A 288,358-nucleotide genomic window follows, 5' to 3' on the forward strand; every position below is an offset into this window, starting at 1 on the left:
CATGCCTCACCTGTAGCTGGTCATCGGGGAACTCGTAACGTCAAGTTTCTTCTACAGAGACATTTCTGGTGGCCTACTATGTCGCGGGACATATTGGACTATGTACAAGCTTGTAACGTTTGTGGTCACAATAAAACACCACGCACCAGACCTGCTGGATTATTATGTCCGCTACCGGTTCCTGAGCGTCCATGGCAACATATAGCCATGGATTTTGTCACGGATCTACCTTCCTCCAGGGGTCACACTACCATCTTAGTGGTTGTTGATCTTTTTAGCAAACAGGCTCATTTCATTGCTCTCTCCAAACTCCCATCAGCTAGTATCTTGGCGGACACATTCATGAAGGAGATTATACGTCTTCACGGAGTTCCACAAGTAATAGTTTCCGACAGAGGGTCGCAATTTATCTCCAGATTCTGGAGAGCAATGTGCAAACTCATGGGGATAGAATTACATTTTTCTTCTTCTCATCATCCTCAATCTAATGGGCAGGCTGAAAGAACCAACCAGGTTCTCAAGCAGTATCTGCGAATGTATGTTTCCGAGGATCAGTCTGATTGGTCAATGCTGCTACATCTTGCTGAATGGTCCTACAATAGTTCATATCACGAATCCTTAAAAATGTCTCCGTTTAAAGCAGTGCATGGATATGAACCTTCATTTTGGCCTCAGGATACTAGTACCACAGGGGTTCCGGCAGCTGAAGCACAATTTCGTGTTTTACAGGACCATTGGGCAGCTCTTGCTGAACATCTGAAGAGCACTAAAAAGCTGCAAAAGAAAACGGCAGATAAATATCGCTCGCAAGGACCCGTGCTTAACCCTGGTGATTATGTGTGGCTCTCCACAAAATATCTGAAACTTCAACAAGCTGCCAGAACTTTAGGTCCTAAATATATCGGTCCCTATAAAATCAAGACAAGAATTAATGAAGTTACGTATTCTCTGGTCTTACCGAGAACATTACGCATTAACAATGCATTTCATATTTCCTTACTGAAACCTGTAATTTCTAACCAATTCTCCCCCACGGTTCGCACTCCTGATCCTGTCATTATTCAAGGGGAGGAAGAATATGAAGTGCAGGCTATTTTAGATTCTAGAAGGACACGAGGGAGGCTTCAATATTTTATCAGATGGAAGGGATATGGTCCTGAGGAGAGTTCCTAGATTCCTGCCTCCAATGTCCATGCTCCTGTTAAGATTCGTGCGTTCCATAAAAAATTTCCACAGAAACCTGCCCCTGATCGCCAGGATGTCTCTCATAGTAGGGGGGGTACTGTTACCTCCTCCGTGGTCCCGCGGGTAGGGGAGCTGAGACGCAGCCCGCGCGTCCAGCCCCCTGCTCGTTCCGTTGGCGTGAGCCGCCGCCAGGTCCGTCCGGCGGTTAGACGCGCGTCCCCGCAGAGATCACTGGATCCTGACGGGGCGCGCGCCTCGACGTCAGGAGTGCCGTTCGCGCATGCGCGAACGGCTAACTCATAAATATTCATGTCGCTTCTTAAAGCGACATTTATCTTTTTTCCTCCTCCCCCTAATTAGGTGGGTAGGAGGATCCTGTAAGTGAGAGGGATATTTAAACCCTCAGTAGGCACTTCACCTTTGCCTGTGATAGTGCCTAATAGCCTTCACTAGCGTTCCTTATTCCCTTGTTATTTATTGGTTCTGACTCCGGCTAGTTTTTGACCTTGATGTTTGCTGCCTGCCCTGACCTCAGCTCGTGACCCCGACTACTCTTTTGCCTGACCCCTGAATTTATTATTTTTTATTTATTATTTTCGTTCCTGGATTTTGTACTGCGCTACGCTCCTGTGTCCGTGATTCACTTTGGTGTTTCGTTGCTGGGCCCTCCATCTCCGCCAGGAGGCGCCTTCCCAATTTCTGCAGCGAGGATCCTCTGCTGTATTGCAGACGTGACAGAAAGTCACCCAAAATATCAGAAGACTAAAAATAATGGCAGCCTCCGGGTATGCAAATTAAGTTTACGGAAAAAAAAAACGCAAAGGCTGCCTCAACCAATAAACAACCAACAACAGTTCACCAAATGTGAAAATATAATTTAATAGGAAGGAATTAGCATTTGAGGAAAGTGACAAATCTGCTTTAATGCCTTCATACGCCCCAGCCATGTCACTTAAATGAATGAGGAATGAATGAGGAATGAATGAGGAATTACCCTGAATCATAGCTATCACTAAACTCAATGAGACACGGCTGTCTACATATCATGATCACCTGACAGGTTTTACGAAAAGAAGTACAACATACCAAGGTGTGATACATTTTGCCCATCAAGGAAGAAATCCCTGTCTAGCACCAGTTATTGAGCTTACATGGTGGCACCCCTCTATGGAAAAGCACAAGTAACATGATTTAGTCAGTCGCACCCACGTCCCACCTTAGGACATTATCCCGGTAGTCATGTTTTATAGACGCCAACACACGGGTCAAACTGCCAACGTTCCCCTTTCCTTGTCATAGCTTGCTTAAGTAATCGCGTATGTTTACAGGAAGAAGGAGTGAGTCATGGAGGGTACATTCAACAATACAATGTATTAAATGCATCGCCTCCAGGGGTATTACATTCCATTTTTTTAATCCTGTGCCAAAAACTTTCTCAAGGAAGCTCTCTAACCGACAGAAATGATTAATATGCAGATTTCTTTTACTTTGTCAGTGCCAAAATATACTAGCGACCTCTGGCTCTCTCGGTAAGGATGTTTTATACTTCCTACAAAGTATGGTCAGGTATTCGACATTAAATCTTTTTTTTTTTACACTTATGACTATATCTTTATGCTATGTTGGTTTTCCCATGATACAAATTACACTCATAGTCATAAAAAAGGCAACTTTTGTCTTCAGAGATTTTAGCATATTATTATAATTAAATGTAATATTTTTAAAAATATTTTAAATCAATTTTGTTTATATATTGATATATGGCGCTTCTTTAAAAAAATAACATAACTCTGGGAGTCGCAGCATTTTCCCCCAATTGTACAAGAGAAGCGAAACTTTTATTCCCTCTCCAAAGAAATAAAGCACTCTCGGTGACGATCGTCACCATTGTGCTCTCCTGCCTGAATGCTGCATATTCAATAATCACATTAGTATTGCTCTCCTCCAGAGAGGCTGTCAGCTAAGACAAATTGCAGGTCACGCAGTTTTAAATGGTAACTCATGTCCATATAGGAAGGAGCTCAGGTCAGCAATTAGTTTTCTTTAGAAACTCGTGACTAAGTCTGTCTTCATTATTTCATTTCTTCAGAACAACTTCGGCAAAAATGGCAATGTATTAAAAAAAGGAGAACAGTGCTAATTATAAACGAGATCATGTTGCGCATGGTAGGGAGAAATCACATAAGATTGAATATTACAGAAAAAATATCCAGGTTAACCAATAGCATGCAGAAGGAATATCAGTGGACAGGCAGGGAACCCAAGCGTCCGCAACACTAAGTGATGGCCCAAACCCGACACCCCCCACAATGTGGTCATGAGATGGGGTGATTGGAAAAGACACCACTCGCCAAGTAAGTTTAAGCCTGAATTGAGTCCACACTCAATAACGATGGGGGCTGGGCTCATTTACTGAACTTGAGGGCGATACCACACCAATGGAGTTTCAGAATGGAGGAACTGGGAAAAAAAAGTATGTTTAGTACAGAGCTCGCCAAGCTCTGTCTTTCAACATGACTCCACCAAGTGTTGTACCGATGTTGGGATGGCTTAAACTTACAGATCTATTGTATAAATTACATTGGAAGGAATTAGAAGTATATTTCACTAATACAATTGAAAAGATTTTACTATTGCACCTCTGAAATTATAGTATTCTGATTAAAAAAAACAGCAATTCAGACCCTTGAGAAGTGAATGGTAAACTATATTGACCACAGGACCTCTTAGATGGTTTCACTATGTTTAATTCCTGATATAAAGGAACACAATGTTAACCTTAGACATTATGCTTTCTCCCAAAGGTGAGCTACGCATTTGAGTGCCACTGAAGCTGGTGAAGGACTGTTAGCACTTAGACATCAGTTTGTTGGCTGAGTGTGCCCAGGTGGGCATGCTGCCCTTCAAAGACGAGCCTGGACACTCTGTCAGAGGTTGTGTGGCTGGGGATCTTATCATGTCACTGGTGGGGTTTTACCTGTGATAACTGAAATGTTTGATTTAGTAGAGGAGAGACAACAAAGAAAAGGAAGTAAGGAGAGAGGGGAAAGAGCTGCGAGAGAAATGAAAGGGAGAAAGGGGAGGAAGGAGAAAGAAGGAGAAAGAGGGCGCAAGAAAAAACAGAAAGGACAGAAGAGAAAGGGGAAGAGAGAGAGAGAGAGGGGGGGATAAAGAAATGAGAGGAGAAAAATAGGTAAAGAGAGAGAAAAGAGAGAAGAAGGAAATGAGGTAGGAGAGAAGAATGAAAGGACAGGACGGAGAGGAGAGAACAGGCAGGGAAGAGACAGGAGAGAGAATAGATTGGTATCTTCACATTTTCTTCAGATATGTTATTTTTTATTCCTCTAAAGGTTTAATTACGTAAAAAAAAAACATGGAAATGTTAAAGAAGCTTCTTCAGATGTATCACATGACAATTAAACATCCTCTGCCAAACTATGGGTGAGGCAACATTTTAGAAAATCGAATAATTATCACTGGGGGGGTGTTTTAGACAGCAGTGTAAGAGGGATGATGTGCATGGTGCTGTGTTAGAGTATTAAATGTGTTAGGTGGTGCAGCATGCTTAAATCTGGAAAAAGAAATGAACATACTGGCGGCACCGGAAATAAATCAGACCGTGATGAAAAGCATTAAACCTTAGGATCCCTGGGATAAATTCTGGCTACAAAGCCACATCAGGTCTGGTTGTCAAGATGTGCTGTGCTCAGTTTATTGCACTCTTTTCAAGCTATTGATCCAAAGTTCATTAGGGATTCACTGTCTCCTTGCTATTTACAACTTCAACTCCCCTGCCGCTGCCATCTGCGAAAATTATTATTATAATTTTTGAGATCTAAATTTCCATTCCATTTAATGTAATTATATAGTCTGGAAAAAAATCAATTTTTCCTAGCAGCTTTTCAATTGACCCGATTCAGTGCAGCACCTTACACTGCAATATCTTCAACAAGTTGAAACCTGGTGGCGTTTGCTATTCTAGGTTCGAAGTTCAACATGAAGGTTGGTGAAAGCCCGCGTCATTATATTTCACAAAACCGGCACCGAGCTGAAACTGCGCCGCAGTAAATTTTAAAGCAGGGAATATAGGTCAGGCATTGTGGCAGCGGTGAGGATGGTGTCTTTATTCTCTCATCACCAGACCTCAGTGTAGAAACCAAATACACCACAGACTACTAAGGTCTTTTTTTCTTCTTCTCTTTCTCATTCACCAATTTTTTTCTCCCAACGCTCATCTGCTGCCCCACTGCCCCAAAACCTCCGCCGACTCCCCACACCCTTCAAAATAATTTAAACTCCTCGTTGTGGCCATCAGAGCCCTTAACAACACTGCGTCCCAATAATCTCTGCTCTTATCCGCAAATACTCTTCTAACCACCATCTTCGCTGTGCCCAAGACGAGCTGCTCTTCTCAACCATTATCACTTTGTTCGCGTATCCAGGATCTCTTGTACCTAACCTGTGGAATTCCGATTTTTTTTTTTAAATCGCTCTCCTACTCATACTTATAACACTCACTGAACACCCACCTGTTCAGAGAAGCATACAATCCATCCTCTTTATACCCCGCCATGTGCATTCCGTAAAGCAACCGTCTGGCTTCCCCACCTTCGAGATCCTGACGCCATTGACTTGTGACCGAGTAAACTACAAATCATATGATGCTAAAACAGCTGCATCATGTTCTTTTTTGTTGTTTTTTTCACTATGTCTAAGGGGAACTATAATTCCAATACAGCTGTATGATTATACTTTAATCTATGTTATGGTGGAGTCATTTTGTCTTTAGAACATTCAGAATTAGGGATTTAGGGATTTCTCACGATTCCTTGTTTGCAATACTTTTTTTCAACAAACCGGATCACAGCTGGACTGAATCCATATGCAGCAATTAATCATAAGAACCCCCCGATCGACATTTCTTTACTTTATTAACGATGAATAATGTTGTTGGATGCTAGAAGATGCTAGAGGAGGTAATGTTGTTTCAAATTGATGCTAGAGAAGGCCCCTGCCGGCAACAAATATAGTCTCTCGTATGGACCATTAACTCCTGAAGCCTGCCCTGGCCAAGCTTCAGCGTCAGGAGTAAATAGTCAGCACGAGCGACTCTATTGGTCGCCGGCACTGAGCTCCTCTGGCATCTGAGCCTTAGACAACCGCTCTGAGCAACTTGGCCTCGGAGGAACAGGGATTTTAGCCCCACTGGCAAAGCACAAGGCAAGGTACACCTCGGAGCAACTTGGCCTGTAAAGACTAATGGTTATGCAGTCATGAGTTAAAGGTCCATAAGAGCATCTCTATTGGATGCTGGGAGGGGGCTTGTCTGACATCAACCAATGAAGAGCAGCTGCCCTTTATTGGTTCATGGAAGAGGAGCCCCATGCCGGCGACCAATAGAGTCGCCCTTACGGACCTTTAAAATCCTAGCGCCAAAGCTGCTGCGTATTGTTACCGCATTAACCTTGTATGAAAAACGAACATGAAGAACATGCACAAATATTCACCCCAAAACAATACGGGAACAAGTGAATATTGCTGGAATACGAATGCTTTATTTTCATGACGAGCACAAAGACTTTGCCGGTGTCCAAGTCTAGCTACTATAATGTCTTTCAGAACAAAATCCGTTCAGAGGGGCATTACATATAGTTATTCTTTCAATGCTGTCCAAAGTAAACCAATGTTAGTGTATCCACAAGGTAGCTGCCTAGGGCCCAGTGGCACAGGCAATGGAGGCTTGACCATGGCAAGCAGCATATACCAACTGTACAGACGCAGCACATACCTATCAGGGTATTTAGGAGAGCAGAATGATGGCAGACCCATGGGAATTGCCCACCCGAGAAAGCTGTGGCAGCATGCCCCAGGAGGTGGGGGTTGAGCGAGGTCACACAATGTCACAAATCTCCAACATAAATCCTCTCTGTGTGTAAAACACAATCACGCACTTTATTAAATCCATAAACGTATACTTTTCTTCTAATGTGTCATCACTTCGCCCCCTCTAATCCAAGGTATACAAATTAAGTCTTAAGCGGCATGAAGACAACAAGATGCCCATCCCTCCTGCCAAATATTCCAGGGTATGTAGCAATTTGATTCCAAGTCACTATACTTTAATCATTTTCCATAGTGCGTACCCCTTAACATATCCCCCCCACACACCAGCTGTGTTTGTTAATATAATAATTAGATCTCTGTGGAATAACTCACCCCGTGCCAACTCACGTCCGGAAAAAAGTGCCCAGTAAAACTACCGGGGGCCTTGCCAGGAAAAAAAAAATACTGCATTTTATTTTGCAAGCATTTTTCCAGGTCCCTCTCAAAAGCGCATGCCATGAAGATAACAAAAATGGCATCGCTCTATGGAACAGGGGGTTTATGCTGTATATTCTGCTAGTAAATGTATAGGTCAAGAAATATTTATTTCTAAACTATTAGCTCACACTTCTACATTAACAGCCGCGCACACACATTACTTTATGTATGTTCGGACAATTGTTTTCTTTTTTGCCGTGTTTGTTTACGGATTTGATTTCCTCCCATTTCAATTTGGATGAATATCAGAGGGTTTTTCATTCAAAAACTCAATTCAGAGCAATAGTTTCGATGTGGGAGATCCCTGCCAGCCCCTGCTGGACTCATTTACACCAGCAGCAGCATGTTAGGGCTTAGAAAGAGCTCCAGACTGGTTTTTGCATTGCAGGACCACCAGCAACAGCAGCACTGCACCAATGGGGGCGCACATCCAGCAGCATGCTATTGGACTAAATTTCCCCCATTATTGGACCATTTTGATTAAATGAACCCCCAGGATAGGGAAAGTGATAGAATAGCAGTACTAGGGCACTGGGCAGGCACTAGCAGACAGACACGTGGTTTAGCATTGAAGTTCCCCAAAAATGAGTTATGAATTGATTCCTCAGAGTAAAGAAGGTGATTCTTCTCTCTTTCTCCTCATTTTCTTCCGAACCAAAAAGAGGCCTGCTGGTGTTATCTGTCAGTACCTGCCCAACTCTGCCCCGTGGAATTAGAAACATTACAGAGCTGGTAGTGATGGCACCTGTAGTGGTTGTGGTGGCACCATAGAATGGAATAGAATAGCACACAACCCCAATGTTATGATTTGGTAGTAATAAAAATTATGCCTTACTCTGGTAGGTGAAGTGAGGAAGGTTTTACTACTCCTAGGGCGAGGGTGTGTGCTAGGATTGCTGCATGCGGCTGGTATCATTTCTGACTCCAAGAAAGAAGGCTGGTGTACCAAGGTTCATCTGCCAGCTGTGCCCATACTTTGAAAAATGGAAATATCCTGTCTCTTCATTGTAGTTTGTCAGTACTGGACAAAATCAAATATATGAATGTGATTGTCAACACAACTCACAACTCTTCAAAACTGGCTTCTTTGGTGGGCGCAGAGAGCATGTAGTGGTGGAGCTGGCTCTGCTGGACGAAATCGAAGGATCGCTTGGACATGCAGAAATATGAGGCTTTGCTGGGGGTGTATTACTGAAACCCCGGAACAATATTTCAAACAGTATTAGAAGATGGCACACTGCGCATGCACAGCCCAAAGCCCTGGTCGGCAAATTTGTGAACAATATTTTGTGCTCTATGCGTTTGGTGTTAGTTTAACTGTATAACTGAAACACAACTCGGGTTCAACTCAGTATTTCAACAATTCACACACCACGCATGCACCGTCCGGTGCCCTGGCCTCACTGCCTAATTTGTGAACGATACTTTGTTATTGTGCTCTACAAACATATGAGGCTTTGCTGGTAGTGTGTAACAGAAAGACAACTCCGGAACAGTATTTCAAGTAATGGAACCAAAAATCTATGATTATTGGTTTTGGCTACTTCTGTGAATCATTTATTCTGTACCCTCCTACACACACAGTCTCTTACCACTTTCCCTGCCGAAAGCAAACCTGTGGCAGGTCATCCTATCACATGATCAGGCTCTTTGGTGCATCATTGTTCATTAAGTTAAAACAGATATTTCTGACCTCCCCAAGTGAGCCAATCTACACTATAGAGGACTCAGAGCTGTGCCTAACAACAAAGCTGTTCACCTGTAAAAGTGGAGTCGTGGGGTATGAGGTCAGTAAGAACAGCAGCCACAGAGGGGGTGGCTTGGGGGGGGTTGCCCTGGGTTAGGTCTACAGCAGTACTGAAGATAAATGCGCATGTCTGAGAACTCCGTAGGTTTGACCCAGAGTGTCTGCATAAAGCACTACTTCTCTGGGTCAACATCCTCATTTCTTGGGTCAGGACTCCCTGCCCAATTCCCCTCCACAAATCAATTGCAGTCTGTTAAAGGCTAGTACTGCCCCTCTAAGGCTAACCATACTCCTCACATGGTTCGCCCTACCACTCATGAAGGCTCTGAGAAGCCTGCCCTTTGACATCTCCAGGTATGTAAATATGTCACTGTGTGTGGAGAGAGGAGAGGACCTGATCGATAGCCTTGGGTGCAGGAAGGAGTGAGTGGCTGCTGGATAGTCTTGTGTATGAGAAGGACAGCTGCTAGGAAGTGTTTGTATGTAGAGTGGAACGTGAGGGGCTGACAGGTAGTGTTTTGTTTAGGGAGAACAATGGGAGAGGGATAAGAGGCTGCATGATAGTGTTCTGTGCCATGAAGAGCGGGGTTTTCTGATAGTGTTATGTGTGAGGGGGCGGAATAAGGGCCTGTCAAATAATTATGTAAATGGAGGGGGTGCAGGGGAGTGGCAATGCAGACTCGTGTTGTGTGTAGGTGGAATCCAAAAGAGAGAGGAGTAAAAGAGTGATAAAGAAAGAGAAAAGGAAGAAAAAGAATGAGAAAGTGGGAGAGAAGAAAAATTTGAAAGAGGTGGGCAAGGTGAAAGAGAAAGAAAGAGAAGAAAGAGAAAAGGAGAGAGTAGCATCAGATACTATTAATAAAATATTTCAAATAAAAATCTACCGTAATAATGTAATAATACATTTGGATGTCCGAGATCACTGTGATAACTACTCTTTCATGGCTTGCTAATACATTCAGTCCCCATTATCAAGCATTCCAACCACTATAATAATCATAGAACACTGAACAAAAACCTTATATGTACCTATGGGGGAAAACTACATTTTTTGGTGTATATGGATTCCGGTCTCAATCAGTTATTCAATGGTCTCATTTTCTCTAATGCTCTTCTACTTATTTACTTATTTATCTCTGATGCTTATATATGACTTTTTATTATATCTCTCAGAATCAACGTTGTTATAGTTAAATATATATGAAAGTTTGCTTTTCTGGTGCTGGGGAAAGATCCCTTTTCCACTAAACCCTGTTTAGAGCCAGAATCTTAAAATAGGGTTTTTGTTGACATTCACATTCTAATTTTTCAAGATGAACTTGTTTCACGGAGCGGGGGAAAATGCATAATTGTGTTTAATTGATAGTCTGACTTGAATTTATTTCTATTTTTTTAAACCTCCCACTGTTTTATAGCAATGCAGACAGTAATTTTGAATGTACCCACAGAGATAAACCTCTGTTGTATGTCTATATATTCTTCTGATTAGAATAAACACATTGACTCTTGTGTTCTGGATAAGTAACATATAATTTTACCCTGACCCTTTGATATTTTGATACAAAATACATGAACTTTTTACTGTTCTAGTATAAGAAAAGGCAGTCTTCCAGTAAACATGGAATATTCAGCCACTGACCTTCCAGCAGAGGCAATGAAATCTATACTAAAATTATCATTAAAAGTAACAATTATTTAAGAGCCAACAGATTTCAAGGAAATATAATCTAGGGGTAGTAAAGACACATAAAAAATGTATTCAACAAAGAACAGTATGCAAATTTATTTGAAAGAATGAAAAATGTTAGGTATAATGTAAAGCTAAAGAGACACACTATATGTCCAAAACTGTGGACACGCCTCTAATTATTGAGTTTAAGTTTTTCCGTCACGCTCATTGCCAGCAGGTGTATAAAATCCAGCACAAAAGCAGCCATATCCATAAACAAACAGTAGAAGGTCATATTAAAGAGCTCAGTGACTCCATGGTACATCATGGAGTTAAACGAGCTTAGAAAGTGATCAGCGATCCCCTCCTAAGCTCAGTCAGTGTTGCCTTGATATTGAGGCATTCAGTAACACAAAGAAATCAGAGGCCCAGTGTCATCGCTCCTGAGCAAGCAATACAAAGTTAGTTACCAGAGGGTCTGTCCAGATAGGTATAGGTACTGCAGCCAACCATGCAGGTCAATAGTGCCCAGCATACTGATTACTATGTGATCAGTAAAATAAAATTAACAAATAAACAAAAATGTAACAAATAAATAAATAATAAAATGTATATTTTTATGAGCAAATCCTAAAATTGTTTCTGTATCTGGGGCTGGAAAGTGTTAAATTACTAGCATTTGAAATACCCTGGGGTGTCTAGTTTTCAAAAATATACGGTTTGATGGGGGTAAAATGAAATTTTTCTGGCTTCAAAGATGTCCCAAATAGGACATGGACGCAGGTGACCATATTTGAAAAAAACGGATTTGAAATAGCAATATGCTACTTTTACTTATTGCCCTATAACTTGCAAAAAACATTGGGTATTTCTAAACTCAGGGCAAATATTAGAATCTATTAAGCAGTTTTTTAATTAGTTTTTGTAAAGGATCAGGGTTTTTAAAAAAATTTTTAGTAAGTTAGATATGATCAAAATAATGGTATCTAAGGAAAGTCCTTCTTGTTTTTAAAACAATAAATAATTTGTGTGGGCACGCTAAATGAGAAAGAATAAAATTACAGTGAAACAAATGCTGCAAAAGCGTTAACAGCCTCTGTCACGAAGGCTACAAAGATTAAAAAACAGCCCGGTCCTTAAGTACTTTAAACGTGGCACTGTTATAGGATGGGCCACAGAAAGCACGAAAGGGTTGACATTCCGGTTATATAAAAATGTATTTTCCCCATGCTGGCATGAAAACGTACTGTTTTTTTCATCTATTCTTTTTGTTTGTGTGTGTGTGTGTTCATCGGGTATGTTTCAGCAAGTCTCCGGAATGCAGCCAAATTTCACAATCAGGAGCAGGAAATAAAATAATTGCCAGATGTCATATTTTTTTTGCTTTCACAATGCAGAGAAAAAAAATTAAATTAAAATAGTGACAAAAGAAATGTACATTACTTATAGCGACAATGAAGAGTTTGTACCAAGAACTTAATAATCTGTTCTTAAAAATGCTAATCAGAAAGTAATTCTCTGCAACAGAAAAGGGTCAGTGAATGCGCAACGGAAATTCTTGCTGATATAATTATTCTTTATTCAAGTAAGGTTTTATACCAATAATTTAACTCTTTGAGGGTTTTTTTTATAGAACTGTAGTTAGGTGGTCTGGAGCGTTACTTACAATGTAATAGTATATGGTACTAAAGTAGCCGTTTACAAATAACCTATTGGTTATCAAAGGGTTAAGTTGCCACTGTTCAGAAAATTGTGTGATTCATGTGTGATCCCGTAGGTAGAGTATCGCACGCAGCGGAAAGGGACATGCTGTGGTTTATTTATAAGATACAACTGCTCACTTCCAACCTTTCAGGTATCCACACCTTTCGAGGCAGTGATGCCAGAGCCCAGGATATGATGTCATATCCCAACACACAGCTTCATTATGTCACAAGAGCTATGATTGAGGTCTGACTCTGTATATAGGTGCCGATGAGAACAAGAAGCAAAACAGAATTTAGCTTTGTTTTTAAATGTGTAAGATTCCTTGACTGGTGCAATGTCAATATGGTCATTACATTTTATTAAAATTAAGAAACAGATAAGAGGCATGGATATAAAAGAGCGAATAAAACCCTAAATATTTTAGGTGACTTTCTCTTTGATACATTTTTGGCCCAGTGTCGGTGACTTGCGTAATCCCAAACCGATTATTTGTTACCTTCACTATCGTAACGTTAGCGGAATCTGTAACCATTGACCCTGCATAGACACACAAAAAAAATTCCCGTGTATAAAAATACTTATCTTGACATTCACAGCGGGTCATGGGCTCATTATTGTTTGCATGGAGAGAACGTTAAAAAAAAAAGTAGAAATTTTTTTCCAATTTAATGCCACATTTACAAGGAATTACATACACGTGAAAAGCAAGTTACTGAACGATTTTCATGCAGGTGTTAGGCACACGGCACAGCCACGGTAGTCATTACAGAAAATTCCTCATTAATTCCAGAGTCCACACAGAATCAGCAAAATATCTCGGCCAAAAGGCTGCTACACGACATCATTTCAGAAATGCAATTAACCCCTTGTCCCCAGAGGCTTCTCCATGGACAAGATAGATATGCCTGCGGTTACTAAATGTGTTAATATTCTTCACGGAAAGCCTACATATACATAACACACCGTAAGCAACCCTGTTACAATTGAATAAGTCATGTATGATTATTAATTTAATAACCGACTATCTCTATGGGCTAAGAAGACGAGGCATGGAAGAGATGGGACACCCATGGAGTTGTCCATCTATATCCACCTGTTACCTGGACAATTGTCTATCAAAGAGGTTTTGAAAATCAATCATCAGGACCCAACAATGTAAGTTTTCCTGATCTTCTCGCATGAATATAAGTAAATCACAAAAAAATCCCTAATTAAAGAGATATAGGTTATTGGCAGGGTCATATAGTTCTTAGATACTAAAAGCTTTGCTTTCTACATATTCACGATCTTTCCTGCTTCGGTCATCTTAAATAGACTTAAAGCTTCAGCCTTGAAGGTTTGTGCAAGTGGATCCTGTCGATCTGCACTGTTGGGTCCAGGAAACCAACTTTAGAACCTGAGAAGGTAAGAGTTTCGTTAAGACTGGATGAAAGGATTATTTTTTTAAGACTGGATGAAAGATAAACCACCTGAACTCAATTAATGTGGGATAAAAGTAGTTGCATGAAAAAAAAATGATGATATGCTTAAAACATCCTAAAACAGCAACAAAGCTTCCAACGCATTCTTTGATCACACTTTCCCTAATGGAAGAAAACATATTATATAAATAACAATTATAACAGCCTTTTATTATGATTTTTTTTTCATTTTTATGTTAACATAGAAAATTAAAAATAAAACACACATCTTAAAATCGGGTATAGTAAAAGAAGCACAGCCCAGCTCAAAACAAATTCTTATAATTCCCCTGTAATGCCTGTCCATAAACCCTTTGATTCTGCGTATTTTTTTAATTAATGGGGAGTGCTTAATGTATTTAAATACAGGAACATACTTAAAATAGTAACTAGAAATTCAGGTGGAAAAAAAGACACAAGTCCACCAAGTTAACCTTACTGTTGCTCCCCATATGGATTAACAATTTGCTTCAAAAACCGGAAACAATCTTTCTTGGCACCAAAAAGGCATCTGATTTCTCACAGGATTAACAAGCTATATATCCCTGTATATTCCTCTTTGCTACAATAATTATCAAGCCCATATTTAAAAGCATCTATTGCATTTAATAACATGTGATCTGCGGGTAGTGAATTCCACATCTTTTTGTCCTTACTGTTAAGAACCCTTTTTATCTGCTTTTTGATGAAAATTCCTTTCTTCGACTCTGAATAGATGGCCCGTTACTCAGTAATATTAATGAACGGGTCATCAGAGAGCGGCTGGTATTGTCCCCGTACATATTGGCTTTATGATATCAGATCTCCTCTCAGATGACTTTTTCTGGTGTAAACAAGTTCAGCTTCTCCAGCTTCTTCATAACTTTATCCACCGCTTTGTTGGCCAGGTTCTAGGACTTTACCTAACTTTGTGTCATCTGCATTCAATACCTACAGCAAGATCATTAATAAAGAGATTAAATAACAGGATAGGGCCCAGGGGAACTCTTTTTCCTGTTGGAGAACTTTCCATTAACAGTAACGTTTTATGTGAAACTGTATAAAATGCTTTCACAATGTCTACCTAAATCACATACAATGAAATGAATAGTATTATTGATTATTCATTTCAATTATTAAAATGTTTTCCTGAATATTATCCATTCAACAAGCTTTCAAACAATTCCCACATCACAGGTGTCAGGCTCACAGGTCTGTAATTACCTGGCTGAGATTTGGATCCCTTTATGAATATTGGTACCACTACTGATTTACGCCAGTATTTTGGCACAATGCCAGACGAGAGAGTCCTTGAAGATCTAAAATTAATAGTCTGTCTACATCTCAGTAATAAACAGGGATTACGTTTGTAGGAGTGAAAGGGAAACAAACCTCAGGAGCCCAGAAATGCTGTTCTCTACTCACATAGGGTGACCATATATTTTTGGGGTGCAGTGCCATGATTGAGACTTGCATCCCCACTGACTTGACTTTGGAAGTGTCCCTGTTCCTAAGTCTATATGACACTATAAACACGGAATCAAATATGGATCCTCAACAAACGTTCAATCTGATTTGATTACAATTTGCTATTTTTAATCATTTTAAACTAATTTGCTAGTAAAAGCGTTTTGTGAAGAAAAAAATTATACTTAAAGGGCCAAGCCAGCCATTTAATGCCCTTTAATTCCTATGCTAGCTGAGATGTCCCTTTAAATGTTCATGGTGTGCCTCTTGCAATCAGCAGCATGGAATCTAGAACCCCTGAGGTTCTACCACCGCTGCAGCTCTGGCCACAGCTCCTCATTAAGTATTATTTGTATTTTTTTTGTGTCAGACGAATGGATATGACAGTAACTATAAAGTGCATTTATTTTTAAAACAGCTCTCGGTTAGGCTTAATAATGTGCACAGAAGGTGACGAAACGACACCACATTCTGCCAAGATAGACCGGGACACGATGTAGAGAGTTTATAATTGCATAAAAATGTCCTCAGATCTCGTTCTAAAAACCCACTTGGCTGATCCTCCTAGAGGAGGGGGGATTAAAAAAGGACCCTCCAAAAGCATTTAGAGGAACTATGAGGAACCAGAGTTTTTAATCTGGCTAAGACCCCGCTGTCTACTTTTAAAGATTCTACTCTCGAGGAAGCCCACCAGCAGATGCACAACCCATTAGCATTAAGCAGATCTAGTACTAAGTAATGATTTAAGTCATTTTGTTCTTTTTTTTTTTGCAAAAGGAACAAAAAAAAGGCAAGCAGGGCCAACTCTGATGCCTCCATGTAAAACCACTCACGTTGCGATGATAGCAGTAATACATTAAACCTTTTCAACAGTGACAGCATTAACTGTTCTGTGACATTTTCAAGTGCAGCTGATGACATAAAAATACGAGAGATAAATGAGAGTGAGGGTAGAAAAAAAAGGCATCGGCGTGGATATTAAACCCAGGGAAACACAATGTCCAAGAAATTACACTCGCAATCTCTTTTTCTTAATATAAATGCTATTTTGGTTTACAGGCACCACCGATTTCTAATTTAAAAGAGAAGAGGAAAGCGCATTTATATTGCAAGTGATTTTGGGGAGGGCTGGGATCTCGGATGTGTGCGGCAGCTGAAAGTCATGTGTCATCAAAATAATTAATTATTTCAGCGCTTCGACTCCGAAGAGCGTTGGAGTTTATGTTGACTGGCATAGCTGCCGCCAGACAATGAGGGTTATGTCTAAAAAAAAGTGATTATGGTGCAAAGCTTGAAAATTGCTTTTATCTCCATAGTAAACGATGTAAGGGTCCTGCTGATTGGTCCATTCCATTGGCTGTCACTTTTATACATAACCCCCAGTGTGTCTAGCCCATCAAATGCATAGTCCAGGGCATAGTATCCATATCTGGGAACGCTGTGGTTTTTACCAGGAGTCTCTGGGTGAAGCCCTGCTTCCCTGGGCCTCTGGGACACTCCCTTCCTTCTCCGGAGTAGGGGGCGGGATTTAGTCATGGCCACTCCCCTGCCTACTTCTTCTCTTTCTCCTGACCCATTTAATGCTATTTAGTCTGTGCTGAGCCCCGCCTACAGCTAACCACGCCCCCTGCTAGTGTTCAACCAAACACATCTCTTGTATGAGCACTGGGGAGTAGGAAAGAGCTAATTCATATGGGGGGGGTTTGTTAAGAGCCCCTGTGGAATATATAGTGTTAAATGCAATTTTAATGTTGAAAAGGTAAAAACACTGTTTTGTTTTTTTTATCCGAAAAGGCTACTTGATTAAGGACGTATTTATTAATCTAGCACATTGCAGCACATTTCGTTATTTTTCAACTCGGGCATGAGAATCTAATTCACTTTTTTACTCTCACTCGGTGCCAGAAAACTTTTATAAAGTTGAAATTGGGGTCATCAACCATTTTTCCCAATAAAATTAAGAACACCGGTGCCCTGGGTGAATCAAATGGATACAATTAATAATCCTGCGGAAGATGGAAGTGCACAGTAGTTGTAACACTTGCCCCTAGGCCTGACTGGAAACGTTATTAGCTACTTGTCAGAAAGCTTGATTTCATAGAGAAGATTTTAGGGATGAGAGGCACATAATTAATAGTAATACAAACCGTATTTATGGAACAGTGACGGGACCTGTGTACAGCACAGAGGGCAACAAGGTTAGAATGTTTATTTCAAAGGAGGAGAAATGTTGGAACAAGAGGCCATGATCTAAAATTAGAGGGTCGGAGGTTTGGATGTAATGTAAGGAGGTTTTACTTTACTGTAAAGGTGGTAGATAAGTGGTACAGCCTCCCAGCACAAGCGGTAGAGGTTAGTACAGCGATGGAATTTAAACATGCATGGGATAGACATATGGCTCCTGAATCTAAGAGAAAACCAAGGACAGATTAGGGTCTAACAGCAGACTAGACGGACTGAACGGTTCTTATCTGCCATCAAATTCTATGTTTTGATATTTCAGACGACACTGTCTTTGTTGATAATGTGTCTTCCGCCCCCATCAGGGGGTCTAAGCAATGTCTGGAAAGACAGAAGAGGTCAACAAGGACAAAAGTGTTTAGCGCACGAATGTGAAACCATAATATATATTACCGATTATAAGACGACCCCCCCAAAATTTGAATATTAATTTATTAAAGAAAAAGCCTGACTATAAGACTACCCTATAGGAAAAAAGTTTTACCAGTAAATATTAATTCACATGTAAACTATTTTTTCATATTTAATAAAAGCTATTATTGAGAAAAATGCATTTTTTGTTTTTATTTCCTTTTATTTGCCAACCTGCCCTCAGATATGCCTTATACCCTCCTATATGCCACTTTGCCTCTCAGATATTCCTTTTAACCCCCATATTCCAGTCTGCCTCCCTGATATTCCATTTAACCCCCTATATACCACTCTGCCTCCCTGATATTCTTTTTAACCCCCTATATGCCACTCTGCCTCCAGAAAGCCCTTATACCCCCCATATGCCACTCTTACCCCCCCCCGACTTAGCAGTGCTTCCCTAGACTTCTCCCCGTGCTTCAGATTCCTTGGTGTCTAGTGGTGCAGTTGGAGGAGGCCTGTGCGATGCGCGCAGACAACCTCCGCTGCTGCTGCCGGCACTGCCTGCAGCGCTGCGGGGGATCTGGATCTTAGTCTTATAGTCAGACCTCTATTTAAGGTCTGATTAGAAGACGACCTCAAATATAAGATAGTTATTTTTCAGAGCATTTGCGTTCTTCAACTTGTGTCACCAATTTAGATCTTTCTGAGCCTTACATTTCACCTTTCACACTTTGTTTAGGTGATAGTTTTGCTTTAAATCCTATTTTTTTTTTTTGTAATACTACTGTCACTGCGGCTTTTTTCTGACGGTTGTAGATTGGGTTTAATAATGCCTCTACTACCCCTTTAATCATAAGTGGAAGGGTTTTTAACCCTCCACAATCTATCGCTTAAAACAGTTTTACATACAGTGTCATTTTCTGTTTCAAAACCAAGTTTACATAACATACAGTCTTTATAATATGTTTGAATTGGATTTTGTATGTTTTTAATGGGGAAATCTCACTGGAAAAATATTTTTCTTCTTGCGCATAATATCCAGCGCTGTATACAGTAATGTAGGTTAACGTTGACAAAAGCCTGGTTTTGTCTCATTTTGTTGCAATAAACTCCCTTTATCTGTACCATCACCACACTGAGTTGATGCTTTTTGGCAATACTAATGAAGTCAGTTCCTCCATAGACATTAATTAGTTTCACACATGCTGTATGATAAAGAGTCAAGGTGCTCGTCTAGTAGATTGGGCTCGGATACCAGAACTAGAACACAAATGGTTAATATACAGCTGCCGGAAAACATTATAATACGCAAAAACTAGAACTGAAAAGCACAATATTTTTGAAAATGTATTTTAATCTGATACTTATATGGCGGGAGGTCCTCTTTAAGCCTCATTATGGCCCAATCTACTAGAACACTCTGCAGTAAGTTCTTACCATGCTGCCTTTTGGTAAAAAATCATCAATTAGGGTCTAAGGGGAAAGCTCCTCATTAGCATAAGATGACTTCATTAGCATCGCCATAAACCATCATCGTGGTGTTTGAAATGTAGCTCAAAAAATAAACTTTGTCTACAATGGCAACCTCAAGATCTACACATAAAAATGATTTTTTGTATTTAACCTGTTAACGTCCATTGGCTAGGCACGTCACGCAAAAACGGTCAGGTGACGTAAATCCACACCTGAAGCGCAATATTTGTGTTAAAAAAACACAAAATAAATTACTACCACAAAGTTTGACAAAGGGTGGGGGTAGAATGAGTGCATTGAAAGGGTTAAAATACCAGCATTTGAAATACCTTGAAGTGTCTAATTTTTTAAAAATATATGGTTTGATGGGGTAAATTTCATTGGCTGGCTTCAAAGATACCCGAAATGGCACATGGGGCAGAATGACCAGCTTTGGAAAAAAATGGTTTTGAAATAGCAAAACGCTACTTGTAATTATTGCCCAATAACTTGCAGAAAAAATAAAAAAAACATAAAAACATTGGGTATTTCTAAACTCAGGACAAACAGTAGAATCTATTTAGCAGGTTTTTTCATTAAGTTTTTGGCAGATGTGTAAAAGATTTTTCAAATAAAAGTGAAAAAAAAATTTCATCATATATATATTTTTTTTTTATAGGTAATTAGATAATATGATAAAAAAAATAATAATATGTATCTGAAGAAAGCCCTATATATATATAAAATGTGTGAGTACACTAAATGAGTGAGGAGAAAATTACATCTAAACACGAGCAGCGCAAAAGTGTTAAAAACAGCCTCTGTCCCAAAGGGTACAAAAAGTGAAAAAAAAAACAGCCTGGTCCTTTAAACCCAAAGGAATTTTGTTATTTATGAGAAGTCCCCTTTTCACACGCACACCGTGATATATTATTATGTATCACCAACGTAGGGTTGCCATTTATCAGATGCAACCGGCGTTTAAATAAAGAAACATATCACACCTTGAAACATTGTTTATCACAATCCCTTTATTACAATACCTTCTACACTGAGGTATAATTGCTTGAAAGTGTTAAACGTGTTAACCGCATGTGGAAAATAACCAAATAACAAAATGAAAACATCGCTAAACAAATCATCAAAAGGATCTCCTGAAAAGGAGTGAAAGTAACGACAACCAAAGTTCCTCGGAAAATTGAAACAGAGGCTCGGTTGATGTGAACTTATAAGTGAGCGGCCATTGCATGCTTCCATCGGTAAGGCATAAATGCAGTCTCAGAGTTTCTTTAAATGTCCCTGGGGTCACAGAGACTAAGTAGAACGTGGGGGTCAAGGTCCTTTAACGGTGATCGGTGGGCAAACATCTTCTCCAAGCCCTTAAAGATATGTTCTGAAGGCGACAGAAGTAAACATTTACTTAAATCACCAATTGTGATTGCAAAATGATGCAAAAATCTTGAGCAAACAACTTTTTATGCTACAAAAAATACATCTTGTGTGACGTGTGCAACATAATTGTCATAATAGCTGCGCTGGCAGGTTGTATGATGGTTTTTTTTTTACCACTTTAAGATCATTTTTTGTTTTAAAGAGCCCACGCCAATATCGAACATCACGCTTACCATTTTTTCTCGGTAAGTGGGATGATCAATGTCGGAACACGGTCCTTAAAGGTATTGTTCTACCTGAATGTGACCCTGCTGTAACTAAATCCACAATTCTTAGTACTATTTAATATAGAACCTTTTCCCGGGAACAATTCCTTGATCGTGTAAATATTTTCCCAATTCATATTTTTTTTTGACCACAGAAATTTCAAAGTAAAAGCTCCTTAAATGCTTCTGTGTGGTTTTTATGCGAATAAGTGAAATAAACTGAAGAATTTGCTTAACATACTAGAGAGTGCAATCAATATTTTGTCTAAATGGAACAGCATCTTTAAAACCCATAGTTTTCATTGTTACACTTTTATGTTTCTAGTTGACTGGCGTTGACCGTGAGCATACATTTCCACACTCTCTCCGATGAAATATCATAGTAAATAACGTCTTTAAGGTTTAGCAATGCAGATATAATTAAAAGGAAAAAAACAAACATTATATTTGTTAAACAATTTTTTTGATTTTTGATCACAACAGTACTAGAAAAACGTATAAAATCGAAAAAAAATTGTCAGGTTGTCATTCAAAAATCAGTCATATCAATTACATTTTTACAATAAAATAGAAATCTTGTATTTCATTGATCATGTGATCTAAAATAATGCTGGCAACCATATAGATATAGGATTTAGCACAGGATACGGGTTTATATAGCATTGCTAACTAATCAACATTAATAGAAAGCACTGGCTGTCGTTCTAACAAAACCCCCCACCAGTGGAGCTGCAGCTTCTCCTAAATATAATATTATTTTACAGCTTAAACCTTACATATTAAAGTATGTACAGAGTCATTTAACGTGCACTTTTTTGGTGCGGCTGCATGGTGTCCCTTCAAAGAAGGGGGCTATGAATGGAGGGTTGAGTAATTTCTGTATTTTAACTTAAGTGAGAAATGTCGTTTGTTCAGTTAGCCGGCAGCCGCCTTTGGTCGGCAGCACACAGACTCTGCGCATAAGGGCAAAAGAACAGCCGCTGGATGTTTGCATTCATGCTCCTCTAACACATTCTCCCCTAAACGCAGGGCTCGGGCATCGCAAGTTAGCTAGAGGGTAACCTACTGGTAAAAGCTACGGGGCAGCATACTTACTAGTTGAGGGTTTGTCATATATATTCCAACAGCAACCAGTTTGCATTCCAGTTGAGCTTACATATAACGGCAACCAATGCGAAGGAGCAGCGCATGGCTAAGATGCCATTCTGGAGAAAGTGTATGTATATTAATGTATATTAATACAGGCGTGTAAAGTAGGCTAGTGGCCCGCATGTGAAATATGTGAAACCGTTGTAATTAAACAGTCTGATTATTCATACTTTGCTGTTTGTGAGAATTGATCCAAATACCGATACATCAAAAGTATATAGACAAACTTCTCTAGTACAGGAACCACAATCTGCCCCGCTGGAGTGTGAATGTGATGTGTAAACAGAAGGGTCAAAGTGGTCAACATTCGCTCTTTAACTTGATGAAATGATTTACACCGAAAAATGCACATGGGTAGCTCAACTGATGTTTCAATAGGTTTGATCAGTAACAGGTGTGATGAACAGTTGACCGAACGATCGGCAGCCACAAAAGTGAAGCCGTTTCTGCCGTTGGTTAAACCGGCTTCATAAACGCCACATCGGCACTGTACAGCTGGAGACGTGGCCAATGAAATGCAGTTCTGCTTGTGACGGAGCCGGTCAGTTCAGTTTCTGACGTGGTGACCCCCTGGCATTTTAGAGTCGATTGGATTGATCTGACCGGTTGAAAATGTCGAACTGGTTTACTGCAGAAGATAGAACTGGATATATCCAACGGGGGTTCTGAAGTGGTCCAAAGGAAGCTCTTTGGGTGGTTTTACTATTTTGATCAAAGGTTAAAAATGGAAGCTCTGGATACGGTGCAATTTGGCTCCATCAGTAGAAGGAACTGATGCGTGAACTTATCCAGTAAGTGGCCGAGGAAGCTTCGAAGACGCGAGGACTGATCCGAGATCCCCTGAAGATATGAGGTCATTCCACTTGTTTTACCATCAGTAGCCTGTAGGAAAAAGTAAGGAGCATTTTACTTTTAGATATAGAGGCCAAGTTCAGCAGTGCATGATTAAAGGAACCTGACAGTGAAGAATATGGAATTAGTGTTCCTGCCGGAGTACAATGCCTCCTGTACTAGAGATTCCGGGCCTGGTAGAGCGAGTATTAATGAAAATGAATGAAAAGAAAGGAATATGAGTAGAACCAGACAAAAGGAAAACAGAAGAAACTCACTAATGAAAAAGTCAAACAAATTAAAGACTGAACATTAACACAGAAAAGCAGAGCTTATTACTTTCCTCTAATTATAGGAAATTGAGTTATTTATACTCCAGTTATTAAAACCAAGGGTAAATAATTAATTCCGAGTAATAGGAAAGGTGTATGATATTAATCAGTAATAAGCAGAAGTTAACAAACTTGAGGAGTTTTATCAGCTAAATAATTTGCAAAGAAAAAAACAACGTTAATTTCCTTCAGATTTACAATCAACAAAGTCAATGAGAGCGGCCAACTGTCCCAAAGTAAATGGGACTGTCCTTACAACTGAGCTTGTGTCACATTAGAGACCTCAGCGGCATCTGTACATCGCCTGTGATGTCTCCTTTATACTGATGGTTCCTGCTGTGTCGGCTGTGACAGCACAGGACATGAATGCCTGAACTTGTTTGTACATTTACACAATTTTAGTTTAACAGCAGTCACATCGAGCACCATTTACACTGCCTCTGTCAGCTCAGTGCCAGTGATTCTGGGCAGACCGCCCCATCTCGTGCAGATCTTGGCATGCCATTTAACCCCAACCTCTCATCTTTTCTTCATATTACTATAACATTTGCTAAGCTCTCTCCTTTTTTAAACTCCACGCCTTGTACAAAAACAAAAATGCTTAACTCACGTGGTAGGAAAATATAATTTTGCAACAAATAAATTGGTATTGACTATATGGATGGATTATACGCATCCACGTCACAAACCCAACACCTCATGCAACTCACTCTGCCGCTTCGTTCTCCACTGTGATTACAGAACCCATTGTATGCTGAAAGATCTAAACTGGCTGACACATTATTCCATGAGTACTCATTCATCTTTCTTGCTTGGTGCAAAACCCCTGGAAATCGTTTTCCCTGTCTAAGAAGTTGGCTTATCCCAGCCCTCGATACCTCCTAGAACTTCTGAACTAGAACCTCCAGCATGTTACTCGTGGTTCCACAATACAAGAAGGAAGCTGGCAGATCGCTCCTATCCTCTAGAGCAGTGGTTCTCAACCCGCGTATCCTCAGGACCCACATTTGTCTTTGGTCACTAAGTCGCGACCCAAAAATAACCTCAGAAAAGATGAGGGAGTGGAAAGGCTGCCCGCGGGCTGCAGCGGGAAGAGGGGAGGAGCAATCAGAGAAAAACTTTATTCAGCTCCCACTAGGAGCAGACAGCGACCGCAAACCAATCAAGCAACTTGCTTTGCGGTCGGGGAGTAATACTAAAGTACATGCCGGACCGGAGGCTGCCTGATGGCCCTGATTGTTGCGGCTGCGGACCTGACAGCCTGCGACTCGTGGATTGCCGCTAGAATGTGTAAGGCAGCCCCAGGAAAGTGAAATTTTCTCGGTATGCCTCCAGTCCGGCTCTGACCCTCTGCGACCCACTGAAGACAGGGTCGCGACCCACTTTTGGGTTTTGAGAACCACTGCTCTATTGCCTCTCTCATAAATGATGTTACCGCTCACCACGTACGTGGCAAAATTGCACAACCTGGTTATTATTTGAAAAGTGCAGAAAATGCGTATCTACACAATAAAGCCCTGTCTGAGGCACGTTTAGCAGGGCGTTTTGCATGTTCCTATATGCTGCTGCATTAGCTATAACAAGACGAGATGATGAAAGACGTTTTAGGGGAGTATGTTTGTATCACTGCACAAGTTTTTGCGTGTTCCATTTTCCAGGATTAAGATAAAAAGGTCAGAGTGCACGCTTTGAAGACTAAACCAAAGTATAAAAATGACTATGGAAAGCATGTCTCTTGAATATTATTGTGGAGAAATAGCGTAAAAGGCTTATACGCTCCAGAAATTCAGCCGAGGGATAAGTTCTTAATTAGCAAATTTTGTCTTCCCTTTACCAAAAAAGTTTTTACATGAAATGAGATTTTGGTGAAAGAACAAATATTCTGTACCAAATCTGACAGATAAAAACAATGGTGTTTTAGAACATTGGACATAGTTTTATTTTGTTTTCTTCCAGCAAAAGCAAGTGTTGAATTCAATATTATATATAGTTTAATATTTTGAAACCACCAAGTTGGATTCTTTTTTTTTTTGAAAAAAAGATCCATTTTACCAATTTTGAAGTGTTCGGGAACCAACACGTGTAATTCACAACTCGTTGTTTTAAAGGGACCCTTTTTCTGCCATTGTCAGATGGTAATGTTTTGGGACTTCATTTTACAACAATAGTCTAAAAATGCCAAAAAGAAAAGGTTAGAGACTATTCAATGTAAGTAGAGTAGAAAAAAAGCTCAATCACTACTCTAATTCCAAAAAATACATAAAAATAAAAAAATCCCAAAATAGTAATAATAGCCCCTTAAAAAAAAAACAAAAAAAAACAAAGAATAACTTAAACCCGCGTGTCCAGGAGTGAGTAACAATGGAACAATGTGCAGCGATGGGAAATACAAAAATCAGCTTCTTGTGTATGAGAAGTAAATGTTGCACACGCGTAAACTACTTCTGTGACATGTGTATTATACGTTGATGAAGTGTATCTTGTTTTTGACAATTTTGGTCTACTTGGGCTTTGTCCAAGACTCGACCCAGACAGACAGTGGTCTAAAAAAAAGTAGACTAGCAATTTAAGATTGACCTCAGCCTAAGGTCGCTATTATTCTGTGTGACTTGCGAAGCATGGAGTATTCTGCATGAAGCAGCAGATAATGACCATGGACTTATATCAGCAGTATGTCCCACTTACCAAGAGAGTTTGGATGGTGGTTACTGTTAAATTATAGGAAAGCATTGATAAAACTATTATACAAGAGATCAACACAATTCCGACAGGTCTTTAGTGATCATTTTCATTGACTGTACAACATTTTCCTATGGCAGGGCTGCATCATGAATCAGGTGTAGTGTGCTAGATTTGCGGTGGCAGGTGAGAGCAGGAGCAGTGTGTGTGCTATAGTGTCAGAGTCAAGATGTATGTGTGTATATGTATAGTGCTGGAGTCAGAGCATATTTTTATATATGTATAGTGTTAGCCATTGTGTGCCAATGTGTATAAGAGTGTGTTAGTGTGTATGGTGTTGTTTATGTTACAGTATGGCATTAGCAGGAGTGTGTATGGCAACGTATATTGTTAGAGTGTGTATGAGTATGGTGATGTATGGTGTTAGCATGTGTGTACATGAATGTTTGTGAGCATAAGATGTTAGTGTGTGTCTGTTACTGTATGAGTGTAAATGTATGTTTCTGTCTGGCAAGGATTGACAAACCCCTTGACAACATGATTGAGGACGAAAAAAAGCTGGCTCCTAACTGTTTTCACCAAAACCAAATGTGTTGCCCCTGGCTCTATAGCAGTTTAGCTGAACAAACTCCTGGTGGAACACAACTGTATCACCGTGTTCTACCGTGTATCAAAAAACAACAAGTAACCATAAAATATACTTTAAAGTCAATACATTGTTCATTTATATAGCAGTGGAACGTACTATCAGTATTACAGTAAACATACATAGCGGTTTAGAGTCATTGGCCAAGCTTCATTAAGGTTGATGCTGGACATACTGCAGCAAAGGGTGGCTTATGAAATTTGACATCAAAAATAAGAATCTTGCCCATTCTGTTTCTTCAAAGGGAAAATACTGCCTAAAAAATACAATTAGTCCCAAAGTGAGTTGCATCTCAGTGACTAACTATGCAGAAAATGAATATGGACTTCCAAATTAGCCCATACTTACATGGGTTTATAATTACCAGGTCCTTACTGATCAAAGCTACTCGTTAGAATTCCATATTTGATACAATGGTGGACAAAACCCTATCTCCGGGGCAGATAATAGAATGAGGCATCCTTTTCTCTGCAACTAGTGATAAATGACAACAAAAAATATAATATGTGATTAAGAAAACAACCATGGAGAAACAGACACAAGTGAAATAAGATGAAGATTGCGATGGGACCTTGGTAAGTAATACATCAGATATACATGTGATTTGTGATTAACGGGGAAGCTGAGCTGAAGCAGGAGACAGGATTATATCATGAAAAAATGACCATAGGATAAAAAGAGGATGAAGACAAGGAGGTGGACCTGGAGGTGAAGTCCATGTAGAATTACAGAGGAGGGGACATATCTCCTGTCTCTGGTTGACTTAATGTCACCATTTGGACCATGTTGTGCCTGTTTTTGCCTTCTGTGACAAGAGGGATCAGGAAATTGCAGTTCATGGATACTATTCTGACAATCATGTCCCACGTGGACAGAGCGGATGAAGGAGCTTGCAGCGTGGGTGAAATTATTTCAGCTACAAAAAAATAGTATACAGGGTTCTGACCAAGGACAGTCTTGATGCTTCAGAATGGCTCCTGGCGAGATTTGTATCAAGAGGTTATTAAAAACCTTGTCAGTTTTAGCTTTTCTGTTTAAAATAATGTGGCGGAAAGATCTGACAAGTCAGTTAGTGGAAAGGCAGCTCAAGGAAAGGGTATTTTGAAAGGTATGACTCAAGAGATTGATATCGTTATCTAGTTTTCTTTTTCAAACTTAGCTTTATTGAGTATTTTTTCCAGACCTGAAAAACAGAGGAGGCAGCAAGCTTTACGTTGGCCTGATTTTCTGGAATTATCCACTAATGAGGTGTTATACATGAAAAAACTCATCTCGCCGAGTTAACCAAGTATTACAAAGGGCCATTTCTTGCACGTTCTTAATGCTAGAGGGACTGAGATGTACCTGCTTAATGACGTTCTCTATCCGAGGGAAGTGGCAGGCGGCAGCCAAGCCTGGGGGAACTGGCAGCAAGGTCTGTTGGCAACAGACTTAAATGAGGTCAGGCTAGCCAATCTCATACACAAGGCGTCAATAGCACAACATCGAAGGATAGTCCAAAACTTATAGTCAAAGTTCAGTATTCAAAAAGAGTATAATAGTTTGGGGCCAGGGGTCAAAAGCAAGGCAGTCCTCTCTAGATGACACTCTCTAGATGACACTATCATTGCTGACAGCTTCTGAAATCTGCCAGAAAGAAGGGCACATCATAGGGCGGACTGCTGTGTTCTGGGGAACAAACATATGTTTGTGGGAAAAAAGTCTAAAATAAGGACTGTCCCACATAAATTGTGGAAATCTGGATGCATTTCCAGCTACTAGGTGGGTCAACTGCAAGTTCAGTGATGTTCAGCTAGCTGGCCAAGTTGCTTCTACAAAAAGCAACTTAGCTGCTGGTAGCCAGAGCCTCTCCATGCAAAACTAGACTGCTGTCCATACCATACGGGAATGCGATGAAGCCAAATACAGGTGTGTTCCCATGATCCTCAGCCATCCTCTGATTACAGGCTCATGTGAGACGTAAGTAAAAGCTGCCCATAAAAAACACAAAAGTGGTAGGAAAGTGTACAGTATTTTAAAAGTACTTAAAGCTCGCTTAAATTGGGGGTATAATTCCTCTTTAGAAGTCAACTTCAAAACAGTACAAGCCTTCATATATAATTTCTTGTCCTTATTAAAATTGAGTCCTGTGTCTGGATAACCCCATTCTTCTTCTGCCATGATCATATTTATCATAATAATTACATATAAGTGTTGCTATGCTTCAGGATTTCGGCAAATTATCACAGTATGCTGTTCGGATTGGCGGCAGTACAATTTTCATTTCTTTCTGATTTAAATAAATCACCGATGCTGGAGCAGTTCTGCGACTTAAATGTCCTTAACTAAAGGCCATTTTATAGAGCTGTCACGCTTGGTGAAAAAAAAAAAAACAGTAAAAGCAAATTGCCTTTAGAAGCATTATTTTACCTTAAAAATTCAAAAATACCCATACCCGCAAACCTCGTTCCGTTTAAAAAAAAAATCTTTTAGAGTAATTGGCGAGTTTTATTTATTAATGATAATAAACGGTGTAGGTTTATTAACCCTTTATACCTGCCAACGTATTCCGTACTTCATGGCAATACCGTGATAAACCCAAAAGGTCATTTTTCAAAGGTTGCCGAGCACTGTGATAATTACAATGAGATACCGAGCGCTTTTGCTTTTATATCTATCATGCACGGTTCATTAAATGATTTGCTAATTCCTCTCTCGCTATCTTATATTCTTTTCAGAAACGCAGGCAGCTAAAGATACAGAAAACACAAAGATCACTAAACCCATATCTGCGTTTCACAATTCCATACAATTCCTCAATATAACATAACATAAAGGTAGGACTTGTTACCATACCTGGGAAAGCTTTGGCGCTGCTTCTCCAGGACACCGCGAGGAGACTCCAGGTCATGGGAGCGGCGTTATGTCACGCCCTACTCCCCGCCCACCTCCCCTCCCTATGTCCTATAACATCAGTAGGAACGCCCACAACGTTGGCGGGACTGCCCACGACGTCTACCCACATTCCGCCGGAGCCTGAGAGTTCCCAGATATGCTTGTCACCATTGGGGCACCTCAAGGATTCCATACTTTCTAATATTTTTATTAGTGATATTAATGAAGTAATGGTACGCTGGGTCTTTCTGCAGATGATACGAAGATGATACAGGGTGGAACAAGCCAAATGGCGAATGATTTAAGTAAATTGGTCGTGAGCGTGGCAGCTGAAGCTTAATACTGATTATGGTAAAATAATGCATTTGGGACATAAAGGGAGACTATAGAATCAATATAGAATCAACCATCAAATTCCATTTTTTTGGGATAAAATACTAGTACAAATGTGCATTAAGCAGACAGGCCATGGGCTGCCCCCCTGAAGGTACCTTTAGAGCTTGTGATATGTTCAAGCGAACAGGGAGCCAGCTGGGTTTTGAACTAAAGATTTCAAATACACTACCTTAGAATATCACAAGGTCACAGCGTTTTAGGCATTTTTCACAACTACAAATTCAGTTTAGTCTGTCAGGATAAAAGGAATATTTTGATTAATATGTTACGTTGTACAAAGGAGCATTCTACATGAATGTACTGGAATCCCAACAAAAACGAGAACAAATCTAAAGCCTTTCATATGTGAATTTCAAATACACCTGAGCCGTTTCATTCCTTCACAATTTACAATCTACCACCCTATGAATGTCGTTGAATGACAGCTGTGTGGGTGTAAATCTATACATATATATATATATAGCTAATCTATTGGACACAATCAGCTAATCTATTGGACACAATCACGCAAAATAAAGCAAGAATTCAGCGCATACCATTCAAATATCTAAGGAATTAAATATAATTATATATATATATATATATATATACACATATACAGTATCTCACAAAAGCTTATACACCCCTAATATTTTATTATATCTTTTTTATAAAAAGTAAGTTAATGGAAAAGGTGATTTGTATTTTTCTCCGCCTTTTCCATCTACTGCCCCCTCCTTCATAATACAGATAGATTCTAACTTTCCTCTTCTAACTCCTCTCTTACTGAAGTTCCTCTCTCTCTCTCTTTCTCACCATAATACTTGCCAACCTTCCCAGATCCCGGGACACTAGAACCGGTTGTCTGTGTCATGCGTGGCGCTACTCACACTAAGCAGGTGGAGTGACCACTCTCAGGACAGCCCGTCTCTTGTCTGATTCAAGCACTTCGGGTGCAAAAACTACCAGCGGTCCCAAGAAACTGGGCCTTTCCCCAGGAGTCAATGTCCAAGACATAAACCCAAATGTGGGACCCTCCCAAAAAACTCAGTACTGCTGGCAGCTACAACGATTTATTCAGTCCATACAGCGGAGCCTGGCACGCACCCATCCGCACAGATGAATAATATAACAAAATCTAAAAATACCAAATGAAGCGACGAATAAATAATTCTGCAGAAATGAAGTAAAAGCAGTGAAAGCATTGACTGTGTGAAAACAGAACCCGGCTCCAGTAAGATGACGGGCAGGAATACGAACAAACCGTGTTATTTCTAATGAATAGTTGAGGGGGTGACAAGTGGCTCAGGAATGAGTAATGATTGGGACCTCAAGCAATAATAAACAATGCAATGCCAGCATTATTACCGAGCATCACATCAAAACACAACGCGGCGGTTTGTACAAACAAAAAACAAACATAAAGAACCGCGTTCGTACTTATTTCTGGCGCGGAGAGTTCTGCTATGTACCAAAAAATAAAAGAGGGAAGTTCAGGGAGGAGATCCGTTAGAACATGAGGTCATAATCTAAAGTTAGCGGGTCAGAGGTTTAGATGTAATGTAAGTTAGTTTGATTTTACTGAGAGGGTGGCAGATAAACGGAGCAGCCTCCCTTCAAACGTGGTAGAGGCAAAATACAGGGAATTTAAAGACGAATGGGACAAAAGACTGGGAAGGGGACCTTGTTTTGAGGGATACAACTCCCATCACCATCAATCATTTTGTCTGAGGATAATGGGAGTTAACGTCAACAGGTTATTTTAAAAATAATAAAAAAATGTACGTGTCCATGGTTGGCATCTTGCAATTCTAGGGTCTCCGGGCAGAATCTGCCATAGTATATACTCGACTTGGGCGCCGGCCAACTCTTCGTGTTGGTCTTCGTGTTTGTCTTCGCAGGGGGGAAAAATCCTGTGTTCAGTTCGGGTGAATATTCGTGTACATTCTTCTTGTTCATTTTTTGCCGTTTTTGTAGAAGGGGTTAACACGGGGTTAACGCGGTACGCACTATGCAGCAGCTTTGGCGCCAGGATTTTAAATGTCCGTACGAGCAACTCTATTGGTCGTCTGCAGGGGCCTCCTCTGCCATCAACCAATGAAGTGCACCTGTTCTTCACTGGTCAATGGCCAACTAGCCCCCTGCCGTACGGACATATAACTCTTGGAGCGTGGAGACTCCCCAGGCCAAGTTGCGCCTTCTGGAGTTAAAGGGCCGTGCGAGTGAGCCTATTGATTGCCTGCAGGGGCCTCCTCTGCCATCAACCAATTGGGGCAGCACATATTATTCGTACTTCCACAAGTCAATTATTACCGTATTTGCTCGATTATAAGACAAGGTTTTTTTCAGAGCAAATGCTCTGAAAAATACCCCTCGTCTTCTAATCGGGGTCGTCTTCTAATAAGACCTCAAATAGAGGTCTGATTAGGAGACTAAGATCCAGATCCCCCGCACCGCTGCAGGGGACCTGGATCCTCCTGTCTCACCCGAACCCCCCCTCCATCATACACACACTTACCGGTGCTTCCTGCTGTGTTGCCGGGGCAGCGGGTCGACGTCTACGCGATCCGCGTAGACAATGTCCGCTGCAGCCGGAAGGAGGTGTGGCTAGCAGCGGGGGTTGTCTGCGTCCGTCGCATAGACCTTCCCCGACTGTCAGAGATCAGAGTTCCCCGTCCCGGTGCCGCACCGGTGCGGGGAACTCTGATCTCTGACAGCCGGGGAAAGTATACGCGACGGACGCATACAAACCCCCGCTGCTAGCCACACCTCCTTCCGGCTGCAGCAGAAGGCGACGTCAACCCGCTTCCCCGGCTGGAAGCACCGGTAAGAGAGGGGGGAGAGCGGGGGAAGGGGGGTGAGAGGGGGGGGAGAGAGAGAGTGTGTGTGTGTGTTAGTTAAATGGGGGTATAGGGTGTGTGTGTGTGTGTGTGTGTGTGTTAAATGGGGGCATAGGGCATTTCTGGAGTGGCGTTAAGGGGGCATTTAATAGAGCACTCTGCCTCCTGAAATGCCTTATACCTCCCTATATGCCACTCTGCCCCATAATATGCATTTAACCCCCTAAATGCCAGAATGGGATATAGGGGTATAAGGCATTTCTGGAGGCAGAGTGGCACATAGGGGGTCAAAAGGCATACCATGGGGCACAGTGGCATATAGAGGGTTAAAAGGCATATCATGGGCCACAGTGCCATATTGGAGTGGCAAGCCTGGGGGCAGATGTGCGTAACTGGGGGACAGGTTGGAAAATACAAGAAATAAAAACAAAAAAAATCTTTTTCTCAATCATAGCTTTTATTAAAAAAAATAGTTTACATGAATTAACATTTACTGGTAAAACTTTTTTCCTTTGGGGTCGTCTTATATTCAGGCTTTTTCTTTTTTTCCTAAGTTAATATTCAGATTTTGGGGGGTCGTCTTATAATCAGGGTCGTCTTATAATCGAGCAAATACGGTATGTTAGATCCTGTCTACTCATTGTACAGCACTACTGAATATGATGGCGCTATATAAAATGATAATATATTTTTTACAGTATGCCATTTATATCCACACAAGAAAATTGTAAATCAGCAACTGACATTGCCACGCTGGTTCCCGGCACGTAATGTGGTCTGCTGCTGTATACAAGGATTACCAAGCCATGAACAGAAAGAGGACGGTGCAAACGGACGGAAGTTTGTAGTGTATATCACACTTGCACAATTTAGCATTTTAGGTCAGAAATTAGCAGTCAACAAGGGTGAAAGCAAACATGGGAATAATTAGTGCATATGACAGATAGTGGAACCAGAAAGACTTACTGTGTTCATTTTAGTTCATTTGCCCTTTTCAGGAAAAAAAAATTCTTCCAAAATAAATGAAAAACAACCCTCCTCCAAAAAAAAAGAAAGAAATTCACAGCACACACCATTAGTTACACAACCGTTCAAAAGTTTTTTTTTATGGAATCTCTTCATAGGCATACAGAGGTCCTTTATCACTCCCATCACTCCTGTGTTCCAATGGCCCTTTATCACTCCCATCACTCCTGTGCTCCAATGGCACCTTGGGTTCGCTGATCCAAGTTTAAGTTTAATTGATGGTTAGAAAACCCTTTTCACAATTATGTTACAGCTAGAAACGTCCTTATTTTCCATGAAAACAGCTCAGTGACTTTTTTTTTGTATGCGATGCTGTTTATACAGCAGCAAGGGTTATATTTTTTCTTTTTTTAGAAAGGAAAGCTTGGAAACTCTCCGACGCTTGTCATAGTGTTACAATGTTGTCTAGTTAAGATACGCCATGATACACATCAGTGATGGCCATTCATCAATGCCTACAACCTGCGCGCCTAGATCTAGTTTGCTGCACAGAGCAATGACCTTCCAATGACCCCAAAGCTATTTTATACATCACTTTGAGCTTTTCCTGAACACAGCCGCGTTGTCAGAATTGTAATAAAATGCAGACAAGCTGCTCCAGAGAAGTATCTCAAACATGTTTAATCCATAGAATTCCAGATGGCTGAGCAACAGATTGCTTTGGGTGAATTTAGAGACATGGTGGGAGAGAAGATCACGGTGACATATGCACTAGCCAATTTCTGCCGGGTTTTATTGAAGGTGTCGCTGTCCCAGTTTTAAAGCACGTTTAATTAATTTATTAAATCTATCTATATAGGCTACGGTTTTGAACCTTACAATGGCAGCCTGACCCAATCACCGGCCACCAGGAGGTAACTAAATAAAAGGAGAGGAACAATGACCAAACTGGTACCGGCACAAAGTTAGAAGAACTTTAAAAGTTGTAAATATTGCTTTAGCTAACTTTAAAAGCTATTACATGGGTTTACTTATGGTACGGAAACGCAAAGTGTAGGATATGGTAGAAGTAGATCGGTCCGTAAAATCCTTCGGCAGGAGCTGTCTGATCATCAGTTATGATATTAGGGCACTGCGGCCATTTTTTTTTACCCCTTAATGACAAAGTCCGTACATGTACGGGCTCTAAATGCATTGATTTCAATGGGTTTAGGGACCGCCCATTGTCCTTAAGGGGTTGATGGAGTAAAATATATATATATATATATATATAGATAGATGGGAGCCAAGGACAATATAGTTCCACTCGGAAGCACCATAATGCACAGTAATGGAAATGAAATCAAACCCCATCTGATTTCTCATCTTATTATTAAAATCCTTATGATGAGTTCCAAATTGTAACTTAAATTGTTACTAGAGGTTATGAGTCTCACGTCTTTTATCCCCGTTACTCCAGAAGAAGTACTAAAGCTTATATTACAATTACTGGCATACTCCCCTCGCTACAAAAGAGTTAATAAGTCCAAGTACCATCAGATCCGACTTTGGTGAGGAGAGCCGTTTCTGTCTGCTTATCGGTGCTTAGTACATGCCACTTGGATGTATAATGGGCCGATATATTTTCATTTAAATCTCATTTAATGGTATTAACAGCGAGTGAACTGCAAATGAATATATAACTGCTTATTAACGATCGTTTGCATAACAGCTGCTGCGACTAATTGTAACATTTTATTGCTCTGAGTTTTGTCTTTATCAGCACGTTACTGGTGTTATTGTTACTTGTAAGTATGACAATATATATAGTAATCATTCCAACAGCTCATCTTCTACCGGCAGGTTTACCATATTTCGGGTATGTGTTCAGATAAGGATTAGTACCTCTCCACTTCTCGAGCTACTATGATGTCATGACCTGCTTTGGTAGCGTTGATGATGCCGTGAGCGAGGCTTCTGCAAGAAGGGTCACGACCTTCACACTAATGGTGGGTTGGTTTAAGGACCCCAGTGATCTCCTCCTTGGGTTGCTAACTAGTATCCCAGTCGTCTATGTGTTAAAAAGTTTTACAAGAAAAAGGAAAAACGTTTAAATCTTGCTGGACTTGCTCTACAGAAGGTACTTGGAGGCTGATGACACATGGACAGATGGACTTCCCATCTGCTTTTGATATTGTAAGGACAGAATAATGCGATGAAAAACCAACTGGTTCCTTTTCACACTATCGTAGCAATTCGTTTTTGCACTTACTCTCCCAACATTTCTTCCTCAAACATGAAAGAAGTGGTCATTCCTGAAAATGTTTTGATTAGTTTAAATTTAAAATGTAAATTTAAATTTGTTTAAAATGTTTACATTTTATAATAAATGATCATTTATTTTTAACACTCCAGAAGCACGGCCAGAAGCCTGTTTTAAGATGTTAGATAAGATGGGAAATGGCTACATTTACTGTGATGGTCTTATAGTTTAAAATTGTCCTAGGCATCCTACGTTACATTTTCATCTCCTGTTACAGTTCTAGTTTTAATTTACTTAAAAAAAAAAAACCTAAATAGTTTTAAGTCTGATTAAGCAATTGATCACCACCTGGTTTGCATATTTGCATAATTATTATTGTCTACACATTAATGACTTTAATGCTAACACAGCGTATATACAGCAGAAATGTAAATTACCAAAATGAGAAAAAAGACAAAGATTTTAGGCACAAATCCAAGCTGCCTGTCGCCAACCCTGACACACATTGGTGTTCTTCCAATACGGTCAGTGGAATTTTAGAACGTCTGGCCTATAGATATAAAAATACACAAATACGGTATAAATTAAAGTACTTAAAGAAACAGTCACTGGAGAATGGCTTTAACAAAATGTAAATTGAGTCTCGCATTATGTTGCCCATGTCTTTTTTTAGAGGGTTTTCATTCAGCTGTTAGACCCACCCTACAGGACAATCCTTCATTGGAACCCACATCTCCCCAATATCCTTCTTTTCTAGGAACTTGTGATATTTGAGGGATATAAGTACTCAACAGCCCTAAAAGTTATTATTTATTCATTTAAAGAGCACCGCCACATTCCACAGCTCTATGCAACATGGAAGCCAGACACAGCATGTAGTGCATCACAAAACGCTATGGACCTACTGAAACACAAGCTGAGGGGGGTCCTGCTCAAAAGAGCTTACAATCTAGAAGTCACAGAGATGTGAATATATAACCAGCATACATTAATATAACGTTACAGTAACATGTTGCCATCGCTGCTTTGATAACGTTCTCCATGATGTGTTCGTTATCCCAAGAAGATGTGGAATCACCAATGGTCAATGCATGGTGGCCATTGTGAGACCAAGAGACAGGGAAATAAGATGTTCCATAAACATTTTATTCAAAACTAATCCAGACAGGGGATTTGTAAAAAAAAAAGTTCTAAGTTCTTTATTAATACAATAGTACCGATTCTTCTAACACACATGCATTTCATCCTCAACTGATGGACACGCCACAAAAAGATTGATTTGTTTTTATCAATTGTTCAAGGTAACATTGCTCAAAAGATTGTTCTAGAACTTAAAATTCTGTCTGTGCTTTCAAGGCTAGGCTGATCGTTATCGAGCAACACTTGTGATACACATAAGTGGATAAAATAATTCACCAAATTTTTTTAGATAATCATATGTGTTACAGCACCCTTAAGTGGTCAAGACTTGCTACTTCATTAATCCATTAGTATTAACAGATATCCGTTGGGTGGGCATTAAATAATTATTATATAGCCAACGTCATCCCATTTGAACTATGCTAATAGAAGATATCCTAAACTACTAAAAAAAGAAGTTTATTATTAGAAGAATATTATCAAAATAATACTCTTGTATTATCTATGCATTTTCCTAGTCAAAGCACCAAAATAGCTACTTCTAGTGTTTGTAAAACCAACATCTTTAAAAAAAATCTCTTTAGGATGAATTCTTCACCTCGTCTGTTATTATTGACATCATCCCGAGCTGAGTGCCGGTGATTAGCATTCTTCCACTAGGAGAAGGGAGACAGACCGGTCACAACTCGGCTACTGGTCAGGTAATTGCACTGTGCGTCTTAATTATATTCTATCAGCGTATCTTCCGATGTATCCTGTTCTATTATAGTCTAAGACGAGTGGGTTGGGATTGCGCGAGAAGTAGTTTGTTAGCCTGCCGGCTCAGGACTCTCACATCATCTGACTTCCAGAAGTCGGTCATGGAGGTTAGATGTCTATTTGTTTAGGAGTCTAAACCAGGTCAGGGACATGCTACGGATTTTTCTCCTATACTTCTTTTCAGCTGTTGCAGTAGACAGAAAATTATTTAGTGATATCCTGGATACCAGTAAAAAAAGTCACTTATTTTGATTGATATACTTTTGATATCATTTTATATTTGTGTCTCTACAGTATTTGCTTACAATTATATTGACTAACTGCTTTGAACAATTAACCTACATTTTATAGCAATTTATCATTTCATCAGAATTTGTGTTTTTTTTCTTGTTTAATGGGTCAGTTAATTAGGATAAACATGTTATTGTTTCTTCATTTAGATTGTTTCTTCAGCCGTTCCGAGTGATTATCCTTTGTCTATCTGGCGGTAAATTGTTATTCTTGGCATTTTTATTAAAGGCCATACCTGTAAACGTGGTCACTAATTAACCTTTGATGGACATTGGTGTTCTACTGTGGCCGTGAGCCTTCCGTTTACCCTCCTCCGGTATACAGGGCACATTTGTATTTTCCTCTCTTGGCTAAAGAATGTAAGAGAAAAGACTGCGGTACAAACCATCAGCATTTTGGAGTCCTAAATTATGTAGGAAAAGATTCAGAACATTCCGCTATCTCACGCTAAACTATTTATGTACCCTACTAGAATCGATTTGAGTCCGGCGATAAGGCGTACTTAGAGCCCATTTTAACATTATTCCCCCGCACATGCCGAAAATGCGATGCATTCAAACCGGTGCTGGGATACAGCTGTTGAAGAGTGATGTGAAATTAAAGAGGGAATGAAATGTGTGATCTTATTTAATCACACCTGGTGCTTCAATCTTTCAGTAACAGTGCCCGGCTACACTGTGTCGAATTGGATTTACAAGGAGAAAAATAAAGGCGGAAAAATGAGTTAACCCCTGCGGAGCTGAATTATAGGCTGGCCGGCTAATATGCTCAGATCAAACATATTGGGCAGACTGTTCATCTACGTGCGTACAAAAGCTAAAGCAGCCTTCATTACTGGATGGGTATGAATTGTTCACTAAACGGTTAAAAAAAACTATTAAGCAGCTTATTCTGAGCTGCTGATAAACCTCTAAACATAGAAAGTGACGGCAGAGAAGAACCATTCGGCCCGTCCAGCCTGCCCCAGGAGGAAACGGTAATTAAATAAATAAATATTTAAGACCCCAGCTCATTTTAACCCCTCAAAATGCATTGTTTTCAATGGGTTTTGGGACCGCCCATTGTCCTTAAGGGATTAAAAAGTGACAAGTGCTGGGTATAGTGCATTAGCCCTGTGGCCTATGCAGACCCCACTCATCTAGCTGGAGGGGGGCAACACTGTAGGGGGAAAAAAGGCACATCGGGCTTCATGATGGTCTCCGGCTGGTGGATCAGTGGATCTCTTCCTCCCAGAATGAGATACTACACCAGATCTTAGCTGAAAGGCTGAGATGGGACCTATTGTGGCTTCCAGGTTGCAAGAACTAGCTTCTCAAGTAGCATAGCATCATGGGTAGGTGAGTAATTGCATAACATTTTTTTAATTATAACGTCACTATTTGCTGTTTTCCAGGCAATATTACAGACCTATTCCTTACAGCTATTCTCCATCTTGACTTCCATCCCTCCCCCATTTTCTACGCCGTTTTCTCATTCCACCCTTTTCTCTTCTACATTTTACTATCTGCTTTCATCTCCTCTTCCAGAGATGAGACACCTGAAAATAATTCTCGTAGGGTTATAATTAGAAGATTCTTTTAATCTATGTTCCAATACTACTCAATGTACGTACAAAGCATTTGTTAGTGCCGCGTAACCATGGGGGAATCTGAAAAACAGTATCTTTATAGTAAAAAAGAGATAAGATGAAGGCCCTACACACTGTTGGCTTTCTGTATAGTTAAAAAAAAAAAATCCAACCTAGGAGCATTGCAATTATCCTTCATTTTGTATCATTTTGCCTGGAACCTGATGACACCGGGGGTTCGTTCCCTTTGATGATGAATGCTGGATCTTTTGCTCTCTATTACAGAGGTGTATATGAACATTAAAGGCAGGCTACATAATACCAAACCATTGTATTCCATTTCAATAATTGAAAATGTTCCCTTCAATAGCCCGGACACGTACATTATCTGGGTTATGCATACCCATACTGGCAGTGATATCAATCATTTGACCGGTCCCATTTGTCATTATGACATGAATGTGTTGTGATATAGTTTCATGTGCATTTCCATTAGTCCGAGAACTCAAACCAACGGACTGGGTCATACGTGTAATTTATTAGGCTTTGCACATAGGAACATGCCCTCAAACCGCGATCCTTTTGTTGATTTAATCTTTTATATACCGATGCCGGTAGTGGTAAAAAAGACCATGGGCTTCTTATTAGCGGGTTACAAATTCTGACAGACAGAGCTGCTCAGTAAAGGGACTCACTGAGCACCAGCTCCATCTGCGATATAAATGAACCAATTATAACGACATGCTAAAAAACGGAAGATTGACACGCCGCTGATAAAACCTTCAAGTGTTAGCCGGCCTCATTCTGCCTTCCAGCAACCATATGACTACACATGGCTTCCAACATACGAACAGAATAAGTTTTACCAAAATAAGCTGAATGGTTAACCTGCTTTATTACGGCAGAAGACAGACAACTGGTGTAGGTTATACCGGCACACACGCATTATAATATATACTGTACATACACACATACATACACACACTAACCATACGATTTATCTACATGAGAAGACCTTACATTCCCTACGTTAGTGTAAGATACTTTACGGTTTCATTCATAATGAAAATACCCGTTGTCAGTACACACAACCCGATTCATATTAGTGTAGCTCAGGCTCAGCTGACAAACTCTGTGATGTGAGGTTTAGTTAACGGCCTCCTTAGAAAGGAATATGTCAGGTCTAGTTAGATGCTTTAATTAAGTGATAACATGATTTAGATATTACCCTCTACAAAGTGATACAGAGGAGGTTTAATTAAAGCGACACTCTAGCCCTTGTTCCAGATAAATTGCGTATTCTATTGCATGCAAAATTTAAAATATTGGAATTTAACTACTTACTCAGGAAGCAAATTTTACGTACGCTTTCTGCACATGCGCCGTAGCCGTTCAGGAAAAGCCTATTATTATCATGGTGAGAAGACTGCTTACACAGCTTCATATCTCCACATCACATTTTCTCAAAAACCCTGCAGGATATTAAATGGCGTTTGCTTACGACACAGAAGCCAAAATCTTGTTTAACCCCTTAATGACAAAGCCCGTACGGGCTCAAAATGCATTGTTTTCGATGGGTTTGGTAAAACGTATTCTGCCCATTGTCCTTAAAGGGGTTAATATTTTTGTAAGAAGGTTAAAATACTAGAGGAAAGAAAATCCTATTGTCTTATGTCTTGGGGTTCTAAACACACATTGGTCTTTTAAGAATGACACCAGACACAATACTAAGTTTTGAATGAAAAAAGAAATTCAGGATTGGCATTTTAAGATTCTAGTTTTTGCGTAACAATGTTTTCAGACAGTGGTGTATTAGCCATTTAGTCTTCTAGCTCCATTATGTTTGCCAAATATACTAGACAAACACCCTGACTTCTTATAATAAAGTCTGTAGGAAACAACAGAATCATTCATCATTCCCGCTGGACATTCCATCCCATTTCCTACCAAGATGCCTCAGTTTAAAGTAAAAAAACAGGAGAAACTGTGTTCCTCCCACTTAAAAAAACAAAAATAATTAAGAATAGATAAATTATAAAAAAAAAAAAAAAATGAAATGATTATTTAAAATAGACTCCAGTGATGTCACTATGACATCATAACAGGTATAATCCAGTTCCAAGAGATGATCTAGGTCATTAAGACATCCAAAAGATTGGCAGGCAAAAAAAGTCCAAAAACAATAGAATATTTTTTTAATTAAATATGTAAAAATAGATGCCCAAAATCTCTCACCCCTTTCATTAGCAATATATATTAGAAAATAACCCTATCTTCACTCCCAAAATGAAGCAAAAGTATTGAAATAATGTTGTATGTAAGGAAAGCATTTTACTTGCTTATAAAAATAAAAGCCTATACCGTATTGGCTCGAATATAGGCCGCACTTTTTTCCCCCACTTTAAGTTTTTAAAGTGGGGGTGCGGCCTATATTCGGGCTCTAGCGCCCGACGCCCGGGACATGCAGTCCCGGGCGCCGGGCAGGCAGCGGGGTTAAGATACAGATCCCCCGCAGCGGTGCAGGGGACCTGCATCCTTCTCCCCGATACGCTCAGACAGCCTCCCCTGCCAGCACTTCCCACGGGGGGGGGGGGGTGCCGGCACGGGAGGTTATCTAAGCGTTTTACCTCTGCCCACCCCCGACTTACCGGAGCAGACTCCCGGGTGTCTTGCGGGGCCGGCGGGAGACATTTACGCAATACGCGCATGCAACTTCCGGTACCGGAAATTGCATACGCGTATTGCGTAGATGTCCCTCGCCGGCCCCGCAAGACACCCGGGAGTCTGCTCCGGTAAGTCGAGGAGGGGGGGGCAGAGGAGGACAGCGGCAGCGTATCGCGGGGAGGGAGGACAGCGGCAGCGTATCGCGGGGAGGGAGGACAGCGGCAGCGTATCGCGGGGAGGGAGGACAGCGGCAGCGGATCGCGGGGAGGGAGGACAGCGGCAGCGGATCGCGGGGAGGGAGGACAGCGGCAGCGGATCGCGGGGAGGGAGGACAGCGGCAGCGGATCGCGGTGAGGGAGGACAGCGGCAGCGGATCTCGGGGAGGGAGGACAGCGGCAGCGTATCGCGGGGAGGGAGGACAGCGGCAGCGTATCGCGGGGAGGGAGGACAGCGGCAGCGTATCTCGGGGGGGGGGAGACAGAGTGGCAGCATGTTTTTTTTGGTGCTTTTTTAAAGAAAAAAAACTTTTTCTTTAAAAAAGCACCAAACTTTTAGGGTGCGGCCTATATACGGGGGCGGCCTATATCCGAGCCAATACGGTATATCTGTGGGATATTATTCTACTCAGGAGATGTTGCGAGACATAAATAAGGGGTATTTGGGTTTTTTCACCAATTTTTTGCCCTTTTTTATACATATTATTCATACTAAATGTAAGACTATACAAAAAAGGGTAAAGGATAAAAAAAAAAATTATAATTTGCGTGGCTACATTAAGATGGAAAAGTGGAATCATAATTGGAAAGATAAGGTAAAATGGACAAAAAAAAAACCTGGTCACAAAAATATTAAAATATAAAATACCGCCCTTGATATTTTCTTAATTTATAGAACAAAAAACTTTAATAAATGTATAATCTTTCCTTTTTAAATACATTCGTTTATTGTGTTTTCATCTCTATAGGCTACGGATGTGCGCCCGGCTAAAAGGTTCTGCAGTCAAAACATCTACATGTTTAAAATATGCTTAAAAACAACAAATCATTTCTTTTTTAGAACTTTAAACCAAAAAAAAATATTAAAGCAGAAGGTGATACGGCACCTGTCAACAATCTCGTAGAACTAAATGTTTGAAAGAGCACACAAAAAAATTCCATCTTCTTTTGATCTTACAGGACTATTTTTTGCTGATGGAGTATGATTTTGTGTATTGCTTTTAATTGACTCAAACATTTTGCGGGTATTTCAGCTCAAGGGGAAAAAAAAATCAGTTCTGAGTTTTATTACTTTTACACTTTTATTAGTTTTTTTTTATTATTATTATGAGGGAGAAACTAAAAAAAAAAAAAAACACAACAAACTGACGTGAGAATAAATTGCCCTGTTTTATTCTATAAAAAAAGGAAAACCAGGAGCTCTAATCATAATTTTATTAAATGTCAAATATAATTGGATTCCACCAGCATTTCTAGTGTTATTACATTTGCCTTCATGATATGGCTGACACTGAGTATCACAGCAGCGTGCTGCGCGTTCTAATAAATCATTCTGTGTAATGGACAGCAAGGTGCTTCAGCTAATGCAAAAATCAAAGGAAAAAGCAGAAGGTAATATAAAGCTTCCAGAAATTATATAAAAAAATGTGTTTTATATATATATATATACATATATATATTTATAAATTTATAGGTGTGTGTATATCATTTTTAAAAATATTTCTAATATAGCATCCATCATAAACCATTTTTACATGTACTTAAACTATGTAATAAATAAGTTATAACTTTTTCGGATCAGGCAATATGCACTATATTTATTATAACATGTATAGCATGAGCGGTACGCTAGACCTATCGATAATGAAAGCAAATGTTAAAAACATGGGACACAGTGGGCAGTTTGAAAGCGGTGTACACTGGTGTCAACCAACGCAATCTGTGGCTTCTGTTGCCCTGCTAGCTCTCTCCAGAGGAGGACCGGACTGCCCGCTGCTGGAGAGGTAGGGCTGGTTGGGGAGATCATGGATCTCCCTCCAACCACCTCAAGATAAAACGGAGCGCGAAGTCTGTTCATAGTGAATGATTGTACCCTTCTCTGGGTCGCAGAGTCTTGGCAGGCCCCGCTCCCCACCCATTTCCCCCTTAAATAGGGGTGTTTTCCGTGATGTCAGTGGGAACGCCTCCTGACATCAGCTAAACCACCGATCATCTGTGAGAACGCCCTCTTACTTCAGTGGGTAGGCCTGGACCCGTCCCAGGTATGGTCTCAGGGTAACCTGGTATCATCAACGCTCAAATTCTTGTGACGATTCAGAATATTTTTACCCGCTGAAAAATCTTGGTTTTTCTCAAGGATTGTTTTTACAACTATTTCCCTCCCTTAACTAGTCACTACAATAAAACTTTTATGATGAGTTTATATTTAATGAACATGAGAATAAGCTCATTTAAGAAGTTCCCAGGTATGAGCTTGGAGAACAGTTAAGTATGGCGGCGACAGCATCATATTGTAAGAGATGGTAGAAAGGTCTGCTCACAGCAGAATGGAAAGTCCACCATGAATGATTACTCCTAGAGACCTAGCTCAGAAATCCTAACCAACTAATTAGGATAATTAATAAAGATGACCACTGCTGGCAAGGCTCTGGTACAGCTAATAGACATAACCTTTCGAGTGGGAATTCAGGTTCGACAGGTATGACCCTTATGACCGATCCCGTGCTAAAATTAATCTTTTCTTTCAATTATTTTTAATTTACTAAGATTAGCTCCTTTTGGAACAAACTAAAGAAAAGAACGTGTTCAATAATCCGTCATATATTAATATTAAATTAGGAATCTATTTGTACTAAGCGTGTCGCTCAGACACGGACTTGCTCTTCTCATACACTTAATTTCTAGCCAACATGGATATTCTAGGAGGAAAAGAAACAGAGAGGCAGATAAGGGTCAATTAAGGACCTCAAAAACTAGAAACCAGTGATAAAAGTTAGAATACAGCATGGGGGAGAGAGTTAGAAATGACTTTGTCCAAGACCCGCTCATTACTGAAAGCATTAAAGTACAAGCATATTCTAATACAATTTTAATTTAATTTTCTATAAAATATATATTATTTATCTCACTAAGGAAGCATTAAAAAATAGGGATGCAGTGGGAACTTTGTAAAAGTCAGGCTAAAATTACTTCTAATTAAGTATTAGTGCTTGATACATAGCAACGTTGGGGGGTCAAATCATACTATTCCCTGTACTAACAAACATAACTGGAAACCCCATGGAAAGGAAAGATTTAACACGTTCATGTCCAATGAGGCCTTGATGAACATAATGGTTTATGAATTAAAATCAAATCATGGAAAACCTGGGTGGTTATACGTAAGGAACGATTTATAAGTGAGTGCCATTTATAGAGCAGCTAGCAGGAATGTAATATTGGTTGCCATGGTGATTGGTCCACATTTAGTCTTTGCTCCAGAATGGATAAATATGGCCCATAGTTGAGGTTCGATCTTTTTATCTGTATTTTTAAAAGATTAAAACCACAGGCAAGGATCCTATTATTTTTTTGTAGCACTCCTGCTTACAGAATGATCTATATCCAGAGCTGTGACAAGAAGATTAGGGGACACTGTCTAACTGATGACGTTTAAATTAAGAACTTCATTTTTGGACAAAAAGTCCAAGGAAAGGGTGATTTTCTTTCGTAATCGTATCACTGTTGGGTGTACCACCCAGATGCCTCTGGCAGCTCAAGGTCATACTTTAATTGGCTGAGTAGCATTAAAGTGCAAGCTTTCCAAACAAATTAGGTCTATTTTTCTATTTCTCTAATTGTATCGACCTTGTCTTCACCTATTTCCTGTATCTCCATGACCGGCACAATACCATCTTCTTCTTATAAGTGGCGTAAATAAGCACTGATTTAGTCTTCTAATAAACTTAATTTCTAGCTAATATGGAGACACTAGGCAGAAAAGAAATTAAGTCAATTAATGACCTTTAAAAATTGGAAACCAGTGATAACATTAATCAGATTTATTTGCTCAGATTCAGCGTTACTGTATAATACCAGGGGATTTTTCCGTATTGACTCACATTGAAGTTACGATCAATAATTGACCCCAAACATAAGTGCTACCTTTGCACCTGAATGCCTTTTCATACATAATGTTATTGGTCTTGGCCAACCCCAGTTGGTATACAAAGTCTCTAAGTCACTTGAGTCTGTGCTGAGTAAAAGGTGAGTGACTTGTTCTGGGAGTCAGTCTGCTGCAGAATGACTTCTGTCAACCTCACTCACTCTCAAACTCATATGCTTCACAGCTCAGTAATATCCAGTGGACATGAGAACATTTTGAAGTCCATATATCATACCTCCTATGTCCTTGTGGCTCCGAAAAAGTCCCTCCTTGCTTACGTGGTGTCCATTTATTTCTAGGAGTTCAGAACATATGGTGGGGTTCTATAGTCCTAAAAGAGGTGCCCCTAACCACATCACCTAAAACCAAAGTGTCATTCTTCGGTAATATGGAAGGTGGGGAGGAATGTACTATGAAGCTAGAACGGGTACAATAATAAAAGCCATCCTCTGATTTGGGATTACCGATGGTTAAAAAAATCTGACTTAAAATGTATGACAGTTAGAGTTTGTGACATGTAGCTTCCGTAAAAAATGTATTAGACAAGCTTTCTGTAGTGTAAATTTTCCTTTGAAGGTTAATGATCAAGAAAAATAGAATATGCTCATAAAACGACTCTGTGACGCATGGCTAATAATTTCAGTGACGCTCATTTTTGTCATGGAAATATATCCAATTCTTCATTCCCCATGCGCAAGAATATTTACAATGTGATGAAGTCATTTGCCCCTGTCTGATTCTTTGCATTATTTCATAGTTTTCATATTGATTTTGTAGTAATGTGTAGGGAGGGTCGCCACTGTTTTTGTCTCATTTGTTTGATGTGCTAGGTAATCAAACATGTTATTTACGGGTAATTGAAGGATGTACTGTCCTCCACACCAGTAAAGGCTACCAAATGAAAAATAATTAATATGATCAGGTGTTTGAAGACTCTGAGTGGAACTGTCAGCACACAAGGTGCAAAGCCGCATTTCAATACATTCAAAAGACATTCCTAAATGGGAAAAGTCTGTCCTGGGGCTCCACTGAACCATTGATGGAGCCATGATGCGTCAAGTGGAGACGGTCGAGACAGTAGAGAGTTACCCCAGAAGCGGCTCTATCATCCAAGGTCTGTGTATTACTTTATCATCGGAAAGACACTGGGTAGAATTTTGGCAAATGAGTCAAGTGGAACACAGGCCCCATTATGTCCAATTAAATACTGCATTCCACATGAAGGACCTTCTACCAATGGTCAAGCATGGTAATGGCAGTGTCTTGGTTTTGCAACACCTTGCTGCATCAGAACCGTAAAGTCTGTTTTATATCAGAAAATTCTAGAGAAGACTTTTAAGGCCATTAATCCATTCTCTGATGTGCAGCTGGGGCATACAGAAAGACAATGACTCAAAACACACAAGAAATCTGATGTCTTGGAAAAGCTTGGTCAGAGTTCGGAACATTAAGTAGTGCCAGGACTTGAGAAAAGCAGTTCATGCTTGAAAACCTCCAAATGCCACTGAGTTTAAGCAGATCAGTGTGGAGGAGCGGGTCAACATTCCCCCACAGAGCTGTGACAGACTGATCAATACTTAATCAATAACACCTACTGCACGAGACTCCAGCGGTGCATGTTTTCAGGATTTCCTCAAAGCTGGGAAAATGTACTTTACAGGAAGCATGTGCAGTGTTTGGGATCTAATTTAAGTTTGTTGGGCATTTTGGAAAATGTTTGGGAATTTGTTTTGTTTAACGCATGAACAATTGCTTGCTTCCAGGGTTTGAGTCCCAGGGAATGAAGGCCACCAAGAGAAATGAAAAGGCTGGAAAGCAGGCAAAGCCCAAAAAATACATCAAGGAGATCCATGACAGGGCAGGTAAATTTGTAGAGGACAAACTGATCTGGGTTAAAATATCCGGGGAACAATCTAATAGAACAGTCAGGACAATGGGAAACAGCCTAAACCGCTAAAGCCCTGGTTACCAGTCTAATGTATGTTCTGTGACAGAACACGTGTGTCCCTCAAGATTGTAAGCTCGTGAGCAGGGCTCTCTCCACCTAATGTATCGGTTTGTCTTAGTCTGTCAATTCTCGTCTTGTCATACTGCTTGAATATATGTATTGTATTAAGCGCTGCTTAAACTGTTGGCGCTATATAAATAAAAGATAATAATAATAATATTCTGTGTCTGTCCTAACAGCATCGTTCCCAGCATATGACTTTGCAGCCTCAGTGAATATCAGGTCGCATAATGCTAGGGATATCTGAGGTCACTTTTAGACCAAGAGTTACACATTATGATATTAGATCTGGATTGAGTTAGATATCAATTCTTAGCCTATAACATGATTTGGCTTCAGGATGGATTGAAAAAAACAAACAAAAAAACCCCACAGTCCAATACTCATCAACCTGAAACACCGATTAGAATATTCTTCAACCATTTTACCTCTGGACACAACATGTCTGAAGTTCATGATTCTTGTGAGTGAATCTTACAGTTCTTCAGCAAATTTCAATATCCCACCAAGCAATAATAATAATCACATAAAAAAGCACTAACTCCCCAACAACCACTGATGTTACTCCTTCAGCTCTCTGTAGTGCTATTAAAAAACAAAAAGGCTAAATATTAAAGTCCATGATATAAAAAATTATACTTGGGTATAAATCTATGTTTTTTTTATTATATTATTATGATTTTTTAATTTACCGTAATTAGCTTTTGGTGTTATGTGTAATCGCCTAATTCTTACTGCTAAACGCAAGCAGATGTTATCGGCCCCGAAAAGAAGGAGAGTTCCAGGTAGCCTACCCTGGGGAGTTCTCATGTTTGAAGACGTAGGGTGAGAAACTTCAAATACCTTAGGGGTAACTTACATGTAAAAAAGGGGGTTCTTTTTTATGAGCAAAACCGCAAAATTGATCAATGGGGTATTACATTTATCATTATACCTCTAAGTTCCTTCACGCTTTTAAGTTGTGATTTCTGCTCTTACCCCATCACCCAACGTCTGCCACCATGTTCCTTTTTGCATGGCCTCGCTAGGTTTCCTTTACAGATGGACTTGCCGGGGACCAGAGCTGCAGAAGATCATGTCTTTTTTGTAGAGCAACGGAAGCATCGCTACAGAATAAACCAGTTCCATCATCAAAGATAAATGCAAGATGTGTTCGTTTTTAGATTACAATCTCCGTCAGCATATAACAAACTCATTTTACTACAACTCCACCTACTGTCAAAAGTGCCATTCACACATACGATTATACTTAATGCACGCTATTGTTCCTCCAACACTTTCCCAGTGCACTCGGCAACCCCAAAACAACACAAAAACCTACAAAAAATGAATTCTTTGTCTCCAAGATTCCTGGGCACCTTACCTGATTTACATTCTAAAGCAGATCACATTCAATTTGCAAACCATCTATCAATTCTTCTGTATTAAAGAGCTTATTTTGGCACTTTGGTCACCTTCTTTTGCTTCATTCTCTCCAACTTGTTATTCTCTGTGTGTCTCCATCCGTCTACAACCTATAATTTAGTATCTCTGTTCCGGATACCACTTATTCTTTCTTGCAAAACTAAAAAAAAACAAACTAGAAAATCTGTTTACAGTCTTTTAGTGGTCTTTCAAATCAATTTTGAAGTAAGCTTAGAATTTGGCAGAACAGTCCCAACATTAGCATCCGTTCACTTTTCAATTGTAATTCAGCTGCAATAACAGTTTTGAACACATTCAAGTCTCTCAAATAAATTTCAGAAAACAGGTTTTTTTTTAAAAAAAATATATAAACACTTTGCAATTTCCCTCTTGATGGGAGCAATAAAGTACTGAGTGGTTATGTTACAACGGCATCTTATCACTGGAGACTTATTTTCTGCAGCTCCATAGTATTTAGACGGTCATTCCAACCATCTACCTGACAAATGCACAATCGCTATGAGTCTCATAAGTGAGCTCTACAGAGCTGAGCCAGAAAGTGGCATCACATTCTGAGGGGAGCCCATGGCAGCCAAGTAGAAGAACCGATAAAAGAATGGGATCAAAGAATGGGACTGCCGCCGGCCAATACGGGATCGGAGCCGACCAATCACTGATGAGGGAAGGGGGCTTTTGGAGTTGATCCTTTGTGAAGCTGAGTCTATCCTGAAGGAGAAGCGATATCCAGAAGACTGACCAACTGGTTAAGCCTCAAAGGTTGGTATCTGGCCTATCACGGAAGAGGTAGAGGCTAAAAAAGGGCCACTTTTTTGGGTGTACAAGCCCCAAGCTGGCTGAGCACTTGCATCATACGCTCATGCTCAATAATAATCTGTTTCATCTCCAGCTATGCCACGGCTTTACGTGAATATGGCCTCAGCTGGTAGTAATGTGACACGCAAGTCTTCATAATCTGCTCAATTCTCTTACTTAAGACCAACCGCTTTCTCCATTACACACGGTTAAGTTTCGTTTGTTTTTCTATTCTTCTTGAAACAAGTAAATGTGCGCATTTCATTTATACTTATGCATTGTAAACATGGATAAAGTAAACAGGAGTTCACTAAACATTATGGCTTTCATACTATGCTCAGTGTTTAATATTCTCAATTTTATAGATATGGACGCACTTTGAGTATTGTGTGACTTTGCCGTAAACACTCAGCTCAGTGTAGTGTGTCACCAGGGAAAGCCATCTACAACATCACATGGCTGACAACAATGGCGGCCTCCAGGTCCGAGGATAAAGGAAGTTTATTGGAACAAAAGATGTTTTTTTTGTCAGTTCTAACCTACGTTACTGTACTTTATGCTCCAGGAGAAAAGTATTTTTCCATGGATCCCCCATTTTTACGTAGCACATCGAAATAATAATCCGATGTTGGATTTTCAGGGCTGGCTTTAATTATATTTTTATCTAAAACGGTCCTCTTTAAAAGAAAAAAAGAAAGAATACCGATTGCTAAAGTTCTTTTATTTATTGTCAAAAAAATTGTCTACTTCTTCTGTAGATGATCACCAACTACTCTTTTTATCTTATTTATTGAAATGCGATTCCAAAGACAGCCGTTGTTTGTGTAAACAATTCAGTTTATGCTGAAGTGCCTATTAAAACGTTTCAGCCAAGGCAGTAAAACTAACAGAATATGCAGTGTTTTCAGGATGGCGTGTTTTCTATAATTTTCTTGAAAATTGTACCTTGAGATGTGTGAATAGCGAAATCCGACCGCTTTTGTTTGCGTTTGCTGCATTGTAACGTCTAAGAGCCTTTTAATTTTATTTCCAACGTGTAACATTTTAACAATGCAGAACGTTCCAGTCTCATTTAATAAACTAATGTGTAAAACATTGTTTCCTTGTAGGAATGTAATTTTTGCTTCCCTGAACTTTCCCCCGACATTGCATAAATAACAATAATTATCGATGGTGTTAAACACAAGCTAAACAGTTTATAAGACGGCTTAATGAAAGCACGGGGAAAAAGGAACAAGAATGGGTTCTGCTAACAGGAGCGTTTTCATTGTATTCTGTGCCTATATTTATGTACAAACAAAGCATGATAAAATTGTATGTCTTTACATTTTAGTAATTGTTAACCGCCGATATAGAATTCTGCATCCAGCCACAATGACGGCTGTTTCTTTGTATGGTTTACTCGCTAATTATAGTGGAACAACGATTTGCTTTTCACTGACTTCAACGGATATCAGCAAAAGATTAAAGAGGTTGAGAAGACAACGGATATCAATCTAATTATGAATAAACCTAACATATTACATATTTTACACACATACACTGACGAAATAGTAGAAAGGCATATAGACAATACAATGACATATACAGATATATATATATATATATACTTAAAAAAGCATTTTATGTAATCGTTTGCATTGCAGAAGGAATACAAGGACAATGCCAGACTCTTTCTAATGACCTGTTCATTAATAGGACAGTGCAACAAACAAGAGGACCATATCCATTAAGACTTGAAGAATTGAATTTTCACTTAAAGCAGCAAAAAAATTTCTTTACAGTAAGAACAGTAAAGATGTGGAATTCACTACCCACAGACGACGTGCGTTTAAATTGAACCGATGCCTTTAAATATGGGCTCGATGATTTTTTTCACAAAGAATAAACAGAGATATTACGGGTTATAAGGACAGGATTAGTTATTGATTATTGATCCAGTGAGAGATCCGATGGCATTTTCGGGGATTTTTCCCCTTTTTGAGGGACACAGCTGGGTCAGCAGTGGGACTTTATGAACTTGTGTCTTTTCTTTAACCTAGATCACCAAGTTATTGTGTTATATTTACAGGTACGGAAGGAGATGGAGTTTACGAGGTATTGGGAGTAGACCGCTTAGTATTATGTTATAAATTGTTTACCAAGCACTATGCTGGACACAGTATAATAAAACTGCTGAGGTGTGATCACCCAGCATAGGGTATAAACGTCTCTTAATTATTCATATGTTATTAATGTTGGCGAGCATCAGGTATTTGATAAGGTTGTGAGGAACCGCGGGATAAATGAGAGAAAAACAGATTTTCCAATCTGCCGATGAATTAATCTGACAATGAATGGGTAGCAGAAAGGAAGTGGGACATATGGTCCCTGGCAGATGGACACATCTGAATTACACACAACTCACTGTCTGGAGCTCCTTCAACATTGTAAACTATGGGGAATTTGTATATAATGTCGAAAATATAAGGTTTCACGTGCTGGAGACATTCTGTACCATGGACTGCAATAAAGTGTGATTATAGAATCCACACGGTATCTCGTCTGAGATAACAATTAACATATCCTGCAACATTTTCAGTAGCCAAGTAGGGAAGCCAAGGATGCTGGTGGTGGGGCCTTAACTAGACCTCTTTTTACCGATTTTTACAACAGATTAAAGCATTTAGAATAATTAATTTATTTACAATGCTTAATTTATACTTGCATTTCAGTTGTTCCTATATGCAATATTGTGACATTTAGGGCTTATAAAACATTGAGGCACACACCTAGGAAACAATCTGCCATCACAGACATGAAGGACAATTGGAGGAGGAAAGAAGGACAGAGGGCTTTGGCCCCAGAGGGACAGTTGGGAGGTACACATTCATCACAGCCACACAAAACTAAACTTATGATATGGAAATGTGCCAAATAGATTTACTCGATCGTACACTAGGTTCCAAAATGTCAGGAGGTGTCTACAGTGCGAGCTGCTCATCAGAATCCTCTGGTGGAAAGGATTCCACGGCAGTTCTGGAGAAATTTGGTTCCCAGAAGTTGCAGTTGTGTTTAACGTTGGAATCCCAAAGGGCCTGCTCTGGCCCTTGTATGAGATTATCAGTAAGAATGATGGAGAAGCCCTCACCTTTCCTTTTTCTGATGCCCCTTATTGTTTTCTTGTAGAATCAGAATGAGTATCTAAAAGATTACAAACTCGATAGAGCAGGTTCCTCTTCTGCTTCTGTACCAGCACGTCTTACTGTCCTTTAATCTTATAGTGTCAATTCTAATGTAATAGCGCTACAGAATCAGCTGGGGCTCCATAAATTAATGTAATATAGCCATATTAGTCCAACAGAAGATGGGATATTTCCCTAAATTCCAGACCTTTAATGGGCTAACGTAGAAAAAAAGGTATAATGTAAAATAAGTTCTTGGTACCGCAGAAGTCTCTTCCTTATCTGAGACAACCTGAACACTTGTGTGATTTTACACTGTATTTTCTTTTGTAGAAGAAGAGCCACTAAACAATACCACGAAAGAAGCCGAGAGTAAGCGTGTACTGATCATACGATCAATCACCTGTCAAGAAGGACGGAAAAAAAATATTATGAAACAAAAGACGGTATTTGCAAACCTATGACAGTCTTGGCTACGCAACAAAAACCTGACATTCCGTGACATGGTCCCTTTAACGGATACTAAAACAATATTTAAAAAAGCAAACAATCAAGGGTTTGAGTGAAAATCCAAAAGAAAAGAAGAGATGCTGGCAGATTATTATTTTTACGACAGGTAAAAGGGCACTGAGGGTTTGGGAACGTACTGAATTAAAGAGAAACATTGAACGCATATATATATAACATGTTGATGGACAATTCCATAATGGGTTTTCAATTTAATTAAAATGACAAAACATCAAGCGAGCTGAATAGTGCAGTCAGTGTGTGATTTATTCTGTCATCCCCATAAGTAAACCACGGTCCTGTTACACATCACTGCCAACCTTTCCTTTCTTGTACATTTTTTTTTCTCCATATTGTCTTTTTTCCCCCCCTGGACATGAGGAGATGTTTTCTTTTCGGAAGAATTTATACACAAGTGACAGATGTAGCCGCGAACGGATGCCAAACAGTTTGGCTCGGAAACGTATGCACGAGCATGTACACGGGCATAGCGAAATAATGCGTTAATCCCACGTGTTGTGCTGAAATAATAGATGTCCTGGTACAACGTCCGTTTCGCATATAGCAAGCGGCACAAAATAATTGCCGGATTTATCCTACGTACTAATGCTAGAAAAATGAACAGTTACCTTAATCTATGGCTTAATTGAGGCAAAAAAAATAACATATGTACACAGAATCAAAACCTGATTTATTTGCACTGGCAATATATATAATATGCAAAATACATTATATGGAATAAATGTTCATATATATTGGGTTTTTTTTCTCTACTGTAGATATGTTTATATGATTGTCACCTAAATTCAGAATCTGGAAAAATGTGCCCCAGTACGTGGCATTTAAAGAGTTAAGGGCTACATCATTGTCATTGTGCAAATTATTCACAGCAGGTATATATATAGGAATGCATAGGGTTGTTAACTCAACATTAGATGGCCTTATCTAATAAACAGAAGATTAAGCACTTAAAGATTTTATAGAATTACGGGATATTTGTTCATCTTAAAGAACATCTCAGCATTTCTCTCTCGCATTCTTATTGTGGTATTTCTTCGTGCCTCATAAACCCTGGATGGCCTGGAGTAGGAACAGAATCTCTTGTTGAGAATGGAAAGTTCTTAAATAACTTCTACAGTATGAAGGATCTCTTATCTGAATGTTCTCACTCCTTCACATCCATGAAAGTTTAATGAAGTAGAAAGTTTCTATCCTCTTATGCCGATGCCCAAGAATGCTGCTTCTTGACCCCGATTAAGGATGCTCGAACTTTTTTTTCCTTGTGTACAATATTTATCTGAGGATACTTTGTTCTATCAAGTCTTTGAGAGACCAAGATAATACTTCTGAAGATGGATGGGGAAGAAAGTGTACTTTTTCCCTATCTGAATTAAGATAAAAGCGTCATGCTTTTGGCAACTCATTACATCGGCATCAGACCGGACAACATTCTGCAGTTAATTATTTTACCCCAGCCATAAAGCTCATGCAGAAGTCCATAAACTCTCTCTTTATGGAATCTAAATGTCTTGCTGTCCAAGATTGGAGGAACACAGCAGGTAAGGCCGTCTGTGTATGTTCAACACCAGCAAGAAAGAACCGTTAGGACACCAGTGACCGGCCATGTCCATAACCAGGGCGGTTATCAGAAATCTATCAGTACAAGTAATAAGACAGGACCCCCATCCCCACATTCATCCCACTGCCTCATCCCAACATCCAGGACCAGTAGGCATCAATACTTGGAAATGAGCCACCAGGCCTCAATCCCCTTACAGGAGCCATATGAGCCCCAAATGAGTCCAGACATAAGGCCCCGAGTACTTTGTAATGGGTTGCTTAGTTAGGGTTATAGATACCCTATGAATCTTTTGTCTGTCCCTCAGGATAGTCTACAGCCTCAAAAGGCTAACAGATAGATCTTTGTCTTAGATCGCAAAAGTAGTCACGACCACCATGATTGTGAAGAATAAATGGAACATTTTATTGTTGTAAAACATAGCCTTATATATCCACATAATTGAATTAACATTAATAAACAGGTACATGTAGACAACCCAACCGTTAATCCCCTTTGGCTACTGAATATCCTCCTGGCAGTAATCCTGTTAATGGGATTTGTTAACACAATGGAGTTCCTGTCTGAGCAATATTTGTTTGGCAGCCAGGCTGGAGCCATCTCTGACTACCTTGGGGTAGGTCATTCTGTCACATACATGTTGCGGGCCACGAGGGGCCACGTGACAGGTCAGGGAAGCTGGACCTCCCTGCTTGCCCAGGCCCCATACTACTGACTGTAGTGGGCCAACCCCCTGATGGCAGCCCTGGCCAAAACCATAGGCGGGTTTGCTCTGCTAGAATGGGGTTTGTAAATTCTCCATAAATGCCTCCATACTTTAAATAATGAGTAGAAATCAATGCAGGGACACTTAACAACATACCAACAAAACAACACGTGGTTCTTTAAATATAGTTTTATACAGGCAAGAGATGCTAGGTTTGGACGCAGCTACTAAGCCCCAGAGCAGCATCGCCCAATGACGTTTCTACATATCCTTAATACAAAGCTTTCTACATAAAAAATCAGTGGATCAAAGTCTGACTCCTAGACAGATCATTATAATATGAGTCACCTGAATTCAGGTAGTGAGAAAAAGAAAATGTACGGCTGGTGGAGTCCCACAGTGGAAAGTCTCCATTGTAGCAAATAAGGTCACCATGAAACTGTTTCTGCAATACACATACTTAGGGGTAAAGAAGACCGCCGCTCCTTTTATCGCAAAGCAAGCAGCAGACGTAGGGTTTTATATGCTGGAAGTTCTCTAACGGATCTCAAAGTGGGCTTCTCATTCTTAGTAACAGTATCAGCGTAGGATATGTCAGAAACGGTTTAAATAGCAGGTATGGGTCGGACGTGCTAAGATTCTGCTTGGAGGTCTCTGAAACTGAGCTCATAAGATCAGAGATATTCACCCAGGAGTATATAGCTGGATGTGTTGCAGGATTGTGTAATGAGACGATTTACTTAGCCATTGTATCTTATACATAGCACAATTACGAAGACGGATTACTAAAGAAGCTGCATCTGCCTAATGAACTGCTGCAGCTTGTGGCATGTTTATTGATGGCCATTGTCACTTTAAAGGTGACCAGCTCAGACCTCACTTATCACGGAGAAGATTTAAGGCACGGAGACGCCTGCTAATAGAAATCATATACTATAGCATCTGGACACGTACATTTATGAACAACAGTGCTGGCAAAGCAAGGTTAATAACGCTGACCATGATTTTTTCTAAAATCATAAAAAATTGTGACCCCTTAGCGTTATAAAGCAAGAAACTATTTTTAAATTCCCAAATCTGATTTTTTTCATGGTTTTGGTAAAAAAAAAAAAATTCTCATTTTCAAAACCGATTTCAGCACCAAAGCTTGGCTGTATGTTATTTAATCATTGATTAAACGCTCAAACGGATTTAACAATGTAAATATTACTTAGGATGAAACTGTGTGGACCACAGAACGGATACGGTGGATACGTCTGCCATTACTGTGTGGATAATTGTTTTTCCCACTAAAAATGCTCCCCAGTATGTAATGTTAACAAATATGATCAGGATATGTCAATGGTTCCAGATTTAAATGTTGCCACCTTGTCTTTGGCTCTGCAGTTTCGTACTTCTGGTTGTCCTACAAAGTCGCATGCAGACCTCCTGAGATAGAGCTAATCTAAATAGGGCTAAACAATATGGTGCAAGAGCTCAAACCGTGATCTTTATTGTCATCATTGTAATACCTTCACAAACACGCCCTATGTAATAACCAGCCAACAGAGGAAGGTTGCAATCTAACACTTCGCACACCGGCTGGTGGCACTGGGGCTCATCGGGAATTCCCACTCTGGAAGGACGGACCGTTAATGATTTAACAACCCAGGTCCCGTATCTGCTAGAGTTCTGCTCTTAAAACACGTATTTCATTTTACTGACGGTGTCCTCATCATTCTTCAATATCTGTTTAAACTCTAAGAGTCACGATTCAATCTCTGGAGTTCCACATGGCCGCAAAATGGAATATTTACAGCAACATTTAGCGCATGAACAAGAAAACTAGGCGCTGTCAAGCTGTGCATATTATTTTTTTTAACGGTTGCAACCGTGTGGACCCCTTATATTGAAGGCACCGGTCACAGGCTCCAGCCCAGTCTAGAAGCAGAAGATGAAAGACTGGGGGGTCTTGTGCGGCAGGGATTGATTTCCCCTATATGTAAAGAGATCGGGAGCGTTGTGTTGGGAAACACTTCTGTCATTCGGATGAGACAGTGCCACTGTCATTTAATGTAATATTTCACAATTTACGCTTGTTCAGTCCCGTCTCATTTGCATACCATATAGATGAGTCTGGTTGGGATAAATTATCCAGGGATACATGTGCTAGAAAGGGTGCCGCACGAGATACTGGAGGATTCCAAACTTTTAATTAAGTAATGTATGTGTCCCCGAGTCTGCGCCTGGTTTTCTCTATGGAGAACTGACATTTTTAATGTACACGGTCGTTTTCTCTGCAGGCTTCTTACTAAAGATAATGGAGCGTGAAATGGGGCAATGAAATTATTATTATAACAGAATAATTCTCACTCTAAGCAAGCCCAAACTTCATTTTCATGCTGGTATGATGCATCTATTCCTACAACAGTCTACAGTATTTAAACGCAGACTTCTCCAGATCGCTGCTTAAAGCAGATCCACTACTTTTTTTGTAATATGTAATTTTCCATAATAATATACCATATAAACATATGCAATTGTGCCATATATATATATATATATATATATATATATATATATATATATATATAACAGAAGCCCACCTTTTATGCATACCATAGCAGCTGCCATCTTAAGAAATGTATGAATATTCATCCAATTAAGTTATTTTTGTTTATTAATTAAGCGCTAACAGATTACACAGCTCTGTAGAATTTTGATATGGAGTGGTTAACAAACATATATATACATGAGTCGAGGACCCTGCCCAGGAGCTTGCCATCTAGACTTATAGCACCCTCATACAAACGTTTCTGGCAAGTATGGTGAACTCACAATGTATAAGTTAATGTCAGAACTGAAATTGTCACCCCATTTCCACATCATTGTCCTTCAGGCAGGCGTTGAAACGTCTGCCTCCCTTGGCTATATATATTTATATATATATACTAACAACAAGGTATTTAGTCTTCATGGTGCCGGCAGCAACTGACAAAGGGCCACTTCTAACAATGATCGCTTGAGCGACAAAACACAATACACAAAACCAGGGGAAAAGGGCAAGTGGCCCCAAATGAGACTAGCCGATCAATTGTTTCTTGACGTTTGGGGCAAAATAAAGCACTGTAGCCAGTTGTAGCTTTTATTTATACTTTAGATTCTTTGTAATAGTGATATGGCAACTCCGCTACCATCAGGTTTTATTAAATGAAACATATTGGGTATTTCTTTTAAGGCAAATGGAGAGAAGTGCGCAACTCTGCAACGTTCTGGGAAAGAATAGGGAGTAACCGAGCGATTGCCAAACACCGTTCCGTATCTGATGAACGGCTTCTTACGCACTGCAGAAAATATGCGCACAGCTGCACCGTAACACCGGCGCGGTCTCCGGGGCGCGAGCGGAACCTGGGACGGGGAAGGCAGATCCCGACCGACGTCTTCCCACATTCCCAACAATGCGATGACAACGCCGACAGCGACTAGGAGGGACGCGTCTACCGAGCAATCAGCTCCAAAGCACCGAGCCCACATCACCGGCTCCGGCTTTCATCGCCTTGTCTTTTGGATTTTTTTTAGCAAATGCTTTCTTTTTAATGCAGTGCGGGTATCACCTACTTAACCGTTAGTATGAATAGTGAATGACAGCGCGAAGGAGTTTCAACAGATGTTTTAGATGGAGAATTAAAGCAGGAGTGTTAAACATTGCTGCCGGGGTAAATGTAAGGGAGAATGCCTGAGAAGTCAGATTTGTGACCCTCGTCTGACACATACTATTATATACTAACTGAGAGAGCACTGGTATAGTTCATATAATGCAGAAACACCTTCAGTATGAAATTAACCTTTTTCAAATATATTGAAATAAATTACTGAAAACAAAGTTATTTAAGGCAGAGAAATTACTTTTACGTTAGGTAATAAACAGTGCAAAAAAACTTGTAGCTCTCCTAAAAAAAAAAAAACCTAGAGCTAAAAATGTAAGAAGCTGATGGAGAGGGACATGTGAGATCTGCATGGATTATCAGAGAGGGTGAATGTGTAAGTGTGTATTGTTTATTGTGTATGGTTTTAGATTGCGTGCGCATGTACGTTTCCGTGTATGGTGCTTAGAGTGTACGTGCGTTTAGGCATGTATGTATATACGTTTAAGTGCATTGTGTAGGTATGCATAAATGTATGGTTTGGAGGGGCTGTGTGTGTATGTATGCATGCATGCATAGGTTTTTACAGCTTGCCTGTGCAATCTTTGCCCCAAACAGCTTGCCTTTGCCATTCTTGCCATCTATGCCATATTTGTCCCCAAACATCTTGCCAGTGCACCCAAACAGCTCGCCTGTGGCATCTTTGCCCTCAAACACCTTGTCTGTCCCATCTTTGCTCCCCCAAACACTTACACATCCATTCTCACACTAACGCCTACACAAGTACACATTCATGTTAACACACACTTATACATACATTCTCATTCTAACATACATTCGTACATACGCCTTCCCTTACCCTCCCGGCCACTAGCTCTCCTTCTCACCCTCTTGCAGCCTCGCTTTTAGAGCTTCTAAAATGAATGAAACATAAGTGAATTACATTGACGCTGTGTATTAGACTCGCTTGCAAAATTTATATTTCATCTACAAATAGCCGCTTTTTGCTTTATTCAAATAAATAAAATAAAAATCTATTTTTTGGAAGTTACGAGTGCCAAAATAAGAAGAAAAAAAAGGGAGTTTGGCAAAAACAATGAGCGCTCGTGGGTGGAAAACTGAAGCCATATATCAGCAAGAATTACATACTGCAAAAGACTCGATATTTGGAAGCACAGACTGGGGAGGGCCAGGACGGAGGAGCCGACGGCTTTAAAAAAAAAACTACTTTCAGGGAGACTTTCTTTCATGTAAGAATTAGAGAAGGTCCTTGGCTTTGAAGAAACTGCAGTGAAAGAGGAAGAGGTGGATTTCGTTAGATATATTATGCTGTCAATGGGAGAACCAGGTGTGTAAGAAGCCAGGAGAAAGAGGCGATTCGTAACTCACTGAGTGCTTTTCGGGGCCTTTGCTGCATTGCTAGACAAAAAAAACTCAATTTCTCAGATCACCTCTGGCAATGAATGGGTTAAAAATTATTTTATACCCGGTCCCGTTGTAGACTAAAATCTCTTAATTTTCCCCCTTTCATTCCTCCTGCGACAATTTAACTACAACCCTAGAGGCCTATAAAATGGAAACTATGATATCACGCGGCTGAAACTTAATAACATCTACAGGTGCGGGGAAAACGACAGCCCAGTCCTTACGGTTTAAATATTTTCTACTTTGTATGTTTTATAGTTATTTTATCTATTTAGTAAATGAAGAATCATAACCCCACACTGTCCCTGTTTAACCTCACTACTTCCTTCTGCTCAGAGAGCCCTCAATGTGTTCAATCTTATTTAAAGCATATTTTATGCCGAACACTATTAATATATACAACTTTACAAATAATTTCTGATTTTATTATTTTCCTTTACAAAGAAAACCTAATCAATTTGCTTTCATGCTCACTATCCAATATGAAGAGCCAGCAGCAGTGTGACAGGCTGAGCTGGCCCTGCATAATGTATAATTCAATGGGTAAGGAGACTGACACCCTTTGCGATTATGTATCATAGTTAGTAAAAAAAAAAATAGGCTCAAAATACGCCACATATAATGTAAAGACCCATAAACATTTTTGGTTTCAGATGAAGAAGAGACCTCTGAGATCTCTGAAAGCTTTACACCATTTTCTATGTTGGCCCAATAAAAGGTATTGACTAACAACTCAATGGACTACCTTGTGATCATTGCTACCTTGCGATGTTTCACAAGATATCTCCCTGAGTCTAGACAACATCCTTTTCCTATAAATGAGTTTTCGGGTAATAAAGGAAGTATCTGGTTAGCTAATTCAACAATAAGACAGCTTTGTCAGCTCTATAAAACTCTCAAATTATACAGGAACAGATGAGGTCTTTGTCTTGGTACATTACAAACACCCCGTCATAGAGGTGCTTTTGACACGAACGCACTTGTTTTATATATTTCTGTTGAAAACTTTACATCTCTGGGTGGGAGATCAACGATCTACTGGCACGGAGCGATACGCAATAGAGTACCAGGCACACTTTAATGAAGGTTTACGGGGGAAGAACGCAATAAAGGCTTTTGGAATTCTGCTATAAAAAAGAAAATAAACTTGAAGCTTAAGAGTCAGGTATGATGATTCCTGGACACCTTTCACCTAAAAATGTGGTTTCCTGTGATTCATACCACTTACCCCCTTCCCGCACACACACACATTTGGGGGTCTTTCCCATCTCTGCATGCTGTATGGATTCCAAACATGTCCTTAAGGCCTCTACAACAGGACAGGTTATAAAAATGAACCGGCCCACTTCCTCATTAAAAACAGTGTGTTTCCCACTGACGTCAGCTGGACCACCTCCCCGCATCTCGCAAAGGTGGGATCTGGCTAGCCGGAGCCAGAAAGTTCCCAGGTATGCTCACAGCAACAACCTATTAATGCTTGCTATTGAGTCATTTGACAAATATGTGGTTAATATGAATAATGATTTCTGGGAAGGGTTTGGATCTGGGAAGGGGTAAGCTGACACAGGTGCCATTACTTTGCTTATATATTGTGAATTAGAAAAGGGAGGATAGCAAATATTAATATTTGGTTAGTAATGCGAGGGATTTGATGTACCTCTGTCAGCGGCAAGAATATTGGTGGGGGGGCGGCCGTGACCGAGCAGAGACAGAAAAGGGGGTAAGAACAGGAGGGGCTTTAGCAATAAAACGAATTGGGGCCACCAAGCACAATCCTCCACCCAAGAGCCAGTGACCCTAGGGCCAACGCTGGGCTTGGGTCTTTGAGAATACTAGGAATAATGCATTTCAGTTACAAGGGGACAGACACCCTCGCAAATGGCTGTCCATGAGCGGTGATCTGGCTACTGCACCTCTTACCCGAGTTTTGTCTAAAGGCTGTCCTGTACAGCGGGAAATTACTTTCATGGGATCTATGTATAAAGTGGAAATAGAGGCAAAGGTGATCATTGTTAACCTTATTTGCATGCGCCTACCCAGAATCCCTTGTGGTTGTGGCAGCACCTTGAGATTTCTGAGGGGAAATACAAGCCTTCTGGCTTGTCTGGTGTCTGTAGATGAGTGTTTCATAATACTTCTACTACCCCTTATTACGGTATTTAGCACAGGATATTCTGTAAGAATGAACTGAGCTGAATGGACTGATATGGAAACCTTATGCTACTTTTGGTCCTGGTACGTCTGAACATGGAGACCGCTGACTACAAGTTGAAATCTGGTTATGCCAGTGTCATTTCCCGTCAACACTCAGACACACTTTATGGCTAAACGGTCACTAATTACTAAAGACTTAGGATTTATGACTTGACTATCACTGTCTGCGAAGGGCATTTCATCAAATTGTAGAAGCTGAAAACATTTAAATCTGTCGAGCATAGTAAATGAGATAATATTATTATTATCATTGGCCTCCTAATTTCAATGTTGCATAGGTATTATTACTTTTTTTTTTTATAAAATCACAGCCTTGCCATGAAAACATAAAAAAAACTTGATTCACAGCTCATTGTCTAGATTTATAGAGATTTATTGGGCAATATGCTGTTCCAATCCAAAACACTGTTCAAGAGCACTGTGAATCACTTCACGAAAACAGATATTTTACATCTCTGAATTAACACCTCGATCCGTCAACATCTGCATGAACATTGTTAGAAACAAACTATTCATAGGACAGTGCTTGGTCGAAAATAAATCTCCCTTTCCATAATGTATTATCTTGTCGTGTGTGTGCGTGTGTGCGTGTGTGTGAGAGAGCGAGGCACTTGTAGGGTTCCATTTATTAAAGTGTGGATTTTTTTCTTCATGTGATGTTATTCGGTGGGGAGTGGGGACTGATTAATCAAGGTGTCTAGTCTTACGTAGGAAAAAAACACCTTTGCTTGATATATTGTATACGATTGTACACCGATTTTATGCAAACTCCGCTTACACTGAGTTCACTGAATTACAGTATGGTATTAGAGGTCTATACCATAGAATATATCGCATACATCACACCACAGGAATTTCTAATGCCAATGTGATAAAGATAATATCTTTAATCAGGGATGCAATAGTTTTTATGTGAAATGCAACAAAAAAGATCTATAATTTCATGAGGATTTTGGAACTCAACCATTCCATTTGTTCTGACCGACCGATGCTGTAAGGAAGTGCTTTATCCCGTTCTATCATAGGTTTACTTCTGCCTTTATTTTATTAAATAAACTGTGGTTAAAGGGTATTTTAAAGGTGTAGTACTGAACGACAGAAAAATAAACCATGAGCAAAACTCAACGACACAGCAGATGGCAGAGAACGGAGGTGTTAACATTAATATGCCAGTCATCAAAATAAAAATTATATTATGTATTATTTAATATAATTTTAATGAAAGAGTTAAGTTAACTTTTGATGATAGTAAGGCACAAAGCACACCTCTCCTCATAAATTGTTACTTAAAACAGATACAAATTACATAGATTATGGAGGGAGAAGCGTTGCATGCTGGGAAATTATGGGAGGTTTTAGTAAACTTCTTATTAAAAATTTTGGTGAACCACGTTAAACAGCATAACAAAGCATAAAAGTAGTTTTTATACTGCATTGATTGAGGCAAAAGATTAATAGTTGACACTTAATCTCCAAGAATTCAAATTTTTATTACATTTCCCTTTAAAATCCATATAGTACCTTTTTTATGTCTTTGTATCAAAAAAAAACAAAAAAAAAACAAAAAAAAAAACAAAAAAGGTAAAACAACTAAAAATAAAAACTTCAAAACTATTTTCTGCACAAAATATGCAGGTAGTGAATTCCATATCTTTATTGCTCTTACTGTAAAGAATATTGCGAGACCTAAAAAAAGCATAAAAGCCATACATAATGACCAATAAATACACAAAAACAAACCAATAATTCAGTGCATACTCAGCGAATACCACTAAAAAAATAAAGGCATAAATATTGGGGATTCTGTCACACTATACGGCCATTTATTGCTTCGCCCAACGCTACACCAAAGTACCCCAGGTTTGGCGAGTTCTATCTAATCCTGATGGCTATATTGCTTACTAAGGAGCTGAATCGGTGGGACTGAACTGCATTTTAACCCAAATGAGAACAATTTAAAGCCTTCTCTGGACACCATTAATGAAGCACCTGTGTGACAGGGCTGCTCAACCCTAAGGTTTGGTCACAACCTTCATCCAAAGAAGGCTTTAAATTGGATGAACAATTAGATAGGACTCAACAAAATTAGTCACTTTTGTCACTGCTTTATGTGAAAATTCCTTTCATTTAAGTATGAATGGAAGACCTCTTGTTCTTTGCACAGTGCTATTAATGAACAGGTCATCAGAGAGCATGCGGTATTCTCCCTGTATGTATTTGTATAATGATTATATGTTCACTCTAAGAGGTCTTTTTTTCTAGTGTAAACTCTTCTAGCCTGTCTACATAACCCTGAGGTTCCATTCTGTTTCCAGCCCACGGTTGCACCTTTTCAAGCTCCATAATGTCCACTTATCAATTTTAATCAAAAATCTCTTCTGTGATTGATGTACCCACACATTATATACCTTTTCTTCACAACAAATAGAGCTTTCATTTAAAACCATAGAAACATGCCAAAAAACTATGGATGCTAGTATGTAAAAAAAACAAAAACAGAATAGAAAATTCTTCTACACATTAGATGCCCTTGTTGAACTAAGACCAAATTTTTTAGCCCCTACAGAAATACAGATACATACCTTTTATTTTCTAGAGGGCCACATCCACCTTATAGGGTATTATTTTGTCTACTTTTGGTTCAAGGGGGTTTGGGCGTAGTGAAAGGGGGACTGGGGACTTTTTTCCATGTAATGCTAGGACAATGGGAAGTAAGGGTTTTTCTTTTTTTCTTTTCTTTTCAGCGCAATGTGGATAGAGATGCTTCTCTATGCTTTTTATAGATGCACGGGTACATCTATAGGGGACGGAAGGGGTTAATAACAGGTGCCCAGTCCTGCACTACAAGGTGCGATCTTACCATTGAGCTATACAGAGGTAAAATTAAATGTTCTTCCTGTTTTATACAAGGCATTGGCCCTGGCATTGAACATTGTTGCTACATGAATTGTCTAAAACTGTTCCCAAGTCCTTTTCATTCAATTATCTCTCTCGCATACCCCATTTATAGCATAATTTACGCATTTATTCCTTTTCCCAAAATGCATAACTTTGCATTTGTTGACATTAAATCTATTCTGTCACTTTGTCGCCCAGTCTTCTAGTTTGACCAAATCTCCTTGCAGGTAAGTAACATCTAGCCCAGACTGTATAACCTTGACTCATTTGGCATTATCTGTAAAACACATGGCTTTCAATGCCCATTAAAGACATTAAATAACAGCGGGCCTAGGAAAAAAACCCTGGGGAACTCACATTAGCACTTTGCCCAGTTGGAGCGCTTCATACCTTGTGTGAGTAACTGGAGATTCTTTACCTCTTCTCGTACTTTAAGTTGCAGGACTTGCTGTAAAACATGTTGCCGTTGGCTTTCCTGTGCGATGCCCATTCGTTCTAACTTTTTGTCTGTCAGCCTCATTAAAGCACGGCCTAGGGAGAAGGACAAGAAACAATTAAAATTACACTTCAGATTTCATAGCGCTATTACAACAGGGGAACAACGAAAGATTTGCAGGGACATTAAAATTGACAAAATACAGCTTGACTATCAGACTAACACAAAGAGGTTGAGTGGGAAAGAGATGGAGTTCGAGGGGCGGCTTGAATGAGAATAATTTGATTGTAGTCAAGGTGACGTGGAGAATTCAGTGGCCTAAAGATCTTGAAAGTTGGAGGACAGAGGTTTTTTTTTCAGGGTATTATAGGGGGAGGTGATATACTTTTCTGAATAGGTGGGTTTTTATAGAGTGTTTAAAGTAGGAGAGAATCAGATAGAACAGGGAATCCAAGAGAAAAGGAAAAGCATTGGTGAGTGACAGTATATGACAGGTAAAGGACAGAGAGAGGAGACAAGTGTGACACCAAGGCAGTAAACTTGGTCTGTTGGGTAGATTGAGGAATTTTCAATAAAGACGGCTGTGGATTGTAGATACTGTGGTTTATGGAGACAGATGAAGACCAGAAGATCTCGAGATGTTAAGCTTCAGGTAGAGGGACGACATCCAGGAAGCACAAGAAAGACATATTACAATGCCAGAAGTCAAGATGAGAGGTCAGAAGAGAAAAGGCAAATTAGCTTGTTGTCAGTGTAGATGTGGTACTGGAATCCAAAATCTGGGCATAGAAAAGAGTAGATGCCTGAGGTACATCAATGAAGTGGTAGAGGAGACACTAAAGCAATAGCCAGAGAGGTAGGATTTGAACGAGGAGAGAGCCAAGTTGCAGATGCCAGAAAAATGCTGTGTTCAAGTGTCAAAGGCTGCAAAGAGGATTAATAAGGAGATTATTATTATTATTATCTTTTATTTATATAGCGCCAACAATCTACGCAGCGCTTAATACAATACATATATTTAAGGGGTATGACAAGACGAGAATTGACAGACCAAGACAAACCGAAACATATTAACTTTTGTTTTGGCAGCAGGAGATTTTTTCGTAATTTAGTCGAGGACAAAACCAGATTGTAAAGATCAATTACAGAGTCAGAAAAGGGTGACTGGGGGAGACATAATGGTAGTTTGATTGGGATGAGGGATCGAGGTAGGCTTCTTTCAAATGGGAGGGATGAGGGTATGTTTGAAGGTGGATGGTAACATGCCAATGAACCGAGAGGGGTTAAAAAGATGATTAGGGTAAGGCACTGGAAACAGAGGTAGAAGATGCAAGCTAATAGGGTCAAGTGGGCAGGTGGTAAGATGGAAGGACATAAGGAACCTTGTTGGAGGTAACAGGAAAGGTAGCAGGTGAGGGTGTCTGTTGGTGAGGGGTTTGAGGTACCGTGTAAGTAGCTTCATAGGGAAGGATATTATATTTTTAAAATGGCTAGCTAGGTCTTGGGCAGATAAGTTGGAAGAGGAGAGGAGTGCTGTAGGACGGAAGTTAAAAGGGGAAATCGGACATTTTGGGGAGTAAGAGAAGGAAGAGATTAATGTAACAAATATAGTTTGTCAAGGTGGAGAGCAGAGGTACAGAAATGGCGCATAAACTTGTACAAAGACCTTGGGCAAAAGTGATTTCACCCACATGCACAATACGAGAGCACTTTTTTCAGGTGGTAGGACTGTGCAGTGTTATTCAGGAGGGATGGTTCTTCTTTGGACCCACCATACTTTTCTCCTCCCCTGATGCCCACTTTTACTAGGGGCTCAGAACTTTTGCGGAGCGTGAATGTATCACATTCTTCTACAAACCCAAATCTCAAGAATTGTGCCTATAAGTTAAGTTGCGCAAATAAATGCATTACTTTGCCTTCTGAATGTGCTACCTACAAATATGTCACAAAAATTTAAGATTTGGAAAACACCCTACCTTTTCCTCTAGCAACACCTCCTGAAACAAATTCTAACATTTTTATGTAAAAAACAGTACATTTTATTGTGTATAAGTGTAGGAATTAGAATAGCAGATAATCTGAAACTTGACTGCTCTGCAGTTTAAAATGTGACATAAACTGTAAAGAGGTTACTTTACTTTCATTGACCGTATTTTTAAGGCAGCTAAAGAGCATTTCTATACAATTATTTTTGGTTCAGAAAAAAACCCTCACAATTTCCTCAAAAAAGAATTAGACTGAATAAACAGTACTCAAAAGTCTCTGTTACACAGTACCGATAATGAGGACTGTTTGCCATCTAGTTATCCGCAACTTTTTTTTACACAATATGCAAATACAGGCATTTTGCAAAATTAAATATTCATAAGATATTCTTTAAATTGGTACAGAATGATCTAAATATAGAAGGTATAAAGAAAGAAAATGATAATACAGAATATGCAAAAAAATGTTTGGGGTGACAGACGTGTAAGAAGCGCACAGCGTTTTTAAAGTGCGAATCCCACGCTGGCACCCGAAGGGTTAATGGCAAAATTTAAATACTTCTTCACAGTTACCATTTTTTCCCACCATCTGGAAAACATGGGGGCCTGTTCCATCAGACATTCAATCTATGCGAAAATTACAGGAGGTGTCATTTTTTGGTCACGAATTTCAGTGATATTTCCACGGTAAGGCACTAATTAGACTGAAATGTCAAATCGTTTCAACGCGGCTAATTCTGAATGAGACAGAAATTACAACATATGGAGTTTATCTGCACTATTCCTTGATTTTGCATTGCTTTTGTTACTAGACACAGATTAGCTGTAAAGTACCGTATTTGATCGATTATAAAGATGACCCTGATTATAAGACGAACCCCCAAAATGTGAATATTAATTTAGCAAAGAAAGAAAAAGCCTGAATATAAGACTACCCTATAGGAAAAAAGTTTTACCAGTAAATATTAATTGACATGTAAACGATTTTTTCATATTTAATAAAAACTATAATTGAGAAAAAAAAATGTTTTTGTTTTTATTTCCTTTTATTTGCCAACCTGCCCCCAGTTATGCACATCTGCCCCCCAGAAATGCCTTATACCCCCTATATGCCACTCTGCCTCTCTGATATGCCTTTTAACCCCTATATGCCACTCTGCCTCCAGAAATCCATTATGCCCCCCCCATTAGCCACTCTTGCCAGTGCATACCTACACTTGTCCCCGTGCTTCAGATTCCCTGGTGTCTAGTCAGAGCAGCTAGTGGAGGTCTGCGTGCAACCTCCGCTGCTGCTCGCCGGCACTTCCGCCGAGGCTTCTATGATTGAGCTGTATAATTTCTGCCGGCAGCAGCTGTCTGTGCGAACCCCACAAATGTTTACCGGCTGCCAGAGAGGAGGATTCAGGTCTTCTGCAGCACTGCTGGGGATCCTCCTTTCTAGCAGCCAGTAAACATCTGTGCACAGTGTGCGCAGAAAATCTCCGCTGCTGCTGGTCGGTACTTCCGCCGGGGCTTCTATGGTGGAGCACTGGAAGGTCATGTGATGCCGGCGCTCCGTCACAGAAGCCCTGGCAGAAGTGCCGGCAGCAGCGGAGATTGTCTGCATGCATTGCGCAGACGTCCCCCGGCTGCCAGAGAGGAGGATCCCCCGCAGCGCTGCAGGGGGATCTGGATCTTAAGTCTTGTAGTCAGAGCATTTGCTCTGAAAAAACCTTGTCTTATAATTGAACAAAAACGGTAATATATTTTCATTTCTCTCACAGGACAGTCTGCATACTTTTCAAAAAAAGGGATCAGAAAACACATGGCCCTCTGTCTAAAAATAATGAAGTCCAAGTAATAAGTTGTCATAGTTATCACACCTTCAACAACTTTGTGTGCAACGCATTGGCCTTTATACACTGAAGCAGATTCAATTCATTGACTTCACTGGGTATCATGAATGACCATCCCAGACAAGTTAATCCCACAAACTATATCGTCCTATTGTGTGAAACGGCTCCTCGTCGTTCCACCACTCCATGGGCGGGATAGGGAGATCACAGATAGAAACTGTATTATGATCACTAAAAATAATACAACTAAAGCTTATAGAAACATCTCCACATAAGCATTTCAGGGAAGTTTGAAGAAAATTAGCGCATTTTAAAACCGATACATTTTAGTCAAGAAACCACATCAAGAAATGTCTTGTTCCAAACGATCAAAACTTTTCTAAACACCCTCTAACATAGACAAATGAATCCTTGTCATTTTCAGATGATAACCTGTGCCAGCACTGCAATGCAATACAGTAAGCAACAAAAAGGGTAATTAAAGCAAAACAATATTAATTAAATATCGTAGTCACATTAAAAGTGCAAATATTGGTAAGGATTGTTATTAAAGCACTTGTTTTATATCTTTTCACTTCAAGTTTCGTATTAATTTTCTTGGACATGTGCCAATAATGATACAAAAGTTTAATTTGCAATAAGCAGATCAAAACCTTACTGCACAATTTGATACAAATACAAAAAGGTGAAAAGTAAAAAAAAGTTTACAAAAAAATCCTCCAATACCTAATGTTTAACTTTAAATACCTAGTTTTGTTACTCATTCATAGGTCCTTTCTTGCAGTTATTAAGAGATACAATTTTGTATCTGAAACATGGTGAAAAACTGAAAAAGAAAGCACTGAATGAAAAAACCTTCTAAATAGCTTCTAATATTTGTCCTGATTTTAGACATAAGCAATGTCATGTTTTTTTGTAACTTATAGGGCAATAAGTACAAGTAACATATCGCTATTTCAAAAACATGCTTTTCAAATCTGGTCATCTTGCCTCTATGTCTTATTCAGGACATCTTTGAAGCTGATCAGGTGAATTTAGCCCCATAAAACCACATATGTTTTCAAATGCTATGTATTTTTTGGTGTTTTTCCCCCCTGACACACATTGTACATTAGCTAAGAATTTACAGCTTCTGGTATAAGTCACTTCCAAAAAAGATTCCAATATGTGTTCAACAACAGTGATACCACCCATGTTTTGTTGAGTTGTTTGGGGGACAAACAGACATATTTGGGAAATGCACATCTCAGTTTTTCAACTTGTAATTGTGACACCTGTTTGTGAGATCTTTGAAGCTGGTTAGTTCAATTTACTTCATCAAATATTTTTGAAAAATAGGCACCCAAGGGTGTTTCAAATTCTACTGAACACTTTAACTCTTTTCATGAACAAATGTTACCACGTGCTTTTATCAAAGTTTGCAGCAGTATTTTTTGTGTGGTTTTTTTCACACACATTGTACTTCATGTACAGCTTTGGTAGGTGTTACTGACCAACAACACTCCAATATGTGTTCAGCACATTCGCTGATGGTTCTGATGCATCTAGATTGTTTGTGAGTGCATTTCACATCACACACAGCACTGTTTATTGTTGTACATACTGCACTATTTTTAAATTCTTTGGACATATTTATTTGAACTGGATGGTTCCCCTTATGATATTATATTATCATTTTTAAATTTTTGTTAAATGTTTATTTTCTTCCCTTAACTATTTTCATTTTTTTAAATTTATTTTTGTTAAATTTTATTTTACTGATCACATGGTGGTTAGTGAGCTGGGCTCTACAAACCTGCATGGTTGGCCTCAGTACCTGGGCAGTCCCTCTGAGAACTGTACGGTGTGGTCTAATGGGCCCCTACATCTTGGTGTTGCTGAATGAATTCTACACCCTTTTAATCCCATGACATGCCAGGCACATCGCTTGTCATCAAGGGGTTAAAAATAAAGGTTGTCTGTCTTTTATGGGTTTCAGGGGACATGTGGACAGATTTCTACAGATAGTTTATCATAACTAAAACATATTGTTCAATTACTTTGATTTATATCTGCATGTAAAAGGCAAAAGACTATCCTGAACATAAGACATGGCTGAGTAACATGTTACGGCTTGAAAGGCAAGAAAGCTGTCAAGAAAGCCACAAGTTTTAAGAAGAGTACTATGGGCCACCAGATGTTAGCATTGTTGATGGGTGAGCAAGAAGCATGCCTCTCAACATTTAAAAATCTGGAAGAGGGACACTTTAAAAAAAAAAAAAAAAAAATGCTCTTGCGCAACTCACCAATGCAAGCGATTGTACTTTACAATGTCGCGCTTGCATCGCCACGCATCATTTTTGTCAGCACAGTCATGCATATTAAAAATAACCAACACATTGAATTGAATTCCCATGAGGCTCACCCATATTACATATTACTTACATGATGATGGCTGAGCATCATGAGAAGTGTAGTTAACCATAGATAAAGCTGCAGATGTTAGCTGTGAACTCTGCTACAATGTAAAGTAGTGAGTGTACAGCCTGTATAACAGTCTAAATTTGCTGTCCCCTCAAAATAAGTCAAAACATAGCCATAAATGTCTAAACATTGGCAACAAAAGAGAGTACATCAAAAGTGAGTACTTTACATTGTAGCAGAGTGTCATTTCTTCAGTGCTGTCAAATGAAAAGATATAATAAAATATTTACAAAAATATGATGGATGTACTCATTTTTGTGCGATACTGTGTATGCACATACACACACCAGTTTAGAAATACCTACACTGCACTTACACACACCTGCCCATACACACACCTGCCCATACACACACCTGCCCATACACCTTTTTCTCCCAATATCTTACCTTTCCCAGCTTCCATCTCCTATCCTGTGGTGGGAGCACGAGGTCTGTCATTTCAGATCTCCGCTTTAGTGCTCCCTCATCACCATACCTGGGAACTTCTGGGCTCTCGCTACCGGAGCCTTCCCTTGCGGGACGCGGCCATTACTGCCCACTGGACTACCCAGTGGGCGGTCCAGTAATGCTGATAGGAGGTCCCGCCGACGGCAGCGGGAAACACCCCCTTTTAAAGGAAAAATGGGCGGGGAGCGGGGCGTGTCAAGGCTCAGCTCCCGCGACCCGGAGAGTTCCCAGGTATGCTCATCACTATGCGCTGGCTATTGATGCAGAGCGCGGGGATTACGTCATATCCAGGTGTGCACCCTCTCGCAGCTGCACCTGAGGTGACTGCCTCTCTCGCCTCATCTTCCTACGGCCCTGGCAAAGCAGGACAAAGGTAAGGATAGGCCGGACAGAGTCCCAAAATCGGGACTGTTGGGGGGCTTGTCCTAAGAAGGACAAAAAAAACAACTTTTCATGATAAGGAAGAATTTTGATCGCAAGTTAATTATTTTGCTATATTACTGAGACCAATGGTGATCTTCCATTTCCTATCCTGTCTGGCACATTACATTCCAGGTTAAATATTCAAGCATAAAATGGCTCAATCTTAAATACCGCTAACACCGAAATTGAAGGGAAAGATCAGCCCTTTCTCAAAGTATTCTAAGAGATATACCCGCAGACGGTTCCTAATTAACGCTTTCTCGAGCACATTAAACATTTAAGTGAGCCATAACACAAACTTAGATTAGAATTGAACCTGTTAGTTTTTAGTCATTCTTTAAATTATTTAAAGATCCCTCATGTAATTCTACATTGTTAACAAGGATATCACAAATTACATCACATGCAAAGCAATCAAAGCACAGGGGAATATAGTGGAATTTTTCACACCAGACAGCTGCGAGGAAGGTGAGCGGCTTTAAAAATGTCAACATTTAATTAGATGTAACAATTAAGGCAGACGTAGCTGTGTCACGCCATTAAATTACCAGAGGTGGAAAGGAAGCATTTGGTGAAGTTAAATGCAAAATAAGTGTTTCACATACTTTCTGTATAAACGTATAAAATCAGCTAATTTTCTCGGGTTTCGCGAAATGTTGAAGCCATCATTTTTAGTGTTGATTTAATTTTGAGATGCAGTATTCCAGCAAAGCAGAATGAAAACGAAAGAAGAATCTATTAGAGAGACCCGACGCAGGATCGGGTTTAGTAAAGGTTAAAAATGACAATTTACTGTGGCATTGCTATCCGGGGTATAGGTTCTAGTTCATTGAGTTCTCTTACAATTCTCTAGATTGTAAGCTCTTTTGAGCAGGGCCCTCCTCGCCTGTTATGTTCGGTCTGCACATTGTATAGCGCCATAGAATATGATGGCGCTATATAAAACAATAAATAACAATGATAATAATAATAATAGCGTGCCACTACAGAAACGAGAGACAAGCAAGGTTGGTAAAACAGGATCAAACTAATCAGAAGATGATTTTCAGGTAAGTAAGCCCAAGCCATACATATCCAAGAAAGGTGCCATTTGTAACCTATAGGTAGTTAAACGTGTTAAGCTGGGTGTCAGGTGTTTCTGTAATCAACTACCATTGTACTGACGCAAAGGTAGTTGCAGTTTTCTGCCCCATATCTACAATAATCGCTTATCTTTGAAGTATCAAAGGTTCTGGATAGGGTAGATTTTTTGCCAGGAATGTCAAATTGTTAACCCCAGGAGTAGGTATAAAAGTCACCCTTGCAGCCAGGAGTTGAGCTTCATGGATCCCATGGCACAATTACTAACGTGCTGGCATTTCCCTTCCCAGGAGACCCCAACCGAGGTCTCGTTTTCCAGTTTCACGAGGAAAGCCGGAAGGGATGGAGCAGGAGGGGGCAGCGTGAGTGTTGGGTAAATGGGTAGAGCTGAAACAACGAATCGATAAAATCGATAATAATCGATAACGGAAATCATCGATAACGATTTCCGTTATCGATTAATCGAGTGATCAATTCGTTGTTGGAGCACTCGGCTCCTTTTACTTACCTCCGCGAGCGTTCCCCGCTTCTGCTACACGCTCTGCAGTCTCCGCCTTCTTTTAGCTACGTGACGGATGTGACGCGTTCCGGAGGTAAGTATTCTTCATGTCTATGTGCACGGATCGCACAGAGCCACTCGCACAGAGCGAATCGCTCTGTGCGAATGGAGCCACTCGCACAGAGCGGTTCGCTCTGTGCGAGTGGCTCCACTCGCACAGAGCGGTTCGCTCTGTGCGAGTGGCTCCATTCGCACAGAGCGGTTCGCTCTGTGCGAGTGGCTCCATTCGCACAGAGCGGTTCGCTCTGTGCGAGTGGCTCCATTCGCACAGAGCGGTTCGCTCTGTGCGAGTGGCTCCATTCGCACAGAGCGGTTCGCTCTGTGCGAGTGGCTCCATTCGCACAGAGCGGTTCGCTCTGTGCGAGTGGCTCCATTCGCACAGAGCGGTTCGCTCTGTGCGAGTGGCTCCATTCGCACAGAGCGGTTCGCTCTGTGCGAGTGGCTCCATTCGCACAGAGCGGTTCGTGAGTGTGGGTGCAGGACAGAGTGGGGGTGGGGGTGCAGGGCAGAGTGGGGGTGGGGGTGCAGGGCAGAGTGGGGGTGGGGGGTGCAGGGCAGGAGACTGGGTGCAGGGCAGAGTGGGGGTGGGGATGCAGGGTGTGAGTGTGGGTGCAGAGCAGAGTGGGAGACTGGGTGCAGGGCAGAGTGGGGGTGGGGATGCAGGGCAGGGTGTGAGTGTGGGTGCAGGGCAGAGTGGGTGCAGGGCAGAGTGTGAGTGTGGGGGCAGGGCAGAATGTGGGGGCAGGGCTGGGTGCAGGGCAGAGTTAGAGACTGGGTGCAGGGGCACAGTGCAAAGTGCTGGGTGCAAAGTGCCAGTGCTGGGTGCAAAGTGCCAGGGCTGGGTGCAAAGTGCTGGGTGCAAAGTGCCAGGGCTGGGTGCAAAGTGCAAAGTGCTGGTGCAAAGTGCTGAATGCTGGGTGCAAAGTGCTGGATGCAAAGTGCCAGGGCTGGGGCAAAGTGCTGGGTGCAAAGTGCTGGGTGCAAAGTGCCAGGGCTGGGTGCAAAGTGCTGGGTGCAAAGTGCTGGGTGCAAAGTGCTGGGTGCAAAGTGCAAAGTGCTGGGGCAAAGTTTCTTGAACAGTAATAGTCCACCTCTTTTCAGAATGTTTGGGGTTATTTTGTTTCATAAATATTGTGTTTGGGTTCTTGTACTTTGAAAATATTGTTTTTTATTACATCATAACAAAATAAGAATGTTAATGTAAATTTTAAGTTGTTTTTTAACATCCAGTTCATTAAATTCTTTTAAATAAACGAAAAATTTGCATATTGTTTTTTTTTATCCGATTAATCGATTAATCGAAAAAATAATCGGCCGATTAATCGATTATTAAAATAATCGTTAGTTGCAGCCCTATAAATGGGGTTAATGTAACAAAAGGGTGGAGAGGGAGCAGAACCCCTTGGAGAGTAAACAGAGCTAAGACCACTCAAGCCAACTGGGTTTCGGACGAATGACCCCGAGCTCCAGCCCAATCATCCCAGGGAACCCTCTGCCAGACTACATAAGGGTAACAGGGATTCTGGTTGAACAAGAACTCATTAGAATTACTGAAATCCACAAATAGTAATCTTGCATAACATTTCAGTGTTTAGAAGAAAAAGGGTTAAAGAGTAACAGGCCCAGATCTTACTGGAAATGGCTTGGTTAGTAACTTACAGTACTTATGGGAACTCTATTGATTCCTTTTGGGTTCCGTGCCTCAAACATAATGCTGCTTTTTTTATATATATCTTCGCCGTTTCAGGAGCTGAGGATTTTAATAGAAGGAAACGGTAATAAACAAATTCCCACGTGTAGTACACTTTTAGACTTAAATCATATTAAAATGAATTTGTGAGCTGCAAGAGTCAGGCTAAATCATTATTAGTCGATTCAGGAAGGACAACTCAAAATCATCATAGAACATTACGGTTAAATTGAAAGCCTCTATCGGAAGCTGTTACATACCTCCGTTACGAGTGGACAAATATATTGTCTCTTTTTTTTTTTAAACTATAAAAAATAAAATAAACAAAAGTCCTTTCTGAATAGCTTTGGTTAGAACGTGATCATTTGTTCCAATTGTCATGCTTCACAATAAATATAATTTTAGGGCTATTTTTAAGGCAGTTGTTTTTGTAACAAAACACAAAACCTATGCTTTACCCGAGCTCTGAATATGTCAGCGGGTAAATATAAGACTGTGTAATAGATATTAGCAATGATGTGATTGTGTAAACATGTTTATTGACGCAAACTAACACACTGAGCACGTAAAGATGTTGTGGTGGATAATGAATAATGATGTTGAGTATGTGCACACATAATTAAGCTTCTACATATTGAGACCAAGGAATTCTATTGACTATGTGCTGCCTATAAGTTCTGATTATCTATGTGGGGGGTGCACATATGATTAATGATAATACTAAATATCTTTTTTTAAACCAAGAACAGCCAACATAGCAGTCTAGTGCTATGTATACTAATAACTCATTGCAAGTTTTTAGGATAACCATGCTAGCAACAGGTGAACTACAATAGACACAACCTCTACTTGCTGTGAAGGTTATCTGTAGGATCCTTCCTGTAAATTGTCCTAAAACACTACAGTAGAGAAATGGTGCTGTACACAGATAAGCATCACATGGGGTCAGCTTTCCAAGCTTCTGACATCCACTGATGTCACTATAAGTGACATGGAGGAGCACCATGCATACTTACAGACATCCTGTCGTGTGAAGAAAGAACACCCTCTCTGAATTCTATGGTTTCACAGGGCATAATCAACTGTTCCTTAGCAGGTGTAAATACAACCTCAGATGCACAACAACATGAGATGTCCTGATTTATTCAACAAAAATAAAGCCAAAATGGAGAAGCCATGTGTGAAAATCTACGTACAGCTTATGATTCAATAGGTTGTAGAACCACCTATAAGAACAATAACTTGAAGTCATCATTTTATTTATCAGTCTCTCACATGGTTGTGGAGGAATTTTGGCTCACTCTTCTTTACAACGTTGCTTCAGGTCTGGGCTTTGACTGGATCATTGCAACACCTTGATTCTTTTCTTTTGTATATTTGCATCTTTTATAGATTTCATTCTGTTGTAAATTTGCTGGTGTGCTTGGGATTGTTGTCCTGTTGCATAACCCAATTCCCCGGCCAAGCTTTAGCTGTCAGACAGATGGCCTCACATTTGACTCTATAATACTTTGGTATACAGAGGAGTATATGGTCGACTCAATGACTGCATGGTTCCCAGGTCCTGTGGCTGCAAAGCAATCCCAAATCATCAACCCTCCACCACCGTGCTTGACAGTTGGCATGAGGTGTTTGTGCTGATGGTGTTTGTGCTTCTATGGAGGTGGTCACAATTACCAATGATCAATTAATCAAGGGTATTTGATTAGCAGCACCTCTCTGCTACTTTGCATCTTTTTTCCAATAGAAGCAGTAAGGGTATACTTACTTCTTCACACATGGCTTTTCCATTTTGGCTTTATTTTTGTTGAATAAATCATGACACAGCTTCATATGTAATGTTGTTCATATGAGGTTGTATTTACCTAATTTTAAGACCTATTAAGGAACAGATGATTATTATGTCCTGATATGTAAAACCATAGAATTTAAAGAGGGTGTACTTTTTCACATAACTATACATCAATTAACTTACCTGTAAGGTGTCTCGCTCCACTCCTCTTTAATCATGACGGGAGCTGCCGAGCAAGCAGTGTGTGGGGTCATGTCACATTACTATAGCCTAAACATTGTGGTTACTACTGATCTGTGGCCGGTAGGGGTGCAGCAGCCAAGCAATCAAAAAAAGACAGGGGGTGTAGGTAGGTGCCTAGTATAAGTACCGTATTTGCTCGATTATAAGACGACCCTGATTATAAGACGACCCCCCAAAATCTGAATATTAACTTAGGAAAAAAAGAAAAAGCCTGAATATAAGATGACCCCAAAGGAAAAAAGTTTTACCAGTAAATGTTAATTCATGTAAACTATTTTTTTTAATAAAAGCTATGATTGAGAAAAATATTTTTTTTGTTTTTATTTCTTGTATTTTCCAACCTGTCCCCAAGTTACGCACATCTGCCCCCAGGCTTGCCACTCCAATATGGCACTGTGGCCCAAGATATGCCTTTTAACCCTCTATATGCCACTGTGCCCCATGGTATGCCTTTTGACCCAGTATGTGCCACTCTGCCTCCAGAAATGCCTTATACCCCTATATCCCATTCTGGCATTTAGGGGGTTAAAATGCATATTATGGGGCAGAGTGGCATATAGGGAGGTATAAGGCATTTCAGGAGGCAGAGTGCTCTATTAAATGCCCCCTTGACGCCACTCCAGAAATGCCCTATGCCCCCATTTAACACACACACACACCCTATACCCCCATTTAACTAACACACACACACACACACACACTCTCTCTCTCCCCCCTCTCTCACCCCCCTTCCCCCTCTCTTACCGGTGCTTCTAGCCGGGGCAGCGGGTTGACGTCGCCTTCCGCTGCAGCCGGAAGGAGGTGGAGTTGGCAGCGGGGGTTTGTATGCGTCCGTCGCGTATACTTTCCCCGGCTGTCAGAGATCAGAGTTCCCAGGGAACTCAGATCTCTGACAGTCGGGAAAGGTCTACGTGGGGTGAGACAGGAGGATCCAGGTCCCCTGCAGCGGTGCGGGGGATCTGGATCTTAGTCTCCTAATCAGACCTCTATTTGAGGTCTGATTAGAAGACGACCCCGATTAGAAGACGAGGGGTATTTTTCAGAGCATTTGCTCTGAAAAAAACCTCGTCTTATAATCGAGCAAATACGGTAATTTGTAATCTAGAACAGCCTGAACGGTGGCTATATCCCATGACCAGTCAATAATAATAAAATTTAGCATCCTGAAGTAGCCTCCACTTCAAACTGCCAAGGGTTGCAGTCAAAGGACATTAATGTCTTTCTCTGCATGTATCCCGGCTACAAATTAACATGTGCTCCTCAACCTGTAGGGCATGCATGGAATATTAGTAAGCAAGTAGACAAGATGAGCTTTGCTATATGATGACCCAGAATTATTTGGCATGATTTTGATTTTGTAAATCTGCCCTGAGTATAGTCACCACAAATTAATTTGGTGGAAAGTACTCAGGGTATTGGGTGCATTACTGAAAATAATCTGTAACGTAACAGTAGAAAACGATTGACATTGTCCTAAAAATATGCTTCATCAATGATGGCAACAGCCTTGAATTTGCCAGGACAGTTACAACAAATATGCTTCTGTGCTGGACTTCATGCGTATATGCCCAGTTTAATGTTGCCAGCAACTTAACCTATGCTTAGAAAGGGGAGAAAATAGTATGTTCTGTATGTAAAAAGTCACTGCAGTTCGGAAATACAAATATAGAAATATAGGGGACATTAATTATTTTATAACAGGGAACTTTTAGACATAATTTGAGGTCAGTGACCATAGTCTTCTAATGAAATACCAAAAGATTTTTCTTCCCCGCTGTTTAATGCTGGGCTTTTAGCTATAAGAAAAGAAAGTAACCATGCATAACTTTTGCATTAGTGTAAAAAATGGTTATATTAAATGTATATTTTTACACTAACAGATACAATTACATTGTACTGTGCTGCGGAATACGACGGCTCTATATAAATCAGTAAATCATAGAACTGAAGCATTTAAGCATTTTTTTTTTATTAAAGAAATCAGATTAGCATTCAGTTCTTGTTAATGAAAGTACATGGGCATGACTGGCACTTAATACTATGGATGGCTGATTGCAATGGGTAACTGAATGGTAATCATTCAGATTGCTTGACAATGATATAATAGTATATCATTAACTGGATCAAATGCTCCAGGTTGCCTAGATTGATTGAAACTATATTCTTGATCCATTATTTTTAATTATAAACTAGAATGAGGATAAAAAAAAAAATCTACATGGTATTTCTTGACTCCCTGTCCAGTAATATAATCGACCATTTAATGCATGGAACATTCGCAATAGTGCAGAGAAATCAAAAGACAAGATATTCTATTTCCTGCTTCCTTAAATATTTTATTAACTCTTGGGTTGTAATCTGCGTCACCAAATTGTATCAGTAACAAACCCTCGCAAAGGGCCGCAGTCGCTTTGTTTCAAAACGCATGGCGAATGGGATCTGGAAATTGTATTGGGAACGAAATATGTATTTTATTACTCCAAGCAATTTCTTCAAGGTGAAAGCTACTATTGGAGTTTTAGAAAGGCATAAATCTCCGCGCCATGTGGGCAGCTTGAGTTCAGGGATTACTGTCAGAGGGAAGTTGAGTATTTACAACGACACCAGTGGTTATCAATGTCAAGAAAACAAAGTGCTTCGCAGATTTCTGACTTTTTATGCCGCCATTCTCAGCGGGTTAACCAGTTTAAAGGTCTGGATGAAACCTCCTTTCACTCTGGACTTGGGTGTGAAGCAACTTAAGACTCTTGTTAAAATACAATAATCTCAAAGTAGTGAAGCACTCACGGTCTTCAATAATGCTTGATTTTTATGTGCAAGATGCCAAGATGTCAACGTTTCAGTCCACCTTGGATGCAAAATATGTCAACATGGAAGAATTAGCCCTGTACTAACCCCGGGCAAAGTGTAGACACAATCCCACCAAAGTGAAAACAGTTAGAGATCGACAAAACTATCACCCATGAATTCCAGCATTTTTAATTCATCTACTTAAAGTTTATGATTTTTTGCATGTCAAACCTTTGAAGAATTTTGATTTAAATGTAAGGCACCATTCTATCACATGGAAGCCGAGATCGGTGGCAAAACGTGGCAGAAGCAGCATATTAATCAATTTCACATCTTGAAATTATTTTCCTTCCTCACTACCCCTTACAAAAGGAGCAAGAATCAAAGAGGGGCAAAAACTTGGTAGTACAGGGATGGATAACGTGGGAAGAATAATCATATGGATCCCGAGACCAGGAAGTTGAATAATCCTATTTAAACACTATTACACATATTTTATAACTAGCTTATAGAAATTACATTTCCGATGATTGCGAAAAGTGACAGATCAGCCTTAATTTCTAAATAAGACAATAAATATAACTTCAATATAAAGCTGCACAACAGTCTTTTTTTTATTTCTATTTATTTTTTAGATACTAAATATTGAAGAGTCCCAGCCTCCCTGTGCTGTGCAGAAAGCTTTGATATCTGATGAAAGACCGGCCTGCCCAGCAGGTTAACGTGCCAAATGTTACAGTTCCCACAAGAATTTATCTTGAATCCTTCCTGTGTGAGATAAAGTATTGGAGAATTATTTATGTAGAATACTCCTAATTCTTTTGAAAGGAAGGCATAAGTGATTTGTTTCCCCTGACGCCTCAAACATTTACCTAGGCCTAGGAAGCAGCCCAAATTACCGGTATTTGAGCGGCAGCAATTCAGGAGGCAATTGCCCCTCGGCCAGCCTTCCTGTGTCCATAGTTCTACATGGCCGATGTGACCTTCTGAGGAGGAGCGCTGGCATATGACATATACTGGTTCTACACACAAAGATACACAAGTCATGAGGAAGAGTAATCTGAATGACTCCTAACAGGACATTTGGAAAAGTGACCTAATACTCTTCCAACTATCTCTCTGTTCCGTGGACGCCTAACGGTTCTTTCTCTTCTGATACGTTTTTTTCTTCCATTGTTCCTCACGAGTGGGATTCTTCACCAATCCACCCACAACAGTTCGCTTCACATAATTCATTGAAGTCTTAGCGGACGTGGCACCAACTCAATGAAGCTCTTAAGTACTTGAAATCAATCTTACACGACAAAGACACTTGTTATTTTCAATGTACACTTGTATAACCGTGCATCGCACTCCTATTCTAGTGTGTCTGTCGCTGCGATCTCTCACACAATGCTGGCACTGTTACGGACGCTGTGATTACATTGGTATTACTCTGTGCTCAAAACAACAAAAAATTAGTTTAGAAAAGGTCCATTTGGCCTGTCTAGCCTGTTTTTGGTCTTTTCCATATCAAATGTTGGACCTCAAAGATTACATGGTCCTTGTCCTTCTCTTATGTCCAGGATACTCTAATGTCTAACCCTGATATGATTAAATTGTCACAGTGTATCTCCCAATTCTGCGTGGGACAATTAACTCTCTTTAAGGCAATTAGCAGGCATAGATTAAATTCCTCATCAGTACACATTATCAACACCGACAGATAAAATACGACATGATTTCATAACATTTGGGGTTTTTTGAGTTAGAAAATAAGACTTGTCCTCCTCTACCTGCTTCTACTGAAGTGGTTTCCGCATATCCCGGAAGGCGGTTAGTTGAACTCCCATGGATGTTAATGAGAGGTGGCAACTCTATTGTAAGTAACATGAGCTACAGTGTATACATTGTCAGCATATATCTGATGAAGCAGCAGAATAAAACTATTTCTACGCACATTTTACCCAATATTATCAATGCCACAAACTACAGAAGAATGGAATTCAGATGGTTACAACTGCTGCAGTCTTTGGACACCATCATTCTATCCATAGACTGGTAAAATAAATTTGTAGAACCGTCTTCCAGTCCCTTACGGTAGGTGATAGAGCAGAGATCAAGCTTGTCGCAGCGGTATGGAGACTATTGTGTTCCACGGAAGCCAGGAATCCTCTGAACGCTAATACTCTTCAAATGTATCCAAGGCCGCGGTCTTTTTGTATTAATGTCATCTGTTGAACTGATCTGGCTGGGAACAGTATGAGTTTCTGAGACAACACGATAATACAAACAGACAGCCTCTTTTGAGACATAAGAAAAGAAAAAAAAAAAAACATTAATATGTGGAATGAAAAGACGATTCTCCTACAGAGATGCAGTAAATGTAATACAAAAGGTACAGCGCCTGCATTCTACACAGCGACAGAGATACTTAAAACGAGAATGTGAACGCGTGAGCAGGATTTTATTTTATTTAACGGATTTCCCAAAGTTTCAAAGGCCAATGAAGGCCATTTCTGCTTCAGGAGGTATGGTCCGAGGCATAGCTAAGGGCAGAGCTTTACCAAGACGATCTAGAATTGCTATGTGACCTTTTAATATATATTTAGAAAAATAATGTATTTTATTTATAGAATTCTTATAAAATGCATTTCTGATGCTAATCTCAATTTCAAATGACCGTTGAAGGGCACTCTTGTTTTTAGGAGATGTGGTTAATGGTGCGGATAGGTGGTTTTACCAAGACTTTTTATGTACTGTTTATAGGACATTTGTAAGAATAATATTATATTTTACTTATCTAACATACAAACACATCCTTTTTTTTACACATTTTATTTCCATTTACACCAAATATTCTGTGTGTCTACAGAAAACAAGTACATCGGGGAAGGAAGTCAGGACAGAGGACTTTGGGTCACAGAGAGAGACGCTGCTGGTTTATATATACACTGTTTAGGAAGAAGCACGGAAATCCTGAAAATAGGACATTACAATCATTTTAAAAAGATAAATGGAACTTGCAGACCAGGAGTAAACTGAACTATATTATGTAGGAGATCCTCTTACAGTAATAAATGTAAACATGCGTTTTTAGATACATCCATAAAAAATGAATTAGCGGCACTAACCGTGGGTTTCACATGACAATCGATAAACATAGCTAATACAAGCCACAGCGAAATTAGAAGTTGTCAAGATCCTTGAGTATATTTGATAGGATGATACAGACTACAAGCCTTATTATATGTCTGAAAAAGATGCAGACAAATACATATTCAATTATTTCCCTAGTTACTTACTATATTAATAGAATTCAGTTTGGTGTATTAATTGTTACAGAAATATATATTAAATGTGTACATTAACAGTGTCATTGCCCACATTATTTTAAACACTAAACATTCCAAAACTGTTGAGCCTTCCATCTCATGATCATAGTCGAAAGCCAGCCACTTGGCCTATGGGCATTTCAATATTAGAGGACGATACGCTGGCTGTAACATTGTAGCCATAGGCCCTTGGTACATCTAGAAAGACGTTACATATAGCGTACAGATAGCATATGAGAAGAATCGTGTCTGGCTGTGACAAGAAAACCAAAGCAAAGTACAAAAGCGAAAGAATATGAAGGCACAAGAGGAAGACATCACTTATCTAGCTTAAAAAACGCCCAAACCCTACCACTTCATCTGACCAACCCCATTATATATTACTTGATATTCACAAATCCCTTCAGCACAAAGATTCCATTATATTGAAAGAAACAACTGCATTTTCCTAATAACAGTTCTTATGAATACATTGACTTTTCAATAGGTGGAAACAATTAAATTGCAGAGATTTTAGCTGTGATACACCAGTGGGGAATGCATTAGTTGAGATGCTTGGGTATCATTAAATCAATGTACAATATGGAAAAGACATCATTCCTAGCTTTAATGGCCTTGGTAATTGAAAACTAAAACCGACGTCCAAACTCTGAGATTCAGTTTCAAACACCAACAGTTTCCAGGTATGACTTTCAGATACCCATCCTGGTCTACATGATAGCTTAACTGTAAAAACCTCTAGGATTTGGGGAATCCCTTGTTTACTTTAACACTTCCCAAACCAATGGTACATTGTATTGTACGTCACAGAGATAAACAACAATTAAGAGGCAGGTAACACAAGAGCTACATACCTCATTTGGTATGATCCATAATCACTAACGACTCTAAGAATAAGACCATACATTTACGTTCAAACTTCCTTCGGCTTGGAGTTTTCTTTTTGGCATCCTACACCACAATTGCCATAAAAAAAAACAACTAAATGTACAAACAAAAATCTAAGTCACTGTCATTTTAGTACATAGTCTGATATAACGTCTGTATTTTTGCAGTTGGACTGTTGCCAAAACATCTGAGCTAATGTGCCAGAATTTTATCGTCGGGGAGAATGTGCCAACCATTCTATAAGAATTGGCATAATTTAAAATGTGGATCATTTCGTTCCCTATGGAATCATAGCATTGCAAATTGGCAGAAAGGAGCAAGGCAATAAATATTCTTTATTCATATAGGATTTATTGAGAAAGAACATCAACGGCGGTAGAAGCAGATTATGTAACACTTCTTATTAATATACACAAGGGTTGCCCATTACTTTTCTTGCACGGTGACATTAAACTTTAATTTAAGAAACCACTCTAATAAAAACATGGAAAGAATTGTTTATTTAATAGTCTCAAATCTCACGTCCATAAATTCATGCAAAGTTGCCAAGTGTCGCTCTTTAGGAGTTAAAGAAACATGGCATACATTCTGAAAACTAAATGATCTATACTGTATCCCTTCTGGTAAACTGGGGTGAAAAACAAGTGTTTCTAGATGGTGGAGAAGTGAGACAAGAAGGCCCTCACTAGATGGACAGGGTTTGGTGATCTTGATACATTAGGAGAAAGCGAGCGAGGAAGACTCACTATATGTCTATAGGAAATTCTCAGGATAGGTCATCCGGAGCTGGGGAGATGATTTTACCAGGGGCACCAGGTTCGCCCGAGACAGGGATAGACAGGGAAGTGGGCACGGGCAAAACAACCAAAAAGGTAAGTAAAGCAGGTCTCCTTAAGGTTATTTCCTTAGTATTTTTATATCGTTCCAAGACTACATATGTGAAACAATTAAATACAAAAGGGACATTTTGAGGCATCTCAAACAAAAATAAATACTTGAGGTTTTCTGGTTACTCCAGATTTGGGGGGCTCTAGAGGATAGGAACGCTCTGCCAGCTTCCTTCTTGTATTGTAGGACCACGAGTAACATGCTGGAGGTTCTAGTTCAGAGGGTCTAGGAGGTTTCGACAAGGAGACAGATTTCCGGTGGTTGCGCACCAAGCATGAAAATTAATGATTACGTCTGGAATAAAGTGACAGCCAGTTTAGATCTTTCCGCATATAATGCCGAGTTTGCGGATTTGCGGTGCAGGTGAGTATACTACATCTCAGTAAGCAAGCGATTTAAGGCTTGCTTATTTTGTGGCACCTATTTTGTGGTTCTAACCTCTCATTCAGTCTTCATATTATTAAAGACTCTTTAATTGAGCAGACATCGTAACATAATAATTTGGATATACCCGGTACTTCTTCTGTGGGCCACATTTTTATTGTTCTTACTTTTTGCACGCAAAGGTCTTCGAAATACAACCCGTTTTTAAAGGGGCAAATGTGTATGACCCCATGAGGATGTCTGGGCAGCTGCCCCTTTTGCCATGTGGTAAAGATGGTCCTGCCTGAAATGTTTCATTCATTTTCCCGTATCCTCTTTTCAGTCTTCTTGTATCATTTTCTTCCCAGTTATATATGTTTTCTTTTCCTATTCTTGCAGCTCTTACTCTATGGAGATACTGTGATTGTAAATAATCCAGCTAAACAGGTGGTTGCATTGAGACAGGCATTTGGCACCAATGCCACATCCATTTATTTTGGTTTTATTGTTTTGCCTGAATATTCCTGGAAGCGGAAAAAAGGTTTGAAACGGGAGGCCAAGTGGCATCACCTGGTAAAAAGAACAGACACTGCCTAATGGGAGTAGTCAATGCGATTCATACATTGTTCTGCCTTTTTCCCTGATTCTAAAGGTACATCTGCTAAATCCAACATTCCAAAGATATGTCAGGTGAACACGTACGAATAATGTCTTACTTTACAAGCCATTTATTTAACGGCAAAACAGGAGCAAACATAAGTCAAAGACCTCAGGCTATCTCTGCCTCCTCCAGCCCAGCACCACTCTCTTGTAGGTCCCATATAGGAGGGAGACCAATATGGGTCGGGGCCACTAAGTAGATACCTGATATAGAGTATGGTATCTTTTTTCCACAATTTCAGATTTCAAAGAAAAAAAAACTAACCACACAATGAATGTGATCATTGTCAATCCAAGTGTGTGAAAAGAAGTAACAGTAAATACATACACAAAAAATCTTCAAAGTGCTAGGAAGTAACTCAAAAGGATCCAAATATATGAAAAAAAAGAAAATCAAAATTCTGATCTTACATTGGAGTTTCCAATTCTATTCACCACAACCGTGTAACTAACCCATATAGCAGCATCTCGCTAAAGGTAGATACCAGTCTACAAGGATACCCAGTGGCTTTGTGTACTTCCTCCTTTCCGACGTCTGTTGACGTCAACACATTCCACATGTACAGCTGCTAGAAGTTCCAAAACTGAGATACTGGCTGACAGCCATGCGCTGGCACAAAAGGCTAGCTCTTAGGACTTTCACAGCCAATTCAGGACTCTTGGCAACTATCCATCTTTGGTGAAGAGTGCTGGCCAATTAGACAGCATATCTATGTAAAAAAAAAAAACATGCATCATTTCTGTAGAAAAGCCAATTAAGATGGATGATCTAGGTCTATAACCCTTAGTATCTCATTGAGTGCGGAACTTCAATCCAAGCCTAGTGTTAGAAAACGCAAACTGTGGTTATTTATCAACATACATTACAATTTACACATTTTCTAGGAAATGTAAATAAATTAACTTGGGTTTTTCTGATAGACGCCAGTAATACTTGCATTGCCTGTAGGGATTTTTAGAAAGCGACTTGTTTATACGAACACCTTATTTTCCGCAGCTGTCCGAATGACATCCGATGGGCTGCAGATGATGCGCTCATGATGTCAGTGCCCGTCTCAGCCAGCGAAGTCCAGGCATGGAATAAGCAAAGCTCTCTCGCCGCTCCCGCCGTAGGAAATGTTCATTTCAACTCACGAACAGTAGAGGAGATCTAGTTAAGACCCTTCTATTGATTTCACTACGAGCAAGCGGGGAAAGCAATTGGAATGTATTGCGGTACTTTAAGTGAAAACGCATTCTCAGAAGGTGTAGACCGAGAGCATCAAAAGAACAGTCCAGTACGGCCATAGTTTAAACTTTTTTTTTTTAATGCATATTGCCTTTTACTACATGCAAATTGGTGAATGCCTTGTTTAGTTATTATAGAAAATGAGGCTTCTGTCACCAAGAACATCTTTTTCGTGTGTTGCGTGACCTTTTAATATTTCATTTATTTCCATGTTCTTATTTATAGAACATACTTTTGGCAGTGCAAAAAGGTCATATACAAAACCACCTATGTGTTATTTTTCTTGTTGCTACAGTAAAATATCACCGGCTGAAAAGAAAAAAAAAAACACAAAATCACCGTAACAAGCTCAAAATATGCCTTCTATCAGGCCAAAGCGAACAAAGTCAAGGTGGAACTGGAATTATAGAATTGTGCAGCAGTAGTTCTGACTTTTAAAAGATTTGCTCCTACCAAATAGCATGATTTTATGAGCACTAAGTAAAAAATCCGGAAAACAGAATAAAGAAGGAAACGCATATCCCCCAGTGATGAGACAACGATTGGAAACATTGAACTGAATAAATCAAAGTCTATGTCCAAATTGTAATTCGAAACTGAAATAAGGTGCTTGCAAAGCTATCAATCAAAGCTTCACTAAAATAACTTTCATCTCCAGCAAAACAATAGCAGCAGCAGAGAGCGATCGCAAAGAACATTCTCATATATCAAATGGGTCTCACGTATGGTTAGAAGGACCTTCCCGATGATAGAAGGAAAGCAATAAACATCTAAGGTAATGCAAATACCTGAATACATCCAAAGACCACGGGGCAAATGATCACAAGAAGAATAAGGTATTGATTTCCATCATCCGTGTATGAGACTCCGCAATTCCCCTTTATTTATGGTAGTTACACACTGCTTCCTTTATGCTAATGTGTAGCGCACGCGATCACAGGGACATTTAGGATTAAATAGGTTCCATAGCTTTTAAACTTGACAAATTTGAGCAGTCTCGACGAGTGGTCCTACTTCCCAGCTTCCCCAGCCACAGTGATGATAATCCGCTCACAGCTCCTGATGCTTGTGGGCCACACAAAATGGCATACCCATAGAAGAGGAGCAGATAAAGCATACCATGGGAGGAAGATGCCCTAACATCACAATGACACCCAACTTATATGGGAGGACTGCAACAGGACACCATCACCCAGGGTTAATGGATGGAACCCAAGATGTGATGTCTACTGCTTCTGAGAGCTCCAGCATCAGGCGTCAGGAAGAAGTATGATGGTCAAGAACAAGAACACTGGGCGATATCTAGTTTACTCCAGAACGTATTTTTCCCTTTTTCCAAAAGAGGTCGTAAATAGCTGGTGTGTTGTGAAGATGCTCTTTAACTACATTTACAGCTAGTGTCCTTTATCTCCTGTCTTGAGGCTCATTGCTCTCAGTAACCCATCAACTCTGCACTGGAGTTGAGCTCACTGGAGCTCTACTCTTTGTGTGAGTGAGTGAGTGAGTGAGTGAGTGAGTGAGTGAGAAAGAGAGAGACCTGAAACTGAAACACTAAACATGTAAAGATGACATCTAAAAATGGCTCGTACTCTGCTCATCTAGCAGAGTACGAGCCATTTTTAGATGTCATCTTTACAGGATTTCAAACAAACAGATAAATCACATCTATCTCACTCCCATGCACTCAAACACCCACTGCAGCCCGACAGGAGCCGGCCAGAGTAGTGTGGCCATAACCATTTGCATCAAAGCACCCTGGGTGGTAAAATGGTTCCTACCTATCACTAAAGCTCTAGGCAGCCAACCCTAGTGGTTCTCAGGTAAACACCTTGGCATGCAATCCAAGTATCAGGGAAACCGTGTTTGGTTGTTGGTGGAACCGGCTGCATGTTGAATAAAAAAATAACACAAAATACACACACATATGTTGCAAGAAACATACAAAACATAGAAAGACTTGTAAATGCTGTATTACAATACAATATGCTAAACGAGGTAACAAAGTAACCGTTCTAATCTCTTTGTCTGTGTTTGTTAAAGAAGTCATGAAGCTGTGTTTTACACGCCTAGGAACACATGTCAAACAGGATTCCCTAACAATACAGTCCGCAACCCCAACAACATTACAATATATATAGGTAAGGATAACGAGTAATTGAGCTATTGATCTCTTGTGTTTGACAGACTGGGTTATTCACATTTAGAGTAAAGTCCAATAACCAGCGGAGAAAGGAAATGCAGTATCTATGCTTGCTGGATTGGATTATGAAGTTGCCTCCAAGTGTCCCTGTGTAGGGGTGCCATCCCCCAAATTCACATGGCCCTCTTTCCTCTGTGGATGTTCCTCTGTTCCAGGAGCTCAGAATGTTTGCTGGGTATGAAGGCATCACAGTGCTTTACAGCCCTACAAGTCACAATAATATTATAGAAACAGCAAAGTCTAGGTTTATAAACAACAATAAGTCACTAAGTCATATTTAAAGTCCTGTTAATGCCCGGCCCATTTTGGCCACATCTAAATACTACCCCTAAAACAAAGGGGCCACTCTGGCTATTTGAAGTGTTCGGAGGTAGAACGTTGGAGATACAGGATCAGTCTGTGATTAAACACCACGAGCATGAAACCCACTGGACATTCAAATCATGTTCTATGCCCCTACCCTGCTCTTTCCACATGGTTTCTGGCTCTGAGAAAACCTTCAGACTCTGCTACATACCCCCCACTCACATACACACCGCCCCAAAGGGACGACTAATACCCCACTGTGGCAACCTGTAATGTGTGAAGGTATGAACTTCATAAGACAACTCCTGTGTCTTATGGAAAAATAGAAGGGGGGTGGAGAACTAGCCAAAACACAATGAATGGCCAAGTCTCAATGTGCTTGGGTAGAGCCTGGGTGGGTGCAGCTAAAAAATAATCCCACCAATGCAAAAGCAACAGTATTTATCACATGACAGTATTGGTCCAGACACAAGTATTATATATTGGGCAGGTAATGCTTATAAGAATAAAACACGCACAAAAAACAAAGATTCTCTTTTAATGTAATAAGGACAGACGAGCAAGCCTGGAGTACAGCTGAAGCCAGACACGTTCCCTCAGGATAAGAGAAAAGTAGCACACGTACTGCCTCCTTCTCCCAAAATCACCGGCTGCCAGAACTTTGTGTTACTTTACAGCAGCCCACGGCTGTCGGCCCGGCAGGTGCCGTGCTCCATTCTTATTACTCTCTACACACGCTGGCAGACTTATCTGGCTCCATTCATACAGGACGACACTGAGAAGGAAAGATTGATAACCGCATCGTATGAACAGGAGCAACAAATCAAGGTGATTAGATGTGTCTGATGGGAGGAAAGAATTTTTAAAGAGTCGTTGTTAACGTGTAGAAGAAAAAAAAAAAGTGTAAAAAGACCAAAAAACACAAATCCATTGAAAGGCACAGTACGGAAAGTCATTAAAGCTCAATGTTGCCTTCCACAGATCATCAAGTAACAACACATTTAAATTAAGGACTTCACTGGATGATACATAATTTGCATATGGGGACCAATAATTATGTAAAACAAATTCTACTGGCACAATGTATAGACAAGCCTTAGACACAAGCCTTGGGTGTCCTGGTAGTTCATTTAGCCAGGTATACCTATAATACATTTTCTGATCTCAGGACTCATGCGGTCAATCCCTTTATAAGGGGCTGATCCTCTTTTAGTCCTTAAGCCCCCCCTGCTGTATGTCTATTCTATGAGAAGGGAATTTACTCTATTTGAGTGTTCTATAGTAGTAAAGGAAACTATGCCAGAAGAGATGGGGTGTAGTGGCAAGGGACATCCAATAAACTAAAATAATGTTAATAAATTGTTTTAACTCATTAGTTATCAATATCTGTATTTTAAGAGGCCCAACTTCTGTATACCAAGATAGCAGCCATCCTAACTCCAGGATCAGCATGATTCCTCCAATTACACCTCTCTCTCCCGTATTACTTGCTGATCATTGTTGATTGGTTCAGGAAGCCTTTGGAAGAATAGGTGGGGATGAGTGAGAAAACTCCAGGACACAAATCGGATTGCACTGCGGATCTTTAAGGTCAACTTTTAAAATAAATAATTCCAACAAATTAAGCTGATCGGAAAGACGCGCTCTAGCTATATTGTGCTAAATACTATGAATCAAGAGGGTTTCCCGGTGACACGCGGCTCAGTCTGGTAGTGAAACAGTTAATCGACGGCACGCAACAGAATCCGTCAGTGGAAAGGTGAGTTAACCTGATCTATTTTGTGGCGGCTTTTAAACTGTTTAGATGTCTTCTGCTGGATTGGCAGGATAATTATATTTTTATCTTGAACGTTTTGACATGTTTGATGGTGATTTTTGAGAGCTGTCTAAGCGCTTAAGAAATGTATAAAGCATTACTAGGTTTCCACGCACGTACACACAATGAGCAAATTGGTTCACAGCAAATTTAATTACAATACATTAACAAATCTTCATTTAGCTAACGGAGAGCAGTAACTCACTGCTGTTTCAGGTTACATACACTGAAACTAACACCGGGGTATTTATATATATATTTATATATATATATATATATATATATATATATATATATATATTTACGCCTTGGATATATAAAATAATAATAATAAGAAGAAGAAGAAGAAGAATACATTTATTGGAATAAATTATTTAATAATAATATATATCTAAAGGGTCTGATGTACATACCTATACAAATTCTTAGAACAAAATATATTGAAAAAGTAAAGAGACCACTTCATGCAGGCAATAGGGATTGACCTTAAACCCTACTTATTTTCCGTTGGCAGTAATATGCTCTGCAAAAATATATACAGAAAGGGGAGCACACACCCTAAAACGCATAAACCTGGGGTTGCTCCTAGAATAATAATGGCCAATGAATCCACAAAACAAACCAAGAATTCATCGCATACCCAGCAAATATCATTCAAAAAACATCTGAGGCATAATTATTGTGGATTCCGTCACACCATACGGCCATATATTGCTTCGCCCACTACTATGTTAAAATAACCCAAGCTTGGCAAGTCCGAGCAGAAGTCAACTGTGGAGGACCACTAAGTGGTGCTACAGGGAGCCTGACCACCAAAGACGGTGATAGGCTCCCTGTTTTGCGACATAGGAGCCCTCTGGACCTGCCACCCTAAGCCTAGTCAGCCTAGGCCAGAATACACGACTAAATGGAATTTCTGTATATACAAAAAAATAATCCCCATATATGTTATATATTAATGTATATGCAAGATGCCTCAAAGTATGATGACCACAATAAATATTCTTAAACTGAGCAATTCAATTATTTAAAATCTCAATATTTTCATAAAAAAAATCAATAATGGGCCAGTGACCGTTGCAGTGATCTTGTTCCACGAAGTCCAACAAATGGTTAAATTATCATTCCTATTGCCTTAACAAAATAACCACGACCTGGTGTTTCGTGTGACATTCATTTCTCCTACGGTCTTATTTTTGGACACGTCAGGGGAGAAGTATAAATAAAGACATTATTTTTAACAATAAACATACGCCGATTTGTCCTATTTTTGTCTGTGTCCACAGCACAAGTTTTACAATTTTTCCACAATTGACCTTCTGGGCCATTCAATAAGGTACATATGCCTGGTGATGTGTAGTTTCTACCGCAATCAATGTTATTTTTCTAACTTTTTTTTTATATAGAGGAGAGTATTTTATGCCTATGTATTAATTTCTTGAAGCAATAAGTGTATTCGCTATTCCATTATACCATCTTTATGCCCTTTTCAGAAGTGTCAGTCCCTATTTAGGAACCAAATTCCTCCCCGGATTTCCTTCTTTTCTATGAGTTCAGAATGTTTGCTGGGTATGAGGGTATCACAGTGTTCTAGACCTAAAAGTAATAAATAAAAGTTTAAAGGCCATCAAAACCAAGGACTCAACCTGAGCAGGGTGAAAAACTCCATTTTGGTCTCGAGAGGTACATTCCTTTGCCTGACAATCCAGCCATTTTGTATCAAGGGGTCTGTCACCATGGAAAACATGACCGTGAGAAGCTGAAAATGTTTACATATTGGGTGGAAAAGTGTGTAATCTATGCCCTGACTCCAGCCATATCCCTAAAATAAGTGTCTTTATTTTGGCCATTTAGAATGTTGGGCTGTACACGCTAAGTGTGGCATGATCCTCATGGGTTGGGAACGTCATAGGATAGGCTACTTGTTCTGGGGGGAGTGGCTAAATGAGAGGTCAGGGCTAGTTGCACAAAAGGGCAAGGCTAAGCATCCTTAAGTAGGCAATGAGAAGAAAGGAAAGTAGTCATGGAGGAATGTTACCTGGAGACTCCGAGGAAGCAGAGCTTAGCGCAAGTCTCTGGGTCAAACCCATAGAGTCCCCAAGTACGATGATACGCTAACATAAGTGATTTGTGTCACATTAATCTTCAAGGTGTGTAACTTTACTATACCTGAAATTTATCATCCTTAGTTCCAATGCAGTAGATTAAAAAGAAAAAAAAACACGATTGCCCGCAAGTTTAGTCCAAAAATAAATTTAAGAATTGTTCAGCTGTGATCCACATTTAATACATAACAGCTGGAAACGTTACATTCACATTTTTTTGGTGGCATTGTCTCTGCAAAAAAAATAAAAAACCTGAGCTTTGAAAAAAGGATTGAACCGCATATTTTTATTATTCAGGTGGATACGTCTGCTGTGATGTTTATCTGATAAACATAATGTGACATGTTTATATCATGCTGTTGGCTTTGGGACACAACCTGGCCCTAATAGTATTACCGAGCCACCCACACAGTTGACATCAAACGTAACATTATTTTAGGTCTTTTTCCTGAAGAAAAACAGTGCCACGGGAAACAATTATTAAGTCTGTCTATTCATCTATCTATTTATCCATCATGTATTGTCTGTCCATCCAAGGATCAAATTAAAACTGTAGGCCGTAACATGGACTACTGTCAGATATTATATTTGTACAAAATCAGCCACATCTTCCGTTAAGGCAAGAAAAAAAAGAAATGTTTTCAGCCTAAATTTGCTTCTAAGAGTCTGTTGTGTATAACTCTGAAGGGGTTATAACATTTATATTTTCAGTCCCCATGAACAGTGAAAAACAATTTCTATCGGTAGCTCTAAAGTTCTTTTATGGCAGGGTCAACATTATAATTAATTTCTTGAACTTTATTCCCCTATTTTATACTTTTAAAATTTCCTTTGCACGGTTTTAGTGCTCTGGCGCTATGTGGCAATATTTTAAATGTCAGCTTTATTCCATGTGCTATATCATTTACTTGGTTAGTGTCTATAAATGTCACACCGTGCCGTTTGCCCTGTTATTTTGCCTCTCGCTGGGTAAGCTTGGCTTTCCTTTATGACCATTGTCTACGTATTTGTATATACACGTATTTCAGTCCCCAGGATCTGGAGATGGATTTCTCATGTGTGGCGGTAAAGGTAGAACACACATATAAAAATAATCAAAATGTAACCCTTACTAGCTGCAGAAAACTGCGGCATTAGACAACATAAGGTCTAATTTAATATTATATATTTCATTTAATATTATAATTAAATGATAATTTAATATAATTTATTATTATTTTATTTAATATTATAATTAAATTATTATAATTTATTATTATTATTAACTATCGGTACTTTAAAAAAGAAAACAAGAAAGTGCCCTCAACAGAGTTTAAAAGAATTTTTTTCAAAATATAATAAAATGTTTCTTGGTCACCGGCAAAAATAATTAATGATCACGTAATCAGAAATAAGGCTGCAATTCAGCTTTCAATAGAACTCTACAGCCCCAGCCATGCTTTTTAATTGATTAACATTATGTTAAATATATGGTGATTTATAGGTATATGCGTTCTTATCGCCGTTTTGATTTTGCATACACTCGCCTCCATAAAGCACGGCAAAATATCAGGGTGCTGCATAAATCAATCATTAAAATAATAAATATAAACAAAATAAGAATAACGGATGATGGCTCAGCACGGTCTATGATTAGAATGGCTGGTGGACAAAAGGAGATACTGGGGGATAAGTGCAATCTCAAATAATTAAGGAAGAAATGGTGCTGATTTTTGTAAACAAGCAATTTATTGAGCAAAGTATACAAAAAGACATTTAAGTTTTCTATTGACAGAATCTGTTAAAGGTTTTCAGTATTCCATTTAGTTTACTTGTTACTAAAGAACCAATGGTGTAGACACACTTACATTTTTTTATGAACTTCATCAGGACTACCAGTGTGCAAAGCTGGGAACTTTCTGGCTCCAGCTACCCAGATGCAGATAGGGGGTCCCACTGACATCACAGCCTCTACGGCTTCTCTCTGGTCATGTAATGCCAGATAACTCTATGATGTCAAGACCATGGTTCCGTGGGGGCCATACCATCACTTCCAGGACTCCTTGTTCTTTCTGCTGAAGATAGTTCGTAATGATTTTGGCTGTGTGTTTGCGGTTGTTGTCATACTGAAAAATAAATTTGGGGCCAGTCAGATGCCTTCTTGGTTGTATTTCATGATGGATAAGTATCTGCCTGTACTTCTCAACAGTGAGGGGACCATTAATTATTTCCATGTCGGAGGTATGACATTTCTGCCGCAAGTCTTCCATGAAGACCCCTTCTGACTAGACTTCGCCGGACAGTAGATGGATGTACCAAGGTCCCATTGTTTTCTGTCGAAGCCGAGCCAATGGCACTGCTAGATATCTTCCAATTGCAAAGCGAAGTAAGCATGATGTGACTTTAATCTTCTGCATAAAGCTTCCTTCGCCGACCATTGGGTCTATGGCCTCACCATTGCCCATTTCTTTGTGCTTCTGCAGATGCGGTATAACTACCAGGTGTCTTGTTGCTGTGTTCCGTCTTACCATGGAGCATGACTAATGACATTAAAATGGTCTTCAGCAACCTCAACTTAGTGAGTTGAGCTTGGCTGTTCCTCAACCAGTTTCCTTCCTCCTACACATCTGTTTCTGTTAAATGATTAACAATTAACGATTGTGTTTAAACCTCCATATTAATTTGATGACCATTAACACCTGTTTGGCATAATGGTTTATTCATACACCTAACTATATGCCTACAAAAGCCCTCACTTTGCGCCAGTATACCTAGAAGAATTGATGCTGTTTGAAGGCAAAGGGTGGTCACATTAAATATTGATTTTTACTCACTTTGCATTTTGTTCAATGACAAAAATAAACTATTAACATTTCTATGTTATAGTTAATATACCAGGCACTGCATCTTTAAATCAGGCGTTACTGAAATGAAAAGATGATTCATATCCTACACCTTTTTGGAGACTAAATAGACGTTGTCCTCATCGGCACACTGGGCGGCTTCTCCGGTTCCCAGTTACAAAGACATCTTAATCAGGTTTTCACGCAGTTCCCGCTGTAGGTCTCTGGGCACGGGCTCCACGGCCTCCTCAATCCAGTCAGACGCCTAAATGCCTTCTGAGTCTCTTTTAAACATTGTCTTTCAGGCTGATTACTTTCACCTAGAATGGGCTGGCTCCCACCTATTAACCTTATCAAGCCAGGAGCAAAGAGCGCTCTAGCCTGCTATCGATACAGAAAGCCTCACTAACTCTGCCACATATATATATATATATAGTTCATTAGTTTTGCTAATTTCCTACATTTTATATACATATATATATATATATACACATACACACGTATACATTCATGAACAAATAGAATCAGCATCTCCTAATACGAGGAGCTTTTATTTCACTGCAAGCAAGACTTTCAATCCAATATACCCTGCACGAGCTGATACACTTCTGATTTACCCAGAACAGTCTGCCTTCTGCTGCCTTGCAAAGAAAAATAATAAAAATCCATTTTCCCAAATCCCCCATAAACCTCACAAGTGCTGTCCAAATGAGCAACTGAAGGGTAAAATTGGGGAGTAATAGATGTATCCAGGGTCTTTAGAATGTAAACAAGCTGTCACTGGAATAAGTGGCCCCAATTCAATGGTCTTTTTACCCGAAGAACAGAAAAAAAAATTGAAAATCACGAGCTCCATTCTCCTGGTTTTTAGCCGTAATACAGCAAAGTCTCAGGAAGACAAATTACATTGTTAGTGGGCTTGTACAGTTAACAGGCCAGGTACAAAGAGAAGGACGGCTCAATACGAGGGGATCAACTAAGAGGCAAGCAAGGCTATTGCGTACGGAATCCTGGAATTGAGTTTTACTCATACGGCCCCGCATACTTGCCATATCCCCTAATACTGGGAATTATGTCATAGCATAGAAATAAGCCTTTTAAATGTGGTGCCCTGTTAAGGGCTTTTTGTTCTGCGAGTCTACGAGACATGTATTGGGTTATGTATAAAACGGATTCTGGTGTAAAGTTTTAAAAGTTACGGAATGATCCTATGGATTGGGCCATTCCATCAGCTTCTATGCTGATCAAAGTCCTAATTTTTATATACACTATATGGACATAACTATTGTGATACCTGGCTATCACACCAACAGGGACTTTTATGTCCCCTTCAGCATACCAAGACATTTTATTATTATTATCTTTTATTTATATAGTGCCAACAATTTACGCTGGGCTTCTAACATTTTCGACAATGCCATGCTTCCAACTTTGTTGGAACAGTCTGGGGAAGACATTTTTCTATTCCAGCGTGACTGCGCCCCAGCACACAAAGCAAGCTCCATAAAGGCATGGTTGGATGAGTTTGGTGTGGAAGAACTTGTCCGGCCGCACAGAGCCCTGACCTCAACCCCATCGAACACCTTTGGGATGAACTTGGAAAGAGATTGAGATCCAGGCCTTCTCATCCAACCTCAGTGTCTGACCTCACAAACACTCTACTTGATGATTGGGGAACAATTCCCACAGAAGTCTTGTGGAAATCCTTCCCAGAAGAGTGGGACCAACTTCATATTAACGTCTATGTATTTAGAATTCAATGTCCTAAAAGTCCCTGTTGGTGTCCCTGCAGGTGTCTCAATACTTTTGTCCATTAGTGCATGTTACGTGTGTAATGTTCATGCATAACAAAAGCTTTCTCTGCATGTACATTATTTGAAGACAGTCTCTAGCTTCATGAAACAGATATTTTTAGTTCTATATACCTACTCAAATGAAAGATGCCGTGCTACAAAACGATGGGATATTATTTCATAAGTAATATGCATTTTGAACAGATGTGACGGTTCAAGGTTACTATACAAACAGCCTCATTTCAGATGCAATTATAGCCTGTCCGGCTTCAAAAGACAAACTTTTTCCTTGACGTCTCCGGTAACATCAATCTCCCAAACGTACAGGTGCTGCCATTGTGGCTGATACATGATGTCATTAATAGCGGCTAAACTGTCAATGAATGACATATCTCATTCACTGTAATTACTGTAAAAGCGTATCATCCACAAGTCACATGACGATCGTTCTAATCCACTATGGTCATATTTGTCATGACGTGTGGATAGTCAGCTCTATTTAATAGCAGACCATCCACAAGTCACATGACTAATTCATTTTAACCACAGTGACAAATCATTCTTTTCAGACAAACCTTACCGTGATTCATTAAAGTGAATCTGCCACTTTTCCCAAAGCTCCGTAAAATTAAATTTATGTTATGGAATTTGCCGATTAAAGTAAGATTTAAACCGTATACATTGGAAGCCGCCATCTTAGCTTCCTCCCCATTTAGTTATCCAGCTGGGTCCAGGATGCGTTTGTATGGGTTAAGTGAAATCGGCTGGGTTTTTAGTTTTTATTTATATACTGGCTTATTAGGCAAGAGATACCCTGAATGATCACTTACTATCCAGTAAGAATTTAACCAGAGAAATGTGTGTAAGGAGATCACTAATAGGCATGTTCAGATATGATTCAGTTCCAGACCTGAGAATCTACCTACTTAGTACAAAAAAAAAAAAAAAAGAATTGATATAAAATCTCTATTAGCCACGAAATTGTAAAATTGATGTAAAAATTAAATAAAAAATAAAAAAATATTAAGGAAATGTGATTCGAACTCAGATAATGGATTTAAGTTTTCTGCCCATCCTATAATAAATCTATATTGGGGTTTACAAGATCAAAGTGTCAGTCTGCCAGAACGCCATTAAAAACATTATATTTCTCGTATTCCATTGAACGGTTTGCAGTTTCTTTATTTTCTTGCTGTGGAATTACAGATTTTTTACATTGTTCATCCTTCTCAAAACTCGATAATGGCATCCCCTCCCTGATCACCGCTGGATCTTTTATTCTATTAATATAATGTTAATATACCCCAGAGTATCTCTGTAATTATCTATAACGTATAGCCACGTGGTGCACATCCCACAAACACATACAAATAACAACCTTTCAACCAAAACCCCCACATTCTTCGCTGCATATACACTTATCCCTGTTGTTCTATCCTCTCTCTATATATTATATCAGTGCTTTTTATATGACTTATTGTGATTTTAAATTGCATTACTTTAGTTAAAAAAATTACAAGCAACTGTAAAGTATGATATCTTAAACACCCTTACCAAACACTGATGTATTCAGAAAAGCACTCACCGCACTCAGACATTACCGCTGCAGAGCCCCTCCCCCTTTCATATATTCCAGCCAATAACTGTCCAGGAAAAAGCTCCCAAAGTATCATTTGAGACCGCAAATTAGCACTTCTGAAGCTGAAGGCATTGCAAGGAGAAGAGTACTTTGCAGGGACAGAGCCGCCTCTCTCTCTTGGGGTGGGGCCAACCACATGCTGGGGTGGGGCCAACCACAGAGTGCATTTCATTGGAGGACATTGGGATCAGGGGGGAAGTGGGCAGGGCCACACACCATTTCCCTGCCTGGAGAAAAAAGAAACTGACCCGGAGACCTAGGGAAGCGGGGTTTCATCAGGAGACTCCAGGTCAAACCCAGTGAGTTTCCAGATATGCTTGCGCATGCGGTTAAATTATTTTGCATTACTGAATGAAACACGTTGCTAAGTTGACTGTGGCTAAATTAAACCGGCAAGAACAAAAAAATACTAGTTACTCAAAGACATTAAATTGAAGGTCAGAATCTACATATTCCAGACGAAGCGCATTAATTCATTTATTAAATAGAGATTTTTTTTGTAAGCTATAAACACAAAAGCTGTTTATCTAAACAGATAACCGTTTTCTGGGTTATGAACCATTAGTACTTTTACAATGCCTTTATTGTAGTGGTTATGCTGTGGCACATTGTATAAACGGCATATTGTTCGCCGAAGCCTACAGAAATCGGAGTATATGCCTCATTAGCAAGCTTTACATTTTCACTATTTCAAATGATCATCTATTTCTGTTCTTTAGATCACAATACAATACCTACCGGCAAGAACTAAATATATATATATATATATATATATATATATATATATATATATATATATATATATATATATATATATATATATATATATACATATATATATATATACACACACACAGTATATACCCACACACAATACCGTGTATGACTTTTGACATTAAACTGCCTTCAGCAACCTTAATCAGGAGATGACCCTGGAACTCATAATATATTCAAAAGATCAAAACACATATTATAGCGACACTGGATCCATAATGCATAATGCTGGATTCATAAGCATTTAAAATAATTTTGGTGTCGACGTCACTTTAATGTGGTTTAGCTCACCTTGAATTGGTTATTTATTTAAAAAAATATATATACATTAGCACAGGTATTCCAACTGTTTTGCATCTCTGGTGTACCCACCAGATCTTTGCCACTGGTTATAATAGGGATCAGACTTTTACGGCATGCTGGAAGCTTATCTCACAATAGATCAGTTGACGGCATGCTACCACTTTTATTTTTTATGGTTATCTGCCAAGTTTTTAAGCTTTCTTTTTGGTCAGAGACCAATCAGCCGCATTATAACGTCCCCAGACACAGCCTCACATTTAAGTGTGTCTCACGTGCACATTTAATCACGCCGGACTTTCACTGAGGGAGATAGGAGAAGGATGTCCATCAATGATCTCTTGAAGCAGCATTCATAGCATTCTAAACTCAGTGTGCAAGCTACGTACAGCACACATAGTTAGCACTATAAAGGGTTAAAGGCAATTCACCAATGTAACTTTCCATTATAAAGGGCCAGCCCAGATCTTTTGGGATTACGAGGCCACTGGGCTTTCCTTTCCATAATCCATAGCGCTGTGTGTTCACAATACCTGCAAACACCTAGTTTAGTGAATAAATGTCCATCTTACTGTAGAGTTAATTGTGCTCTAAATTAAAACATGCAGGATCCTATCGCAGCAGCTCACAGAAACACGGCACAGATTTCACAATCCACGGAGTTGATATGGCTGCAAGTAACAAATAAACTTGTCAATTCCCTCTTAACCTGAAAAATGGCCATTCTTTCACTCGTTCCAGCGTTCGGTGCAAGAAGAGATACATTATACAGTAGACCTCAAACCCGCGGATACCAACGTGTTATTTTCAGTATACTATTTTGAATTGAGTGGTACCAAAATCTATGAAATGTAAATTGTAAGCAGTCAGGAAAAAGGAAGCGTTAATTACTGGGAACATCACCGGTTATATCGTGCTCCTTGAAAGACTCCTTGTAGAGCTGATACTGATTCGGACAGTGCTTCTTCAGCCACTTGCACACGTCATGCTGCGTCCAAAAGGCTACGGGTTTAGTTCCTTTCACACTGGGCTGCAAAGAAGAAAGAAAAACTGATTAAAACAAAACGAGGGGGTAGGCCAGGGAAAACGGTCTCATGTCCTGGTGCTCAAACCAAGGGAGCTGGGCCTAAGAGGGCACAGCCTGTGGCACCTGCCTAGCGTTATGCCCAGGCCAGGTATAGGTTGGAGGAGCTGGTGTTGGGGCTCCAATTGGTTTGAATAATTTAATTCCAGATTAGAGAACCCAAATCAATATAAATATAAGTAAAGAGATGCCAATCTAGTCAGGATTTTATGGACAACTCAGAACCACTATTTTTGAATATACAGGAAGATTTTAATTGGAAGAAAATGGATTCATGCCTCCTAAAGTTGTATCTAAATTACATGAACTGAACAGATTCTGGAAACAGCACATTAGTGTAGCAAACAGCTTGAAATAACTACATAACATATATGATTCATCAACTGCAATGTCACTGAGGGAATAAGCAACCATCATCGACTTGAAATGTACTTTGACCTCCTACTGCACACCCGCAGCAGGCTTTGTGAGGGAGCACAACGCAGGTATTTTCTTGAATTAGGAGCCTTACTTAGAATTAATAAATTACGTAAGAATACTAAAATTGTTTCAAGAATAAATTGGTAATTTAGCTCAAACCATCATCTTCTTGTACTACAATTTCAATCGTGAACCAGCCGAAAGCTGGAGGGACATCTAACAATCTTGGCCATCTTTCTGGCCAAGCTTCTTGACTAAATGATCATCTTGAGAAACACAAATACAAAGAAGCTGGAACAACAGATGTTAAATATTTTCACATGGAGAGCCACATCTGTCTAGAACACTCTAAACAGTAACGTAAACTTAGAATATGAAATCGTTTGCTTCCCATAGATGATCAGATTAAAGATTCCACTAATGCTACATTTATTTGGGGATCATACCTAATATATTCAATTCCCTTTTTTCCTGGTGAAAATATATATCAGCTATTTTAGGAACAAAGCCCCATACCGATATGCAAAAAGAGTATGCTTCCGGTTTCATTACTTAAACAAAAAGGGATCAGAAAGTAAATGAGAACCAATATGGAAACACATGAACTTCAGACACACACAATTCAGGAAATGAAAACCGAATCCATTTAAGTAGTTTCACAGCCGGACATGGAATACTTTCGACCACCTTCCCTGTCATGCTAGCTGTGTCTGACACTTCTATTGATCAATAATGCAGAACTTGTTGTTCTTAAGATTATAAAAGGCATAGCAAGAGAAGACATTGAATTGTACCTGCCATGTAAGATGTTACTGTACTGTAATTATGTATATAGTAGATGGTTAAAGGTATGAGCATACATGCATTTCAAGTAGCAAGAGCGTAAGGATGTAGAGATGGAGGAGAGAAAAGTATTGACATTTTGTAGCGTTTGCTCTTACAATACTTTTTTTGTTGCAGGATTTCAGAACGAGGGAATGGAAAACTACTCAGAAGAACATCCTGAAGAAGATGGAGACTTTGATGGGAGTTATGAGCAAACAAAAGGGGGTTATGGAGGAAAGAAGGGAATGTTAGGGGATGGGTGATACGGACTAGGTTTGTCTGGAGGAGGAGGTGCAGTGGAAAAGGACATAAGACCTAGAGAAGGATGTGTAAAATAAGTAAAGGAGCATGGAAGGTCTAAAGATGGAGGTGTAGTATGAAGGTATTAAGGTCCGGGAGAAGATGTACAGATGTAAAGCAAGGGAGTCTATAAAGCAGAAGGTGTTTAGGTAAAGAGATGGGATAGTTACAGAGAAAGTGGTTCAATGGTCAAGTAAGTGGTTCAAGTAAGGTTGAGGCACCTAGACATCACCAACTTGACAAGACTATTTAAATGCTCTCACCTTAGTACATCAAGTACGGTATAGACAATGCTGTCTTTTTTGTTTGGAGAGATACCGTGGAATGTGCTGGGCATGAATGTAAGGAGGGATTGCTGAAAGCATATATTTAGTGGGAGAAAGGAGGACCAGAGATAGAGAGGGAGAGAGCGAGAGAGAGGTAGAGAGACTGCTTGGTGGTTGCAGAGAGAGTATTTCCATCAGGGGTAAAGAGGGTATGCCTGCAGGGGAGATGCTTTGCCGATCTAGGATGTTGGGAGCTATGCATCTCATTCTTCCCCACACCTGGGGACCCAAAGAAACAGTCATGTCTAAAAAGTCTTTATCAGACTTGATTATTCCTTTGTTGTTGACATTGGCAGAACCACCACTCCTGAGAATTGCTGCCGAGTTGCTATTAAGGTTCATTTATTCAGTGAACAGATGATATTATATCTACCGAGTAATCAGACACTTATCAGCCTGGGAACAACTTAATGAAAAATACGGTACTTAGACTTTCTTGTATGAAATGAGAGTCTTATGCAAAAGTTTGGGGTCACGTTTCTGGCTGTAACATAATTTGCACAAAGTCTTTCTAACCATCAATTAGCTTTTTAAACTTAAACCTGGGTCAGCAAACACAACGTGCCATCGGAACACATGAGTGATAGGAGTGATAAAGGGCCTCTGTACGCTTATGGAGATATTCCATTAAAAATCTGCTGTTCCCAGCTACAATAGTCATTTACAGCATTAACCCTGTGCTGGATTTCTGATCCAGTTAATGGACAGAAAATTGCTTTTCTATCAAAAACAAGGACATTTCTATGCGGCCCCAAACTTTTGAACTGTAGTGTATATATCGTAACGACTGAAAACATTAACCTTCTGAGTTCTGGAGGATGAACAAAATTATAGTAGAGGTTAAATTATCAGATAGAAAGCCATTAAAAGCTATTCTAGAGTAACATTCAACCTCAATTTTTAAATTTTTGTTACAAATATAAACCAGAGCTCGAACTATAGCGGATCCCCTGTAACCATACAAAGTCTTTGCCATTCAGACATAATTTAAAGTGCAATTTAAAAGCCATATTTATACCAAAAAAAACACAACTTAATGCATCTTGCTCATGTTGAGATGCATTATCCGCTTAAACATTTTCCTACATATGTAATGCAATGTACGGTTAGTTACAAACTAAGTCAGGTACAAAGCGCAATGAAAGTGCTCTATTCAGATGATAATCCTCTCTCTTTTTCTTGCTCAGATTCACATTTTTTTTATTTATTTATTCTTACAAACATTTCAAGAAAATTTGGGTAAAAAATAACATCACAAATGAAACTTATGCAAAAATGTTTGTACCGAGGCAGACTTTTTTTAAAATGGCAGAATGCAGAGAAATAAATTGAACATACATGTACCGAAGCATATCTGGAGCGCGATCCTAAATTGAGAATAAACTAAATTTAGAACACCATACTTCAGAAAAAAAAAACATCCTCATGCACGGTGTATACTGAGAAAATCAATAGGATATACAGGTAACCCTGATCCAATCTATTACAAACAAATCAATGCTAATAGGATGTTCACAAAATGCATTTACAGTATTATAAAGTAAATTAATAAAACTTAATAAAATTGTGGGTTTTTTTAGGGAAAAAAACTTCAGAGCTATGCAACTTTTATAAATAATACTAATATATATATATCTATCTATCTATATCTATCTAGATATATATATTAATCTATCCACTTATTTGTACATTGCAGAGGTGACCTCTAACGACTAATTTATCAGGAAAAACTACAGTATAACACATAAAGGATATATTGAACATACACACCAAGAGATTAATTTGAATACATTAATACAAAATCAAAACATTTTGTAAATATACTAAAGAAGAGACCTCCGAGGTCCTGAAAGCTTGTGCAATTCTCTTTTTCTAGGTTGGCACAATAGAAGGTGTTACCATTGGCTGAAGATTCCACAAAGATATCACAAAGAAGCAGCATCTCTGTCATTTTGTCCTAAAATTGTGTAGCAGCGGGAAACACTGAAGTACTTGTAATATAACACATATATTTAATCGGGATAGAAAGAGCACTTATTAATCTCTTTAACCGGACCAATCATTTTATTCTCTTATTATCATCCGTACACATATTTATACCTGGGAACTCTCAGGGTTTTAACCCTCGAGTCTCAGGGTAGTTGCCCCGATCTCAGGGTCACACAGTCCTTCTTATTCTACCCTGCTGTGATCATATAGAAGACTCCCAATTGGTGCTTCTGTTCCAGTATGTAATTGTTGCTATCACTGCTTCAATACACTCGATTAAGTGTATCTTTAAATAATGACAGGTCAAGGTTTCCATTGCTATTAGAGACATTTGGGTAGTCACTACACAGAATCTTTACGATGGGCTATTAACGGGTTAATATTTAAAGAGTCTCAGGGTCAGCTCAGTTAGAAAGTTCCACATACAATTCTAAGCCGAGGATGACAACCACATCAACAACCACATCTAATGTAAAATTTTCACCATTCGCTTTATTGCTACCCAGTTAAGTCCGTGCTAACCGCAATGAATACCCAACTTTCCAACTGAATTCACAAAGACGTTGCCACAACCAAGATGGCAGAGAGTTCCTCTCAACTCCGGTGTCCAGTGTTACTTACAATACATTGTCTACTGATTCGGTGCAATTGTACATCATTTTCCATCGATTTCAGTCTTAAAAACTGCATGCATTTTATGTAAACATTTCTATATACGGTATTTTAAAAAATAGATCATTGTCCCAGGTGTTTTTTAAACAAGGGAGACCATCAGTTTGGGGATTTCAGTTAGTGTAAAGAACAAATCTGGGTATATTCAGTCATTCTCAGAAACTGAACATTTTTATTCTGCGTAATTCCGTATTTTCATTTATTATACATGAAGCAAATCCATACAGTTTTACACTAAACACTAATACAGTGTAATTCCTAAGAGGTTTACAAGGATTTATTGGATAACTGAGCTTATTTATACAATGTATACACTGATACAGCATAGGCTTATTGGTAAAGACTATAGGAAGACTGTAATATGATATTTTATTTGACTTAAAGGTTTACACAAGGGAAAAAAAGTACTAGACTTGGCTTTAACCACCAAGGGCCCAATGGAATGTTTCTTCTATTCCATCCACCTGAAGGATTCTGCTGCCGATGCCAAAAACTAATAAAACCCTAAAACTAATAATCAGGGTGTACAAAACTGCCTATATTTAAATATAAAATGCACGCTCGCATTCCCTGGCTCAGCTGCGGATACGATATCCCAGCACATATATTAACAGAACCATCTTAAGATGGATAATCACAATACGTTTTTGACTCTCCATGTGAAGCCCTGCTTCCCTGGGTCTCCGGGTCACTCTCCTATTTCTCTGTGCAGAGTGGCGGTGTTTAGCCGTGCCCACTCTCCACCCTCTCCCTGCCCACTTCCAGCTTTCTAGGGCTATTACCTAGCCACGCTGTCTGCATTTACAAACTTTTAGAAAAAAATGGGTCATTCTGAAGAGCTCGGTGAAGCGTGGTACTGGGATAGGAGGCAACCTTTGTAATAAGTCAGTTCGTGAAATTTCATCCCTACTAGATATTTCATGGTCAACTGTAAGTGGTATTATTGGAAAGTGGAAGCATTTAGCGCAAGTCACAGAGTGGGGTCACAGAGTGCTAAGGCGCATAGTGCGTAAAAGTCATCAAGCACCATGACTCCACATCTGAGGAGTTTCAAACTTTCACTGACATTAATATCAGCACAACAACTGTGCTTCATGGAATGGGTTTCCATGGCCAAGCAGCTGCATGCAAGCCTCAAATCACCATGGGTTTGGAGAACATTACCATAAAGACATGGTTGGATGGGTCTGATGTGAAAGAACTTGACCAGCCGCACAGAGCCCTGACCTCAACCCCATCGAACACCTTTGGGATGAACCGGAGGCCTTCTGACTTCTTCTACTGGATGAATTCCCACAGAAACTCACCAAGATCTTGTGTAAAGCCTTCACAGAAGAGCAGAAGCTGGTACTGCTGGTACTGCTGTAAAGGGGGGGGGGACTACATATTAATGTCTATGTATTTAGAATGCGGTGTCATAAAAGTCCGTTGGTGTAATGATCAGGTGTCCGAATACTTTTGTCCATACACACACATTATATATGCCTGCCGTGTCACTATATTTAAAATGTAAACAAAAGTTCCTAACTTTACTACACATTAGTACACTATCTGAATGAAAATTGTAGTAGATCTTAAGCGAGGAGACAGAGACACCAGGAAATATATTGAATTAACGGTTAGGTGTACCCTATCATCAGGCAGTCAGACTCTAACCATCTAATCAAAATCAGATTGCCATCCGTGGCAAGACGCAATAATATTATAGGTTGCCACTGGAGAAATGCGAAACCAGTAAACACAAACTCAATTACAGAAGAAAACACCGCACACGCGTTAAAGGGAGCCTGTCATTCAGGGATGTTATGATTCCAACACTGACAGCACTGAGTGGGTTTGCTTTAAAGGGATGCAAGGTTTTGTTTATATCTGTCAACATTGTGCTGAATACAGATGTGACAACTCAAGCCATTGTTTGCACTTTAATACAAATGTATATTTGCGGTGTCCCTTTAAATATCGGTGGGATCTGTTTACAAAAGCATGGGGGTCCTGCAGAATCCTCCTTCCACCAGCTAAATGCCCTGCAGGAGATGTGTTTGAACCCCCGTAGATGATGGCTCCAGCGCTGACCGGGGAGTCTATTCAGAGCCCCCCGCACACGTGTGGACAGCGCTGCCATTGGTTTCAAAGGGAGAGCATTTCTGCCACTGACTGAGTGCTAAAAGCAGCCAATCGGTGGCAACAACAGTCGGACATTGGAGGAAGAGGGAAGCTGCTGCAGCAGGGCAGCCTCTTCTGCGTCAGGTGTTTTTATTCCCGTTTGTTTGTTTCGGAAGGTTAATATTAAAAAACACTCTCTCCAAACTTGATCTGGGATCTACTTCTTCAAATGGATATGCATGTCTCGTACTCCAAACTTAATGTGAGTGCACTGGGGGGATTCCACCTAAAAGCCCATATCTCTGCAATATTTCACTATATCTGCTTTTCTTTTTATTATATGTCCTTCTACGTTGGATATCTGAGACTAAACTACAACATATAATTGGGTAAATTATTATTTTCTATTGAAGCCCACCATATTACTCGTCTGCCCATAGATATTGGTGCTGCTGGTATATTTCATAGTTTATGTTATATTACTTAATTTTTAGACCTGCTAAGTAACAGATGATTGTTATTACATCCCGATATGTAAAACCATAGAATTCAAAGAGGGAGTGCTTTCTTTTTCACACGGCTGTACCATCTGCCCACCATGCGCCATCTTGTCCAGAGACACGTGAGATATTTATGTCCCATTAAACTACTCACATTTTCAAGTTGGCAAAGTTTATATAAATTATAAAACATACGGTATAAACAATGCTTAATAAGTGTGTAGTATACATTTAAATAGCGAGCATCAGGAATTAAAAGTCTCACAGATTTATTAATAAGAGTAGAATAATCAAACATGATTTTGTTGCTGAAGTACCAATAGCGTATGAATTATTAAAAAGGACAGGATTTAAACAAACTAAAAAGGTCTCACAAGATATAAACACACTATATATATATATATATTACATAGTTTAGTAAGAGGGATACTTTATTATCATCACCACATATAATATACAGCTAATTAGTCACCCTCGAGGTGACCCTTGGGTTTTTTTACTCCCCTGTTCAACTGCCATTTAGATATTTTGATTGTTTTGCTCAATTATTATAATTTTAGGCAATGCCAATAAAAATTGAGTTTTAATTATCAATTCTGTTTCCATTTGAAATTAGTAGTATTTACCCTTTTTGAGATTTATTTTCAGTGATACAATCGTTTTAGTAGTTATTATTTGTAACTTTTTATAATCATATAAAACTGGTTTGTGCCATGTCCCTGGATTTTATTTTAAGTATCTAACCCTGCAGTTCTAGAGGTAACATTTATTTAGGTACATTTTCCATTTCAGCGCGATATTAATGGAACGAAATACGGAGCCGGCTTTTATTTTTCGGTAATTAGGGAGATCGGTCATAGGTGAATTTTGACACAAATCCCCCCTCAGCTGAAATGCAGCGTACAGCGTACGAGGTGTTGGGAAAAGATAATTGGCACGCTGCATTACAGGCATAGATCGAATTTATCCTTAAAGGAAATCTCATACAAAAGTTCAGAAGAAAGAAAAACATTTCAAAAGAAAGCAATTTCCTTTGATACTAACAAATATATATATATTGGACATGTACAAACGGGCTAAAAACGATTCAGACACATTTTTCGGGTGGTTATTGGCCCATTTGCTTTCAGGCAACGCATTTAGTTCCCTGCACATTCAGAAAGCATGAGAGACATTGGGCAAGAATGAGAGTGTGAGTGAATGTGGGCGCTTTTGGAGTTTTATTTTCCAGTTTGTGGGCAGTCTGGCCTCTTTTTGGGGGTTCACCGAATTTACCGAAAGCACAAGTTTAATTATATATATATATATATATATATATATATATATATATATATATATATATACATACATACATATATATATATATATATATACACATATACACCGTATTGGCTGGGATATAGGCTGCACCCGAATATAGGCCGCACCCTAAAAGTTTGGTGCTTTTTTAAAGAAAAAGTTTTGTAATAGATATGCTGCCACTCTGCCCCCCCGAGATATGATGCCACTCTGCCCCCCCACCCCGAGATATGCTGCCACTCTGTCCTCCCCCCCTCGAGATATGCTGCCACTCTGCCCCCCCCCCCGACTTACCAGAGCAGACTCCCGGGTGTCTTGCGGGGCCAGCGGGGGACATCTATGTAATACGCGTATACAACTTCCGGTGCCAGCACTCAGCGGAAGTGCCGGCACTGGAAGTTGTATACACGTATTGCGTAGATTTCCCCCGCCGGCCACTCGGGAGTCTGCTCTGGTAAGTCTTGGGGGCAGAGGTAAAACGCATCGTGCGGACGTTCACCGGCTGCGGCGATGCGCGTAAACAACCACGTCTGCACGATGTGCTTTAACAATCTCCCTTGCCGGGACTCCCCCCGTGGAAAGTGCCGGCAGGGGAGGCTGTCTGAGCGTATCAGAGAGTAGGATACAGGTCCCCAGCACCGCTGTGGGGGATCTGTATCCTAACCCCGCTGCCTGCCCAGCGCCCGGAACTGCATGTCCCGGGTGTCGGGCGCTAGACCCCGAATATAGGCCGCACCCCCACTTTAAAGACTTAAAGTGGGGGAAAAAGTGCGGCCTATTTTCGGGCAAATACGGTATATATATATATATATATATATATATATATATATATATATCAAATAAGAGATGGAATAAGTATCTTGTGATAATACCTTTTTTATTGGACTAACAGAATTATGGAATGACAAGCTTTCGGGGCTTCTCTCTCTCTCTCTCTCTCTATATATATATATATATATATATATACACACACACATATAAAAAACATATATAACTTGACGGCTGATAAGAACCAATTGGCCCATCTAGTCTGCCCATATTTAGTTTTTTTTACTAATAACATTCTCTCTATAAGTTTAATAAAGCACACTGCAATGTGACAACCAGGTGGTTAAACATCTTGGAGACTGTTCTCTTCTGCTAATAATGCTGATAAGGGCCACAACATACATCTGAATTTAAAAAGGAAGCAATTTGTACATTTGGTCATATTTAAAGTTAGAAGCAGACGTCTGCTGGCATTTTATTTATTATACCATCTTGTTAATATTTCATACAACAGCTTCCTAGCTTGCGGAGAACTTGCGCATATTGATTTGAAGGCAGTAGAAATGTTTCTTACAACAACAATGGATTCCAGGCTATTCAGGTATGCTTTCAATTCCATACAAGCTAATCAAAATGGTCTCCCTTTATTCTGAGCGACTGCGTGGAATGCTGTTCTTTACCCAATCTAAATGTACTCTTTGTTATATTGCTTTGTATTTCAAGAGACTTAAAAAAAAAAAAAAATCAAAAGCACTAGATCAGAAGTACAACCTAATTTCATGCTCTGTTTGCCCCATTGTTCAAAGCAAACCATATTCAGATCTTTAATTCTCATGCTGTGACAAACATCTCCACGTATAAACACATATTTCTGACGATGTTAGGTTTGAGCCCTCATTCGAACTGCGGATATGGCATAGCATTTATTCTGGTGCTATAACTTAGGCCACGTTTAATAATATTTGACAGACAGAACTTTTTTTTTTACTTGTACTATAAAGCTCGCAAATAAATAGTTGGCTCTTGCCCTTTTAGAAGATAACAGCTCAAAATTCAGGAGCTTCTTTTTGTCCATTGATGCCTGTCTTGTCTGAAGTAAGAACTTTCTGAATTCAGTTTAACAGTGCTATCAGGGTCAAGCTTAAGGTTATTGGCTCCTGGGTGCAATATATCTTTGGTGCCCCCCCATAACTTAAACACATGCAGATACTAACACGCAAACTCACCACTCACCCTAAAACCATATACTTACACGCGCCATCTCCTTCATTCTTCTTTTTGGACCACTAACCCTAGGCTCACCCCTGACACTAACAGCATACAGTAGCCCACATGTGTTCTGACACCAAGAAACATAGTCACACACGCCAACTCCATATACTAACACATACAGTTACATGCACACACATATACAGTATACACTCATACATACTAACACCATACACTTTCACACACGCTAACATATTATATAGGGCTGAAACAACTAATCGATAAAATCGATAATAATCGATAATGAAAATCGTTGCCAACGAATTTCATCATCGATTAATCGGATCGATTTTTATCGATTATAAAAAAGAGGTTTTTTACAAAGCAAATGCTCTGAAAAACTCCTCTCCTTATATAATCCGACCTCAAACAGAGATCGGATTATAACACCGGAATCCAGATCCCCCGCAACGCTGCAGGGGACCTGGATTCCCCTCACTGTCGGCCGGTCTCTCACTTCCGTTTCTCTTAAACCAGAGTGGTGTTTGGGAGGGGGAGGAGCCAGAGTGGTGTATGGGAGGGGAGGAGCCAGAGTGGTGTATGGGAGGGGGAGGAGCCAGAGTGGTTTATGGGTGAGTTATAGTGGTGTATGGGGGGTATTATGAATTTTTAGGGCATATAGGGGGTATAAGGCATATGGATATTAGGCATATCAGGGGGGTATAAACATATCTGGGGGTAAAAGGTATATCAAGGGGCTCAGTGGCATATAGGGGGTATAAGACATCGATATTAGGCATACCAGGGGGGCATAAAACAAATCTGGGGGTAAAAGGTATATCAGGGGGCTCAGTTGCATATCACTGGCATATAAGGAGTATAAGGCATATCAGGGGCACAGTGGCATATCAGGGGGCACAGTGGAATCTGGCATATAAGAGGTATAAGGCATATATGGGGGCAGAGTGGCAAGCTGGGGGTCAGATGTGCATAACTGGGGGCAGTTTGGTAAATAAAAAAATTTAAACAAGGCTTTTTTCTCAGTTTTTATTAAATATGAAAAATAGTTAACATATGAATTAATATTTACTAATAACTTTGTATTAAAACCTAGTTTGAGAAGCACTGTGTTTGGGTTCTTGTAGCTTTTATTATTATGTCAGTAAAATAAGAAGGTGAATAGAGAGAGGCCATTGCAATAAAGAGATGAAAGTGTAAATTGTACGTTTTTTATTGCAATTTTTCTTCAATTTAAAATAATGTATTTTTTTATCCGATTAATCGATTAATCGACAAAATAATCGGCCAACTAATCGATTATTAAAATAATCGTTAGTTGCAGCCCTAATATTATATATTGACATACATTCATGCCAACAAAATACACTCACACACATACTTATGCCATATACTAATAGACACATACTCTACTGCCATCCAGTAACACATGCTAACCTCATACAGTCACAGAGACTTGCTAACACACATTCTACCACCATACAGCAACACTCACTCTAACACCGTAGACACACTCTCTCTCTTTCTCCCTCGCATTGCTCACAGCCCTGTTTTCACTGCAGCTCACACTGATGTCCCTCGTTGAAATGTTGTGAGGTTTGCTGTAATGTTTAACTTTTTATAGGTACTTGTTGAGGGCTGCCAGATAGTGTTGTGTGTGTGGCAGGAAGAGACCTAAGTAGTCTTGACAGCTTGCAGTCTAATGCAATTGAGTTACCAACATAACCATCATCTTTACTGCATTGCTTTTTGCAACTCCAATATGTTATTACAAGCAAAACGGGTCTATACATCTATCAGTGCGAAATTACTTTTGAAAGTTCTAGTTTTAAGAAACAAAACAATTATAATAGACTGTATTTAACCTAGTTCAAAAAGATATTTCAGCCAAATAAACACTACATAACAAAGCATACAAATTATATTCGAGGGGAAGGTGTTTTAATGCATTTTAGACAGAAAAGCAAATCTTCAATAGATAACAGGATGAATCAACACCATTTGATTACAGGCGCTGCGTATTAAGCAGACAGTATTAACACCCCGTGGCGAATCTGTAATATCCTTTGGCGGCTAAACGGAGATTAACAAATGTGTTGTTGTAAAGGTTCATGGATTTGACCCATAACCTAAAGGGAAAATATTACCTAAAAATGATTGCATTGATCCTCAAAGCATGTCACAATTTTTACATTTTGATTATACTTTTTCTAGGTTTGTTAAGGTAATATTACATCAGCACGCACCAGATACATGCTTCCTGTCATTGTAGCGCAAAAAGAAAAAATCAGGAAATTGTTAAAGGTATTCATGTTGAAATATATAGTAAAAGTATTGTTAAATTACATTTTTTGTTAATAAAGGGAAGCATGATCACTGGAAATGTCATTTTCTGGTGATTGATCCAAAGTAAATAAAATATGCATAGGGTATATTTTATGGGGGGAAAAACACAAAGAAGAAATGAAGCATTAGCTAGCACGCTGCGTTGGGGTTACACAGGACATTACATTCCCTCGCTCACACATTCCTGTAACTGTCAAAACATCTCACATTCTCACACAATGCTGCGTGGGGCGGCTCAGAGGGGCCACTGCTCTTAGGGCCAGTCACAATTCTTAATGTTGGGCCAGACCATCAGGGAGTACGGAGGCCAGACACGTCATTTAACATTGTCTGAGAGGTGGGCACTGGGTGGGTTTCAAATAACTCCACATCATGTAATGCGCCACACAAGTAATGCAGCAGCTTGGACCACGTGAGGCAAGGAGCACACAGTGTGCGTTTGTGCATTTCAGCTACAAATTCAGAGACACTTACATTTTATGGAGAGGTCAAAGAAAAATAGGCCACTTGATTGTACTTAAGCATCGGATCAAATGGTACCAATGACCGCCATATACCTATCCTTCTGGAAAAGATACCACGCACACGCTTCTCTTTACTGCATCAACGATCCCCTCTTTATACACGCTGCCTGCTAATTGATCAGTGACAGGTAAGCTCCAATTAGTCCACACCTGTGGAGCTCATGTGTAGTATACAGGCTATGGCCTGAATTTTAAATGTTAATGAGTGCTGTTGGACCATTGGCCCACCCTCCAGATGCTGCGTCCTAGGGACCCTTTTGCAAACCCAACATCTTTCCCAGGGACATTCTTTTAACTGGCAAAAAGAAGGCTACTATTTACCAGAGCGGGCATAATATACCTTCCATCAACATCCGTACCATACGTTCTCAATATATATATATATTAATAGAATAAGACATAAAGCCCTGCAAACATTTTCCACTATTTAGAAAAAGCATTAAAACCTTCTGAGAATTTGTTGTGGAAGCAAAGGAATGAATTTATCACACAAAAGGAAGGAATGTAAATGTTACACAGTAAATAAAAAAACATGGTATAATTTTCATAAAAGACAATTAATCTATACCGCTGTGATTCATATGCTAGTCAGTGTAGAAAAGAGTACAAAATTACATGGGATTAAGTACACTAGGAACATTTTAGCAATGAGGACAGCCTAAATAATATTTTAATAGGAGAAAAAGTATGTTTCGATAAAGTTTTGTAGGAGCCACCTACGGAGATCTCATAGCAGGGAGCCTCTTTATTGCTAATTCATTAACACTGTGTAGAAGTAGAAGAAAAGGAATCATTGTATACATGCGGCATTCCATTCATCAACTTAATTGCATTAACAGCTCCTGACTATCTTCATCTGCAATCACTTCTGAATATTCCAGACAGAGAAAGATAATAATGATGTATTTTTAAGGATAAGAGAAGAAAAACCTCCCCAATAATAATGCAAAGAAGAAGTACAAATCCACAGGTGATTTCCATTTATAGGTCAGACTGAGATCAAACTAATCGTAACGGATTACGATACAGCGTCCAGGTATCCGGTTAAATATTTAGGTTCATCATATGGGGACGGAACATCCAGGTGAGCCCCTACACCTACAACATTGGTAGCTCAGTAGAAAGTACATTGAAAGTACATTCTAAGGACGTTAATGTTTATTTCTCTATTAGAAGACATTAAAGTATTTCCTTTGACTATTGTGTTTGTTACATGTTGATGAAGGACTAGTGTAAAAAATAAACCTCTCATTAAATAACTTAAATAGGAAGCCGCTCACCACTTAGAAGGGGGTTAGAATTTCTCCCTCCTGCCTTCCAGGTCTCTAAGTAGTTTGTCCATCAGATTACCGATTCCAGAACTGATTTGGCAAGGGCCAACATTAGTCGCATTAAAATTGGGTAGTACTAGTCCAATTCAAGCTTGATTATTTCCCAAGGTCCATAATCACTAATAATCTATTTAGGACTGCATATTTAAAGGCTTAGCGAATTAAAACAAGAACATGTGCTCTTGTACGTACTTTAAGCTGTTAAAAAATACATTATTTATCCTTAAGAGAAGCTGCAGCTCCAGGCCTTTAGCGCAACTCTCCATGTTTTGGCTTCACTGAATGGTTGCTTAAAGCAGCCAATCAGTGGCAAGAATGTGCTTTCTGCTCAAGCCCATTGGACGCCCCTAAAACTCTTGGTAAGCCAACACTGGAATACATCTCCTGCAAGCTAAGTAACTGAGGAGTTGGGCAAAGGCAAATAAATGGGGGATGACTCTACAGAATACCTCCATACATAAGGTGGAGAATACAATAATTTAAAGGGTTAACTTAGCTATCATATGTCTAAAGTGCATTTGATGGCTGGAATGTCCCTTTAGAGAAGTATAATAAAGCATTTGTTCTGTTATTGTTCCTTTAACACTTCTTTTAAAATATCCAACTCAGCTCAGGGAATGAGTACTCCAAGTTCTGTGCACGTCTCCAATCGTACTGTTACTCATTACAACATTTGGTAAGTGAAATCCATTAATTAAATGATCACCTCTCATGCAGTTCTAGTGAGGGAAAGCTCCGTGACACGTGGTGAACTAACAGAATTCCATTTCACAGGTTATTAACAAAACAATTTCTTCTTTTACAAAATATCCACAAGCACGTTCTTCAGACTGAATAAATTCAAGGCACAAGGTTTTACCCAAGCAAATAAAACAAAAGCATAATTGACATGAAATAATTTAAACAGAAGAAAAATCTCCTAGTTTTATTCCCTGGGAAAAAAAAAAGATAAAAAATATTGGTGTCCCGGCAACAAGAACACATATGGAACCTTCCAAATTTCCATAAGGAATCCAGCCTGATACCGCCCAGACATTATCAAGATCATGCCACAATTCTAAAAGGAACAAAGCGGACAAGCATTAAACTGGCTCAGGAGGTCACACTTGAGTGGCCTAGGTTTTGGATGTATAAAAAACTTGTGTGGGCTCCTAAGCAATGTCAACCTATAGAGGTGGGTAGCTAAAAAAGATTTGGGTATGAAACAGCAATTATGCAAAAGCTGGCCCAGACTGGCCATCTGGCACCCCGGGCATATGCCAGGCGGACTGCTGGCCAACAGCACCATTCACACGATCTGCCACTGCAGCTCAGCCACACACTAAGTGAGCATGAAGACGTAGAGTGCAGCTGTGTATATCCAGTCGCTGACCGCGCTTACAATATATTTTATACCACTGGTAGGACCAGCGGGTTTCAGGGATATTGAGATATTTAATATCAGCCAAAGAACCTTTGTTCCTATTACCTCCATGTGTTGTTCACAGCAAAGATGTTCTCTTTCTATGAAACATCTCTCATTTACTCATACTCACATTAACATAGCAAGGAAGAGAACATTCTGTACCGTATAACACTTATTTATACTACAATGTCAAAATAGGGCATTGCATTTTCTAAACATCATCTGGATTCTTCATAAATTTCCCTATTAAAACTTGGTACTATTAAAATGCATGAATTCTTTAGTTATTCGGTGTCCTTCATCCACATGCTTGGTACCACTGATGTTCATCTACTATATTCGTGAAAGAGTGCTGCTATTTCCATCAAATTCAATGGCAGCATGTGGATGGAGCGTACTCAAGTATGCTTCCTGCTTTCACTAGAGACCAAATCCTCATTCTGTAACATTAACAACTAAAGTAAAGTAAACTAAAGAGATTTTTATGCAGGAATTGGAATCCAACATGCATTAAAGGGAGCCCCTTTAAAATAATGATATATCTCCTTCTAAGAGACATCTATCTAGTTCAAACGGCTTAAAACATAATTGAATTAGGCTACGAAACTAATTCCCAATTATTTTTAAGAATTTTATTGCAGTGACAACAAACTAGCACTTATTCATCATGGTCCTGCCACTGAGTTCCCTGCCATGACTCTTTTAAGCTTAAAATATCTCTGTTTCTGTTAGCCTGAGGTACAATTGCTTTAGGTTTTATAGAATACCAGAATACCAAAAGATTATATTTTTTTTTACTGAATAGATAAAATATAGTAAATCAAAAAACAGGAGGATAACATATCCACAATGCGAAGATAAAACAAAAAAAAGGAAAAAACGGAGCTTTAAGATCAGACAATGCAAGAGAGGAAAAATCACAGATCAGATGTTTCTGTGAGCAACACCAGGTGACTTGGCGAGAAAGATAGAACATTGAAACTCTTAACACTTAACAGAAACTTGAAAGTGAAAAATGGAATATAACGGGGGTAACAGATGGCAAACAGCTGGATTGCAATGACTCCTCGGAAACATCAAGAGAGAAATCACAATACGGCTCGCGCAGATATACACCCACAGCGAAAGCAGGAAAGTATCACTTGACCCACTTAGCTTGCTCATTTACCGAGATGCACAATTATACTTAAAATCAAGTTGGTGTGTCCTTCATCCTGGCTCGCAAGCCCTTCGGGTTACGAAACGGTAATCGTGCATTTATAAATTCATATCCTAAAAAAAAAAGGTGTGTTTTTTTCTATTATTATAAAAGCTCCATGTAGAAAAGCATATGGTCACATTAGATGAGCGGCCAGGTGACGGCATGTTCCACCACGCTAGGTAGGATGCCGTTTAAACAAACCATCTCACCGTCTTCAGACTGCGTTTTATGGGGCAGAAAAGCATTAAAGGGAAGGAGCATTCAGGTATATCCTCAGGACAGAATACGAAGATAACTGCTCTCATATGAAGCTGGGTGTCTAATGAACATTTGTAAACATCTTGATGTAGGATCACAGAGGATACCGATTTGTAATGTGGCAGATGTTCTTAAGGTCAGATTGGTTCAGTCAAGAAGCAAAGACACAGCCTATACATTTCTTATTATATACTTCAAGAACAGAAACTAGGAACAACACACATGGAAGGGTTGTGAGACTTTCCTTAATTATCAAACCTCTCCACCTGAAGAACTGAAGAACCTTCTTTAGTCAGGTTTCCGACAGCCTTCTCCACATCGGGCAGTTTCTGGGCGACTGTTGGTGCCCCCTTGGTCCAGACACCGCAGGCAGCTGTCTGACTCACCTGGCACTGACAGCATTGCCGTTCAGTGCCCACTTCTAACTAATTAGTGGAGAAGGCTGCGGTGTTAGGCTATTAATCTTCGCCAGACTGGATTAACAGGAGATCACAGCCCTGAGGCTTCTAGAGACCAGAGCATAGGCAGAGAACCTTCAAAAAATTAGACTGGAATATTACTACAATGGGATCAGCTAAGGTTTACAGTGCTAGTGCTACCCCCAACACATTGCATTTATATAGCACCAGCAGATCCCGCAGCGCTGTTACAATCAGTGGACTAATTTAAAATCACAAACTGGTACACAAGGAGGAGAGGACCCTGCTCTTGCGAGCTTACAATCTAGTCAGTGGTTGAGGGGGAGGTGAAACAGCAGAAGATGACGGCTTGGATGATGGCTGAGAGTGTTAGGAGGAAAGGTTCTAAAAAATAAAAAAAAGTGGGTTTTCAGAGAGCTTTTGAAATTTTCATACAAGGAAGAACGTCTTACGGAGCAAGGAAGGGAATTCCAGAGAAAAGGTACAGCACGGATGAAATCCTGAATAGGGGAGTGGGAAGCGGTAATGACGATAGAAGAGAGACGTAGGTCATGGGAGGAACGAAGAGTCTTTAGGGTTAATTTAGGGGCAGTTATGGTTAATGGGGCGTTTAGGGATAATTTAGGGGGTAGTTATGGTTGATGGGGTCTTTAGGGTTAATTTAGGGGCAGTCAATGGATGGGAGTGATGAGGATGATGAGTATGAATTTTATGTTAATACTTTTTTTTCAAATTTCAGGCCCCAAAATTAAGGTGTGTCTTATACACGGAAGTGTCTTATACATGGGGAAATACGGTATATATCACAATATAACAAGTGTTAAATATTTGCAATTCAGAAAAGAGGGCAATTCAAAAAGAGGTATTATTGCCATATCTAAGGTAGTTGGGGTTAGCAGCGGCATACAAAAATATTGGGCACCCGAGACATTTCCTATATCCCCCCCGTAACTCACATGTGCACAGGCATACGTTTTTTTCACATTTGCACAGAGTGTACACACTCACGACAACCCACAGCTTCACTTACACCATCATGCTAACACACACAAAGACAAATTAATGCTCACATACACATGCATGCTAACACTTTTTATGCTTGCACACATTTACACATCCATCCCCACACACATATCCATTTACAAGTCCATGCTCACAAACACATCCATTTACACACCCGTGCTTACACACATCCATCCCCACACACACAAACATTTACACATCCATGCTCAAGAACATCCATGCTCAAGGGGAACCAAACCTTTTAAGAGAACTTCTGAAAACCCATACAACGCCGGTGTATCAAAAAGATTAAAGAATCCGCCCTGGTGAATTAAGCAATGCGTGCGCTAAACAGCCCGGAGCGGATAATACAATGCAGCCAGGCTCTCACAATTCCAAAGCACAGTATGAAGCTACAAATGGCAGCTGCTACATTGTGGAGCGTCATACATTCAATATAAAACACGCAGGCCTCAATACTGTACTTTCTGGTATGTATGTAATACAAAATGATTCTTTAAATTATACATAAATCACAAAGTATACGAACATGGTGCCACACAAAGCACCTTTTCGAGAGGTTTTTTTTATCCCCAACAGCAATAACATCATTTGTTACGCTTAATAAAACAAAAGGTATACCGCTTTACTGTCCGGATTGAACTCGCATATTGATTATAATTAAAGACTGTGTATGAAAGCAAAGATCCGTCCAAAGTGAGTGGTCTGGGGATTGCTGTAGCAGAGAAATTAGCTCTAAAAGAGGTTTAAAAAAAAAAAAAAAAGTGTTAAAATCAGGTCTCGAATGTGTAGATTTTTAAAAATATTATAATAATATTGGATATTGAATATTGGTATTCCTGTGACACAAATCTCCATCACTTGTGTTTAGAGGTACTAGAGTGCAAGAGATCTTACCTTTGTGGACCACCAAGCAAGAGCTCTTTCTAAAGGCTGGTCGGACCCTGGGCAGCACCTACCATTTATAACTCCAATCTCCCATCATTAAAGTACTACATCTCCCATCCTCCTCAGCCAGCCCCTTAGCTGAAACAGCATTATGGGAGATGTAGTCCTGCAGCAGCTGGAGGGCCGCAGGTTGGACACCCCAGCAGTATGCCATCAACGGCCATGTATTCCAAAAACATGTCCCAATCTAAACGTTTTTCCAGGGACAGAGTCATGGGGCAGTATCACAATAATTAATATTTTTTGGCCTCTGTGGAAGTTTTAATTCTAATTCTGTTCTCTTTTTATTCAATTTTTTTTTTCCGTCCGACCAGACTTACTCTAACAATTTAAGCGTGAATCACAATCCTTTTCAAGAAACTCATTACAGCTCTCCACATTTTATTGACAAAGTTATTAGAAGAGTCTGAAAATTACAGGCAAGTGTAGTTTCAGTTTTAAGTGTTACATATCGGTTTGATCACCCACTGCTCCCTCTCTATAATATAATCACATATAATTCTAAGCATACAAACAAAAAACTAAAAAAATCAATGTGTGCTTAGTGTGACAAAGTGTTAAAAAATGTTAGAACTTTAAAGATTGTTGGATGATCCTCATAAAGAGTTATTAGTTCATACCAGGTAAAAAATACAATACAATGTGACACAATTCTTTCAATTTTATCTGTATAGTTTTGCGATCACAAGTGGAGCAGATTTGAGGGCTCATCAAAATGATTCCCAAAATCGCAGGAATACAATACAAAAACTTTAATTGTTTTATGTGAAGACAGTGGTTAGTCACTAATCGGGTATTTGCCGACGCGTTTCGCCTCACATATGTGGCTTCCTCAAAGAGGATCTCGTTATCTTCTGAGGTGAAAGCTGCCGATCGTTTGTGTTGTGGGGAATTGCGAACTGATATTCGTAGCTGCAGATGTTCATCTTTTGGCGCTGCGTTTCACAACTCTTTGATATATAATTCATATGAGTATATATATATATATATATATACATCAGTGCTAGTTCTGTATACAGTATCATATCATACTAAGTGGTATGTGTATATGGAATGATATGAAACTATGTCAGGCATATCTGTATGTGCCTGACGTAAGGCATAGCTTTAGAACACAGCATAGGCAAATATTTCAACCTACATACCATACATACTATCTAAATGTTATATACGGTATATACATACATAGGCACACAGGAACCAGGAATGTTCTTTGTATGTATGGTAAGGCATAAGGACTGGGAAGTACGATTACCCTTCAGTTTCTGCAGAAACACCTCTGAAACCGCTATTAATAACTGTTCGACTTCTAAAAACATTGGTCATGACTCGTGACTTTATGAAATTATATAAATTGGCTACATGGTAATGGGTGGAAAATAAATCTATAGTTTCAGGTCATACCACCTGTTATGTTTATTTTACGTGTTCATAATCACATACAGCTGTGTGTCATGCGACTACAATTGCAACAGTTTTTAGCGAAGAAGAAAGAATTTCTATTCTCAAATGAGTCCTAGACATTGCCTAGGGGTTTTCATCTCTATTCCTTGCCTATTCCTTCTCCCTCGCTGCTCAATATTTCGGAACTCCCGACCACCGGACATTCTCCAAGCTTCAAAAGCTAAAGGATCACCTTTTCTGTAGCAATAGCGTAACTTGGTTTAATTAAAAGTAATGTGTTCTTAGTTTACATGGTATTATCCTTTGCACTTTGACATTAGGCCTAAACTATTTGACTTATTTGGGGACTTTAAAATCCAGAGCTACCCCCAGGGGTGTAACTAGAGACCTCAGGGCCCTGGTGCTAAAATTCTCCCACGGCCCCCCAACTTCAACAAGCAACATGTCCCACATTGCCACTTTTGCCCTAAATAGCTTATCAGTGGCATCCTAACCCCCAAACAGCCTGTCTGTTCCATCTTTGCTCCCAGCTTGTCAGTGCCCTCAAACATCTTTGGCAACGATTTTCATTATCGATTATTATCGATTAGTTGTTGCAGCCCTAGTGAGCACATCCATGCTCACACACACACATTTACACATACATGCTAAGCTCTAAAAGGAGATATTGCAGAAACATAAAACGCGATGGCAGCTCCTTCATACCAAATGGAACAGAAGTCATTTTTAGATAATTTACGAGAAAATGAAAGAAATTAATAATTAACTTCCTTAATGTGTTATATATACGGTATATATATATATGTGTAAAAATCAGGACCTATATTGGGAAGTTCGCCTTCATCACTTCTGCAGAACTGCGGAGTTTTCCAATAATACCAATTGTATACTTTAGTTAATTTCCCTTTAGGGCAATATCATTTAATCTGAACAGAAGCTGCTGTCGTGGCACCATATCATACACTTTGGCAAAAAATAGCTAATCACGTTCACGGTAACACCTTGGTCTGCTTCTACTTCTGTCTTCAAAGGAAACAAATTAATCAGCTTGTTATATCATTCAAAAAACATATTGAGTTCTGGTGATATAATTTCCATTTCCATCTTTTTTTTTTTGAAAATACACTGCCTTATAAAAGTATTCACCCCCTTGTCATTTTTCCAATTGTGTTGCATTACTACCTGGAATTAAAATTGATTTTCATTTGGATTTCATGTAATGCATATACAAAAATATAATCAAATTTTTTAAAAAAAATAATTCTTAAAAATGAAAAAAGGGAAAAGTAGTGCGTGCATATGTGTTTGCCCCCTCTGCAATGAAGCCCCCAAATAAAATCTGGTGCAACCAAGTACCTTCAGAAGTCACATAATTAAAGTCCACCTGTGTGCAAGCTAAGTGTCACATGACCTGTCACATGACCTCAGTTTATATATACACCTTTTCTGAAAGGCCCCAGAGTGTGCAACACCACCAAGCAAAAGGCACTATGAAGACCATGGAGCTGTCATAACATAATAAGGCTGAACATCCCCCGGAGCTTCATTAAATCTATTTTTAAGAAACGGAAAGAATATGGCACCACAACTAACCTGCCAAGAGAGGGTCGCCCACCAAAACAGAGGCAAAAAAAGACCAAAGAAGCAGCTGCAAAGCTCCAGAGCGGAGATTGGGGTATCTGTCCATTTTAAAACGAATAGAGAGCTTGTCTACAAAGCAGATGAACTGACGTTATTTAACTCAACGCACATATTTAAATAATATAACCTTATGATTATCGCGTCTGCACTGGTTTCTGCCTTTCTTGAGATAGTGGCTCCAAAAAAATCAGTAAGGTTATTTCATTAAAATAAGCCAGGTATACATATTTAGACAATTTACCATACAGCAGGAACGGGGCAAATCCATAGACTTACTTCTAAACTACTCAAGCCGTTGTTCCATTTAGTAAATAATGACAAAATGGATGGGTATATACGACAAGGTATATGCAGCATATGCTAAATTCTGTTTCTGTCCACTAAATTGCATATTATTGCTTGATTTTTTTCTCTCTTTCTGTATACATAATATGTGTAGGCTAACGGGATATCAAGATTAAACACAGTCCGCGATCTCATCTTAGATTCAGGATAGCCATATGTCTATCTTATACAGGTTTACATTCAACTTATCTACCACCCCACGTCATGACCCCCTGACTCATGGGATATGTCCGACAATTGGTTGAAAACTTGCTAGGAAAATAGAATTTGTCATTTTTAATACTAAATTAAGGTCTAAAATAATGAACTGGGTGGGGGGTTTCAGAGCACAAAATATAAATGTGATACCATTAAAAAAAAATGTATATATATATATATATATATAAAATCATATTCTACCCCTCAATATGATTTTTGTTCTATTTTGTTTATAAACCCCCATAAGTGAGAGGCAGAGAATCGCGTGATATCGTGTTCTATAAACCGACACACGGCGTCCTCTGCCTGTATCGTTCTGCGCTCAGCCGGTTTGCCGGTATCAAAAGAGCACAGAAACCCATCCATGCCACCCAGGCTGCGTACGTTCCGGCCGGGATCATTTGCCTTGTCCCTTAGACATCTAATTTATTTAATGCATATTTTTAAGCCATTGGACAAGTATAGTTCATCTTTCTTTTAATAGACAAGCAAGTCTATCAACCAACAGCAGGTTCCGATTTCATTAGCATTTCATTAACCAGCAATGTCAGCCAATAGACTAAACGAGAGGATACAAAGTGCTCGAGAAGATGGATGGAGCCGACATGAGAAGAGTGACTATAGCACTTTATCACCCCAAGCCTCCCGCCACGCATGCTCGACGAGCGCGGCGATCATACCCAAAGCAAAACTTCTGACGTGGCGCAGGCACCTGTAAAAGGTTACCTGTACCGTTTATGCTGCCAGGGCAAACAGGCGGATTTTTTTTATTTTTTTTTATTATTATCTGGACCATGTTTAAATTCTTTTTATGAAATGTTAAATGCAAGAGAAGAAAAACATGGATCTGCATAAGGGTGCTTAGTATTAACATTAAAAATGAAAGAGTAAAAAAGTATGCACATCTCAACCACACACACCACTCTCAGCCATGCTAGTACACGCTGTATGCACATCTCAACCACACACGCCACTCTCAGCCATGCTAGTACACGCTGTATGTACATCTCAACCACACACACCACTCTCAGCCATGCTAGTACATGCTGTATGCACATCTCAACCACTCACACCACTCTCAGCCATGCTAGTACATGCTGTATGCACATCTCAACCACTCACACCACTCTCAGCCATACTAGTACACGCTGTATGTACATCTCAACCACACACATCACTGTCAGTCACACACATTCCACACATCTAGAAATCTATATGGCTAAAATGATGCCATAAACGCTTCCATTAGTGGACTTAGTTTTATATTTAAAAAAAAAAAAAAGAAAAAAAGATTAATGTTCTGTGTGATTCCATTACAATTATGGGTATTTATTAAAAATGTTGGATCTCAAGCGGATTAATAATGGTTTTAGACATATTGTTTTGCGTACCTTATCTAAAGATTTACAAACTGTTTTTTTGGTTTTTTTTACTATTTCTATCTGAAATTATGGGAGCCACGGAAACTTTGTCACGATTGACCTAGTTTGCTGGAGAAAGCAGACATCAGAAGACATCCCTGCGATACTATAATAAGATTGATTAGGTGATTAGATTACATGTCGCAATGGAAGGAAGTTTTAATTCCGTTTTAATTCATGTTTAATACATTGCCTGATCGCATTTATATATTCTAGACAGATACATACATCCCTTACATATTAGCCTGTATTGTATGTTTTGATACAAGTGGCTTAATGAGTTTATGGCTAAAGCTGTATGGCTTTGGTTTATGATATTGCATTGGGATCAGGCAGAGCAATCACGAGATCCCAGCAGGGTCTGGATAGACCCTTCGGGGGTCTCTTCGCTCCTCTCAAGTCCTTCCAGCAGGGGTCAACATTGACACTTAAAAGAAGGGAATGCCCTTCAGTGATGGGGCATTCATATTGTAAAGGTGCACCAAGTGCCGTCGCAACACATATGTCGCCAGCAAGCAGATGCTGTCTCGGGGAGAGTCGAGGGCGTACATGTACGTCTTAAAGAGCATCCTGTCACCTTTTTGGTGGACGTACCTGTAAGTCCATAGAGAAGTAAAGGAGTTAAGGTGTAGATGTAATGCCATTCCAATTAAAAGGTAATAAAATGATATAAAGAGTCTTGACGTAGCCCCACGCCAGGCTGCGTCTCTCACCAAATACCTGGTTGGCCATTGTAAATATTGGGATGAATGGTAACAAATAATTGACTTGGGATAATCGTGGCTACTTCTGACGAAGTTAACAAAAAAATGACTGTCACCACGTCCTGAACTATTCATACAAATCCGTCCATGGGAGGTTAAAATACACTATTGGTCAAAAGTAATTATTCATAACCCACACATTGAAGGCTACGTTACTTTCCAATAATACCAAGGCAAAGTGACGCGCAGGGAACCTTGTTTTGATAACCAATTATCCAAAATAAATAAAATAAAAATGTATTTATCCCTTAAAAAAATGTATGCGACCACAAATAAATCAGCTTAAAAACATAAAAAATATTAATAGAAACAATTAAAAGAATTTGTTATACAATGCACTGCCATGATCTGGGAATCTGCTACACAACATTTAGTGCGTTTGGACAGATCTGACAGCAGACATTGGTTGAATCTGCCAAAAAACAATGAAATGTGCATTTAACCTTTGGTAGCACCCTCTGAAATGGCAAAAATCTTAAAAATTGATCTGCATAGAATTTAATTTAAAAAGAATATATTATTCGCCATTCTCATTTTTAATTTTAGTATATATAACATTTCCAGGGAACAAAAAAAAAAGCTATCTGATAGAAATTTGGTGGGAGTTTTAGCATGGAAGAAAAGAATAAAATAAAATAAGAAATTATTTTCCTGGCATGGGATTTTTCACACCTGCTGATTAAAAATTGAACAACCAATGCAGGAAGCCAAGGCTTCTGGCTGATGCCTGATTTTGTGCAGACTGTGTCTCCACCTACTGGTGATAAGTAGTCACTGCAGTGTCTGGTGAAATCAAAAGTAGGGCAAGAGATATAATGCTATTCTTCAGGCAAGAAAGACAGTTCTTTATATAGCTAAAGTGTGCTTCGGTAAACAACTATAAAAGTGGTGAGGAACATAACAAAAAGGTTACATCAGTGGAAAAAAAACAAGAAGCCTGATTTAATATCTGACTTTCCAAGTATTGTCGCAGGGCAAACTTTTTAAATTAAAACATAAAATAGCTCAAAGCATTTATTATTCCAAATTATTTATTTTAATGGCATATTAATGAACAAGGCACAATTACATTGGAATTAAAGATCTGTTCTCTTTTAGCATCTTTTCATTTTACAAAGAAATCTAAACGGCAGAATAAACACTTTTTAGCTATTCTTAGGTGTTTATGACCTCTGGGCAATCTAGATTCTGTAGTCATAAATTCAGGATACAAAAAAACATAATGTAAAATGCTGATAGACATTAAGGTGTTACCGCGTCACCAGCACGATACGGATATCTGTCAGCCACGCGTATGAAATTATATTTTAATTATCATCAATCAATTGGGTTTAAGTGATGCCATTAACATCTAACCTCAACTGGCTCTATGGCCATATCAATCAAAAGAAAGAAAAAGTAGATAGGTAGATAGATTGATTCTGTACCTCCACTGTGCTTAGAACACCACGATTTACCCTAAAATATCAAGAATTTCTTTTCAAAAATCAGTATCAGGTTTTGTACCTTTGCTAAAGGTTACCATAGTAACACATTGTCAATTGGAATTTTACATTCTTTGGAAAAAAAACTGAGCAATTCTATCTTGAAATTACGACTACAGAATCGAGATCTAGCCAATTTACATCGATCAGCCATTTAGCTTGTTGTTTAAAATAGGGCGTTTCTTTTAGACTACATTTTAAGCACATCACATTGTGTGATACACACTCACACCCGTTTTACAGGTTTTTATTTTGTGTAACATTTTAAACAAGTGTATAATCTTACCATACAAAAAAAAGTTTGAGATAAACTCACTGAGGATGGACAGATGCTTCAAAGCTTGTCCTACAGTGTATCTCCGCTAGATTTAGCTCTCGAGAAATGGACATGGACCTTGTTGCTCTCTTAAGCCTTTATGGACACCAACCGGACCCCACTGACGAGGTCCATAAAACATATGTCAGGGGTACAACGCACCGTAGGACAGGCTCTTAAGTGGCTGTATGCCCTCGGTGAGTTAATCTCAGATCTTTTTTGTATACTATAAATGTACCATCTTTATAAATACTGGTAGGCCCACCACAAGTGGTCCAGACGTGGACCTCTTTGCTTTCTTGTGCCTAGAGGGATACCAACCGGACCCTGCCGACCAGGCCCACGAGGGTCAAATGTACGTCTGGGGTTGTTGCTTCCTTTGTGCCGAGGAAATTAGCCTCACATTTCATCAATGGAATTGTTCCTCTGTAGCTGCTCTTCCTCGGCGAGTCCATCTCAAACCTTTCTCGTATGGTATAAATGTACCATCGTGATAAATACTAGAAGGCTAACCGCTCATGGATGGCGAGAAGTAGGAAAAAAGAGCGAATCAACACTTTCTTAAAGTGGATCTATCAACTCCCTCAAATTCTTTATCTTATACTTAAGTCACAAAAAAGGTAGGGTTATTTGGTATATATTAGTGTAAATTATAGGATTTGGAACAGTAAGACATATGCTTTATGAAAGCAATATATGTTTGGTAAATGGTTCGCAGGATGAAAAATATCAGGAATGAATAAGGGACCTCAAAATATTTGGCTTGGAGGAGACAAGAAAGAGGGGGAACATTTCGATAATTAAAGGGACTTAGAAAAGGACGCTTATTTCAAAGGAGGAGAAACGTTAGAATAAAATCCTACAATCTAAAACTAGATGGTCGGAGGTATTAATGTAATATAAGGAAGCTTTTACTTTACTGAGAGGGGGTAGATAAGTGAAACAACCTCCCAGTAGAAGTAGCAGAGGCCAATACAGCGAGGGGATTTAAACATGAATGGGGATAAACATAAAGAATTTAATACAATATCAAAGGTCTCTACAATAGAAAAAAAATCACCCGTCTAGATCGGCCAAATGGTTCTTATCTGCCGTCATATATGTCTAACTTTTACATAAAACGGAGTAGGTACTTGGAGTAGGTTTTCAGTGGAGGTAGTATAAATATGTACAGAAGCCACGTAAAGCTATCCTAAAACACAAAAGTAGGGGTCTACATTACCCAATTGGTTCCCGCTGTTTCTTATCAACGTATCGCATTGCAGATATTACGCACAATTCAGTACAATTAAGCGATCGGGTGAAACAAAGAACCAGGATTTGTCATAGAATATCAGCATTCCCGTGAAAAAAATATTTAATGTAAAATCTACGGTCACTAGATTGATATCAAAGAAGGGTAATAATAAATGCAGGAGGACAGGAGAAGCCTTTTCATTGGCAAACCGAGATAATAGGAATAAATGTAGATTTTAAAGGGGATTTGTTGCAGTGAAAAAAAAGGCAATTAAGATTCACTTAGAAACGGTGCAATAGTCATTACTTTCGGTATATTAAATTGCTCTTTTAAAGAGAGAGAATCTGAGGTGTGCAGAAGGAGAGATATTCGGCGTTGATTATAAAGGGATGTGCGATAGTAAAGGACGTTGGAAGGTAAGCAGAGGCAGAACAGGACAAACCTTTCACAATCTCACAACTGCTAGAATTTACAACAGCGATAAAATTTTATACCTTGAAAAAACATAATGGAAATGCATGCGTACCCATTGTTCTCGAAAATTGAAAATGCTAATTTTTTTTTATTTTTTTTTAAGTTGGTGGGAGGATGAAAAGTAATTTAAGAACTAAGCTATCTTGCCAACCCAACGTCTCTGTAAAATTGGAGTGTAATATTTTCCAAATCCACAATCTGCTGTTTTCGTACCTTGGAAGGCAGATTAAGCAAATTTTAGATTATCCGAGCTCGGTGGTTCAAAGTCTATTCAAATTCCACCAAATGGTTCTAATAGTGTTTCATATCAAAAGACTTTAATAAAATGTTGCAAATGAAAATCTCTTCATGGAAACATGAAATTGGTTCTTTGCTAAACTCATAAGGGAGTCATCTGATATTGATCCTCACTTAGTGTATTTAATAGAAAGCTCATTAATTGGAATGTCACACTGGTCCCGTTAAAAATGGGAGGAATTTTAGGATTTAGCTATTCGGCCATTTGTAAAAATATGACAGATATAAATGATATGTCATTAAAAAATATATGTCAGGTCCTTAATGTTTAAAGTTGAGTTTAGCATTAATAGACCAGGACGCCATTCTATTTAAAATAATCACGCTCATCGCTAATCATCACCGTTTGCCACGGAGAGCATTGGATTCTGTTGAGTTGAGTTGCACATGAACAGTTTAGATGTTGGTATTTCTAGGGATTGGACCAGGTTAAGAAACAATTGACCCAGAATCCCTCCATTGTCTTTGTATCAATAAGCCCAGCCTCCTTGGGGAAAAAATGCTTAAATGGCCATTCCAGTCATTTTTATGCATTTTTAAGTCTATTATACTTGCCCTAAACCCAATGTATTATGTAGCATACACTGTTTTTAGTGTGAACATGTACAGGTTAAGGAGTCAAGTCAAGGAAGAGCGAGCTTTCAAGGCACACAGTGACGAGGTTACCAGCTGAATGCCCAGTAATGTCAATGGGTACTGAATCCCCTACTTAACTTGCAACTTCATAGGGTTCAGTGGATAAACTCATAATTTAACAAAATATTCAGAAATGTAAGTGTAAACCATAGATAACATGGGTTCCTACTGAATGATCTTAAAAAAGACTCGACTTGACCTGACCAGCCAGCTATCACTGGGAGCCAAGGTCTATGGTGTCGTGTTTTAGGGGGCAGAGAGAAGCATTACTTGTGGCCGTTTCCAGACTTGCCCATTTTGCCCATGCACGCTTTTAACCACTTTCAGTCCATATGCTCTCCAAACCCTACCAATTCTACACCCATGCCTTTCCTGCAATGCCCTTCTCCTGGAGAACTGACCACTGGCACCTAGGATCATCTGCAATCTAAATGCACCCCGGCCAGTGGAAAACCTGGGCACGTTGACAAGTTTCCGACTAAATAAACGCAAGTAAAACAGTTTATGTGAAATTCTGCACAAGTGCTGCTGCTCTACTTCCAAAGGGGTTGCGTGACCCAGCTGAGCTCCCACCTCCAAATAGCAAATAGAAAGGAAAAGAAAACTGACCCAAACGCCCCGCAGGTGTAACCCTAAATTTCAGAATGCAGTTCCAAGTACCTAGTGCCTGTGTTTGTCTGTTTCTGGAATTCATACCTAGACTTCCTTTTGTATACGATGGGATAAGTGTTAAGATAAGTGTTAAGAGAAATGGTTAAAAGGCTCCTAAGAAAAAATAATTTTGCCTTGTCTACAAGCAAGAAAAAGCTGCCATGCAAACCCTAATCCTGCGGGAACACAAATGAGCAAATAGTTTGGGAAGATGTGAAAACAATACATTGATGGAGGATAATTAATACTTTAAAAGCTCAATGAAATCTGGGGGCTGTAATGGAATAATGTTTATATAAACTGATATACGGTTGGGTCCATTACGGCAAAGAACATAAATCACAGTCTGCAAAAAGTGACAAAATAATCAGAAAATCATTAATTTGGATCATGTTTGCGTTAGATATTTGTAAAGCTATTTTACATTATTTGTATTTAATCATTGCGGTATCAGCCGCTACGGGAATTCCATCCGATAAGAAAAGTGACCTTAGGAACTATGCACCTTAAATACGGTACTTTAATGTTTTTTCCATACACTTCATACATCTAGAGGTCTATGCATAATGCATACCCGGCTTTGGTTTTAATTGCCTTACAAAGAGGATGGGAAATTGGATCCTTGCTCATAATGCTAATGGTATGTGCTTAATAAACATTAGTAATGGCATTAATGGGTAGATTATTGGCACCGTCACAGCAATCTGTCAGGACTATTTAAACCCGATAGAAATGCGTATCATCGCCCTTGTAGTTTGCCTTTTGGTGATCTTTTGGGTGCAGTTTTGGCTTATTGAGTTACCAGTATCCTCAATCTCATTTCCTCCTGCCCCGACCTTTCTCGCTTGATATCTGGACTGTGCTAGAATTCCACCTGACTCGGCCTTTTGGCCCATTACCTGGACTTCCTTGTATCTTGCCTTGCTGACCCATTGGCCGGATCTTGGACTGTCAGTAAGGGTTTCTCTTAGCTCTTGGATCTTAGAGTTGAGCCATCACAGTACCTGTTGGCTCAACCAATGGGGTATGTGACTGTTCTAGGCAGAAGAACTCCTACCCCAATGTTTGATTATTCAGCTCAGACCAAGGGTCCATCTATAGACTAGGACCCATCTAGAGTACCTGGAGGATCAACCAACGGGGTACGTGACTGTTTTAGGCTAAGGAATTGCAACTCCGGGGTTTTCTTAGTCGGTACAAGGATCGATCTATAGACTAGGACCCATCTAGAGTACCTGTTGGCTCAACAATGGGGTATGTGACTGTTCTAGGCAGAAGAACTGCTACCCCAATGTTTCATTATTCAGCTCAGACCAAGGGTTCATCTATAGACTAGGACCCATCTAGAGTACCTGTTGGCTCAACCAATGGGGTATGTGACTGTTAGGCTGAAGAATTGCAACCCTGGGGTTTTCTTATTCGGTTCAAGGATCCATCTATAGAGTTTGAGATTGTAACGAAATTCAGACCTATGTACAGTTTTTACTATTATTCATAATAAATAAAAGACTATACAAAAATGTGATATTAAGAGAAAGCCCTAGCTGCCCTTGGAAAAACAATATATAATTTTCCACACTAAACATGGGAAAGGGAAGTCGTGGTTGAACAAAGATATGGTAAATAAAACAAAAAATGCTTACTAACAGATATATCAAATAGCATACTACCACCACCATCCTGTGCTCGATTCAATGGACGTTAAACTAACACACAATAAACTAGATCTGTAGCAGACAACACATTTTGACTGAAGATTCATAACCATCTGCTATATTCACGTCTAGAAGATTATATAGAAGCCCTTAGCAATTACCAGCATTTATGTATATATTTCTCTTAAAATGTGATATGATTTTCATCTAAGTTACCATAATGAACCAACACAATCTGTTTTAACTAATAACACAACATTTATTGTATTGTCCTTGTTAAATATATCATTAAAACATTCACAGTGTTCATTGAAAAACATATGTGAACCCTTAGGCTAATCCCTTCAACAAAAGCTAATTGGAGTCAGGAAAGCTGGAGTCCAATCAATAAAAAAAGAATTGGAGGTGCGTTTTAGAGCTGAACTGATGAAACTATGGTTGAAATGTTCAGGAAGGATATAAAAAGGGCACCGCATCCCAACAGGAAGTATGGTGAAGGGAGCATCAAGATTTAGGGCTGCTTTGGTGTCTCAGGGCCTAGACAGCTCGTCATCGAGGGGACAATGAATTCCCAAGTTTATCCAGGTATGATACAGGTTAATGTCAGGATAATGTTAGGTGACCCTAACACGCCTTTTGGAGCGACCCAGTCAGAGCCCAGACCTTAACCCATGAGGGATGCTGTCCAATGACCTCAAGAGAGCCGTTCCCACCAGACATCCTAGGGATATTGCTGAGCTTAAGCAGTTCTGTAAGGAACGGTCTAAAATTCCTCCTAAACAATGTGCACGTCTTATCCGCAGCTACCAGAAGTGCAGAAACCCATGTAATTCCAAAGAGTTCCCTTACTTTTTCTTGCATGCATATATATATATATATTTATTATGTGCGTTAAAACATTTATGATAATCTAAATTTAGAGTTTTTAGATTGTGTGACAAAAGCACCAGAACAGATACATTTCTTTCCATTCAAATCTCTGATCCAAAAGAAAATACACCGATAATTAAATTATCTCGAAGGGCTTTTAAATAATCTATTTAACAAAATATATGACATTTAGCTTTCAAAACAAATCAACTTCTTTCAAATGATAGGAAAAAATCTCTCCCAAAGTACCGTATTCGCTTGATTCTAAGACAAGGTTCTTTTCAGAGCAAATGCTCTGAAAAATACCCCTCATCTTATATTCGAGGTCGTCTTATATTCAGACCTCAAATAGAGGTCTGACTACAAGACTAAGATCCAGATCCCCCGCAGCCCTGCAGGGGACCTGGATCCTCCTCCCTGACAGCAGGTGAACGTCAGACAACCTCCTCTGCTGCCGGCACTTCCGCCGGGGCTCCTACGACGGAACACCAGCGTGACCTTCCAGTGCTCAGTCATAGAAGCCCGGCAGATGTCAGGGGTAGCAGCGCAGGTTGTCCGCGCACATCGCGCAGACGTCCATTGGCTGCCCCCACTTGACACTAGGGAGTCTGGAGCACGGGGGACAAGTCTAGGGATGCAATGGTAAATCAGGGGGCATATAGGGGGTATAAGCCATATCTGGGGGGCAGAGTAGCAAGCCATGCAGCAGATGTGCATAACGGGGGGCTGATTGGCAAATAAAAGGAAATAAAAACCAAAATGCATTTTTCTCAATCATAGTTTTTATTAAATATAAAAAAATTGTTTACCAAGTGAATTAATGTTTACTAGTAAAACTTTTTTTCTTATAGGGTCGTCTTATTCAGGCTTTTTCTTTTTTTGTAAATGAATATTCAAATTTTTGGGGGGGTCGTCTTATAATCAAGCAAATACAGTATGCAGGAACCGGGAAAATCTTGAAAGGGCTGTAGTTTTTTTCTGCAGCCAAGTTAGAGATTCATGTGTCCTCTGTCTATTTCCACCAAGCATCACTGATGTCTTGCAAACGTCTACCCTGCGGTGCCCGCACACTGTGCAAGGAAACTCTTTTCTCGCCCAGGGGAAGCAGGGCATGCGAGCTCCACAGCGCAGAACATGAGAGCTCCACAGCGGTAAGCTGCAGGTCTGCGTTAGACATCTGCCCCCGGCCAAACCGATGAGTGGCACCCGGGGCAGACCACCACCCCTAACGTTTGCTGCTGCTTTGGGAAGAAAATCCGCATTTTTCAACACAGTGGAAAAGCTCAGGTTCAATGGGAAATGGAATTAAGTACAAGCATCTCATTCATTCGCTGCTTCTTAACTATTTAAAAAGAATAGTACTTCATTCTCCTTCAGGGCTACATCGGTATATTTAATACAAGCTCCTGCATCAAGTCCTCTACAAAACCTATTCAAATCCTTCTGTGTGAAAATTCTTTTTTTTGAACAAAAAAAAAAAAAAGTTATTTATAGATCTGATGGATAATCAGACTATATAGGACACCATAATTCCATTATAACCTACATTGTATTTGAAAGATGATTTTATGTTTTATTGTCTTTGTCTTTTGGTTAGCTTTATCAAAGCAAAAATGTACACCACCTACTAAATGTACTGTATTATCTCTAAATTCCATTAGAAAAATACAGAATACCCCAATATTGTACATTTATTGGGGGTTGACCTATAAGGTGAACCCTCCTCTACTTAACCCCTTTAGTACGAAGACACTTTTACACTTGTGTAACTCACTCAGCATTTTCTATGTCCTTGTTCAATGGTAATTTCCCTATTTCTAAGCGCACCCAACCCAAATTATAGTTTTTTGCAGGAAAAAATATGGCGTTTTTAAACTATATTCAATTATAAAATCCTTTTTTAGTATTGAAAATATATTTGAATATTTGAAATATAGTGAAAAATCTTGGAAAAACAAAGGGAGAGGGGTAGTACAGATGATTATTATTGTGTATTTTTTTCACTTTTTAAATTAATTTTTATATATTTTTTCCACAAAAAAAAAAAAAGGTCCGATACAGGGTCTTTCCACTTGAAACAGGTGAACCAGGGAGCTAACAAGTGTGATCAGAGGCAGGAAAACCTGATTAGAGATTTCTCACTGGGGTCTCTACAGACACCTTCGAGTCTCTGTGACCAGGGGGGAACCCTGGTCACCAAAAGCTCAGGCATTTAAATCTCTATAATGTAAAAGTGCTTGTTTTGAAATAGCTGAGGTTGGGGGCATACATTTGGCCCCTATGAGAAGGGGGAGCTTAGGCTGTCAATTTATCTCCTATACATCAGCAGGGATTTAGCCCTGCCGATGCTTAAATTTGGGAATATGCTATTACGAGGCATGAGAGCTGAAACTGAGTTGGCTACAGCCTATCATTTATGATGCAAAAGGGTGTATTCCTTTAAAGATCCAAAATGCAAGCATTGAAGATGGGCAATGACCTCTAGATAGTTTGTCATTTATAGCTATTTAAGTAAGGCATTTAGAAGAGGAATAATGTGCACTATACAACCAAAAGTATGTGGACACCTGACCCTCACACCTATGCAAGCTTGATGGACATCCCATTCCAACATCATAGGAGAGTTTCTGTGGGAATTGTTGGCCATTCATCCAGTAGAGCATTTGTGAGGTCAGGCACTGATGTTGGTCGAGAAGGCCTGGCTCTCAATCGGTGTTCCAATTCCTCTCAAAGGTGTCCATTGGGGTTGAGGTCAGGGCTCTGTGCGGCTGGTCAAGTTCTTCCACAAAGTGGACCGGGACAGATCTAGCAGGGAGGCATTTCACGAACTGGCTTGTGGCACCAGTGGCATCCTATGGCCACGTTTAAAGTCACTAAGATCTTCAATTTGGCCCATTCTACAGCCAATGTTTGTCTATGGAAATGGCTCCCATAATAAGGAAAGGGTGACCACATATTTTTCGTCATAGTGTATTTTACCAAAATGTAATTTAAAGGCAAATATAGTAGACTACTTTATCGAGAATCAGGATTAAAATTTAAGAGCAATAAGGTCATTTACAAATCTGCAAGAATCATACTATGCAAGATAATCTGCACATAATTAAACACTTTTGAAACACTTATACATCCTCCGAAAATGTTTTATATTTATAATTATTTAACTGCCTACAGAAATCAGAAAAAAACACATTCGGAAACTGTACTGGGGAACATCCATTTAATTAAAATGAGCAAACTAATTTTACCCATTAGGAATCCAGGGCATTTAGCATTTAAAATCCAGACTCGTCTCTGTCCAAGTTTTATCGTTAAGCACCCAGAATGGAAATTAAACTAGGTAGACTGACAGCATTAGGATTTATTTATTTGTTTGGTTGAAAGAAGCATATAAAAATTTAAGGGGGCTATAAATAAATTACAAAAAAAAAATGAAGCAGACGAGCTCATTTAGGTTAATGGATGTTGTGGATAATCAGAGAGGTGTGAAAGAAAGGCTTAAAAAAATAAAAAATAATAAAATAAAAAAATAAATTAAAAAAAAAAAAAAAAAAGAGTACTGAAAATAAAAGTATTTTGCAAAAAAGGTGCAGCCCTCGTATCATCAGAACATTATGACATTTATCGGAATAAACATGAAAAGCTATTACCCTAAAATGGATTTGTTGAGAAATATGTCTAACTCAAGAAAGATACAAAACAAGTTGCTGGCTACAAAGCCTTATGTCTTATTACAAGTAGAAACTGGGCTGTAACGCAACAAATTAAAGTAAAAAAAAGCAAACTATGTCCTATCAATGTAATTCACTGTTTTTCTAACAGAGAGAAAAGAGTTTAGAGAGTTTAATGCTAAAGATTCATGAACCTTACCTGGCGGGTCAATAACAGATCTCCAATTATGATTTCTACACGCCGTATTAAAATCTACATTTGTAGCTAAAAGCAAAATAATTGGCCAAATTATTAAAAAAATCACTTTTGCTTTACGGGTTGTCGTTAGAAGGGTCTATAGGAAGCAAGGTTGCATCCAGATTTTCTTATGTGAATTTAGGACCTAAAGCATCCATAGCTTTTTATGTAATAGGATGAAATATTTAAAAGGCATTAATCAGCCATCATATTCTCTATAATCCATATGATAGCTAGGAGGTCCCTTTACATTTCCGTGGCGTATCGGGGCATTCTGCACATTCCCCAGATACCTTCGTACCTTTGCCCCGTCCCAACGGTATTTCAGTTCAGCCGAACGCATCTTCTTACACGCGATATACTTTCAACCTGCGAATTCCAGAGCGGGATCGGTGGGAGGTCTAACCAATGATCATGCTTTCCAGTCATGGATCAGTCCAGGAGCTGCAGCTTCTACCTAAGAGTGTCAACATGCTGCGATTTTGAAAAACTGCCACAGAGCCCAAAAAAAGCAGAAAAACGCCAAAGAGGACAGAAAAAACGCCAAACAGAAAAATGCCAAGTGGATATGGCATTGTGCGATTTCCTATTGAAGAACAGCTAACATCTGGCCGCAGCGTTTTTTAACTAATAAAACGCTGTGTGGCTGAATTGGCGTTATTATGGGTGTTTTTGCAAAAAAGAAAAAAAACCCAAGTGGAAACCTAGCCTTATGAGGGTCCCGCTAGTGAGCTTCCAATTTTACAACCAGAGAGTTGGCATCTAATGTCACTCAAAATGCTTCTTAAAACAAAATATCGTGGCTGGGTGTCTCTTAGATATGGACACACATAAGAGGGACGAGAAGAAAAACATAGCTCAAAATTGTCTACATGACAAAGCCTGTACGTCTACAGACTCACAACGCATTGTCCTTAATGGGTTTAAGGACAACCGTTTGTCCTTAAGGGGTTAAAATACACTCACGAAATGAATGGCCCTGAGACCAGCTCAAGTATTAACCGCATATAAGGAATGGGGTTACCAGACGTGGCAGAAACTCCACCAACTCTATAGATGGAATGGGAGAAAACAGGCTGCTCGTTGTATAACAACTTGAAGGAGACCAACAATGGCGGATACAAAACAGCATCAGATAACCGTATCCGGCAATTAGTGCCAAAATAATAATACAAATAAAAAATGCCACTCACACTCTACGCGTTTCGTCAGGTTTTACCCAAATTCCTCAGGAGCATATGTAAGAGGCACACACACACACACACAAAGACACAGATACACTGATAATAATAAGTAATAATAATGACCAGTCTCAGCGACATATGTAGGACGTACACACATACGCACATACTCATCTTTTAATACACATACACATTTCTAAATACAGATTCAAGCACAAAAAGACATTAGTGATGACAGATGTGTCCTCCTTGAGGAACGACTGGACTGAAATACGAACCCCCCCTCCTCTCCTCTTTTCCTTACACATATAGGAGTCTCCGCAGCCGCCAAAGGAACGGGAAGCCGTGTGTTTGCAGCGATCAGCGAGACAGCGGCAAAGACGGAACGTTTTTCAGATCAATAGTACAGTTACAATGAAACTTGAAAAACAAAAGAATTTGCCACGAGCAACCCAGCGTCAAAGTTGTTAAGCTTATTGATCTCATTAAACATTAACCTTCACTATTAACCGATTCCGTCGTTGTCCGTGTCGACACCAGAACCCCCCAAAACCCACTAAACACTGAATATCCCTAAGAATAACAAAAGAAAATTTATAAAAAACATTTTAAAGCCGAGCTCACATGTAATGAAAACCATAATAGGAAAAAATATATATTTTACAAAAAAAAGTCAGAAGCGCTGCTTAGGAAAAGTTAAGATATTTGATAAATGTTTTCCAGCTTGTATTTCAGCATTTTATATGCATCGCTGTAATTAAACCGATCCATTTATTGCCGATACCCTATTTACTTCCTTGAATTAAGTCAATGTTTACTGGAAAAGACACGACCAAGAAAATACCGGCCATTTGTGATGAGGAAGAGAGTCATTAACTTTCCAATTGCAATTACCGGCAAATTTTATAATTTGTTCTACGGTAAGTGGCGTTCAATAAAACCAAATGGTTTTCAGCGAGCCAGTAATCCATTAATATATTCCTATGTTCAATACGTCTAAACCTCAGTCTAAAGAGAGCTGCAGCGTCTCAAAAACAGACAGGCATCTGTTTCTAAGAATCTCTTTATGTATCAGAGCTTACTCTTCTTTCAATTAGCAGCTTGGGGAAAATGTGTACGGTGACAGAGAAGCAAGGGTGTTGAGTATGCTTTAATGGGAAAATCCCAAGCTACAGCGACAACCCCCCAGCGCGGTATACAGCTCCAACTCCCCCCCCAGCGCGGTATACAGCTCCACCCCCCCCAGCGCGGTATACAGCTCCAACCCCCCCCCCAGCGCGGTATACAGCTCCAACCCCCCCAGCGCGGTATACAGCTCCAACCCCCCCCAGCGCGGTATACAGCTCAAACCCCCCCCCAGCGCGGTATACAGCTCAAACCCCCCCCAGCGCGGTATACAGCTCCAACCCCTCCCAGCGCAGTATACAGCTCCAACCCCCCCCAGCGCGGTATACAGCTACAAACCCCCCCAACGCTGTATACAGTAATAACCCCCCCCTCCCAGCGCTGTATACAGTAATATAGGTCGGCATTGACAAAGACTCGGTTTCATCTCATTTCGTTCCAACAAACTTTCTTTAGCTGCAGACCTGGAGGCCTCCATTGCCCTAAGATAACAGAACTAGAACACACACACACACACACACACTATATATATATATATTGTGACAAATATCCCTTTCTGTTAGTCTTCTGGGGTAAATGAAGCCCAGGCCATGAAGCTCAGTTTCAATGTTTATTTGGTGATAATAAACAGCAGTGGATATAACGCAGTACAAAGCAAGTCTTTGCTCTTGCCATACACAGCAACAGCATATCTCCAAATCAAAGTTCGACACCGAGGAGACACCGAGACAGACACAGAGACAGACACCGAGACAGACACAGAGGAGACACCGAGACAGACACCGAAGAGACACAGAGAGAGACACCGAGGAGACACAGAGAGACAGACACCGAGGAGACACAGAGACAGACACCGAGGAGACACAGAGACAGACACCGAGGAGACACCGAGGAGACACAGAGAGACAGACACCGAGGAGACACAGAGACAGACACCGAGGAGACACCGAGACAGACACCGAAGAGACACAGAGAGAGACACCGAGGAGACACAGAGAGAGACACTGAGGAGACACCGAGACAGACACTGAGACAGAGGAGACAGCGAGACACAGAGGAGACACCGAGACACAGAAGAGACACCGAGACACAGAGGAGACACAGAGGAGACACCGAGACACAGAAGAGACGCCGAGACACCATTCCTCAGCCCATCAGTCTCCTAGCTGGAGATGGCTTCTCTCTGAATCCACCTGACCAAACTGCTAGCATATTATATATAATAACAGGTTGTCCTTAACCCATTGGTGATAATGCATTGTGAGCATCGGCTTTGTCATTAAGGGGTTAAAATAATAGCATTACAGGGGGTCTAAACTTCTACTCTGCTCAAAGATGTACTTTTAATGTTGTTTCTAATTTGTTTTTGCTAGGGATAATGTAAGATGAAGAAACTTGGAAAACGATTGGCTTTGCTAACGGAATATGAAATCAGCATTAAGGGAGCCAAAAGGCAGACAGGTTTCAATCAATCAGTCTGTGCGAAGACGCAGATGACGGTATATTTCCCTTCAACCTAGCGGGCTTCCAAAATTAGAAACCATTCCGTTTGCTTTCTTGGAACAAACAAACAACAGGTGTACCAATTAAACACGTTGGCACGATGGTGGCGGGGAGGACTGGGGTTTTATGATGCATCATCAAGTGCAGATTGACAGAATCATCATTTCATTAAAATGATTGTTAGCCGTTACCCTATTATGAGCGGTCACATATTAAAGGGACAGTTGGCTAATGGCCACGTGTTTTACATTCGGTGAAATGCACAGTGTAACTCAAACGCTCGTCTGCTTTTCCCAGCCACTCCTTGGAAGAGAGTATTACTTATTCTATTGCGCATGCACAGGCATTGGGAGTACACATTCTTACACTTCCAATTAATTCTCTACTAGCAGTAGCGTTGAGGAATAAAAAGATGCTGGTTTCCAGCAGCTTCAACTCTTGATTCTGCGTGGTTTTTTGTTTTTTTTTACAGCAGGCAAGGGGTTAACGGTGGTGGGAAAAACGTAGAAAGCATAAGATAAAACAAAAAGTGTTATTCAGAGATCCCAAATCCCTGCTTGAATACAGGTAGATCACTCGCAATATCTTTACCTCTTGTAGCTTGTGTGAGTTTTGTTTCTTGTCTATTTAAATAGGACTGCAAGGCGAACCCTGAGCCTCGCTGAACCTTCTAAGTGCAAAGTTCAACGTGCAAAAACCGGTGAGCCAGGAAGGAGTTAAAAAACAAGGAAGGACGCTTGTTTACTTGAAATTTTGTTTAAATTGTTTTGTAACATCAGGGATTTCATGGTGGGAAATGCCACTGGAGAAGGTGCCCCAGGGGCTGTATTGTTCTGAGAAGCGTGAGCAAGTAGCCTACTTGGAGATCCAAGATATTGGATCTAAGAGAGCATCTGGCAACACTGAGGGACGTTGCTAATATGGAGAGGAGCCTACTCCTTACTGAGCAGGCACTGGCTGGGGTCAGTGCTGGTGAGGAGAGAGATGGGACAGAGGGGGTCTCTAGAGCACAGAGCTGGGTACGTTGCAAGAGGCAGAGGCGTATCTAGGGTATGGCACCTATGGCTCCTGCCATAGGCGCCATTTGAAAGGGGTGCCAGTGAGCGGCTTTCAAACGCCATTTTTTTTTTTTTTTTTTTTTTTTTTTTATGCGGAGGAGAGAGAGGGGCGCCTAGCAACCGCTCGGCGTCCCTCATTCTCCTCCACGAGGCCTTTGCCTCCGTCCCGGTGCCCACTGCTTCAGTGCTGAGCGCCGAAATATGACGTCATATTAAGGCGCTCAGCAGTGAAGCAGCGGGCACCGCAGCAGTGCAAGAAGGCAGGAGCCTCGTGCTCCCGTCGCTGGACATCAAGGTGAGAACTACAAAGGGGGAGAGGGGTTAGGGAGTGATAAGGGAGGGAGAGGGGTTAGGGAGTGATAAGGGAGGGAGAGGGATTAGATATCTGGACAGGGGCGCAATTTCAGCGCTTGCCATAGGCGCTATTTTCGGTAGATACGCCTCTGGCAAGGTTTAGGGAAGCCAGCACAGGACCTGCTCAAACCAACATTTTTGCAAGTTTGTTGCGGGGATGTGGGGGCCATCAGTTCAGATCTGGCAGACTGATACACCCAGCAACACCCAGAGGGTGGTAGATAAATGGAAAAGTCTCCCAGCAGAAGCAGTGGAGGGAATAGGCATAAAGATATCCTGACTATGGGACAGGACCAAGGACTGATTGGGGTTTACAGCAGGAAAAATAAGCAAGATTGGCCAAATGTTTATCATATCCTAGGTTTCTTGACAAGTAATGATATTCATAAGCACTGTTCTTTATACATATATCAAACAACTGACTTCTGTGCATTTAGGGACAGCAGAATTGGAAAATAAAGTATTAAAAAGGGATAGAGTACATCGGTCAGAGTTAGAAACAAGTCTGAAAGAAGCAACTAAGGAGAGAGTGATTAGAAATTCCTACTGCGTTTTAATTCCGTATTCTCCCCTCTATTTTTCATCGCTAATTATTTTCACCCCGGGACTTCTCTTTTGGTTTTGCATTCTAATCATCTGTGCCTCTTGTATTTACAGAACAAATACGCTAGCCTAATTAAATGATTTGTTTCAACATCACTCTCACGCCCGTGGTGTTTATTACCTTGGGTGCATCTGGCTCGGTTTGCAGTTTTTTGGAAGTTTCTTTGGGCTCGGGAACTTTTGAAGCGTCCTTAAAAGAGGGCGACTGAGAATTTTCACCTTTGATGTTCAGGTTGATGTTGTCCGTGCCGACAGGATGATCAATATTATTTGCGTTCCGGTTGCAATGAATAGCTGGAGGACAGAGAAGAAATGCCTTAGAAAATGTAAAGCCTCTGTAGATTAAACAAACAAAAAAACAAACACAAAGAAAACAGCGACACATCAGATACATTTTGACATAGAAGTTAAGACTTAAGTAATTACGTATAAGTATTAGATTATGTTTTTAATACATAGAAATAACCGCACAAAGGGAGGCCGGCAACAAAATGCTGCATACGGAGATACAAAACAAAAATTAAAGCAGGAGATCTGTCGAAAAGAGCGTATAAATAAGTGGATGAAACCTTTGGGACTGTATTGAGACATAACATCAACAGGAGTATTTAAAAGCCTATGTCTTAATAAGAATCAGGCAAAATGTCATAAGCGTTTCAAATTGCATTGGCATTATAATGTATCTTCAAGAAACAGGCATAGTGATTACACACATATATAATATATATACATATATAGTCTTTTTTCGGTATAGAACATTTATTGCCCATAAGCCAGGCGCTTCAAGGTGGTGCTCAATGGCGTCCGACGATCCATTAGAGGTCTCACAATTCCAAAGAACTAAATACATGCTTTTTTCAAGGAAGATATACAAGAAGCCTGTGGTAGCCCGGGTGAACCTAGACACTTTACATTATGTGCCTCCATGGATACAGTGTTCTTCTGCCTTCTGCCTCCAAACCCATGCCAACCTGCAAAATCATAGCAAGGACAAGTGATAGGTGCTTGCCAAGTACTAAGGGAAACAGGGTCCATGCCAGATGATATAGATGCCAGCTGATGAATTCAACGTTTAACTTTTTTCTCTTTAAGTTGATTGGAGATATGCCTGATCTAGATCCCACCAGGTTCTGAGGAACGTACCATATCCAGGAAACCATGGCCATACCTGTCCAGTATAGCCATATAGAGATCGCTACAGTGAGAACATACGCATACCTGGGGACTGTGAGTTTGACCCGGAGTCTCTGGGTCAGATTCTATTCTTCTCTGGGAAGGGGGGTAGTGTTTGGCCACGCCCAACCCCCTTTCTACTCCCTAATCGTTAAAGGCTGTCTCAGACTAGCCCCACCCCTTCACAGAGCTAGCCCCACCTCTTGGCGGGCTCCAGGTAGCCTACTATGGAATGTTCCCGGTTTTGAATATATGGCTTTATATTGTTTGCCGTGGCAGGATTATCGATTTTTTTTTACATATTTTCCTGAGCTAAAGTTTTTTTTTTTTGGTACATTGACTAGCAAGATTATGCTTCATTCAAACTGTGCTTCTAATGCTTATTTTCTTGTCCTTTAGGCTGTCTGTAATAACAGTGGCATAAGTGACTAATGCATTCTCATTGGTTTTATACAGATTTCATTGTCACAGAGATGCGCAAACCCCTCTAGCATATATATACGGAGGGGGGGGTGAAAATCAGTTCATTTTTCTTTCAATAAAGTTTAATGTTAATAAAATAAATAGCACATTCATCCATAAACATGTATTTTATATTGCATTTTTTATATTTTAGATCATATGCACTTTGATAGCTGTGTGGATCCTTTACATTGTCATTCCGCCCCTCCATATGCATGGAGGAATTTGGGAATGCTGCGGGTAGAGAGCATGGAAAGCCTTCCGACTTATGTCAATGGGGGCACTATCCTGCCACTGATTGGTTGCCTTAAGCAGCCAGTCAGTAGCACACATTGTTAGATCACAAAAGGAGGATGGCAGCTGCAGGGCTGCAGATTCTAAATCACTAAACTGGCCCTTCATACCCTGTTCTTCAAAAACATCTATTCATTCCAACTGATGTTTTGAAATGCTCATGTGTTTACAATAAGTGGAACAAGGTTAAGTATTTCAAAATGATCCATCACCATGACTTAAACATGATAAGTCATTGATCACCATTTACACACGCACTCCAGTGGTAGCATGATTTCTGCAGAGCTTATAGCACATTCTGAGTTACTAGAAATATCAGGGAGACATCACGGGTGAAAAGATGGACCAACGAAGGCCTGGTGGACTGTGTCAATCAGTGTGATTGATTTTAGGAAATTTGGTTTAACACTAAGGAACTACTTAGTCCCAGAAGCTGACATCTGTGGCAAAATGTGGCAAATACATTTCTTATCCTTCTGATATCTCTCTTCTCCTCCATCCATTACAAAGGCTGTCTGAACCAACCCACAACAATATGCAACCGACTAGGGACATTAGGGTGGCTGCTCTCTGTAATATAAACTTTCCCTTGACTTCTTATACAAATACCGCATTTATCAGCGTACATCAGCGTTTATTTACACGCACTTATTTCCCGAAACTTCGGGGCTGCAATCCTAGCTGCCTGCTATACGGTCCGGCACTCAGTGTATCAGAGCAAAGCACTGGCGCTTTGCTCTGACTCAATACTACACACCAGACTGCGCGGGTGATGTCACTGAAGTACCGCGAGCGTTCCGGCATGTAGTAATGAGTCAGAGCAAACCGGCAGCACTTTGCTCTGACACACCGAGTGCTAGACCACAAAAGAGGAAAAATACAGGTGCGTGTTATACGCCGATACATACGGTATATATATTTTTTACTTTCAATGCCACTATATAGGTTAATGTAACAATCTGAGCTACAAATGTAACGGAGACGTGATAAGATTCCTTTTGCCTACTTCAATCATGCCGAAAGATCTTCCAACTCTTTTGTCATCAGGAAGGACAATGATATTTCTGTATCAATACATAACCTAAAAATAAATATGCAATGACTAATCACCACGAGGTGGATCCTCATGATGGCTCTTAGGACCGGTTCCGTAGAAGTTAACAGATTCTGTAATGTTGATAACTCTAATAAAATATATCCGAGCACAAGGGTTGGGGTTGATCTCATCTCTGGAGTTAAACTAAAGTCTTTATACTTGGTATTTCTCAATTTATTGTTTTGTAGGGTATTTCACCCCAAGTGAAAAGGCAAGTGGACCTCCTTGCTCTCTTGTTCCTTGAAGGATACCAACCAGACCTCACCGACGAGGCCCATTAAGGCAGAAGCATTCATATGGGGTTGTTGGTTCCCTCATGCCAAGAAAATCTGACCCACATTTTAGTCCTGGATTGCCTTTGGTGCAGGATCAGACTGATATGATGATGGAGATTTTTTCCTCTGTAATGGCAGAAGAGAGCGAAAACTTGAGATGCTTCCAGGCAGGGGAGACTTCATAGGACAGGCTATAAAGAGGCCGTATGTCCTTGGTGAGCGTCTCTAGTGTTTTGTAGCATGCCAGAAAACAGATTGGAACAAAGACAAACGCAAAATCTAACAGATAAAACAAAGCGTACAAAACGCCCATAACCTATGTAAAAACAAATGCAATCAAGCCGATTAGACACCGAAAAGTGTATCATTGTAACCATTTCACAAAATTAAATACATTTTCATTCTGAAAGCTAATGAGCTGCATCGCTGTTCTACAAGGTCACACAAAAGGACATGTGACTTGTAATTATACGGGGATGTAAAAGTTGGTTTTATTATAACATCAATTAATACATTTTACTGCATTTTGTTCATCTATTTTTAAGCACAAGGGAAATAAGGCAATATTCTAAATTGATTTTAAAACGGCATAAGTAATGATGTTTAAATGACAAGTATAGTCAGTGGGGTATCCTGGCCTCAGCCGACTACCCCAGGTCCAGAGGTGTTGGGGGGCAGATTGCCCTCTCGCGTGATCAGCCCTCACGGCGTGTCGCTGCTTAATAGGCCGGTTCCAGGGCCGATCAGCCTCCATGGACTGAATTAAAAAGGCACCGTGTGACCTCGTATCCCGCGCCCTTTAGTGAAAATGGAGGTTGAGGAGGGTTGTGAAGTCAGGCCTAGGGCAGCACCAAACGTAAATACACCGCAACACACCCCTAACTTCTTAATTCTCCTAGTAAATATCTAGAATGCTGTCTAAGCCAAAAAAAGTATGTTTTTTTCATGGGGTGCGATGATATTTCAGGATTGTCACATTGTGACACGTTACCATTTGTTGACCATCTAATTCACATCTTCTATATGGTAAAGGTATTTCTATATAGTGTGATCTGTGGCTGGAGCCTATGGCAATATTAAGCAGCATGGTGCTGAACATACCTCTAGATTGTAAGCTCATTTAGGCAGGGCCCTCATTACGGGGCGTTTCTGTAAGTCAAATTGTGATGTTATATGTTACTTATGTCCTGTTTACCAACTGTACAGCACGGCAGAATACGATGGCACTATAAAAAACAATAGAAGTCAACTGAATGTTAGCCTGTTAAATAAGTTGGTAAGTTGCCATCAAACTAGGGTGAGTGGAGCTTTGCACTTCTGTAGAGTATTTCACATTGAAAAACATTCTCCAGAGTATGGGGATGCAGGGAAATTACAGTAAAACTAAAGACAGTTATGTTAGGCAATACTGACCCTTTAACCCCTTCAGGACTGACGTTGGCAAACTTTGTCTTCCCTTGAAGACCGCAGTTTCATTGAAATATATAAATTCTGTGCTCGTGATTCGCTTCGAATCGATCACGTGCACGGAATTGATGGGTAGTGGCTGCTACGGATCGCTGGGGACACCCAGCGGTCAGTAGCAGCCGCCCCTCACGTTCCCATCGTTCATGGCGACGCTGGATCGCGCATCATCGATGACGTACCTGGTGCGTCCCGGTCTGCCGGTGACCTTTGACCAGGAAGTACCAGGTACGTCCCGGTCTTGAAGGGGTTAAAAGAGCCATAGTCGTTCTAAAATACTTGATGGATTACCATTAGCTACGAATATGAAAAGTGAAAGATGGTGTCTTCACTATAGTTAGCACTGATGGGGATAGTGTGTAGACTTTCTAGAGTTTCAGAACCCTGTAAAACCTGCGGCACTGATCATTCCTGGAGTAGACGTCAGCCCCAGGGTATCCATTCGGGGCGGCCCACTCTGGGATTCAGCCCTCATAGCCACCCGCCAGTGACGCACCCGAGTAGAGGAGCAAAGTCTTCAGTTGGCCAACAGAACAAATGTTACAGATCCCACATTGTTTCAGCTCGACAGGTGGACACAATGGGCATAATTCAAGTTAAAGAGGCTTTTTTTTTTTTAATATGTAATATAAATTCTGGGAAATAAGTAGATAAAGTGCTCATTTAAATATTTGTTTCTAAACGGAGGTTCCTCTCCATTGAAAGTGGGTGACTGTAACTTCCTCAACATTCCTGGGGCGTTAGAAAAATAAGTTTGGCTTCTGCAAAAATCTCAAATGACTTTAAAAAAAGTTTAGAGTGAAATAATAATGATTAATATGTGATAATGTAGAGGAGAGGGCGATGCGGAATACTCAGCCCACACGATTCTATTACAAAGCACAAATTGCCATAATTTTAATGTACACGCGCATGCCGCTTATAGCCGGTGATATCTTTTAAGATGCAGAGATAAAAGCTCTTCTTAAATGTTACCACAATCTTCCGAGACGTACGGACCTCTCCATAAAGGCATAACATATCATTAGATACGGTGGGTGCTGCGAGCCTTTATAACTTTGCAAATGGCGGCAGAGGCGCAGGAATATACAAACCCCTGGCTGTTGTTACAGGAATAGGTGTGATGGCATAAACATGTTTGGCCCTTTCTATAATGCGTAAGTGTAATAACTGTCACATTACTCGATTCTGAGGATTTACTCAGTCATCACCCCCCCCCCATCAAAATTCTTGGGAGTTATTTACGCTAAACCCTTCAAAATTACTGCGATGAACCCGGCGCATGTTTACGTTTTTTAGAACTCCGTAACGTTTCAGGACCCCAAAGCAGGACTCATTTGTTGGAAAGGCTGGGTACAACCACCTCCTAAATGTATTGAAATGGATCTCCTGAAGCCTCACTTCGATAGGTCACGAGGTGGCCGATAATGAGGACGGTTGGTAGGTCAGACACTGAGATATAGAGGAGCTGCAATGAGATGAAGAACTGTGTCTCATCGCATTAACTTTGCACCAAGGCATGGGTATATGTTCCTGCTAGAAGAACCCAGCTAGTACTGTGTAACAGCAGATCTGTCACTTTTCCCACATAAGTAAATGGGGAGGAATAATCCTTTTAGTTCTTAGGATCTGCATGAACGGTTTAGTCCCTAAAGTTTCTATTTTTAATGCACGTTGATCCTTAATAGCGTTGGAAGATTAGATTTTTGTTTCATTTTCCTTCTCTGCCTGGCCACCTGTAATGAAAACACAAAGCATACTTGGGTACACTTCCTGCACATGCCCCGTAGTGAATCCATTGGCACCCAATCACTTTTGTGCTAGCAGAATGATGTTATCGGCTATGCCCACCGACTTCAACAGGCAACTTTACGGCGCATGTGCAGTAAGCCAAGTATAATTCTTGTGTTCAGTAGAGATGAGAGAAGTCTTATTTCATACTCCCAGGATAATGCACTTAACAAGATGCAGTGTTCATCCAAACGGGACATGCATCTTTACTACAGCTTTCCTTTAATCCAGAGTAATAAAAAAAAAGGAAGATTACATTAAAAAACACCAATAACGATTCTTAGGAGATGCACACTTTTAGAGTCAATGTGACAAACGGTTATATTTGTCGCTCTTACACATAACTCGAGATAAGCAGTAGCAGGTTCTCTGGTTACTACCACCGTCGCCAAGAGCCTGCTCATACCGGCACGTTCACTAACCCCCAAAACTCATTGTTTCATTGCGGTATACACAAGACAAAATGTGTTAATCGGGGTAACAAACTATATTTATATATACAGACAAGTTGAATATATGTTCAAAGCGTGGAAAGGACAGTTACAGAACGGTTATTTAGAACTCTTGATCAACCAACAGGCTAATAGAATGACAATATTATTATTTAGTCCTGTTTTACCGAACAACTTTGCTCTTCATCTTTTTTATTGCGCGCGGGAGGGGGGGGGGTTAAAAAAAAAAAAAAAAAAAACATTAAAAAACCAACTGGTCTCAGAAGCGTCTGAACACAAAAATTCCATGGTTTTCTCCAGCCTCAAATTCTACCCTTCCCCATCACATCGTTTTTCCCTAATTGTCAAAATAAAAAGTTTTTAAATATTTGCTGTAATTAGGACAAAACATTTTTTTCCCCCCACACACAAAAGCTTTCAAAATTTCAAACATGCAAGCTTTATAAGTGTTGATCACAACAGTCTTTGAGTTAAATACTTCTGAGGGCAAGGGACTTCTTTCTTTAATGGCATGGTACCAGAAGATTAATAAACAGCACAGCATGGAAGCGTTTAATTAACAACGTTCAAACAGAAATTATTTTTAGAAAGAACATGCGCCATTCTGTGTTGGTACTGAATCGTTAACGACTGTATCTAGGATGTTTGTCATAAACACAGCCAATGCACTGTCTGAATTACAATGTGCTGCAATTATATATGTATCAGTGCGTTGCGGTCTAAAAAAAAAAGTATGATACTTGTGTATAGCATGCCCCGCTGCGGTTAAATGACTTAAAACATCAAAAATAGACATTTTTAGCATCATAAATTATTATTAAGACTAAGACGCTATTAATAACTGTACTTTTTTTTTGTTAAGAGTGACAGGTTTGGATATACAATGTGTGTCTCTGCGTGACGCAACAAGCAAATCTGATCGATGTCCTGTCCAGAAGTTGTCCCCTCTCCTTTCAAAGGCTGACTAAACCAATGAACAACAATCAGCAACTTATGTTTATTGCATGAGAAGAAAAAAAAAAAAAGAATAAAATAATGCAAAATGTAGAGCAACAGAAGTCCTGCGGTGATAATCTAGATACTCGAGTGAGATCATGGATATTTTCAAGTTTGGAGAACTACCTTCCAAACACCAAATAAAAAGTCAACTTTATGTTTGATGCCCAGTTTTTACTGTTGAAAGAAAGAAAATAGGATAAATAACTTGGTGGGTATTTGTGCTGCGGATTCATATGCTAGCAAACCCTAGACTTTAGGGTTCCTCACAAATCATCGCCTTAATCTTTGATCTTCACGGAGTCCCTACATAGAGGAGATACTGGAGTGTTGGTGTGCAGGCCTGACATGTATTTCTCAGCTCCTACATTTTCAACAGGAGTGCCAATTAAAATGTCTCTGCAGCGTCTCCCCTGTAGTGTCGGTATCCTACCGTTATCTCAGTGGAACCGAACCATCAACAACTGGTCTTCAACTCCTCTAGATGTCCTTCTGACTTACTTGAATTACAGTGATTGTGTCTCGTAATATGATTTTCATCAGGAACAGACATAGAGCCAGAGTGTTTCATGGAACAAATATTATCATCGGAATGATGTCATAACATAGCTGATGTCAAAACCAAGAAGAGATCACAGAGAAGGTTAGCAGGTCAAGAATATGGCAGCGTCTATTTGTCTCTTATAGTATTAGGCTACTGATAACACCGCAAAATATTTCAATAAACTTCCCCCAATGTTCTTGAAGTGAATATCGAGAGAAGAAAAGTTTGCGATAAACAGATTAGTGGCCTTAGACTTGGAAAGTTTTCCCACTCTTGTGGGTAAAGTTACATCCTATCATTGCGTAAAACAATAGATTCTAGAATGTTTTGTTATACTGTCCAGTCTAGCGAGGTTTATTTCGCTGGTGGCGTTTTAAAAAATAAATGAACATCTAACACCCTAGAACCTGGTTTAAGCCATTGTAAATGAGAACATCTTTACACACACAATTAACTCACACTTGAATAATGAATATCCACATCCCCTGCCTCTTAAAATATTAGCTCAACAAATTATGTCCTGCAGTCTCCCCGGTCCTGCTGAGCTCAGCAATGTTTCGTAAAACAAAAATCAAATGAGATGCATAATCTTCGGCTCGCACGCTGGAGAACAGCAATAAAGAAAAAAAACTTTTCAGACAGCAATATCGTACAGTACATAAAGTATATAAATATATTGGAAAAGACATAACAATCCACTCCTACTCGCTTTGCAAAACGTCAAATGAAGACATTGTAATAAAAAAGTTCAGATAGTAAGAAAGTTCCGTGCTAAGAACGCTTTGGTAGATAAGATCGAACCACGCGTCTGTCCCATATAATATAGAATTATGCGTTTGATGGCAGATATACAGATGCATGAATAGCCCAATAATTGTAATAAAAAGGCACAGTGGAAACTTTTTACCCTCACATTGTAATGTTCTATGTGGATAAGTGTAAATATACATCAGCTGCACCCATCTTTTTGGATAGTGATGGCAGAAAGAACCCAATTGACTCATCTAGTCCAGACTGGCCATCAGGTACCGCCGCAACACAAACCTTTATAGACGTTCTCCGGGTCAACACCAGAATCCTCCGTGTCACAGGAGCAGGGTCTTGACACACCCTGCTCCACGCCCATTTGCCCTTTAAATGGGGGCGTTTCCCACTGACATCAGCCGGAAACGCCCCCCCCCCGACGTCAGCTGACGTCAATGGGCAGTCCTGGCCGGGTAGCCGGAGTGAAGACGTTCCCAGGTATGCTAATGAAAGGCCACATTGCTCATGTTTGTTAAGAGCTTTCATGGGATTTCAATGGAAGCACTTTCCTGGCGCCGACTGTCTGAACAGCCAATCCGTGGTGCTAATCGTCAGATCACAGACGAGGCACTGACTGAGCTGCAGCTTTTCCCGAAGGTAAGTGATTTAATTTTGCAAGTTTAGTTAATGTACTTACAAACTTGAGGCTCCCTGGAACACTACAGTATCCATTTAAGACTCTAGACTTCTAAGCAAACATACCCTAGCAGATTTTATTATTATTTCTTCTTAAGATTTAAATCACAATTATTATTTTTTCCAGTTTCTATGGCAACAACCAATGAGTGCCTGCTCCTGCATCACATGAGTACAAGGACTGTACAATACATGATGTTTCTAATGCTGCATTTAGTTACAAAGGCCTTACCTTTAGCAGAGTAGATGGAAGAACATTTACAATAGTATTCATATTTTCCTTATTTAAAAGTAAAAAATAAAAAAACATTACGCGACATTATGACAGCATGCTGTGCTTTTTTCATGGCAAGTTAAAATGCCACCAACGGCAAATAATCAAACAAGTAAAAAAAAATATATACACATACATTAGTCTCCTTCCTGGGAAACCTTTGTAGTTACAGCTACTTCCAGCTGATAAACGGGGGTGTCAGGTGGGCCGCATTATGCTCTAGAACAGCTTCCCGTGTTTACCGTTCTTTATGGGAACAGAACATGCAATTTTGCTTATTGTTTTTTTTATACATACACAGAAGCAATGACAGCATTATGTAACACAGAGTTACAGAGCCTTTAAAGAACCAAAAACATTTTAAAAACTCTTTTTTTTTTACAAAAATTTTCCATTCATTCAATAGATTCATTATTATTACATTTTATCGAGAGGGCACCAGCAGATTCTGTAACTATAACAATGAGAGAGATTCAAAGTTTAACAAGAATATAAAAATTAACAATACACACAAGTGCAGATACCCAAGAAAGTTCAACAAGTAATATTTTTTAAATAGCTTTCACTGCCCTTTATTATTTTTATATAAAACGCACTTTTTACAGTACAAGCTGCCTTCTAACATTGGAGGTAATTTGGAAATAGTCCCAGGAAGAGAATGTGAATTTGGGAATGCCGTTACTGAGGTAGCATCTTGTACATCACAAAGGTTTTAATAGAGGGTATTAATCAGAATATATTTATATATCATACACAAATGTATATTCTAATGTAGGGATTAGGTTTTATTCATCTCGTATCACATATTATTTTCCATTATGTAATTTTATATATTTTTACGTACATTTTTTGGGCATTCCCAGTGCTTTATGTATGGCCTTTTATATTTTCGTGTTCATGTTTGTTATGTTCATTTTTTTTCTGGACTGTTATCAATATGGAATACACACCAAGGTTCAGAGCGTACTAGAGCCGCAATAAAGTTTTCAGCCAAGAGCCCCTGGACTCCAGCGATCCACCGGGAGCACCAGGTCTCAGGACCCAAAGTGACAACAGCCAAGGACGTACATACGAACAGTAGCTAAAGCTGTAACAGACAGGAATCGTAGTCAGAAACACATTGGTCAATACACAGGAACAAGCCGTGGTCACACACAGGAGAAGTAGGGTAGTAAGAAACGTCCAGGTCAAAAGCGAAAAACAACCTTAAAAAACAAGAGTTTGCGGGAACCACACAAGAGCACCAGAGCCCGAGAAAGCCGGGTATTTGTAGGCCTGACAATGGGTAATAGACAACTGGTGTGTCAAAATACCAACACAGCAAGCTCCTAGGTGTCGGAATAATACGAGTTCCACAAACCACCAGGTCTTGAGTTGAATATGGGTGACATTTAACATGGACTCATTTTATGGACAGGTTGACTAATTTGTATATAATGAGAGATTGCGGGCTACCTTTGCTCCCCACTGATCTATCTTGAGATTCGCTTACTTGGGATCTTTCCAGCTTTTGCCACAAAAAATAACACATAAAGTGTTATGTTGATAAGAACTTTTTGTTCCTAGAAATCTGCCCATTGCTTTATTAGCTCTGGAGCCTTCAACTTTATTTAGTATTTGAAGTTATTTGACAGCTCAATTCTAGGTCTGAAGGAGAGAGAGAAGCCATAGTTTTACTCCCTACCAGCTCCTGCTGGTGGTGTGTGTGGTGACTACAACAGTTGGTGACAGTTGTTGCCTATTTCATATGATAGGGATTGACCCGCCTCTGCATCTATAGGGATAGATGCTGCCTCTCCCGCATTAAGGTGAACTGCCCCTCGGATCATGTCAGTCAATGGAGGCTATTCCTATGGTGAATAGCCAACCGTCTCTGTGTCTATGGCAGTTGGTGTTGGATACAACCATTGTCACAAAGATCAGCGACCTGACGATTTCAATAGGAAGGATTAAAAATAAGCAGCAGAGATTGTGGCGGGTGTAAAAAGGCCGGTTTCAGACAATGCGGCTAAAACAAACAACTCAAAATACAAGTGTACCGCAAAATAAAATACTGAAATAACGCTTAACGGTAATTTAGTCAAACACAGCATGACTTATATTTTTCTCCGTGCTACATTCTATCACAGGCCCATACCTGTAATCTCATACAAACCACAGTTCTAACACAGCAATACAACAGAAGCAAATTGCTGCTCGTTGGCACGTCTGATATATGAATCAGGCCCAGAAGTAAAACTGCATTTAAAATAATGTATGTTTTTGGCTCCCTTTAATCAACAAAAGCGCATTACACAAGATTTGTAAGTCCCTAAATCCACAAAATGAACTCATTAGCTGCATTGGCATTTCCTCTGATATAGATTATAACAGAAAAGGAAAGTAATGACTTGAAAAGCATGAAACCAAAATAAAGTCCGACAACATATTTCACTTAAATTATTTTCTTGCGAAAAAAAAAAGATTGCAAGGTTGACAAATTGTATGTAATAAATAACACTGTTACTGTAACTCTCCACCAGCGCTCTACACAGCGATGGATAATAAAAACCGTTCTAAACAATTCCAAATTTAAACCAGGGGTAAGAATTGAGCAAACATAATTAAATCAGACATTCTAGTCCACAAATACCAACATTTATGTACTTGAAAACCTCACGGCTATATAACAACTACGTAGATCAAAATGTCATTTTAAAGACCACGGCACAGGCGTAATGTAAATAGTACAAGACTGCGTATCCGTAATTACAATTTAAAGAACATTTACGTCATTTTTACATTCCTGCTCTTTTTAAACCAGTCATTCAGTCCCTACAGTTTACCCGTATTCTGCAAAATGTATGTCAGAAGTGTCTCCAGAGCCACTTCCTCCTGCCCCTTCCGGGATGACGGCACATTATTATTTGATTTATATAGCGCCTTCCTATTTTGTAGCGCTGTACACAGTCGGTAGACAGGACATAAGTGGTATATAACATAATAATTTGACTTACAGAAAACAACATGTGAGGAGGTCTCTCCTTAAACGAGCTTAAAATTTTTATTTATTTTTTGTCATTGGTAAGGTACCCACAAGGTTCAATCCTACCAAGCCCTTCCTCCAGGGGAGAAAGCATTGGGAACACATAAACCTACACAGATGAGACACAACATTATGACCACATGCCTAAAACCTTTTCCCACCAAAACAGCCCTGACCCATCGAGGCATGGCCTCCACTAGACCTCTTAAGTTGTGCTGTGGTCTCGGCACCAAGACGTTAGCAGTAGACCCTTTAAGTTGTGTAAGTTGCGAGGTGCGGCCTCCATGGATGCGTCCCGGTGCCGCGTGTTCTCCAGGTAAGCGACGCACCCAGCCATCCACGTGATATAAAATAAAACGTGATTCATCAGACCAGCCACCTTCTTCCATTGCTCCGTGGTCCAGTTCTTATGCTCAAGTGCCCATTGTAGACGCTTTTGGCAGCGGTCAGTATGGGCACCATGACTGGTCTGCTGCTACACAACCCCATACGCAACAAACTGTCATGCTCTGTGTGTTCTGACACCTTTCTATCAGAACCAGCATTAACTTTTCAGCAATTTGAGCTACAGTAGCCACATGCATCAATGAGCCTTGGCTGCCCATGACCCTGTCGCCAGTTCACCGCTTTTCCTTCCTTGGACCACTTGATAGCTACTGACCACTGCAGATCGGGCAGAGTCGTCTCGTCATCACAATTTGACCCTTGTCAAAGTTGCTCAAATCTTATGCTTGCCCATTTTTCCCCGCTTCAACACGTCAACGTTGAGGATGAAATGTTCACTTGCTGCCTAACATATCCCACCTGCTGATTATCAGTGTTATTCACTTCTGTCAGTGGTCACAATGTTACGGCGGATCTGTGTATATTCCCAATGCCTGTGCATTAATAAGACATTCCTCTATAACAGAAGCCTTGAGCATTCTGTTCAACATCCAAAATTTTCTCCAGGGGCGGCAAGATGACCACTACTCTGCGATCGCTTGTACGTGGATTAGTGGCAGGCTTCTAGTGTCCACTTTCCAACCATGTATCACTTATGTAGTCAGCACTGAAAGTGTTCACATTTTGTATGGCTTGGGTGGGTCAAGGTCTAAAATGTCTTCTTATTGCAGGGGCGTCCAACCTGCGGCCCTCCAGCTGCTGCAGGACTAAATCTCCCATAATGCTCAGCTAAGGGGCTGGCTGAGGAGGATGGGAGATGTAGTCCTACAGCAGCTGGAGGGCCGCAGGTTGGACGCCCCTGTCTTATTGCATTACAATTATTATTATAACTGATTTATATAGCACCATTAGCATGTCAACTAAACTAGAAAGTCTTATTTACAGCAATGAGACCACACACTATTTACCAGAAATTACTAAACCACTGAAATAACAGACCATTCAGTAACGTCCTCATATAACCTTTCCATTGAATCACTCGTCATCTGAAAAATTATATCCAGGAGCAGCTGTATTATAGCACATAGAGCTATAGAGGTTTTACAAGTCACCTGCCATTGGCTTCGTAGAAAAAACTGAACACATGTATGCCACCTGAGCAGGACTAAGTTATTATATGGAGTTTTACGAAGGGAAATTTTCTATATGCTGCTTGGTGAAAGAGATATACCGTATTTGCTTGTTTATAAGCCGACCCCCCCCCCCCAAAATGTGAATATTAATTTAGAGGGGAAAAATGCATGCAGAAACCCTCTTCAGCTACCCAGGACTTCCGCTGGGTCTTCTATGACTGAGCGCCGGAAGGTCACTTCACACCGGTGCTCCGTCCTAGAAGCCCCAGCAGAAGTGACGGGTAGCAGCCGGCACAGACGCCCACCAGCCGCCAGACCACCAGCCGCCAGAGAGGAGGATCCAGGTCCCCAGCAACTCTGACACACCGTGACATCACAAGACAACTCATGACATCATTACAGACAAAAAGTGATCACCTTCACCCAAGCTGGAATTGGCCATTTAGAAGAAGGTAGTTATGACGCACAAGTGCAAAACTGGAGTAGTCACCACAGAAATCAGCAGTGTGCTCTTGCTTGTGGATCCATTGTTAGATGTTTGTTAGCCTTTTCTCTAATAATAATATAATATATAAATAATATATCTGCGGATGGTTGCTGCATGGCAGGAGTTTAGCCGATAACCGGATTTTAATCCTTAGCCTCACGTTTCATGGAACTCCGACGATCACTTCTTGGAAGCTCCTTGGTTTGTTTGAAGAGTGTTTATTAAATTAATGTTTGCACAAGAGTTGCTCTGAATAGGATGCTGGATGCTGACCAACTGGTGTAATTTCCTAAGGAGATGTAATCGTCATACATTAGTGTTTGCCTTGCCTTGGATAATTATAGGATTTTAATGAATCTGCAGTTTACAAAACATAAAGTAAGAAGAGCAAAAAGATTTAATATATAATCTAGATGTTCTGAGGTTTATTCCCTCACAGAAGTACAATATGGTCAAATAAAAGTTACCGTGGTCAACAAAACATCCGTTTTAGTGCACGACCTTCCCTGCAGGATTCTGGGTCCAGTAAAGATCCATTTGATAATTTGAGTAGCAATTAATATGAGGACAGCCTGGGAAATCTATCCAATGTAACCAATTCATCCCAACACCATAAATCAAAACAAATATAAGTATAATCATTTGAAAAATACAGAGAGAATACAAAAAGAACCTTGACGATGGCGTCATATCGGGGAGGCTAGGTTATAGGTGGTTTATCACAACTGGAATTATGCAAAAAAAAAAAAAATGGCTGTAGCACTATGTAGCGGGTCGCTACTTAGTTTTTTTCAAAAGGTTTGAGTGAGTTCGAAAGTAAACAAGACATTTTCTCCACGATCTGGTTAATGGTTTCAATAACTCTGAAGGATCCAGCAGGTTTTTCCAGTTTCTCAACAATCTCCTGCTTGGCGGCAACGAGAATGCAGCCTGCCGATTGAACCTGCCTTCTCGGTACATCATCGGGGGAACGTATGAAATCATGCTTTAGAGGGGACATCTGTTTTTAAGTACTCCAGGTCTCTTCTTGCTCTGCAGCGTGTTTCTATGTGCGTGGGGCACCCAGCGGCGCTGCTTGTGTAGCTCAATGAGAAGCAAAGACTGTTTGCTTCACTGATGTCGGGAAAATCAAACTGGTGCATTCATGCAGATTATTTTAATATATTTGTTTATTATATAAAAAGCTGAGACAGCCAAGTGCATCTTGGGAAAATCTTAGGCTCCCTTTTCTACTTTGTTGAAATTCATTATTCACTTAAATGGATGCAGAAGAGTAATGTTGCTCATCTGGCTCACATGCGCAACTTTACCGAAAGTGATGTTGGGATATTAGCAACTCTTGAGCTGAGCTATTTGGTGAGCCAGTAAAACAGAACCAAAGATGCTGAGCTTGCAAAGATTTTTGAATCATCACCCTTTCCACCAACTACTTCACTCTTGATTCTCGAAAGAGGATACCTTTTATTGGCTCCAACACATAAAAAGATGTAAACTCACACAAGTTTGCCGACTATATCTTTTTCTACGCTGGCCCAATACACGTGTGACTAAAGACTTGACCTTCACCTGGACCAAAACACCAATATCCATTGTCATTAGTTATAAACCCAATCTACCCGCGTCTTAAAAACCATAGGTGGTTCCCCAAAGCTGTACCGACAACAGTAACCTCTGTAACGGTCCACTAATTAAATATTGAGACACCAACAATTACATGTGGAAATTCTTGAGTAACACGGATGATTCATATATCTATGTATTAGAGTTTCCTAGAGGTTTGAGGCTACTGGTTTAAATGTTTGATAACAAAAAAAGTTAAATTACTGTATTTGCTTGATTATAAATTTTGAGTATTAATTTAGAGAAAAAAGAAAAGGCCTGAATATAAGACTATTCTATAGGAAAAAAGTTTTACTAGTAAATATTAATGTAAACTATTTTTTCATATTTCATAAAAACTATGATTGCGAAAAATGCATTTTTTGTTTTTATTTCCTTTTGTTTGCTATCTGCCCCCCCCCCGTTATGTATATCTGCCCCCTAGATATGCCTTATGCCCCCCATATATGACACTCTGCCCTCCCAGACTTACCAGTGCATCCCTAGACTTGTCCCTCGTGCTCCAGACTCCCTGGTGACCAGTAGGGGCAGCCGGTGGACATCTTCGCAATAAGCGTAGACAACCTCTGCTGCCTGGCACTTCCGCCGGAGCACCAGAAGGTGTCACGCGGGCGCTCCGTCATAGAAGCCCCGGCAGAGCTACCAGGCAGCGGACGATCCGCACAGACGTTCACCGGCTGCCAGAGAGAAGGACCCAGGTCACCTGCGGCGCTGCGGGGGATCTGGATCTTAGTCTTGTAGTCAAACTTCTATTTGAGGTTGGATTATAAGACGACCTCGTATATAAAACACGGCTGTTTGTTATCAGGACTCTGGACTCTGTTTCTAGGCAACTGTAGTACTTTTATAAACGCATAAACTTTTAAACACAGTTTTTTAAGAGACAGGAAGCATTAAGGAGAAAAATAAAAGACAGGTTTATTTTACTTCCCTCTACATGATGCAGATATTTCTCAAGATTCCTGCTATGTGGGGCAGCACCTTTAAGACCATGTAGTGTATTGCCCCCTTCTATGTCAGAGATTCACACCAATCACTGGCAGAAAACTGCCCCATCTAAATCAATAGACGCGCTTTCTGTTCACGTAGGGCTACTTTGGCTTGGCCGGGAGCCTCGGTCTATGCCCACTGGTAAGAAGGAGGTCCATCTGGCAAAACACATTTCTGCAAGCCAAGGGGCAGGGTGGGGAAAGAGAAAACTGCAGGACCGTATAGGGACAAAAAGTCATGAAAAAGCGTTGGCTATAAGTTACCACTCGGCTATCCCGTGACGGCTACAGCGTGCCCACGAAATAACGCGAAGGACAGTAAATGGAGTCAGGGGTGTCAGTGACAGATTTAGGTTTCATATTATCAACAATGCGCAGCGATCCTGTCCGATCTACGCATATAGGGAGCTACGTGTAGTCGGAGCACAGTTCTTGGATTACATGAACATCATTAATGTGTTAATAATACACAAAATATAACAAATACTTGCAATACTATGCACAATAATGCGTTAATACACAAAATATAACTTAAATACTATGCACATTAATGCAGCATCTAAATATCTGTGCATATATGTATAGCATAACGTATCAGAAGGCATCTACCTTCTGTATAACCAATATTTTGTAATTCCAATCACATCATGCTTCAAAGAATGCTGATTGGTTGTTTTCCCTGGATGACATCATCACCAAATACAGGTAGTAAGGTGGGTCAGATCTCATTTAAAGCCAATGATGTGACATGCAACAGATTTATTTTTGATGATAATGCTATCTTTAGCATATGCTTTGCATTCCAGACCCTATATATACATAATATTTACACAGGGTTAATTACTCACCTTCAACAGCCATGATTTTAGCACTCAGGGAATTGACACATAATTTATGAAGCCCTGGATCACCTGTCCTTCCTTTCTCTGCTTTCCCTAATTATCAGCAACCTGCATACAGCACGCCTGCATCCCATGCCGCACTGCTTCATGGGAGATGTAGTTCTTTTCATTCAAGCTGAACTGCAGCTGGGTATTTATTGATTAAATGAATATAGAGGGAGTGTTGTGGCTGAAAAGATGAGCCCTTTCAATGCAACCGACCGTCATAAATGTATGTTTCGGAAACGGGGAGCCCTGATCACACAATGTGTGTCTGTCACACAAAACTACATTACCCAGCATTCTATGCGAAGGAAGCCGCCGTTGGCTCTCTGCTTGGATATTTATCGCAGAACTTCCTTGTGCGGCCGGTGACAGTGATTTGTGTGACACACGGTGTTGGGGAATTACCGGTCACCCGGCTATGAATCTGGGGATGTGGCCGAGTCACGAAACTACACCGAAGTCACGTGAAACCCTCCAATCAGTTCCTGAGTGACACAGGAGTGTCTGCAATTGGGGTTACGTAACCCTTGGAATGCCACGGGGTAGTCAGGCTGTTTAACTTCTTCATGTCCGGATTTTAATTTTTTTTTTTACCTTGTAAAACAACTACGGTATTTCCTATATCCACATTTGGTGTAGCCCCATGAAGTATACTTAAAAAAAAAAAAAATCATAGAAATACATAATTATTAGTGCTAATATAATATATGCGGTATATATATATATATAAATATATATATATATATATAAAACATGGAAATACATAATTATTAGTTCTAATATATATATTTATAACATCGAAATATATAATTATTATTGCTCATATTATATATATAGATATAACAGAAATACTTAATTATTCGCACTAATGTAATTTATAGATATATAAAACAGAAATACATTATTATTAGTGCTAATATTATTTACATAGTTGAATGTGCTGACAGCAAAATCACACAAAAATTCTCAATGGAAATCAAATTTATCAACCCATGGAGGTCTGGATATGGAGTCACACTCAAAATCAAAATGGAAAACCACACCACAGGCTGATCCAACTTTCATGTAATGTCCTTAAAACAAGTCACAATGAGGCTCAGTAGTGTGCATGTGGCCTCCACGTGCCCGTATGACCTCCCTACAACACCTGGGCATGCTCCTGATGAGGTTGAGGATGGTCTCCCGAGGGATGTCCTCCCAGACCTGGACTAAAGCATCCGCCAACTCCTGGACAGTCTGTGGTGCAACGTGGCGTTGGTGGATGGAGCGAGACATGATGTCCCAGATGTGCTCAATCAGATTCAGGTCTGGGGAACGGGCGGGCCGGTCCATAGCGCCGGTCCATAGCATCAATGCCTTCCTCTTGCAGGAACTGCTGACACACTCCAGCCACATGAGGTCTAGCATTGTCTTGCATTAGGAGGAACCCAGGGCCAACTGCACCAGCATACGGTCTCACAAGGGGTCTGAGGATCTCATCTTGGTACCTAATGGCAGTCAGGCTACCTCTGGCGAGCATATGGAGGGCTGTGCGGCCCCCCAAAGAAATGCCACCCCACAACATTACTGACCCACTGCCAAACTGGTCATGCTGAAGGATGTTGCAGGCAGCAGAACGTTCTCCACGGCCTCTCCAGACTCTGTCACATGTGCTCAGTGTGAACCTGCTTTCATCTGTGAAGAGCACAGGGCGCCAGTGGCGAATATGCCAATCCTGGTGTTCTCTGGAAATGCCAAACGTCCTGCACGGTGTTGGGCTGTAAGCACAACCCCCACCTCTGGACGTCGGGCCCTCATACCACCCTCATGGAGTCTGTTTCTGACCGTTTGAGTGGACACATTCACATTTGTGGCCTGCTGGAGGTCATTTTGCAGGGCTCTGGCAGTGCTCCTCCTGCTCCTCCTTGCACAAAGGTGGAGGTAGTGGTCCTGCTGCTGGGTTGTTGCCCTCCTACGGCCTCATCCACGTCTCCTGATGTACTGGCCTGTCTCCTGGTAGCGCCTCCATGCTCTGGACACTACGCTGGCAGACACAGCAAACCTTCTTGCCACAGCGCGCGTTGATGTGCCATCCTGAATGAGCTGCACTACCTGAGCCACTTGTGTGGGTTGTAGACTCCGTCTCATGCTACTACTAGAGTGAAAGCACCGCCAGCATTCAAAAGTGACCAAAACATCAGCCAGGAAGCATAGGAACTGAGAAGTGGTCTGTGGTCACCACCTGCAGAACCACTCCTTTATTGGGGGTGTCTTGATAATTGCCTATAATTTCCACCTGTTGTCTGTTCCATTTGCACAGCAGCATGTGAAATTGATTGTCCATCAGTGTTGCTTCCTGAGCGGACAGTGTGATTTCACAGAAGTGTGATTGACTTCGAGTTACATTGTGTTGTTTAAGTGTTCCCTTTATTATTTTGAGCAGTGTATATACAGTGTATTCTAAAATAGAACATTTCACTTAGGATTTCTTCTACAGAACGGGTGCTGCTGTTCACGATAATTCATACTAAGCAGCGTTCTCTGATTACAGTAATGCTCCACATATATAGAATCCGTATATTGCTTTTCTTTCAACACTTTTGGGTTGCGGCAGTGGAAACGTTTTTTTTTTAAATGTCTTCTGGGTACAGGCTGTTGGGGGTACAATATTTGATTAAAAGATGCCCCCCCACTTAAAGAAAAAAGAAAAGGCCTGAATATAAGACAACACTATTGGAAGAAGAAATCAAAACCACTGTTTTTACTTTCGTTGCTCTCATGCTCTCTCTCACGCTCCAACACTCTCTCACACTCCCTCGTGTTTTCTGTCAATGTCAATGTCTCGCTGCCTTTTCCGCCGATCACTTCCGTGTCCCTGTCTTCTTTTCCGCAGCTCCCCTTCATCTTTTGCCACTTCTTGTTCTGTCTTTTTTTTCTTCATCTGCTTCTCACTGGTTTTATCTTAGTTATCCAGATACTCCCGCAAAAGGGGTCTCTCCCCCTCGATTAGAGGAACAGGGCCTATCCCTGTGGTGCACACCTTGCACCTCTCTTTCTCCGCAAATCCCTCTACAATATAACTGGATAACAGAGCTGATACCGGGAAGAGAAGTGGAAATAGACAAAAAAAACAAGAAGAGGCAAGGGATGAAGTGGGAGACAGGGACACGGAAGCGTGAGAAGATAGAGAGACATTGTGAATGAAAGTGTGAGAGACTGATCTACTGCCCTCCCCGCTCCCTGTCAGCACGATCTCTACATCTGCCAAGAAATCAGTGGAGATGAGAAAACAGCTGGAGAAGGTGAGCATGTGTTTGTGTAGAGGGTACAAGACAGGGGAATGGTGCAGGGACACAGACAGGACTGGGGAACAGAGAGAGAGAGACATGTTTTTGACCCCACATTTCTTCCAAAACAAACAGGCAGGAACCAAAATTTCTTGCCTAAACACGAATTATTAAAAACAAACGAAACCAAAAATGTTAAATTATTTTAGACCTTATGCACAAGCTTTTGGTACAATATCACAAAATATCTTCTGTTGTGCTATTTAGTTGGTAACCATGCTTTTTTATACAACTTAATTTCTAAAGGTTATTCCCGGGTATCTTCCTAGGTCCTTTATATGTCTTAGTTATTGCAAGAAGACGAAATGTTCTTTGTCACTCCAACTACCATTGTTTAAGTAAACCCAGTCCAAGGCTATGATGTAGAGAATCAGTAGCTTTCAAGACCTCAAAGGTAACGTCTTCACATGCAGTCAATGGATATTCTTTAAAAAAAATTACATTTGGTTATTTCAATTGATGCAGTAGCTGTAGCTCACGCAGATTATGTCCCCCTCGAGCTAAATATTCATTGTATATTAGAGTCGCTTATAATGCAATCTTGTATGGTTGAAGTTAATGTTTTGATGTATAAATATGTCTTTAGGATTATTTATGGAGAAATATTAAAAAGTCACGTAAAGCATGTCGATGTCTGCTCGTAAGCAACATCATCAGATACACGTCTTAATTCATTAAACATGTTTTACCCAATAGCCTCTGGATACTATACGAATGTCTGTTTAATGACAGTCGTGAAAACTACAAAGTAAGGCTCATATAATTAATTTTATGTTTGAAATATTCCTATTACCGAGTTAATGCTATCTATAAATTTAACCTGCAGGCTACAACTTCTGATCTTATATTAACACATAAATCTAATTATACTGCCCATGAAAACATCTTTTTTATTTAAGAATGCATCAAATCTAGATGTCCGTCCTGTAAGCTAATGACAAACCAAGATGTTTTATAATAAGTTTTTATGTGTTCGTTTTATGAGTGGTAATATCTCCTTTATATTTAATTAAGAATTCGAAAAGGTATAATTTGCATTGTTTTTCCATAATATTTATTTCTAATATAGCAATATAAACATTAAAAATAAGGCATTTGCATTGGTGAACATGATATGTTAATTGTGATTTAGTGGATTCTTGATAGTTTGGCATAAATTGTTAAATATGTTGTTCTACACATACATCTTTTTCCCCAACATTCCTACATTTTTATATTATTATCCATTAATATGGAATGCATCTTAAATAAGATTATGCATTTATTAAAATAACATTTTTATTTATTTTCTTGTTGGAAAGATTTCAGCAGGTCCTCTGAATCCTGTCTGTCTTCATCGCTAAGCCTGCCTAGCTTTTCTCATCACACCTATCACACAGAACACCCCCCTCAATCACAGTCACTGGCCATCACTGTGTAAATGTGTATCTGTAATGGCAGGTGAGAATGGCTGCTGGTGGTCAGACTGCTATGATGTAATACATAAGGGAAGTCTTTGGAGGAAGGAGTTTTAAACACAGTTTTTAAAAGACAGTGAACATTAAAGGGAAAACCAAAATGGCAAATATTGTTTGTTAGTCACCTAAAATCACATCATTGTTCCATTAGCAATTATATATATTTTTTTTATTTTTGCACTATATGGACAAAAGTATTGGGAAAACTGACCGTTACACCAACAAGGACTTTTATGACATCGCATTCTAAATACATGGACATTAATATGTAGTTGGTCCCCCCTTTGCAGCTATAATGTCTTACACATTAAGACATGGTCCGGCTCACAGTCTCCGTTCCAGTTCATCCCAAAGGTGTTTGATGGGGTTGAGGTCGGGGCTGTGTGCGCCCAGTCAATTTCTTCCACACCAAACTCATCCAACCATGTCTTTATGGACGTTGTTTTGGGGCACAGTCATAATGGAACAGAAACAAAAACCCTGAAACAAAGCCCCAGATCATTATCATTCAGTTATTTTCCATTAAAAATATATATATATATATATATATATATATATATATATATATATATATAATGGTTATCATGTTTCTTTACTCAATAGTTTCCATGCCACCTATTTTATTGTTTTGTAATTTTTGTGCAACTTAATCATTACCAAAATTGATGAAAAAATTAAGAAATCAAAAGTGTACAAGAAAAGTGTAATCATTTGTTACAATTTAACAAAATGTGAGTTATTCAATCTAGCTTACAGAATAAAAAGTAACAAAAAAATCAGTTTGTTAGCACGTTTGCTGCCTGTGTGAATGGTTCATATTGCTCCGAGGTTGAGACTCGTCTGGTGTAATTTTTTATGTATTTGAAACGTAAAAGGGTTGAAATTTGTCAAATTGACTTATGAGAGCGGCTCTGGTAGTTTGCCTTGAGAACTACTTGAACCGTATAAGTAAGCTCCCTGGCACTTTTAAAGCCTGTCGGTGAATCTTAAAAATCTCCATTTTTCTAAGAAACATGAACCGGTGCCATTTAGAGAATGTGAAATGAAAGAAAAGTGAAATTGTTCCAGCTCATAAAGTTCTAGTTCACTCTGTCTGCCTTTTAAAAATAATAGAAACCCAATGATATGTCTTAAAACTGTAAGATGAATTGAAAGGCTTATGAGATCCTTCATTTGTTTATAATTAATAGCAGAATTTTTTTTAGAAATCAACTTTATGTAATTACACAATTAATAAATCTGGACTCAGATGGGGGGGGTGAATAGTTCCAAACCAGGCTCAATATTAACGTGAAATTCATGGTATATAATGGTCATGCATTTGTAATATGCCCAGTATTATCATAAAGTAAGTTAATGTAAAGAGTGAAACTGCTCATCCGCAAATAAAACTTAACAGATATTTTATGATATGCTCCTTCAGTCCAATCAAATAAAAAACAGCACATACATTTTTAGATTTTTTTTTTCAGTTTCCATGGTGACAGCCTGTCACTGCCTGGTTTAGTGTCACATGGCCAAATTGTACACGATTAAATAATTATTTCTAGTGAAACATTGGACATTAGGCAGTACCAGGATTTATGTTTGTAATGCTGCATTTAGCTACAAAAGTGTTACATTTTGAAGAGTGAGTGGAACAGCGCCTTTAAAATAGATCTGTCACTTTTGCCCAAATCCTACATTGTACAGTTCAGTATAATATATTTACCTCTGTAATGGTGTTTAGCGATTAATATAATAAATATATATTTATATGTATTCCCCACCATCTGTGTGCATCATGGAAGCATCTAACATAGCTTCCTGTGATCTGTGTGATTATTTCTTCCCACTGAAGTATCTGTTCCTGGTTGTTGAGTTGCTGTTTGTTATTGATGGCAGCCTCAAGGGTGGCTTGAGTAGAATATATAAAACTCCAAGGCATGAAATTGATATGGCAGTTTGCCTAAGATCACACCTTTCAAGAAGTTATATAATAACATTTGTAAGGGTGGCTTGAGGAGAACTGGGATAAAAGACAATACATCGATGACATATGCTTCTTTTTGCTACCAATCCCAGTTTTTGTAAGGTAGAGCAGTCCCTTTTAAACTAAAAATCTCCAACCACTCCATCATATCCATCCATCCATCTAGCAACTAATCTATCTATCTATCTATCTATCTATCTATCTATCTATCTATCTATCCATCCATCCGTCCATCATGGGAGGACTGGCAAGGTGGACAGGCAGGCAGGCAACTGTTCCCTGGGATGCAATGATTTGAACGTTTTGGGCCACTGTCTGAAGTATCTTTGTGGTTTTTTTAACATGTAATTCCAAATAAAACCCCTGGTGTTTCCAGTATGATAAGTACTCGAGGTAGAATGTACTCTCTACTGGGAACCTTACTGGCTCCTTTATGGGTTTTCTATGAGTTGACATTAACAAACTATTATATAGCCTCATATAGCACTGCTTGCAATGAATGCAAAAAAAGGGAGTGCAACCTTTTAGTATTGGGCACTTTATGGGAATTTCCCTCCTGACTGAATGTTACCAGCCCTCCCCTGCTAAATATCTATCCATTTATCGATTTATCTTCTTCTTTAAACAATGACTATGTAACAAGGTCTAATTGTTAAGCAATTTCCAATTCATTTTTAGGTACAAGATGTGCCTAGAAAGGCTTGCATTCTTAAATTGACTTTTTTTATATAATAGATGTATTGTTTGTCATTGCTAAAGATAAGCAATGCTTGAACTTTGTGCTTACCAGCAGATGGCAGTGACTACACATTGATAGGCTGCTCATGAATACGATAATGTTTCAAATTCAGTTTTTTTTAAGACATTAACAATTTGTGCAGTTTCTAAAGGTCGTGTAGTTATAAACAACTGTTGCAGTGGATTATGACCTCAGATTAAATGAGCTGTATTATGCATCTTGGTTCAAATAAACTATTGTGTCCTTGTTGAAATCTAAAGGTTTATCAATCAGTGAGGATTAAACAATTTTGAACAACATTTTCAAGGAGATGCAAAGTTCTGATCCATATCTCCAATTTATTTGTGAAAAATGTACCAGACCTGTCATCATGCGTATATTTAATTATTTTACAACCAAAAACATTTTTTTTTATTGATTTTATCTATTCTAATTTTTAGCCACTAGATTTAGAACTTCAGGGCTAGCATACAGTTTTTAAACAGACAGCCTACTCAGTAATCTTTTAAAGGGGGATTTTCACCACATAGTTTATTATTAGCGTCACTTTCTATTCCTAAATTGGAGTTACTTATAAAGAACAAATCTGGTGCAAAGTTTGTCTCCTAGTGTGGCATATACATAGAAGGCATCTACCTCGTAATTCGGGCTCATATGGCCACTTACATTTTTTCTACAAAGCGGCAATCTAAGGGGTTTTCTGAGCGATAACCTAAAACCATTGCTCAGCTCCCTTTTCTGTGGTGTAGCAGGTATGACCTTCCCCTACCTCACCCAGTAGAAGTCTTACAGATTAAATACTACACGTGAGACCTCCTTAAAAGACAAATGCCTTGTGTTTACTGTTAAATGTTACAAACTGTCTGGGGAGATGAGCAGTTACTGATCAGGTAGTGAATACAATTGAAAACAATCCTATTGTTACCTTCAGACGGATCCACGGGGCAGTCAATATGGCAGACTGACATAATGCTAAACGCTAAACCGTTTTGGGACCTCACAAGCTGTAATGGGACATTATTATTAGGTATAGTTTCGCCTTCCATTTGCCCCCAGTTTCTTATTGTTCATAGTATCAGCTGCCAGAAATTGCTATGAATAGTTGATGGCACTGCCACTAAAAGTACATATGGACATAAGAACATATGATAGAAAAGCCATTACTATAAGTATAATGTAGAAGGTGGAAGGCTGAGAAGTAAGGTAAGAAAGCTCAACTTTACAGAAAGTGAATGTCTGCATTCTATGAAATGTGTTTTACATTAAAACCACATGCTTGTGAACTGTTGCCGACACTGAGTTATAATGAAGCTTTATTTGGTAGGATTAACCGAGTAACTGAAATCTGCAATTAACCTTTCTAAAAATGCCGTTGAAATATGCCAGAGATCACATTCATTTTTAGTTTTATGTCCTGCCAAGAAAGTGCCGAGTACATCAGGATATTATATAATAGGTACTGTATATTATTATAAGTCCTTGGTCTCATCTTAGAATCAGAATGTGTATAACATGCATTTTTTTATTCCTTCACTGTTCTCTAACACTTACCTACTATTTTCTCAATAAAGTCTTAGTTTCCTTATATTACCTCTAAGCGGCTGACCCGATAGTTTTAGACTATGACATCTTATTCAACATTTCTCCTCCATGCTCCTCCTGTTCTTTGTTAAATCCCTTTATCTATTTAAATGTTTCTCATCGCCACTCTCTCTTCTTTTGTCCAAGCTATATATTAAAATCCCGTAGTCCTTCGAGATATTTTTATCTTGCAAACCATTCGCCATTTTCATCACCCTCCTCTGAACTCTGTCCAAAATGACATTATCCTTCTGGGAATCTCTGGAAAGCTGAAAATAAAAATATCTCTCGGTATATGTTCTGCAAAAATTCCACTGAATTACTGAGTAATTTCCTTGAAATGTATCTGGATGCGTCAAAAATCCTTTTCCATTGTCTAATGCAGACACATCGAACACATTGTCTCCAGTTGTCCGAAAAGCACCTGTTTGTTATTTCTCTGCTAAACATTCTCATTGTGCTGGTTCTTTGAAAACTATATCATGTTAATTAGATCCACATTTGGTTGTTTGAAATCTGTTTAGGAAAATGTTCCACATTGTACAAAACAAAATCTAAATTTTGACTTAATTTTTTCCTCTTTATGGGGGTTTTATGACATTTAATATTAAAAGATATGTTTTATTTCAGGGGATAGCAGATCTTAGTTCTTTCTATTTACAGTTTTTAGTTACACCCATTCATGTTTTTCACTTTTTTCGTTATATATATTATATATTAGATTATTATCATAGGGCCATATTAGAAAATGGACTCACGTGTCAAAGCTGATATCTTTTATTGGGCCAATATACAGGATCTCAAGAGTCCTTTTCTTCAGCCTAAATCACCTCAGATACCAAAAAATACAGGTATCGACTAGAGACTCCAAATTCCTAAAAGCTAATACTTTATATTCATATTTTAGGCAAAGTAGGTGGAGACATGGCCAGAGGATGGGGGCTTCCTGAGACTTTTTTTTGTTAATTTAGTTTTTTTGTATCTTCATATTTATGTCACTATGACATGTTCATAGCTATTTATGAAATACTGTAGAGTTGTAGAAAAAGAGAAAGCAAATTTGGTAAAGATTATACATTTAGTTATAAGGAATATTGTAACCATGTAACCTTTTAACCAAATATTTGAAATAAAGATTTGGAATAACCAGGCCGTGGACTTTTATTAAGCTTTAACAACTCATTTTTAAACCATAACATTTTCATTCAACGAAACTCTTGGCCCAAACCCAGAGTCTCACCTTCATACAATATACACCAAAATATATATATATATATATATATATATATATACGAAGCCGACCGCCCTAAAAGCCGGAAGGCAAACCAACTTTGTACCAGTTCATCCATCCGACACAAATGGACATTCCCCATTTGTGGCCCTATCCCATAAAAGCCACGGCCTGTTCCACCATATTTTGTAAATCAAGGTTAAAAATATCACATCCTATATCAGACAAGTGTACACCATCCTTCCTACATAAACCAACACAACTCCCCTCCAAATCAACATGCCTAAAGCTCATTAAACCTTCCATTGACATGAATTTTTCCATCGATCTGTTAAGCTTTCTACGCACCCTTTCCAGTGCCTTAAATTCAGGCCTGGAGCTCCATATTAACCGAGGAATAATTTCTGACCAAACTTTTGTGTCCCCAAAAAAACCTTCTGAGATTCAACGTTAGTTCTTTAAAAAATAACAATAATTCAATGGACTTTGTTTTACCCAAATCATTTCCCCCACAGTAGATAATAATAACATTAGGAACAGGTAACATATTAACATAATCTAACAGAATGTGCTCTTACTGACATATACCTAAACCCCTAATACCTAACCAATATAACTGAACCTTATTGCAATCGAAACCTACATTCTCGCTGTAGCTCCTTCGCGCCGCTCTTTTCTGTGCCCAATATATGAACGAGTGTCCAACAATCCACACTATAGCTGGATGTTGACCTAAAAGAAAATAGTATTAGTGCTTACAGCAAATTGGGTCTAATATAACGTCTAAAACGATTTGAATCCCATCTACCAATTCTCTTTATAACCGATTTGTCCAGACCCAACATCGCAGCCTCTGTTTCTGCGCCAATGCGAAAGGAATGTGACGAATAATACAGATAACCCATCCCGAGTGCAATAAATGATTTCTTAAGCACACTTCTGAACTGGAAATTCGTTAATGGTAAACCTGAACTATGAACAAGCCAATTCCCGCCAACCTCAAAGAATCAATTCTGCTCAATTCTAACCAGCAACCTTTTTACCGATTTATCCGTTTTAGATGAACGTAAAAATATTCTTAAGATACCCTCACATTTCACATCCTCACTCTGCAAGCCAGAACCACCTTTTTTATTTGCCGCAACCAGCTCACTGATTCGAAAGGCTCCAAAGAATGCTATGATAAAAGCAGTTCTAAACAAGCGTTTTTCAAAATCATCCCAACAAACTTTGTGCAAGATATTAACTAGCTTTTCTAACATGTCAAACGAGATAGGCTTTCTTGTATCCATACTCCTATTAGCCTTGTTATAGCCCCTTAACAATTATACCTAATAGGTATCTTTCTATAAAAGCTCTAGAATAACCATTACCTGTTCGTTTCAGAACAAACTCTAATGCCAACTCCAACCTGTCGTCAAACTCATCTACCCCCCTATCTCTCATAAAGTTACCCCAACATACCCATGCTTTGGTATACGCGCTCCATGTCCCTTTTGATAAAGATTTAGAAATTAATGAACTCATCTGGGAGAAGTTAATTCCCAAACACTGCCAGGGACAACCATCCCTTTCTTCTCCGCCTGCGGTGCCAACATTCTGAAACTCTTAAAATCAAAACGTGAAAGAGCATCAGCTATTCAATTCTTCTTCCCCGCAATATGTTTAGCTTTTAACCCTATATTAAATGTTAAGCATAAATAAACCAAACGCCTCAACACATGTATAACCGGTAAAGATTTTGCTTTTAATGTATTAATTACCCATACCACACTCATGTTGTCGCAATTTAACAGCAACCTTTTATTTCTCCATTGACTACCCCAGCATTCTAACGCCACAACCACTGGAAATAACTCCAGCAGAACCATATTCTTGGTCCATCCTGCTTGCAGCCATTTATCCGGCCATTTGTCCACAGCCCATTTACCCTGCCAATATATACCAAAACCTGTAGCACCTGCAGCGTCCGTAAAAAACTGCAACTGATCATTGCTAACAAAAGCCTCCTGCCAAACAGTTGAGCTGTTTTTTCTAAAAAAAAAATTCTAAATTTCTAAATTTTTCTAAAAACAATTCCCAAACAGCCAAGTCTTCCCTAATTTGTTTAGTCACTCTTTTTTTCACTCTTTTTTCCCCGCAATACCTCTACCAATTAGCCTGGAAAAAACTCTGCCCATTGGAATTACCCTAGAGGCAAAAGTTAATAAACCTAACAATGATTGAAAACACCTAACTGTAACTTTTTTTAAACGTAAAACTAAGCGAATCATCCATCTTAATATTTTTATTTTTTCATCTGGTAATCTGAAAATCATTTCCTCTGTATCAATCTCTATCCCTAAAAATTGTAAGTTAGTAGTTGGATACACTGTCTTATCAGCTGCTAACGGGACTCCAAAAAATTCAGCAATAACCATGAAAGAATTAAGTAACTTTAAACATTCCTTACTACCTGCTCTACCTAAAAACAAAAAATCGTCAAGATAATGCACAACATATATTAAACCTGAAACTTGTACAACTGACCATTCCAAAAACGAAGAAAAAGCTTCAAAATAAAAACACGAAACTGCACAACCCATAGGCAAACACTTATCAAAATAGAAATCCCCTTTCAAACTGAAAACCCAATGAACAAAAACAAGAAGGATGAATAGGTCAAAGCCTAAACGCAGCCTCTATATCTACCTTTGCCAACAAAACATTCCTGCCCACATATCTGACCCACTTTAATGCGTCCTCAAATGAAGCATAATGTACTGGAAATTCAAATTTATTTACCTCGTCATTCAATGAGTTACCCTTTGGAAAAGATAAATGATGTATTAACCTGAAAGAACCAGACTCTTTCTTGGGTACTAAACCCAGCGGAGATAATCTGAAATTAACAAAGGGTGGCACCGAAAAGTGGCCCTCAAACCTACCCAAGCTTAACGCTTTCTTAATTTTTTCCCTAGCTACCGTTTTATTATCTGTTGTAGATTTTGAATTTTCAACCCAAACACAATCTTTTCCTTCAAATACCGGTAACCTAAAACCTTCAGAAAAACCCGAAGCAAGTAATTCAGCTTTCCGTCTGTTTGGGTATTTGTCTAAAAAGGGGAGCATTTTTTCCCACCTCACCGGCGTCTCCGCTTTTTTGAACTTGTGTTCTTTTGACTGATTTCTTGAGAATCATTAAAAGCCCAGCATATACCCTTATTACGCTGCTGAAAATTTTAAGGCCTCGTAATCGCTGCTGACCTTTGCGGAAGCATAGTGCTAATCCAAGTACCTACATCCTTCATGCCCCAATTCAAATTCTTATGCACGGATAACTTCTGTCTAAATACGTAATCGTAATTAAACCATGCTAACCCGCCAAAGTTTTTATAAGCCTCCAAGACCGACTCAAGATGTTGAAATAGACCAGAGCTCTTCTCGCTGTGTTTTTCACAATACACGCTAGCATACATGCAAAAAGCCTGTAACCAGTTGTTAAAAGGCCTAGCTACAGGTCTACGTCTATCGTCCTCTTTATCATGCTTGTTTAAAAATTCCTTTGAGGCAGGTAACAATGACAGGATATCAACATAATCATTACACCAAATGTTTTCTTTCAAAGCATTACTTAAGTGATACTTAAGTGATACCGCCCATACCGGTCCTGAAGTACCGCCGGAGCAGCTTTTGTCGAGGAGCGATTGCGAACACTGGAAAGTGGATATTGCTGATTTTAAGATGTTATATATATATATTTTTTTTACATTTCATTCCTTCCTGTGCCATTCTTTTTTGTTTGAAACTGATTTGAGTTCCCTGGCCTGAGAGTTGCCCTCACATGCGGGATACCCGCACCACGGAGGAGTAGAGCGCTGTGACACACAGGGGCTGTGGGTTGCTTCCCTTCCAGACAAAAGTCCACTCAGTTTAATATTAAACATGTTATGAATTAAGTAGCAGGATCACATGATCAAGGCACTAGATACATTTGTGGGTCATGTTGAGAGTATAGGTTCAATAAATAACGACAAACACCAATTGGATTTTGAAAGGCCACAGTTTTATTTATGGAAAGTACTGTGACACGTAAAACTTTATTCAAACTTTTAAAACATACATTTCCTTAAACTTGTGTAACCTCCAATCTTAATGTACGAACCGCCAGATTGTACCCTTTAGAATCAAGGAGGTTACAACCACCGACCGTGCGACAACTAAGTGACTTAACATCGATACCTCATCACAGGTAACTCACACAAACATGTTGCCGCGTACACCAACCACGAGCCGTAAAGCTGCACTAGCTCGTGGTGTAAACGAAGGCCCTCCCTTTCTCATGGGACCCTGCCCGTGGAAAAAAGGCCCACCATAACTCTCAATAACCACGGATTCCATACCTCAGATGAAAACCGCGACAATTTCACCTCGTACCATGAATAAACCAACCATAAAACCTGACGGGAACCTCAGTTCCCCGCCACACCAAAGAACCATCAGAAGAAACACAGGGAGGGTGGGAGGGAAACGCTTCTCTCTGCCTCTCCTTCCTGTTGTAAAGAAAATGGTAGAGGATCAGAGAAAAAGCAGCCCCATTTAAAGACCCTTAACCCCACCCCCACCATAAACCCTTGACCTATGGCAAACTAGCCATGAGGTGATCATGCCCCCCTAGCATGATCCAGGCCTGATCATGCGGCCCCTTCTTTGATGCTGTGTATCCGGGGCCCACTCTATGCATTTTCCCTTATTGTTCTCAATGTACTACATGTATTGAAGATCTTGACATTGTACTAAGTGATGCTACGAATGGAATGTATTCCCAATTCTCTGTGTGCGCAACACCAGGACGATTGCTTTACCCATCGCTATAATTATTATTCACTCTCCCCTATTGTAATAGCTCTATGGAGTCAGGGGTGCAATGGGGGTGCCATACATGTGTAAATGTGTATCTACTTATATTTTGTTCTTTTAGAACAATTTGACCCCTTCTTATTGGTGCCTAACATGTGAAATATTGCTTGCTTAGACATCCAGGGGCTTTTGTGTGCACGTCACTATTTGGTTTGGTATATATATGGGGAAAAGATGGGAAAGAACATATATTTGTTAGTGTTTAATCATATTTGTACTATTATATCATGTGACAGGCTTCATGGTTTCCTGTAAAACATCTCAATCTGTATGGAGATATTTGCATCTGAGTGACTAATCTCAACCTTTTGCTTTATTTTCTGTCATTTCCTCAATATAGATAAGTTCATTGTGTGTCAAAAGTAGAAAAGGTCAGTTTCTTACCGCTGGAACAAAAATCAAACTCTCTAGACACTGCTGCTGAAACAGTTGTCGTTTTCCATTCACCAAGATAAATTTATACTTTTATGCACATAAACATATTTTACTTACAGTATTTTTTCCAGTTTAAGGTAAAAGATCCTTTGATGAAGAATTCAACAAAACAAACCCATGTTAATGTTATTTAATTGAGTTTAGAAACATGATTATTCGTTCGAGCGCCGTAGCTTATCGCTAGACTTTTAACATTTTTCACCAATGATATGAAGCATAAATTCTTGGTTCCTCAATGAGGTTAGGAAATGTACTGATAATAGCATTACACAAATATCTGTAAAAATTATTCAAAAATCTAAGGTGGTTTCCTGATCTTATGCGATATTTTTATTGAGTGGGTGAGTATTATACATACCTTTGGCATTATTTTTGCCAGCAAAAGTGTAAAATAGGCTTCCTGTATAAGGGGTTGATTATGTAAATCTAAAAAAACACGGGTGTGTTGCCATAAGAAATAAAAGGAATTTTAAAAATGTTCTGTGATTAAGCACAAAGATTAAATTGAGTTGCTAATGTTTATTTGCTTAAAATATTATCTTCAGATATTTTCAACTGATTATCTCCCTCTCCTCTCTCCCATCTCAAACATGTTATGCCCTGACCTCTCTCTATCCACTCTCACATCTGCTTTTGAGGATTTACACCCAACTACTAACACTTATCTGACACCTTCAAAGTTTTTCCACCACTGCTGAACGTGGAAGTGCTGATGGAAGTCTCATTCTATGTATGAATTTCTGCACTATACATTAATGTTATGCCCCTACTTCTCTGCACTCACCCTTGTTAAGGAAACCTACTTTATCTCTTCCCTGTCTCATAACCCTAAACGCCTTGTCAATACTTTCAATTCCATTCCTTGCCTTATCACATCTGTATCTTCCACGAATCTTACTACCTGTGACTTTGACACATACTTTAATAATAAATTATTATTGTTATTGAAACTATAAGATGTGAAGTATCTGCACAGTGCCCCTCTTGCCCTTGCCTTCTCTCAGACTCTTCAATCTCTCCCTTTGCTACTGGATCTGCCCCATCCTCCTTCAAAAATGCTACCATAACTCCAATCTTGTGAAAGCCCCTACTGGACCCACCCTATCTGTCCAACTACCGTCCCATCTATCTAGTTCCTCTCGATACAAGCTTCTTAAAATAATTGTATACACCCAACCAACTACTCCAACTTTTTTACTTGACACTCTTCAATCTGGATTCCAGTCTTGACATTCTACTGAGACCAAGGTTACTAAAGTTAGTACTAGTAACCTACTAAATCCAAGGGCCACTACTCCTACTGGACCCTTCTGCTGCTTTTGACACTATGGACCACTCTTTTCCCTCAAACTCTTCAAGATCTTGGTCACTGTGGCACTGCTCTCTCCTGGTTCACATCCTATCTTTCTGATGATATCTCACGCTCACTGCCTTGGTTTCACCCTTGGCTCCGTCATTTCATTCACCCCTAACATCCATTCTGTTTAGATAAACTTCCATTTATGTACTATGTAACTATGTTTCCATCTTAAAAATATTACCTGCATTTATCCCTTCCTAATACAAGATTCCACTAAGGCTCTTGTTCATGCCCACATTATCTCCTGCCTCAGTTATTGTAACTCTGTCTTAGCTGGTCTCCCTCTTACCCCTATCCTCTTGAATGCCCTCCTCTGGTCTATCCCCTTGCCTTTGGTCCTTCAAAAAAAATATTCCCATGTTTAAGGAAGGCTGCAAACTTGCACGTTAACATCCTTCCAACCATATTATAATGTTTGACTAAATGCAGCACCACCTAAATTATTTGTTTGAAGCAAATTTTTCTCCCATAGATCTGTAACCCTATGGACATACTGTAGACCAAAGAAAGTTGCGTAAGAATGGTCCTCCTAGCATTCCATCTGTCAGAAGTGGTCTTCCAAGGTGGGAGAAGAGATCTCCTCTTGCTGTTTGTACCTAGAGTGTAGGACTTTAAAGCCTGACATTCTCCCTGCTGCTCGATGAAGCATGAAAAAATAGAACTGTGGGAAACTCCCTCCCGGGGAGAATCCTGGTCACAGGGTGCTGTAAAGAGCCACTTTATTCATGACCGCCACTTGAAGCACTAGAAGTCTGTCTAAAGTGGCACAGTCTTGTGATTTCACTCAAGTGTTGCTGATTTTTTTCCCCTTTTATTTAATTTCTTTTAGTGTGTGGTGCAGCTAGATGGCCAAAGTATCTGTAACCTTTAGGAAAGCGACTGGAGAATCATTTGCCTGCCAGCCCCTGTCTAAGCAGAACTGGGAGGAGAAGGGGAGAGAGAAAGAGGGGAGAGCTGTGAGGGGGAGAGTGAGTCTGTAAGCGTATTGCTTGTGTATGTATGTTACTGTATGGCAAGGGAAGAGAGAGTAAGCATATTGCTGTTAGGGTACAATGTTGGAGTGAGTATACATTTGTTAGTGTATGATATTAGAGTGAGTATATGTTTTAGTGTATGGTGTTAGAGTGAGAGCCAGATCAAGTAAGGTCACCAACCTGGGCGGGGGCAGGCATATTTCACTATATTATATATTCAATTTATATAAAAGCTGGCTAGGCCTGAGTCTAGTGAAACATGCTGGTAACTAAAATATCTTTTTAAAAATTAGGGGAGGTGGCGCCAAAGTTCAGAAGATTCCCAATGAGCAATTGGCTCCACTGTACATCATCTAAAACACTTTCTGGTAATTTTACCTCCCATCTTACCTCCCGTCTTACCGCCGTAGCATGTGTTTATGTAAAGGCAGAGCACTGGTCTATTATATCATATACTGGCATACTCTTTAAATACATCACTGGTTTGTCCCTTCATTTTTGGATGACTCTTCCACATCATCATAGACATGAATAGACCTATGCCTGTTGTATTAACCTCCAATTGCATGTGTTAAATGTTGGAGGGTTTATAATTAGTTAATCACATTTTATTACAATATAAGGAATGTCTTGCAATGTCGTAACCAAACTTTCGACCAAGAAGTGCGAAACGCGTCAAACGGTTGATCTTGTTCTGCCGCGGTGTGTTCTGTGCCACGTGAATGTGAATTAAATGCTTACAAACATTGGATTGACACACTCAGATTCCGTAGTTTTATTTCCTTCTTGTTGTCTTTCCAATTACGCACAGGGCATGGGATGGAGAAGGGGGAAACACATAACATTGGGGACCCCAACATATTTTATTAGAATATATAAACGAATAGAACCAATTGTAGCTAGCAGCCGCTGGAAGGACAGGATCAGGATGCCCAATGGCTGCAGTCTAGGGGAATTCATATTATTGTACCGGCTTGAGGTGTGAACCGTTCATTAATTTTAAGGACCGTGGTTTATCTGCCACACAGAGGGGTGTTGAATTTGTCGACCTGATGTTTTTTAAATGTTTTTCTTAACTCCAACTAAAATTTCGGACAAGGTTAATTAAATTGGCTATGTTTTTATTTGGTTGGTGTTAAAAAATGAAAGTGAGTAATACTTCTTTTTCTGTTTACACTGCATTTTGGACTTTGATGTGGAAATAAAAGGGAGAGGGGGATTAATGAAGCATTAAACAATAAACCCCAAGACAATATTACATTACTCCGCTACTTAGAGAGATGTATCTTTTGCTGTCAGCTGCAACTTTTCCCAAGTCATTAAATGTGTTATTCCTGTGAATAGATGAAGGATGAGTCAAATATGACTTATTATGATAGTTTGATGAAAAGTGAAAATTAGTTTCTGCGGGAGTTAAGGCAAAAAACTCACTATTTCTCCTCTTTCCTTAACGATTACCGAGGTCTACAGAGACACTATTCTTAACAGCAGTTTCCACTGTAAAGAAAATGCCACTTTCTGCAGTGTTTTTGGAAAGACCAAAAGTTTTTTTCTCATTTTTTTTCGCACCATTGAACAAACATCACATTTTAAATAGTTTATTCATAAAACACCCTACAAGAGAATACATGAATGTATCGGTTACCTAAAATACTTAAAAAAAATAAAAAAATAAAAAAATCAGCCCATAATAAATACTTTTAGGAATGTTTTTACATTGGACCACTTTATTTTCTCTGGAAATGTACAAATCAGCAAAATAAATGTATATCCAGGTAGCAGCGAACTTAATATATATACAATATGGGGGCCAGCTACAAACTTACCCTAGTTGTAAAACTGACCAGTGCATTGACCAGCACTTGTTTCTTAACACAGTGAGGGCATTTAAGCAAACATGGAACAGACAAAGCAGTCGGAGCGAATATCGTATTCAGATTTCGCCTGTCTATAGTTTCAGCTAGTTTGTCTTGTGCTGCTTTGGCAGTATATCATCTGGAACAGAAAATAATGTAATTGTTCTCTTCCTCTTATAATGTTCTACATTATAATGTTATTAGTTCAAATCAAATTGACCTCAATTAGATCAAGGACAAGTACTGGACTTCCCCAGAACAATACAGGAAGTCAAATAGATTTTAAAAAAATCCCTGAAAGAAATGTTCTTGCCAGCCAGACATCCTCATGAGAACAAATTTCATTAAAAAAAAAACCTTTAAAAGAATGGGAAGATAATCTTAGGATCTCAGGCTGCCGTTTAAATTTCATTAAGACCGAAGTTTTTTTTGCGGATTAGACATTTATCTAGACAGTATATCAGAACTTCTTAAATTAGATGTAGATGTTGTCTACATAAAAAAATGGATAACGTTGGTTTAATGTGAACTAAAAAGAAAAAAAGTGGACCCGTTCAGCTTCAGTTCTTACTAAATCATTATAGTTTAATTGGCATGCAATTAAAAATGTTTGATGGAACTGTTTTAAATTGTAAGCTACAAACAAGAGTAGCTCCCACAGGAGGGCTGTCACATTCTGGCCCCATCAGCTTTCCCCACAACATACACACTCTTGCACAAAAACATACACACTCATTCTAACAGACCTGTACACAAATACATTCATGCAACCACACACACATACACATACACATCCTTGCTAACACACACTCCTTCTAACACATACTTATACGTAAACACTCATTCTAACACTTTTACATATATTACACTTACACTGATGAACTCATGCTAACACATATACCAAAATATCACATGACCACATACAGTGGTGACCTCCAGGTCTACAGAAAGGTGTTTTATTATTACAAAATAAAACTCTCTTCTTTTAGGTTATACACACGCTGTATTATAATATGTGTGAAAAAAATATTTGTTTCTCATGAGACTACCTTTTCATTTTTCATCTTAGTGTTGTGAGTCAAAACTGTTGAATATGACAGAAAATGATACAAAAATATGTTAAAATAATGATTTAATAAATAATAATACAAAATGTCACACACCAGTAATATTAAGAAAAGCAAATACTCTTTATAATAGGATCACTTCTTTAAACTAAAGGGCAAGTATGTATCCTATTACATGTCAGTGCATTATTAAATGTTTCAGATGATTAAATAATGATATTAAAGTACTGTTCCACCCTGCTGAATATAACTTTGTTTATAGATAAATACAGCATTAAAATCATCATGAGTACTTTAGTATGAACAAACCATTCTTATAAATAATACTATAATAAAAAAAGGATTTCCTTCCTTCTTTAATCTTGGAAGCACTGCATTGTCATGTGACATAAAAAACAGACATTGATAGGTTATTGCCATATAAACTGAACAAGCGTTTTTAAAAAAAGTAAAACTACTTCTTGGCATACTATCTAATGAAATTGTGTTACGTCTAAGTGGGACAGCATATTTAAAGAACTCAAATCCCTTCCAAGCACATTAGTCTGTCGGGAAAAGTTGGAGAGAGAGAGAAAGTAAAATATATATAGAAAAAAAGAAAAGAGAAGGAGAAAGAGAAATACACTTTTTGAGAGCTAAGGTCACTAAAATAGAACACAATGTGTCAGACAATAGAAAAGATATTCCATTTGCGACTGTCTCTGTATACAGTAACTAATACACTCTATCTCATGTAACATTGTCTGGCACGTTCGTATTACTATTCTGTGCAGTCTCACCATCAAATCACATCTACTCCACACTACTGTTACTATTGTAAATGATATACGATATAAAAAAAACTTTCTACATTTGCTTGTGTAAATATACCATATAAAATGCTTTTTTTACATTTAAAGCCAACATGTGTTATTACTTTATTTGGGGAAATACTGAGGATTATACGCTCGGGATCATTAAATAAATAGATCAGCGTGATTTAATTGTAATAAGCTTATTAAAGTAGACATTGTATGAACAGCAGCCCAATGAAATCCTTAAATAGTGGAATTTAAATACTGCCATTACCATTACTCCTTGGCATTGTAAATACGGTGCCGCAAATCATACAAGTCCAGTGTAAAAATGTTGAGGTACGCAAATAAGATATTGTTAGCTTAAACACTGCAAGTAATGTACACGTGGAATTGTGCATCTGTCACAATAAACAGCAACATCAAGAAGCAACATCAGATAACCAAATGGAAACATTTTAAAGTAAAAAAGGAATTACAAAAAATAACAGTTTTGTTTTGTCTTTCTGTAAAAAAAGACAATGATGGAAACATTTTAAGACATCTTGGCCAACTATCGTTACATTTGCTCCATATTCTTTAACAACAAAAAATAACAAAATTATATTAATTTAATTCTGGTGGAAAACCAGAACTAATCTTACGCTTTGGTTCAATATCAATAGCATAATAATCTCACCAGTCCTGCGGTGGACCAGTTAAAAGAGGGCTGCTTCAAAAGAGAGTTTGTTTAAGAACCCATTGTCCAGATTCTATTGGCAATTTCAGACATTTTTAAAAAGCAATAATACATGTTATAGGAACATGACAGTCCTTCAATTACTTCCCTGACAGAGGACTTACTTAGACTTTAAGAGGACCTGTCACGTTCCACGTTATTCCCATTCCTAGTTCTTGCACCTATATACAGCATACAATCATAATTTATTTCCTACTCCGAAAGCTGCCATCTAGCACAAGATTCATATGCAGAATCAGCTAACACAATGGAGGTTTAAACACTAGGGGGGGGGGTCATGGGAAATCAAGGGCGATGTATTAAATGCCCTGGATATGCCTGGCTATGAAATAAAAGAACATGAAATAATATACAAATGTAACATTAAATAAACATAATAACCCAAATGATAGATGGATCTGAGTGCTAGGTTCACTCATCCTTCTATATCAGATGTGAAAGCCTCCTTTAAAATGTATTTTATTAATGTCATTTTATATATATATATATAAATTATGATTATTTCCTAGATAGCTGAGTTGTATTTCCAGTATTCCCGTTTAAAAACTAGGGGCACACCAGGCATTTTATGTAGCATTGTGTTGCCCACATCTCTGGCATTTAGGGGTTAATATAAGCTTTTTGTTGTTTTCTTTTTTTTATTACTAATAATTTCTAAAATAATTTTCTGGAATGCCCGGTACATTGAGTCACTGTTCAGAAACGTTTTCAGTCTCTTTACCCGTCTGCGTAATATTTTCTGCAGTTGGCTTGTTTTCAATAGGTTAAGGTCCTTTAAGGTGTTCCCGTCATTTTTTATTCTCCATAGGTTAAAGAGTTTTAAGATTTGTTTGGGTCGCTCACACGTTTTGAGAATGTTTTCCACATCTTCTTTTTCCAGTTTCTTTCCAGGTAAGCTTTGCGTTAAGTTCACCAGGTCCTTAACAGTGAAATTGAAGTTCCCGATGTGTTTTAGAACTCTGTTTTCGCACATTTGTATACCTAGAAGAGAATACAGACAACTACATGAGTCTGCAAAATCTGTAAAAACAACAACAGCAAGCCCTAATGGATATTAAAAATCAAATAAAACAATTAGTATATATTTTTTGTGAATTGCAAACATCGCATGGTTCCATTGGCTATACCATGTGTACTGTGGATATATACATACATATGCCTTGGGAACTCAAAACTCCAGACTGTCCCGGCTAATTTTAACAGCAAGCATGGACATATGGATTTTTAAGGCCCATATGTTTTATTTTAGTATAACTAATGCTATTTCTCTAGTGCTTGGGAACTAACTACCAAGGAATACAGTAGACTTGTAGCATTGTGACGCAGGGCTAATAATTTCAGAGCAATTGTGACTAATGTATTTTGTCAATGTCACGTGGGAAAGCAGGGAAGGTGGTGTGGCATGGGCTCCTCTCCCTGGGCATCAGATACTGCTGGGGAACCAAGGCACTGGTGGTTAATCACATGGTTCCCCACCACTACATCCTTATGTGATGCCCAGAAGGAGCTGCCAATGACACAGGTCTGACTTGTGAATTATTTATTAGTATTTTTTATTATTATTATTTATTGTTTTTTATAGCACCATCATATTCCGTAGCGCTGTAAAATGGCTAGACAGGACATAACAATTAGTATATACCATAACTATTTGAATTACAGAAACAACAGGTGAGGAGGGCCCTGCTCATGTATATTAGAATTTACTTTTATGTTTCTGGCATAGGAAATTGATTGACTAGTGCTGGCTTCGACACAATCAAAGAGCTCAGCTTCCCTGAAGTAAATGCCTTAAACTAGAAAAATAGAGAGTTTATTAAATAAGATTGGTTTTGTATCCAGTCTGCTGGGAGGGTAGGCTGTCTGCTGGTGCTGTTACATTATGTCTGACAGCAAGGCGGCAGGTATATTATTATTATTATTTATTGTTTTATATAGCGCCATCAAATCCAGTAGCGCTGTATAATGGGTAGACAGAACATAATAAGTAGTATATAACATAACATAACATATGGCTTCTGCTGTCAGAACACTGCTAAAACCATCTCACCACAAAGACAATCAGACTATCCACCCCGCAATAGCCTTGGCCTTTTAAACATTTGTCAATCGGGTCACTTGTTATCTCTAGCTTTATATGCTAAAAAGTGATGACAGCGGTTCCCTTTTAAGTCTAAATGTTTAAATAAAATAATAGGAGGGCTCCAACCTGGAAATAGCTGCTTGGAAGAAAAATGTCCCATGTTCTGATCCTTCCATAATTTAAACAGGTAAAAAGCATGATCTTGAGGTTCATAAAGTTGTTTAATGCATTCTATTTGTTTCATTGTCACCCTAGTGCAAGGCAACCACTCGGCTAGAATGCTTAGCCATTTCCCAGGACGGTCAGCAGCCGACCGAAACAAAGCTTCTTCACAAAGTGTAACGTCTGAGAAGAGAAAGTACACAGGTTTTAAAGGATTTCACAGGTCAACAAACCAAAATTGTAAAGATTAATGATAAATATTATATGTAGACTCAAACCCAACTAAACACAAGTGAGAAGTGAAAAATACAGACCACAGGTGCTTTGATTTTTTTTTTGCTGAGAAGATGACAAATACACATTAAAACAAAAATTGTGTTTAAATAAATTCTATAAACATAATGTCCCTAAAGCAGACAATTATGTCAAGATTTTTACAAGTGACAGTGAGCCAAGGAATCTCATGGTGGATTAAAGTGGATATAGAGGCAATAGGTGATTATTGTTGACCTTATTTGCATGCGCCTACCCAGAATCCCTTGTGGTTGTGGCAGCACCATGAGATTTCTGAGGGAAGAACAAGCCTTCCGGCTTGTCTGGTGTCTGTAGATGAGTGTTTCATAATACTTCTACTTACCCCTAAATTTTAGTGGAAGGGTTTTCCATCACCTTTACCCACCATAACTTATGTAATGGTTTTACCTGAGTAACAATAATATTGATATTTACTGATCCTCTAGAAGAGCTAACGTCACACGGCTCGCTGTGTTCTCTCTCTATATATATACATGACTAGTCTTTTAAATAATCTGCTTTAAAAAGTTTGTTTGCTACTGGTCCAGATTACTTCTAATGTATAGGAATATTTTAAAGCCCTATCATCAGTTATTTGATTTTATTGTAGGATTTTTTTAGATTAACTGTACATTCCATGAAATTAAACATTGTGTTGAATAGCAATGCTTCTTCTGCTTCATGCCCATAGTTATAGGAGAGGAACAGGGGAATTACAGGTTATGTTCTGGCCGGCTTCTAACCTGAAAGAACCGCTGTATAATATGAAAGTAGGAAACTGTTCGCCTTTTAGAAACCTGAATTTAGAACTTGCCAAGAACTGAGAACCAAGCGACGCTTACCTATTTCACAGTGATATGTGGATTCTTGCGTGTGTTCCTCACATTCTGCATCTTGCTTAGAGTGTTTCTTGTTAATCATTTTAAGACCAAGCTTCTTGCAGTCTGTCTGTTTCTGGCAAGCAGCATTTGCTGAAGTTACATTAGAAAACGTTCCTTTGGGACATTCACCACAAACTGTGTCACTGTCCGGTGTCCCTAGAGAAAAATATATCAGAGTGACATTGCTAGTAGAACAGGAAAAAAACGCAGAATTAAATTATGTTTCATGATATCGTCATAAAATACAGAATAGCCTGGGTGTTAATTACAAAATAGATATATCTTTCTTGATACATCCCATAACCCACTTTGTTAGCTGTCCTCGAGGCTCATAGCTTTTCATTGTAAATTCCTCACCTCTACTGGTAAACACTTTTCAGACAGTAACCTCTTGCTAGCAAGGACTTCTACTATATTTGTGTGTCTTTATATTTGACATCAATATATACCCCCTATACATAAAAAAGGGCAATTATAAATTAGTATTACCATGTATTTAAATTCAACATGTTCTGCAAAGATTCCCTTACTTTTTTGAGTATGATTACTCCTCTGTAACATCAAATTAAGTTAAGTGTCCATTAGGTGATGTTTATGTCCAACAGAGTGTTCTATCATGTTGCCTTGCTATAAAAAAAGTATTGGCCAATTTATTCTATTTTTTGCATACTTCTCACGCTTAAATGTTTCAGATCGTCAAATTAATTTAAATAATAGACAGAGATAGCCAGAGTTAACACACAATGCGGTTTAGAAGAAAAAAGCTACCTGTCCCTATGTGAAGTGCCCACTTAAATCAACCAATTAACCAGATTTAAATAATAATTGGGTTCAATATCACTAGACACACCCAGGCATGATCTAAACATCAAGTAAATAGAACCAGTCTTGCCAAGTGAGGTAGACATAAAGGTCTCAAAAAGCAGCACAGGAGATCACAAACAAACTCAGACTAACGTATAAAGAGCTGCAGGCCTCGCTAGCCTCAGTTAAGGTCAATGTTCATGATTCCACAATAAGAAATAGACTTTGCAAGAATGGCATCCATGGGAGTCACAAGGCGAAAACCACTGCTGGCCAAAAAGAAGACAAAGGCTCGTCTCACATTCGCCAAAAACATTTTGATGACCCCAAAGAATTTTGGGATAATATTTTGTGGACTCATGAGACAGACATGGGTACGTTACATCTGACGTAAAGCTAACATAGCATTCCACAATAAGTACATCAGCCCAACAGTCAAACATGGTGGTGGTAGTGTGATGGTGTGGGGCTGCTTTGTTGCTTCAGGACTTGGAAAATTTTCCATAATTGATCCAATCATGAATCCTGCGTCCTGCTCTCTACCAGAAAATCCTGAAGCAGAATGTCCGACCATCAGTTTGTGGCCTAAAGCCCAAGCACAGTTAGGTTAGTTAGGTTATGCAGAAAGACAATGATCCAAAACACAAGCAAGTCCACCTCTGAGTAGCTCAAAAGAACCAAACTGAAGGTTCTGGAGTGGCCTAGTCAAGGTCCTGACTTGAATCTGATTTAGATGCTGTGGCATGACCGTAAGAAGGTAGAAGTTCGAAAACCCTCCAATGTGGCTGAATTAAGACAATTCTGCCAAGAAGAATGGACTAAAATTCCTCCACAGCAAAGTAAAAGACACAAACTTGATACCAAGTGTGGCACAAGAAGTTTAGGGGTTTAGGGGGGGCAATTACTTTTTCATATGGGTGATACAGGTTTTGATCAACTCTTCAATATCTTCAACAAATGAAGTGATAATTTAAAAGCTGCATTTGGTGTTTAATGGGGTTATCTTTGTCTTATATTAAAAATGAGTTGGATGATCTGAAACATTTTAATGTGACAAATAAGCCAAATTAGAAGAAATCAGTATGGCGGCATATGTAAGGGGGCAGTTGGTCCTAGAGAGCGGTGGCAACATGTGTAAAAGTAAAAGACACATAACAATCAGACTAACATCTGACTAACAGACCATCAGTGGGATAGTTTGGCAGTATGACAGGACTCCGTGCGATCCTGAAGACTGGGGTGGAGTGGGGGAAAATGTAATACTAGCTGTGGACAGTAGGTGGCAACAAGAAATTGAAGGAAAAGTAACCTATAAGCACACTATTCATACGCATTTTATTGTTTTACTCATGGGATTGGTGGGCACAGCACACTACTCGTCGGGGATACATTTTCCAAATGCTACGCCCTCCCTGGCATAAAAACTTGTTTTGCAGATCTTATAAAGGCTGCTGTTTATTTATAATGTGCTCTAGAAACACAGATTGCCATTTGGGCTAAAATGCAGAGTGACTCAATATTTAAAATTGATCATCATGTCCATAAATTTTACTTTGTGTAAAAACCCTTCCTATCAGAATGTAAACCCCCTAGTATGTACTATTACGGCCCTTAAAATACCTAGAACTGCCTCTGCTGGGATCTATACGAAAATCACTGACAAATCTAATTGCGCCTTGACTAATAATCACAGAAAAACTTTTTTTTCAAGACAAATCAAGACAGTTCTTTTGGATCCAAGACAGTTGGTGAGTACTGCTGGATAAACTCACCAGGCTGAGAATATACTAATGTATAGTTAATGCAGTGATGCAAGGTAAGATGTTTCATCATACCACAACTCAATATTTAGTGAATGACCCTAGAGTTGTTTCAGTTTGCGCTGTATAGATGGAACTAATGTCTTACAGCCATCCAGTAAAAATACATATACAATTATCACTATGCGTTCCACGGCTAACAAACTGATTGTGCTTGCGCTGATTGTTCTATATTTCTCATTCCATTTTTTTTAGCAATGTTGTACCAGGTTGGTGACAGGTTAGAGAGTTATTTAGGAATATACTTTTAGGAGAACCACTTGAAGGACATCATTGCCTTCCCATGAACCCTGACCTTAGAATGCATGGAATAACCAGACTTAAGACAAATCAAGGGAGTTTGTAGAAGAAAAATTATCAGGGAAACTGGTGGGATCTGAATATGTATAGAGAGAGGGGGAGTAATAGAAACATTTAAAAACATAAAGTGAGAAAAGTATTACTTTAAAGGAAAGGAGATGTTAGCACAAGTGGCCTAAAACTAAGGGGTGAGATGTTTAGATACAATATATAGACGTTTTACTAAGAGGTAAGAGGCTTCCAGCACATGTGGTAGATGTTAACATGGTTGAGGAATTAAAACATGCATCAGGTCCCGAGACCATGGACTGATTTTTACATCAAGAAAATGAGCAGACTAGATGGGGCGAATGGTTCTTATCTGTTGTCCAATTCTATGGTTTTCTGGGGTTGGAAGGAGGGGATCCAGCTGGGGAGGCAGGGATAGCTTGAGTTGAGAGTGGGGCAAACCTTAAAAGTAGGAACAGGGGAGGGTTCGAGATAAATATCACTCCACCCGTGCAGAGACTAAACACTGCCCCGGAGGTTCAGAAATTCCTGGAGACTCCAGACCAAAACCAGAGATCTCCAGGGCAGGTCAGTGATATCCAGGGGAGGGCTGGCAGCCTAAGGCCTGGGGGGCAAGTCAAGTGAAGTGGCTCCGCCCCCTCACACTCACCTTTCACCCCTCACGCTGCTCCCATCACTATGCGGCCATCAGACTGCTGGAAAACTTATCTAAACGGCCGCTGGGTGCTGATGCCACCGGCCGGAGCTACTTTAATCCTTTTTTTTATTTATTTAATATGCCGGATCGGCTTGCCATATTAAAAATAAATAAATAAAGTATTAAAGTAGCGCCGGCCGGCAGCATCAGCACCCAGTGGCCGTTTAGATTCGATTTCCAGCAGTCTGATGGCCGCATAGTGATGGGAGCAGCGTGAGGGGTGAAAGGTCAGTGCGAGGGGGCGGAGCTTTCACCCCTCACGCTGCTCCCAATAGCGCTACTTTAAATAAAGTATTAAAGTAGTGCCGGCCGGCGGCTTCAGCACCCAGCGGCCGTTTAGATTATATTTCGGGCGGCCTGGGGGGCAATTGCCCCCCGGCCCAGCCCGCCCCTGGTGATATCCCACACCCGCCTGTCACATAACGCAACAAACAATGAACAAAAACCCTTAAAAGATCTGATCTGACTTCCTTTTCTGCCGAAATTACTACCAGTATTTTTTTCATACAAATATACATCGTCTGGAGGTTATCACCAACAGCAGTTATTGCTGGAGATTTGCCGTTGTAAACTTAAACAACTTCAGAAAACTATCACAAACAACGTTCTCCTCAGAGAGTAAAGAAAAAACAAGCTTCTTCCTTCTGTAATTACAGATTCGACAAAACCCTAAACTACATAGCAACTCAAAAACAGATTTTGGATATTTAAACAACATCGCAAAGTACATATATATAGCAATAAAGTGTTTGGGTGTTTTTTAAAAAAAATAACATTTTGTCAAAAACATGTAACCACTTTAAAGAAATAAAAACACGGGTCAACTTGGTGTCATTTCCTTAGGACATTGGCAGGGCAGCTGAATGGTATGTGTCAAACTGTACACAAATATTTGGGAATCCCTTACTTTTGTTTTGAATAACAAACGTACAAAAACTCCAAGAAAAAACTAGATGCTGTCACCAGTTATTGTCCGTAAACACATGCAATACTATAATTTTAGGTAACATAAATATTGTAAAACTCTTAATCATAGTTATGTGACACATCACATTTTAAGTATCTGGGTACCTTCGTCAGTGCTGACCTGGACAGAATATTTGAGCTGAACTTTGACCCCATATTGGGGTGATTTCAGGGCCGGCCTTAGGGGTGTGCGATGCCATGGTTGCAGGGGCGCCTGACCGGGACTTAGATTAAAGCATCGTTTTTTTTTTTTGTTTTTTTTTTAAACTTTATTTAACATCATTGATGTTAAATAAAGTTTAAAAAAAAAAAACCGATGCTTTAATCTAAGTCCCGGTCAGGGGCGCCGAGCGGTTGCTCGTGAAGTTCTCGGCAACCGCTCGGCGCCCCTTACTCTCCGTGACTCCGTCGCGGTGCCAGCATCTCATGTTGAGCGCCGGACTATACCGGCGCTCAACATGAAATGCCGGCAGAGCAAGAAGACGGATGCCTCCCGCTCTTACCACAGGACTCCGGCAACAAGGTAAGTGGGGGGGTAGTTTGAAGGGGCGGGGGGGGTAGTTTGAAGGGGCAGAGGGGGGGGTAGTTTGAAGGGGCAGAGGGGAGGGGTAGTTTGAGGGGGAGTAGTTTAAAGGGGCAGAGAGGGCGGGTAGTTTGAAGGGGCAGAGAGGGGGGGTAGTGAGGGGGGGCGCCAGAGGAGTAGTCCGCACAGGGCGCCAGAACGCCTAAGGCCGGCTCTGGGTGATTTCACAGGGTGGGCAGTCCCAAGCTTCACATGGCTTGGAAGGATCAACATGATTAAAACATTCTGCCAAGAGTCCTATATCTTTTTAGCAGCCCCCCCCAATCCCAATATTGCAATATTCACTTGTTATACACAGAATACGTTACATTTATAAAATAATGTGAAAATGCATCTTATACATCTAAACCATAGACATACCAGATTTTAACACGAAAAATCCAGGAGGACATTTCCTATGAGGTAAACAAAATTCTAATTCCAAATAATGGCCTTCCGTGCACTCGCAGACCCTGCTGTGAGTACCGTTGCATTCTTGCTTCTCAAATTGAAGTTCCTTGCACACTGTACTACAAAACGTGCATTCTTTATCAGAATTCCACGTATCAGCATAATGATTGAAGGGACATGGCGAGCACTCTGTTTTCTCCTCTGTGGTACAGTCGTGTTTTACGTAGGTTCCAGGAGGGCACTGGTCGCAGAGCAAATGTTGTGATGTTGGATAGTCGTAATGGCTGTATTTCCGAGATAAACCATCTTCAGCAACAGAGACGTGAAAGAACTGTAAAACAAAAGCATTTCAACATTAACGATAATTTAGAATAGACAATTTTAAGCTCAGAACTGGGATTTTACCCTTATCAGTTTGAAATGCGTTGGCCTTCCTTAGCTTCTCAATTGCATTCTAACCAAACCTGTTTATCCTTTGTGTGATAACATTAGGGACAGTGTAATCTATCTGCATGTGAAACATACTTGGAAATACCTGTTTTAGGTTTTTTTTGCTTTCGATAATGCAAGTGTACTTTTTGTACTAAGTATGTTTATCTTGTTTTACACATGCCCACAAACACAATGGAACCCTATGCACATTTGGTGAAGGATGAGGGTATTTCTTCACTGTTGGCGTAACCAACAATATTGGGAGACCTCTTTTAGGACATGGTTAGTAGAACAACCTATACGATATAGACATTAACATATACTGTATGCGTAAGACCAATTGGCATACCTGGAAACTCTCAGGGTTTTGCCCGGAGATTCCAGGTGAAGCTCCCTTTCTCTGGGTCGCCACTAGAAAAAAGGGTTGTGAGAGTTGCGCCCCACTTCCAACCCCGCCATGATGTTTGCTGGGCCAGCCCCGGAGCTGACTGGTGGTAAGTATATCAAATGGGCGAACACATCTCCTCCATGCATAATAGTCTGGAAGGGGATGTATATGGAGAAATCTGTAGATGTTTCTCCCATCCCAAACTACTGACCTATATAAATAAAAAGTCTTGCAAAAAAGTATCTACATGAACCCTTAGAAGAAATCCTTTTGCCTGTTCCTTAAACTTTGAGTGCACATTTTTCAAGTCTGGTCTCATCCCTAGAGCTAAGTACTTGGGGTGCACAACCATATTCCATAGCACATCTCCTTGCTTTGGGATCTGTAGTAGTGCGGGCAGTGCAACATATCTGAGGTCAAGAAGCAGCCACTAGGTTATTAAACCAATATACGCTGCTAGCAGGAACATTACTAAATAAGCATGGCTATTACTTTAATAGTGATAAATACCCTTCATTATTAGTATTTTTGTTTCTTAGCGAAAACATTACAATAAGTATTTAAACATATTTGAAAGCTCATGCATTTCCCTTTCTGAATTTCCTTTGGTGGTACAAATAAGATGAATGGACGTATTTTCCTTTACATGTTATTGTGAACTCCGAACCTGATACTCAGATCTTAGTATCTACATCTGGAAAACCAGGAAGACAAGGTGGATGGAATGCTTCTTATCTATCATCAAAAATACAAAAATCCTTTCCGCATACATTCTAGATGACTGTGAGGCCCAAATTTATTTATATTTCTTGATGGTTTGTAAAATAGGCATCTTCTTTTGAAGCTCACACAATAGTTATATTTCAGACAGCTGTCACGTAAAATGTTGGCCTAAAGGGTCACTCCAAGAAGTGGTGCCCCAAGAAGCGCCCTTAACAATGGATGCATATGATGGCACCTCAAACCCAAAAGAGCTGGCTAACTAGCAATGGCTATATCACGTACCATTGCAAATATATGGGGGTATGGAATGGGGTAAAGTGTCCTTTTAAAAAGAGTCCTAGATGAAACAAAATGGCCAATAATATAAAATCAAAACACAATGAATTTGTGTACATTTTTAAGATGTATGTGTAGCACCCCTCCACTTTGTCATATATTTTATTGCTGCTAATGATGGGGTTGCCCATCTGCCAGAACTCAAAATGGAGGAGTTGGTTGTTCATCCCATAAACAGGGCATGTGAGCATCTACCCCAGCTAGACTTTCCCTGGGTTTTGTGAGAGGAAGCAAGAATGAATGATCCCCACAGGCTGGCAGAACCCAGGACAGGCCAAAAGCAAGCCCTGGCTCTATTTAAGTGCTTCATGTGTAAGATATACCCCTATAGGTATATAGAAGCCCTCCATCCTGTGGCTGCAGAGTGAGTGCTCTGTCCACTGAATGCTGACCATTGCAGAAGAGCAAATAAGATTTCTGACGTCTGGTGAGAAGGAATCTGTTATCTGTCCGTGTGACAGAGTGGAGGACACAGATCTGGTAGGTCAGCCATTGCACTCATACACTCCACTGTCCTGGAGGCAGGCCCCCCTCGGAGACAAGCGCTCATTACCTGTGTGTTGCTATAATTATATTTAAAGGCAGCGCCATCTAAGGGCCCACCACATGCACCACCCTTGTACTAGAGTTGCTAGAGGCAATGTGGAGGTTGTTTGGGCTCCACATTCAGGGGCTGGGTAATTGGATGAATTATAGCTGTTTTCACCTTTGGCGGTCCCTGAGCCTGACCCCCTCCACTATCAGCATCCTCAATGCAGTAAAAGGCATGTATCACCATTTAAGAAACATAGTGCCATGATATTGTGTCATATAAAATGGCTTGTCGTGCAGGACCCTTTAAAGCAGTCTATGGAGGCTCCATTGTGTAAATGGGCCCTGTTGTTCAGCGGGCACCGAGGGGCTTGATAGCCCAAGAGAGCGAGCTGCCCCCACAGTTTTGTAGCAGGGGAACTGCCGCTCACCTGGACCTGCCACCCTAGTCAACCTAGGCCAGGATATATTACTGCTGATACTACTGCTGATCTTAATACACGTGCCTGCCGGTCATTAATAGTGTAAAGGGTAGTAAAAATGAAAGAGGCTGGTGGTCAAAAGCCTGGCCAAAGTGGTTACTTCATTATGTGCTCTACTCAGAGACTGTACTATGTACTAGAAACACAGAATACATTTAATTCCCCTCAATGTATTAACGCACGAATGCTGTCAACATTTATCTGGCACTGGTGACCGGCAGCGGTCATGGGTTCCTGCGGTGCCATAGTGACATGTTCAAAGTGGGAAAAGGAAGAGGTCTCTGGAGGAAAGCCTGGGTTTTGTTGAGACAAAACTATGTGTGTATATAAACAGGCAAGCCTGCCATGGTGGTTACTGGAACCAATATTTAAACAGGCAGGGGATCAATCTTCTACCAACTCCACAATTACCCTTAGTGTGCGAATGCATGGCTCTTTTTTTTTAGTCTTTCGATATCAGCACAATAAATGTTCTGTGGTCTGTTCGATATACAGTAAGACCCAGTTTGACCCTTTCAAATCAGTTTTTTTTTAGCAATCTACCAAAGTAAAGCTTGAACCAACTAAAGAAAAAGTCAATACCCCAATACAAATGGAGGTGCCTTTATTCCCCCGCTGATGGCCTCTATTGCAAAATATATTTCCCATGCAGCATATATGTTTAGCCATCTCTCTGCAGGTGATATACTCGCCTCCAGTCAGAACACTGCATGTGAGGGTCTTATGAGACCACTGTGCTTATATGTGGAAAGCTCTCCCATTGATCTCAATGGGAACACTTTCCTGGCAAGGAACCATGGAGGACGAGGAGGGCAGCTGCTACATCAGGTAGGTGCTTTTGTTTGTTATTTAGATGAAGTGTCAGGGACATTGGACTGTCCCTTCAAGCTATAATCACATGTTCTTTAGAGAAAACTTCTGTATAACAATTAAAGGTTTTGATAAGCACATAAGGGCAGGGAAATGGTATCTGAATCAGGGAATGACTGCTTTGTGTTCAGGAACACGGTGTGTGGTCTGTTTTCATGTATAGACCATCTTAGTCTTGTTCTGTCAAACTTCAGAAACAAAGGGTAAAGAAAAAAAAAGATTTTCAGGTCTGATTTCTTTCCATACTAAATATCAAACACTGGACTGGAGATGAATATATTGGTGATGATTAATCCATGAATCAATGATCAATTCACAAAAATGCTCAAATTGATGCACTAACCTAACATTTCTTGAGGTTTTGAGCCTCAAATAAATGCCACATGGCTTTTTCTAATCCGTTCCCAAAAGTTGTTTAGTTACATTCACATGAACAACAGTTCTTTCTTTATGAAAAAAAAATCTGAACAATTTTCGAAAATCAACAATTGTGGCATATATGATCAATATACCCCGACGACGATAAGCCACAGAGCTTTATTTTCTCTTTAAACATCAACCTGTGCGTGTTTGCTTTACATTAATGTTTTATGTTGGGAACTTCTGGGAAGTAGGGGAAATCCAGTCTTAGTTAAATTGTTACTTTAAATAGAGTTTTATTGATTTTTCGCAAAGCCTTTAAAACCATTAAAAAAAACTGTGTCGATTATACCTTTTCTGTAGCAAAATTTTCAGTTTTGTAACATTGAAGCAAACAATCCTTCTTTCCAACGTTTACTAATTCCAGCATAAATAGTTCACTTATTCAAGCGTAATCCGTGAGTATTTTAATCTAAATAGAGCTCCCTTCATAAAAACACCAGAATTGTTTACCAGAATACATTAGTGCAGTCTGAATGAGTCCATGCAATGTTATTTATCCCATTGATATAATAGTTCTTTGACATCAAGCTGCTGTACAGAGTGACTGTTAATATATCTAACTATTAGTGTTAGCATATTTATTATTATTATTATTATTATTATTTTTAAATATTACAAGCAGAAGAGTAGGATCAACAGTGATGGGTCAGCAGATGGAGTGCTGAATGCTATGGTTCTTTGGACAATTGTAAAGCAATATGATTTAAAAAAAAAAAAAAACAAAAAAAAACAATTGAAAGCACTCAAGATGTTAGCATATCCACCTAAAAAAACAAAACCATTTCATTTTGAGTGCTTGTTGATAAGCTATACAGAAAGTAGCCAGCCACAGAAAGCGTGTACTCACCACGAAAAGCGTGCAGCTAATGATCCTGTACATTGTGGTCAGCAAAAACCCCACACAGTCAGGAGCACACAATGCTCTACTGAACAGCTCCTAGGACCTCCCTCAAAATTTAACCCGACTAGGTTTTATATAGACCCCAGAGCAGGAAGTTGTCTGGATTGTGACGAGAATTTTTTTTTCTTTCTTTCTTTCATTTTTTTTTTTTTTTTTTAAAGAAATTATGTGTGTACCACAAGTTCTACTTTCTGTAATGCAGTCAATGATTGAATGAGAAATCGTGTTGCAGGCTATCTTAGTATTTCATATCTTTACCTATTACCTGTTTTGGTTTTTGCCTGCTTAAGCTCTTTTTGATATGTTTTCCTTAGTCAGCAGGTACTGCCCTAACTAATGTGGAACTACTGCTCTCACAATTGTCAGCCAGGCGAAAGAAATAAATAGAATAAATAGCTAAATTCCTCTTCTCTGATGTAGAATCACATTATTATTATTTTATTTATATAGCACCAACGATTTACGCAGCGCTGAATACAATACATATATTCAAGGGGTCTGACAAGACTAGAACTCACAGATTAAGACAAACCGATACATTATGTGGAGAGAGCCCTGCTCGCAAGTTTACAATCTTGAGGGTAAATGTTAACTTAAATGTCTCTTATTCAGTTGTTGGTGTTTTGTTAAAAATAATACAGTTTGAGGAAGTGTTGTTTTCCTCACTTTTTAGAGGAATTTGGTAGTAAGTATAAACAATATATATTACGGTAAGGAATCTTAAAATATCGTTTAAGGCTTATTTTCATGTAAAATGCATGTTGGAGATCACATTGCATGGGTTCTAATGCTTTTTACAGCATTTAAATCTATGTGCACATTTTGGTATTGGAGCTAGAAAATGACACTAATCTAATCCTATAATTTATTCCCAGCTGAAATAAAAGTCATGCACATGGGTCCCTTGGGTGGAGCAATTGGAGAGCATGGTAGGCCAATGCTCCATTCCCTCTTCCAGTGGAAATTCCATGCCGGCTTATACAAGAGGCTAGAGGTCTGCATGATCCGGCCTCGGATTCCTATAGGGCCTGCATCAGGTGCTGGGCATTAACCCCCCCCCCAGAACCTGAGATCAGGTGAACTATTGTGGGAAGAGGAAGTTTCCCTGAGCTCCCAGGGCAAGGAGGGGCCCTAAAGAAGACCATCCCTGAGCCAAGTGAGGCGATACCTGCCTAAACCATTTGTGTGCTGTCTGGGGGGAGGTTTCCCAAACCCTGGCTTAGCTGGGTCTAGCTGGGAGTTCTAGTTAGTCGGTGTTTAGGCTGATCAGTCTGGGCCAGCATAGTACAGCTAGAGAGGGCTCCAATTGGGAGCTAGGTTTGTCTCTTTTATGATTTTTCTGTTCTGGGATGAAAACGTTTGAAAATAAGTCAGTGTTCCTGAGCCTTATTTTCCTAGAGGAAATATGCATGCATTTATTGAGATATTTATAAATAAATGTATGAATATGGACCTAACCTCCTTCATCACTGGATTTACACTAATCACATTGGTATGTGGTTATTATGGACATTCTGAGCCAGTTGTGTTTCCAGAAACAGCACTCATTTCTTGGTATTGCCACAAGCGATGTGGGGACTCCTTTTTATCTTTTTTTTCTATTTTTATTTTATTTTTTTTGCAATTCCCTCTAACCCTTAATTAAATGTAGGTCAGTAAATAACTAGAAAGGGAAACTGCAAAGTGGAAAATAAGTCTTTGCGTGAGTGTCCATTGTTGCCAAAGCTTCGCAAAAAGAATGTTATCATAAGCTACCAAGGGGGCACTCCCCAAGGGGCCAGGTGAGGGAGATCATAAGATGGCAGGGGGTAGTGGGGACATGGCAGGTGCTTGGAGGGCTTCACATGAATTGTGGGTATAATACAGGGGCTCATGGGCATGGTAGAGGTTGGTGACGACATGGAGGAGGCTGGACATAGCAGGGCGGGTGGGGACATGGCAGGAGCGGATCACATAGCGTTGTGTTAAATGACCCAGATGAGCCACCTCCATTATAGGGGTACCTAGGTGTGGCGTGCCTGCCTTAGAAGGCACTAAACAGAACAATTTACACATTAGCACCAGCTTTTTTCACACCAATGCAAATATATGCATACCTACAGCTACCACAAGTCATATCTTGAATAATTGAATTAGAACCAATAAAAACAATGGTCTGTAAATAGTGTAAGTGGGTGACGTTAGTGTGGTTGACAGGCCTACTGAAAATAGATCCACAGGGTCACATCATAGTGGGCAGAAATGATGCATAATGACGTTAGTACCACGCCTCCAGTTACAGGAAATTAGAGGTAGCACAGATATGAATCCTGCAGCTGAACTGGGATTCCCAATGAGGTCTGCGATTAGAAACCTAGATCTGTCAAAGTGATACTATTCATTTTATCGTGTGAAGCACTGCTGAACCTCATGTAAATAAATGTTACACAATAATTCTTATAGTAAACAGGAAATTATATTATTTGTCTCTTGGAAATTGTGTACTGAAATATGTAGAAGTTATTTAACTCGTCTGTTTTAAATTGAACAAGAAGATATTTCTTGAGCCAATAAAATCACTGTTTAAATTGCAAATGATCATAAATTAGCAGATGTCACTGCCCGGCTTCTACACTCGCTGGAAAAAAGAAAATGTTAAATAAGAAAACATGAAAATGTCCATAAACATGTTTATGAACATTGTTACACGTGCTTTCCCTTGCCATCCCCCCTGGCAGCAGTGATATAGAGACTCAGGTAAGGCAGTAACAAACCTATAAACTACCCCCGCCTATACCAGCGCCTGTGTTTTGCCTGCTGTACCAGAAGGAGTCCCCCTTTCCATTTGTTACTTATATGGTTTCCATAGAAATAACATTTTAAGCTCATTTGTGCCATTATAGAGGAAAAATCTCCATCAACCTATTAGTCTGATCCTGCCCACAAGTCCGGAACCCCAGATGTACTTTTCGGCCTTTATGGTCCATGTCAGTGGGATGCAGTTGGTAATTCCTGTGGGTACAAGTGAACAAGGAGGTCAGTGTCTGGACTTGCCATTACACTTTGAGTGGAACCAAGCACTCCTGTGTGATGTCTAAAATTACCCTGCAGGATCCCGAGATATCTATGTGATCTACGAGAGAAGTGAATTGGCGGACTGGATTAACTTCGAAATGAAGGCCACATTCCATGGAGGTTTTCTGATTCTAAGGCATGTGAGATAACTCAGGAGTATAGTGGCTCCCTGTCTGTTCCCTGACAAATGGCTGCTTCGGGCCTCCTCAGCTAATCTTTTACAAGATCTCACTGGCATGGACTACATTAGGGTCCTTAGAGTCCTGTCTGGAGCCTCAAAAGAGATAGAAGCCCCTGGGACTTATCTCTAGAAAAAGAAACAAGCTTGGCCTCTTAAATATTTTCTCTTGAGCCGCTGGAACATTGAAAGCTGCGACAACTCTGTCCTGCTGCCAAAAGTGGTAAAATATTTTCTGGGATGGTGAATAAGGCACAAGAATGTGTCTACATTGCTTTCATGGGGCTAACTAGGAACTAGGACCCTGTTGTAAAAATTGCCCCAAGGCATCCCAACTTCACAACCAACATGTCCCACAGTGCCACCATTGCCCCAAGCAGCTTGTCTGGGACATCTCTGCTGCCCTAAACAGCCTTCTTGTGCCACATCTGGCCCCAAACAGCTTGCCTATGTCTTACAACATATAACTAGGACTCTGGGGAAGATAATTCCAACAAGGTATACAGTTCCATGGGTCCTGGCCCATGCTCTGCCTCTTACACCTTTCTCTTGAGCCCCTGGTGGACAAAGCACAGTAATTTCTCCACATGCCTCTCATTGGGCCCTTTGTTCTCTGGACCATTACTAACTAATGTCAGTTTTGGGAGGCAGGGGAGCTCATTTGGAAGAAGACATGACACAAGGATGATAAGCCGTGGAAGAGAGGACATGATAATCAAACTACAGACAGCTCCTTGCAGTTTGAACAATACTGAGGTCTTGACATGAGGATATTGCAGAAAAAAGAATAAGGACATGTTTCAACAACAATAGAGGCCTATATAAACAGGCAAGGAGACAACAGCGGGTCGTGAGTTGAGTGCTTTTACAGAACGTATTCTTTGCTAGGCTGAGCTATCTCATGACCTTCATAGCAGTTCATACTGAAGATTTTCTAAACCAACACAAAATCCTTACAGGGGAATGGAGTTTAGATCAAAGAGTGTTTACCCTTATATGCTGTTAGTAGGGACAGCTGGAAATAGACCGGATAGACAAGAATAAAAGTTCCAGTGATTTTGTTTCTTGTGTCCATCAAGAAACCCTGACAGCTGGTAGAACAACAGGCTGGAGTACATATTTCTTCCTCCTTTGATTTCAAGTGTGGTGCAAAAGATAAAAGGAAAGGCGCAACGGTGATCCTGGTCGCACTAGACTGGCCAAGAAGGATTTTGTATTCAGAGCTGGAAAAAATTACTCAGATCCCACGTTTTCCTCTGTCAGTGTGTTTGTCACTGCTGATTCAGAGATCAGTAGTACATCTATGTTTGTATAAAGACGACAGTTTTTTTTAAACAGAATGGATGTAGTGGGTGAATTAAAGGTCTGAGTCAAGGATTAAACCAAGCAACCAGCACAGAGGGTTGATAAGATGATTACACCATTGTCATTGAGGGGAACTGATGAAGGAATGTTAGCATTGTAGCATTGGTTTTAGAGAGATGGAGTTTCAGAAATATGGCAGACATCCAGGCAATGCAGTTAGTTACACAACCTAAAAGGGAGTGAGACCGTTAGAGAGAGGATAGGTGGTATTGAAAGCCAAAGGCTGAGATTAGTTTACCAAGTGAGGCTGTGTAAATAGAGAACAGAAGGGGTCTTAGAACTGAGCCTTGGGGTACACCAACTGAGAGAGTATGGAAGTATTAATGGAAAATGAGACACTGAAGGTGTGATCACAAAAGTATGATGTGAACCAGGAGACAGCAGTCACAGAGGCCGAGATTGTGAAGCGTTTCAATAGTCCACAGTGTCAAAAGCAGCAGAAAGGTCCAGTATGGTTATCATTGGGTAGTGATTTTTGGATTTTGCAGTGAGTATGTGATTGCATTAGTAGATGCAATCTCAATAGAATGTTGAGAGCGAGATCCAGAATGAAGAGGGTCAAGAGAAAATCGGAGTCAAGAAACTTTGTTAGTTGAGTGTATACAAGCAAAAGTAGATGGGTCGGTATTTGGACACATGCATAGGTTTTTTTATGGATTTTGGAAAATACAAGACCTTTTCTAAACTTGAAATTCTAAATTTTTATTTTGTGATGCTTATGTTTCATTTGTGACTGTATAGCAACCCACCAGCCCAAAATACCACCACAAAAGTATATATTTTTGGTAAGAAGAAAAGCCAGGGTCTGTGTGCTTTAGTATCAACAACTCCTAATGATCAGGAGCGCATTATTATCTTTTTTTTATATAGCGCCAACAGTTTATGCATCGCTTAATACAATACATACATTTAAGGGGTATGACAAGACGAGAATTGACAGACTAAGGCAGACCGATACATTAGGTGGAGAGGCCCTGTTCGCAAGCTTACAATCTTGAGGGAATGGGGTGACAAACATAAGGCACAGAGAAAGGGTGGGAGGTAGTGTGGTGGTTATATCAATGACAAGGAGGTTCTAGCAGCTAAGATGGTGCGGCTTCTCTGAAGAAGTGGGTTTTGAGATGTTTCTTGAATGTCGGGAGGGAGGGTGAAAGCTGAAGGTTCGGTGGAAGTAGATTCCAGAGTTATGGGGCAACGAGTGAAATCTTGTTGACAGGAAAAGGAAGAGGTGAAAAGTGAGGAAGAGAGCCTTAGCCCATGGGAAGAACATAGGGATCGAGTAGGAGAGTATTTGCTTATGAGGGCAGAAATGTATGGAGTATCAGTGTTATGGATGGCCTTATATGTTAGAACCAGGATTTTAAATTTAATTCTAAAGGTAATTGGGAGCCAGTGGAGGGTTTCACAGAGGGGGGGAAGCAGAAGAGAAGCGTCACGCAAGGAAGATAAGCCTAGCAGCAACATTTACTACTCATGAATGGATCCTCATGTTCATTGAGAACTCGAGGCATTCATTCCTATTGGAGGTTGTGGGAGACTACGGGCACAGTGAGGATTAATGGCGGTCTCTTGGGACTGCCTCAAGGCAATCTCCTGCATTGGAACTCCCGGGAGCGCACACTGTTACTTCCTTCATGATGTTCCAGGCTGTCATGATGGGGTGGAACGCCATGAAGGTTTTAAGAGGTTAATTGAAAGTATAAGGTAAACAGACTCACAGAATACAATAAAAAGGAACAATATAACATCTTGACCTTGCTTTTGTATCTTAATGACCTCTAATTTACATTTTTCATCAGTACTCTTGATCTTTTTGAGTTGTTAGCCTGGTCTAAAACAAAATTCCTGTTCATCAAAAAAGCTGAACACATCTTCTGCATGCAAAATAGCTGGAGGGAGGACAAAGAAAAATGCGTACGAGGGATTTGCAGAATGTTTTGTTTTTTATAACACGGGCTGAATAAATGCCGCGTTTCCAGCTGGGAGCATGGGTTATATAACAATCCTTCACCACATTCTTGAATGAGTATTTTATGGGGGAAAAACTGTTGGGTTTAACAAGGTGGTTTCTTACTTTGAAGCCATTATGTTTCTCCACAGAAAACCAATTAAGGGTAACCACGGAAACGGCATTCTCATCTTCCTATCACCGTTATTGTGTGACTATAGCCTATTTGTTCATTTTGGGCATTTAATAAAGAAATGTGGTTTTGGCTTGGAAATTGAAAGTAAACACCCCACCAGTTTGTAAAAATTTTGTATAATTGCAATTTATATATAACTTGTGTAAACTCGGAATATAAAATATATTGCAACATGTTCAAATGGATATAGGAACATCAGTGAGACTAAGGTCCGTTCACTCCACTGAGTTTCCATACTCATTTATTACAAGCATATTAAAAATGCAAAAGAGAAAATGAGCAGCACATAACATTTAAATGTCGTGTTTAAAAGTGGGTTTGTCACTTCATGGCCATATTGTTTTATGTTTTGTACGCTTACAGACCAAAGCATTTTTAGCAGTTTTACTACAGGTTGAGTATTCCTTATCTGAAATGCTTGGGACTAGAAGTGTTTTGGATAAGGGTTAATTTCGGATTACAGATCAGTCTTCTCACCTGTGTGCATTATGTTTTTTAGGTTCGTAAATCCCCCTATGCCTTATTTTATTATTTTTTTTAATCGACTAATAGACAGTGTGAACCACAAAATCTGCATATTTACCCATGATTTGGGTAAACTTCTTGATAACTTCAGGGGCAAACCCTAAGCGTTCCCAGATATGCATATTAACCATTTATTTGTCACCCTTCTTTATGATCATATCATCTGTATGTCCCTCAACCCCCATTGCCCTATCAATGTGGTGTACCCCTATTCAGTGCTCCTAAACTTGCAGGAGATGCATTTGGCCAAATTGGCCACCCCCCAGCCAGCTCCAGTGCTGGTCCATGTGAGATTTCCAGGGAGACCAAAGGCCTGCATGGGATAATTGATTTATTTGCATTAAAAAAAAAAAGAAATAAAAAAACTTAGAAGAGAAAACCTTATGCTTTAAAAAAAAACGTGCTTGCTTGATATTCACTTAACCCACTGAAACCACACAATTTTTAACATTCAAATTAAATAAAATGAATAAGCACACCACACCCTGACCAAAATGAACGTTAATAGTCTTTTCAAAAACATACCATGTATTTTTTTTTAATATGCTGCGCATTACCCAAATCAAGTAAATCACCACAGAAACACCCATCTTGTTTGTGACAAAAGTTCCCTAAGCACCAGAGTTTTTAAAAAAAGATAATAAAAATATACGAAAGATCAACCCTCCCAACAATAAAAGGCTTCTTCATCAGGACCTACAGTAACTAGTAACTACTTTGTACTTTGTGCGGAACCCTATGGGGTCTATTAGGGTTACAACTATTTGACTTCACTGCCAACCCGAATGGTTTTCTGCTGCAGAAATTTACTGTGAGCATTATATCAGCTAACCAGCTGACCCTTTCCAGCCATGGTCACATAAGTAGAGATAGCCATACAGTAATTGATATGGGGATTTGACTCTTAAAGGTGCTGTACATCATAGCATTCACAATTGACTCCATGGCAGGTTCATGAAATGTGTCTAATTGAGGTTACAATTATTGAATTTCTAGGCTGGCTACCCTCTCATCCAAAAAGGCACTACAGAGATTTAACAGATTTGCTATTGTTTGTTTGTAAATGTATCCAGAAATGTTCTTCAATCAAACAAGGTCCTTGTTTCTGCTGGAGCCCTTAAGTTAAAAACACTTCTATACTTTTATACTAACATTGCTTGATCAATCCCATACTTCCTGAAGGACATCTGTCTTGCCCCAGAGATCAGAGGGAGGAATCAGGATGGCTGATTTTATAAGAGACAGAGAGTTTCTCCTCCCCCTGCAGCCATTTTGGTTAAATCGGCTTGGAAGCAGCTTAGACTATTCCCAGAGCAGCTTAGCACAGCCTAGGAGCACGGACGTTGAGGCCGTCCTTAGGGCTGAGGCACAGCAAGACGGTGGCAGCTACGATAACCGCTCCTGTACACGGCGGTCGTGGCACCACATGCACCACATGCGTCACCCGACCAGCTTAAGGCCTCGATTTGAATCCAGTTCGGGATACCAGAACAGGAGCCCCAGTGTAGACTCGTGGGCTCGGTGGACCGCTGCTGCATGTCCTACTCCACAAGCTACAGCAGGTAATCATGAGGGAGGCGGAGACCTTGCCTGCTACTATGGGGGTGGGGCTTAGGGCTTGCTCAGGGGCCTAGTGACTGTTCAGCAGACAGCATGGCGGACAGACTTCCCTGACACCTTCCCCTGGGCCTTCTCAGCAACATTCTCCCAGGAGTGAGCTTAAAAGCGCTGAGAGGAGGGGGGTGAGAGGAGAGGAGTTCCTTTTCACTTCTACCTCTATTGCATACACCAAGCATCAGATGGGCTGTACAGTCTTCTTCCAGCACTGGCACCTAACTCCCTGCCCAGTCAACCTTGCCACTACAGCGACAGCTTTCTACAAACTGGCCACTGGGATTCTTTGAATGTTGGCTTGGAAGTGGGTTCCCTCAAGGGTCTGAATTGGGTGATTTTATTGCTAGCATGAATGGTTTATTGGAGGTGGGATTAGGAGAACTCAACCCAATCTCATTCCTTCTTTAGATAATAAAATCAGATCAGGATGGGAGACACCGCCCCAAGATGGGAATGCAGGATTATTATTGGGGGGGGGGCTTACCCCCAGGACGCAGGATGTAACGAAGGATTTCCTAGTTAAGCAGGCTATGAAAGGTTGGCGCAAAGGTTCTCAATCCAAGGATTCCAGCAGACCAGTGTCAGGAGCATTGCTCCTGCAAGTGTTTCAGGTGTTACCGTGGAAATGTTCGTCCACATTTGAAGTGACTATGTTTTGGCTCATCTTTTCTTTTGCTTTTTTCAGTGCTATGAGGGTAGGGAAAGCTAGTCATCCCCTCTAGAGAAATCCCAGGGGGTACTTTGTTTCAGGATATAGTCCTGGAAGCAGGGTGTGTGTGGTTTTTAATCTGCAGATCTAAGGACGGGAGTTTGCTTTCCCGATTCCAATTTATCAGGGTTTTTCGGCTATCTGGATAGGTTAGACCAAGATTCTAAACGTGACAGATGGATCACTTAATATCCAACATATGCAATTGTTCTTCCTTGGTATTCCTTGGATTGAGGCAAAACACTGGCAAGATGATCTCCTGGTTGTACTGGAAGTCTGAGACTGCGGTAGAAAGAAGTTCTGAAGGAAGATACAGTACTACCCTGTCATCAAGGAAACTAAGAATGGAGATTGCTTGGAGCTCATAAACTCTTTGGCAGATGTAATAGTCACTAATAAAACTACTTTATGATTAAGGAGTTTAAGCGAAATATCTTCCAGATGCTCAAAATGTGCAGAGGACAATTGCTGAATGACTAGATTCCGATCCCATGCAGTCACCGATGTTGAAGTCTGAAGATAGCTTTGCAGAACCCCTGGACCCAAGGATGTTCAGCAAGGGGGAAATACAGGACTTGAGGGACAGACGTGAAACAGCATGGTATAGATTTTACTAATTAGCAACGTCCTCTCAGATTCCACTGGAACAGATCTGGATGAAGGATTGGCCCCTGAAGAAGGATATCTTGTCTTGCTGGCAAAGGAAGGGGCTGATCTACTGTTCCGGGAACCAAATTCTCTTGAGCCAGAAGTGAGCAATTCAGATTAATATGTGGACTTCTTACTTTATATTCCTGAGAATATAAAGGGACAGAGGGAGGAAAACATAAACCAGATTGGGCAAGTGCATCCAGGCCTAGAGGATGGCCAATTGGAGATTGGGAGAACATCTTTGTTACCTTCTTGTTTAAGTGCATGGCCATGAGGTCTAGTTGAAGGCTCCCTGGCTATGGTTCTATATATACATATATACACTCACTGGCCACTTTTTCCTTCAGAACTGCTTGGTATCCTTTCTACGAGGTGCTGGAAACATTCCTCAGAGATTTTGGTCCAAAAGGACATGATGGATTCATGCTTTCATGTTGTTTAAGCCAAAGTCTGACCCTGCCATCTGAATGTCGCAGCTGAAATCAAGACTCATGAGACTAGGCAACGTTCTTCCAGTCTTCTATTATCCAATTTTGGTGAGCCTCAGTTTCCTGTTCTTAGCTGACAGGAGTGACAGGAGTGGCACCTGGTGTGGTCTTCTGCTGCTGAAGCCCATCTGCTTCGAGGTTCGATTAAACTATTCTCTGTAAACCCTGGAGATGTTGTGCATGAAAATCCCAGTAGATCAATTGTTTCTGAAATACTCAGACCAGCCCATCTGGTACCAACAACCATGCCACGTTCAAAGTCACTTAAATCCCCTTTCTTCCCCATTCTGATGCTTGGTTTGAACGTCTGCAAGTTGTCTTGACCAGGTCTACATGCCCAAATGCATTGAGTTGCTGCCATGTGTTTGGCTGATTATCTATTTGTGTTAACAAGCAATTGAACAAGTGTACCTAATAAAGTGGCCAGCGAGTGTATAGTATTAGGCAGAATACCAGCTTCCACCCTTAAACTTGAATACATTTGGAAAAAATAAATCTAATTTAGAAGGATTGTCAATAACTTTCGAATTACAAGAAGCACATTAGCATTTACTTCACTTGCAGAAACTTCAGCTTTTAATCAGCGTCAATTGTTTTGAATGCCAATTAGCTGTTGTATCTTAAGATAAGTTCTTTGTAGCTTAGGAAATCTAAAGTTAAAGCCATAGAATTATGCCCCCCAAAAGGATGCCTTCTGAACAAGCAAGGTCACATTCTGACCGAGAAATCACTGCCATTTCAAACCATGCCAAAACAAACTACCCAGACATCCCTAACCATGTTTTTTTCTGAGCAATTCTCTCCTTTTCTCCTGCCAAAACCTCATATTTTGAAAAACACCATTTTGTTTCAATATCTTTGTTTTGTTCTTGTTACTTTGCTAAATAATTAAAAGTTGTACTTATTTTTTGGATACACCAAATATTTTAGCTTCTGAGCCTAGGAATGTGGTCTGGAATTAAACATTCTCTCAGAAAGAATGATCTCATTACAAATGATTTAACCAAAACCTACAATGTTTGTACATGTCATTCTTACCTAATACTCATATTAATGGCAGTTTTGTTACCGTATTTACTATGAATGCTCCTGCTACTCAACTCCAAGTGCACTGCCACTAGGATGGCTGCATTGGTAATATGTTTAATTCATATCTCTAGTGGTGATTCCAAGGTTGTTTAGCATTTGAGTCTTTATGATCTTGCAGCCTGGGGCATCTGGCTGTCCAATATAGCTGATTTAAAAAAAAAATTAAGACTCTACCATAAGTGATTCAATGCAACATCACTGTCCTCATTGAGCATCTGGTGTCCACATGGCTCAGAACCACTTCCTGAACAGGACATCTAATGGAGATGCTGCATGCCCCCAGACTAACTAGCACTGCATGCATAAAACCACTGATAAAATAGCACTACAATCTATAACTATGACATCAGAGGCTTAAATGTTCTATAAGGATGTTTTACTTTATGAGAGTGTGGTTGATACGTGTCTTCCAGCAGAAATGGTCAAGGTGACTACAGTGAGGTAACTATCAAACCCCTAAAGAAAGCCTAAACAAAAAATGTATACATCTGCTTACAGGGGCATTCATAAACATACTTATCAATTTCCCACTGATGACCTCTGTCCAAGATTCTGGCTGGCAAATGCTTTTTTGTCATGACATGATAAGCATGATGTCACATCTGCAGACATTTGTGTAGCGGATAATATCTGGTATGCTTTTTTTAAATAATCTGATTGATTACATTTGTAATCTGGGATACTAGGTAATTATCAAGAATACCACTTTACCCCGTTCTTTTTCTGTATTACACTTTATTAATTGTTGGGTTCCATATCCATTAGGGTGTATTCACTAAACTGTCATTTTTTACTAATTCCTTGACTATATTATGCATTATGAAAGGAGAACCCCGGTGAGCTTCTACTACAAGAAGCGCTGAGCCGATTCTACATAATGTATTTTTAAATTTGCTTTTTCAAGAAATCCCCTTTCCCCTACATTTGTTATGAAATATACAGGGTTGTCTGATAGGGCACCTGCTGTGTCCTGCTATATGTTTGCTATATCATGATTATACTACACAGCCGATTTTCTAGGTGGTTTTGCAGTGCAAGTACATAAAAAAAACACTCCATATTCCTTAACGTTTAATTTCCTTGGGATTTTCCAGGATCTCATTTGATATACTTTGTGGTGAATCATACTACCCACCTGTAGACTCACCGTCCTGTTTTATAGACAGACTTCAAAGCCATTCAGAAATATAATACCTTCCTTCAAATTATAGTTCTGAATTAAAACTATGTACTTGGTTCCAAGGCGTTGTGGTTTTGAGTACTAATTGATGGGTGTAAAGTACGGGAAACCTTACGCTTTGCATATTTTTTTCTGCAGTTGCAAAATGAGTATATTTCCAGTTATATAGTAAATAATTGCACTGTCACCATGTTCTCTATGCCCACTGAACATGCACATATACCCAAAAATAGGCTGTGATCTTTGAGATTTTGTTGCGGTTAAATGGGTTAATTTATTCGAAAGCGGAAAAGGATTGTTATTATTGTGTGGGCAGCCACACACAGCTTCATGCTAAAAGTACCCGGTTATATTGACGACTACTTAATCCTGTGATGATGCAATGTCTGATGACAGAGAACTAGAAACGCAAAAGCAAGACTTAAATCACCCACAGGATTATTAATTTTATATTAAATTTTATATTATATTATATTTTTCCGGTATCATTGTACTTACCTAAACATTTTGGGGGGAGTTTCCTAAATAAATTTGAGAAGTAGGAAAAATGTTAGAACAAAAGCCTATAATCTAAAACCAGAAGGTCACACGCTTAGACTTATATAAGGAAGTTTTACTTTACTGAGAGGGTGGCATATATGTTGTCGTCACTTTGACAGTTGTCCCACCCCCAAAAGCCACCTCTTCTTTTGGCCACTCCCAATGTGCGGAATGGGTGCACCGGAGATATCGCTGACACCGCCTCTTTTGGCAGTGGAGAAACACACCCCTTTTGTTATACATATATGGTCTCGTTCCACGTTCATTGTACGCTTATTAGGTGTTTTATATGATAATTTTTTCTGTGGGATCGGTGTATACATTAGGGTGTGAATTTTCAGGACAAATCTGGGCATGTCTTTAGAAATATTAGAGATCTATGGGTATATTTATAACTGAAAGAGGGCAGGTCTTCATATGTTTTTGCATCCAACAGTTGGGCGCATGCCTAGAAAATAAATGGCACCTAGATGAAATAATATTTAAACATTTATTCAATAAAGTACATTTCTATGCAACATTCACAAGTATAATTACAATAAATTTCTATGCAGCACTTATGGTTATAATTTTTTTTAAAAAGCTTTAATTTTATACAAAAAGAAATACACCGTCAGATATTTTACATATAGACAATTACAGATCCAACCAGTAAACAGACTGCATTATTATACGTGAACTTTTTTAAATAGTTATGACTAGAAGTTAAACCAGGTGGAGTTAGAGAAATATGCCCCAGAGGTTGTTTTTGTGATGGACAGTCCAATGGTTGGTATTTGTTTCCTGGTTCCGGTTTTTCAAATGTTCCAAATAGTTTCAATTTAAAGTATGGTCTACAAGCGATGAGGGCATGTTCAGTTCAGCCATGCGTAGCATGACAAAGCAGGACTATGAAATTAGACCCCGGCACCAACAATATTCAACGTGTTTAGTGAGCAAAAATGCAGCGTTTTTCTTATAGTGTTCATTTATTTTGTTAATAACCCCTTGATTTACAACATCTGGAGCCTCAGATGTCTCAGCTGACTGAGTTTGTGGATTAGGATGTGTTGATGTAATGGATTTACTGCAAGTTAAAAAAAAAAAAAGCCTCAAGCTCATCACGATCACTTTGCTTATCACGAACTAAGTATTATTGCAGTATAGTAGAATACCCTTTTATCTTTTCATCCTGTTACATGTTTTTTGTTATTTAGGATGGCTATAATATCTTCCTCGAGACACTATATCTATAGAGTGCTGTCCTGTTGGCCGTAGTAAGTCCCAACTCTGGTTTAGGAACCAAATACATTTTCTCAGTGTACTGCATTAGTGGTTACTCAAAATTCCTGTTAAAGAAGGAATAGCAAAATCCAATAGAGACCCAAAAAAAACAAACATTTTCTCTCTAAATGGGGCATCTGATATTATCAAGGATTAAATATATTATAACAAGTTTTATTATTGTTATGTAAGATACTGTTTATGATGTATTGTGGAGTTCATATTGGTTGAAGTTGTTGGCCACCATGGCCGATCGTTTATCCGTAGCAAAATAAACACAGACAGTATTGAGTTAATATTTTTTTTGAAGGCAGGGCTATAGGTGCTCCCACAGTCAAGTTTCTGCCAGTTTCGGCATATCCACTGAGACGTGTTTATAGGTGTTCAGTAAATGCAAAGATTAATCACAAACTACCTCTCTTTAGAGGGTTTTTTTTATATATATAAATATATGCTGCAGGAATGTCAGACAGAAAGAGACCTGTTTTTAAAAGGTATTCCTCTAGGGTTGTAGATCATCAGTCTACAACCAGATACCCATATGGTGGCATGTTCAAAAGCGAGTAGTGATTTGCTATTTAGCCCTTGGGCTCTTAAAAAGTGCCATGTTGTTAGTTTTTAAATTTATTGTTCTGCTTTTTTTTACCTTGACAAAACACATTCTGAACAAGGTATATGATACTCAGGTTTCTGAGATGCACATACATTTTCAATTTCAGAACTTTCAATTGCAGCCTCCATTAGATCATCAACAACAACCAAATTTATTCTGCTAGGAGGGAACAAATCATCATCATCACCAAATATATGCAGTAAACCTTCCATAAATACAATACATGGAATTGTGCGCAATAATTCATCACACAGGGTCTGTCAGCAGGCATAAAACCAGACAATGTTATCAGGAATATGCGACAATAAAGAGGAAGCATTCTCTAAAAGTTGTTTGAACAAAAAACTTTTCCTGAACTAGAAATAGCTTCTAATATGAGCAAAAAGAGGTCCTGTAATCGGATATCTATTCCTAAGCAGACATTTCTGTTTCATGCAGCGGACGTGTTTCTATCTGCTAACACAATTTGTTTCTGACGATACCTGTTTATTGGACCAGAATTAGTTTTTGTCAGGGACAGAGTTATGGGGCAGTCCAACGGTAACCAGTACGCCGTTACATAAGGAATGCCTGATCATAGCTTTCCCTTCTGGTGAATGTCACTGCTCAACTCAACTGTAAGGTAACTGGAATACAGGATATCCCCTGTAGGGTCTTTCTAGACCATGCTGGGATATCAGCCCCTTCTGGCAGAATGTTTGGATTGTGATCGCCAATGCAAATTAATGTAAACTTGCTTGCTAATCACAGTGTGATCGGTGCAGAGGGGATTGGAGGGAAGAGAGCAAGAAATAATGTTTCAACCTCTTCCAACAAAGGGAAAAAGTTGAAAAAAATAAACTAAAAAGAAAACAATGGCAAATTAATAAACATAATTGTGAGCATCTTTGTGTATCATCACTGGTATATATAAAATGTATTAGAGATCCTTTAGGGATTTCTATCTGTATTGTACTGATAACAGTAGAAAAAAAGATAATAAAAGAAGAAAAAGCCTTTACATCCCTTTGTCCTACCACTACAAGTATAACCCCCTCCCCTGTTCACTACTCCCAAACCCCTTAAGCTAGAAGCGTTAAATGTATTCCACCACCAGTCAATGTTTAAATGCTTCCATTTGGAATACCCTGAGGTTACTGGTTTTCTAAAATATGTGGTTTGATGGGATAAATGGAACTGGCTGGATTTAAAAATGTCCAAAATAGCACCTGGGCGCTGGATGACCAGATGTCAAAATTCCAAGTTTAAGAAAAACTTAAATAACCTAACAAACCTATGCATGTGTGGTATCACTTTACACAAGAGATGTTGCAGCATCACATAGAAGTCAAATGAAAATAGTGTTTTTTAAGATGTATTCTTTATACTAAAATGCAGTTATATATCTATATAGGATATCCAAAAAAAGCTCTAACTGGCCTTTTACAACTTGTATGAGTGTGCTAAATGAGAAGAATTACATCTAAGCAACCACATATCAAAAAGAAAAACAAATTGCTCTGCTCATTGGCCAAGGAAATTCACTGACCCTCAATGGGTTATAATAGCCATTGTCGCGAAGGGTACAAACATTAAAAACTAGTCCGGTCATGAAGGGTTTAAACATTTTTTTAAATATGTGCAAGACATAACAAATGCAAGACATCATTTTAATTTCCAAGAGTTTACCTCATCCATTAAATTATTGTAATTAGGGGTCTTGTCCATGCTTTAAGTATGATATCCCCTGATTTCATATAAAATAAAGTAAACATGATGCGTGGGGGGGCGTAGGAGCTTTTGTTTTTTATGCTCAAAAGCCTTTAAATAGGTAGTCCTTTTGATTAAAAGAGCCAGTTGGTGTGGCTTATCAGAGAAACTTTCGAAGTTAAGCAACTTCCCCTCATGAGAGCATGGGAGGTAGAATAGGGAAAGATGGTTCCCACCCACTACCTGAACACCATAACTCAGATATATAGTATATAAAACTATTGTATTACAATTGTAATAAATTGTATTAAAATTATAATTTTAATTGTATTGTATTAACTATTGTATTAAACTATTGTATTAAACTATTGTATTAAAATTATAATTTCTTTCTGGAAGGATGAGGGCATCTTGCAACCCCCCCCCCTGCAATTTTGGTATGTCACAGACATGAAGCTGTCCTAAATCTAACATGAGACCAAAGACTAATTAAGACTTTTCATCAGGAAAAATGGGCAGACTAGATGGGCCACCTGCCATCAAATTCTGTTTCTTTTTTTTATAGGTCAAAATTCCAAAATACCCACATGAGAACTGTTTGTTATCAAACACACAAAAGTGTACAGTCATGGCCAAAAGTTTTGAGAATGACACAAGTATTGCTGATTCAGTGTTCTTAGATATTTTTTGTCAGATGTTACCATGGTATACTGAAGTATAATTACAAGCATGTTATAAGCGTCAAAGACTTTTATTGACAATTGCATTAAGTTTATGCAAAGAGTCAATATTTGCAGTGTTAACCCTTCTTTTTCAAGACCTCTGCAATCCGCCCTGGCATGCTGACCATTCACTTCCGGGCCACATCCTGACTGATAGCAGCCCATTCTTGCACAATCAATGCTTGGAGTTTGTCAGAATTTGTGAGTTTTTGTTTGTCCACCCGCATCTTGAGGATTCACCACAAGTTCTCAGTGGGATTAAGGTCTGGGGAGTTTCCTGGCCATGTTCCCGGAGCCACTTAGTTATCACTTTTGCCTTATGGCAAGGTGCTCCATCATGCTGTAAAAGGCATTGTTCGCCACCAAACTGTTCTTGGCTGATTGGGAGAAGTTGGTCTTGAAGGATGTGTTGGTATCATTCTTGCCCCACACTCCTTGGAATGCAATCACACCCTCCACTCCAACACTAAAAAAAACACCACAAAAAGTAGTGGCATCACATGACCTTCCGGTGCTCATTCATAGAAGCCCCGGCGGAAGTGCCGGCAGCAGCATCTCAGGTAGTCTGAGCAGGGGGAGAAGGCTAAAGAAGCACTGGTAAGTCAGGGAAGGGTAAGAGTAGGGGAGGGGAGCTTTAAATGGCTTTCTGGAGGCAGAGTAGCATATAGGGGTTAAAAAGAATATCAGGGAGGCAGAGTGTCATATAGGGGGTTAAAAGGAATATCAGGGAGGCAAAGTGGCATATATAGGCGCTTAAAAGGAATATCAGGGAGCAGAGTGGCAAATAGAGGATTAAAACGAATATCAGGGAGACAGAGTGCCATATAGGGGGGTATAAGGCATATCTAGGGGGCAGATGTGCATAACTGGGGGCAGGTTGGCAAGAAAAAGGCGATAAAAACAAAAATGCATTTTTCTCAATCATAGTTTTTATTAAATATGAAAAACTTGTTTACACGTGAATTAATATTTACTAGTAAAACTTTTTTCTTATATGGTAGTCTTATATTCAGGCTTTTTCTTATTTTTCCTAAATTAATATTCAAATTTATAATCGTCTTATAATCGAGCAAATACGGTAATTCAAATAGGTACCACTTCTTAGAAATGCAACAGTTTGGCTCCATCTCATGGCCAAATATTTTACTGCACTGAATCTGCATGATTACGATGTACACGATAGGACCAAAAGTACGTGGACACCTTAAGCAGCGAATCAGTGACAAGAAATGTTGCATTATGGCAGAATAAATAATTTTTTGGCTGCAAATTATACGTCGGGAATTTTTTTTGTGTGTGTAAGAGAACATACATCTTTATAGCTTAAAACATTCACAGAGCATTCGGGCTACTCAAATAGTTCTGTAATGTGCATCGTTCTCTAGTGGGGGCGTCAGGGACATTAGGCTGTAATATTCATCTGTTTATTATTGACAGATCCCATTTAAATGCTCCATTTCTGTTGGTTGTGGTCTGTTTTCTATTACAATTCAGAGGAGATTTACTTTCAGCCATCTGCAGGATAGATCCAAAACTAAGTAATAAACATTTCTGTTTGAAATTGGCAGTCATTGGCAGACTAGATGGGCCAAATTGCTCTTATCTGCCCTCAAATTCTATGTTTCTACTTAAAGGACATGAAAGTCGCAACCAATTTTCTTCCTTATTGAATTTCGCACTCATTAAATTTTTTCATTTCAGGTGAACTGCATACAAGGATGGTCTGAAAGCCGAAGGAAGCCTGTCCTGTGCAGTAGATACAAAGAATAAATAAGCAGTTGTGTTATTTAGTTGTATTGTTATTTTTGTTATATGTGTGTTGTCCAGTACAGAGGGCTAAGCTCACTTGGACTGTGCCTTGTGTGTCATCACGATTTATGGCGGGTTCCATCAATGTAGCTGAACCCTGATACACATCAAAAACCTCAACTATAATATTGCTTGTTTCACCTTTTCGTTTTTTCGCTTGTGGTTTTCTAGCTCACTTCCCCAGAACTACCCTCTTTCTATGTACGGTCATTGAAAGAGTGAGTAATTACCGGTAAACAAGTCTCCTGTACACCTCAGTCAGAGGATAAAGTCTACACTATGCATGCCATTTACTGTAACACAGCTAAAGAGTGAGTCAGTGTCTCCGATGCCAGCCCTGCCTGGGTGAAGCCACACCGTGTAACTAATACTTTATATATAACACTGCGTGCTAACAGAATACAGACTGAAAAGGCCCATATGTGGCCCTTCCCAGACCCACTCCAGTTTAGCATGATAACCTGGTCCATGACCATGGTGTCACCTCTGTGGTACAGATTCTGTGGTGGAACCGGGTAATGCAGCTTGAGCAGTGCAAAAAGCTGTATGCCGAGGAGGAATAAACCACCGCTCACCTCAATACACAACTAGGCGGCAAGGTATGCCCTGGGCCGCCTTGGGACATGGATGTGCAGGGGTCACCGAAACATAGCTTGAAAGGTTGATTACCGGCTGCTTCTCGCACTCCTGCACAACCACCCCATTAGAACCACTCAGTGTCCCATTAAAGGGAAAGATGTCTGGTATTCACTATTCATAAAGAAGGGCCAACACTGGCAGATGGGTTGAGCTGGCATCTTATGCATAATATAATAGCTGAGGAGTAACGCAGTTACTATGCGTTACTGTATATAGGACCAGCCAAACTCTTCCTGCGGCATAAGCCTCACGGGAGTTGGACCTTCATAATGTATTGTGAAGTCATGGAGCTGAAACAGCAACTCACCTGCCAACTCTTACCTTAGTGAATAGACCAGGGGGGAATAAAAGAGAAGCACTGTATGTATCTGTCAGATTAAAGACAACATCCTGCCTACATGATATACATTTATGGCTCCAATCCCATCTTAAAGAAGCATTTTGCCAAACTCTGAATAAAACATTGAGCATTGATAACTACCAGCCAAACGCACCAGGCTGTGGTCGTATTTGTGTCTGAGTAGAATAATTTGTAGATGGCTGCTGAGTGATTTACAGCCTCTGCCAGAGAGCCGAGCTCTGTCCCATACTTCTAGAAAGCAGATGGATCTGAACAAAATACCACAGGATGTGCTACTGGTTATTGGTTTTGCTACCAAAACAATGAGGTTTCAGGCTCTGTTAGAAAAAGCTTCCTGTAACATTATTTTCTCGTTTTATTTTTTTCATAGCTCATCGTTTGGTGATTAAGACCGAGTCTTTCCTTTTTCAACTCTGCTTTGCTTCCCTCGGCCCATTTTCAACATTTTTCCACAACAGAAAACACCTAAACTGTCCCATTTCACACCTCTGCCCTTATCACATCTTACTAATACCACCCCCTGTGGATTGCATACAAACCAGTTCAATGTACAAGCCTCCCAGTGGAAGCAGTAGAGGCTAAAACAGTGAGTAAATTAAACATGCATGGGATAAGTATAAATCTAACCTGGATCTAAGACAAGATCAAGGACTGATTAAGGCCCAAGTCTTTACAAACTACATGGGCTGAAAAGTTCTTATCTGCTTCTATGTTTCCGTGTTACCATCATATAATCTTTCAAACCTCGCTTAAAGTTATGTTCATCTCTACCAGCTTATCTAGAATGAATGTATTTCTTGTACCATTCCCTTTCGTATGCACAGTAGTTGAATGATCATTTACTATCATTTACTAGGCCTCGTATTATACATTTGTATTATTTGAGCCTGTGACTAGCTTAGCGCACCGACATTTTTTCTTTTCCCTGTTTGCACATATTTGAGGTTGTTGGCTCCTCATCAGTCTGGTTGCAGCTTGCTGTCCAGGGGTTAATTGGGAGGAGGTTTAATTGCACCTCCCCCAACACATTAATAAGGTTTTGGTAGCAGTATAAACTGCTTTGTGTGCCCGCTATGTAGGAGGTGAGAGTAGGTTCTCACCCTATTGAGAGTGTGCCTTGACGTGGCGGGTGAGCTTAATTATGCTTTGGCCAATTCATATAACCAAAACCTCTCATTTATATTATGTTTATATATTTGTTGCCAACTTTATTAGGGTAAGAAGCGCAGACAGTTTTTGTTTTTTGTATACTATCATTCCTTGTCTACTCAAGTCTACCGAGTATGTACATATAATAACGCATATATGAATTAGAGACAAGACTTGCCGCATACCCAGGGTTAGGGGTGTATCAGCTAAGACATAGAACTGTGTAACATTGTTTTACGTTTGAATTTAGTACCTTTTATTTAAACAGTTTCTGTGAATTATTCTTGGGCTCAGATCCAATATCCAAACGACTGCAGCTTCCAAAGCATACAGAGAGGAAAACGTGAACCTTTGAAACTGTGTCCAATAAGCTTATTTTTTCAGCGGAGGTAGCCGAGGGACTGGAACATCAACGTAAAAAAGGAGGATGTTCTGGAAATGGTGAAAATGTCATCACTAAATGCATTACTGTATTAGTATATAATAATAATTCCAAATAAAAAACGCACATCCTCTTTTTGCATTTTATCAGTTTAATGAACAAAACATTATATTTCTACTTTCCAGAGTCCATGCTGGCGACCTTGTTGGGTTGGTTGCCAGGACCTTCCCCTTCTTCTGGCGATGTGCCTAGCTGGCTAGACCAGGGCCGGCCCAAGGCAAAATGCCGCCTGGGGCGAATTTTAAAATGCCGCCCCCCCCTTATCTACCCTTCCTCTCCCTCCATCCCTGCCGCCCCCCCCATTATCTACCCTTCCTCTCCCTCCCTCCCTATTATCTACCCTTACCCCCCCCCCTTGTACTTACCTTTCAGCAGTCCTGCGGCAAGTCTCCCTGTTCGGTCTCGGTGCCGGCTTGTAATGCTGAGCACCGGAAATGAGGTAATCTTCCGGCACTCAGCATTATAAGCCGGCACCGAGACTGAACAGGGAGACTCGCCGCAGAGGAGAGAGGGGCGCCAAGTGGGTACTGACAGCATGGTAAGCGAAAACCACTCGGCGCCCCTTTCTCTCTCTTTCACTTAAAAAAAAAAAATAAAAAAAAGGGCTTGGGGCGGCACTTTGCATCCCCTTCAAAAGTGCCGCCTGGAGCGGTTGCCCCACTCGGCTCCATTATCGGGCCGGCCCTGGGCTAGACTTTAAATGAGTGGGAAGTGGGTGGAAAGCAGGCAGAAGTTGGTGAAACCCGAGTGGGGAATGGGCATAACCAAATGATGCTCTCATGTCTGGAGACTTAACATCCTGGAACCTCCCGGAAGCCTCACTTCACCCGGAGACTCTGAGTTAGACAAAGAAGGCTCCCATGTATGCTGATGTCATAAAAAGTGGACTCTGGGCTGCTTTCATTGTAAACAATTTATTGCATTACTTTCCAATATTAGTGTTTTCTTAAAACAGATATTAAGTAATAAAAACTGAATATACGTTAATGGGTTGAGAAATAAGGAATAAGGAAGAACATCTACAACCTTCGGAACATTTTACTGAAATCCATTGATGGGCCTGATTTATCACAGTAGTTTGTGAGTGAGGTTTATCATACACAATATTTTAAGTCTCCTTACAATATTACACTATTATTTATTTATTCCCCTATGTACATGCGCCCCAATTTTTGTTGATCACCATATTTTGCACTGAATTTAATTCACCATGCCCTCTACAAATGTTTGAGATGTCAGAATGTCTCTTGCGCGTTTATTAGTTGGAATTGATCAACTTCCTATTAAAATAAATGAATGCCCATCTCCGGATCATCTTCATAAAAGAAAAAAGTAGGATAATGGTAACTATTAGTAGATGCTGCATTGAAATCGAATCCTATAATACAAATCTTTACAACAGATCATTCATTCACATATTCAGAATATTTTTGTAGTGCGCACACTTTTTAGAATACATCTTGTGCCAGGTTGTTAAACAAGTACCTCCTTTGAGAAATGAAGGAAGGCTCTTTCCAGATCAGCCGGAAAGGAGTTGGGTGTTAACTCTGTATTGCAAGAGCTGGATGCCATAGCAAGAACAGATAAAAGCATTCAGAAGGTAGGTGCCCTGCAATTAAAGCCAGACAAATGCTTGGATTTGAGTTTTTTTGATTTGCTATTGCTTACACTATTAAAACTACCCATTGTTATCAGTAATTAGTATGGTTTATATTAAGTACTTTTGGTCGTTTCAGTATTGCTCATTCGTAAAGATTTGTCCAGTTTAAGTGGTTTTATTTTTTTTTGCATCATCTTCCTTGTACTTGTCCCATAAAAGCACCCTGTAGCAATTCCGCGTGCAAAGTTTGCCCTTTCCTTTCTGCAAGACATTTTTTTAAGTTTTTTGTGACTTTTCAAGCCCTAAAAAGCATTATTTTTAACATTTGGTTTTTGATGCTGCACACTGTGGAAATGAACTATCTACCGCTACATTCCATCAACTTAGGCAGGTGTGGTATAAATGAATGGACTAGTTACTATGGGGAAGGGTTTAAAAGAATGCAGCTGGAACACAGGTATGAGATCTACCATCGCCTACTAAACCTGCACTATTCCTCAATATTTGGAATGGTTAAATAAAAATCTGTCAGCATTAGTACCAGCAACCCTGATCACAGGAGATCGTTTACCTGCCCCGACACACCTGTTTCTTATTTGCTAATCAAAGGACTTGATTAACCAAGGTTGCTCCCAGCTTCCTTTGCTAGAGCCTCATTTCCTGGCCCTGATTGTTGTGGATCCTGTGTGTTTCTTTTTTACCCCTGACGTTGGACTCTAACTATGACCTTGGTACTTTGCTTGTTTGATTTGGATTGTCTGGAATTTGACCTGCAGCCTGATTAGTCATACAGTAAGTTATCCTTTTGTACCGTACTCTGGCCCCCTCCATGCATGACCTCGGCCTGACTCATTTCATCTGACTGATGCCGCCTGCCACTTCTGATGCCATTTTCTTAAAAAGTGATCAGAAGTACTTAGTTGAAAAAGGGTTAGAGGACACAATTGTAGCAATTGATCCAAGGAGAGATCTGACTGCCATTCTGGGGCCAAGAAGGATTTTTTTTTCCCTAGTTTGTGCAAAATTGGAAAGAGCCACAACTCTAGTTAGATAGAGCCGATCTAACAATGTAACTATGAGATTGCAGTCTGTTTTAGTGTTTTACTAGGCTAACAAAGTCTCACTCATGCATATTTTACAGCCCAACAATGATATCGGACACCTTGGAAAACAGTGGCCTAAAGCCAAACAAAAATGATGACTCAAGGACGTAGATACTGATTTGAATAAAGGCTTTTTGGTTAATCTGGCACAGAGCAGCACATTACTAAAAGAATAGCAAGAGCTTGTTCATTGGAACTTAATAAAAAGTAAAAATAAAAAGCCAATGGCGCTTTGATTCATCTAGAGCATCCAGAACAAAATGTGATCACAGGTTTGCTAAGAAAAAGGAATGATGGCTGGAAGTCAAATATTTCAGCGGTTTTAATCTTCCAGCTTTTTATCGTGATGTCCGGCAGGGAGTTCCCCTCTGGTGGTCATAATCAAATTGCTTTGGTTTCCTAAAGCAAAGTACCACAATTTAGAAGTATTAGTACAGCTTATAAGTAAAAGAACAGCTTTATCCTAGAAGACAAAAAAAATATTATGTTCCAGTCTGCCCACTTAAAAGACGCAGTTCCATTTCAGACCCACATCAATCTATCGCTGATTGCTTTTGCGTCACCTGGCAAGTCAGTATTTCTATTACAAATATGAATACAACAACAATAAATATGATTAAAGAATGATTTCTGTGAACATCCAACATTATTTATGTTACCATTGCTGCGTTTAGTTATCCCTGTCATGAAACACGGGTGTTGTGAGTCCCATATGCAGGGGAGTACACAGTAGTAGGCATCCAGTACAAAAAGAGATAAGTGCAAGCCATACCTGGACGATCCGCGTTTAGTCCTGGTCTGATGGTACAAGTGCCGAGGCAGATCTGGATGCAAAGAAGACAAAGCAAACAGGAAAAGTATAGGGACTCAGGCACACGTGTCAGTTTGTCACTACTTCACATCAGGCAACTCCTGAAACAACATAACTAGAACAGAGGAAACAGACCCAAGGTGCTTGTCGTGTAACCAGTAGGAAAGAAACAGGAACGGTGGGGCAGAGAAACAAAGTGAGGTGATAGCCCTGTCACGGACAGGGCATAGACACGCAGGGAGCTAGATGCACACTAATGCAGCAGCAAGCAAAACATGGAGCCTGACAGTTCCAGACAGGAGACCAAGGTTAACATTTTTCTATGTGATTATTAGAGAACACTTGTTCAGTTATTCATCTTGGGCAGTAATTGAGTGAGGTAACCACACAGAATGCCACGGTAAGGTGAATGCAGGGGTAGATTTATAATGGGACACAAAAATGGCATGTGCAGCAAAGGTACGAGTGGCAGGAAGCCCCCACTGCTGCTTACATACGATAGTGTATTTTATAGACTTGTGAATTCGTATTCGGGCGAACATGAAAATGAACACAGAGGGTGCGTTTTCATTGTTTAGCCCGAATACCGAAGAAACAAACAAGGCAGCGGCAAAATGTACGCGAAGACGCACAACATGAAGAATCTTTGTGTTTGTCTTCGTTAATATCTCCTTACTAATCTCCCTGGTCCCTTCCCTGTCTACACAGCATCGCAGGGGTTAACGGGAACGGGAATCTATAGGATAATGCAAGGAGTTAAAAATCCGTGCGAGCGACTCTATTGGTGGCCAGCAGGGAGCTCCTCAGGCATCAACCAAAGTCGCCTTAAAGAACCTTTAATTCCTGACTCCTTCGCCGTCAGGAGTTGATGGCAGAGGTGGCCCCTGCTGGCGACCAATAGAGTTGCTCATACGGACCTTTAAAACGGGCGAATATTCGTGGAATACGAAGATTTTTTTCCCCACGAAGACGAACGCGAAGAGTTGGCCGGAGCCCAAGTCTAGTGATTTATGTATTTTCCTGCACTACACAACATGAATTTACTCATTGGGCTTGGTGGTGGTGGTGGTGGGGGCACTTGTTTCTAGAGCAGGGGTATTTGCAGAAACTCAATTTCTGGAGAATGATCAATGATGGCAAAATGAGCATCCTATACCCTGTCATGTGACATGATAAACCTGTATTTGTTTTATAATCACATTCTACAGTGGAAAGCATGGCTTTTTACTTGAAAGGAAAATAATGGCCCACACAAGTGTGTAATGTGTTTCATGTCGGTCACACCTAGGAACTCTCCGGGTTACCCCCTTATACTTCAGGAGAAGCACCGCATTTGCGGTCCCACCCATTCCCCCCTCAAACAGCAGTGTGTCCTGCGACGTCAGCGGGACCACCCACCAACATCAGCGGGACTTCCTGCCCGCATCCCGCAAAGGGGCCTCTGGGTAGCTGTAGCCATGAAGTTTCCAGGTATGATCGTGCATGGAATGGCCATTAAATAGCCAGTCATTGGTAATAAGGCAGGAGTATATATGGAAAATAGCCCACTTAAGTATGCTTTAATAAAATTTAGTGCACAGTAGAATAGACAATGGGGTCTATTCACCAAAGGGAGAGTTTGAGTTTCAACTCTCTCATTCAAATATTCATTATAAAGGACCAGCACTCACAAGTTCCTCTAGAAAGATGGTTAGTACTAGCCTTGTATAATGTATAATTCAATGTGTAATAAGAGTTTGAAGAAATCTTGCAAATTTAATTATACATTATAAAGAGCCTTCCAAGCTCACCTGAAGGAGAATCTAACCATTGTTGGACCTTCACTCTGCATAGTGAAGTGAAGGAGGGTACATAAAATGCTGGGCTCTCTCATTGCTCCCTCTGCTGGTTGATAGCAATTATTGCAATTGGCAATGCAGCCCTGCTTGTTGATCAGCACAAACAGAGATCAGGAGGAGAAGAGGTAGAAAAACAGCTTCTTTCCTTACAAAATAAAATTTAAAAAAAAAATGAAGAAAAAAGGGGAGGGGAATAAATAAATCGATTGGGAGCCCAGTGATGTCACCAACGCATCAAAATGTGTATGAGAACCCTCCACAAATGAAAATAAACCTTTTCTTCAGAAAAAATTGCCCCACAGCCCTTTAACTACATGTAAAGTAAAATAAAAATCACTGCCCCCAAACTCATTAAGCCAATTGTATTCAGAATTATGTAATATAGGGTAATATGTAAAGCATGGGTCCTCTGGAACATAAAAATATGTATGTGGTGAATGACTAATCAGGAGATGTTGTCATGTATTATGTATTTCTAGAGAAGATCCTACTTTTCCTGAACAAAATTCTGTATAACTTGAGCAGGTTTATTAAATATGAAAAAGGGGAATCATGGTTTAACACTCAAAATGACCAAATACTATTATGGTCCTTCGGTTACGAGAACCCCCGGGTCTGAAGGGGTTAAACTAACACATTTCATAGATTGCTTTATAGAGATTTTAACAGCATGTAAATCTTAAAGATGGTAGACTTCATGATCACTAACCAGAAAATAAACATGCAACTTCTCAAAAATGTACTTCTTTCCTATGCGATTCTTTCTACTGACTAAAGTTGAATAAACCTACAATACATGTAATAGACAACTGCATTACGAGACAATATGTGAAAGTGACAGGTCCTCTTTTAAGTTGAAGAATTGGTGCTTCTTATGTCTACATGGTCTCCAAATGTTGGGGAGCAAAAAGTCTATCAAGAGTTAAAACATTAGGCAAGGTGATTTATTCTAAAGACTGAAATGCCAGTAAATGTAACACACGCTACCTACTATTACTAGAAGCACAATCTTGTAAGGAGAATATTTTTGGAGTATTTCTGGATACAGGGTGGCGATCTCCGTGTGGGCTGCTTTTTAGTGAATGGATGACTCTCATTTAAATACACACTCCTACAATAAATAACCCCTCGGTAATTAAATGATGAATCATATACATATTTTTATAAAATGATGACATAATTTTATGTCTTGAGGAATGGTGTCATGCTACCAACATTAGATATAAAAATGACATTTTGCTGTGTTGTTCTCAAAGACTGCCCTGTATTTAGTCCTCTCCATGTGTCATGCTGTTCAGGTTTGGCGAGTGTTTTTCCCCGAGACTTTAATGTTAACATAACGTTTAGTGAAATGAGTAAAAAGAAACATTTTGGAAGCTATTTAAGGAGTGCTAAGTTCTACAGAGAGTGACTTATCGTATATTTATAGAAGAAGCCCTATGAATGTCTGAACCTACAAATCAGAAATTAAGTGACTTAATCTTTTCCCTGACCTCTAACTACAGCCCGTCTGCGGTATTATTTATAACCTGTATGGAAGCACGGGCTGAAACTGTTTAAGAAATACCGCTATATTTTTTTTTCACATAGGCCTTCATAGGCCTTTTTTTACTCTCAAGAGAACTACCTAACCTATACTAAAAATAATGAATTAATTTACCCGTTAATGCGTAATTCCTCCTGCACACCAATATAAGAAAGATTTCCGTAATAGTTTTTGGAAGAGTAAAAGAAAAGTGCCCAAATACACAGGGTCTACCCACCCGCTGAACTATGCATTATACAGGGTCGGGAAACCTATCAGTAACCTGACTTCATGATGAATAGCAAAGTGAGAGTTAAAACCACAGCTCTCCCTTTAGTGAATAAAGGTCATAGGATTGTTATTAGTGACATTGCCTTCATCTGTAAGAAGCAGTGACAGTAATGAGAATTAGGCTGAATATACGGAAGCATCATTTCTCCCATGAAAAAAATGTGCAATTAGCGTTTCTGAGATAACGCTTATCTAAACACAAAACCGAATCATGACATAGCCAACTGTTCACTGAAAATATCTGTTTTCTTTTCAAGATCTCAATGTTTTGGGTCATATCTGTTGTTTTTGGAAAATGAGGTCCAGTTAATGAAACTAGCCAATGGGCATCAGGCTACGACGAGTAAATGCAGGGGTTAAGTTATTTCTAACTATAGGCTTGGATCAGTAAGCGAACTCAAGTAGAGGGGAAAAAAAAACATTTTGGCTTTAGTTTTGTTGAATAAATCATGAATCGGTGTAATATGTCATGTGTTGTTGTTCATCTGAGGTTATATTTACCTAATTTTTAGACCTGCTAAAGAATAGATGATTGTTATTCTGTTCTGATATGTAAAACCATAGAATAGAAGAGGGTGTACTTTCTTTTTCACACAACTGTATATAAATGAGCATAATTTGGTTTCTAATATCATTGTAAAAGTAACAATTTTAAACTAGGCAGTCAGAATGAGGAGATTTAAGTGCGTCCGGTTATCTGCATTATTCGTTTGCAAAGTTTCACTTTCTACCAAATGCTGTTAGGGGATAAAAGACTAACAAGCGCTGTCTATTCTCATGAAATCATGTTCGTCTCATTGGCCGTTTCCCCAACGTAGAGATAAATGGATGTAAACAAATGTCACTTTAAAATAAATATTCTTGACAGTGAACAGAATAGTGTATCCGAGATAAAACACTCCAAGCATTCCAAATTATGTATGCACTTAATGAGTTGTCTTTTGTTACAAACAGTCATTGGGAAATCAAAGGCTGAAGGAGCAATTTCTGCCGCCAACAAACATGGGGTGTGCGAAGATCTTGCATCTGAGTACGTATGTTACTTTACTGGCCTTCTTCCCCCTGCGCGCCTACAGCACAGACGTCGAGAACCGTTCTGCGCCCGACGCATGCTCAACACACACAATTTTACCAGGACCCAAAGGTGAGAACTTTAGATTTCAACAGCACTGAATGGTCTATAAAATGTAAGAAAATGGTATATCACTAATAGTCACAAAACATAAAACGTAAAAAAAAAGTTTTACAAATAGTGCACAAGTTATGTTATTGTTTTTAGATGGTGCACCAGCATTAAATATAAATGAGTGTGGGTATAATCTTCTGTCTCATTAGCTGCTTATTTATGCATCATTTTGAATCTTTGTAAATATACATATATATATATATATATATTTATATATTTATATGTATATTTTTTTTTTAAACTGGAGCAGGAATCAGGCAAGAAGAGATAACAAAACAAGAGCCCTAAATACCCATGGCGTAATGTTCTTGTTTTCTTTGTATACGTATATATTGTACTATGTGGCAGATAAAATATTTTTAAACAGCAGAAACAAACTTTTAAAATTTTAAATATATATAGCTATATTTGTTTTTAAAAAGTGTTAGTGCCCCAGTTGAGTTAAAGATCGGTATTAATGCATTACATGGTTCCTGTAAGTATTTCGATGCCTTCTTAGAATTTTTAGTTTTTGTACAAAACCTAACTTTTCACGATGTTCTTCATATGCAGTATATATATATGACTGCTTTGCATGAGAGTGTAATAAAGAAATTCTAATAAATGAGCATACGTGGGTAATTCACCCAAAGGTGGTCAAGTTCAAACCACTACAGTAGTAAAATATCCAGTGCAAACCAGTGCCGTGCGTTCGGTTTACCAGGGTGTACTCACAACACCGCGTTAATTTGTTACACAAATGCACAGTAGCAAACCAAAAATAAAAAAATCTGATAGAAATTATGGGGATTTTTTAAATATATATATTGTGTTGCGCACTTACCATTTAATTTTATATAGTGTATTTTTTGTTCTAGCCAAAACAGAAAAACAAAGTTTTGTATTTTTAACATTTGTGAATATTTTGTGATAAAAACTTGTATATTTGCATGTGAAAAAAATCCACTAACTGATGCATTGAAAACTAGGATTTTTTTTCAAAATCACTTATTTTTCTAAACAAAAAAATATTGTCAAACAATAAAAGTGCCAAGGTGACAGCTCTACTAAGACTTTTAAAATGATGGGAAATGAGGGTTAATGCAACGTCTCGGGAGTCTCCAAGGCCTTCAAAGGGCTACGTTCCAAAAATATCATGATGGGGGACTCGCGCGCATCCACCGCCATCATTTCGACATCTCGATGGTACTTAGTATGCGTCTTAAATAATTGACCAGGCCTGTGTTCTATGATGGAACAATACATGGCTTCAGCTTCTACACCTATGCACAAAGGAATGGCATTGAAATCTGGACTCTCAGGAGTCTTTAAAAACAGAAATGAGATCCCTTGGCACAGATAAAGCATGAATAAACTCCATAGAGCGAAACATTCTTCAGAACATCTTGTTCTTTGTTGTACACTCTGGTCTAAGGTTACATTTCCATCGCATTCCATAGGGACTTCCGGCATAATATTTTTTGTGGCAAGTCTTGTACACAGTTGATGTTTGGAAATAACATGGATTGGTTGGGAATTCAAATTCCCGAGAAGCTATGTTATTGTTGGTGTTTTATTTATATTGTGAGACATGATCTGCAAGTGTCTTGTTTCAGAAGCAGCTGAACACTCTTAGGTGGGTGAAAGAGAACTGTATTTTCATAAGATTGAAACTATTCATCACCATTTCTTTTTTTAATGGTCCTTACTTGATCTTATGCCCTTACGGCAGATCGGGTGCTGAAAAAGTTAGTGTGCGGCTGAACATATCCATCAACATCATCAGCCTTACAATGCCAGGGCCTTCTGGCCATTGCCAGTTTGACCTTGCTTTGGCATAAATGGGAAGATCTGAAAAAAATCCTGGTGGAAACCATTTATTGGGTAATTTATACCAACAAACAACTTGTCTATGCTGCTGCTTCATGCATCATGACGAGCTGTGGTGTTCACAGGTGGGCTACATGGGTCTTCAACAGAGAACGTAGAGGACTACATGTTGCTTAGCTTCACGGGGCATCTCTATGGTTTCCCAAGCATGTCTGTCAAGGGCAAAAGGACAGTAAAACGTCCAGCTCTCTACAAAATGAGAAAAGTCAGGACAAGCGAAAAAATTATTAAAATAAGCATAAAATAACCACCGGCGGTGCTGCTCCACCTACCAATTTTGTAATACAGCATGAGAAACATTCCTAGTGCCGTTGAATGTCTAAACTCTTCTGAGAAATAATTTTATAAACTTTGCTTGATTTACATTTTTTTTTTGCCAGGAACACTTAGTTTCTGCTCCGGCATCACATAAAAGTGTAATAGGTAGCTGTGATAGAAAATCATTTTTGCAGTTTTTTTTTTTTTAGGTGATCAAACTGAAATAAATGACAGACGTTAGTAAGTGCCGTTAATGCTTTGTCAAAGTGGATCATTACCATTCTCAAAGAGCACAAAGATGACTCGTTCCGTATTTTTGGTGCCCAATTAAGTAGAGTTTATAATAAAAAAATAAATAAGGGAAAATCTATTTCAAAGCAGCTGTACAAAAACATTTCAAGTTGTAATAGATACTGAACCTGCCAACTAGCCCACACTTCCTAAAGAGTATGTGATTGTGATGCCCACATCCTGTGGGCTACTGCAATTGTAAACCAACGTTCCTGTCCCGTGGCCTCGGCTACGCTTTGATTTCAGAGAACCTGTAATTTATTGAATTTGTTTTGGATGTCCAGATCAACAGATACCCAATTAACGCTTTACACTCCTACATCATAATATTTCCAGTAAACTTCCTATTATCTAGTCATTTCTAAAAGAAGACTTGGGTTGAAAGGGTGAGAAAATGTGGGAAGAAGAAGACTTGTTTACAGAATTCCAAGTAAAACATAATATATATTAAGTAATAGCATATAAAAATAAAATGATTGGTAAAACTTGGAACAGACTAAACGTGGAACAGTAAATTCCGGGGTAGTGCATAGAGTCATCCTTTTGGCTCTGAAGTCAGGTTCTATAATCTAGGAGATGCAAATGGTTTATTCAGGGAGGCCGACAACCATAATGTGGTCCGGCACGTAGACAAATAAAACATCTAAAACTTGGGGAAAGGATCGTGTTTATATTACTGGAGCATTGAAAATTCTTCCTTGGTACAGGGGTGTGGAGTATGTTGGCACGTTACATATAAACTAATGACGTTAAATCTAATGATGAGCAGAGTCCTGACCTCTCGTTTGTGGAGCTCAAGATATACTCTTCCTAGATCCCTTGAAACTATAATCACCACAAAGCTTCCTCTTTGACAGACCACGGTTTTGGTGTCAGGAGGGTGTGAAAAGACCACCTCTTTTAAAACATTCAGGGAACACTAAAGATTCTAAGTGTTTTTGCAAATCCATAAACACATTACAAGCGAATCAGAAGGCAAGTGGCAATACCATTAATAAGGGAACAGATTAGTAGGGTTTTTACAGTCTTCATACAATTACTTTAAAGAAATATATGTTTCTACTTTTCAGGTGCTTTTCAAAAAAGCAATTTTTTTTAAATAGCTATTGTCAAACTTAGTGAAAGAAGCTAACATCAACAATAGAAAATCATGCATTCTAATGGGCAAAAGACCACGACCTCCATTATACCCGCCGTCTAGACCAAAACCACTTTTTCACAATTATGTCTCTTTATTGACTAAAGGCTTATCAGAGTTATGGCTGCAAGTACAAGGTTAGTAACATAGTAACATAGTAACATAGTTCATAAGGTTGAAAAAAGACCAAAGTCCATCAAGTTCAACCTATATACATATTGTGTCCCTACTGTGTTGATCCAGAGGAAGGCAAAAAACCTTTATGAAGCAGATGCCAATTGCCCCATACCAGGGGGGAAATTCCTTCCCGACCCCAAATATGGCAATCAGAATAAATCCCTGGATCAACGTTCTGTCCCTATTAATCTACTATCCATAACTTGTGATATTATTGCTTTCAAGAAACACGTCCAGGCTCCTTTTAAACTCTTTTATTGAGTTTACCATTACCACTTCCTCTGGCAGAGAGTTCCATAGTCTCACCGCTCTTACTGTAAAGAACCCCCGTCTGTGCTGGTGTAGAAACCTTCTTTCCTCCAGCCGTAGAGGATGTCCCCTTGTTATAGATACAGTCCTGGGTATAAATAGGTCCTGGGAGTGATCTCTGTACTGCCCCCTTATATATTTATACATAGTTATTAAGTCCCCCCTAAGACGTCTTTTTTCCAAACTAAATAACCCTAATTCTGATAGTCTTTCTGGGTACTGTAGTCCTTCCATTCCCCTTATTACTCTGGTTGCCCGTCTTTGAACCCTCTCCAGCTCCACTATATCTTTCTTGTACACTGGTGCCCAGTACTGTACACAGTATTCCATGTGTGGTCTGACTAGTGACTTGTACAATTGTAGAATTATTTCCTTGTCGTGGGCATCCATGCCCCTTTTGATGCACCCCATGATTTTTTTTGCCTTAGCAGCAGCTGCCCGACACTGGTCGCTACAGGTAAATTTACTGTTAACCAAGACTCCTAAGTCCTTTTCCATGTCAGTCGTCCCCAGTGTTTTCCCATTTAATACATATTCCCAGCCTGGATTTTTCTTCCCCATGTGCATAACCTTACATTTATCTGTGTTGAACCTCATCTGCCACATCCCAGCCCAAGCCTCCAACCTATGCAGATCCATTTGTAATCGTGCACTGTCCTCTATTGTGTAAACCACGTTACAGAGCTTAGTATCGTCTGCAAAGATTGATACTTTACTATACAATCCCTCTACAAGGTCATTAATAAATATATTAAAAAGAATAGGACCCAAAACTGACCCCTGTGGTACCCCACTAGTAACAGTCACCCACTCAGAGTATGTACCATTAATAACCACCCTCTGTTTCCTATCACTGAGCCAGTTACTTACCCACATACACACATTCTCAGGTTACATAACATAACATCACAGGGGAGCTATTTCTCCAATTGTTCTCTTTGGTGCTGTGATTAATACATTCAGACCGACTTGATAGGTTAAGTCATTCATCACAAATAACTATATAGAGAATCTTGTATGACTTGAAACCAGGTCTTGCAGAATATGTACACTCCATATCTGTGCTTTCTATGCCATAGCTGGCAAAGCCCCCTAGCTTTCTTTGCCATGTGTCCAAAAGTGAAGGCCCAAGTTATGGTGATCCGTCCCATGGGGCACTGATCTCCCTGTCAGTGTACTGACCTGGGCCTAAATACATTTCTGCATTATATTTGGAAGTTTTAACATTTGAAACTTTACATGCCAGTAACCAAGTCTCTGAATTTCCATCTCTCCATCCATGTGCTACGTTTTATTTTTAAATGGTATGCCAAATTTGTGTATTATTCTCAATATACACTTTGTATGTATTTTTTAGGTGAACCAGGCCAAAAGGGTGACGTTGGTGAAATTGGAAAACCAGGAAAGGAAGGTCCCAAGGGTCGAAAAGGTATTTGTTGCAGTTATACAAATACAGATGTGTTTTCTAAAGCTTTTCTATTTACCTAACTTTTTGTGGATGTCGGATGTCTCCTCCAGTAGATATTTTTAGTAGCTTTTGCTATGAAAGCCCTCTTTAATTAATGCATATATCAAACAGATGCAGTAAATCTAAGACAAGACCAAGAGCTGATTAGCATCTTGATGTCAGGAGAAATGGGCAGACTGGGTGGGCCTGTTGGTTCCTATTCTATGTTTATATGTAGTTGGCCAGTTTTGGTGATTGGATGGTGTTTTCCTGGTTAATGATATGATGAGGTTTTGACCTCTGCTACTGGATTTGACATTGGGTGATCTCCATCTCTCTTGATCCTTTGGCCTTTTTATAGATGTAAAGGCTGTCACCGTACCTAGAGGCTCAACCAAAGAACATTACAGGCAGACAATCTACATCAACAGGCGACGTCTAGTCATCTCTGACCAAGGGTGCAACTGTACATATTGTAAATCACACCCATACATTTTTGAATTGGATCTTAGAGTAGTTTACAGTCTAATCTGTATAAGAAAAATAGAAAACAAAAACCCTTTCACGTGTGATATAGTGACTTAATACCTCGTCATGCAATTTGGTTTGTGCAGCACACCTACCATTTCCCAGGCATTTGTGAACGACATTTTTACGAAGAAGATTCTATTACATGTCATTGTCTATTTAGATTATATTCTCATTCATTCCAAGACTCTTGCTGACAATTGTAAGCACATAAAAGCCGTTCTCTGGAGGCCTTGTGAACTTTGAAAATGACCTTTTTTTTTATTCCACTATTTGACATAATAGTTTGCCTGAAAATTGAATTACTGTATTTAACAGCGGCCCTTGTGTCATGATTCCATAGAGCTGTTTGTAAGAAACTTGGGATCAGTTCAACAGTCAAACAGAAGGAACCAACCAAACATTGGACCAATCTGTGACTGTGGGTCATGGCAGCCAGTCTACTTTGGAGACAGAATTCTTAGAATTTGCTTTGTCGCTGGTCCATTCAATGTTCCCCATTGTTGCTGACAAAAAAACATTGCTCTCTTCCCGGAGACCATGTCTGGATCTCCATGTATAATTTACACCTGCTTGTCCCATCTGCTGAACTTGCTCTCAGATTCCCAGGACCATTGAGGAGATTTGCCCAAATTAGTCTGAGAATTATCTGATAGATGTGCCCCACAGCATGAAGATACCATGGGCAGTGATGTATTCTGGCCTCTGACGTATAACAATCACTCTACAGAGTAATGAGGCTCACTGCAACACCACTGAAAGGGCTGGTCAAAAGGGAGATCACGGATCTCCCCAATCGTCCCTTTAACACTATAGAGGATTGTACCGAGTCAGCGCCGCCTCCATAGGTTACGTTCAGCTGACACCACAAATCCTCATGATATGGTGTCCATATCCCTGCACCGAGAAAAAGCTAGGCAGCACTGCCCTGATTCAGGCTTAGGGCACCACAGAAGATTAATACTTCACTGACCACAGCCATGGATCTTCTAACCTGATCGATGTTGAGCTCTGTATCCCAGTTCTCTCCATCTCCTTCTCCATCCCTATAAAGACTGCCCGAACCAAAGAACAACTTCACAAGCGCATACCCTCCCCCCAACATTTCAGGTTTCCAAATCTGGACACCTTTGTTGGGCGGCACCTACCATTCTTGTCCGGACACCTTGCGGTGCTCAGTGTCACAAGGTGATCATGGGGGAGCTGTGACATAACAGCACAAAACTATCGATTTTAAAGCATTGCGAGATGGTTAAGGGAGATCAAAGAATCATACGGCGTGAGAAAAGACATTGTCCCATGGTGTACACATAAGGTGGAGTTTTTATACATATATATTATATATTTTATGTGGGCTTATCTAGCTCATAGAACTATAGATATGGGGGAAATGACAGATCCACTTTAGAGCTGCCCCTCTAAATACCCTTTCCCCACTGCTTTTGTTTAAGCATTGAAGAATTGTTGATGTATTGTTACAAGACTACATTTTTTTTTAGGCATTGGGCTGGAAAACTTGTAACAGGGCAGAACATATTCGCCAAAAGGCAGCTCTAGTCCCACCACAGGGTATACAAGGTGTCTGCCTAAAAGGGAATATGACAATTTAGAACTGATGTTGAATTTAGAGAAACATTTGTTTGTTTTTTGTGGTGCTTGCTCCACATTTAGCACTTTGCCTCAGAATTACTCCAGTTACCTATAGTTGCCTATATATTGTGTATACATAGCAAAAGATGGATAGCAGTCTATAAATGGCACCATTCCCAAATAGACAAAATCCTTTTGAAAAAGATTTAAACTTCAAAATAATCATGATAACATAAAATAAATCTATTCAGACATTATTACACTTAAATTATAGGTATGTTTAATTGAATTTGCTTGTGTGTTGCTTGCCAGGTGCTACAGGAGGACTGGGGGATGTAGGCGACCAGGGACTCATCGGGAAGTTTGGTCCAATCGGCGGCAAAGGTAGGTTTAAACACATATTTTAAACACAGTCAGGGATATTTGGATTGTACATTGATTCGAGAGCCTGCCGATTCCTAATGTAGAGGCCGTGTAACAATGCTGTCCTCATCATGGATCATACTCGGGGGCTCTGCGCCTTTTAATGTATCCTCCAGCGCTTGGCTGTTGAGTGGGCACAATGGACAGTTGTTTTGGGCTCCTAAGATAAACTTGGGCTCAGAGCAGCCGCCACTTTTGTCCCACATTAAAAATGCCTTGAGTAAGGAATATTCAAATGCAAACAAACAATGCTCCCCATCCGTACAGAGGAATTGCAGCGAGGAACACATACCAGTGACACAGGAGTATTAGTTTAGTTGCAATACACTTCTAATAGAATCAGGATGTATATTCACAGTTTGATACTTTGCTAGGTTATTGCCCCGAGGCATGGATATTTAAGGCTGCGCTGCCCTCTGCTGGAGGAAGCGCTTAAGCATCTTTAACTTTTACAACCCACAATGTAATCAAGTGACCCCAAATTCAAGTGATGAAATGACCAGAAAAGCCATAAATATTCCATCCATCATCAACCTAACTAACAGCTAATCCTACAGTAATGAATTCTGACTACAGCTTATTCGCTGATGAAAGATTGAGACAGAGCATTTTTTATCGAAGATGTTCTGCAGCAGCACATTGATAACCTTCATTTGCTACAAACAACCAAATTCAAACCTGCTCCGCCATGTGCTGATGGTACACACTGAAAATAACGTAAATCAATTCAGCAAAAATACAATGTTCACCTTCCGAGGGTAACAAGGTGCCAATGCTGGCGTGACTTAATCAGCATCAATGGACACATATTACAGTCTGCTGTAAAGAGGTTCTGCAGCAGCTCTGCTCAATCCTTCTAATGCAAGCACCACTTCCCAGCCCTTCCGGGGGCCCAGATATGATCTCAGATAACTTCTGGAATACCTGACCCGGCTGGGCACCTCCGTTACGGGGGCACCGGGAGCAGGACTGGTGAGAGATCTTATTGGCGCTGTGGCATGGGGATGAGGTCACTTTTCAAATTGTGCACCAGAATACACTCCAAAAGGTTAAAATGCTTGGCATTTAAATAACTGTGTGTGAAATCCCATGGTTTTATTTAATATTGCACCTTTTTTGTAAGTTAAGGAATGCAATAGAAGGCAAAGGGTCTCCATCTATAAGTACCTGGGACGGAAATCCAGCCCTATCTGGGGCATTTACTAATTGGCATCCACTTTTAACAATTCAAGACCTGAGGCAATAAACCCTTGCCGGAAACAAAATATTGATAGCAACTGATAGAAACCTGACACTCGCCTAGCTTTGTATTAGTTTATGGTTAACCATCACTGATATATCTATCATGTTCTTTATGATAAGTTCATTTTTATTCATATTCTCTCTTAGGGATAAACACATTATGCATTCCAAGCACGTAGCGATGATTGAAGAATATTTACCATTCTTAGTAAATCACAGTGATTATTTTACACTGTGGATAGTAGTGACTAAAAGACTATAGAACACTTCAAAAGTACTGGGTACGCCAAGGAAGCCAGTCTCCTGATTTTTAGATTTTAATAGGTTAAAAAATATTTTTGGTTTGACTCGCAAAAAACCCCAAAACAACTGGATCTCCACAGTTTTTTGAGCATCACTTGCAAAAGGCTTTGGACTCCTTCGTGACCCACAGAGTACGGACTTTTTTTTTTTTTAACAATTTCTTTTTGGTAAAAAAAAAAAAAAGTTGAATATGCTCAATAATTACGACTGTATAAATAACTGGACAACCCAGTGAATTTTTTTCTAGGTTCATTTTTAATGGTTTATAGGTCGTGAGAGTTGTATTTCTAGTCTTTTGGCTATCCCTGAATACCGGCCATTGTAAATAGTCAAAATATATAAACAGGTCACTAAAACTACCAAAAACGAAAACATTCTCAGTCAAAACATGTTTCCACCCTTAGTAAATATTCCGGGAAAATATTACCTCGTTAAACGTTGAGCACAGATGAAGGCTTTTCATTGAAGCGTTATGGTCTGTGAAAATCCTACTCTAATCAACATGTTATTGATTTCAAATGGGCATTTCTTATATATTTGCCAATACATGCTGATAACCACATACAAAAAAATAAAATTACTTTTTTTTAGGTGATAAGGGTTACAAAGGCTTACCTGGTGTTCCCGGAGGAAAAGGAAAGCCAGGTACTTAATTTTAAAGAATTATTACACTAAAGAGCAGGCCGTGGTATATACATTTCCTATAGATTGTAAGCTCCTTTGAGCCGGGGCCTCCTCACCTGTTGTCTCTGTTAGTCAAATTGTTATGTTATATACTACTTGTTATGTCCTGTCCACCCATTGTACAGCGCTACGGAATCTGATGGCGCTATATAAAACAATAATAATAATTTATCTGCTTACCATATAGATCACAGCTGCCCCCCTTTGGTAGTATCGTTCCATCGGTAAGATGCAAAACCTTTTGCCAACCCTCCCAACAGCCTTTTATACTATGGTGTCCTTATTTCAGTACTGAAAAGCTATAATAAAACACCCAAAAAGGGTGTTTTTTTAATTCATGTGTATATGTAAAATATTTATGAAGTCATCTGTATAGACTTCTTAATGAGCTGCATTACAGATTGGCATCAGCCCCCCAACACTCAAAACAAAGGGTTCATCAGCCCTCTTCGAAAGTTGTTTTTTTTAATATCTTTTCTTTTCTTTATTTTTTAACAAACAGGCAGCTTCTGTGATTGTGGCAGATACCGGAAGGTTGTGGGCCAGCTGGATAATAATGTTGCACGTTTAAAGTCATCGCTAAACTTTGTGAAAAATGGTAAGTTTTTGCCGTTAAGAAATTAAAGTCTGCTACTGGCAGAGCATGATGGGAATTGTAGTCCGTAGCAGGTGACATTTCCCTTCTAAAATCCGACAGTGCCAAACCCTGGTAAAACAATTTCAACAGAAGACCCGGGGCAGGCCAACTTGACGATTATATGTTGTGAAATAAAAATGTAACTGGGTTACTGCTATTCTATGTAGACCTGATTGTGTGGTCAGCCGTTGACTTGCCAGTTTAAGAAATCATATGAATTAATTGAATCAAGTAATGAAACAACAGGGATTAATATAAATGACATTTATCTCTTTTGCACCAAGTGATTGCTGGGATCAGGGAGACAGAGGAGAAGTTTTACTACATAGTGAAGGAAGAACGGAGTTACAGGGACGCCCTGACACAATGTCGGATCAGAGGAGGCACGTTGGCCATGCCCAAGGATCAAGCAACCAACTCTTTGATTGCCGACTACATCTCTAAGATGGGATTGCTCAGGGTATACATTGGAATAAATGACATCGAGAAAGAAAAGCACTATGTTTACACTGATAATACCCCTGTGCAGAACTTCAGCAACTGGAAAGAGGGCGAGCCCAACGATGGCTCAGGGTACGAAGACTGTGTAGAGATGCACGGAACCGGTGTTTGGAATGACGTAGAATGTCATCTTACAATTTACTTTGTGTGTGAATTTCTGAAGAAGACAAAATAGTTTTTTTTTAAAAAAGGGATGTCCAGAATTACTCATAAAAACCCACTTAACTAAGTGTATCACTTACCCAGAAAGTTCTATTCTCTAACCTTCTAGGACAAGAATTGGACATCTCTGTCTTAAAAGAATTCCATTATATATTTTATTATTACTACGACATTTGTTATTAAAATGTATTATTAGATTATGTTTGTTGTCCTACAATTTGATACCATGTAACGTTAAGACGATAAAGAGTTAAAGTATGCAATGGAAAACATAAGCCTTCCTTATGTAAATATAATTCCTATTAATAAATTAAATATAAAAACCCCACTTGAAAAAGGTACAGCTTCATTCTTCCAAAAGTCGGCCTAAAAATTAGGTAAATACAACATAACAACAACACATGACATATTGCACCGTGTCGTGATTTATTCAACATGAATAAAGCCAAAATGGAGAAGCCATGTGTGAAAAACTAAGTACATCCTTACTGCTTCCATGGGAATTAAGATGCTAAGTAGCAGAAGTGTGCTACTAATCAAATGCCCTTGATTAATTAATCATTAGCAAGTGAGACCACCACTACAAAAGCCAAAGTTTTAGCAGTTTGCTGTTCTGGAGCATTCAGGCGTGTGTCAACACAATGCCAAGGAGGAAATACATCAGCAATGATCTTAGAGAAGCCATTGTTGCTGCCCATCAATCCGGGAATGGTTATAAGGCTATTTCCAAGCAATTTAAAGTCCATATTTCTACAGTGAGAAAGATTATTCAAAAGTGGAAAACATTCAAGACAGCTGCCGTTCTTCCCAAAAGTCGACGTCCCAGCAAATTCACCCCAAGGTCACACCGTGCAATGCTCAGAGAAATTGCAAGAGTTACATCTCAGACTCTACAGGCCTCAGTTAGCATGTTAAATGCCAAGGTTCATGACAGTACAATTAGAAAAATACTCAACAAGAAATATTTGTTTGGAAGGATTGCCAGGAGAAAGCCTCTTCTCCCTAAATGATGAGGCATTCAGCGACATCGAAAACCCACCCCAGTACGCACTGTGACCACCCTGGCGGTAAGAAGCAACACTGTGAGAGATTTTGCTTCTTGCAAGGTGGCGGCACCCTTTAAAAAAATAGTTCTCAAGAGGGTCTCTCCAGACCCTTCTGAGAACTCTGGGCTCCCCCTGCAGGTTCAATACAGGTACTTCATTCAACCATGCAAGTCAATGGAGCCCAATTTACTAATTACAATGTGATTTGTAAAATTAATTTTAAAAAAGGAATAATACTTAAATACTTAAAAAATAGTAAAATATAAAAATAATTCCCCACTGATGTCACCATAAAATTATCGCTATTATCTTCACAAAAAAATGTTGCATGCAAAGAGTTAAAATCCTGGAATTTGAAATGCCCATGGGGCGTCTAGTCTTCAAAAAATGTAAGATTTGATGGGCTAAATCGAATTGGCTGGGTTCGAAGATCTCACAAAAATAGGACATGGGCACAGACTTACCCGGTGGCCGGCTTCAAAGATAGGACATGGGGGCAATATGACCATATTTGAAAAATAACAATATGCTACTTGTTCTTATTGCCCTATAGCGTGCAAAAAAAACCATAAAGACATTGGGTATTTCTAAACTCAGGACAAATATTGGAATCTATTTAGCAGATTCCAATATTAGCTTTTATAGATGAGTAAAAGATTTTTTTAAAGTAAAAGTCAGAAAAGGTCCTTTTTCTTTGTACTATGTGACTGTTTTTAAATTGCAAGAATATTTTGTGTTAAATGTGTCTTTTTAGTGCTTATTACATATGGTATATACACATCCACACATATGTTAGTAACGAGTAATGTTTCTAGTGTCTTCGCTTCCTTATCATGAATAAACCACAAGATAATCAAGTTTAGCCAGTCACCCACCCATACCAAACAAGCAAATGTTGCAGAAAAGTTCACACCCCATTTATTTTGCTCCACTCCCTTTGCTCATTCCAGCCGACATGAATATACTTGGCATCGCTGTGTGATATATTTATGTGTACGCACCACCTATTGAGTTGCCTCATCCAAGCCTATGTGGAAATGTCCATGCTGCCATTCTAAACGTTTGCATTGTCCAGGTAGATACATAAATAGAACTTCGTTAAATGAAATTCCATGTCTGGATGTTCTATCAATATTCCATTCGCCTCCCATAGTGCCCCCATTTGCAAACACTGACTATATATATACATATATATATATATATATATATACTGACTTTTTGTAAACCCCTTACAGATAGTTTTTATTCTCTGTTTTAGCAGGTCATCCAGCTAACTGATATCAATCTGCAACTCCCACAGTTCTCAGCCAGCACTATAAATATAGGTACAGTCTGACGGACGCTGGGAACTGCAGCAGATCGTGTTCTATTCAGCCTTTTCATTTCCAGGTTGCTTTCCCATTTCCCGTTCCCACAGCTACCTGGGCTGTGTCCCTCCCTACCTACTACCTCTGCCTGCCTATTGCATAATGACATGCGGGGCTGGGCTGGGCCTCACCTGCCTGCAGGTCACATGACCATCTCAGGTAACCCAACCTGTAGCTGCATCGAGCACTGTGCTGCAGCCGCTGACACTGTCACACAAACAAAGCAAGCATGGCTGAAACAGGTGTGCCCCCGGTGCCCACCCCAGCTGCTATGTCCTACCCTTCAGCCACGCTCACTTTGCCCACCGGTGCCGAGGTGCTCAGGACCTACTCTGGAGCCTTCATCTGTCTGGAAATTGTAAGTACTGCTGGAGACTGTAGTATGGAGGTGGGGGGGCAGCTTTTTGGGATGAGAAAATGGGCAATATAACCTGGGAAGGTTATCTCAACACTCCCAGCCAGCCAATATAATATGTAACACTGGGGTTAATCACGTAACAGCTGGAGGGCAAAACTCTGCTGAATTCTAATTTAAGATACATACACTCTCTTTGCAAATCTTGTCCAGGAGCGATGGGGGTTTTAGCCCGGCAAATGTTTTTAGAATCATGTAAATTATTGAGTCCCTGACATTACGCAGTACGGGATATTGTAAGTTTCTCTTTTTTTCTGTTTACACATTGACAGCCGTGACGTTCACGCGCTTTCTACATAGTGACGCTTAGAGAGTATGAGATTATTCTTTTTTTTTTATTTTTTTTTTTGTATTTTTTTTTGCTGTTGATCCGTCCGGTTCTTGAATTGATAAGTTTATTAGCCACGGTCCCAAGAATGGGTGCTCAGCTTCCTCTCCACCTAATGTATCGGTTTGTCTTAGTCCGTCAATTCTCGTCTTGTCAGACCCCTTGAATATATGTATTGTATTAAGCGCTGCGTAAATTGTTGGCGCTATATAAATAAAAGTATAATAATTATAATAATAATAATTCTCCTGCCTGCGGGAATGGTATATGACATGCATTTTTTTTTTTTTTAAGGCTGCCGGTTTTATGTTATTAACCCTTTCAGCCATGCCCGTCACCATATTGGCACTAACGTGTTTACGATGGGGAGGGTATAATATCTATCCGTGTACTTCTTGTCAGTGGGATTTCATTCTTCTGGCCATATCGGTTAAGGGGGTAGTCTTAAGTAGGGTGACCTGATTTAACCCTTACATGGAAACATGGAAGTATGAAAATATCTGGATCACGTTGAGCTCAATCAACTCCTACGGTATCCATTTTCCCCATTTACAGGCATTTCCTGTAAAATTTAAGCATTTGGTCAATTTATCCTAAAACTCTCAGCCATCTCATCCTAACGAGGAACTAAGGTTCGTTTAACACACACATACATGTACACATAAACATCGTTTTGTAATACTATTTTTTTTTATATAACTGGATGCATTAGATGACCGGTTTCTAAACTCAAAAAGTGAAGATTTACAAGGAATACACATTAAATGCCACCCTTTCTGTTGTATTGTGAGACGTGTCTTTTGATGAAAATACGCATAGAATGCGCATTCCTGGACTACATGCCTCGGCTATAAAAGAGATGTTTTCCCCACACCTACTAATCCGTGTAACGTGTCCTTGCAACAACAACAACAAAAAAAGTATGTCCTCCTAAAGGAAATGTCAAATGTCCATCGGTGTCCCCAGTGTTTGGATTGGGCGACTTAAGCTTTTTGGTCTTAAAAGAGTTAATGCGACGGAATGAAGTTCAGCTTCTATAGTATGAATATTTTTCGTTTATTGTTGTAGGCATGGAAACGGGTGTTTTTGTATAAAGCCACCAGACAAACCAGCTAGGTCTGTGTGTAACTGGTGCAGAGCCAGTGTGGTTGGGCAGGGCTGAGAAACAAAACCCAGCTTGTCTGCTGCACCTTGGAATTAAATGGTTGTTAAGGGCACCTTAAACTATTGCGAAAATCAATTAACTATTATCACGCATTGCAGCTCAAAGCGTTTACTGTATTAGCACGACCGGGTAGGAAATGGAATACACCGCAGTCAGGACCGGTCTTTCGCAATATTCTCTTTTTAAGGGGGAAAGGGCCTGTTTAGAACACTAATTGGTGACACACCAGTGGTGAGAATTGTCAAACCAGGTAGGAGGCAGGTAGCTGCATCTCCAGAGCTGCATCTTCTTCGTAACGTGTTTTTTAAAGAATGCATATGAAAATACTTTAATATGCATTCTTGTTTGACAGTAAGGCTCGGAGAATAATGCGGTGGTATGAAAAGCAACCACGTTAAAACCTAGGCGGTTACAACCCTATTAGTCAGAGCCGGACCGGCCTACCGGGATACCGGGGGATTTCGCGGTAGGCCGCTTCTCCTGGGGCCAGACTGTTATCTAATTATACGTGTGGCCTCGGCCATCGCTGCGTTGACAGCTGTGGCCGCGAGTATTATTGTGGCCAGCCACCTAATTATACATATGGTCGTGGCTGCGGCCGCCAGTGAAGCTACAGGAGCAAAATAGATTTCTACGAATGGTTACTCCCGCTGGATGTCTGCCAGCCGGCACCGCACTGGATATGACGTCACATCTGTCACGGCGCTGACTGGCAAACGCGGAAAGCAAGAGCAGACTGGCAGACTCAGACCAGAGGCTAAGGGCCGGGAGGTGAGCGGAGAAACATGAAATTATTTTTGAATATTATACGTAGGGGCATGCTAAGGGAAGGGTATTAAGATGATGGGGAAACTAAAGGGTGGGTATAGAGATAATGGAGCGGGATGATTGTGGTGCAATGAGGTGATAATTGTTGGGGATAAAAATGATGGGAGGAGGAATATGATGATGATTGGGGTATAAATATGGTGGTTGAAGGATAATGATTGCGGTTGGGTATCGGAATGAATTAGGATGTTGTGGGTATGTGGGTATGATGGTGGTTGGGAACAGTTCTACACTAACACACACATGCAGCCATTTATATTATCTTGGGCGCCAGACTAAGTCTTTGTGTTCGTCTTCAGGGAAAAAACCTTGGTATTCTCGAATCTTCTCCCATTCCCATGTTCATTTCCGGTGAATATTCGTATACGTTCTTCGTATTAGTTTTTCTCTGCATTATGAAGCCGCCGTGTGGTTCTTTACGTTACCATCCAGAACCATTTTGGTGTTAGGTTATTCACCTAAGAAGGAAAACTACCTCCACTGCATGCACTTATTCCTGCTTTCCTAATCTGTTATCGCTGTATCAACAATGGTGTCACACCTGCACCTTGTATTTGCCAACTAGCTGTCTAATATGAGAATATAAATGCGACTTCTTTCTAAAGAAAGTTTTTTCCTCATGGCCATAGATAAAGTCTCCTTAAGGATGTTTCCCTACGAGTGTCAACAAAAAGCAATTTTGTTTGTTGATTGCAGTTTGGCAGAGCATATCCAGCAAGTGTCGTAATCTCAGTGTCTATACACCGTTAAATGGACAGTGTTTCTAATTGCGGTGGAGGTAGAGTTCTAAATTACAGACCCATCTTTGTTACCGTTTCTAAAATATGGATGATTTCCACGCCAGTGATTACATTATCACTACACCAAACATGTTTATTATGAGAACACTGCAGGCAGATACCCAACAGGCCGTGGATTCGCATGATTGCACATTGTTAATGCCATTTTTGAGACATTAGTGCTTTTTTGTTTTGTTTTACATAGCCCAGTCAAGTGGATATTATTTATGGTCACCGGATGTCTCCTTTAACCAGAGACACTAATAAAAATGCTTTATGGGGGATACAATTATTTTTTATTAGTATCCCTAGTTTAACAAGCCACATGGTCTCCCTCTTTAGACGCCAGTGAAGCACATATCTGGGAACTTTCTGTGTTTCACCCGGAGTCTCGTGGTGAGCAGCTGCTTCCCTGAGGCTCCGGCTTAGTGTCTTTTTTTTTTTTTTTTTTTTTTTTTTAGCAACTGTGGTTTTATTTTTCTGTATTTTATTATTTTACCTTTTTGGATAATGACATTAGAGACACGAGGATCAGTGGAACATATCTACAGATACATTATCAGAGTTTATTAGAACCTCTTAAATGCTGGAGTCCCAACCTTTGTGAGTCTGATGACATAATAAAATGTGCCAGATTAATTAGGTAGGTGTGCAGCCCCACGGCATGGGTACGTACACAATATTGGTGATGTCTAGATTTAACTTTCCATGTGCGCATCCAGAACAACCCTAATCCCTCCTTTCTGGCCGTAGACAACTATATCATCGCATGGCCTTCGAGGTGACCCCTCATTGACACTTCTCTATGCGTTTGTATGGGAAAGAAGAATAACTAGATTATTTTTTCTGGAAGGTTTTGTGTTTTTTCTTGGCATTAGATGACTATTTATATTGTAAACAGAGACAGGTCGTACGGTGTTATGTTAAGGAATGCAAACTACTCTGAGAATTAAGTAACAAATAGTATAGTAATTTCCTTGTGTGTGAAGAGAGCCGGATATCAGGTGTAAAGGTAATAAAATACTCGCATTCGTCCAGAAACATATTCGTTGGGAACCTGTTCTATGTCACAGTCAATAGCACTAGCGCCAATAATATGCTTTGGCAAAATATATCTCTCATCCGTAATTAATTATTTAAAAGACCAAATTATATCTTGCGTTTATTCATAATTGTTCATTGACTATCGGCACTTTTTTCGTGAGCGCTGTAAGAAGAAGCTGGGTTTCCATGCACAAACCGCAGAAGTAATGTTTACTATGGAGATTGTATGTTCATGCAAATGTGTTCTAATATCAAAGTTATGCAAAGGAGTCTTGTAAATTCTGGTAATGACCCCAAGTTATTGTTATAATAGTAATATTATATATTGGTTTGTAAAGAGCTATGACATTCCGTAGCACTGTTCAATGGGTAATAATATCCTATCCTCCGCTCTCAGACATGGCCTCCTTTTTGTTGGAATCCTAAACTTGCCTGCAATAATGTATAGACACACAGTGTAATATTGTTTGTCCAGGGACGTAACTAGAAATCCCAAGGCCCTGGTGCAAAAATTGGCCCCCAACTTCACCAAGTAACATGACCCGCAGTGGCACCTTTGCCCCAAACAGCTTGTGAGTGTCTTTGCCTCCAAGCAGCTTACCAGTGCCGTTCTGACCCCCGAACAGCCTGTTTGTGTCATCTTTGTCCCATCTTTTCAATGCCCCCAAAAAAGCTTGTCTGTGCCATCATTGCCCCAAAACAAGTTGTCTGTGCCGGGTTTGCCCCCCTTCTTCCAACATACACTCTGGCTCACACTCATACTCGCTAACATACACGTACACATTCATTCTAACACACACTCCATCTCACCGCACCTACACAGCCATGCTCGCTCACACACACAATTACACATCCATGCTCACACACATACACACACTATTATACATCCATACTCACACACAGAAGCTGGGCACAGGCTCCTGCCTGAGATTTCAGTAGAAGGCACATTTTTGTTCTAGGAGTGCTAAATGTTTAGTAAGGCGGTGAGACTTTACCTAGACTATTTATGTTACATTGTGTATATAGATGCTGAGATGTTTTTATTGGTATACAGCAAAGTGGAAGAGCACAGCAATTACCGTAATACTTTAGAGATCCCTGTGATATTTTACCACAATGTTAACAAAATAGTTTGCGTTGGCCAGAACGTCTTCACAAAACATACACTCCAGTTCCACAACACCTGTTATTTATATCGAGTTTAGCACCTGGTAAGAGACGTGTGTGTTTTAAGGGTAATTGAATACATTAATTCAATACATTACATTTATTTATATAGCGCCGGCAGATTCCATAGCGCTGTTACAACAGGGTCAGTAAAATAATTTAAAATCTCACACAATAACAAACTGGTACAACAGGAGAAGAAGGCCCTGCTCTTGCATGAGCAATACAATGTCCCAGATTATAGCAGGTTGTGCTTATTATAATATTGAAATTGATTGTTTTTTGCAAATTCTTTTATTGAGCGGTTTTGCAATTTTCTATTTTTTTTTTAACATGGACAGAATTGATCTCAAGTAAGAAGTGATAGGGCGCAATGTTAACACTTTAAAGACCACACTGGTGTGCGTCGTTGATGAGCACTACTCATGGCATTTACTGTTCAAGGATCCATTCTAGTAAAAAAAATAAAAATAAAATTAATACGTTTGAAATCCTTATTTCCACACTCGATCTGCAGTCAGAACAATGTACTTATTGATTACTATTTATTGATTTGTATAATCTAGGCAAAGTTCACAAAGTGACAACTGCTTTTGGATGCCGTATAGATTAAAACGTTACTTCACATCCTCAAAAGTGAGTTAAATAGTATAACTACTGCCGTGTTGGGCATCCTTTCATTAAACTGAAATTGTTGTGAGATTATGGAAATTCTTTGTTGCGTAAAATCAGATTTATTGACTAATTGTGTCAAATTTTTCTGTTGCAGATATTTGGTGGACTTGTTTGGATTCTGGTGGCTGCTTCTAACGTTCCGGTACCGGTTGTACAAGGATGGGTGATGTTTGTTTCAGTCACTGCATTTTTCTGTTCCATACTGTATCTGTGTGTCTTCATCTGCGGCCTGGTCAATAGGATTCACACCAACTGGAATTTTATGGTAAGAATTCACATATATATATATATATATATATTTTATAAAATACATACATAATTTTACAAGAAAATCTTACTATATTTCGCACTCCAGTAACCAACATTAAAAAAACCTTCAACCTCAATGTACTGTAAACACAGGAAGAGAAATGTATTACTTCCATACAATTGCGTTTGTTCAATATTGTTCATAAGACCTATGTTTGTTCGTATTACTCCAGTGTGTCCCCGCTGACGTCTAATGAGTAGAGTCACAGACTAGAAACGGGTACGGAATGCGGTATATTTGTTCCCTGCTATTAGAATTTTCACCCTCTATATGTTTTACTGCAAGTTAGCATACCCCGTAAGACCAAAAGAGGGGGACGTTTATAGGAACTTAGAAGCCACTGGACTCAAAGAGGTATCTACTGGGGTGTTGAGGTCCCCAAGGAGAACAGCGGGGACATCGGAGGAGAGGAAGTGGGGAAGTTTTGACAAGAAGTGGTCAAAGGAACAATACACAACAGCAATATGTAAAGAGATGGGATTGAATGGACAGAGAAAGGAAAATGGAATGGAATGGAAAAAGAAAGTGATGGACTAGAGGTTATAGGTGGAAAAGTACAAGTTGGGGAAATGAAGAAGCCGACGCCGCCACTCTTTCAGTGTTTGGGTCCGAGAGTGTGAGTAAGGTGGAGGCCACCATAGGAGAGAGTGGGAGGAGAAGAAGTGTTAGATGAGGTTAGCAATGGGACTCAAGGAGTGGAGGAGAGGGAGCTGGTTCGGGTAGTTGGAGAGAGAGAAATGTTTTACTGATAATAGAGAAGATTGAGAATAAAAACAAGGGGATTGTGGACATGGTGTGTGGAGGATGATGCAGGTGGGACGGAAATGGTAGAGGACAATATAGCAAGTGGAAGTTCATGGACAAACATACTCAACCAGTATGGCAGCAAAAAATAAATGATCAGTAGAGTAGGGGTGCTTCCAAATTCCTCTTTTGTAGAAATTGGCATTCTCTTTACAAATATAGTTTATGATACCAGTTTGTGAAACAGACGTTTCTTCTAGGATGCACTATTATGGAAGAATTGTTCTTAAAGTTGCTAATATTGGGCTACCATTATCACCGGGATGATGGGAGTTGTAGTCCAGTCCATCCAATCAGCCAGCCTTCTTTTTTTCTATATGCAAGAAGTCTTTTATTCTCGAGCTGCGCTCTTATCCTTGGTTGTCAGACGAAGGCACCAAGAACAGCCTGTCTCCTGATGTTTGCTGAAGGAACATTCCTAGCATTGTTTGAGGCAGAAGTGAGTGAAAAAGTTAAACATTACCCAAAACATACAGTAATAAAAGTGCCCTTAATTAAATTTCATCCTTAGGAGACATGTGTCCCCAACACACAAAATAATAAATTAGCATGTTACAAATGTATTGACTCTCAATTACATGATTTTCACGCTGCGTGTTATTGTAAGAAATTAAAATATAAGGTTTGGTTTGGCCAACCTTGTATATTATTATTAAATGTTGCGCTCTGTGAGGAGAGGTTCTTGTGAATTATTACATGGTTATGCCGCCCCTATTACCACCCTCCACCCCAACAGTTGTTGACCTTGAGATTTAGTGATAAAGCCTCACCTGGTCTCTAGTATGTGGTTTGCATGGTGTGCCTGGGAATACCAGCCTGTACCCACTGACTCTAAGTCATTACGCGAAACAAAAAGAAATATATTCCATTAGGACACCTTGTTGGCTTCTGTGTACTGTCCGTACGACGTTATCTAGAAAGTGATATACAGTACCCTTTGTTGGAGAAATTAGTGGAGTAAATTCCCTGCCCCATATAGCTCTTGGCGTCTAGTGAATTGCATTAGAAATTGTTGTTTCCATCTCAATGTCTGACCCAGTAATTCTGTATAGAAAATATATAATCTTCTGTTTTTTTGTTGTCAACTTTTGTATTAATTTGGGGTCACAATTACATGTGTGAGTGTGAGTGTATGACATTATATATAGGTAATAATGAGCCACACACTCAAACAGAACACATTGAAACACCTAGTTTCTTCTGAATTCAATGTACAGTATTATTTGCTAAATATACCGGTATAAATGCTAAATATATAAAAGGCTCTACAGACATAATTCTTAATACACTGGCCGGTCCTCAACCAAGCGGTGCCCCAGGCAATAAGCCCACACCAGCGCATGCATTGTCTTTTTCCCATCTTGATCACCCAGTGGTCTGCTGGGTGGGTATAATGGGAGGAATGGTCATATAACTGCTGTCATCAAGGAGATCTTAGGAAAACCAGTGACTACAGCTTTAAATCTGTGCATGAGGCAGGGTAATTACTCATATTTAGCTCTGCCCTGGTTAATCATTACAGTATCAATCATGTCAGACTATTGGGTGGATCTAATACTTTATTCTGCCTGGTGTATTATTCTTGCTTTCTTCATCAGGCGTTTCTTGCCTGGAGAATTACAACATTTGTACACCGCGTGCAAGTACTGGCGATTTATTGAGTCTTTGTGCTATAAGCACCTAAACGTTTACAGGGCTCATAAAAAGGGAGTGGAGCCGCCACGCAGACATTTATTACGCTAAAATGACATCATAATATGGAGTAATCAATGAACAGTAAGCACTTTGAAAATGACATACCCGTGCAAAAATTATAGGAAGTTAATCCCGAGATTTACAAAACTTGCCCACCCCGCATCAAGTGTTTTTTGATGCTTAAACTAGAAGTTACATCAACCGAAAAAATTCTGTACGTTTTATCAGCAGGGTCTGATGTCAATGAAACGTTTCCTTGTCAAATCATGTTGTCGTAGTATTTGCGTTAAGGGAACACTCAACTGTCCTATCCGGCCTCACTAACATATAATTCAAGTACCGGTATTTTGCACGTATTTCACTATAAATCCTTTAAACGTTAAATACATACATTCATAAATAAATGACTTGGTTTTAGAGGAGTCTCTTGTGCAAGCGCTTCTTGTTCATGGGGGTCTCATTAACACACATACAAATTTAAAGGGTTATTTAGCTGTCATATGTATTAAAATGCAAATGATGGTTGGAGTGTCCCTTAGACCAGGCATTCTCGCCATGGTGAGCAAATGTCTGCAATAGCTTGTGCGTATGGCCTACCACCATCTCTTAACAGAATTAAAGAATATGAGAGAACAAGAATGTATTATTTTTACACAATTGAATTTATAAACACAATGTGGTTTAAGTACAGATTATTGTGTGCACACCATGATACATTTATTCCATCAAATATCCTAAAAAAGAGGAAGACGGAGAGGATCCTAGATCCTGAAGCTAATGTGGTCACCCTAACTGCAAAGGTAAATGAACCCTTTGGAATTACCTGGTTTGCTCATAAAATGTGATCCGATCTACATCTAGGTCACATGTTTAGACAAACGCAATGTGATTATGCTAATAACACACAAACTCTCCTAATCTTTCATATCTTTATTGAACCCATTAAACATTCACAGCGCTGGAGGAAAGAGTAAGTGAACCTTCGGATTTCATATTTGGTCAAACCTCCTTTGGTGGAAATAACCTCAAACAAGCTCTTCCGGCAGCTGGTGGTCAGACCTGCACTATGTTCAGTAAGAATGTGAGACCGTTCTTCCTTCCAGAATTAATTCTAAATTAATTTAATTCTAGGACGCCTGGTGTGAACGGCTCTCTTGACGTCATTCCACAGCATCTCTTACGAGTTAAGGCCTGGGCTCTGACTGGGTCACTCCAAAAGTCCGATTTTTTCTTTTTTGAAACCATTCCATAGTAGATTTACTTTGTTGTTTAGGGTCATTATCCTGCTGCATCACCCAACTTCTACAGAACGTAGATGGCGGACAGCCATACTGGCATTGGTGTCCTCTGTGGTGTTCTGCCATCGACTTCATTCCTGCTCATTGATACATATGGTAGACTCATGAACAAAGATGTTGATCAGTTCCAATGATTTCTTCCAGCCTTTAGCTGTAATTGTGTTTTGTTTTTTTTGGGTTTCTTTACCTCATTGAGTACTCCACGCTGTGCCCTTGGAGTCATCTTGGCTGGGCTTCCACTTCTAGGGAGAGAAGTCAGAGTACTAAATCGTCTTCGTTTATAAACAATTTGTCTAACTCTGGACTGAAGAATAAGTAAACTCTTTGTAACCCGTTCCAGCTTTATGAACATCTACAATTCTTGACTGTAGATCTTCTGAGATTTCTTTTTTTTGTGAAGCATGGATCACATCAGAAGATGCTTCTTGAGAATAGCAAACTCAAAATGTTTGAGTGGTTTTTTTATGTAAAAGTAGCTCTTAAAACAGACCTCCACTCTCACTTCATTCATTGGACTTCGTTAGCTTTTTGTTGAAGTCGTTAGCCTAGGGGTTCTCATACTTTTACCAACATACACTGTGAATGTTTGACTGATTTATTCAATATGGACAAGAACAATACAAGAATCTGTGAATTACTAGATAAAACAGATTGTGTTTGTTCACGGACAGTGCCCCTTTTTCTGCCAAAGAATGATCTGTATAAATTAACTCTTCACCTATACTGTTGCTAGCAAAGTGGTTAGCACATTGTATGGGTGAAAGTTTGTGCTTTGTAAAGTGACACCTTGCTAATTTATGGTGACAGGTGTGTGTGTCACCATAAATAAATAAAAGGTTATTATTTGAATTACCGGTACTTTTATTGAACAAAGCTTCATGCATAGACACATCCCATACTCTTCTCCCTTATATGAGTGCACAAGCTTATGTTTGTTATAAGTACCTAAGTATAGGATCCGATTTACGGCCCACAAATACGTTTTATTATTGCCCTAAAACATTGTAACCAAAAAGGGTGATTGCAGTGACTAGATTATATATATATATATATATATATATATATATATATATATATATATATATATATAATGTATAATATGTTAATGTCTGTGTTTGGTAATGCCGTCAAGTTTAATGCTGAAGGTTAGATCTGTTCTTAGGTGTTTGTATCTGCCGCCGATTTTAAGGCAGGGCCAAAAACATAGCATATGCAATAAACAAAAGAAGGCTAGGAAACAATACGATAAAGGTTCACGTTGAACCACATTAACCCCTTAATGACAAAGCCCGTACATGTACGGGCTCCAAATGCATTATTTTCAATGGGTTTAGGGACCGCCCATTGTCCTTAAGGGGTTAATGATTCAGGAAAAAAGTTATTGTTAAAAAAAACAGGAGTAAAACAATATATCAAAGCAATGTGCACAGAAATATACAATACTGGGGGGGTAAATCTCGGCTAAAAGCGCCTAATTACACACAAACAGGTCTACTCTGCCATATTTTATCTAATGTGGCTCAATTTTATTTGGCATCTACATGTGTTGCTTAGTTACCCGTATCCCAGGGGCCTTATTACATTCTTAACATGTCTAAATCAGCCGAATGCATGAAAAGTAGAAATGCAGAGTTATATAGGGAGGGATGTATACATGGCTGCTCTCTAAATAAAGAAGTGCTTTGGACTGATTTATTATAGCTCAGTAAAACTGTTGTTGGAGAAACAGCGGAACAGCCAGTATGGCCACATTAACACCAGGGGTAGTCTGCTCTCTTCATAAAGGGGGCCTGTGGACTCGGTCTGTCTGCTATAGAGGGGCTTCCCTCTGCCCCCAAATGTTGTTATTTATTGATTGAGTGTTTGAGTGTGTGGGTTGGTTTCTTTCCAAAATAAAGTAACCCATAGGGGCAAGGAACTTTGTGCATGTTCCAAGAGATTGTTTGGAATCCAGTGGATTCTACAATAGTATGAACAAGAGCTAAGAACTGATTTTTATCAGGTTGTCTGATTAATTATTATTTTTACAAACGTTTGGGGGAAAAATAGTGTTGTAGTTGCCTTGGTAATAAATCCTCAAGGGCCGCTTAAACAACCAACGCTGTGTCTATCTCGAGGCTTCCTGTCTGTTCAGGGTCAGGTTTTTAACTGCCTGTAAATGAAGATTTTATAATGTTTAAATCAAGCTGCTTGTAATGATATTTGTTCATTTTTCATTAAATAAAAGCAGACTGATCCCCCTAGTGAGGCTTTTATTATTCAGATCTGAGATATTTAGATTACTCCTGATGGATTGTTATGCTTCCTTTGTGCTTTTACTATAAGCGTTAGGCTTCGTCTCTATGTAGTATGTTCCTTGTTGTGTTTCTTGTGTTGTCTCCTACAGGCGCCACCAGGCCTGGCCACATCTCCTTCCCATCGCCGAGCCATGATCCGTCTCCTCTCTTTATTCCCCAAACAAGCAATAATTATTATGCAGATTCTCTGGATTGCGTCCTTTTTCCATTGTCGTTTGCTTCTTCTTGTTCCGGTTTTCTTTAACCTCATTCTGCCAAAGGCCAACTTATTTGTGTCTCCCTGCTTTACTTCAGGTGCCCACTTTCACTTTATTAGACAGGATTGGAATTAGGGCTTGCCAACGAAGCGGTAGCTTGGCTGCAAGCTATGAAATCTGTTGAATATCACAATAAAGCTACATATCTAATTACTGCAAGGGGAGCCAAATCCCCAGTCTTTTAACATCCATGCTAGGGCTTTCAGTTGTCCTGTGTAACAGGGTTTATATCCCCCTTTCAGTGGTACGTTCCACTGCCGCCTTTAAAGTTTGCAGCAGGTTCCTTTTCTTGTGCGGTGAAGTCTGTGGGTCAATACGATAGAAGTTCCACTTATATCCCTACAGTTGATCTTCCTGGTACCGCGTCCCCCTGGTACTGACCCTGGTATCGCCCCCTGGTATCGCCCCCTGGTATCGCCCTCCTGGTATCGCCCTCCTGGTACCGCCCCCTGGTACCGCGCCCTGGTATCACATTGGTAACAAATATGTTTGTTTTGATCACATTCTAAGTGCGATAGTGGTTTCCTAATACGCTATAAATGCCATCTGTTCATATAAACCATATGGCACACCAAAATGTAAAGAATATGTTTAAATAATAAAGCCTAAAAAAGGTGCAATAAACTCCCACCTGTGCCCAACTGGTTCAATTACAGACAAATCTAATGGGAAAGGAGTTGCACTAAATAGTAAAAAAAAAATAAATAAATAAGTAAAAGCGTATAAAGCACTTACATGGATATATAGGCAACCACAATAGCGTCAGGAAAGCGGAGACTGTAAGAGAGATCCCCAACGTTTCCAACCAGTCTTTATGAGGGGTGATCTATCTATTGTTAAGCAGACACAGACATATAGCTAAAAATTTGAAAAAAACTTAAAACACGATTACCTGCAACTGTAGAACATTAGAGCTCATCTATGGCGCCCACCATATTAATGCTATAGTGTGCTGTGACATTATGATGTCATGCCGCTGTGTGTAATTATAATATTTAAATCATCCAGTAAGTGAATAAAGGATCTACAAACGGGAGAAAACAAGCCCCCAACTAAAAAAATACAAAGTGGTTGATGCCAGAGGAGGCCCCTACAGGTACCCAGTAGGCTCACTCACACGGCCCTTTAACTCCTGACGGCAAACCTACGGATTTCCGCTCCCGTTAACCATGAATATTCGTGGAATACGAAGATTTGTTCCCCCCACGAAGACAAACACGAAGCGTAGTTTATTATATCCATAAGCAAATCTAAATAGGGTTCCCCTAGAGCAGGGGTAGGCAATCTCCGGCTCTCCTGATGTTGTGGACTACATCTCCCATAATGCTCTTACACTCATAATGCTGGCAGAGCATCAAGGGAAATGTAGTAATATCTGGAGAGCTGAAGATTGCCTACCCCTGCCCTAGAGCATCTCTATAGATATGAAAATATCCATAAGTCGCAAAGAACCAAGCAGGGTTTTTTGGCATTTTTTCGCATTTAATATGTCATTTAACCCCTTAATGACAAAGCCTGTACATGTACGGGCTCAAAATGCATTGTTTTCAATGGGTTTAGGGACCACCCATTGTCCTTAAGGGGTTAATATGTCTATGTCTGCTTAACAATCGATAGATCACCCTTGATAAAGACCGGTGTGTTCCAAACGTTGGGGATCTCTCTTACAGTCTCTGCTTTCCTGTCACTCTCGTTTGCCTTTATTTATATCCATATAAGTGCTTTATACACTTTTACCTGTTTTTGGTAATAAAAACTATATTGTTCACTATTAAGCAATTGTGTTATGCATTTTATTTTGGGTGCAACCCCCTCCATAAGATCTGTTTAAGGTTTTGTCATGTGATTGTCACTTATCTTGTGACATCTTGTGTACTGACCAATGTGTAAGCGGAGTAAAAGCTTTATCTCTACGTCTGTCTGTATAATTGTGACACGTAATAAACAACCACAGTTTTGTGAAGCTAGCAGAACGTTGACCCAACCAGGTTCTAAGACCCTGGAATGGTAGCTGTACCCTGGCTGGATTCTGTTATATTACTCACATACAGATTGTGTAATATAGGACACAAAGGCGTGTACTAAGCCTGACTGTCACGTGATTCCCATGTGAATTATACACGGATATACAGGGGCACACGTGTTGTCAATAGGTGTCACTCTGGTGGCATGACGGTGAAAGGTGACATCACTGTGAAAAGCTTAAAGGAAAGATGTCCCCTCAAGGCTTTGTCTTTCGCAGAGTTTACGCTTGAAAGCTTTTGTGATAGAATGAATTCAGCAGACACTAAACGGTTCCGTTATAATAAAGGTGCTATTACATTATCTGGTTCTAATGCTTTTAGGTAAGTAACTGGAGATACTCCCCCCCCCCCCCCACAAACTCCTTGGAAGCTGAACAATGTGTCGGTTCATTTTGCAAGGTGTGCTGTTCACACCCAAGTTGGCCTTCGACAGCTGGGTGTGACCTCAGTAGGGATTTTGGCTGCTTGTCAAAGCTGTTTTAGAGATACTGCGTGTGGGAGGACGGCAGAACACCTTTTTCCTCTATCCATATCGTGGATATATAATGAGGGCTGTGAGAATTATTTGCTGGGTTTTGGGGATTTTCAGAAATAGTTGTTTAATCAGCTTGAGAATCCCCAGAGTTTGCTTCTAGCATCCGAGTGATAAGAGGTCTTCTCTAAGGCCAGCTTTCTCTAGCTGTTCAACAGAGGCAGCAGACTGTGGTCTCCATGACCTTCCAAGATGGCCCTTTGGTGTAAAGGTTTGGTGTAAACTGCCAAATCTCATATTCATTAAAAAGTACTATGTATTTTGGATTTTAATGTGAATAATATTAATTGAATTTATTTATTTTACAGGATGTGGCTTACCATTTCTTAGCATTTCTATTCTACTTTGGGGCGTTTGTCCTGGAAGCTGCTGTCACCACTTTAGCAAATCTCATGAAGAATGAAAACTCTACCGTCATCAGACTTGATAACCGCAGGCTTGGACTGAACGTAGCTGCTACGGTACGTGTGCTAATTCTGTAAAAAAAAAAAAAAAAAAAAAAAAAAAAAAAGGCAAATTGGTTAAGAGCAAAGCAAGATGGAAAATGTTTGTTCCCAGATTGTTTTTCTGTGGGTTACTCTGTATCACGGCAGTAGGTCACTCGGTATTTTCAGTGAATTTAATTTTAATTACTGATTGGTTATGAAAAGTGTAATATTGAAGCGTATGTAATGCTATGTGATAATGGAAGAAATGTCAGAACAAGAGGTCATAATCTTAAACTAGAAGGTCTTAGATGTAATATAAGGACAATTTACTTTACTGAGAGGGTGGTAGATGAGTGGAACAGCCTCTCAGGGGAAGTTGTAGAAGCTATTTAAACATGCATCTAGGTCAAGGCCAAGAACTGATTAAGATTTGAGTTTATATAGCAGGGGGGGGGAGCAGACAAGATGGGCCAATTGGCTCTTATGTGACGTCAAATTCTGTTTCTATAAATCTAAGTTAAAAATCACTTTATAGACAAAGTCTATGATTTTAATTGTGTTTCTTAACTGAAAGCAATACTAATTCCTCTGGTATCTGCGGATTAATGAGTATAAAAAGATTCTATGATATCATCCATTGAAGCAAAGTTACAAAATAAATGCAAGGTCTTGCTTAATTTCTATAATGTAATCTGGGTGAGGTGCACTTTAGATAAGATTAAATTGCCTAATATTGTTTGCATGGTTAGCGCTCGATGTCATATGATAAACTGATTATATAATTATTTTATGTACTGGATACTTTTATTCTAGCTAGCAACCAAGGCTTCATGTCCTGCAGCCCATGAATGATGAGATATTAGGGGAAAAGTCCCATGTTTGATTGATGTGATCCAGGATGGGGCTATGGCCCAAGGCACTTAATCAAAAGCTTTGGTGACCAAAGTCCAGCGACCCTTGAAAAAAACTCTCTTCCATTAAAAAAATAAACCACTTTCTAAGCCAATTGTGGATCTTATATGTGTCTGGTACACCCATCAGGCAGTTAACAGTTACAGATTAACAACTGTAACCAAAACGTGACCATGAAAGATGCAAAAAGGCTATATTATTACAGTTGCCTTTGTATCAACAAAATTGGTTGTACGCAACGGTGTAACTTCTTGACTTAACTATTCATGAATGGCCAATCCCAAGTGCATTTCCACTGCAAGAATAAAGCGGCCCTGTATAATGCATAGGTGAGTCACTTGGATGCCTTTCAGGAACCCACTCCACATGAACTATACCTTAAGGAGCTTAATCCTTGTTGTTATTGGAGTTAGAATGGGACAGCTGTTTTCGCTCCCCCCTTGGCCAACTCTTCTGCATCCTAGCTGAACACTGCTGTTTAACTAGCATAGGTGCATTTAGCTACCTTTTGAATGAGAATTCTTGGCAGTCAAAAAAACAGGTGTGTGAATGAAAGAATGCTTCAAAGCCAGAAAATTGTGCCTATCTAGGGCATAACATTACTGAACAGATAAAACGGCATTCCATCTGTCACCGGTATATAGTAGACCTTGAATATCGACACCAGGAAAAATGGGAAGACTAGATGGGCCAACTAGTTCTTATTAGATGTCGGATTCTATGCTTCTATGAAGCCCAATTCATAATTTCCACATGTGACCAGGAAGCTTCACCAGCGACTTTTAATTAAAGCATAGTCAAAAATTCCTAAAGGTTTACAAAATAACAGCAGTCCAAGCGTCGGAATATGTGATTATATCATAATTTTAAAACGCACGCTACTGGAGAATATGCAATAATAAACTAAAAAGAAGCTAGTCCCTGCTCTCCACCGAGAAAAAAACTCTCTGTTCATTCCTCTGCTTTGTCATTTTCCTCCCTAGATATTTGCTTTCGCCACCACTGTTTGCTACGGGTGCAGCATGGTTCTGGGATTTCGGAGGTGGAGACCATAGGCTACATGAAGCTTAACCAGTACCAAAAAGTGAGATCTCAATGGACATAAGGTGAAAGAAAAAGAATACAATCTAGTTTGCTGCAGCCAACAGAATGAACATACGTCCAGGGCGATCGGCAAAGAACCAGAATTTTATAAAAGAGTGAACCTGAAAATGATATCCTGAATGACCGCATCTACCGGGAACAGGGCATTCATTTTGTTATATCTTGCATTAGAAATGCCATGGGACACCAACCCTTACACTGTATATGGCTGTTCCAGCAACGATGGTATAATCAAGCAGCATGTCAAATTCATGGTTGCACTATTTTATGTTTTTTGTTTGTTTTGTTTTGGGATTTTCCCCGGTTTAATTTTCAGAAAATAATCTTCATTTTTTTTTTAATATTTAAAATAATGATTTGTCTTTGATTTGTCTCTTTTGCCAATATTATATTATCCATACCTGGGAAGTAATTGAGCTGACCCTGAGGCTCTTGAAAAATTAACCCTCTTTAATAGCCTATTGTGAAGATATAGAGACTCGCCACACATGTTAACCCAATGGCTATAATATCAATCTTCAGGGTAACCTTGACTTGCACTTAATCGAGTCATCGCCTACATCAGGAACATCAGCCACAACATACTGGAAGCGAAGGCACTAATGGGGAGTCTTGTGTATATAATCATGGCAGTGTAGAATAAGAACTTCCGGACTGTGTGAATCTGCCTCTTCATTCCGAGTCCCTGAGATTCCGGGTTAAACCCTAAGAGTTCCCAGGTATATATACTGCAGAGGATTTGATCTGCAAAGTAACGTGTGCTAGCAGCGTACCATTTTAGAATATATTTTCTAGCCTAGGCAGAGTACTAATTTAGGACTTTTTTTCATACATACAATAAACTCACTGTGGCTACGAAATGTTATATTAGTCAGGCATCATATTGCTTGCTGTGGCCCAGAGTAAGACCCTCCACATCCCTATGGGCTCTGTACCCCCACTAGTGCTAACTGGAAGGTTGCAGACATAATCTGGTAGTTGAGTTACCAGTAACCTAGCCCTTCTAAAAAAGAGAAGTATCTGGAGTTGGCCCTTCATGCGGAATAACTCTTCTCAAATCATGGTTTAATGATTAATCCCACTCTGAGTGCTAGAAGATACTAATATATCCAGTTTTCTACAATGATATACAAAATGTGTTGTATTATAGAATGAGAACACTAGGTGGCGCACATGTTTTAGTTATTCAATGCTAGACGTTTTAAGGTTTTTATACGTTTTTATTTTAATGTGAAAAAAGTCAGAATCTCACTGGCTATTCGGCAAAGGATGTTTTTCTTCATTATTTTTCTACATATGATGTAATAATGGAACATTCTTAATTCCATTGTCCCTGAAGACTGCAGGTTTATTCTGTCATACCTTTATGTTCATTATTCTTTCAATACATTGCTATTTGCCTGTCGTATATGTTTTTATGTTATATATATATATATATATATATATATATATATATATATATATATTTTGTCCGAGTTAAAGGGAGATTAAAAAAGGGATGTTATTTCATTACTTTCAGTATTTACTTCAGATATTTTATTTTGTCAGCCGAAACAGCAATATATATATATAAATCTAGAAATCAAATAAGTTTTAAATCTAGAACGAATGCATTGGGGTGTCCTACATTTGCCCAGGAGGGTTACCTTTTGTCCTAATGAGGCCACGGCCATCGATTCTTCCCTAGCCCCGTTATAAACAGTTAAAATAAAATAAAATATGTGAATACAGCTCTGCAGTAAATGATGGCGCTATATAAATCAATAAAAAATAATAATACATAAATCACGAGGATGGCTTGTATTAGTAATACGTTCAAGGTGGCAAGGGAGGGTTGGAACCATTCACTGCAATTGGCAGGTCTTGTTGAGTGGCCCATTAAGACAGTAGCCAAAATCATGTCCAGTAGATGACATGTCAACAAGTATTGTATGGAAGCACAAAAAGGATCCAGTCATTGCGTAAATGCTACCCAAAGACCCTGTTTCTCTAGAAACACAATTGTCTTTTGCCAGCATCCCACTGGACTCCACACTAGATTATATTTTGGGATTTATTCACTAAACTGGGGGATTGCGGGAGAGTTTGCACTATTACGTGTCAACCATGGCACTTTTCGCTTGCAAGAAGTGGTGTGCTGGCCCGGCGAAACACACAGAACAATCAGCGGGGTGAAATAACTATGCATTATATACTGTGCCAACATGCTCACTACCGTTGGTCCTTCAAAATACATAGTGAAGTCCGCACCAGCTTTGGTACATAAGCCCCAGTGAGTGTCATGTCTCGGCCCATGTTGTGATGTATGCTGCTGCTGGGGTTCACATCCAGTTCCCGGGGCGGCTGACAAGTCATCAATAAGAGTACACAAACTGAAGTATCACAGATCATTTGTAACTGATTATTTGGTCAATCATTATAGGCTTACTCTTTTGGTGAAAATGTGAAGTAGAAGAAAAGCAGCCAATGACGTGTGCCAAAAGGCTTATACATTTTATTTCATATCCAGCATACATAGTATATAACAAACAAAATATATAACATACATAGTATATAACAAACAAAATATATAACAAACATAGTATATAACAAACAAAATATATAACATACACGGCTTGAGTTACAGTCAATAGCTATTGTTATGTCATTTGAATGGGAAATCTATTTGCTCAGTGTTTCCGAATTATTATTATTAAAGGAGATTTTTCACATTGTCTGGTTATATGTCACGCGTATATCCAGCATTTAGAGAGTTTTCTGGTGGAAATGACCTGACGGTTCCAGCGCGGTAAATACATTGATAAGTGAAAAAACCCTGTGCTTTACTTCAAGTCCGTTTTCATCCGGTATCTCTGTATGCTGAGTATAATCGGGTTCTAGAGAGTTTTCATATATCGTTTCAAAAACTACAAATCTACCCTTTTCACATTTTTTATCTCATCAATTGCTATTATCGAATGTAAATGTAAAGAGATTTTAAAATGAACACAATTTGAAGGAGCTTAATAAAGAGAAGCGTTCATTAGAGAAACAAGATTTATTTATAGATTTTAAATCTGATCAATATTGATTTTGGGATAATTTCTCTTGTACTAACTAGTATAAAAGCTTGGGGTTTTTTTCATTGCATTCCATCATTCGCTCAAATGAAAGGGTTAAAAAACTAAACACAAAAAGCTCAATTTTAAAAGCAGCTAGAAATGGTTGATGTGCTAAAATAAAATAAAAAACATGTATAAATATATATATTTCTGTAAAGAATGGTTTTCCCTATTATTTAACCCATTTGTAACTATACCACAACACCAATCTTAAGGAAATGTAGTCATTACAAAAGGAAAAAGGATAATGGGGTCCATTCATTAAAACGAGAGTTGTCATGAGAGTTTTAACGCACTGACTTCATTCATTAAAAAGGGCCAACACTTGCAGGTTCATTCAGATACAATGGCTGAGCCGGCCCTTTATAATGCATAATTCAATGGGTATGGAGAACTTGAATGTATTTAACTATACGTAATACAGGGGCAGCAAAACTCACTGGGGCTATCCTTGCGTAATGTATAGGGAAGTCAAATAGTTAAATCCACAACACTAAAGTGAGTCCTGTGGGGAACATGAAAATCACTGTTTGTGTTTTTATTGTAATGGAGACAAGTAGTACAATAATGGAGGTGAATAAATCTAGCACCTAGACACCTAATAGAACAATAAAGCTTCTGTATGCATTCACGCACCAACATATTTAACTTTGCTTGATATTTTAGTGCCAAAAATAAATCAGTTGGATAACAAATGCGTTTCACTAAAAACTACCAGGCTTCTTTTCATTGAGATATACTGTAAGAGCGATCGAGATGAGTAATACTAAATACAGATTAATATGTGGATACGACACTCTTTAGCGTCAGGTCCTTCTTTCTTCCGGTCGGAAAGAAGATAACCCAGCGTCACTGTTTGTTGGACTTTATACCGGTTTTACAAGACTTTTATGAGTAGTTGCTATGGTTTCAAATCTTAATCATGTTTCAGAACCCGGCGTTTAGTCTATAATATGCACTAGTTTCTACAAAAGGTATTCTGATTACCTCCCATAATGCATTGGCTTAATGCTGATGCTATCTAATTTGTCTCAGTAGCATCCATTCAGTTAATTTTTTAACCCACACATATACCTTTTACATGTTATTGACACGTGTGTGTACGAGCTTTGACCAGCCATAGGGCAAATGCCCAATAGTGGTGCCCACATGCCTATGGGTTATCGGCCAGCTTTAACTGAAGATTTCCAATGCCGGTCCAAACCTGACCATGTATCTGACATAACAGTGGGTAGTGGTGCGACCATCTTGCCTACCTAACCCATCCCGCCATCTTGTGGCGCTCAAGTGAAACGCACCGCGAGGTTGCCACGTGGGAGCTGTGATTGACGTCTTTGCTTTGCAACATAACTATTTTTATGAATGTCTGACTTTATTCTTATTATTTCACTTTACGCCACATTTTATTTATCAAGCCAAAATATTCCGAAGCGCTATAACATTATTGCTATTATTGTAGCTTGACCTTGCATGGTGTCCACGCTAACTTTATACTCACCAGGAGCACCATCGTAAAGTCGAGATATCGCTAGTTGAGCCATCATAAAGCGAGGAGCATCTGAAACATGTTTTTTTTTTATCTAAACCATCTCTGTGGATTCTGTACTCCCTTATATGTGAGTTTATTTTCTGGTGCAGGAATGTACTTATTCATGACTGGTAACAAATAATTACAACCATTAGCCATGATGCCATTAGTGCCTTGTTGCCCCCAAACATCTGGGGGCCGTCTACATGCGAAGGAGAAGTAACTACAAATCTGCGAGAAGTAGTTCTGGATCAAATAGGTTCCCAAAAAGATGATTCTGAATGTGGCATTCCTTTAAAATTAAGTGTGTTAGATTTTCTTTTTGAACTTAATGCCTTTGAATGCTAACAGCTGTTATTGGAGTATAACTCCTATAATCCTCGCCCAGCCACGGTCGAGCAAATTTACAGAAAATTTATTTCACCAAGAAGAATAATTACTAATAACTATTCAGACATATCTAACATTATGCTGGTAGATCTTACGTGTCGTGGAATTTGAAAACCTACCACAAGGGGGCGCAAGAACGTCGCACTTGTTTCATGCGCTTCTCTACTGTACAAACCTGACGCTTTACGGAAAGGATCATATCAGTGAAAACCATGATTTTAAACATATACAGAATAAATTATATTATTATTTATATAGCAGCAGGAATTTATGCAGCGCTTCTTGCAATACATATCCTGTTGGACCGGCTGCCGTAGGGTTATGTGAGGGGGTCATAAATAACCCCCTCAGAAATCAGAAATCAGTGCCGGAAAATATAAATCTGAATAACGGAAAACGATATGTTAAATATAAACACAAGTACAATAGTGCAAGAGGAGTAAGGCAAGGGTTCAATTATAGGTTTATCTCAAATGATTATTTTTGGTGGCATAGTCAAAGTGCTCAAAACTAAGTAACTCTATAGCGTGTATGAGTGTGAGTGTGAACAGGAAAATGAATATGATAAGCCTGTCCAACCCTTATTTAGAAAGAATAATAAATAAATACACTAAATAAGTCTTGTTCCCTTCTACGTGTTTATTAATACAGTTGGCGCTCGATCACCGGACATCCGGCGCATTACTTACTATTCCGTGCATTTTCCGTGAGCTGTGACCTTTGTGTGCACGCACCTGGGATCTCAACCACTAGTGAAAATAGGAAGCGTGCATTCTCCACATACACCATAACTGCGGCGGCACTGCTTGTGACTCAGCCACATCTCTTCAAGCAGGACATTGTGCAGCCCTGCTTTCCGGCTGGGTTAATTACATTCAACAGAGTAAGGCCAAGTGACCCGCGGGTCAGGAGCCTGCATGAAAATACGATCACAGTGAAGTGAAAAGCGAAAAGGCATTTTAAGATGTCTGGGTCATGAATAGTCACCCGTGTGTTACTTTGTCTTGATACGTTAATCCGAGATGTTTTAATTTAAAAGTCTTTTAATTAACCTGTTAATGGTGTCACTTTTAAAGAAGCAGCTCATAACTCCTATAATCCTCTGCCAACCACTGTCTTACAAGATTATAAATGTGTATTTCACCGAGAACAAACGCTATTCAGTATTATACGTTTCAAAAGAACACAAAGCTACATAAGAATTGCAGACAGAATAATCGCTGTAATTTGGTGGGTTTTTTTTGCTGTATTTTTTTTCATAAAGCACTAGGTAAATAATAGGGCAAAAAAAACCTCTCATTTATATTATGTTTATATATTTGTTGCCAACTTTATTAGGGTGAGAAGCGCAGACAGTATTTTGTTTTTTGTATACATTGTACAGCCAACACACTGTATTTGCAGCATGCTCACACTGTTTGGTAGGCCTCATATTATACATTTGTATTATTTGAGCCTGAGACTAGCTTAGCGCACCGACATTTTTTCTTTTCCAAATAATAGGGCTACAAATACTTCATCATCACACCTGCCAACTTGTGGTCTCTGGCTACTGGACACTGGCAGGAATACCCACTCGGTCGGTGGGCGTTCCCATTTATGTCGGGGGCGTTCTCGATGATGCCAGTGGACGTTCCCGCTGACTTTGCGGGAAACACCCCCCATTTAAAAGGGAAATGGCTGGGGAGTAAGGTGTGTTCCCGCTGACTTTGCGGGAAACACCCCCCATTTAAAAGGGAAATGGCTGGGGAGTAAGGTGAGGATTCGGGTGTTCATCACATCTCCTCCTCTTATGGCTCTCCATCTCTCTCACTCCATCACATCTCTTCCTCTTATGGCTCTCCATCTCCCTCACTCCATCACATCTCTTCCTCTTATGGCTCTCCATCTCCCTCACTCCATCACATCTCTTCCTCTTATGGCTCTCCATCTCTCTCACTCCATCACATCTCCTCCTCTTATGGCTCTCCTTGGTTACCTGGGCCCCCAGGAGCAGGACTGGTGGGAGTGCAAGGCCCCATATCTCACTTGCAAAGCACCACTGTTAGAATGCCTTGCATTCTTTATTATATATATATATATTCATTTTAGGTATCAGTAAAACATGAGTGACAGGAACATGTGTTTAACCTACGTGGACTGATAGAGGGGCTTTATGGATGACTGGTATGAGGTAATGGTAAAGTCTATAAGCGATGACCTTGCTATAAAAGGTAAACCCTTCATACCGACTAATTTAGGAAAAGGGTATAAAATGTTGTTAGAGGATATAGAACTCTGGACCTCTACCTCTAGGGGTACTCACACTCTTCTCCCTCATTCCCAAAAAGAAGAACCTAAAGTACTGAAGTACATCATCAAGGTCATCAGTCATCCATTGGTGCTATATGTATATATGCTTTGTATAATATATTACCTTATTGAAGAAGACACTGTGCTTCCAAATGCTCACGGAAACATTTAGATATTTACAAGAAACAAATATTTAATAAACACCCACCGGATTCAGGCGCCCTGGGCAGCTGTCTGGGTCGCCTGGTACTAAGACCTTCCCTGGTAAGGAATACTTTTTGTTTTAAGTCATATTTTAGTAGCTTTTAATAGGCATTCTCAGTTTCTCACCTACCCATGGACCTTTGATGTTCTTCTACCTCCTCAAAACTTGAAAGCCTCCTGAAACACTCCAGTGATAATGTCTCAAACAACATAGCGTGCAATGTCATCAGCTTCCAGAAATGATAAATTATTTATCATTTTGTCTTGATTTATATAGCACCATCGGCTTCCACAATACTGTACAATAGGGCACTACTTTTTTTATTCCTAATATCAGATTAAAATAAATTTTCAAAAGATATTATGCTGTTCCCTTCTTACAAACAGTTCTAGTTTTTTAATAATCATCATTATTTTACCACAATCTACTAGCAAACACCTGACTCATTATCATGCTTCCTGTGGTACATAATAGAATACCTCGGTCTTAATCACCCAGCGGGACTAATGAAACTCTATGGATGAAACTCTGTGGAGGAACATACTTTACTACCACTGCCGTGAAGAATCAACTCAGTGTGGTGTTTGAGCAGGGAAAGTCACCTAAAATATAACACGACTGACAACAATGGCGGCCTCCAGGTCTGCAGGTTAAGGAAGTTTATTGGAAGAAGATAAGTTAAAAACAGGTTTTTGTCAATGCTGACCTATTGTATACAGCATTGGATTTAATGCTCAATGAGGAAATATTTATTTAATGGGACTTTCCACTTAAACAAAAGGTCAGAAGAGCCTCAATCAACGAGCTTACAGTTTATGTAATTGGTGTATTATAGTCCATATGTTAAAGGTGGACCACAACTGTAGCGCAACGTATATATGTGTTGTGTTAAAAATAGCTGGTGTGGTCGCAGTAACAGCAAATAAATCTATTCTGAACATTCTTTAGTGGAATTTTTTTGCTCTTAGTTTATTATTATTTTTGTCTGTTTCTCACTTTGAAAAGTCAGACATATTCCAGTATATTTTTCATATTTTTCATTGGAATTTCTCCTTCTTCTTAACGAGTTATTTCCTCCCGCTTTTTTTTTGGGAACTAACCTTAAACATTCCTTCACTCCTGGGTTAAACAGTAGCTATAACTGTAAAGCATGGGGTAGATCTGGAAATCTTGAGTTCCTACAATTTGTGTTTATTGATAATTACTGCCAGGAATTCCTGTAATGTGGGGAAATTGTATGCATTAACCGTATTTAGCCTGTCGGTCAATCAAAGTTCCTGCGGAATCCGCAGGTGTCCCGCCTGTTAAACTCCATTCATAAACGCGGGACAGAATTAGCCTCTGCTCACTGTACGTTAATGTTCCGTGCACAGGATACAGCTTAGCGTCTGTGGAAAGACTTCTGCCGTGTATATTATTTCTGGCTGCGGTGTGGGCGCATGTTCTCGGATAAGAACGGTTTTTCATAGGTCGGTCAAGATGTTCAGACACAGCGGCCAAAAGGAGTTATGACTGAGCGACGTAGACGATATTTCCTGTCTCTGGTCTCGCATTATAATCCTGAGACAGAGACAAGATTTGCCGCACCGTGCAGACATGAGAAAATATATTCAGTCAATACTTTAGGCCTTAAAAATCCGTCTTGATTCAGGGAGCTTAATCAGCCTGCTATGTTCAGCTACTTCTTTTCACTCATACTTAAAGGAACAGTCATAGCAAATGTTTTTTGATGCTTTTAAATGCTTTCTTATTCAAAATACCTCTTACCCGAGTTTTGTCTAAAGGCTGTCATGTACGGCGGGCAATTACTTTCAAGGGATCCATGTATAAAGTGGATATAGAGGCAAAAGGTGATTATTGTTGACCTTATTTGCATGCGCCTACCCAGAATCCCTTGTGGTTGTGGCAGCACCATGAGATTTCTGAGGGAAAAACAAGCCTTCTGGCTTGTCTGGTGTCTGTAGATGAGTGTTTAATAATACTTCTACTACCCCTTATTCAAAATAAGAATACTGAAGTCCCTCACCCTGCCTGAGCCCTGCATGACTAAATCCATTCCCTCTAGTGCCAAGGGCAGGGCTGGGGAACAAAAGCAGCCCTGGCACTTTGAGGCCGGTGGCCGCTTATAAAGTATAATTAGCCATGAGCAGTAGCACACTACAATACACATGGTACCTGATCTGCCTGGTTTGCCAGATGGCCATGCTGGGCATGCTGGCACTCATACTCACTGAAACTTGGCCATAGAACTCTCTAATGTCAACCCCACTCAAAAAGGGACATAGACATGTGAGCATATATCACAAACACCCTGCTCTTCTGGGGACAGCCACGGGGTGAGCAACCAAGCGGCATCATTAAAGGGACAATATACTGGCCAATGCAGCCCCACCAACGAAGTATACATATTAACCCCTTAAGGACAACGGGCGGTCCCTAAACACATTGAAAACAATGCATTTTGAGCCTGTACATGTACGTGCTTTGTCATTAAGGGGTTAAAGTGCTCCATCACTTAGCCAGACCACGGCCTTAATATGGGGCCATCTTAGAATACAGTCTTAGAATCTGTTCACTGTTTCCTTTGCTTAGACTTTCTTTGTATTAAGAACATACATGTAATGAGCTTATTTACAGAAAAAATAGAAAACCATTTACTTTGAGTAAAGATTTAATCTAGCATTTTATCCAGTATAAGTACGAGAGCACATCTGAAGATGCACTGTACTACTGAAATATCATGGTGGCTGAAAATAAGCTAAGTTTAGTGAGAAGTCAGCAATACAGTAAATGATGTCTGCTGGATATAAACATCTTGCGAAGCATAGTCACGGAATCAAATCAGATTTTCCAATAAACTCCACAATGCTGCAAACAGCTCTCTTGAGTGCAAGCAACATATGGGAAACCCATGTACATGTACGGGCTTTGTCATTAAGGGGTTAAAGTACGTTACATACTCATCTAACTGAAATGTGGTAGGGGAATAGTTCAGTTGCATTTAGGTCTCCTGATGAGTCCATCCATGCATTTATTAGGGAGAAAATAACCGCTATCATTTCCATTGATGATGCGTAGGATGGCTGGAGTATCCCTTTAAGTTGTCAATGGAATGTTCAGTCGCTAGAAGAAATGTAGATGGACGTCCAGTTTTCAAATGTTTTCAATTACTTATTTATAAACAAGCCGTATTACCAGGATCCCAGAGAAACTTGGACACTAAACATAATTTGAATTTATTTCATTTTTCTCTGTAGAAAAATGACATGACTGTGGCTTCAATATATTTATAGACATCACATATATAATTACACAGTAAAATATTCTAAAAAGTACACTTTAACGAATAACATTTTACTGCAATACTAATAAAAACATTTTTTCATCAAAATATAACACAAAGTTAACACACAATTCAAATAATTTATTTTAATTTGTAAATTAATGCTTTTTGTCTGGATATTGTGTAATAAACAGGGGCTTATAAAAAAGGGCAAAATATCAAAAAGTGGTCTTATCACTGTAGCAACCAAATGGAATAAAAAAATAGATTAATAGATAGATATAAATGCTTGCACGCAAACTTAATAAATCATTTTAACACTATTTGGAAATATGTCCAATTATGTATCTAGATTCTCATTTCTTAAGGTTTTTTTATGTGTTTACATAAAATATAAAAATAGTATTTTTCAATTATTGCCCATTTGGTTTATGCTTCCTTTAGGAACATTCCTATCTCTAGAATATATCACAGAGCTGGTGTGTTAACAGGCGACCCTCTATCATTATTATAGATCCTCTTGATTTAAGGGCGAATGGCATTCTTCCACAGACCATTTTACTGCGTAAAAGTAAATACAATGAAACAAGTCTTACAAAAAGCCATTCATGGAGCTATTTTTCTTCCCCTGCAGGTCTCTGAAAGTCAATGTGTTGCCACGAACTTGTGAAATTTTCTGCCTCCGAAATGCGCACACATACGCAGATGGCAGGTATCTGCGAGGCCATAGTGTATCAAAACCACAGACATTCAGCCTAAAAGAATAACCCCTAAGAATGCATAATAGTGAAACAAACCTGTACTGCGATGTTTATTAATTATTTGAATAACACTTCACCTGTACATGTTTCATTTCATATGAGTGTTACACGATACAAAGCCTTTCCACTAAATCTTTAATGTTTAGTGGTAGGTTAAGATCTTCCCAGGCCATAGACGAGCAACAATATCCAGGCCACCTTAAGTTTGCCTGTTTAAAGTTAATTCAAAGACTAGGGCTATACCTAGGGCCTTCATAATTTAAACCTGAACCTGAATGGTGACAACCAAATGGTCTTTAACAAACCTGGTAAGGACCATGACGTGACTTTCTGGACTATTCAGGATTAAATCATCTGTATTGAAGCATAGACTTAACCAGTCATATACCAGGAAAAAAGTATTAAGTATTTAGAATGTGTGACCCGAATAATCTGCCCATTTGCTCTTCGACCATAAGATAGAGAGAAAACATTTTTAGACTATGGCTTAAACCCTGTGAGTTAGTGATCAATTGTTGATTGTCCTGAGACAACCGCTTACTTTGCTAAAACAAATAGAGAATGATCAAGTGCTCAAAAAAGAGCAATCACTTGCCAAATTTAATAGAACCTGACATCTGACCTTAACCTCATATAGATGGAAGTGCACAACTGGAAGTAATTAGAACTTGAATAGTGAATCCTTTGTCCCAACCAGCATTTGTAACAAAGGAAGAAATGAAGGATATTTCTAGATTATTTATATGTGCCTGTGCTGGTTGCCCATTGTGAAGGATGAGCTTGTATTGGAAGTATTCTTTGTATCACCATGATGGTGGTGGCAATTACAGCGGCTGCACAAGGAGTGATGGAGATAGTTCCCCCCCATGTCCTACCCCAAAAAAGCCCAAAATAATTTAGAGGAGGTCTAAGTGAGAGGCAGGTGCATGTAGGTGGCGTATTCCTTTGACACAATCTGAACATTTGATGCATGTCTTAGCCAATTTAAAAAAATGATGAAGAAATTGTTAACTGGGGACTAATCATGGGGAAAAAAACAGATTTCAACCAATGCAATTTATTGTTGATATAAGTCTGCTGTTGGACCATTGATCAGAGATGACTAAGGAAACCCTAAGAGTGAAAGTCTTCTCCCTATAACCCTCCATGTATCATGACGGCCAGAGGAGTGACTAGAATCCAAGTACTAAAGGGCACAAAAAAAGCCAAAATCAGGCCAAAGGGTCAGGGAAGGCAGAGTTCAAGCAATGTCAAAAGGCCAACCAATGTCAGAACACCAAGTAGTATGAATAGCCCAAAAGATCACCAGCACATAGGATTGATGATGTGCAGTTGGTGTCAAGTTGAAATCGTTTTCAAAATATTAGTCATTTAGAATGATGCATTGAGACTGTACAAAAGACACCCTGGCGCACATACTAATGCGAGGACTAGGCCTACGAAATACGATTCCACTATATAAATAAAAAAATGGTAATAAATAATAATAATGAAACTTGGAAGGCATCAGAGTATGAGATGAAACCCAATGATACCACTTATGGGACAGGGGTAACTCTGCAGCCAAAGGTAAGACCCTGACACACCACTTAGAGTATTAGGTCCTTTATATTTATACATACAGTACATATATATATATATATATATATATATATATATATAAGAGTCCATAAAGGGATGGACTCTTAAAGGTCCATCCTTTTATATACACTCACTGGCCACATGGTCCGAAAAAGAGAAAATATCCAGTGAGCAGCAGCTGTGTAATGAAAATGCCTTGTTGATGTCAGAGGTCAGAGGAGAATGGGTAGACTGGTTCGAGATGACAGAAAGACAACACAACACATCGAACCTTGAAGCAGATGGGCTACAGCAGCAGAAGATCACACCGGGTGCCGCTCCTGTCAGCTAAGAACAGGAAACTGAGGTTACAATTCGAGCAGGCTCGCCAAAATTGGACAATGGAAGACTGGAAGAACGTTGCCTGGTCTGATGAGTCTCGATTCCAGCCGACAAATCTGCAGCAACTGTCCATATGGACCAAATTCTCTGAGGAATGTTTCCAGCACCTTGTAGAAAGTATGCCATGAAAAATGGAGGCCGTTCTGAAGGAAAAAGGGGTCCAACCCGGTACTAACAAGGTGTACCTAATAAAGTGGCCAGTGAGTGTATATCGCATAACATTGACATAGACGTGCTTATGTTGCTCTCTATTGAAGTGAAGCCAAGTATTGTTTGCAAAATCAAGGAAACGAGGTTTGCTTTAATGGGAAAGTAATATGTTCTATTGTCTAATGTGGTTTCAAATAAACAAAAGAGCAGCAGAATTTTGGATGCATCCTCTTATTACAATGGATTATTTGACAAGTAGAAGTTCTAGGTAGGATTAACGTCCCTGCCAAAAGTTTCTTCATCCTTAGAACATTTTGAGAGATCTATAGAAAGCTTGTACCGTGTTCTATTACATATTCTTCTGCCAGGTGTAGTGTTTTATCAACCGTACAAATAAGAAATTAATCACTACATCTAAGTAAGAGGTTTAATACAGAGACGGCATACACAGAAACAAAAAGCATCAACCATGTCTTTTGTGCTTTTTTATTGTTATTATTGTTACATTTTATTAAGTAGATGCTGCAGCACTGTTACAATGAAGAACAATACAAAATGGACCATAATGTTAACAATAAATAAAACTAACAATTACATGAACACACATAAGATATGTTGGTATAGAAGGAGAGGAGCTTGTATTCTATTAGGAGGTTGGGAATGAGACAGAAGGTGAAGGACTGCATGGGACACTAGAGCGTCCTTTTAGTACCATTGGACGATAAGTTACATGCATGTGCCCATCTGCTGGATACATGTGGGTGCATGCTACATTCTTACACTTTTTAAGTGGGAAATGGGCAGGGAATGGGGTCAGAACGGAGGAGTTCCCAGGTATAATCATAATGGTCATACCTGGGAACATTCAGCTACCAGGAGCCCCCCTTTTCAGGATACGGACAGGTGGTTTTACTGACTTTGGTGGGGTATCCACTGATGTTTCGGGGGGCAGTCTTGCTGATTAGTGTTGCTTGGCTAGCTCCAGATGCATTAAAACTGTCAGTGTTTGGAGGGAAAGTGGGCACCCAGTGAAGCAATGACCCGGAGAATTCCCAGGTATGATTATGGTGCATCACACTTCACTCCTTTTGTGCAGGCACACTGCAGCAGGAGCATGTTAGGGTGCATCATGGGCATGGGACCCAGCCACCCCTGTAACCTAGGCACCCAGTTGGGTTGTGACACAACAGCTCACACAGAGAGTATAGAATTAGAGTGTGTGTGTAAGTGTATGATGTTAGAGTGTATGTCTGTATATGGTGTGAGTGTATTGCATTAAAGTGTCGTGTTTTAGTGTACGGTGTTAGAGTGTGTGTTAGTATATGGTGTGAGTGTATGTATAAGTGTATATAATTAGAGACTGTGTGAGTGCCATGTATGGTGCCAGCATGTGTGTGTTAGTGTATGGTAAAGAAGGTGTTAGCATGTATGTGTGTGTTAGTGTATGGTGAAGAAGGTGTTAGCATGTATGTGTGTGTGTTAGTGTATGGTAAAGAAGGTGTTAGCATGTATGTGTGTGTGTTAGTGTATGGTGTTCCTGGATGTGTTAGTTACTAGCTCACATAATGTTATCCAATAAACTTAGGCTCACCCCTAAAGTGCAGCAGTATCCTCCCAATAAAATCCTAATTGTGGTATGGCACATTTGATATTTTACTAAGCATTATTGCTTTGAAAATGTTTAGGAGCTGCAAGTGAATAGAATGACCAGAGCAGGCACAAACTGTGCAAGCAAAAATGGTACTTCTTTTTAAAGCTTTTATAGGGTACATTTTGTTTCTGGTGAAAGGAAAAGGGATTCTTGATCTCCGTCTAATGGAAAAAACAAAAACAAAGTCCAAAATCATTATGTTACACAACTTTTAAAGGAAAATGTCATTAATAATACGATTACTTACATATTGCCAAAAACTGTGATGGGTAAATAAGTGAGCAGCATACATGATCTATTTCACAGATCCTCAAAAGAAATGATGGCGCGACTGAGTACTCAATGCAGCAGCCTGTGTATAATTTTTAAGATTAACTGTATGATTCCGTGACTCCTTTATCATTAAACCTGAATAAAATGTATGAGTATTCAACAATCAGGATTGTCCTTTGCATAGGGATCCGCGCTCCTACCTTTCATGCTTCCCGGCTTCCTGGTAACCAAGGCGCCCAGCGGGGGTCACGTAACACATGTTGTGTGACCCCACCGTAGAAGTGCATCAGTTTGCACAGACAGTGCTCTGCATAAGGTAAGATAGAGGAGGAGGGCTTGAAGGAGAGTGTGTACATGTAGACATGTAGAGGTGTTAGTGTGTGTGCATGTTGGTGTATGGTGTTGACATGTATGAGTGAATAATGTTAATGTATGTGTGTGTGATACTGTATGGTCTTAGAGTTTGTGTTGGTGTATGTTGTGTATGTGTATGTAAGTCAATTGTTTTAGGATGAAAATGTGTGTTTGGTGTTAGCATGAGTGGGTGTGTCAGTGTGTGGTGCTAGAATGCCAGAGGCGAGGAGGAGAGGGAGCCTGTGTGTAGTTGTGTATGGTTTTTGAGTGAGTGTGTGGGTGCTAGTCTATGGTGTTATGCTCACAAAGCATACACATTTCACTGTGCTCTTCTGCAAAGTCAAGTTGCCCTGCACCCCCAGTACGAGTGGCCCTGTTAACAATACATTAAATCATATGGACATTTTTATATAAGATAGACATTAGCTTAACAATAAAATGTAACACATCACAATAATACTAACTAGTTCTATATGTTGAAAAAACAAGATAATATTTTTTTTTCTAGCTGGTCAGACTTTTTTGAAAAAAATTCTCGGTGATGTAGCTTTTCTACTATGTAGAATGAAATATCCAATTGTCTAAACATGTCGAGTATGAATATTGATCATTTCCATGTGTTTTTCAAACGTATGGAAAGTTCCCCGGCCCTTGTTTGATTCTTTTTGTCATTACATAATTTGAAAAGTAACAATACATCAAACATTAAATATTTTTTTTCAATGTACTTTTCCGTTCAGGGGAGGCTCACAGAACTTAATAAATGACCTCAGGAGGATGAACAAAGCTGTCTTGTTCAGTTTAAGTATTTATACAGACACTTAGCTTTGACTCCAACGAATTGGAAAAGTCATTACTGATTTTCCATGACTGTCTTTTCTCTGGACTGGAAATTCCCTTTGTACGATTCTCTCAGACATTAGAGATCTGAAGTTTAGCTTCCAGAGAGAGAGAGGAAACATGTTTCTCATTTAGAAAGAATTTGTACGGACACACATTTAATGAACCCAACATTATCTGACGTTTAGTTAATAAATACACAATGCTATTATACAATAAAATGTTTCAGCTATAAATCTGCAACAGGAAATGTTGAATAGAGAAGTCGATGCGATACAGAAGGGAGAACTTTTATACCAGAATTATCCAAGATAGGGAGATTATACTAGCATTGTTACTACGGTAAAACACATTTGATATCGCATGGTCATTGGCAAAGCAACATTAATTATACTAGATGGCTGTCTCTGTAGCAGTATAAAAGTCATACTTCCTAACAGTCCCGGGTTTTAGGCGCTGTCCCTCTGCAGTGGGGATGATGAGTGGCTGAGGAAGAGCCTTTGATCTCCCCTGACCCTCCACAGGGAGCTGTAAAAATCCAAGGAGGTCTCTGCTGTTGTTCAGGTAATGTGGGTGGGTGGCCCTGCTGCTGCTGACCCCGCCCACTGCAAGAACCAGACCTTCCCCTATCTGCCTCTTGCCACACCCTCCAAAACCACTGTCCCCCCTGAAATGTTGGGGAGTTTGGAAAAATGATGTCACTATGTTGTAATAATGTATTGCTAGCAACACCCAATGCAGACACTGCGTAGCAGTAACATAGCGGGGCAAAAATGTTTCCCAGACAACACATTAAATGCATAAATACCAATTCTGACCTATCCTTAATAAGAGAAAAAAAGATACAGCAGGAAATCGGCAGACTAGACAGACTGAACACTTATCTGCCATTAATAAGTTCTGATGAGGCCGCTTTTTGAACGACCCCATAATACCGTATTGGCTCGGATATAGGCCGCCCCCGTATATAGGCCGCACCCTAAAAGTTTGGTGCTTTTTTAAAGAAAAAGTTTTTTTCTTTAAAAAAGCACCAAAAAACATGCTGCCACTCTGTCCTCTCCCCCCCCGAGATATGCTGCCACTCTGTCCTCCCCCCCCGAGATACGCTGCCACTCTGTCCCCCCCCCTCGAGATACGCTGCCACTCTGTCCTCCCCCCCCCCGACTTACCAGAGCAGACTCCCGGGTGTCTTACAGGGCCGGAGGGGGACATCTATGCACATCGTGTATACAACTCCCGGTGCCGGCACTCAGCGGAAGTGCCAGCACCGGAAGTTGTATACGCGTATTGCGTAGATGTCTTCCGCCGGCCCTGCAAGACACCCGGGAGTCTGCCCTGGTAAGTCGGGGGGGTTAGAATGCATCGTGCGCACGTTCACCGGCAACGGCGCATCGCCGCTGCCGGTGAATGTCCGTGCGATGCGCTTAGACAACCTCCCGTGCCGGTACTCCCCCCCCCGTGGAAAGTGCCGGCAGGGGAGGCTGTCTGAGCGTATCAGACAGTAGGATACGGGTCCCCTGCACCGCTGCGGGGGATCTGTATCCTAACCCCGCTGCCTGCCCGGCGCCCGGGACTGCATGTCCCGGGCGTCGGGCGCTAGACCCCGAATATTGGCCGCACCCCCACTTTAAAGACTTAAAGTGGGGGGAAAAAAGTGCGGCCTATATTCGAGCCAATACGGTATGTTTTCTTCCTTTATTCCTACACGTTAATATCTATGCACGGAAGACATTGAATAACACAGAGTGGATGACGCCAAGAAAGAAGTGTTCTTAGGACATCATCCGCTTTTCCCTGAGGTTTACATCAACCTACTGGAACGCGGTGAAAAATGTTTATTGTTTGAGCGATTTTTCCTTTAACAGAATCTTGGACTTCAGCGTTCCTTTAATACAATAACAGGTGTGGCTCGCTACAGCTTAAAAGTGTAATCTCATATAGTATTCATCAGAGGAGCAGAGCCCCAATGACTCATCTTAGTAGCACAGAACAGTGAGTACTTTCCACAGTAAGATCACGGCATGATGGCTTTGCTAATTCAGACCATAACTCATAATAATAACCGATGCTTTCACCAAAACGGAAAAGCCTCCTCACCGCGAACACTGTTGGTTTAACCCCAATGAAAAGTTTTTAACTAAAGTCAAGAAGTCACCACGCCAGCCACGGCCCTGGGTTAAAGTATTCATTTTAAGCAGATTCCATTTGCATCCAACCTGCACGAATTATTATTATTATAGAAATGATTATAATTATGGTGTGACACCGACGGTATATGGCCTCCCAAGGTGCAGAGACTGTTGCCAAAAGACAATTACTTGACTTTTATGAAAAAAGCAACCCTGTGATATTTGCTGAAATCACCTAACCGGCCTGAGATTCTGAGAAATGAGCCATTTATTGGAAAGAGTTTTTCATCATTAGTATAAACACCAGAACAAACAGAGGATCACTTAATTTATCAAGTTTAGCAAAGCCACTTTAGTCTACCTCCCAAACATCTAGTTTTCTGCAAGCCAGTCCAGCTTTTTGGGCACTGTCCCACTGTCTCGCCAAGCTGCCCCACTGTCCCACTTTTGTGGGTAGCGAGGATCATGGGCCCATTGGGGAGATCCTTCAATTGATGGATCTCCTTGGCAGCTCCCATGTGGCCACTTCATAATGCTCTGAGCTGAGCACAGGCATATGGCGCTTCTGGTAAGGTAGGCAAGCAGTCTCACCCCTTTCACCGCATACCCTAACAAAGGTGTCCTGCTTTGGACACCTGAAGGGTTGGAGGCAGGCTCGAACCCACCATATAAAACACCAGGTGAGTGACTGGTGGGTTGCCGGCCAACAGTGCCACACACACTCAATGCTCCAGTGGCAGATCAGGTGCTGTAGCGTGTGGCCGCTGGCTGGATATGCCCCGGCTGCAAGTAAGCATAAAAACACTGCCATGCATATCCAGACATCAGCCTCACGTCATTAGGCGACTATTTGCCTTAAAGTGCCAGGCCCACCTCATTGTCGCCAGTCCAGTCCTGGTTGGGGGGTATGTTGGAGTCTTCAGAAATATCATGTCTTCTTTAACAGTCGTTAAGGTGATTTTAAACAAATTTAGAAATTACTTCCAATAGAATAATTCTGAACTTTGTGTGCGAAGTAAAAATATCCAAATAACGCCCAGCTCTTATGTATTATGGCTAAAAAGTCTGCCCTACCTACATTTTTTGATCCAATAAAAGTATGTGATATTTATGTAACACCTTGACTTGTTATGGCTTAAATCAAGGACCCTCATGGAGTAACACGGGACTAAGACGTGCAGTTAATCACGGCAACCGAGACTGCTGATCAGGAAATTTGTTGGAAACAGGCATCTGGACAGACTTCATTATCTGCAGTCTGTTTCTCCATGCTGAAATGTTTTCATATTCTACTGAAAGTAATGGAAAAGTCAGAGCAACAAAAATACTTAACTTTGAAGAACTCTGTTATCCCTGGCATGCAACCTTCATAAAATGGGAAGTATGATTAAATTGCTAAGGAAAAAGCTTAGACCACGGAAGAAATATTTGGTTACATCAGTCACGCTGGAATGCTGAGTAAAACGGGCAGAATTTAGTTTGCTTCTCTTCAGAGAATAATCCTGATCTCAGTCTGAAACCCAGATGTTTTTTTTTTGTTTTTTTTTTTACAGAAAATTACTGTACAACGAGGAAAACTGCAAAACAAAACAGAGAAACCGGAATAAAAAGCCTAAATACGGGAAATACGGCAAAGCGGCTGGGCGGTCAACACTAATCACTGGATGTAACACAAATGTAAAGGCCATCAATCACATTTTAACCCTAAAATATTCTGTGTGTGTTAATATTTAATTAATATTTCGAATGATGTGTCGTACTAAAAATCTTCAGTTGATGCTGGGTGACGTTATGGTTACTTTACTTGGAAAAGGTGAGGTCCTATAGGGGCCATTTGGTTTCTACATCTACACTTTAAAGTACAATAATACATATATCCAGGTTTTTATATGTCTGTATAACAAAATTCATATTTTTTAGGATAATGGCTATTACCATTTATTGCTAATATAAAATAGATAACAAAAAAAACCTACAGTTAACAGTAAAAATAAAAAATAAATTCTACTGAAGCTCAGTAAATAGCATAGAATGTACATAATGCTATTTTTTTTATCATATTCCTATTTACATAATGCAATGTGTGTTTTTTTTAAAATTTCATTTATTTGGACATTGAACATGTAATAAAAAAGCCAGATTTCTGCCCAGACGATGGCATCTTTTTTTTCTGTCTCTGGAAGCAATAGGATCAGAACCATTTTAATAAATCTGTAATATTGTTTGAAGAATTTTTGGATTTCATCTACTTTTTATGCCCAAGGCAAAAATATTTCTCCTGTAACTATCCAAAATGCCGCACATATTTTCATATCTGAAAGCAAAGCATTTATTTCTAGAAAGAAAAAAAAAAAAAACCCTACAGGAATGTGCAGCGACCCGGCAAAGCGAAACGTGTCTGGAAGCAGAGACATAACGCGAAACGCAGAGCCCCTTTTTGTGATCCTTTCTGATGGGGACTCTTGTTGCTCAATCCACCTTACTCAATCATACCTCTCCCTCAGCCAACGCAACCCATTGTGCCACCTTTTGCCACTGAGCTTATTACCCTCAAGACAAAAGGTTTGAAACTTAAAAGATCCAAAACAATTACATTGTTTAAAAACCAAAAAAAAAAAAAACTATAGTGAACAACTATAGTTGTTTTTACATAAACACAAGTATACATTATTACATTAGTAAAATATTAAATATGATTGAATATGATGTAAACATGCATATAAAGCCAACCCCAATGATATTTCTTTGGCAGAAAAACAATATAGCAGAGGAAGTCTGCGGACCAACAGAGAAGGATGAGTGTATCGGCACGTTAAAATGTATAAATGTATATATGAAATGATATGAAGTCATAGAAACAGGACAAAGGAAACGAAAGAAAATCCTCCTACACAAAATGCACATTTGGGGAAATATTTAGGCGGCTGCCGCTATCTAAGAGACCGGATCTGCAGTGTGGGTGGCAGCAAAGGAAAGTAACTCGCACCATCTGGCACTGGCCCACCGGGCATTTGCCTTGTTTTGCCAGGTGGCCAGTACGGGCAGAGCCGGCCTTAGGTGTTCCGGCGCCCTGTGCGAACTACTCCTCTGGCGCCCCCCCCTGCCCCTTCAAACTACCCCCCTGTGCCTTCAAACTACCCCCCCTCTGCCCCTTCCTTCAAACTATCCCCCTGCTCTCCCTACTTCTCCTTATCCTAACTTACCTTGAGGAGTCCTGCCGGCATTTCATGTTGAGCGCCGGCACCGCGACGGAGGGGCGTCGAGCGGTTGCTGAGAACTTCACGAGCAACCGCTCGGCGCCCCTGCCCGGGACATAAATGAAAACATTGTTGTTTTTTTTTGTTGTTGGTTTTTTTAACTTTATTTAACATCCTCCGTTGCAGACGATACTAAGCTCTGTAACGTGGTTAACACAATAGAGGACAGTGCACGATTACAAATGGATCTGCATAGGTTGGAGGCTTGGACTGGGATGTGGCAGATGAGGTTCAACACAGATAAATGTAAGGTTATGCATATGGGGAAGA

General features: G+C 39.6%; 4 protein-coding genes across 4 annotated transcripts; 2 read left to right on the forward strand and 2 right to left on the reverse strand.

Annotated features, from left to right (window-relative positions):
- Window positions 1–23,108: 23,108 nt before the first annotated feature.
- On the reverse strand, window positions 23,109–166,876 carry SAMD12 (sterile alpha motif domain containing 12). The gene is made up of 5 exons (XM_053466407.1): window positions 166,757–166,876; window positions 148,131–148,303; window positions 104,819–104,945; window positions 67,467–67,607; window positions 23,109–23,271 (listed from the first exon to the last, which is right to left on the reverse strand). Exons 1-5 carry the CDS (start codon window positions 166,767–166,769, stop codon window positions 23,264–23,266), a joined length of 462 nt encoding a protein of 153 aa, XP_053322382.1. The 5' UTR covers window positions 166,770–166,876; the 3' UTR covers window positions 23,109–23,263.
- A 22,933-nt stretch (window positions 166,877–189,809) lies between these two features.
- TNFRSF11B (TNF receptor superfamily member 11b) lies at window positions 189,810–203,334 on the reverse strand. Its single transcript, XM_053467031.1, has 5 exons — window positions 203,247–203,334; window positions 198,185–198,545; window positions 192,607–192,801; window positions 191,435–191,653; window positions 189,810–190,206 (listed from the first exon to the last, which is right to left on the reverse strand). The coding sequence occupies exons 1-5, from the start codon at window positions 203,277–203,279 to the stop codon at window positions 189,833–189,835; spliced, it is 1,182 nt and encodes a 393-aa protein (XP_053323006.1). The 5' UTR covers window positions 203,280–203,334; the 3' UTR covers window positions 189,810–189,832.
- A 23,756-nt stretch (window positions 203,335–227,090) lies between these two features.
- COLEC10 (collectin subfamily member 10) lies at window positions 227,091–245,765 on the forward strand. Its single transcript, XM_053466987.1, has 7 exons — window positions 227,091–227,124; window positions 233,647–233,836; window positions 239,278–239,349; window positions 241,798–241,869; window positions 244,045–244,098; window positions 244,640–244,735; window positions 245,059–245,765. Exons 2-7 carry the CDS (start codon window positions 233,695–233,697, stop codon window positions 245,448–245,450), a joined length of 828 nt encoding a protein of 275 aa, XP_053322962.1. The 5' UTR covers window positions 227,091–227,124; window positions 233,647–233,694; the 3' UTR covers window positions 245,451–245,765.
- A 2,265-nt stretch (window positions 245,766–248,030) lies between these two features.
- MAL2 (mal, T cell differentiation protein 2) lies at window positions 248,031–265,989 on the forward strand. The gene is made up of 4 exons (XM_053467627.1): window positions 248,031–248,208; window positions 254,346–254,516; window positions 263,777–263,929; window positions 265,792–265,989. Exons 1-4 carry the CDS (start codon window positions 248,080–248,082, stop codon window positions 265,861–265,863), a joined length of 525 nt encoding a protein of 174 aa, XP_053323602.1. The 5' UTR covers window positions 248,031–248,079; the 3' UTR covers window positions 265,864–265,989.
- The last annotated feature ends 22,369 nt before the right edge of the window (window positions 265,990–288,358 follow it).

Source organism: Spea bombifrons, chromosome 5 (genome assembly GCF_027358695.1).
Source record: "Spea bombifrons isolate aSpeBom1 chromosome 5, aSpeBom1.2.pri, whole genome shotgun sequence".
NCBI lineage: Eukaryota > Metazoa > Chordata > Amphibia > Anura > Pelobatidae > Spea > Spea bombifrons.

Bases quoted from the DNA above. Each gene is read 5' to 3' on its own strand.
- TNFRSF11B (XM_053467031.1), bottom strand. From the start codon at position 203,279: ATGTACAGGATCATTAGCTGCACGCTTTTCGTG. The intron at 191,654-192,606 runs GTAAGCGTCGCT...TTCTCTTCTCAG, and splicing joins CACATATCACTGTGAAATAG to ACGTTACACTTTGTGAAGAA. The intron at 190,207-191,434 runs GTTGGAGCCCTC...ATTCTCTTCTAG, and splicing joins TTCCAAGCAGCTATTTCCAG to GTATACAAATGTGCGAAAAC.
- MAL2 (XM_053467627.1), top strand. From the start codon at position 248,080: ATGGCTGAAACAGGTGTGCCCCCGGTGCCCACCCCAGCTGCTATGTCC. The intron at 248,209-254,345 runs GTAAGTACTGCT...TTTCTGTTGCAG, and splicing joins CCTTCATCTGTCTGGAAATT to ATATTTGGTGGACTTGTTTG. The intron at 263,930-265,791 runs GTACGTGTGCTA...TTTCCTCCCTAG, and splicing joins GACTGAACGTAGCTGCTACG to ATATTTGCTTTCGCCACCAC.
- COLEC10 (XM_053466987.1), top strand. From the start codon at position 233,695: ATGGGGTGTGCGAAGATCTTGCATCTGAGTACGTATGTTACTTTACTG. The intron at 241,870-244,044 runs GTAGGTTTAAAC...ACTTTTTTTTAG, and splicing joins TGGTCCAATCGGCGGCAAAG to GTGATAAGGGTTACAAAGGC. The intron at 244,099-244,639 runs GTACTTAATTTT...TTTAACAAACAG, and splicing joins CGGAGGAAAAGGAAAGCCAG to GCAGCTTCTGTGATTGTGGC.
- SAMD12 (XM_053466407.1), bottom strand. The intron at 104,946-148,130 runs GTAATAAACACC...TCTTCTTTGCAG, and splicing joins CCGAGCCAGATGCACCCAAG to CCCAGTGTGAAAGGAACTAA. The intron at 67,608-104,818 runs GTGATGTTCCCA...CCTTCTCCCTAG, and splicing joins CAAGGAGCACGATATAACCG to GCCGTGCTTTAATGAGGCTG.